General features: G+C 40.1%; 1 protein-coding gene and 2 long non-coding RNA genes across 22 annotated transcripts; 2 read left to right on the top strand and 1 right to left on the bottom strand.

Moving 5' to 3' along the window:
- Positions 1-34,272: 34,272 nt before the first annotated feature.
- Positions 34,273-37,802, top strand: LOC148131416 (uncharacterized). The gene is made up of 2 exons (XR_015748796.1): positions 34,273-34,391; positions 37,336-37,802. It is a non-coding gene; the product is annotated as an uncharacterized LOC148131416 (long non-coding RNA).
- Positions 37,803-54,412: 16,610 nt separating this feature from the next.
- On the bottom strand, positions 54,413-67,775 carry LOC148131415 (uncharacterized). 4 transcript variants are annotated; one of them, XR_015748797.1, is made up of 6 exons: positions 67,688-67,775; positions 66,059-66,224; positions 65,510-65,576; positions 61,783-61,860; positions 56,616-56,755; positions 54,413-54,759 (listed from the first exon to the last, which is right to left on the bottom strand). It is a non-coding gene; the product is annotated as an uncharacterized LOC148131415 (long non-coding RNA). The 4 variants fall into 4 exon arrangements; XR_015748799.1 differs by lacking the exon at positions 61,783-61,860; XR_015748798.1 differs by lacking the exon at positions 65,510-65,576.
- On the top strand, positions 67,211-239,058 carry RREB1 (ras responsive element binding protein 1). 17 transcript variants are annotated; one of them, XM_087961259.1, is made up of 15 exons: positions 67,211-67,399; positions 68,233-68,282; positions 74,080-74,122; positions 158,576-158,652; positions 158,864-159,010; positions 167,618-167,822; positions 177,051-177,140; positions 179,278-179,441; positions 202,100-202,244; positions 203,279-203,415; positions 211,054-211,243; positions 211,422-214,113; positions 220,141-220,305; positions 229,652-230,416; positions 233,842-239,058. In XM_087961259.1, exons 6-15 carry the CDS (start codon positions 167,709-167,711, stop codon positions 234,360-234,362), a joined length of 4,983 nt encoding a protein of 1,660 aa, XP_087817385.1. In that variant the 5' UTR covers positions 67,211-67,399; positions 68,233-68,282; positions 74,080-74,122; positions 158,576-158,652; positions 158,864-159,010; positions 167,618-167,708; the 3' UTR covers positions 234,363-239,058. The 17 variants fall into 17 exon arrangements, with proteins under 17 accessions (XP_087817385.1, XP_087817389.1, XP_087817383.1 ...); XM_087961263.1 differs by lacking the exon at positions 158,864-159,010 and adding an exon at positions 99,778-99,937 and having other exon boundaries at positions 167,620-167,822; XM_087961258.1 differs by lacking the exons at positions 67,211-67,399; positions 158,864-159,010 and adding exons at positions 67,748-67,854; positions 99,778-99,937 and having other exon boundaries at positions 167,620-167,822.
- Positions 239,059-252,737: the final 13,679 nt, after the last annotated feature.

The following is a 252,737-nucleotide window of genomic DNA, read 5'->3' as shown; positions in this document are numbered from 1 at the left end:
CACATTGTTGGAAGCCAGCTGGGAAAGTCACAAATGGTGATCGAATGATCCCGGGACATCATAATTACATGCCGGTTGCCAAGCGCCCGAATTCTGATCACAAGATCGTGGAATGGGGATGCTACAATGGTCATAAGTGCAAGGATTAGTTATAAATCATTTTTTCAGCACTGTTATTACTTCGCATGGTTGCTAAACTAATGATTATAAGTCGAGAAATACCTGTAGTGGTTAAAGTGCTGGCGTAGAAACCAGGAAATCCTTATTTTTAGTCCTACCTTTTGCATGAAATCCAGCTAGGTGACTTTCTTTCTCAGCCCAATTCACCTCACAGAGTTGTTTGTGATGCAAACAGGAGGAAGAGAAGGAAGGGGTAATATGTAAGTTACCTTAAGTTACCTGTAAAGTAATAAAGGCAAAATAAATATAAATCAAAATCTAACAGATTTCAATTTTAATTACATGTGAGTTATATAACGTATAACTGAATTTGGTCCTGTGCCTGCCCATTTTCTGGCACTCCACTCAAAAGCCAAGTATGCTTCTAAGTGTGAAAAAATGCACTCTAGCCGTATGCTTGAGAATTCATTGTTTGTCTGAAGGAATAAATCATTGACAAAGAGAAGGCATTGCCAGGTCCCAAACTATTTCAAAAAGAGAAGCTCAAGGCAAAAACAATTAAACACCCCAACAAGGAGGACTAAAAATATTTGGCAGCCACAGAATACAAACCGGTGTGTGTGAAAAATTGGGAGTGGAATTATAACTTTGGGGAATAGGGCCAAAAGGTTTTAAGCAGGGGTGGGATTCAACTGGTTCTGTGGCTGTGGCTTAGTTGGTGGGCATGGCTTGGTGGTCGTGTTATTGGCTGGGCATGGCCAACTCAATATCACTCACATTGAGGCATGCATCTCCTCACCTGGCCTCTCATGACTGTGGGGATGCTGCAACAGTTGTAAGTGTGAAAAATGGTCATAAGTCACTTTTTTCAGTGCCATTGTAACTTTGAATGGTCACTCTACACAAGCAAAGTACCAGCAAAGGAGGGGGGGAAAAAACTCCAGAGATGTTCCTGAGACAGGAAATCTAGTCCTGCCAAGAATGTAATAAGGATTAACAGAGAGGCAGTTTCTGTAAGCAACACCAGAATGTTTCCTTCCTACCTTCCTTACAGGATTAGGCCAGTAATTTCTTCTAACAACCAGTTCTCTGAACTGCTTAGAATGTTAACAACCAGTTCTAGAGAATAGGTGCGAACTGGTAGAATCCCACCCCTGGTTTTAAGGGAGTGCTGGGATGATCATGTAGGGAGAAATCCTGCCCAGTGCCCATTTGCTTTTGGGCCCGATCTTGAAAATAGATGGTTTGTGTTTTTTTGCTTGAAGAATCCTGAAATTGCAAAAATAACCTGGCAAACTAAAGGACTCAAGGAAAAACAGGCCTATGTACCGTTTTACCTCAGAACCTGCTTAAGAACCCAGTAGCCATTATTTTGAAAATAATGTCTGAAAGGTATTCTAATCACTGAATATAGAGCAGAAAAACATTTCTATGGACTAGAGTTCTTTGTTTTTTTCTTTCCTCACAACCAAACACATAGAATTAGGGGCAAGGGGTTAGTTTTTGCTTTGGATTTGCCATATGAAAGAGGCTAAATGTGGAAATACACCTCTTCTTTAGAAAAGAAACGCCAGCTCCCTTCTGCACTGCTGACTTTGCAGTTTTAGCAATCAAGCCCTTACACAAATCAATTATAATTAGTATTTACTTCAAGAACGTCTAGAGTGGGTTAATGCCGCCAAAACAGGATCCAAAGGAATGCAAAGATATTAGCATATCTATATAACTGCACCTCATAAAACCATTTTAGAGCACTGGCAACAGCTGTTAAAACATAGCCATTAAAAAACGATGCTTATTAAAGCAAATATGATGGAAATGGTAGAAAAGGAAACCAAATCATAATCACCATTTAGGAGGAAATGGCTACCTAAAACATTAATCCTTAATTCTTGAAACACCGAGAGAGGGGGCTAAATACACAATTGCAGAAAACTTTCTATACCGTGTGGCCTATTTGGAGATGGCCCTTCCATGCCTCATATAATGGCCCTCCGTTTTTTTCTTTCTTATTACTCATTTTTATAAAAAATCAGGCACAAAGGAGCCCATTTTCCCAACAGTAAGAGTAGAGAGAAAGACTACTCTGAACAGGAGGTCAATACCCAAAATGGGCGACTTGTGCCTCAAAGGTACAGGAAGCCATCAATCCTCCTTTTGCACTCCTCTCACAACTGCCAAAAACCAGCACTATTGTTCTTCTCCCATACTGAAATGAAAGCTGCACAAAAATTATTGCACAGGTTGTCCTTGACTTACAACAGTTCATTTAGTGACCGTTCAAAGGTACAACGGCACTGAAAAAAGTGGCTTACGACCGTTTTTTCCACAGTTACAACCTTGGCAGCATCCCCATGATGATGTGATCAAAATTCGGAGGCTTGGCAACTGGTTCATACTTATGACCCAAAGTCATGTGATCACCTTTTGCAACCTTTTGACAAACAAAATCTATGGGGAAGCCAGATTCACTTAGCAACCAGATTACTAACTTATCAACTGCAGTGATTCACTTAACAACTGTGGCAAGAGATGGAGGCAAAACTAACTTAACAAATGTCTCACCTAACAACAGAAATTTGGGGCTCAATTGTGGATGTAAGTCAAAGACTACCTTTATAAGCCCTACAATAGTCTTGCACAGATGGAACAAATTAAACCTAACCCTAACCCTAACTAACTAGAGCATACAAAACATTTGCTAGACCAAAACTTGAATACAGCTCATCAGTCTGGAACCCACATTGCGTATCTGATATTAATACAGTTGAGAAAGTCCAGAAATATTTCACAAGAAGAATTCTCCACTCCTCTACTCGTTGCAGAATACCTTATGCCACCAGAATTGAAATTCTAGACCTAAAAAAATCTAGAACTACGCCGCCTTCGGTCCAATCTAAGTATAGTACATAAAATTATATATTGCAATGTCCTACCTGTCAATGAATACTTCAGCTTCAACCATAACAATACAAGAGCACACAATAGATACAAACTCAAGGTAAACTGCACCAAACTTGATTGCAGGAAATACAACTTTAGCAACAGTGGTCAATGTCTGGAATACTTTACCTGACTCTGTGGTTTCTTCCCCAAACCCCAAAAACTTTAACCTTAGACTTTCTACTATTGACCTCACCCCTTTCCTAAGAGGTCTGTAGAGGGCGTGCATAAGTGCACCAACGTGCCTACCGTCCCTGTCCTATTGTTTCTTTTTATTTTTCTTATATGTATCCATTTCATGCATTCATAACTATGTTTATACTTATACCTGTTATCTTATAATCGCTTGACAAATAAATAAATAAATAAACCTCCAAAGACACAGGAGGCTAAAATAAAGAGAAAATGGTGTCCTTGCTTTTAAGCAAGGCACAACCACTCGGCAATATGCCTCCACGCACTACAGAATTCATCTCTCTCTCTCTCTCTCTCTTTTTTTTTAAATGTGGCCTTTGGCCATCACATGATGATTCCCTGCCTCTACATCAGCCCATCGTTGAAAACAATCACCAGCCAGCCCTTTGAACTGAGTCTTGGAGCACTGAAGCAGCCAAGGCAGCTTGTGACACCCCAAGAGAATAAATTAAGTTCCTTCCTCGATGCTACCCTCTCCCACCATGGTTGGGGAGGAGATCAGGGCTTGTTGAAAAGAGCTACCTGTCACATGAGCAATGGTTATTCAATCTGGGTTGAACAAAGTTTAGCCTCACCAGCCATGTTATGCCATAGAGAGCACGGAGCTGGGAGGTCACAGGACCTGAAGGGAGGCCGCTGCTGCAGCCATTTCTTTTAAATATGTTGATTGGCCGCTGTAAACTGCCCTTAAGGCACAGATCCTCTCCCCCTCTCTCTCCACCCCGTAACTCTCTCTGAGATGATTAGAGACAGATGGTCAGGCGATAAGATATTTAAAAATTGACTAGGTCACCCACAGAGCAGAACATCTCTGGGTATTCCCGGCCAACGACATTCCTTTAAAGTCAGAACTGGCTTTTCCAGATAGGGCAGATGTAGATAGCCCATGCAGGGTACTTCTGCATGATGCAGAGAAGGAAAGAAAGGGCAGGATGGAGGCTGAGGGAAAAGATGGTCGAGGAAATGAAAAAAAAGAGCCCTGGAAGAGAATCCCTATGAATCGTCTCCCCTTCTACCCCATCGTTTAAAGCAGGGTCTTCGTCTTGGGTTAAGCCTTGAGGGATGGAATTCGCCATGGGAGAGGAACCAGCAATTAGGGATCATCAGGCCTATTCCATACTGACAGTGAAAAGGAAAAATGTGCCCATGAAACAGATCTTTGTCCGCCTGCTGTACATGTGTTAGCTTTCTCTCTTTGAGCCAAAGGTGTGATGGAGCTCAGAGTGCTGCACAGCTAGGAGCCCCTCAATAAAAATCCTATTCTTTTCTTTCCCAAACCCCCCTCCAAAAGGCTATTCATTTCCACCACGGTTCACGTGGCAGACTTTGAAACCATTTAGCTATCTCTGTGTTTACCCCCTCAAGTCCCCCTAGTAAATCAGTCTACAAGGCCACGTTAATATTCGCTACCAAGCATGCCTTGGCCAACACCTGCTTTTCACATCACACTCCAGCATGCACAACTCTCTCAAATGGGTCACATAAGGGCAGGGGCTGATCACACAAGGCATCACAAGAGCTGCCCTGTTCTCAAGATTGGCCTCGCAAGGACACTTTCCAGAAGACCCTAAAGCAGATGGCCTCAGCCTCACATCCTTCAAATGTGTTGGATTATATGATCCACTATCCCAAAACAGCACAACTCTGGATAGGGAGGATGCAATTTTGATCTGACTTATAATAAGAAGGTGCCAAGGTTGGATAAAATTGAAATACAGGGCAAGTTGCAGCACCGGGAAGGGGAAGGCAAAGAGTTTTCAGGTGGGAGGGAAAAAATACCTAGGTTTGCTCTTAAAATTAAGTTAGTGCATTTTGCTGCATTTGTTAAAAGAGCAAACAACGCACTTTGAGACAGTGTTAGAAGTGTTTATTAAAGCAGGTCTCAAGCAATTCCAACATTGCCTCCAGCATTCCACAAACCCCATTTCGGAATCGCAGGGAAATTTCACAACACCCCTAGGAGGTAGGCTGAGAGTGATACTATTAGCATCCACCACATATCAGTTACAAGTATGTTGACACTGAGAAAACAGATGGAGGCTACCTGAAGAATTTGAGATGGATGCACTAAGGCCTTTGTGACTTGTCATATTTTTAAGCACTGCATATTGCTTTTTGCTCTTCCTTCCGCTCAAAGGAATTTGTAAGCCTCGCATAAATCCTTATAATTCAGTTACACCTATTATGAACAACAACAGCATTTAATTTAACAGCATACAATTATTTAGGTCTACAAAAGAGGAAGAAAAATTAAAAGAAGGACATCAGCATACATTTGCCAGAATTCTGGGATCTGCTGAGACATCGTCCTATGTTTCTGAACTCTTGCTATCCTTCCCTAATTGCGGCAAACTCTTTGACTTTCCTTTCCCGCCTTTCCCTAAACGATTGCCAGGTTGGTGTGGTGTGCAGGGATGTCAAACTAGCAGCCCGCGGGGCCAGGTGCATCACACCCTGGCCATGCCCACCCCCAGTTTAGCGAAGGGGGTGGGGGAAGTGACACTGCCGTGACGACGTGAGTTTGACATCCCCGGTGTAGTGGTTAAAGAGCTGACCAGGGGCCTGCAAGTTCTAGCCTCGCCTTAGGCCTGAAGGCCAGCTGGGTGAGTCTGGGTGAATCATTTTCTCTCACAGCCCAACCTACTTGGGGGGGAGGGGGAAGAGGAGGAGAAAGGAGTATTATGTATGTTCGGTGCCTTGAGTTACTTATAAAGCAATTCTAATTGGACTACACAAAGTAATAAAGCATACCAATCTAATAAGTGAATAAATTACTTTCCACGCAAGCACATCTCAAACTCTATCCACAGCACCAGCCAGATACAGAAAGTGGAAGGAGACACTCCAAATGGAACAGGGGTGTTAGTGGGACCGAAGGATTTAGATGCTGCTGCTGGGAATTGTGATCACATCCTCTCTGGAGGATACCAGCTAATTCTCTCCAAGCTCTGCCGGCCTTGTCAAAAGGAGATGGGCAATGAGAATGCCCCTTTGCTCGTATACATTTCTGGGTGTAGCGCAGGAGGTTAGGACCACCATTTAAGGCCCAGAGTTCTTTTGGAGCATAGTTATTCTAAAATGTTAATTCACCTCGGGGCCCAGCCAGTCAGCTCAGCTCAGCTCAGAGGCATGTGCTGCCAGTAGCAGCATTTCTCACCCCTCGGCATGGATTTACCTCTGTGGGCCTTCACAGTTTGCTCTTTTGGCCGACAGCCAGTCCTTAAGGACATACCGTGCAAGTCCCATTCATGCAGTTAGCATCTGATTAACTTCAGGGCTTTTGATTTAATCCCTAATGTGATCTCGCCCCAGAAATACAGAGAAGCTTGCTTCACGTTATGCCTCCTGAAGCTGCACATTGGGTCTCTTGTGTCCTTGACTCCTGGCATAATACTTTAGGACCAGCGTTGGGATTCACATGTCTTAACAACTGGTTCTGTGGGTGTGGTCTAATTTGTAGGTGTGGCTTGGTGATCATGTGACTGGCTGGGCATGGCTTGTATGTAAATATTATAAATATTTATGTAAATATTGATATATTTTTTTATAAAAAAAGAGCAACTTTTACCCAAAATCAGGCAAAGCAGGCAGGCAGATTGAGTTGCTCGCAGAATCACAGATTCACTCTGAGATCTATCTTTCTGCAATCTGCTGACTGAGTCTGCACTGAAAAATAGAAGCTTCAGTCCTCAGGAAGGTTCAGCTCTGCTTTTAGATTAGCTAGAAAGCAAGAAATCCAACGATTTCCTGCTTTCTAGCTACTCTAAATTGCCCGGCACAGCAGAACAGCTGACGCATGGGGGGGGGAAAGGAAAAACAGGAAAAATAGCAACTTACCAAACGCAGGCAAGTTTGATGGCACGCATGCCAAGTAAGGAGTCAGTGGGCTGGGAGGGGAGGGGCGAGACCAGTCAGTGGTGCGATTTGCTGGTTCTCTGAACTGGGCAGAATCATAACAACTGGTTCTATAGAACCGATCCGACCAGGTAGAATCCCACCCTTGTTTAGGACTTCACCGGTGGATCAGGCAAAGCAGCCCACAATATTTTAGCCTTTAGTGAGATAGCAAGCCGACAGGAATAATACAACCTTTCCAAGCGATTTCACACAGAACTGTTATTTTTGTAGGAACTGTGGGAATACTTTCTGAAGGCTGGGAGTTGCATCAGACAGAGCTGAATTCTTCCAGGTCCACAGTTTCACTCTCCCTCTAGATGGTGCAGAAAGATCAGGTGCTGGAAGGCTTGGCAGAAGAGCAGCTGTAGACAAGTCACCGGTTCTATGCTTGCCATAAAGGCTCATACAATCTGTAGCTTTACAAATGCATGCCATTTAGCTTTTATTTCCATGTATGCGCAAGCTAGTGTACAGCGGGGTAAAGAAATTTTAAATCAGAGATGTCTGATCAGATCCCACTCCCCACTAAGAGGCTTTCTGAAACTTTGAATCTGTTAAAATTTCCTGACAGAACAGTTAATCCGTGTAACAGCTTGCCTCCAGAAATTGTGGATGTTCCAAACACCATATGTTTAAAACGATATAGGGTTTCCTGCTTGGGCAGGGGGTTGGACTAGAAGACCTCAAAGGTCCCTTCCAACTCTTGTTCTATCATTCTTCCAAAAATGTTCATTCTCTAAGCTTTGAGGACAGAAAATTATTAAACGCAGGGCAAGCAATCACCCCAAAAGTGTTTAATTAACTGAACTTCATTTGAATTGCGCTTACGCTGATACGAATTCAGTTTGATTTTTGCCCTGGCCCCACCTGTATTTTGGAAGATTGACTCTGCACTAAAAAAAAAAAAAAAAAGACTCCAAGGCTAGCACAGGCACAGCCCTCAATCCTGGAATATTTTGGGTTTTCTAATGCAGATGGACTTCTCGGGCCTATTATTTGCATTGCCAATAGGTGATCTTTTGAAGTAACTATGCAAAGCATCTGTTCTACTCTCAGACTGCAGCCCTTCCCCTGGGGGTTAACTGAGGCATCTCTCCTCTATTTCCCCTGGTGGGGGCTCAAACCACTGTCCCCACCCTGTCCTATGTGCAGTGAACCAACAGAGCCTGCTGACCTTTTCATTGTAATAGGTCTTCAATTGATGGAATGTGAAACTTGCTGCTGAGAGGGATGTGCTGGGTACAAGGGTAGCATTATTCACCACTTGTAGTTTTTATTAAAGAGGGCCCATATGTCAGACCTTGAAAGCACAGCTATATTTTATCTGAAGAACTATACCAAGGGATGCGCCAAAGGGCTGAAAATAGGGATTGCTTCTAATTACAATTATTAAAGGGCATTACTAAAGTAGAGCGTTGTACTAGGCATTGCTAAACTGCTATCAAATGCAGTATATCTCTGCAACATTTGTGCAATCACATTCAATACACGGAGAAAAGAGCTGCATTTTCCCAAGGCCAGCTTTCAGAAATTTTAACACTTCTATAAATTATATGCCTATGGGTCTATGAAGGGAGATAGCAAAAGCTGAATTAGCATCTGGCAGTTCACAGCTTACATTTATGCAAAAATAAGTGCAATGTCCTTTCACAGTAGTAGGTAATCATTTCACCATTGCAAAGAAAATTAACATCTGTTTCTGTCCTAAGAAAGAACAGCATGGCCTCTGTTGATAGCCCAGAGGAATAGATCGAAGCCTCAGTATTAGATTTAATTCAAGAACTAAAACATCACAGCCTTTGAAGATGATGGCATTAAGCTGTTAATCGTCTGGGCTGGAGTGGTGGAAGCAAACAGGATGGCCACTAACAGTAAAAAGGGAAGTCCAGAAACTCAAGGCCGGAAGCAGATAATCAGGCAAGATATTCAGAGTGGACATTAACTTATCCAGATTAAGGTATCCACGATAGGGACCAGGAGCCTAGGAATTGAGAAAAGCTGCAGGATGAGAGGATCAGCAGTGAATAAACCAAGAAGCCCAACTGTATCTGAATGCAAAGATCAGTTGAGATAGCTAGTTATAATTTCCCCTCTTCAGTGACATTGTACTGGAGCTAAATGTATTTATATCTATTTTAAGGGAAGCGATTAAAATAAGTGGAAGTTCAAGACATCCCTTCTTTTCCTTCTCTACCTTTTTAGTGTAAGACGAAAGAATTTCTCACTTCTCCAATCTTGGAGAAATAAGCAGTTGAGAAGACTACATTCATATTTCCCATTCAGTGGAGAGAAAAAGAGAAGAAATAAAAGATCTGATTAAGAGACCTCCAACTTCTGTACAGACATAGAAAGTAGCACCAGGCTGACTTTGACTGGATTCCAAAACTAAGGAGGGGTAGATTTAGCTAACTTATGAATGAGGACCTAGTTGGAATGCTAGATGGAGAATTTGGAAAGCATCCAGGAAGAAAGCAGTGATAAATTGACATTTGAGCTGCTCCCAAGATTGCATGGTTTCTTACATTTGAGCTTTTCCTTGGAGAGTTTACCTTCACCTTATAAAATGCTTTCCTCAAACGATGAAGGAGTAGGTACCAGTAGCTTTATTTACGTTTGTTCTAATGACTCTGACACTTCTAGAGATTTATTTCTCAAATGATTAACGTGTAACAAATTTGAGTTAGTACCATTTCTTCAAGATCTTCTTTCAGATGCTTGGTTAAAAGGAAGCCACAAGCATACTGGTTCTTGTATGAATAAACGTCTCTCAATAAAAGCAAACTAAAAAGGGCATCAGGGTCTGCCTTGCCAAATAGACTTAAGGAATTAACCTAACAAAAGAGCAGGGCTTTTATCTTGACTTTTTTTTTTAAATCCTTGTAGACACTTCTGCCAGCATTGACCACTTCAAAACCGAGAGCCACCCAGATAATGCTGAAATTTAGCGGTGCAATCCTCTGTTAGCATTGTCAAAAGAGGAAAATTTTAAAAGGTGTGAGCTTAAGCCTAAGATGTTTAGTTTACTTCAATAAGCAAATGCACTTTTACCTCACTCTACCTAACCCAGGAAAAAATCTAAACCTTCTAAATCTAGTCTGTTCATCATGTTTCTATTGCATATGCTGCAACCCCCCTTAACTGTCAGAAAAGAATTTTATTTTAGAGATAAAATCCTTGATACAACGATGTTGCCATTAGCTATCTGGTCACAATCTTCTCCATTATGGTGGCAAGTATTGCATTTCCGTTTAAATAATTATTTCAGTTCAATGCAATGTATAAATCAGCACATGCACATTGTGCAGATTGATACTATATGTGCCATTTGGGTAATATTTTTCTTCTTCTGTTAGTTCTCTTGTCAAAATTATCTTAAGAGCACAGAAATGCTGTCCTCTTTTGCAATGGGTTAAACAGCTAAAACTGTTTTTTTTTCCTTAGCTCATAAATACATAAAGTGTAGAGACTGCATTCATTTATTTTTAGTAGCCCAAACATGAGCCAGCCACTTTAAAAACAAAGGATCATATAATCAAATTCAAGCATGTCAACAGTTCAGCTAACCAGTCTATTTACACTTGAAAAAGCTGCGGCTGCTACTACCACTGCTACTCCTTCCCTTGCTGGGCTAAAAGTGTTCCTATGAGGCCTTCAACTAAAAGTCAATTGCTGTTAAAGTGCCCATTGGTCATTGTATTAGAATATAACTCAAACCTTGGGAAAAATGCTGTCCAAATGATCAAAATCAGAGGTGGGTATTCAGCAGGTTCTGACCAGTTCTGAAGAACCGATAGCAGAAATTTTGAGTAGTTCAGAGAACCGGCAAATACCACCTCTGACTGGAGATTTTACAGTATCCTTCCCCTGCCATGCCCACCAAGCCACGCCCACAGAACCAGTAGTAAAAAAAATTGAATCCCACCACTAATCAAAGTATATTTTATGAGAGATTTTTTTTTGGTTGGCGGGAAGTATCTTCAAATCAGCATTGACTCCTGGTGACTGCCTGCAATTTTTTTTGATAAGATTTTCCAGAAGTTGTTTGCCATTGCCTTCTTCCCAGGGAGTGAGGTGATGAGAGAACGTGATTGGCCCAAGGTCACCCAGCTGGCTTTGTGCCTAAGGCAAGACTAGAACTCATGGTCTTTCAGTTTCTAGCCTGGTGCCTTTAATCACTACACCAAACTGGCTTAATTTAATACAGTTGTTTAAATTATTATAAAGAACAGGTGATCTCTGGCACAACACCTGGCCCACCTTTATTCATTTAACAATGAAACAGAGTACAGCAATGAAAAATGGCATTACACTATATAGATATGAGATCAAGCTGCAATATGTTATGGCAGTAGTATTCCTCAATATTTCCTCTATTATTTCTGATTAAAGTGTTAGCAACTGATGACTTTAAGTTCAGGATTTTCAATATGCCACTGCTGAATAGCATATCATAATTCCTAGGAACTCAGTTCTTTAAATAGAACTTTTTCCCAATTCTCTGGAGGCATGATTGGATTTTTGTTGCGTACATTTTGCACTTTATCTCCCTGTTGTCTCGTCTCTTTCTGCCATCAACTCCCTGGAACAGCTCTCTGGGGCATGCAGGAAATAGGGATGGAAAGGAGGAGTTCATTCAGTAGCTAGCTACCATTCCTTCTACTGATTGAATTACACCAGATTCAGATCTCCTTGGATAGTTGGATTAAACACATTAAATGCATTCCATAATCATTCTGTCAAAAAAGCATACAACAATTATAGAAGTTAATTTTTTTAACTTTTCAAGTGGGACCTATACAACATTGGAATATTGTATGCTCCTGTTCCATCTGTTGGATACATCCCCACATTTTCTTTCTTCCAGGATTTCTGATTCCCCCCCCCCTCAATTGGTCCTCTCTAACATGAGAGGAGTATTGGCTGTGTGTTGGCTTTGGTTCCTAACCCTCTTTATTCTGTTCTTGATGTTTAAAAACTGCATTCACAAATATTGAATATATTTTCCAGGTTGCTGCCATCTTCCTGTGTGCAAATGGTAGTATTTATATCACATGAGAATCACATTTCCTTATAAGGTAACAATAGTTTGCCTTAGATTTAACTGGCTTGATGATCCTTGGCCAGGATGATTGGGAATATTGTGAATCATAATTCAGCAACGTCTAAAAAAATCACAGATGCAAACCATAAATTAGGGCTTTCTTTCTTCAGTTTTCAATTTCTCTCCTGTTTCTCATCACCAGTTGTCGATGTTTTTTTGGGGGAGGGGGTTGTTAGTTTTTGTCTACTGAAGACATGAGATACAACTGTGATAATAAACTGTTATGATCAAGGAAAAAAGATGTGTTTATTAGCCTCTGTACATGCACACCTGCACTTTATTAGTGTAAATTATCTGCATTTTGTTCATGTGGAGTGATCCTGGGAAGAGTAAATGCAATCAGAATGAGGTAGAAATAACCTTATGCATTAGAGTACCACCAATATTCTAGTTTCTTCTTTGGGAAAAACTTTGAACTATCTCTACCATACCTCTATGTACTTTGTCTTACAAACATCCCTTCATGCTAGGTTAATGCTCCCTGAAAAGATTACCTAAGCCTCGAACCAAAGCCTAGGCATCATCATTTTATCTGTTATTGACTTTCAGACTTTTACATCATATCATTGTTTTTGAAAAGTCACATCTTAAAAACCTGGAACTATTTTTTTTAATGTCCAAGGTCAGAGAATTCACATCTCAACCAGGAGATATAGCGCTACTCCACCAGTACAATGTTAAAGGAATGTTATCAGCCAAGAAATGTGCAGCCATTTGATCAGGAACAGCGTTTAAAAAACGTGAAAGTGACATACATGTAGCCTGCCTGTAAATAAATAATTCCAAAAGACCTCCTGGCATATGGCAAACACAATTTAATGGTTTCACAAAGAGAATTTTAAATGTCTGCTGCAGTCCTAAGTACTGGAAAAGACTGTATGTATTTGACTACTTTTCATCCAAGTAATAGTTTGTGCTTCTCTTAGCCTTGGATAGCAGTTTCTCACCCTGAAATGTAACAGGTGGTGCTTTTCCTTGGCTTGGGGACAGAGTGATACAAAGCCGTGGAATATATAACAGATATAACAGATTAATAGACTTGGAAGAGACCTTGTAGGTCATCTAGTCCAACCCCGCTGCCCAAGCAGGAAACCCTACACCATTCCTGACAGATAACAGTCCAGTCTTTTCTTGAAAGCTTTCAGTGATGAAGCTCCCACAATTTCTGAATGCAACTTCTGTTCCATTAGTTCAGGGGTCTCCAACCTTGGCAACTTTAAGCCTAGAGGACTTCAACTCCCAGAATACCCCAGCCAGCAAAGCTGGCTGGGGTATTCTGGGAGTTGAAGTCCTCCAGGCTTAAAGTTGCTAAGGTTGGAGACACCTGCATTAGTTGATTGTTCTCACTGTCAGAAAGTTTCTCCTTATTTCTAGGTTGAATCTCTCCTTGATCAGTCTAAGTGCTACTGCCTTTTATTATTTTTACTAACAATGCAAGGTGATGAACATATCCAATGCATCTTTGAAACCCCACTTATAATATTTTTTTATTATATCTGTATCCTTGCCTGCCTCCAAGGTCAGGGCCAAACCCATGGGCCCATTCCGTGTGGTAAGTAAAGCTAAGAGATAATGATGAGTTAAAGATCACTTTGAGGCTTCTGGCTAGTTTTTATGGTGATGCTGCTTTTGTTGTATTGTGACAGATTTGTGGTCTTGGCCCTATTATACAACACCTTTATATTCTGGGAGGATTATGGCAAGTTAAAACCAGACAGATAAAACGTGATGATTTCAATTATGTTCCCTCTAGGCTAGTATGTGTCCAGACTCTTATGGGAGAATACTGCTTTTAATGGTTGTGTTGAATGATTCTCATCCTGTTTATAATTAAGCCATGTTTCTCATTGTTTCTCTATTAAAACCGATTAAAGAGCTTATTGGGAACAGATTATTGTTGGAAGTCCACATCTAGGATAGTCTGTTTTCTTTTTTGCACTCTCAAATCAATCAATCTTAACCCTATTCATTCTGCACATTTAAATTCATGCTGTTTTTCTGCTTCACTTGATAAGCTCAGCAAAAATCGGGTTGGGTTGCTGAACTCCATCTAGAACCATCTATGCGTGCAGCAGGTTCACAAGCAACTTCTCCAACTGCTCAGAGCATGCTCTTTGGGAGGTTTTGGCTGATTTGTTTATTAGTTTTTCCTGGGAAAATGGGCTGGAGCTTTGGAGGAAAAAAAGATGGACAGCAGGGAGATGGAGAAGTAGATACCCCAGGCTGGAGATAAGCTATTCTGTACATCAACTACACATGGTCCATAGCTGATGTAACAGCATACATGCAGTTTAGAATAGAAGGGTTCCTTTATTTGGAAATATGCGCTTGGTTTGGGGGGATTCTGGACAAAGGGCTGGCTTTAGGTTTGGAATGTTCTGCTGAAAAAGTAAAAAAAGGCTGTCAGTGTGAATGATTCAGAAAAGCAGCTGCCCACTATCATGTTACTCTGGGTAAAACAGGACTAAAGCAGAGCTGAGAAAGGGACTTGATGAGTGAAGGCCCAGATGAGGATGTCATGCTTGCCCAGAGCTCCTTTGCTAATTGTAACCGTTCAGCCCAAAATAAAATAAACTGAAGGAATGGAGATTTGACAAGGATTTTTTTTTTTAACACTTCACAATTTGGTTTGTTTGTTTGTTTAAAGGAACTTTAATCCTTTTAAGTCATTTATGCTACAAATCAGAGGGAGATTTTGTAACTGCCTAAGAGAAGCAGAAGTGCACATTGGATGCATATGGGAGGGCGGGATTCAGTGGTTTTTCCTCTTCTTTATGAAACCAGAAATATGCACAGCACAGAGTAGATGGCTGATGAAATGCTGTGATACTTTCCATTTGGAATTGTTCATCTAAATGGTGCCTGGCTTTAATCTCGGTGGCAAAGTCTTTGACAAATTAATCACCGTTAGTCGTGATTCCTCATATATTCATAGAGTTGCACAAATGACTTGTAGTGGTAATCCAGCAAAACTGGTGAACCACGTTAATTTCTCAGATCCAAACAAAAAGCCTTCTAGAGCCTTAAATTACAGCCATTTCTCATAGCATTAGGTTTTTCATACCATTGGGTTTTTTTGGGCCAAAACCATATCATCTGGTGATGGTGGAACACCAACAATTTAAAACAAAACAAAACCAGTAGGTAGTTGGGGTAGGACAAAGGGAGAGAATGTTAGTCCACAAAGTCACCAGCAACGCAAGAGACCGATGTGTTATATTAATCTACGAAGCATATAACCCCTCCCCTGCTCCCCAAAAAAGAACTGGAGGGTAAAGCTAGCGCATCAGAGACTAGGCTCCAAAGAGGGCAACCGCTTTTCATGGCAAATGCAAGCCACTCCTTGACTGAGCTGAAGTCTCACCCTGTCTAATCTGCAAATTCCAGTTTGCTGCAGAAATAGCTTCACGCTTCAGCAAAGTCAGTCATGACTAACCACCAGATGCTGGGTAATATTTGCTCCCTCCCCGCTCACCCACCCTCTGCAAAAAATAAAAAAATAAAAAAAAATCCCAGCACAAATTATTTCCAAGTGAGTTGTAGGAACGATTCCATCTGAAAACAACAGCTGCAGAACTGCAGATGCAGAGAGGTGCACCGCATCATTGCGAATTATCTTCCAGATTATTGCACGCGATGCTTCAGAGAGATGGGACATTTTGATGGTGGCTTTTTTTCTCTATGTGTTTTAACAAAGCGCCACGGGTCCTCCTTCATGGGGATGGTTGTTGTCGTCCTTTTTTTTCCTAGTAGATTGGCTTCGTGGGTTTTAGAGCAGCTTTTAGAAAAATCAAGAGGAAAAACGATGACTTCTGCTCACATTGCTTGTAGGAAGCATGTTCCTGTTTCCCCACAGTGTATCAAGGTTTGGTTGAAACTGGGGAATTGTTAAAACTGTCCATTTTAATTTCTTTTCCCCACCTCTCTTTCTTTAACGGGAGCACTGATATGCTAATTAAGCTTTTATAGTTTGGGGGAGTGTTTACATGGCTTGACAGCTCAGTAGTTTTTAAGTATCACTCCAACCTGCTCTTAGTCTTCCATTGTTAAAACACCTCACCACAGATACATTTTTCAGCTTACAGATAGGCCTCGACTTACAACCAGTTTTTTTAGTGACCGTGCAAACTTGCGAAGGCACTGAAAGTGACTTATGACCGTTTTTCACACTTACAACCGTTGCCGCATCCCCATGATCACACAATCAAAATTTGGATGCTTGGCAACTGGTTCAAATTTATAACAGTTGCAGCAGTGGTGGGATTCAACATTTCTGTACTACCGGTTCTGTGAGCATGGCTTGATGGGCGCAGCTTAGTGGGCGTGGCAGGGGAAGGTTACTGCAAAATCTCCATTCCCTCCCCACCCCACTCACCTGCTTTCCAGCTCCATTCTCCTATGCAGGGCAACAAAAGAAGATCCAGCCAATCAGCTGGGACTTGGGAGGCGGAGAATAGATGGGGGCAGGGCCAGTCAGAGGTGGTATTTGCCAGTTCTCTGAACTACTCAAAATTTCTGCTACCAGTTCTCCAGAACTGGTCAGAACCTGCTGAATTCCACCTCTTGATTGCAGTGTCCTGGGATCATGTGATTCCCCCTTTTGTGACCTTCTCACAAGCGAAGTCCATGAGAAAGCCTGATTCACTGAACAACCTTGTTATTAATTTAACAAAAATGCAGGGATTCATTTTAAACAACTGTGGCAAGAAACATCGTAAAATGGGGCAAAACTCACTTGTCTCACTTAGGAACAGAAATCTGGGGCTCAGTTGTGCTCATACGTCAAGGACTTTGAAAATGTTTTATTTTATTCCTTTGGGTCTGCTCCAGGTACTCTGGAACTACTTAACAAACTCCATTAATTTACAAAGGGTGCTATCTGTACTGCATTTACAATATGTTTTTTTTTTTTTTTAAAGCTGATTAACCACTAAGAGAAAATGTCTGCATACTGAAAATACAAAAAGTTTATCTGACCACCAATGGACAGGATTTAGAACCATCAATTAAAAACTGCAGTGCAGGATCACTGTTCTAGTTGCTTCATATAAGACAGAAATAGATGATAGGTTGCAAATGATTCCCTCTGAAGTAGGTTTGTGTCATTTTTGTTCCATTGGTGATAATTCTCCCCAACCCCCCATAAAAAAAACCCCTAACCCAGCAAAGTCTGAATGCCAATGATGCAAATTATCCCAATCTCTTTGTGTTTCTTAAGATTCCCATCTTACCATTTCTTCTCAATGACTATCACCTGTGGGGGAAAAAAAACCTGTATACTTGATGTGGGAGCCCACCCTGTTAGTACCCCCTCCCTCCCTCCCTCCACAGGCAGCTTCCAGCAACAAGCCCAAAAATTCCTAAGCGCCTTTGCTTAAGAGAGTTCTTTGCTGCAGAAAACTCCCCTTCACACACACGTCTTTGGCTTTAACTTAGCCTGTAAGTTAAAAACAGCAAAAGGTGAGAAACGACACCTTGAACCAAGATGAATGTCTGTGGAGATTCTCAATCATCCAGGTCACAATTGTCCCAAAGGGGCTTTTTCAAGAGGCAACTGGGTTTTTCTGGAAACCAGAAAATCCAGTTGCCACTTGAAAAAGCCCCTTTGGGAATTCCAGGATGAATGGTGCTCGAACTTTCTCCAGAATCTCAAAAGTGGTTAATTCTAGGTTACGAAGGTTTTTTTTTTTTCCTCCAGTCCAACATTAATCATCCGTATATGCAATCCTCTGATAGCCTACCCATTTGCATTTTTCTTCCCATTCTCCATCTTCTCCCATTTGCAATTGTGTCTCCATCTTCTCCCATTCGCACCAGGAGTGTCAAACTCGATTTCATCAGGGTTATGTTCCCCTTGCCCCCAAGGGGGGGGAGGGGGAGGGATGCCAGGAGGCGTGGCCAGCTTAATGTCACTCATGTCGGGGGGTGGCTGTGGTGGCCCGAGCGCTCTGCCAGCGAAAAACAGGCTCCCAATCTCTGTTTTCAGCTTCAACAGCCTCTTGCAACTCTCTGCCAGCGAAAACGGAGCTTGGGAAGGCCACGTGTGAATGAGTGAGTAGCGAGGAAGTTACTGTGGCTGGGTAACTATATGAAGATGTATAGATAACTCTAAGCAAAGGTAGAGTGTTAAGAATAGATTTGGACACCAAGATGCAGAACAGAGCAGTCGCAGCAAATTGATATAGAAAGAGAAGCACGTAGATATTTATCTGCAGAGTAGAGAGGTTATAAAAAAATGGGTCAGAATACTCTATGTCTCGATTCCACTGCTATCATGCAATTGAGGAGTTTGCAAACTCTGTGTGGCATCAGGGAGGGCATCTGGCCAGTAAATGCTCAGCTCCACCCAGTCGCCCCAACTTTACCCCAAATTAAGGGACTACATCAGGGGTCCCCAACCACTGGGCCCCGGACCGGTACTGGTCCGTGGATCATTTTCTACCAGGCCGCCGGTTTGCTGGGTGCCGCCATCTTGTTTCGACGAGAAAGTGCTTTCGGGTGAGCTTTTCCGGTTGGAAAGCGGCGTTTGGGTCCTGAAGGAATCCTCGCGCCTTAGTTTCATCAAAGGGGGGAGTGGCTTCGAATGAAGAGCCGTCCCGATGGCGGAGAAGATTAAGAAAGCACAAAAAAGGTACAAAGGAGGAGTTGAAGGTGGCGGGGAGAAGCGGGGGACGGCTGGCTGGCCGGTCGCTCGGCTCGCCTTGCCTTGTCGTGCGTGCTGATGCCGGTACCGGGCCGCGGATCATTTTGTGATGCCGGTACCGGGCCATGGCACAAAAAAGATTGGGGGCCACTGGACTACAGGGTCATAAAAAAGGGGTGAATATATGCAGTTGGAAAATAGAAGTGAGAGAGAGCTCTTGTATCTGGACTGCCATTAGATGGCAGCAAAGAGCTAACATTTTCTGACATCTAGTGGTCATTTGGACTTTTGTCACCTCAACACAGTAAAACTTTTTCACATCTCATTAACCTTTGCATGTGCTAATGCGCAGAATAAGAGGAAAGGGTTGTTTTTTTCAGAGCCTGGAGTAGACTAATAGTAAAATAAAGTACAGACATGCAGAAAAACACAAAGCACAGCAATTGCCTATAAGCAAGGGATAGCCAAATATAAATAGAATGTGTTTTCAAGAGTCTTTAAAATAACAAATGTTATCCTTGGGGGTGGGGGTGGAAGTGTCCCTTGTATTGAGGCTGAATTGGAAGCTAGCTGATCTTGCAGCATTTACAAAAGAGCCTTAAAGGCTCTTTATCCCCATTAGGATTCTAGATTGGTCTAAATGAGCATAGACTTTGGTTTGAGTATTGATTCAGCTAACAGTGAGGCGTTTAAAGGCTCTGAAGTTCCTAGGTTTTGTATGAGAGCAAAGGTTCTTCCAGAGGATGTGTTAGGTTAGAAGTCAACAACTGTGACTGCTGACATTCTTGTCCTGGATGATTCTGAGCTCTTGCTTAATCTGCTTCAACAACCTCCCAGAACAAAATGGAGATACTAGAGCAGAGGTCTCCACACTTTAAGTCACTTTAAGCTGGCTGGAGAATTCTGGGAGTTGAAACCCACAAGTCTTAAAGTGGCCAAGTTTGGGGACCCCTGTTCTAGAGATTGTTCTAGAGAAGAGATTGAACTGCTCTTTCTCAGAAACGGTGTAGGGTCTTCCGCTTGGGCAGGGGGTTTATTTATTTATATTTATTTATTTATTTGATTTGCCAATTGTTTACAAGATAATAAGTATAAGTGTATACATAGTTGTGAATACATGAAATGGGTATATATAAGAAAAATAAAAGAATAAGAGAAACAATAGGACAGGGACGGTAGGCACGTTGGTGCGCTTATGCACGCCCCCTACAGACCTCTTAGGAAAGGGGTGAGGTCAATAGTAGACAGTCTAAGGTTAAAGTTTTTGGGGTTTGGGGAAGAGACTACAGAGTCGGGTAGAGTATTCCAGACATTGACCACTCTATTGCTGAAGTCGTATTTCCTGCAATCAAGTTTGGTGCGGTTTACTTTGAGTTTGTATCTATTGTGTGCTCTTGTGTTGTTATGGTTGAAGCTGAAGTATTAATTGACAGGTAGGACATTGCAATGTATGATTTTATATACCATGCTTAAGTCAGACCGAAGACGGCGTAATTCAAGGTTTTCTAGTTCTAGAATTTCAAGTCTGGTGGCATAAGGTATTCTACAACGAGTAGAAGAGTGGAGAACTCTTCTTGTGAAATATTTCTGGACTTTCTCAATTGTGTTAATATCAGATACGTAATGAGGGTTCCAGACTACGTAATGAGGGTTCCAGACTAATGGTTTGGACTAGATGACTTACAAGGTCCCTTCCAACTCTGATTATCTATTATCTGAGATAAGAATCTTGTGTTTAAAACAACCCCAACAGTGCAGACAAAATTTGGGGCTACGATGTACATTTATCAATTCAGAGCGGTGATTTTAAATTCTTCAAAACTCACAAAACACTCACAGCTTTCCGTTTTAGTTGTCAAATTCATGAGCAAGCCCTGGTATTTATGAATACGATGATCGAAACTCAAACATGATGTAAATACACACCCCACGGAATCTCTTTCACAAATACTTTAAGCTACAGGATGCCATTTGGTCAAAACATCCCAAGAGCAGATTCATTTCAAATGTTGGTTCAGCTCCCCCCCCCCCGGCCCCCTTTTTTAAAGCAATCCTGAGTAAGAATAACAGGAATTCTGATCTAGCCTGAGATTCTAGTGAAAGAGAAGAAATGAGATGACTGAAGTCATGATGCAATCTCTCTCTCTCTCTCTCTCTCTCTTTTTGCACGGAAGATGAACAAGTTGCAACAGGAAGGCCTGCTTGGGTTTTTTTGTTTTTTGGGTTGATGTGCTTTTGAACAACTTGGGCAACCTGCCATCAGCATCACTGCTGGGAAACGTACAAGAAAAATGTAATTAATAAACCCAACCAACCTCCCATGCCTATTCAGCGCAGTGTTCTAACAAGCACTGGAATGAGATGAAACCAACATTCGTGCCGTTAACTCTGTGAATGCGAACTTCCCTTCTTAGACGACAGTGACAGACCTTAATTTCCACACACACACCTTGAGGAAACTTGTGCATTGACAGCCCTCAGGACTGCCAACATTATTAAAAGCATTTGAGGTTCTTCTCTTCTTTCCAAGTGATCTGGAATTCGGTGAAGCTCTTCTGGAGTGAATTCCTGGAAAACATCCAGTTCCAATTCTTACATTAAAGAGCAGCTGTTGCTTCCCTGCGGAACAGCCCCCAACTTAAAATAAATAAATAAATCAATGCAGAAACCTGGTGTGAAGGTGGGAGATACATGAAAAGATTTCTTAGGATCCAGCTTCCTCAATCTGGGAATCAAATATGTTTACATTACAGCGCTCACTATTCCTGGCAGCTTGGTGAGTGTAGCGAGTGCAAAACTTACTGAGAATTTTGGGAGCTGCAGCCAGATCTAGAAAGGCTGTCCTACACTTATCACGCACTTGGATTGACTGAGATGGCACTAACTAGGTTAATGATGGAGCAGGAGCCAGGATGTTCATGGAGCAGGCAAAATGTTTGCAGCCCAAAATCAAGAACTGAAAACCCAAAGTCAAGCGGTTTCTCCTGTTGGGTCTTTTTATACTCACCGTGATGGATTACTTCAGACCCAGTCTTTGGGATCTACTTTTCCAAAGTAAGAAAACAAAAAGGAGCAGCAGTCAGGAGCATTGTCAAATTCTTTTTTATTTAGGTTATTTGGTTCCGTAGATATCATCTACTACTATTGCAGGCATCATGTGCCAGAATTTATGCTTTTAATTTGCTTCTGCCCAGTCCCCCTGACAATCTATTTCCAAACTATTTGGGTAGATGAAAAATAGCAAGCTCTGGATTTGATTTCTCAGAGGTCCCAAGTACCTTACGTCTGCCAAACAAATTTGCAAAGACTCTTGTGCAATTAAGGCAGTGTCATGCAGAGAAAAGTATAGGGATTTTTTAAAAATTAAAATCCTGATGCTATTATCAGCCCAGCAGGAAAGTAATAATTATTTTTATTAAGTAGTGCGCAGCTATGTCTTCCTCCCGGTGGATCCAATCAGAACTGCTTTGTTTTTCAGTGCTCCTTATCAGAATAAGGAGACACACCTGCAATTTACACAGGAGAAAAGTCTATTTTATTTTCCAATGCAAAAGGAAGGAACACCACAGCCAATCTGGCTTATAATCAGGGAGAAGGGGGTGAGCATCCCAATCCAAATGGATATTTCCATGCTTTCATTAGGATAAAAACCACCCAAGTAGTTGCAATGGTACCCTGTTTCTCCAACAATACGGCCTCCCCCAATAGGAAGTCCCAGCATGTTTTATAGGCATGAAATGAAATTAAGCCCCTCCCCCCAAATTAAGGCCTATATTAAAACATGCGAAATGGGGGGAATGGTGGGGGGGCTTGCCGTTAGGAAGTACTTTTGTTGCACACCCGGATATGGTGCTGCCTGCGTTGACCCCGATACGAAGTGCCCCACCAACGCCGAGGTCAACATCCAAGCCATTGCCGCCCGCCCGCCCGAAGATGCAAGGCAGGGGGAATTAAGTCACCCCCTGAAAAGACGGTCTAGCCATTTTTTCGGGGCTCAAAAAAAAAAAAAAAGACCCGGCCTTATTATATGAGAAACACGGTATAAGAAATATTGTGTTGGCAATAAGACATCTCCTTTGATCATAGGTAAAGTGTCTGGAGTTATAATATACTCTCAATCATTCGTTTAGTTCAAAGTTATAACAGCACTGAAAAAGGTGACTTATGACCGTTTTCCACACTTATGACCAATGCAGCATCCCCATGGTCATGTGATCAAAATTAGGCTGCATGGCAAATATTTATGATGGTTGCATTGTCCTGGGGTCATGTGATCACCTTTTGCGACCTTCTGACAAGCAAAGGCAACGGGGAAACCAGATTCACTTAACAACTGTGGCAAGAAAGGTCATAAAACTTACTTAACAACTGCCTTGCTAGCAATGGACATTTTGGGCTCAATTGTGGTTGTAAGTCAAGGACTACCTGTTGTTGTGAGACCAAATGTAGCTGTGAAATAATTTTAATGATTTCCCTCTGTCAAAATTCCTCCTAAATTCTGGATTTAAAAGAAATATTGGGCGCTTAATTCTGTTTAGTATTTCCAAGATTTTAGATTGCTATGGATGGATAAATATAGTATACTAGAATGTAAGGGTAGATAAGACAGTTTGCTTCCTTCTTTGACCCTTAAATCAAGATATATAGAGGCACCAAAGTTGTTCTGGTATCTGAGGCAGGAAACCTCATAAGCTTGGAAGTTAAGCACAAATGCAATCCTCAATTATTTTATGCCCTGTGACGTTAAATGAACCAGCTGCCTGCATTGAACAGCAGCTCTTAAGAACTTTAACTAAATGGAGTAAATTCATTCAGCCAATTCACAGCAAAGTGCAAAAGGCTATAGATTGATAACCAATATCTGCTAGCAATAACTTCTTAGAAGAGTCCATCTTTTTTTCAACAGCCACTGTACAATGGTCTAAGAGCCCACTTCTATTCCCAAACTTCATATATTCAACCATGCAGTTGCCCATTTTCAACATTTTTCAGCAGATATAAATGTGTAAACAACTCATGGCTTTCGGCAAATGTGCAAGATACAGGTAAATCCTCCACTTGTGACCTCAATTGGAACCAGAATTTCCACTGCTAAACAAAGAGGTTGTTAAGGGAGCTGCACCCAATTTTATGACTTTTTTTTGGCCATGGTTGTTAAGCAAATCACTGCACTTAAGTGAATCATTTGGTTGGCTTCTTCCTATGGAATTATGTGCCAATCCACACTTTGAAACCCCTCCCCACAAAAAGCAGGAATAGGATAACCTTTAGAGCAGGGATGATAAAATCAAGGCCCACGGGCCGAATCCGGCCTAGGGGTACTTAAATCTGGCTCATGGGGCTGCCCTGGAAACAGCGAAGGACTTTTCCAGGATATTAAAAAGATCTGATTCCAAGACATTAGAATCCTGCTAGTGCAGTAGATAATACTGAGTTTGATTAATCAGTTGCTCCTTTCAGCGATAGTTTAAGGCGGGACATTCAGGAAACCGTTGTACTTTATTCTTTGATTTTCTCCTATTTGGTTTGGAGAACCTGTCAGGCCACTGATGACTCAGTTATGTGTTCATTGTTCAGTAATTTTGAAAGACACTCCCACCAGTCCTGAACTTCTAATGCCAGCTCATGTGCTGTTCACTTTGCCTCACTCCATCATATTCCTTACAACACTGAGACTGGAGCGCAGCTAGGGAGACAATGAAGTTGGGGAAGAAGGACAGTCACTGAACTGTCAGTAGCACCATCATTTCAGGTATACAGAATGCCTGGAGAATGACTAACCCCTCTCTTTTCTACTCATCAGTGGAAATACCACATTAGTTCCAGCAGAATCAGAGCAGGAGGAGAGAGGAAAGATGACATTTAACACTTCCTGCCCGCCCAAACTATTCAGCTGTTCACAAAGTATAGCTAGGCATTACCTGAGGTCTTTGTGATGTGCGTGTGCGCGCTTCCTTACAGTAACTTCAATTTACAAAACTGTCAGTTTCAGGTGCTCTCTTCCTGTGCAAATCACGAGAATGCCTAAGACAGCATATCTGCAAAAATACCTGCATGTGTTTGTTTACATCTCATCTTTATTTTTAAAAATAACTCAAGGTAGAGAACATATTCAACACACTTTCCTCCTCTTTTCCCTACAACCACCCCCCTGTGAGGCGGGTTGGGCTGACGGAGAGTGACTGGCTCAAGGTCACCCAGTTAGCTTTCACGGCTAAGGCAGAACTAGAACTCATAGACTGCCACTTTGTAGCTTGGTGCCTTAACCACTAGCCCAAATTACTCTCAATTTTTGCAAGTGTCCTTGAATTAGGAGGTGGCTACCACATTTGGGCTACCAAAATCCTAACAATAATTAGATGGGCAGCTAAGAGACATTACTAGATTTACAGCCTATATAATTGGGGAGGGGAGCGGGAGAGTCTGCTTGTCCTGCATGTGTTAAAAGAAGGGTATTTGCCAACATGAGCGCACAACTAGACTGCCAGCTTTTGCCCTGGCTCCATTTATAATTGTTTCTCCTCCCTAAATTATAATTTTCTATGCAACCTTGTTGATTTTCCAAAATGGAGGGCTTCTTGAAATTGTCAGGATAGTGCCATAAATTTTTAAAATTGTTATTTTTATATTCTTCTGATTTTAGAATAATATATATATATATATGTGTGTGTGTGTGTGTGTGTGTGTGTATGTGTGTATATATATATATATATATATATATATATATATATATATATATATATATATATATATATATATATATATATATATATATATATATATATATATATATATATATATATATATAAAACTTATGTTACTTTGCTTATCTTATTTTGCTGCTGATACTTTTATTTTGTAAAATGCCAAGGGTCACAAGATTGTAGTGGTAAAAATATTGAACAAATAATCATTTCTGTATTAATAATACCAATATTTGTATCCACTTTTCCACACTTGGCATCAAGACAGTTAACAGAAATCTGGAAAAAAAACCTCATCGAAACAAAAGTCCACCAAACTCAATGGAAACTTAATAGCCATTACAGTATTGATAATGTAATGGGGGATACTTGCCATTTAAAATCTGGACCATCCCAAAAGCAGTTTAATTAGACTTAGGTCTACCCTGTAAAACATTAAAGTAAACAAAAGATAGCCTTAAATTCCTCTCTTCCTCACACATACATGTGGCAGATGTATTAGCATTTACTCAAGCATGGACTACTTATGAAAACAAGACATACAATATGTATGTAGGCCACAAATTCCCCCAAATTCTCTTTGCAGGGCTATGGCCCTTTGATTATGGTTAATATAAACCATTTAGTGTCAGAAAACACATGAAAACTAGTACTATAAGGGCTAAAAAAAGTTTTTAAAAACCTCTGACTTTTTTTGATACAGCCCCATCTACGTAGAAGATACTATTGTACCCATTTTACACCATCATCCTATCCCCAAATTAGATCTGCAACCCATGGTCATGAAAAAATTGCCTGCCTCCACATTAGCCACATGTAATTTAATGAATCGATGCACATGTGCCTGATTAAATCTTTGATTTCAATCTGTGCTTAGCAACATTGGTGGATTCAGCTGGACGATGGTCAAATCTTATCCCCGTATGAGTTGATACTTTTCCTTAAAGAAGTGTTTTGTTAGGGTAAACTGAGCTAAGAAAACCCATTTGTTTATTCATCTTCCAGGAAAAGGCACTTCCCTTTATGTCACACCCTTGAAATAATGCTCGACACACCAAAGTAATTGAGAACTCTGCCCAGTGGCACTGCTTGCACAGGCAGGTTGATGCTTGCAATGGGTTGACAACCCTTGCACAGGAGCAACACAGGAGTGTCAGTGTGTAGGAATTTCTTCTGCTGTGATTCACAACCATCTAACACCTAGGATACCAGCGTTCAGATATTAAGCTGTGCCGGCTGCAGCTAAAGCTATTTGAGATATATAGACAACATTGTTAAGAAGGCTATAAATGAGGTCACAGCCATTTGCAGCAGAGGCAAAGCTGAACGATGTGCATCCCATATCCCATTGCTACATAGCAATTTTTAACCCAAGGGAATATATTTTAAAATAGACAGTACTATTAAATTTGAGAACAATTTAATTACAGCAAATGTAATTTTTTATTTTGGCCCTGATCACATCTTTATCCCGACGTAACCACTTTTTAAGTGCAGCCTCTAGCACAAATAATCTATGTTCATGGTAGTCTTCAGCCAAGGATTAGTTGCATGTCTCTGATGTAGGGCTGTGCAGGCTTTTAGCGTATCTTCTTACCTAGATAACCCTCAAAGAATTCACACAACCCCAAGGGTTAGCAACTTTACGACCTGTGGACTTCAGCTCCCAGAATTCCTTAGCTTGGTAGCTCAGGAATTCTGGGAGTTGAAGTTTGCAGGTTATAAAAGGGCATAGTTGCGCACCCCTGCTCACAACCCAATACTAAATAGGCACATCTATTCTAGTGAGAGAGGGGAGCTGAGAGCTATGACAGCAAAATTGATTGTACCATTTTAGACACCACTTGGGGATATCTGTTCTTTCAATGCAACCATAATTCTTTTTATTTAACTCTTCCCCTTTTCTCTTATATTAACAGGTGCCTTCTTGCTCAAGACAGCTGAATACAAATGAGCCTTCTTTTCTTTTAAGATCCAAATACAATAGGTACATTTAGCCCAAAGCCAAGAAAAATAAGGAACTACAAATATGTGCCCGATGAAACTTTACCCTTGCAGGAATCTTTTGAGATTAAATTTACTATTTTCATTCTTAACCATTACTAAAACTTTTTCTTATTATTCCTACCCTCCTAAAAAACGCCTTAGTGGAATGGGATATAAGAACAGATACTAACACTGATGGAATTGCTTGCATAACATGGTTACAATGCAGTATTGCAGGCTGACTCTGCCCATAGCCAGGAGTTTGATCCTGACCCACTCAAGGTGGACTCAGCCTTCCAAGATTGGTAAAATGAAGGCCAGATTGTTGGGAGGCAATATACTGACTCTATAAATCTCTGAGAGAGTGCTATAAACTTTGAGGAGCGGTATGTAAGTCTAAGGATTATTGGTATCACTATGTTTTCCTGATAAACAGTTATAGCAATAACTGTTGACCTGAAACAAACGGTTGGCCCTTTAATCACTGCATGTCCAGGAATGAGAATGCATTAGAAAGTTTTCACACTTTGTTAGAAATATACAGAACTAGGAGATTGGAACAAGAAAGCAGGTGCCCCAAAAGTTATTCCTGCCTGAGTCTCAAACAGTAATTCTTACATACCCCACAGTTCCACCCTAATTCCAGGTAAAATGTTCTAACTCTCTGCCAAATTCTGCATTGTTTTTTTGCCTGCCAGTTCCCCTTCCCCGCTTCCCCAAGATTTAGATAAAACATTTCAGTAATCAAGGAATATCAAAAAAAAATTGTCATCTAAATAGTATTCAGGGATTTAACAAATGAGTAGAGGGGTGAAATTGTTTAAGATCCCTAGTTGAACTGGAAAATGGTCACAAAATTATACCTGGCAGAGACATCCAACTATGCAAATTCAAAGTCATGGTGGCTTCTACATGCAAGATAACCTTTTCCTAAAACAGAGTATATACTGAAATAATAACTAAGCGACGTTCATGGTCCCCTTTCCTTCCCAAGGGTTGTGTCCAAATCTGTTTGTTTGCTAAGGTGCTTGGACATAGGAGGGAAAAAATTACAAAACACTAACAGAGAGAGCTGAAATGCCAACTATCTAGTAGCAATGGATTCTCTGAAGCACAGATGGAATTTGATCTGCTCCAGAAACAGACAAGTTTTTTTTAACTTCAAGAACAGCAACGGAGCTGCTTTAGAGAAACAGATCCACTCTAGAGATTAACGACAGCAAAGAAATAATGAAGTCTCTGAAGATCACAAAGTTCTCCAGAATCCTTTGAACTGCTTTCAAAAATAACCTGCCAGAAATAATCTGAAAGTCAAAGCCCACAGAGCACAGGGGTTTCTGGTATAATATGCAAACCAATTTTAAAACAATCCTCCCCAACTCTGAGATCAGGGCCAAGAGAGGAGTTATGGAAAGGTATGACATATAGGAAACCTTTCATGAGCCCATGTGGTGCGTGGCATGTGCTGGATTCATCCTGTGGTGAGATACCCACTATGCTTGTTGTTAGAAATATCTACAGTGATATCTCTGCCTAAACAGTCACAATACATTCATTTCCTTAAGACAACTTGGGCTTCCATTTATATTAAATGAATTAGAAGTTGTGCTACTGAATTTAAGGGAATCTAAGACTGGATTTCCTTGCTCAGCTTGGCAACAAGTCTTATCTAAACAAGTATGAGGAAATTAAAGCAAACTGGCTGTTTTCTTTCTTCCAAGAGGACAGGGATAAGTTTAACCAGGTCACTGGGTACGCAATTTTTATTCATTCCTCCTTTTGAGTCACACTAATTACCAAGATCTCCTTGGATATTTGATTTTTTTTTTTAAAACAGCGATAGCTAACTTGCAATCCAAAGGAAATCAAGAGACAAATTAACCAACTGTAGTTAGACTTTAGCACTTTCCTTCTTTGATAATGTGATATGCTTTGTTTACAGTCTTTGAAGCTATAACCTGCACCAGTAACAGAGAATCTAAAGTTAACTCATTCTGAAGAAAGAGATCTCTGCATATCTGAAATAAACTGTAGCTTACCACCTCCAACCTCGTAGGACAACGCACTCACACTGCAGTCAAGTTAAAGAATAAAACCCAAAGACAGAAAGAGATGGATAGTGTTCCTGTTAAAAATAGCTTGAATTTCAGATACCTACAGATCAGTGGTGGGATTCATTTTTTTAACCACCTGTTCTATGGGTGTGGCTTGGTGGACATGGCAGGGGAAGGATACTGTAAAATCTCCAGTCGGAGGTGGTATTTGCCGGTTCTCCAAACTGCTCAAAATTTCCGCTATCGGTTCTCCAGAACTGGTCAGAATCTTCTGAATATCACCTCTGCTACAGATTCTTGTGCACATCAACAGAATCTCTGCAACATGCATGTTAGAAGGCTTTCTGATACTTGCTCGGTTGATATTTTAGGGATAGGAAGATGCAATGTTAGCTGAAGCAGTACATTTTTAAAAAGAGAGAAATGTAGCCATGATTGTGTTTATTTAAACCACTGAAAAACGTATGGTAGGGGAAAAACCCCGAGGATTCAACTTAAATTACTACAAGAAGCCACAGAAAGGGGAGGGTTTGGCCTTCCAGACTGGGAAATCTATCAAGCAGCTTCATTTACATGGATTAGAGATTGGATACTAATAGAAAATAGAAGAATTCTGCAGTTAGGTCATGACCTGCAACAAGGATGGCATGCGTTTCTATGGCCAGACAAGCCAGGCTTATATAGACATTTTCAACAACATAATTAGGCAAGCACTATTTAAGCTCTGGAATAAAACTAGAAAACAGATATATTTGGAATTGCCAAATTGGATCTCAATATTGGAGGTAGTAACATATCTAAACCTACTGAAACAAAGGAAAGCTATCACTAATCCAGATGTCTTAAACGGGGACGGAGTGTTAAAAACTAGACAGGACTTAAAGCAGCATGGGATGGATTTAGAATGGTGGGAATATTTACAGTTACAAGCAAGGTATAATGGGGATAAAAAAAGAATGGGGAATTAATATGCAGGAGAGTTTTAGATAAAATTCTGTTAGGATCAGAGGATAAATTCATAGGGAAACTTTACGAATTTTTGTTAGCCTATAAATTAGAGGAAGAACAGGTAAAGACTATGATGGTATGGACCAGAGATTTCGGGTACAGTATTAATTTGGATCAATGGCAAACAATACGGGAAAGAAATAAAAATATTACCATGGCCACTGCATATAAGGAAAATTTACTCAGAATATTTTATAGCCAGATTGGCCAAGATGTATAAAAGCCAGCCTCCAAATTGTTGGAAATGCTCAATAGAACGGGGAACGTATTACCATGAGTGGTGGTACTGTAAAAAAGTGCAGGAGTATTGACTTAGGATGGGGAAGTGGCTGGAGGAAATGTTGGGTTTTAAAGTAGATCATCTACCAGAATGCTTTCTCTTAGGAATTATGTCAAAAAAAATATAAGAAGGATGAGCTTTATTTGATTATACACATTACTACTGCAGCAAAGATAGCATTTGCCCAGAACTAGAAAGAGACAGACATACCAAGTGAAGAAGAGGTAATAAACAAAATCTTGATATGCGCTGAAATGGACAGGCTAACTCTAGAAATGCAAAACAAGGATGAATTGGCATATTACACAATTTGGGATAAATTCTATCAGTGGTGGGAGCAGAGGAAGGTCTTAAGTTGGGAAAAGAGTTGCTGAAAGGGTAAATGATTGGATGAGATGAAAAGACGACAAACGATGTTGGAAATGTAATATACGAACGAACAAATGTGTGTGTATACACACACACACACATATATATAAACAAATGTGTGTATGTATGTATGTATGTGTGTGTATGTATGTGTGTGTATGTGTATGTATGTGTGTGTATATATATATATATATATATATATATATATATATATATATATATATATATATATATATATATATATATATATATATATATATATATATTCTTAAGTTTTTGGTACTTACATGTATGGTGTTCGGCTTGGTTCGGGTATTTTCCCACGTCATTGTAGTTGTTCTTTTAAAGTTACAATACAGAAGCCTGATGATGGCAGATGAGATTCTGCTGAAACGTTGCTACAACTTTAAAAGAACAACTACAATGACGTGGGAAAATACCCGAACCAAGCCGAACACCATACATACATACATACATACATACATACATACATACATACATATATATATATGAGAATAATTGTTTATAGGAATATGTGTATATGTGTGTGTGTGTGTGTGTGATATTGTGATATTGACCAAACTGATATTGACCAAACTGTCAAACTGACTTCACCATGTTCAATGTTTTTAATTGTTTTGTTCAATAAAATATTTAAAAAGAAAAAAAAAGAAAAACTTTTGCAATGAAGTCTGCTCCAGGTAGTTTACATAGTAGAAAGCTTAAAATAGTAGAAGGCATATGTAACAAGAGCATTTACCTTGCATTTCAATATGAAAATAATACTATCAGCAACTCTTAAATCTAGGTTGTCAATATAGCCCAGCAATATATGATTCAATGCTTCTTATTGCAGTAGATCTTGGGGCCATTTGGACTATATATGGTCAGGAAGACATCCAGGGTCCGAAAAGGCCTGTCCTTTGGTTCTTGAAAATACGTTTAATTTAATAACAATCCTATAGCAGTCTCAGGATTACATTGTGATGGAACATACAGGACTATCAGGAATGACAGTAAAATAATAATTCAGCAAATCTGATGCCTTTTAATTACATCTGAAAAAGTGCTACCAAACTATATAGTAACCTGTCTCTCTCCTCCTACGATGTCAAGAATGAACGTATGTATAAGAAAAAAATATGTAAGAGAAAAAGAGAAATGTCATCCAGAGAATGTAACACTATACAAAAGGCAATATACATTTAATTATGATCTAATTCCATACAGGTTAGATTGTATAGTCCAAAGAAACAAAAAAAATATGATCTGAATCAAGGTTTGAAAAAGATAAATGAATAAATGAAAAATACACACTGATAGGTGTTTACTACCGTAGTTATGGAAAGCATTCAAGTAAATTTAAACTTCAGAAGTATTTTACAATTGATCTCTTAAATGTTTAAACTTGACATTCTGTTCCAATGCCTCATTTGAGGACAAACCGAGTTGAGTAAAACAAAATGCAGACTAAAGTTAACTTCAGTTTCAAGAAAAAATACTGTCCGAGGCTGACAAGCATATGGATGGGTGATCATGTCCATCTTCTGGGATGGCCTTCGGTTGGCGGCTGCTTTTATTCATGTACAGAACTTTATTAAATATTTATATCCTTGTTTTATTTGCTGTTACCTTATCCAACTTTTTCTTCTGGCTTTGCCCATTTTCCTTTGGCTCAATTGGTTTCTTAAGTTCAGGTCTTTGCACACTACCCACAATGGAGTATCTACAATTCAAAACAGGTTACCCAACTCTTCCTTTAAAGCATGATTTAAAGCAGTGATCCCCAACCTTTTTTATGCCGCGGCCCGGTACCGGCATCAACTGGGCGCCGCCATCTTTTTTTGATGAAAAAGTGCTTCCGGTGAGCTTTCTACCCGGAAAAGCTCACCGGAAGCACTTTTTTATCAAAAAAAGATGGCGGCGCCCAGCAACCAGCGGCCCGGTAAGACTTGTTCCGCGGACCGGTGGTTGGGGACCCCTGATTTAAAGAACAAAGGACCCCACTCGTTTGAGTCAGTGAGAAGACCTGGAATTTGAAGAGCATGTTCAAGTACACTGCCAGAAAATGTTCTAAGGCTAAGCCATGATAAAGCACCCCTTTGCCAAAAGAGAAACATAGTGGTTGGCTCTAGTCACTGGCTATTTGATTTTCTAAACATGCCTCTGGGTCCCACAAATCACTGAAAGAGTGTTATTTCATGGTTGATATTTTGCTCTGCAGCATGTTGATTTTCCATTTTTATTTTTAATTAAAAGAATCACCCAGGAACACGTTATGGGCTCATTATTACTATAAGCAACATATTAGGGAACCAGAATATGGCAGCCATGTACCGAAATCCCCAGTCCCTGCAACGATACATATTTGTAATCTTTTACATGTCACTGAATATAAAACAAAAGGTATGGAAGAAGAGATGTCATAAAATTATTATACTTACATAGCTATGTCGCCTGTTCAAATACTTACTAAAACTAGCCCTACAATTTGCTTTTATTTTGTACAGTTTCATTTTAAGGGACATTTTCATTTACAGCATAAATTAATCCTATCTGTCTCTGCACTCTAGTGAATGTTCAAAATTAACATTTTCACCACAAAAATTCTCCTCCACATGGTGGTGCTCCTCTCAGCAACTACAATGTTCAAAGTGCATAAAATGAGGGGGGAAAAACCACAGTAAACAAACAAGCAAACCACAGAGGTGAAACAGGCACCAACTACAGTCTCTCATATACTCTGTCCTATGGAACAACCAGGGTATGGCAAGGGGGAAGTTCTGTTGTGAACTATGCACATTTACTCAAAAATAATACCTACAGTGTACAATAGCACTCACTCCAATGTTAAGTGAGCCTAAGACTGCAATCGTGGCAGTAACAATGGAACAGAAAGAGGAAGTCATTGCCCTGTTAAGGTACACTGGTTTACAAAGCCCTACTGGTGACGTCCTCCAGCAGCAATGTTGTGTACTTTAATCAGCAGCATGGAGAAAAACATTTCTCTGGTTTTCCAGTTCTTCAGGGAAGCTTCTATCCAAGACCTGGAACCTTCAGGTGACAAAATAAAATGAACATAAAACAGCAGGTAAGTGCCACTATTCTTTTTACACTTGACATACTTTCATACACACAGGCATCGATACATCTTCAACACTACATTGAATGCAGTGGGGCTTACTGCTAATTAAATAAGATTTAGATCTGCAATCTAACCTTCTCTCACACTATTTAGGCCATGTATAAACACCCTTTGTTTGGAATTACTTATGAAAAGAATTAATTTACTTCCAGACATTTACTTTTCAAATATGCACTACAGATCCTTTTAGAGCAAATCTTATTAAAATGCCATTCATAAGAACACACCTTAACATGATAATTGAAATGGTTCTTTGTAACTAAGCCCAGAACTGTGCATAGTAAGCTTTCCTTCTTTTAAAACCTCAGCTGCAGCTTACCCATCTATGGGAGATTGTCCTTTATCAGTTGAGGGTGGCAGAGTCTAGTTGATCTGTAACTGGATGTCACCAGTCATAAGATCAGCTTAAAAATAATGTTATTTGCTAACATGGGCTATCTAGAGTACTTTTGTTTGCTCAAGATTTGGAAACAATTGTCCCAGGATTTCTCCTTGCTATCAAAGAGAAAACCAGTGAACTCTTAGTTGTGATTCAGTATCTGAGTGATCAGTTCATACATCATGCTCAACCAGCCTGATTTGGTTTTAATGCTTTTACGATGAATGGGTTCGAGGTTATATAACATATATACAGTGACTCTATTACATGGATGTCACAATAATGTAACCTGTCAGTTGCATCCTGATTTATGCAATAATATGACACATGTGTAATGTCACTCTGATGTAGTCAATAGTTTCTAACAGCGTTTATTGAACAGTACATTGTATAAACCTACTGGTAGCAACTGTTTGTAAACCATGCATTGTAGCTTCATCAACACAATTCAGTTAAAATAAATTACATCATGAAGACAACTTTTATATACAGTACATAAATAGAATTATGTGTCAAGGGCCTTTCCTTATGGTATAATCGAAGTCCAATAAATTGTTTAGCCTATGAAACTTTTTTCCTACTGAAAACGTCTTCTGGAAGAGAAAGCAAGCACGACCTATTTTATACAAAGTTTCCAGCAAAATAGCTGCTTATATTACTAACTATAAAGACAATATGGAATTTATGCGTGCATAAGCGCACCAAAGTGCCTACCGTCCCTGTCCTATTGTTTCTTTTATTTTTCTTATATGTACTCATTTCTTGTATTCATAACCATGTTTATCTTTATACCTATTATCTTGTAAGCGATGGACAAATCAAATAAATAAATAAAATAAAACTTTGCCAATTTTCTATGGGAAAATTTAGGATCAAGTCAGAATCTGGGGATGGAAATTCTAGGTCCTACTATATGATGGCATAATCGTAGCATAATATTTCTACCACCCAATGACCTTTCTTAAATTTGCTTGATTTGAAGAATAGAACCTAACGTTCACATTATAGTTATAGTCCTTGACTTATCATCTCAACCGAGTCCAAAATTTCCACTGAACAAGACAGGTGTTAAGTGAATCATAGCAGTTAGTAACATGGTTAAGTGAATCTGGCTTTCCGCATGTCAGAAGGTTGCAAAAGGTGATCATATGAACCCAGGACACTGCAACCGTCATATATACATGCCAGTTGCTAAGCATCCCAATTTTGATCACGTGACTATGGGGATGCTGCAATTGGTGTGTGAAAAATGGTCCTTATTTTTTTATTGTTGTAACTTTGAACAGTTGCTGAACAAAAATGGTTGTAAGTTGAGGACTGCCTCTAGCGTAACATACACAGGGAGTTAGCTGTAGTATGATGAATCTTACAGGTAGTCCTTGATTTACAACATTTGTTTAGTAACTGTTCAAAGTTACAATGACACTGAAAAAAGTAACATCATTTTTCAAACCTACGACCTTTGCAGCACCCCCTATGGTCACTTGATCAAAATTTGAGATGCATGGCAACTAACTCATATTTAGGATGGCTGCAGTGACTTTTGGGCATAATTGTGGTCATAAGTCAACTACCTGTACTGTACTCCGAGGAACTCCCAAGACATTTTTGTGATAGTTTCCCTCACCATTACATAAGTATCTGTTAAGTTGAGAAAATTATAGTCCTGAAACCAAACTGAGAAAGGATCTAAGAAACTAGAATTCAGGTGAACTGAACTGAACCAAACTAAACTGAGATGCCCAGCTGAAGACAGGAGAGTGAAAAGAGTGACATGAGGGCCATTAGCAGTTACTGTCTCCTGGTTCTCCTTTCTGGTATGCACAGCTAGACCTGAATGAGACCTGTCTTCATTTGCCATGTGACTGGGAATCCTATTGCAGGCTAGTATTCAAGAGAATTCACTCCATGCAGCAAATTGGGAGGACATAGACCAGCATGGCACTTTCTCATCATCCATCTGCATCTTCAGTGTTTAGGGCTGCAGGCTGTTTGTGTGGGGTGTGTGTGTGTGTGAGAGAGAGAGAGACAGAGAGAGAGAATTAGTGTTAGTTTCTCAATTCAGTCAAGGACTAAGGCAATGGGGGGGAGGTGCAAGCAATGGAGGAAAATTGATTTGCTCAAAGCAAACTGCTGTAGGTAACCTAGCATATCCCAGATATTTTTAGACTGGGGGGGGGGGGGACATTTGCTATGGGCCATGAAGGAGTTGGAAGTCCAAAACATCTGGAAAGAATCAGGTTGCTGCTCCTGATGTAGCAGTACAATATTTTGAAAGGAGGTGGATTAAGGAGGGTTATGCACGCTATGAAATTAAGATATGCACCCTGCACAGAGGGGGAAGTTTCAGAACAAAACAGGAAAACGATGGGACTTTTTTTTTTTTCCTACCGGAAGAATTCCATGTAATGCTAAAACATGCCAATCCGAGGGACTATATAAGGCTGCTCAAAACAAGGAATAATAAGAAATGCATTCCTACATTTTGTGCAACTCTTGTTTGTTTCACAGCAATGGCCAGATTCTGCTGATAACCTACTGTGAAAACTACCTTGACAATCAATAACCTGCAGCTATGGCTGCCAGATCCCTAGGACAAGGCTCCAATACTTTTGTGCAAAATAAAATAAAATAAAGACATTTGAACAGGTGTAGCTTACTGTGCAAACAACATCTGCTGAAATTCTCAACCCTGAAAACCGTAAGGAGCCCTGTGACTTTTTGTGCCTGGCCAACTCATGGAAAAAGGCAGCTCCCGGTGGTATTACTGCGAACCATCTGCCATAAACCAGTGCCAAAAGCACCAGGCAAACACCAGAAATAACCGCGTGTAGCCATAAGGCACAATTCCCCAAACCACGCCGTAACATGAAATTCATATACTTTATATTAACAAGAAATGTTAAGCATTTATTACTAGTTTCCGGATAGGGAATAAAGCTATTTTACATATGGAAGGCGTCGTTCTTTTTTCTTTTCTTTTTTTAAAGGCTAATTATTTTCCTTTGAAGCTATGTACAAGCAGAGGATTATCCTTCACAAGTCTTCTTCCTAAAAGTCATACATTTTCGGCACGCACGTTGGAAGTTAAAAAAGAAACACATCCTCGCGATCCTTCTCGTCGGAGCTGCCATCCCGTCGATCTTGTGGCATCAGGGCAATCAAAACACGTTGTTTAAATAAATAAATAAATAATAAATATCAAAGGACGCTTTCCTGGATCCAATCCGTTGCCTTGGCCGGCAGAAACTGCTCCCACCGATCTAACCCGCCTTGGGAGCAGTTGTTCGAGGGACAGGTGTCCCGCAGCCAAAACCGAGGATTTCCTTCTAACTCCGCTGCTGCTGCACGGAGCCCGTCCGTCACTTTTTCTTAAAGGGAAAACAGAGCGCGCCTCCCTACCTCGCCAAAGGTTAGCGAGGTGCTTGCCGGTTCTTCTTGCAGGGCTGCTGCCGCCGCCGCTTGCAGTCGCTAGGCCGAAGAGGAAACGGGATTCCCCAGCAGCTGCAGCTCCGGCTCGCGCCGCCTTCCCCGCGCGCCTTGTTCGCGCCCGGCCATTCAAGCGCCGGCGCCGCCGCCCAGCCCCAGGCGGGAGAAAAGGGGAACGCGTTGCTCCCGCGGGTAGCCCGCAATCGCTCTCCGCCCCCCCCCCCATTTTTTTTTCTTTTCTTTTTGGCAAAGGCTCTTCTCCTTTTGCAAAGCGGCGCTCCCCGGATGGTTTCCCTGACGAGGCAGCGGTGGGAAACGAGAAGGCAGAAAAACCTGAGGAAGGGAGACGCGGCTGGAGGGGGGAGAGAGAGAGAGAGAGAGAGAAAGGAGGAGGAAGGCTGGCGTGTATACGCCGCCCACGCCCGAAGCGGGAATTAAAGGCAGGACCCGTGGCCTCAGCGTGGCAGACCGGACTGCTAAACGTTCATATTTGCAGCCTCTCTTGAGACGGGTTTAATAACAGTTGAAAGGGACCCTGGAGGTCTTCTAGTCCAACCCCCTGCTCAGGCGGGAAACCCGGCACCATTTCAGACAATCTCTTTTTAAAAACTTGGAGTGTTGAAGCATTCGCAGCTTCTGGAGGCAAGCCGTTCCCCTCATTCTAACCGTCGGGAATTTTTTTCTCTTTAGTTCTAAGTTGGTTCTTCCCTTGATAGGGTTTCCATCCGTTGCTTCTCGTCCTGCCTTCAGGGGCTTTGGAAAATTAGCTTCTTTGGGACAGGCGGTTAAATATTGGAAGAGTGCTATTCACGTCACCCCTCGTCCTTCTTGTCATTAGACACAGCCAATTCCAGCAACCCTTCTTTATGTTGTTTTAGCCCTCCAAATTCCGTTAATTCGGAATCCAGAGAGACTTGCCCTATCCACGGGACGGAAATCTCCCTGTTTTTATATATATATTTATATATATGTATGTGTGTGGGTTTTTTCCCCTACTATGGGTTGGCGCGTTTTGCAGCCCGACCCCCCCCGTATTTTCACCCACCCGAGACGCGCGGGAATTAGTTGGCTTTTTGAGAAGCGCGGGAATCCTGAACTCCTGAGGAAAGTATCTCAGTGGGAAAGGGGTTTCAGCCTCGCTGCGTCCAGGGTCATTTTTGAGAAGGGGATTTCCCCGTCGCTTCTAATAAAAAGCGCCAAACAGTTTTACTTTTGCAAGCGGTTGCAGGATTGCAGAACGCTCGCGGTTGGGCAAACTGCAGAACCGCTAACTCTGTCTCCCCCCCACCCCCGAAAAGCCCGCCTCCTCCCCCTGCCGCATCGGGATGTTGGGTCTTCTAAACAGCTGCATGACAAGCAGAAATTAAACGGCTGCTGTTCGCTTCCCCACCCTAATTAGTGCATTTCCATGTTGGGAAATCTTCAGCTGTTAAAACTTCTCTCATACAACTGCTGGTGGCTCAGGAACCCTGCCAGATAATAAAATAAGCCCCATTTGTTTGCAAATTCTGCCTCTTTTTTGGGGTGGTGGTTAACGTTTGCCTGAATTTAAGCGCTGGGGCATTATAAATAAAATAATGGTTTTAAAGAGTTCTTCCATGCCAATGCTAAACACATTTCTCGGGGCATCTCCAATCCTATCCATACTGGTTAGACAAGCGGTCACGTTTTATAGCCTAAAAGGACGAGACTTCCAGGCATCTTTCGGTTTCAAAATAAAGTCACGTCATTGCAAGTTTTGCTTTTCTTTTTGCAGAAGGCTTTCCCTTACAGGAAATCACCGGCCTCAACCAGGATGATAATTTTAATTTCAGCCGTGCTGGTGGCATTTTACAAAGAAAATATCTGGCTCCCACGCTAGAGTAAAGATGCAAATAGGTGCAAATACTTATATGTAATGGTGAAGAACTGGAATCCTCCTCTCTTATCTTACAAACATTTCTGTGGGTGCATGAGCTGTTCTACAACAGTGTGCCCAGAAGTATAGACATTTTAAAAATATTTGGGGCTTTTGAGCTGGAAAGAGCATAAGCAGGAATACATCCAAGTTAGAGGATCCAAGGTGTATACTGTATTGTGGACATTTATGTAAAAACACCACCACTTGGGGAGAAAAAAAAAACATACGGTAGTCCTTGACCTACAGCCATTTGTTTCTGAAGGTTCAAAGTCATAAATGACACTGAAAAAAGTGACCTTATGACCTTTTTCACACTTATGACTGTTGTAGCATTCCCATGGTCACATGATCAAAATTTGGACACTTGGCAATAACCATGTATCTATGACAGTTGTACTCCCCTCGAGTCATGTGATCTGCCAAGTAAAATCAATGGGGGAAGCCAGATTTGCTTAGCTGCAGGATTCACTTAATAACTGCAGTGATTTCCTTAACTGTGGCAAAAAAAGGTTGTAAAATGGGACATAGCTCTCTGAACATCTGTCTTGTTTAGCAACATAAATTTTGGGCTCAATTGTGGTTGTAAGTCGTACTCTACAAAACCTCTATCCAGCGTTTCCATCTCCCCCATCTTCTGTGTGGTGCAAATAGCAATAGCAATAGCACATAGATTTATATACCGCTTTATAGTGCTTTAGAGCCCTCTCTAAGCGGTTTACAAAGTCAGCATATTGCCCCCTGGGTCCTCATTTTACCCACCTTGGAAGGATGGAAGGCTGAATCAACCTTGGGCCTGGTGGGATTTGAACTGACAAATTATAGGCAGCCGGCTGCAGAAGTAGCTTGATGATCTGTATTTGTGCATAGGACCTACTCTGTTGTATCTACACTATTGTGCACTGCACTATCATAGGATCTACACTACTGCCTGACACTTCACATTTGTTTGTATAACTTGTCCTCATTATGCAGCATGTTTCTGAAATAAATTGTAGCTGGAGAAGGAACTGCTAAGAGGCATCTCCACCGCTGAGTAGCAGAGGGCTTATGTACACACACCACCATAGATCTCCTAATCAGAAAGGACGCTCCTACAGCTTGGACTGGCTGCTCCCTGAGAGTGGAGGAGGGAACAAGAAAGTGGGTCAGGAATGTAACTAGACACTACCCACCTCCCCACTTGGTTTTAGAGTCAAGCGGCAGCACTGCCTTCCCGATGGAAAGCAGGCCCTTATGCTGCTGATGTTTCCCACCAACCAGGTCCCCTGATGGTTACTAAGGGATACTGAGGGATGTGTTTCCTTGTGACTTGTGTGTGTGTGTGGGGGGGGGGGGGTTACCAATTTTTGTTGATAATGACCTAAATCGAGCAAAAGAAATCTGCAATAGGCCTTAAGCAGGATGGAAACGGCAATGTTGTTCCGAAGGCTGTAGCCTCAGCATGTGAAGGGTCCTTGCAGTTTTTAATCCCCCTCCCTCCCCGATCTTTTCTGTTCTTGATGGGAAAATCTGAAAATATTTTCCTTAAAACAAATACTGTTTTCTGCACCATGTACATATGCTTCAGAGTTGGCCAACTGGACAACTTTCCATTTAGAGCCTTGAACATTAAAAAAAAAACTTTTTAGCAGCTGGACAATGGCTTCTAGCTTGTGCTTAGCATTCATTATAGTCTCAGCAGGGCTCAGGTGTGCTTTCAGAGAGCATTTTCATAGTAGTTTATACTCTTATCATATGTTTTTTTTAAAAAAACATAGCTTTTATGTCTTTATGCCTTCTTTGCTCCTATGCCTTTTATTGAATATATTCCTTCCCTCAGTGTTATGATGGTCTATGACCAGAGGTGGTATTCAGCAGGTTCTGACCAGTTCTGGAGAACCGGTAGAGGAAATTTTGATTAGTTCAGAGAACCTGTAGCGGAAATTTTGAGTAGTTTGGAATACCACCTCTGACTGGCCCCACTCCCATCTCTTCTCTGCCTCTCAAGTCCCAGCTAATCAGCTGGGTCTTCTTTTGTTGCCCTGCACAGGAGAACAGAGCTGGAAAGCAGGTTATTGGGGTGGAGAGGGAAGATTTTGCAGTAATCTTCCCCCTGGAGTGAGGAGGGAATGGGGTTTTTTCAATATTCTTCCTCTGCCATGCCCACCAAGCCACGCCCACCAAGCCACGCCCACAGAACTAGTAGTAAAAATATCTGAATTCCACCACTGCTCCATTCCTTCCTCCTTGCTGCGGGGGCGTGGTCAGGGAAGGTGTACAGGTGCACCACATGTCAGGAGGGTGCATGAGGGTGCATAAGAGGTGCTGCAGGGTCAGGAAGGGCATCTGGGGTGTGTGGTATGAGTTGGATAGGATGCACAGGAGTGCATGAAAGGTGCTACAGGGTTAGAGAGAGTTCGTGTGGATGGGTAGGGGTTCATGAGAAACACTATACAGATTGGGCTGGGTGCATAGGTGTGTGGCATATGTTTGGAAGGGTGTGTAGGGGTGCCATGCAAGTCTGGGAGGGTGCATGGGGTGAGATGTAGGTTGGGAAAGATGTGCTGGGTGCATGAGAGGTGCCACAAGCATCATGGGGAATGAAAAGAGTGCATCAGTTAAGGTTACAATCAAAATGACACGAGAATTTGGTAGTATAGAAGATTCATCTAATACATAGCTAAAAGGGACACATAATCATTAACATGTATTCGTTTCCCATATGATTTATTTAACCATAGTTTACTAAAATAAATTCCAATTGTCTCAGTTTGTACAACACATTAACTGTAAATGTCTTATGCACAAATTGAAATTTATGAACAATGTTTTCAGATGTCCAATTCAGCAGAACATTTTTTTTCTATTGCTTAATTCCATCAGAACCCAACCCTTATATTTTTAGGAAAATGCTAAAGATGAAGTAAATGAACCGCAACGTTTCTGCAATATCATATAATCTAATACAGTAGCTGGATTCTTTAGGCTAAATTAAGATTATGGGTAATGCTAATCTGTTTGTCATGTTCAATTGGATTTCTCCAGAGAGAATTTTGAGAGAGTCAAATCTTTTTGCAGCCAAGGGGGAGGGCTACAATTTTTTAAAAAAAAATCATGGGGATATTTTGGTGCCTAAGAGTCACAAACAGAATGCAGTAAAATGCAACACCATTGGACGGTACATACTTTCCATTTTGGGAAGATTTGAGATGTTTAAAAATGTTAATGAACATGTTAGGATCACTTCTGGATTCATCCATTTTATGTGATTGTTCAGCATACAATGATTATGTCATAATTTGCTATCAGTTTCCAGGGTCCAGACTTTATGAGCTGCCAAAACTCTGGTTTCATTGTCCACAGAACATTCTTCCAACAACCAATTGGCTTATCAAACTGTACATGGGCAGAAATGTTCTTTTTGAAAAGTAGAGGCTTTCTCCTCCTATTCTTGTGCATATTTATTCGAAAGCAATACTGACAATTCTTTGGTTCTTATTTGCACTCATGCATGCTAAAGAGAGCAGCTTGTATTTGAAACCCACTTGCATACTTGAGTATATTCCCATTATGGTTTTTTTCCCCGCCCCTGCCACTTTTCCTGCAACAAAAAAAAAATCAAATAAGTTTTGGTATCAAGCAGGCAGGCAGGCAGGCTGTTTGTATCTCCGAAGGATTGACACTGTCTGCCTGTTTCAGATTCCAAGACAGACTCTCTGGGATGCTTCCAGATATACATAGAGATCACACCCAGCACTTGCACAACAGATTTGAAGGCAGACACTAGAAGGATGTGACTCTGGTCCAGATAACAGCACGTGGATCATTGTAAAGAATTTCTGTTCACATTAGAAATGGGCAGATCATTATTCTAAAGCTTAAACGGAGACGTGTGATTCTTTTGAATCTGAACTTCATAAACAGCAAGTGGAAGGAAGGATTATTTTGCCTCTTTGTTTTTCAGAACTACTTCAACGAACTCCTGCTTATCAGTCTTGAAAAGATGTATTGAAACCAGTTAGACTGCTTTTTCATAACACCCATCTGGCTAGAGGGCCTTGAGAAAGGAGTTGTGTAACACCACTGAAGTTCTGAGACCTGAAAAATTTCATACGCAAATGATGTTCACCCACCATGATTCCTTAAAGGTGTTATTATTTCTGACTTCTTTTAAAATGGGTATTGATGTTTTTCCATTCAAAAAGGCATTTGATTCAAGTAAGTAAAAACTGTAGATTGAAATCATGTTTGAAGGCAGTTTTTCACATGGAAAGGATATTTCTGTTTTTAAGATCCAATGTGAAATTATACTTAAAGAACTATTTCAATTATAACAGTAACCTGATTCTATAATTCATTACATTTCAGCCAGAGTGCTAATGATGGGTTACAAGCAATTTGCTGTCAGGAATATGCTTGAATTAGTTTGCAGTCTCCTCTCTTCACATGTTCTCTATCTTCCTAATCTAGTCAAGCCACTGTTACCCATACATTTTGGTTGCCTGCTGTATGGATGATGGGGAGGCAAATATTAGCCCAGTGCTCGGGGTACAGGAACCAACAAGTGGCCACCCTGCTTCTTATCTAAAGATTGAGTCTGGCTTGTTTGTGGTTTGAAGCTCATTTATGCAATTTTGTCCTTTTTCTTTCACTTGGAGCACTGGTGCAAACTACTGCACTCTTTGGAACTGTCTCTCTGTAGGCTCAATCAGCCTAAGAATAATAGAAAGATAACATTCCCCAAGCCAGGTCTATAGGCTCTATGAACAATATTTTTAAAGGTAACTTCCATTCCCATATGCAGGCAGCTTCAACACAGTTGGTATCCTGAAAACCAAATGGGAATCTTGCAAATAGCCATTATGGCACTCTGAACCCCAACATTTCAGACCACATTGCAGTGAATGGAAAGAAAAAAGCAATACAAACATGATGATTAATCAACACAAGAATTGGTCAGAATCGAACTCCTGGCTGTGGACAGAGTTCGCTTGCAATGCTGCATTCTAACCACTGCACCACTATGGCTCCTTCTATTATTCATTATTATCAATAATAATTTGATTTTTAGCAAAAGGGACTTCTTAAAATAAAAAATGGTATTCCTGAAGCAATCATACACAGTAGTTATATTCACACCCCTCATTTATTTATGCTTTAACTAATGGTTTAATCTTGCAGCATGAGGGGAAAAAGAAGCCTCTCCAGCCCAGAAGGAAAGTAATTCAAAGCCAAAAATGCTTTCTTTATTATCCATATTTTCAGTCCTTTTTCCTCTATGAATTCCCTTGACATCACTAATGGATCATCACTTTGGTAATCAGAGTCTGTCAAGCCTATTGGCATCATGCCAAGACCCCAAATATGTATCAGTAAGGAATGCCGGGTGTATGTGTATCTCAAATGAAAGTTTGGGATATGTCAAATCCTATGTCCACAGGATAGCAATTTGGTGCCTCTTGGCACCAGTGTTTGTCCATGTTGATTAATTTAAATATTTTGGAATAATTATTCATAGAAGGATTTCTTTGATGGCAGAGTATACTATTTCCAGTACACTCTGCCAGATTAAAATCCTTCCAGATTAAAACAGCTAAGGAGAAGAAGAAATATTAAAATGGATGTTACTTCATGGTAGGCAGTTAGAGAGATAATCCTGTAATTGATTTGTTTAAAAAACTCATTATGGGCACAATAAAAATGGTATTAGCTTGTGCCATTAATATCTTGGCAAAGATTTCGTTCCTCTTCTAGGGATACGTCAGCTGGTGGGGAGGGAGATAATTAAAAGTGATTTAAAAAATATTTATTTCTTCAATTTGGCTGAAGAAAATGGAAAATGGCGGACAGAATGGGCAATGCCCAGCTAAGTCCAAAAAATGCTACAAACTGATAAAAGGTAACTGTAAGAGGCAGAAAAACATTTCATGGCCCTTTGTCACCATGTAATAAATTGTCATTATGAATATAATTTGAACATATGCTGTAGCAAAGCAAATATTTAAATTCCTGATTAGTTTATTCATAAAACAGGAATATGGCCACGGCCATGATTGATTATTTTTATGTTCTGAACACCTATTTATACATATCATTTTGCACATACTACTGTATAATTGGCTGGTTTATCTGGGGATTTTGTTCTTTGCTGTTTGTGATGGGTAGAACATTTTTAGAGGTAGCATCTTGCTCTGTTTAGCAACCATTTTAAAATCATGCTCATGCATGTGTATTTGTATTTAAAGAAACTAGTGTATCATATTACATCATGCATATACACATACTTTGTTTTGTATTGTTATCGACATCCATTTTAAGTTTATTTTATTTAATAGGCAAAAGCCTGAGAAAGCATCCATTTGAGAAATACTTATCATTATACACTGATGTTTTAACCCACAGTGCATGATTTGGTCAAAAATACTTTAGGCACTAAAACAAGGAATGTTGAAATCCCAGTATCCCATGGTAGGAGATGCTGGAGGTTGTGTTGTTGTTGCTGTTAGTCACAAAGTCATGTCCGATCCATCATGAACCCATGGACAACATTCCTCCAGACCTTCCTATCTTCTACCATCCTGTGGAGTCCATTTAAGCTCATGCCGACTGCTTCAGTGACTCCACCCAGCCAACTTATTCTCTGTCGTTCCCTTCTTCTTTTGCACACAATCTTTCTCAGCATTAGTCCTTCTCCAGGAGGCTGTGGTATACCACACAAATCAGGGGTCCTCAAACTTGGCAACTTTAAGACTTGTGGACTTCAACTCCCCAAATTCCTCAGCCAGCATAGCTTGAAGTCCACAAGTCTTAAAGTTGCCAAGTTTAGAGACTCTGACAGACATATGTTCCCATCCTAATAAGAAACAAGGAGGAAATAGGCTAGCCATGAAGGCCTATTTAGTACTCACAGATTTTACTGCCTCAGAGGTGGTATTCAGCAGGTTCTGACCAGTTCTGGAGAAGCGGTAGTGGAAATTTTGAGTAGTTCGGAGAACTGGTAGTGGAAATTTTGAGTAGTTCAGAATACCACCTCTGACTGACCCCGCCCCCATGTATTCTCTGCCTCTCGAGTCTCAGCTGATTGGCTGGGTCTTCTTTTGTTGCCCACACAGGAGAACGGAGCTGGAAAGCAGGTTAGTCGGATGGGGAGAAAATGGAGATTTTACAGTATCCTTCCCCTGGAATGGGGTGGGAATGGAGACTTTACAGTATCTTTCCCCTGCCATGCCCACCAAGCCACACAATGCCCACCAAGCCACGCCCACAGAACCAGTAGTAAAATTTTTTGAATCCCACCACTGATCTGCCTAACCCAGGTTCTTGGGAAGGACTCAGTAGGGGGACAAAAATGCCAAATCCAGTCTGACTTTCTGGCTGACTGTGTGACGAACCATAATTTATTAAACTTTTATGTTGCCCATTTGTGAGCCACTCTGGGAAGCTAATAACAATCAAACAAAAAAATCACCAAAATGTCCACCCCAAACAAACAAAAAACAAAGATGAAAGATAGCAAGCATGATGACGTGAAGGCCACACACTTCCTTGCTAAAGGGCTGGGTAAAGAGCCAGATCTTCACAACTCTTCTAAGCAGTAATAGAGTGGGGCGATCATCTGGATATTTGGGGGGACAGGCAGGCAATGCTACAAGAAGGTGCATTTCTGGATCCCGATAGATGGTATTGTTCAACTAAAGAAATGTGCAAACTTTCAGAATTGAATAAGTTGGGCAGATATTATGGGAGATAGGCAATCCACAAGTAACCAGGGCCTATGCCATGTAAACATTAACTTAGCTCTGGTATACAGAAGAGGTTGAGGAAAAGTCAAGATTGCTCCACCTTAATTTTCTTTAGTGTAAGAGGAGAAAGACAGAACACCTGTCAGTTTCAAGATTCTGCTAAACACCCTATAATGACAAAGTAGAGTTCTCGTAGTTCATATCGTGTCTCTTTCCTAACTTGGTCTACTTGAGGTGCTAACATATGATGGAGGAACAAGAAAGGATTACAATAAGAAGGTTATATGAAAACTGTGTATATGCTGTTACTAATTGAAGCATCAGTCTAAATCAGGGGTGTCCAACCTTGGCAACTTTAAGACTTGTGGACTTCAACTCCCAGAGTTCCTCAGCCAGCAAAGCTGGCTGAGGAACTCTGGGAGTTGAAGTCCACAAGTCTTAAAGTTGCCAAGGTTGGACACCCCTGGTCTAAATCATGAACTATATGATGGCAATTGCACTCCATTACAACCAAAGGGGTCAGATTGGAAGAGACTGCCTGCACATAACAATGTATGAAAGTTTATGGCAGCACAAAAATCAAGGGGAAGTATTATGTGAATGTGTACTTCTAGAACATATTGCAAATATTGGAAGAAGTATAGCCAAGTCAATGGTGTTTCAATGCTCTTTGATTACAGATCCTTAAAAACACATCAGTCAAGGGAATAATGTTCAGGCTGAATTATAATATACAATAGGGGTTCCCAACTCTCGGTTGTGGCCAGTGGGAACGGCCACAGAAGCAACGAGCAAGCATGTGCGTTTATCCACTTGCGCAAGTAGCAGGCAAGTGCGTGTGCACAAGCTCCATTTGCATGAATGGCATGCATGCATGCAGAACCGCCTCCTCCTCCCAATCCCATGTCGGTCCACAAAGCCTGAATGGTTGGGGTATCTGATACATGCCATGTGAAGGTTTGGCAATTTGATGTCAAAGGACCTATATTGAGATTACTCTATTTTATATTTCAATATATTTCAATTGCCTTATTTTGCATCTCAACTGCCTTCAGGTCCCCATTCTTTTGTGTTTTAATCTGAATAATCCAACCAAAAGTTATCTTGCCAGCAACACACAAAAGGCCCAAAGAGAAACTCTCAGTTTTTTTCTGCATTTTCCTCTATGATTTTGGTCCCGGGCCAAGTGAAAATGCACCACCTGTCACGGGTGATCCCTGGCTTTGCTTCATCCTTGGTGGATCAGTGGTGAATTTCAAACAGTATTTCAGGGCAAACTAAAATTTTAAGTTTCCAGTTGAAGTGGCTGGAAAAATGATGGATATCCAAGAAAAATGTCCACTGTATAATATGATACCTACAGACTCCAGGAAGATGAAAAACAGATCTCTATGCCAATCAACAGTTTTAGACAATATGTAAAGTCCTGTTAAATTATTACAAGTTTAGGAAACCAGCCATACAACACCTATTGAGCATCCTGGCTCATACTAAGCCATGAACCATGGTTTGGAAATTGCCATGACTAGAGTCACACTTTGCACTGACCAATAAACAAGCAAAGTATTTTGTCACTGAGTTCTCATTACTTTCATATATTGAACCATGACTTGCTCAATCTAGTTTTGGGGGTTCATATGATCCACCGATTGGATTTACTTAACATGGTGAGGCTACATGTAGTTAGTGCTTTAGAAATGAGTAAAAGCTGATAGCTTAACAATCTTTTGGTTTCAGATGATCTGAATTAGAGTATCTTATCATGGGCAAACTAAAATGATACTGTTTGTTCATTCTGTAATTCTTTGTGTATGTGTGTTGTTTGACATTGCCCAAAATCCTTCTGGAGTGGGGCAGTTTATATATACTGTAAACAAGCAAGCAAATGCATAAATGTGTCTGTTAACTATTGGGTAGACCCTGTCATTGTTAGTTGTGAAAACAGGAAGCCTGGTTTTGGGAGGTTGTTGTTTGCACAACGTGCAAACCCATGGCTAACTGATCCATGTTTTAATGACTTCACCTAATCATCTAGATGTGGCAAGATACGGAATAATAACTAATTATACTACCTGAAGGTTGTGTGGCTCCAAACTTTTTTTGTTCCTAGCTTAGATCCAGTTTGTGATGCAGTAAAACAAGTGACAAAGTTATGTAAAACAATAAAACAAGATAAAAATAAAATAGTAAAACAAGAGTGCCTGAAAGCAGTGAAGCAGGGATTACAGATATTTGATACAAGTCAGTGGTATCATATACATCTTTGTACAAATGATATTTATGTAATTTGCCTCCATTGTGTTTTACAACTGATTCACACTACATTCACACTACATTTCTGAAATGACATCATAATACTTGTGAGATTGCTTGCCCCTTTTTCCTCTCATAGATGGTCCTGACATGAATGGTAACCAGCAAACCTCTTAATTGTATTGCATGTCCAATGCTGTATAAGTAGAGAAATATACACTATTTCTTTGATACATCTTTCACCTTAATTTCTTCAATTACAGCTTTACTAGCCAGTGTCCTATCCAAGTATTGTCCAGATATAGATTTCTTTATTTTTAACTAAGTGTACTTAGGTCATGTTTTAAGACAGTGCTAAACAATATTCTTAAGTTAGTGGGCACATTTGAAGTGGGAAAAGTGTGTGAGTGTGTTTATATGTGTGTCAGATGATCCCAAATCATTTTCTCCACATTTTCCTTTGCAAAACAAGCGAGCACCTTAGGTGCATATACAAACTCCTACTACTGGTACCTTCCAAGTGAGGACCTGCTACATTGCAAGAACAGGAAGGATAAAACAAAGGTGGCGAGAGATATACACATATGCAGACTAAAACAATCAGTATGCTATATGGCTGTATCTAAGGTAGCCATCGAGTTTAACAGACACTTCCTGTTTCCTGACTTCCTCCTACGTTCTCCCTGGAGGCTCATGGATGCAGCTTGGTCGGCCAATCAGACATAAGGAACTATTTCTGTAGATCTGCCTGTTCTATGCTTACAGTATTCTATAAAATAGTTTCTGTTGTCAGCTGCTGTCTGTGATAACATACTAAAGAGTTATTCATTTGGACTGTATAGTTTTAAATTATTAAAAAAAAAACCATTCCCCCAGTTCTTGACAGCTGAATGGATCTGAATCATTTTTACTAAAATGTGTTTGGATCGTATTGCATTTGATTGAAGACATAATTATGGAATTTAAAAAATAATCTCAAACATCATGTATAGATCCACTCTGGACATTTGTGGGTAGGGAGGGTGGAAACAAAAATGCAAAAATCAACTCCAAACATATCAAGAATGGGTTGTATTGTGGCTATATAGTTTTTTTTTAAGTAGAATAGTAACTGAATAGTAGAATATTGGATTATTTTGCAATGTCATGATCTGGAAAGAAGTAAATGATATATATTTGATTTTGAAGTAAAGATTAATATTTTCAGAGGCACACAGGTTTTTGTGTGTATCTGTTCTAATGAAATTGACAGCTGAAAATGGATTCTCCCCATTCTTATTAATGCCAAGAGGTTAGTTATGTAAAAATTAATTATATACAGTATATTTACACATTCTCTCTCTCGCACACACACACAGACACAGACCTTATACGCATGAGAAACCTTTATAAAGATAATTTATTTTAGTACTGCAGTTCCTTATTTTTTTCTATTGCTTTCCTATTTTATTGAAAATAGGAAGAATATTAAGATTGTTAAATTATGCTACAAATCATTCAAACAGAAAAAAATCCTTCTCCTATAAAGGTGATAAATAATATAAACATCTATAGTATTTACTATATATGGAATATCTATGCTTATCTTTTTGGAATATTTTCATTTTATTTCTACATCACTTCCTTGCATGTGTCTTTTGATTTACTTACATGCTAAGAAGAAAAGACAAACCCAGCCTTGCTTTAAGGCATTATTAGACAAACTGCATCATGGCTTATCCCCTTTCCATTTCTTTTTCTTTTGTTCAATAATTTGCAGCCATTGGGTTGAGATGATAGCAGATTGCAGGGATTCAAAGAGAATAAAGCTTGTTTGCCCTCAGTATAAGCTCATTCTAAGATTTTTTAAAACAAAGTGCTTTGAATCTTGTCTATATAGAAGTTGCAACATGGTGTATTTCCTACATACATTTATTTTGCGTGATTAGTCCAGGCCCCAATGGTTTCCAAACTTTTATAAAACTTGGAGCAGGGAGAAATTCAACATACCCAGTGCTCCCAAGGCATCATAATCCTTTTTTTGTTTACAATTGCCACTCCTTTTCCTACTTTTCATTTGGTATGTAATCTGGTGCTTCAAGGATCATTACGTGCTTAACTCCACCATGCCGACAGAACAGCTGAACATGCAGAAAACCGAGAACCCACCCTCTCAACTTGCTCTTCTATTTCTGCTGTCAAGGAACCTCAATCACAAACTCTGATTAGCAGAAAACAAATGATTTCTGACCTGATGGTCCATATGCAAGATGAGACTGGACCTACCTTGCTCGCTGTTTTTGGACATTCCTTAACCAGCCACAGATTCTTAGAACTTAAAAGAAGACTTTGTACACGTAAATTGCTCAAATTTGCTTAGGTGCCTGCCTGAATTGATGAATGCTGTTTTAATGGATAAAATTTAAATCTGTGAATCCCAACAGTGGTTTTAAATCAAAACAAAAATAAAAAGTTCCTTGTTAACAAAATCATGGCAAATATTGCCATTATTTAATAAAAAGACTGAATGCTCTTAGTGTGTGCACACACACGTGTGTAATATATAATACAGATGTATGCACACACATAAACACATATCTACCTACTTAGTTAACTTTAACAGGTACAGGTGCTCTTCTTTTTCTCATGCAGCCATTAATTGGAGTTAGGAGAAAATTCTCAAATGTATTTTTTGCTTGTATTCTTAATCAGGCTTGGAATTCATGTTTCCAGGGGCTACTCTATTGCTGCACCTAATTTATGCTGCAATTCACATTGTTAAGCCTGCTCCACTCTCCCCCAAATTATTTCCCAGATTTGGGGGAAGGAAACGCTTCTGCTGACATTTATGGCATATATAGCTAACTTTAACTGAGAAAATGTTATTAAAAATAGTATTATAAGGGTAATATTAATTTGCAAGAAAAGATGGACCATGAGGTAACACATCAATGTTTTAGTGAGGCTATGAATACTGAGGGCAAAAAATCATTCAGAAATTAAATGTATCTCTGCATCACCATTTTTGTTTTATTTGTCCCCATTGATATATACTTGTGGATACAATTACTTTACAGACAATCCATTCTATGCAACACATTTTATGCCATCAAACAGGCATCCCTGGTAGGGTGTGTCAAATTTTTCAACTTTCAATTTCCAAACATTATGGGGTACTCAAAATTTGTGACGTGCCTTGAGGATTGTAAAAATATTATGGTTACTTTAATATAATTTAGATGTGCTTGGTAAGTAACTACATAAATATCATAACCTTTTGTTTGTTTCATTTGAAGCAATAATAGCTTCATCATCTTTTTTTCTCTGGTGCAACAAATTTTGCAAATATTTATTTTTATTCTGCCCTTCCGCCAGGATACACATTTTATAAGATCTATTGATACCTTCTGTGGACAAAATGCTTCCAAAACCAGCTGTATCAGATCAGTGGTAGGAGAGAGCTATATCGCCACTGCCATCTCCTGCTTACGAGCACCTCAAAGGTATGTGGGAAAAGATAGGCCTTGGCCTAATCCAACAGGGCTATTCTTCCATACACAATTATCTCAATTCTTCTTCACTACAGGTAGCCTTCGACTTACGATCACAATTGAGTCCAAAATTTCTGTGGCTTAAGTGAGAGTTATTAAGTGAGTTTTGCACCATTTTATGACTTCCTTGCCACAATTGCTAAGTGAATCACTGCAGTTGTTAAATTAGTAGCAGTTGTTAAGTGAATCTGGTTTCCCCATGGACTGTGCTTGTCAGAAGGCTGCAAAAGGGGCTCACATGACCCTGGGACACTGCAACCGTCATAAATAGGAGACTGTTGTGTCTAAATTTTGATCATGTGACCAAGGGGATGCTGTAATGGTGTGAAAAACAGTCATAAGTCATTTTTTTCCACTACTGTTGTAATTTCGAACAGTCACTAAATGAATTGTGAGTCTAGGACTAACTATAGTCTATAATAACATAGTAATTGGCTCTATGTCAGTGATGATTCAATGAAGACCACAACTAAAGTTAAAGTTTGATATGCTGAAGATAGATTACTTCTCATAGATTTTGGATGGCATTCCACACCTATTTATTTGTTGCTTGCTTTTATATTCAACTTACTTTCAGAAAGTAAAGGCAGCATGAGGCAATTCTCTTCCCATGTTACCCTACCAGCCTGTGAATGAGGAAGATGATCTGAGTGAGATCTGAGCCTCATTCTCTCCAGTCTTTAACTAGTATGTCATACGAGTTAAAACTATGAAATTGCCAGCCCTTCAAAATAGACCAGGTCAACAAACAAACATTATTAGGGGTTGAGGGTTGGTAGTTTATTGTGGTAGAGTACAATAACAAAATCTTGAAATCATATCCTATCTTATACTAAACAAAATCAAGGCTGGGTTATTTTGAGTTATTTCCTCACACTTTCTTCCATCTCTGGTGCGTGCAATATCTTGTCCAAAGCTCTACTTCCTCCTCCTTTAACAGTTGTATCTTTCCCAGGTCCAAATTCCTTGAAATAGCAATAGCCACCATTGCAGAGCATTTGAAAGGGGACAAAATACATTTGTGGAGAGTTAAATTACTACTGAATATTAGTCTTGACCTGGCTTCTGTTCAAATGGGAGCGATTCCATACGTAAAGATAAACTAAAAGAAAGAAAAAAGAAACAAGAGAAAGAAAAAGTACAATATCAAAAACAATAGGAAATGAGAAAGAAGAGCAAAAAACTACTTATAGAAACATTTGTTTAAAGTTTTAAACCAGTTTGCTTTAGCAGTTAAGGCAGCAGGCTAAGAAACCAGGAGGCTGTGAGTTCTAGTCCCACCTAATGCAAGAAAGCCAGCTGGGTGATTTTCATTCTCTCTCAGCCCAATCTATCACAAATGGTTGTTGTGGGAAAAATAGAAGGAGGAAGTATCATGTATGTTCATCACTTTGAGTTATTTATAAAAAAAGTTTAAAGGCAGGATAAAAATTAAATACATTTCTAATCTTCTGTGTAGCAGTTATAGACATATAATATCACCCTTCAAAATTACATGATACAATTTTTTTTTCCTCATATATGCCCCTTAATTTATTTGGTAGATCCAGAAATCACCGGTTTATTTTTATCCATTTTCAGCAAAAAGTCCCAAAAGGGTTTTTATTCTTTTAGAAAAATAGTGGTTGTTTCCTCCCTGATCAAACAAGTCAATTTAGCCATTTCTACAAGCTCTATCATTTTCACAGTCCACTCCTTTATGGTGCATATTTCTCTATTCTTCCATATTTATGCATTTAATAACCTTGCTGCCATTGCCATACAGAAAACCAACCATCCATAAATCTTTTCTAATTGACTTTCTGTAAGTCCTAGTAAGACGTGTTCTGGTTTCATCTGATCAAATTTGAGATATTTCCAATGACCTCGTTGGCCCTAAGGTGATACAGAATGCTGGATTAGATAGGCCCTTGACATATTCAGGAGGATTTTTTCTTACTTTCTGAACCATCAGAAACATTAAATTCTAATGTTTTGGATGGGCGGATGGATAGACTGAGATAGATTGACAAGTGGAGATTCAGGTTATTTATTAAATAAAAACACTAATGAAAAACTCAGATTTTTACTGGGTTAGTAAAATACCCTTTACAGCAGTTGCATCTTCTACTGAAATTGTAGCAAAGAGATGCTAAGTTCACACCCCTGTGAGCTCAATACATGCTTGGAATTGCAAACAAAAACTGCATATATGAAAGATGGAGCAAAAGATCTATGGATTTGGTTATTAGCCTTATGTATAAGGCAAAGCCCTGGCTTACTTCAGCTGTGGATATGCATCCTGCATAGATGCACAGCCTAATCATCCTGCCATTAAAACACTCTGCTAGCTCCATTCAGTTTCCCTGGCTCCACCCCGCAAGGGATTATGGGGGTCATTAAATGAAGATGATAATGATAGGTGCACAGCCTAATAGGGAGGGTCCTGCTGAATATTTTGCCTTTACATTCTGATATTGCCCCGTTAGTGTTTTTCATTTTTTGGAAGCTGCTTGTTCCTTCCATTAAGGAAAGGCTTATATTTTGTTGCTATAAATATGTAACGGTAAAATCATAAAAAGAAAATGTTGAATCAGTTGACTTGAAATTTAATCCTGTGGAACCTGAAACACTGAGATAAGGCAAACATCCTTTTCTTCCATTGTGAAATGCCAACAGAGCCCAATGCTGCTTGTTCACAACATAATTATTGCTGTTGGTTGTTTTTTTTTAAATAGCTGGTGGCTGAACAAAGGTAGTAGCTTACCATTTGGTCAAAAGAACAAAAATGTACCAAACTGGGTGGAGTTAAAACATGGCATGGAGGTACACAGTGATGTGAACATTATTTCTAAGACGATGTGGCTGAAACTGTTATCTTCTTTGCTGCCTGGGATAAAAACTAAATCAGGTAAAGTTGTTTACCACTCACCCAGCCCAAGTCTGTGGTTTAAATGCCTGGAAGTCATTGTTATTCACCTGAAATGAATATGCAGGTAGCTAAGGGCAAGGCTATACTTGTGAAGAGTCATTATGATCCACCACGCCTTCTTTTTGTCTCCTTTCCTTCCCACAGGGTGCAGGTAGTACAGGACAGCAACGTTCTTCCCACAAAAGGTCTAAAGATCAGGTGAAGGTAGACTTGGTGAGGCAGATAAAAAGGAAGACATTCTCTTCTTCCAAACTGGTCCATCCAGAAACAGAAACTCTCAACCGGAGAGAAAGTTGACTTGGTTTAATGATAATTAAACTGATGTTCAAACTCCTTCTTTGCAAGTGAGTATTTCTGGACTAATCACCATTTCTCAGTCCAGCCAACCACAGAAGAGAATTGAGTTAGAAGAGACAGAAGAGAGATGAGTCCACGAAGAAGCAAGGAACTTATTATGATAGAAATAACAGAATAATAGAGTTGGAAGGGACCTCAGAAATCTTTTCATCCAATTCCCTGCCTAAGCATGAGAACCTATACCATTCCAGACAAATGACTGTCCAATCTCTTCTTAAATACCTCCATAACACCCACAACTTCTAGAGGCAAACCTTTCCATTGACTGTTCTCATAAACAGGAAATTTCTCCTTAGTTCTAGGTTGGATTCTCTTTGATAAGTTTCCATATATTACTTCTTGTCCTGCCCTTAGGAGCTTTGGAGAATAGGTTAACCCCTTCTTCTCCATGACGGCCCCTCAAATATTGGAAGACTGCTACCATGTCAACCCTAGTCCTTTTATTTGTTAGACTAAACATACTGAGTTCCTGCAACCAACCATTCATTGTATGTTTTAGCTTCCAGATCCCTAATCATCTTTCTTGCTCTTCTATGTATGCTTTGTAAAGTCTCAATGTTTGGGGTTTTTTGGTATTGTGAGCAAAACTGGATGCAGCATTCCAAGTGGGGTCTTACCAGCGCAGTATAAAGCGATACTAGTACTTCATGCGATTTTGATACTATCCCTCTGTAACGTTAGAACTACAGAAGGGCAAAGTATTAAACATACCGAGAGATCAATAAAAAAATGCAGCATGTCATACATATATAAATTATTTCTAAAAATACATGCACTCAAGGTAGGGTTTTATTTATTTTTTGGGAGACAGTGTAATTTAGTAATGAGAAAAATCACAACTGTTCAGTCAACATCCCTCTACAGTTCAATAGACAGGCTTTTCAGACATTTGCATCATGCCTCAAAAGCTGTTAGACCTGTCAGAGTAGAAATTATAGCAGGGAGAAGAAATAAATGGGGGTGAACTTCAGGGAAACGTATTTGGGTGCAATGTAGAGTGTTCCTGAACAACACTCATAGAGTTGCCCAATGGTGATGTGATGATGGGGAAAACCATCATCTTAGCTTTGCAATACATTAATTAGGGCCCGACTTTATTCAAGCAGTGACCTAGAAAACAAGCCAACAACCCATTCAGAAGAAAGCCGAATTCTTAAATCAGTGGATGAACTAAAGGAAGGTTATCAGGCTTCCTCGCTTTTAAAATAAAAAGCAGGGAAGAGTATGAATAGGTAGAGCTTTTCCAGTCATAAACTCGATCAAACACTCTAACTCCATCTGGAATGAAAGGAGTTAATGGGTCTCTGGGAAACCTACATTCATGAGAGATAGAGTCTTTTAACAATGGAAATCTAAAACAACAGTGTTATCAGCTTTGGTGAATAAGAGCTGGGCTATTTATACCATTGGGCTTTGAATGATCAAGACTGTGCAACCAATGAAAATAGAATCCACTCCTGTTTTCCCCTCTAGAACTGTGCATTTGTATCCACACATTCTTACTTTTCAGTTGAAGACACAGATCTGATGAAATGGATCGTTGTTCACACAATACATCGGCTAGCCTTTATCGTTCTTAAGGTATTTTTGCTGTCGTGGACTAAGAGAATTACTGTATATTCTGGAACTTATTTTATTCCCAGGCTTTGAAGTTCCATCCGGCTTGTAGTCATAGGCCATTCCTCTACAGAGTTGATCTAATCATTCCGAAAGACCATCTACCCAGCAGCTATTCCTTTTTTGGGGGGGTCTGTTAATGGATTCAGATGTCCTGATTAATAACTCATTCACATAGTGATAAGGGTATCAGGAGGAGACTGTCTTTCACTGAAAACTATTGTTTCTCTAAAGACAGAGTGATACTACTGATTGCCTTCTTGGGAAATGTTGAGATGACCTTATAAATTCAGGGCCACTCTTTCCTGGCTGGAGGGTGAGGCAAATGCCGGATGGTGTTGCTGAGAAACTGATGCCATGGTTCTGAAGGACATCATCCTATGGCTCTCCCCTGCAGAAGCTTTGGAAGATGCTGGCTCATCAGAGATGTTGAAGCAGATTGGCAGCCCAGTTGGCTATTTTTACCTGAAATATGCACCAGTCTTGAATTTTACTGCAGGTAACAGCATATACCATCTAACATCTGTACAGTCGTGTGACTAACATGTAATTAAAATGGTAAACATATATTCCATATATCCTCATCCTCCTAAATGAATACACTATAAGATGAAGACTTCTTCATTAAAGGTTATGGGGTGGATCTACCACATTCTGCAGGTTGGTAGATAGGATGTTTTTGAATTATCCAATCTAAGACTAAAAGACAGTGACTAGTTCAAAGTCACCCAGCCAGCTTCTGTTTCTAAGGAAGGACGAGAACCTGGGTCTTTCCACTCCTAATCCAGCACCCTAACCATTAGACCATACTGGTGGTCATCTAGCTATAGATTTATACCAGGGGTGTCAAACTTGCGGCGTCACATTGTCATCACATGACGTATCATGACTTTTTCCCCCTTTGCTAAATCGGGGCTGGGCATGGCTAGCGTGTGACGTGTCTGGCTGACATCCCTGATCTATACTTATATGAATGGCTATATAAACATAACTAGATTTTTCCTTGAAATCTATCCTTTGAATTAATAAATAAGTTTATGATTTATATTTTACAAAAATAGATATTTCAATAGGAAGCTTTCACTTATGCAGTGGTACCCCGGTACTCATTGTTAATTGGTTCCAGGAGGTGCAATGAATACCAAAAATGATGAGTACCAAACTATTTTTTCCCCATAAGGAATAATCTAGTGAGTCACAAGGCAGCCGACACGGACAAGTTTTATCTTGTTTATTGAGTACCAAACAATGAGTACCGGGACAAAATTTTCATGTCAAAATGCATTGAGTACTAAATTTGATGAATTTCAAAGTAGTTGAGTACCAAGGTACCATTGTATATGACAAAATAGATATTTTAATATTCATTTTTATTTTTAAATATTTATTAAACTAACTATGCAAATACATTTGTAATGTTTGGAAACTGTTGGGCTGGGAGTGACATTTCAAGGGAAAAAAGCAATTCTGTTGCAATACAATTAGATGCATTTTTCTCCCAAGTATTGTACTTAAATGAAGCTGCAAAGGAATAAGGAACATATGGGGGCTGTTGGCCCATATTAGTGTTCCCCCTTCTTCCTTTCCTGCAGGCTGATTATAGGTGTGTCTGTTGAATTGGCATCCCATGCTGTAAATACTTATTCACACAGTAGCAGATTGCATATTGTATATAGCCGTTTATAAAGGCTTTGTATTATCTTATGCCAAAAAGATGGCTGCGAGAGGTTAGGAAGTTGGAAGTTAGAGTGGATTTAGAAGTCCATGTATATTTGATTCAACACGATGTTCCAATGGGACTTGTTCTTTGGTAACAAGTCTCATTGGCTTCATCATAAAAGCCACTGTTTGGTTTTAAAGAGACCTTTAAATATTCTTTTGCTCTTTTGCAGTCATCCCCAGACCTAAATCGACTCAGCTACAAAAAGGTTTTTATGAGATCGCTAAAAGTTTTGCTGGTGAATCTGTCATAACTCAAATCTTGCTGCAATTTCTAGAGCTCTTTGCATGGATTTATATAGATTTATAGGTCTTTCCATCCACAGTTTAGGGCAGGTAACAAAAGCAATATAGCACCATCACAGGATAAAACTTACTCCATTGTTAAAATAGCTGAATTGTTTAAATTCTGAGATGATTTTTTTGTTTAAGCCTAAACAGTTTGGTTTTCATCTCTTTCAAACCATAAAAGATTTCGTTGGATTATACCACTGGTTCATCCTGCAAGGAATCCGCCTTCCAATTAATGACAAATCAATGATTGGATTCTATGGATAATAATGGGAAAGTGTGTTTGAACTATAATTTAATACCTACATTTAGCACGGTTTACACAATAAGCTAAAACCAAGCCAAACACATTATGGTTTAGTTCAATGTGTGAATTCTACCCACTGCAAAGAAGTGTGGGACAGCATTTAGGTATAGTATCTACGTCACCTTGATATCTACCTTCCCCAGCCACTAAATGGATGGCACCCATTCTACGAACATGTGTGGAATAGAGAGATTCTGCAGATAATCCGAGAGAAAAAACATAATATGGAAAACAGAAGCATTGGAGTTTGCCAGCTTCCCATTTTGTTTTAATTAATCCAATTTAACAAATATATTAAACAGTTAGATTAGATCAGGAAATTGGCTGGCCCAAATGCTGCAGATTGCTTGTCCATGTTTATAGGGTTGGGTATGAAATGTAGGCAACCTATTCTTCAGGCTCACTGTGGGTGTCTGATGTTAAGAGAATATCAAGGGCTTCGTAACAGGCAAGCTAAAGTGTTATTCATAACTTTCTCAGGAGCATAAAATTGTACCAAGACATGGTAAAACCTGCTGTTCCACTGTACCGGCACAGGCACAATGCTGCCATTGATACTGTCCTTATTTATGGTATACAGGATGTTTTAAGGACAAGTATAGGTGTATAATATCTCTAGCTCTGTTTCCCTATCCTTTTACAAAATGTCACTAATCGGTAGGAAAACAATGGACTGGTCACACAATAGGATGGAGAGAGTAGGATGGAGACAGAGAAGAGTCCAGTTCTGATAATTGCTAGGCCAGTTTTTGCTCTGCTTATATGTGTCTCGCACACCTATGTTTGGAAGGAGTCTCAGTTGAAATAGCACAAGTCTAGAATAAGCGCTCAACCCACGTTCAAGAGCAAACTGGCAGATGTAGCTGACAGGCGTAGAAAGAGGTATGTGAAGCAGCAGGAAAAGAGAACTCTAATTTTCTTACTATACTGTGTAGTTGTCCATCTTGAGACTGCTAACCAACTGTTGCTGAAACTGATCCAAAATATCTGAGCTTGGGAAGCTGATGGAGAGAGAGAAATGCCAGCTTTGAATGTGTCCAAGCATATCTGAAAGAAAGTACGCAAGGAAGGAAGGGAACATGTCTTCACTTAAAATACCCAATAAATGTTGATTGAACCTTTGACAGTGGCATTGGCTTGAATGGTCAGGGAAATAGATTGCACCCAGGACAGAATTGCCATAGTTTCACATGCTTAAATGGTAAAGGACTGCTGTAACACCAGAACAGTGAAGGACAACTTTTAAATCAGGGATCTCCCAACCTTGGCAACTTTTAAGACTTGTGGACTTCAACTCCCAGAATTCCTCAGCCAGCTGGTTGAGGAATTCTAGGAGTTGAAGTCCACAAGTCTTAAAAGTTGCCAAGGTTGGAGATCCCTGTTTTAAATTACATCAGTATGCGTTGAAGAGGAGATGAAGGTAGTTATTTTGAACTGGTGGCATTAAAAAGGGTGTGGGTACAAATAGAGAAAGACTTCCAATTTTGTTTGGCCCCAACATAGAGCTAATACACTAGATCAGTGTTTCTCAACCTGAGCCACTTTTAAGATGGATTTCAACTCCCAGAATTCCCCAGGAGTTGAAGCCCAAACATCTTAAACGTTGCCCAGGTTGAGAAACACTGCAGTACTTCGCTGAGTAATTCAGAGCTATATTATTTGAAGATTTGTGTTATCTGCTGCCTTAGATTCACTTATGGCATTTGTGTGATTCCTTTCCTACAGGCATTTCAAAAGGCCTTAAACCCATTATTTTATTAGTGCTTTCCTCAAAGACAACTGGGTACTACGTAATCCAACTGTTCTTATGTAGGTAATGCTGTGTATTTTCTTTGTAACATATTATTGTTCATTTGTTTTCTGCACATCATCTTGGCAAGGCTTCGCATTACTATGTGGTTTATGAGCGCCTTACATAAAGAACTAATAAGCATACCCTCCATTAGTCAGCATTGCAGATTTCACTAGCTCAGCAATCTAAGAATTCATTTTAAAACAAGCATTGTCAAATCAGTTGCTGTATTTATTTATTTACATGCTAAATTTATATCCCAGCTTTGTTTTGTAAATTTAAGATGGTGTACATAATGCTTTCTTCTTCTGTTTTCCCACAAAAATGACAGGTGAGGTTGTCGCACTGAAACAGAGTGACCCAAAGTCATCCAGCTACCAGCTGTTAGGTACAACAGGGCTCTCCAAACTGGTAACTGTTAAGACTTGTGGACTTCAATTCCCAGAATTCCCCAGCCAGCATGGTTGGTTGAGGAATTCTGGGAATTGAAATCCAATCTTAAAGTTGCCAAGTTTGGAGATCCCTGATATAGGACAACTGGAATTCAGTTATTTACCTCTATGTCTAAGGAATTCCGCAAAACTTTGGGAAGAGCTACAGTATGTCCTAATGTATAAGATGACCTACTCGCACTCTTACCCCGACTGTCTCTTTGTGCTCGATGAGAAGAGCTTTCCTTTTCTGCAATCTGTTTTCCCCCTTTTTCTGAAGAAATCAAATAGGGAGAGAAGATTATGAAAGGAGAATCTTGTACTGTAATGCAACGGCTAAGCTTAGTTTCCTAAGAACTAAAGGGAAGGAAGAAGATATCTTACGTAACCTTTCTTTGCCTGGCATTTTCCAGCTTTGCTTTTTTCTTCTTCCTGGCATAGCTTGGAATCTGAACTTTCTATCCCAGCATCTCTAGAAAGAGTTTAAGTGGCAAAAGAAAATTAAACATGCCAAGTTCCTTTGCCTTTGAGGTTTTTTTTTTAAGGCAGAATAGAATTTGGCAACTGATCTACTGAGGACAGTCCTCTATCTGGGGGCTTCTTGTGTCTGGAAGGTTCTTCAAATCTAGTTGGAAGATAAAGAACCCTAACAAGAGAGAGCAGGGTGCTTAAGTGACCTATTAACAGTGAGGCACATAATTAGCAGGACATAGTCTTCTGCATTTATAGTTTAATTCATAGTAATCATTTCTAAATTTAAGTCATTGGGGTCAACACAAGTACAGTTTATGCAAATGTATTCCATTTTTAGGGAAATCCCTTTTCACTCTTTTGGGCAATGCTGCCTAAATCGATCACTCTGAGCTATGGTGTGGGGGCAGTGGTGGTATTTGACTGGTTCGGCTCCAAGGATCATCTATGAGTGGACTGGTTCGCTCTGATGATCAGCTGCTGGGCCCGCCTGCCTGCCCTGATACTATTCTGACCTTTTATTTCCTGGTTCTCAAGCTCAGCTGCACAGCGGATTGCTGTTGAAGACACAGGGAGACTGCAGGATTACATTGAGGTCAGTAGCAAACCCTCTGTGCGTGCGCGCACTCACTGAACTGGTTGTTACACCAGTTGAATCACCAGGGGGTGTGAGGACTGAGTTAGCCTTTCTTATGTGGCTCATCAGTTGCCGTCTCTGCTTCCTGATTCAATCGGAAAAAGTCCTAAGCATCTGGAGGCACATGGACAAATGACAGTGCTTTATAGTGAGACAATCTGCTGATCACTGGTAATCCGAAAGCCAAGATCAATAATTCTAAGAGTCTGAACTTAAGGCCTTCTCTCCCATAGGTGAACTATGGATTCTCTCCCTTTTCTTTCTGAATACGACTACTTTACTCAGGAATACCACAGAAATAGCAATGCTAATCCTTTCTGTTGAATCCTGTTCATTCACTCAGTGGTGAACAAAATAATAATACTTGCAGGGGAGCCCCCAAAAACTTGCCAGAGTTTAACACCCACTCTCAAAACCAGGAGCATCTCAGAGAACACAACGAAGGTTAATTGTACCTGGTGCTTCCAAAATACTGATTTATGCTTGGCTGGGGAGAGGGAGAGAGGACAAATACACTGGAATGAGTGGACATTTGAGCAGGAACATTTTTCCTTCAGTTACTATTTGGAAGGGTTTCTACCTGGTCTGTTTGCAAGGCCTTTCCTTTCCACATGGTCTCTGTGATCACCAGAAAAAAAGGAACCGATTCCATAATGAGCAGCTATTATTCACAGGGCACAATGAGCCATCTTTTAGCAGAGTGCATGAATCAAAGCAGTGTGGTTAGTTCATGCTTCAGTGTATCCTACAAACTCTGTGAATATTTTAGGGATACCACATGAACATAGCCTAACTGGATGAAGGTAAGGATTTAAGAGCCTATATCAGTTGTATGCGTTTGAGTAGAAATTGTTTGCAGGAATAGCACATTGAATTGGTTGTCTGAATGTGCCATGTGATTTCAGACCAGCATATTGCAGTTACAGTGGAGAGCCCGCCTCCTAACACACTGGAAAATTTAATAATGGCATCAAAAAACATCCCTGTACAGTTTTGTAAACTAGATGGATTAGTATAACCCAAAGAGATTCTTTGACTCCTGTTGAATACGGCACTCTGACAAATGTTCATTTTAAAACTGTTTTGCAAATCAAATGTGCTTCCATATTGTAGGCGATGTTACTATATGGCAGGGGTGTCAAATTTATGTCGTCACGGTGGTGCCACATTACTAATCACAACTTTTCCCCCTTTGCTAAACCGGAAGTGGCCAGTGCGTGATGCATCCAGGCCGCTGGCCTTGAGTTTGACAGCCCTGCTATATGGTATCTGTTGTAGTATCCCCAGTACATATTCATTGGAAATCCTGTTTTACTCACCAATTCTGATCATCCACTTAGCAATCTTTTGAGTTCTTGAATACAGGTAGTCAAGTTAGAATCACAACTGAGGCCAAAATTTATGTTGCTAAGTGAAACATTTGTTATGTGAGTTCACCCCATTTTACAACTTTTCCTGCCAGAGTTGTTAAGTGAATCATTGCATTTGTTAAGTTAGTAATGCGGTTCTTAAATCTGGCTTCCCCCATTGACATTGGTCTTTAGAAGGTTGCAAAAAGGGGATATCACAAGACCCCAGGACAATAATAAATATGAACTAGTTGCCAAGCATCCAAATTTTGATCATGTGACATGGGGATGCTGCAAAGGTTGTAAGTGTGAGAAATGGTCGTAAGTCACTTTTTTCAGTGCTGTTGTAACTTTGAACGGTCACTAAATGAACTTTTATAAGTTGAGAACTACCTGTATTCCACTAGTCTGGGATAATGGATGCAAACCACTTGTCCCATAAATAATAGAACTTTTTTCATCCCTAGAATTGACCAAAATTCAACAGAACCTCTGTGTAGGAGAAAAGAAAGTGCTTACATTATTCACACACCCCTTCCTCTTGGACCTTCATCATACTTCTTATCCTGCTCTGAAGTTGCCCCAAAATCCTGCAGTTCCTGCGCCCCCATTTCCTTTCTTGTGGCCTCCATGTTTGACAGATTTTGATTCAAACCAATAAGTAGTATTAACTTGGGTACCTGAGCTGAACCAAAATTAAATATTTTTAAACCCAACTATTACATTAAAGCAATAAACAGCATGTCCTTAAGGCTACATTCTAAGAATGCTTTACTTGGGAGCAAGTTCTGCAGCTCTCTATGGAACTTAACTTACGAGCATCCAAAAAGATCACACAGCAGGAAGTAATAAAAAAAAATCAAGTTAAGGGCACAGTGCATTTGGACATAAGGCCTGATGAACTTAGAGGTAATTACATTCAATACTGAGCTATGTTGGCATGCAAGTTATCCTTGGGCACATAGGTTTACAAGGCAACTAAGAAATTAATTAAACTACTGATGATCCCACCTAATGCAGAACCAAGATTTTCCATCAATTTGTCAAATATGACAAAATGCTCCCATTGGCACATCCTGCTATAAACCCTAATGAAAGACCTCTCACTTTATACTATGCCCCAAACAACCAACTAAATTATACTTTCAAAAAGTGAATTCAGGAGACAACATCCATCCCCCACTCAAAGATTGACATAATGAGACTACTGAGATACTACTTTATTGAAAGCCTGTTATGGGAATATATTTAATAAATAAATGAAGAAGCAAGGAACATAAGCCTGGTCCAAAATAAAGCTTAAAAATAATCATTAAAACATCCTCTGTCAATTATCTCAGTATGTTTTGGCTGCTAAAAAAATAATAATTCTGGGTGAATAACATCTGAAGTAACATGGAGGATGCCTTCCTCCTGTCCATTTGTCTGGGTGGAGCAAGGGATGAGAAAGCCTCCTGCGAGCCGCCCTGAACTTAAGCTTACACATCGGAGCTTGCAAGCCTGTTGCTAATTGCGCCCACTTGTTGCTCCATCCAACCTCTCGGCTGGAGTAGTAGAGCCACAACACACGCGGGGCTTCTTCGCCTTTCTGGTTAATTAGATGAGGGGGGAAGAAAGAGATGAATGCGTGGCACCTGGCTGACAATGGATTAAGCCGCTAGTAGAGAGACAGGGGAGCGGGGCAGATCCCTTCAAAGCTGATACTGCTCGGTCTGCATCCCTGCCGCTTTTATCAGTCGCAAACACCCAACCGCCTCTCTCTCGGCACAGCAGCAGCAGCAACAGCAGCAAGCGCTTCCTCCTTACAACTGGAAGTCTGTGTAATGGAGGGGAGGCAGCAGTCACCACCGCCGCCAGATGGTACGTTACCGCCAAGAGCCTTTCTAGTCTGCACACTTCCTCCTTCGTATCCCCACCATCCTTCGAAGGAAGGGAAGGGAAAAGTTATTTATTAATACGCGCAACGCTGCAAACGGGGAGGGGGCAGAGAAGAGGCTGAAAAGTTATCCTCGGATGCTTTGGCCAAGTGTCCCCCCAAGTTGCTAAGTAGTAGTACGCTTCCTGGCTCAAGGCGACCGGGGGGGTGGGGGGAGGGAAAAAAAAAAGAGAGAGATAGAGAGGAGGAGGAAGGGGAAAAGTTTTACTCACTTCTCTTCTTGGAGCAGGAGGAGGAGGAGCCCCTCCCAGCCAAAGAGAAGGAGCGAGCGAGAGAGATAGGGATGCTACCGCTCGCAACCAACAAGCGAGCAGCAGCCTGGCTGAGTAACACGTTCCCTGGAGACTAGCAGGAGCAACACGTGATGTGTCTACTTAGGGTGAGGAGAGGGGGAGAGCGGCTGAGGAGTGGGCAGGGGGGCGAGGACGGGGTCGCCTTCGAAGCGCTGCTGTAGAGCCGGAGGTCCAGAACTTTGTCCATCTTCTTCCATCGGGGAAGAGGAAGAAGGGAACTTATCGTAGACTTGATGAACTTTGCACATCCATAAGAAACGCCATTTTGAATTTGATTCCTCTCTCTCTCTCTCTCTCTTCCCCCCCTTCTCCCTCCGGAACAAACTTCGTTTCTCTCTCTCTCTCTTCGCTGTCTCCCCTTCTTTTTCCCCCCTTCCCCCTCTTTTCTCCCCCTCCCTCCCTCCGTTCTTCTTCTTCTTTTGAAACCGAACCCACCACCCGGATCGCCCCATCGCCAAGTCCAGCTTTCCCATCATGGCTCGACCCAAGCAGCCCAGTCTGGAGCAAGTCAAACGTAAGTCCTACGCCAGAGCGCAAGGTCAAATTTCTACCTGCGCCTTGGAAAGAAATAAGGAGGAAAAAAAAAGGGGGGGGGGAGGGAGGAGAACAAAAAAAAGTTTCGCTGAAGCCGATGATTTTAGTAAAGCGCGGCGGGATGAGACGGGGGGGGGCAGGAGGAGGAGAAGTCGCATAGGGAGCTTTGACCGTTTTGAGAATGACATGAGTGTTTTTTAAACCACCCCCCCTCGTTTTAATGTTTGCATCGTCGCCTTTTTTTACGGAAGGGAGGAGAGGAAAAGAAAAAACACACACACACACACACGCACAAAAGTTTCGAAAAAGTTGTCTGGCCGCCACGGCCGATGATGCTGAAAAAACCCGAGCAGCCTTTTCTGCTTTTCCACCCCCATCCCCGCTCCTCCTGGCCTCCCCCCGCCACTCTCCTCTCTCTCTTTCTCCCCCCGCTTCCGTGTTGCAAACTGTACCAACCAGCAACACCCGTTGCAGACTGTTGCCTGCAGGACCTGATGCTCATCCATATTAAACCGTCTGAGCTCAGGAATTCATCCAGATCATCTCTCTCGCCTCCCCTCCTACAGCAAAGTTTATTTTTAACCAAGCGAAGTTGGAAAGGGCCTGCGAGAAGCAGCATCTTTTAACCCAATTGGCCTCGCTCAAAGCGTCAAGCCCCATCCCTCCTCCCCTCTGGGCTCTCGTTTGGTTCGCTTCCCCCAGTGGGGTGAAGTTTTTATGATTTGTTGACCAAAAGATGATGGGGAGCGAGATGACGTGGGGCTCCACTCTTTGGATGGGGAAGTGGAGACGTCTTTTCTCAAGGTAGAGAAGTGGTATGTGTGTGTGTGTATGTATTGAAAGCGGGGAGCGGGAGGTGGGGGGGGAATGAGGGGCGAGAGGAGGAAAAAAAACAACAACCTCGGTTTGGGGCTTCTTGTCTTCCTGGGCATCTGTTGCTTGCTAACTTTTTTTTTTCCGCCTTGTTTTAAGGGCGCTTGCTGTGGAAGCAGCATCTGCGTTCTCTGTGTGTGTTTGTGTGTCTCCCTTTTTAATTCGCACTTCGGTACTTCTCGTTCCCCTTCTTCGCTACCCTCCCCTCCAAACCCTGGGCGGGGAAGTGGGAGGTAGGAGCTTTTTACGGATCCTGCCAGCTTCTCTGGCTTTTTTCCCTTTGGCCTTTCAGGGAAGGTGCCAGGCACCATCACGCCCTTGCTGAAATTTCCCCGAAAGTTGTTGTTTGTTTAGGGTTTGGGGGGCGGCAAAGGGAAAGAGGAGATCGCCTCCTCTTCTTCTCCCCCCCAAAAACGTACGCCGTGTCAACTGGGCAGACATCTCTCTCTCTCTTTCTCTGGGTTTCGGGATCCTAGAAGGAAGCGCACCCTCGCACGGTCACGAGTAACAGGAAAAGCGGCCGAACGTATCCGAAACCAGGAAAAAAACGGGTCGCGCGGTTTGTCTCTTTTTCTGCGGGGCTTGTTTTTTTTTTTTTTTTTGTCTTTTGAACCAAACGAGCGAAGTTTTCACATCTTGATCAAAAGTGGTCCAGATCGGTGGTTCCTTTTGCTCGCCGAGCCTTTCAACCCCATCCACCGAAGAGGCCTCCCCCCGCGCCGCCCGCCCGCCCTCCCTCCCTCTACATCTAAAACGAATTGCAAAAACACCTCCCCTCTTTCCTTCTCTTCCCCACCCCCCACCCCCACCCCCACCCCAGTTCTGTACGTGTTGATGCAGACTAGTCGGGACTCGTCTCTTAGGAAGCTGCGACCTTAAACGTTGCTAAGAAGCGGGGGAAGGCTTTCCTCTCCCACGCCCCTTGCAGATCGGAATATCCCCACCACCACCACCACACACACACACACACTTCTTGACTTGACAGACAGAGGTACAGTTCCTCCTTTCCTTTGAGCGCTTATGCGAAAAGGTCGGCCCTGATCCTTCCTTCTCTACAGCCTTTCTCCCGCCCCCCCGCACTCCCAGCCCTCCGCTCCCTTCTTCCAGTTTGTAAAAGCAAACAAAAGTGAGTCTGCAAAATAAATAAATAAATGAATAAATAAATAAAATTGCTGCTGTGGCTGCTTCGGGGCGCCGGATCTTAAAAAAAAAAAAAAACTTCGCTGACTTGTAAGGCTGCCTGCCCTTCGTTAACGAGGGGCGGCCTGAGAAAGAGAGAGAGAGAGAGAGGAAAGAGCAACAGCCGCGGGAAACGTGGTTGCTGCTCCCGCCGCGGCTGAGCTTCTCATCAGTTCCTCCTCGTCCGTTTCCAGCAGTTGTGCAACAGGCGAAAACGCATCTCGTTGCTGGGCAGAGGAGGCGAGTTGGAGATGCTGAAAACTTCGTAGAGGAGGGAGGAGCCGCCGACGGCCGCTGCTGCTGCTGCTTCTTCTAATGCTGCTGTAGCGGCAGCCTGTTGATGGTGTAGGTGGATTGAACTTTGTCACGTCCCTTGATAAGTTTGTTTTGGCTCCCCCCCCCCCCTCCGTCCCTGGCTTCTGCGCTTGCTCTCTTTCCCACCCCCTCTTTACACTCTCTCTCCCTCTCTGGAGTGCTCTGCAATGCATCCTTGATAGGTTATAAAAGGGGAGGGCAGGCGGTTTCTCCTGCCTCAGCAGATTTTGCCCTCTATGGCTCCTTGTGGCTCAGTTTAGAAAGATAAAACTAGAGGCTGGATCCCAATGAGCAGCCCCGATTTCTATGCAACTTCACAACCAGCAAGGGAGGGGGAGACACACTTCTGTGGGTGGTGGTGCGGGGAAGGGGGATATAAGTTTTAAAAACAAAGCCTGTCCCAAAATCTTTGCTTACATCTCTGCCATTAATTTTTTTTTTTTTAAATAAGGGAGGAAAACGATTGGGAGTGGAGGAGGGGAGGAAGAGATTAAAAGGGTATTTGCAGTAAATCTGGTCCTTTTTTTTTTTTTTTTACACTAAGTAGGTCTGCCGTGTGGCCAATTTGGTTCACTTCTCGCTTGTCCTGCTGGCCGGCCTCCCCCTCTATGCCTGCTTTGCCTTTTAAGCAAGCTGAATTGTAGGGAATGTAGTTCATTCTTTGGTGAATGTGACTTGTGTGAATATGGTAAACTACAGAACGGCTTCCTTTTGATCTGGAAACCAGCAGTCTGGATTCCTTGGTGGCATTTTTTGGAAAACTCATTAAATTCTTCTGATAGCAGTTGCCCCACCAGTTTTAAAGGCTTTTTCAGTGAGATGGCTATTAGAATTTTTTTTAGACATTCTAGAGGAGTTTGGAAAAAGTTAACAATGGTCCCAATTCCCAAAGATCAATGTGTGGATATACAATAGAAAGAGGGAGCTACCTAGTGACTCATGATCACACAACCATATTTGTTTTATTTTCCTGTTTGAAGGCTTAGGGGTATAGTCTTCTCTTGATGTGTGTATATAATGCCCATTAGCATTAACTGGTGTTATGTACATCCCTCAGAGAAAAGGCCCTTTTGTGTGTTAGAACTCAGAAACAGCATGGCTCCATCATCCAATCAATCAAGTTACCACAACATTTCTTTTCATCCTTTGCTTTAGGATGCACCTAATGGTTTTATTTGTTTTAGTGCAATTGTCCTGAAATTGATGTTTTGTGTGTCTCAGTTCCAACAGTATATTTAAAGCAGGAAAAATAGTTTTGCATTTCATTTTGCTTAGGAAAATAATGCATGCCATTTCAATTACTTGCAATTTCTATGAACTTGCATTTTAATTTCTGTTTCACTCTGTTTTAACTCTTACTATTTCTATCTTAAAGCAGCATTTCAGGAGAAGAACACTTTTGATTTTGCTGTCTAAAAATTAAGTCATTTGAAAAAGTTGAATGCAGCTTGATTCTAATCCTTCTTGGGCAGGAGATGCTGCATTGTTACATCACTTATTTTGTCTTTTGAGGGCCAAGAATTCTTTGAAGTAAAACTTTCAGATGAAAAAAACTAAGTCCTCCTTGCATAGCTGGTGGCTTTGATAAACTTGTTTTGGCCTGGGGCAGAAGGTGTGCTTGAAGACTCCCTCTACTTTTTTCAGTAGTTTTATGGGTTTTCATCACTTACTTGATAAGCTTACATTCCAGTATCCCTTCTCCATTATTGAAGTAATACATTGTTCGACTACATTGGGTTTTTTTTTTCCTTGTAGTGCAAATTGATCTTTATACTGGTCATAGCTAGTGAAAACTAGGTATTGTTGCTAGATCTCTCAGGTTATACTTCTTATCCTCTGTGAAAGTAGGTGGTGCAGAGAAGGTCATAGGATAAGTGTTGCTAAGCAGCTAAACAGATGCTAAAATTAACCCAACTGTATCCATCAGGGTTTCACTCTCTTGCTTCTTTTTGTCAATGAAATGCAATTGTCTTAACATTTTAATTAATTGAATTGTGTAATGACACATCTACTGGAAGAGCTAGCAAAACACCACCCAACATGGCAATATTTTACGTTGGAAGGTCATTTAGGAATCAGAATAATAACAGAGTCGAAAGGGACCTGAGAGATCTTCTAGTCCAACCTTCCTGCTTAGGCAGGAGACCCTATACCAGGGGTGTCAAACTCATGTCATCATGGCAGTGTCACGTGATGTATCATGACTTTGCTAAACCCTTGCTAAACCGGGAATGGGCGTGGCCAGCGCATGACGCATCCAGCCCATGGGGCGTGAGTTTGACACCCCTGCCTTATACCATTTCAGACAAATGGTTGTCCAATCTCTTCTTGAAAACACCTAGAGTTGGAACATTGTAGATTTGTTCCAGTGTTGGGGCATGGGAAAATTCTAAATCTATTGTCAATAAATGTACAAGAGGGTTTCCTCATATGTCGTGAGTGTGTGACCCGTCTTTGGTTCCTGAAATGAGATGTTTCATTTGGAAAGCAATGTCAAGAGAAAGAACTAGACTAAAAAAGAAACGGGGATACTTCCTTGCTTAAAAATTTGCAGTGGTATGACACACTTTAAACAATGCCTTTATAAAAGAAAAATCTTATAGAATCTTGGCATCATGAACCTAATGTTAGAAGTTTGGGAAGTGAAACACCTTTCTTGCACCCGGCTCTGTTTCCTCAAAGTGGGGCCAGAATCCTAGGTGGGTGGGGCAACATACTGTTTCTGTCTTAACCTTTTATCCCCCAGCAGATGGCTGGAGAGGGAAAAAATTCCACTCTTGATCTTGCAGAAGATTTCTGAAGGGCTCTGTATGGGCCTGCTAGGGAAGGTTACCCACTCAGCTCCAGAAGATAGATAGGACAGAAGTCTTTGGTGAAGCTGTCTGTCAAGGATTTGTGAGATTGTTGCCCTAGTTACTAGTAGCTTCAATGCAAACTGCAAGTCAGCATGCTTCCACCCAAGAACTATTTTGGAATGCTGGGGATCACTTATCAGAAAAGTCTAAATATGTCTTTGAATGGGAAGTTGGTGTTTTCCAATTACTTTTTTTAACAATTAACGCAACAAATCTTGGGGTTTTCTTGGTTTTGATTTTTTTTTTTTGTCCTCTAGCCTCCTTGACCCATATGAATTGAAGCACAGGTGGAATATAATTTTTCTCCCTCAACCAGATGTAAGATGAGTGGAGAAAATAAAACGGGGCAGAACAGTAGTATTTTGGGTTTTTCCCATTTTTGCATATGATTTAAGTCTGGTTTTTTTTTTTCGTATTGCTTGATTTCTAGCATTCAAACTAAAGAAAAATTAAGTTGGTTTTCTTAATTCTTTTACCTTTGCCAAGTTGGTTAATGGATTTTTTTTACATTGCACCTGATTATTATAACTTGATATTTTTCTTTCTCTTTTACAGATATAAAGTGCTTTTCTGAAGAGCAGTTTGAAGTTTAGAAAGGGTAGGAATTGCTTTAATTCTATTCATCTTCTCTTAAAGATCTTTCTAATAATGAGTATATAGAGGTGAAAACATATAAGTGGGATGGCAAAAAAAAAAAAAGGATTCTCCCCTCCCAGTGAGAATTTGTAAGAAAATCTTATGGGGGCTGGTAATTCTGAATGGACAGATGATTATGACAAAGTCTCATGTGTTTTTTAAAGAATAACCTCATTCTTATTGATGTTAACTTTAAATGCATTGATGTTTATTAATATTACAGCCGGTTGGCCATAGGGAGAACAGACTACTAGACTAGATGGGCCAGGGGTCAGATCCAGCAAAGAACTGCTTATATATTTTAAATAGAGCATTATGTGGCTCTTTAATTGCCTACAGAATTTTATAGGAAGTTGTGGGGTTTCTAGCCCTGATGGCAATGATAAAAAGAATGAAAACTAGATTTGAAACAGTGGAATGAGTATATAGAGGTGAAAATATATAAGTGGGATGCAAAGTATTTGACAATTTCCTATGATAATTATAGATGAAAGCATCATGGAGACCAGGTTTGTGCAATGTTTAAAATCCTAGTTTTACTTTTAAATATGGTTTAACTTGAATAAAGAAGTGGGGAATTTTTTTTTTGTTCCTGTGTTGGTAGCATTTATATGTACAGTAGGTATAGCTGAGAAATTGCTGGTGTTGCACATGAATCTAAAATGCCCATTTTTTAACCTCTTTGCCTAAAATGCCTGCTATTTTTACTTCCCTACTTGCCAACAACAATAACAAAGTGGGAGTATTTGTGAATTTCTTGCAAAATGGTAACCTGTCAAATGATTTTCTGGATTGGAAAAATGTTATTTGTGGGAGTAGGCATGAGAGGATCGATAAGAGCTGTTTCATTGATTTTTACTGTGTGGGATTAAGGATATTTGGACTTTGCTGTCTTGCTGTCACCTGGGTATAGAGATACTGTATAGTGTATAAGAAGGTGCTGCTATATAGGAAAAAGTTAGATGTGTGAAATATGAGCTTTTAATTTTAGTTCAGGAAATCAGCTTCTCTGAACTAAAGATGATGAACACAACTGTAGTGTTTGGGGCAGCTGTAGGAGGCAGTCTATGTACAGGTGCTCCTCGACTTAGCAGTTCGTTTAGTAAAGTTACAACATCGGGGGGAAAAAATGGCTTATGACAGTTGAAGCATCTTCCTTGTCATGTGATCAAAATTTAAATGGTTGGCAACTGGCTTGTATTTATGACAGTTGCAGTGTCCTGCAGTCATGTGATCACTTTTTATGGCCTTCTGACAATCAAGGTCAATGGGGAAGCCAGATTCACTTAACAACCGTGTTTGTTATTAACTTAAGAACTGCAGTGATTCACTTAACAACTGTGTCAAGAAAGGTTGTGAAGGGGGATAAAACTCACTTAACAAATGTCTCACTTAGCCACAGAAACGTTGGGGGTCAATTGTGGTTGTAAGTCGAGGATTATCTGTAGCTGCAGAGAGAACATCCAAGTGTGTTAAAGTTTCACTTTTGAATGAAGGCGCTTAAAAATCAATCTGTCCTCAAGAGTTATTGGAGTAGCTGAACATGGCTGCAAAAACCATCCCTGGTATTAAAAGGACAGCACTTCGAAGATAGCAATCCATAAGACAGCAACAGCTGTGGTATGGTAGAAAATAGCTAGGCTGAAGCATCCTTGGCTTTGTTCTTTATGAATCTTCTTGAGCAGAGGTCTCCAAACTTGGCAACTTTAAGACTTGTGGACTTCAACTCCCAGAATTGAACTCCCAGAATTGAAGTCCCACTTGTGGACTTCAATTTCCAGAATTCTCCGGTGTTGAAGTCCAAAAGTCTTAAAGTTGTCAAGCCCTGTTCTTGAGGCTTTCTGATCAAAGTTATGGAACTTTAACCTCTCCTGAAATATTATTGAGTTTTGCTAGAGATTGAGGCCCAAACATTATTGCTGGGTTGCACTGTGCTTGTATACACACACATATACGAGGTAGGATTTAGTGCAGTGGAAAATGACTGAGCTAACTGAGAAAGGTCAGGCTTGCTAGTTGAATCACGCAGATCCATGTCTCCTGGCGAGGGCAATGATTCTGGAATTACACCCAATCTCTCTCTCTGTAGCTGAAGAACCTGTGGATTTTGTTGCCTCCAGCAGGATGGAAGTCATTCTAGTGCATCTGGTTCTAACCACCTCTCCAGTTTTTCATGCAAACCTGCTTTGCAGTCAATAAAGGTAGTTCTCTGAATAGAAGCTGTGGACAAAAGAAGTAGGTGATGGGTGGGGATTGTTTATTCAATGTTATTCAAGTAAGTCATGTTAAGGGAATTGGAGGGCCTCTGAGATAGGGTAGCTGAATAGCTTTAAGAAGGATTCACCTCCAGACTCCAAGGGGGTAATACCAACAAGACCTGAGGATAGCAATTGAAACCCCCCAGACAAGCATTGTTAGGTTAAGGACACCCAGAAGAGGATTATGGATTGCTTTGAAGCTATTTTTATTACCCTTTACTTTAGGCCAGGGTCTGCATTGTGTCTCCTGATTGTTATTTGTATTAGGGTCAGATTTGTAGTTTGCAAATTTAAAAATATCACTTTTAATTCAGCATCAGATTTTGCTATGTCTCTGGTTTGCCTAGGTAAATCTAAGGAAGTCCTTTGAAAGCATATTCCCCACCCCCCATGTTCAGTAATTCACAAATTTATATTATTTGGGCAGCAAGCCACAATGGTTTTCTCCAACTACTTCACTTCCAGGTTAAAATTCCAATTAGCCTGGCAATCCATTTGGGGTAATGAAATTGTAGCCAAGGACATTTATCTGCAAGTATCAGTTGTGGACTGTTCCTTGTAACATCCAGTTATTATTATTTTTATTTTCTTAATGTTGTATAAGTACAAAGGCAAAATAACTAATACGAACTAAAAGAAAGTAAAGACAGAAGTATGGGAGGTAAAAAAGAAAATAAGAAAAAAAATGTAAATATGACTCCTCCCTCCAGCCAAGTATAAAACATGTCAGTGACTTAATGCCTTCACTAATATTTCATTTACATTTTTTTTCTTCCAATATCTAATCCTTTATCAAAGTGTGAAAATTCATCATTCAATGCTAATCAGCAAAAGCTTGTTAAGAGTTAGCAGAAATAGTAACATAACTCCTTCAAAGTTATTTTCAAGATTTTTATTTTAGAAATTTTGTTTCTCCAGCGGATTTTTATATTAGCTGCCCTATGGTCCTTTACTGAGGCCAATCTTAATAAATTTCCATATGGGAGATAACCTCATTATTAGTTTTTGCTTAGCTAGGATATTTATCCAACAATTTAAAATGCTATTTCATAAGTAGTCATATGAAACCAATATTCATATGACTACTAATTTCTTCCTTTGTGTATTATTTCAAGAGTAACTTTTATTAGAAGTTCTCCTTTCCTTAGAGAACATCTTGGTGCATACACGGAAGTGGATTGCCCTTGTTAATGTGAAAAGCTTGACTGAATTCCCATATTCACAATGAAGCTGCTTGATTTTGGCTTAGCATGTAGGGTGATCCTAAAACATAGTGGTTTGTAAATCGGTGCTTATGACAGCTGTTTCCTCCACAAATCATGGTTAATAAAATTGTGGTTTGGTGTTGTATAGAAAGTGGGCTGTTATATTCCTCAATTATAATTAGTAAATGAATTCTACTGTATAAATGGAGTGAGAAAAACAGTACTAAAATAATAAGATTAGTTCAGATTTAAGTTTCAGCAGCAATTTGGAAGCTAAGTGCTAATAGTTAATGCTGTCTAGCTCATAAGCATCAGAGGTTTCCACAGGAAGCAGATCATAAAAAGTCAAGATGGTGGCATGAACATGTAATTGGAGCCTTGCCTCTTTTTGTGTGACTTTCCCAGGTGTTGCTTGCATGTGATGTTATACATTTATGGAGCTTTGATTTCATAATTGCAGCTGCTACCTTGATTTTTGGCAGCCTTTCCCTTATGGACATTCCTGGATGCTCCATTAGAAGCATCATCACTGCTTATCAAAACCGACAACTGTCCAATTGGTTTGACAGCTGTATTTGCACACAGTGGAGTTTCCCCCCCCCTGTCCTGATAACTTACTATACAGGGTTTTTAACTGCAGTTGCCAAGATTTAAACCTTCGTGCTTCTGCTATCAGAGCAATGATCTTTTCAATGGCTTGGTTCTCTTGCAGCCTTCCCTTACTCACTTTACAGACTCTGTGATCACTTCCTTTCCTTCTCTTAGATTTGGGCACTGAGGTGAAGGATAATGATGCTTTTCTCCTGGGAGAACACACAGCATAAAACAATAGTGAGCTTAGATACAACCAATAACAATAAGCCTTCAGTAATGTGGTATTGTACTTACAAGTAGTTCCTTGACTTCCTTTGTTTAGTGACTGTTTTTGAAGCTACAATGGCACTCAAAGTGACTTGTGACTGTTTTTCACACTTATGACCGTTGTAGCATCTGCATGGCCACATCCTCAAAATTTGGATGCTTGGCAACTGACTCATATTTACGACTGTTGCTGTGTCCTGGGGTCATGTTTTGCAACCTTCTGACAAGAAAAGTCAATGGGGAAGGAAAATTCACTTAAGAATTGTGTTACTAACTTAACAACTACAATGATTCCTTTAATTACTGTGGCGAGAAAGGTTGTAAAATAGGACAAAATTCACTTAACAACCGTTTCACTTAGCAACAGAACTTTTGGGCTCAGTTGTGGTTGTTAAGTCGAGGACTACCTGTACATCAGACAAAGAAGTAAATATAATATAAAGCCATTCCACAAGACAATCAAGATGGCAAAAATTAAAATTAAAAGGGTCTTTTCTTGCTTTGTGAACATAAAATGCCAGCTACAAAAATGGAAAAGGTGAAGGTGAGGCTTGTATGTGCAAATTGATAATCGTGTTTCTAATTGTCAAAAGGATGATTAATCAGTGTTCATGCAGCATTACCTCACACAGCCTCAGTAGCTTGTCTTCTATATGGGAAAAATGTGTCTTTTGTGAACATCTGATAATAATGAATGAGAAAGGGAATGAATAATGCCAAGGCCTATACTCAGTCCATGTTTCTGAATTTTGCATTTTTCATATCTAACCAAATGTATAGCTAAGGTCACACTTCGATGTTCTCCTCTCCCTGGCTTGCTTCTTTAGCCGAGTTTTTAACCACTTTTATAAATGCATTTCTGCAGCTTTGTTGCTGAAGCTGAAAAAATATCTTAAGAATGGATTGGCTCCCTGTACTTGTGCTGTAGCATTGGAAGATGAACTAATTCAGCCAACAGTCCTTTACTGTTATTTTAATGGATTGAAGTTCAAGGCTGCAGAGAAGAGCTGAGCTGCCTGATGGAAAAAGCAAAACAAATTTTTTTCAGCTGTAGAATAGTAGCTTCCTGGGAATTAATAGGTAAATTGATTAACGTATTAGAGATGTATTTGTCCCTCCACAAAGACAATTGGCAAGTTGAGAGGACTTCCGGTTTGAGCTTCTTCAGCGACAGACCGAAACCTCGTCTCTGCGAGGCTTCGATCCGTGCTTGCCGCTGGAGCGCCCCGAGCCGGCTGGTTTTGGGGCTAAGCCACCCTGTAGAGGTGGTGAAGAGGGGGGAGACTGCCAGCAGGGTTGAAGAGAGCCGCATCTCTCCTCCCCAGCTGGCCATTACTCCCTTTCCCGAAGGCAGTTGCAGTGGTGGTCAGAAATGGCCACCACAAAGAAGAACTCGACCGGAAAAGAATGTGCAGGAGGAAGATAAGAGAAAGTTTTGGTTGACCAGGTCAAACAGCAAAAGCAACAAATAAGGTACCCTGGAATTGAAACTGTTAAAAAACAATAACATCGTTCCCTAAGAAGATTTTTAAGCTGCGAAGGAGAGAGAAAAGGGCAAAGATTTGGTTTTCTTCTTTTCCTATACTGACAGCTAAGAGACTTAAGCAAGAAATTGGAAAAAAATCCACTTTGACATCAATAGGCATTTAATGCTGAAAATAAAAAGTCAAAGATTTCTGGATAATTAAAAGCTTTTGAAAACAGGAAAGGAGAGAGGAAGAATAAAAGGCCAGGATCTGGAAGGGAGGAGACTGCCTGGAATTAAAAAAGAACTTACAGCAAAATCTCAACAAGACTTCCAAAAGTTACATTCTAACTGAAATATCGCAACAAAAACCCCAGGAAGAGAAAGTCGAAAAAGAAATAAGAAGATATAACTCGGGACTATCTGGATTACTTGATGGTTTCTGGATTCTTGGTTATTGTTTTGAATGACTAAAATCAATCGGGTGGTTGTTTAAAACTGTTTAAAATGGCTCCACTTTTAGAAGAACTGAAAATGGAACTTAAAAAGTACAAAGAAGATGCACAAGAAGGGAGAGGTTCTTTTGGCTTCAGTATTTCAGTTTTTAGAAATGGAGATTTGGAATTATGAGAAACAACAAGAAATGCCTGCAGAGCAAGAAGATTGCAACAAAGAGGAAGCCATCTTTAATGAACAAGTAATCTTAGATGGGGGGGAAAAAGGAAAGGGGAGAAAGAGAATGGAAAGTTTAAGATTGGGAAAAACAACTCCAAAAAAAAAAAAAAAAAGTGAAAAATAAGTATAAAATCAGAAAGCAACAGAAGAGGGAAATGCAGAAGAGAGAATTAGAAGTAGAGAGACAAGGGGGTAAAAAGGGGAGGGAGAAGATGAGAGGGAAGAAAGAAAGGAAAAGAAGTTATAAAGGACAGAAGCAAAATATAGAGAAACAGGGTCTATTTAGAGATAATGGGTGAAAACTTAATGGAAAAAGGGATTCTGCAAAGATACATAAGATAGTATGGTTATATTAGAAGCAGAAATAATTTTAGAAAATATGCAACAATGTATGATTAAAATGTTTGATAAAATAGCTATCGTAATTCAATGGAATGCTTGTCAATAAATAAATGTAACAAAAGGTATATTTAATGATTTATAAAACATGTGAAGAGAAATAAGGGAAAAATTAATTATGGAGATTACATGTGTTTTTAAGGAAGTATGATATTTAATTGAAAAGAAGTGTTAAAGATGTTATGGTTTTAATGATTATTAATGATATAACTGAACTGGAATGGAATGAGGGTTTATAATTACATATATTTACAATCTTTCTTTTTTTTAAAAAGAATATAGTGTGTATTATAAGAATGTGCCAAGCAGAATTCGATTGGAAGTTATGTATTTTGTATTATATTGAAGGTCATAAACTTAAGGTATATATTGAAGTTTAAATAAGAGTTGAATGGATGTAATTAAAAGATATAAAGGTGTCATACTCCAATTAGTAACTACAGGAGAAAATTTGTTTAATGAGAAAAGATAATATGAAATTGAAACAGAACAGACAAAAGTATAAATATAATGATTTGAATTGAGATGAGATAATCAAAATAAAATTGAGAAAATTAAAAGAGGGGAAAAACTATATAGAAAATGTAAAATAGTATAAGATATGGAATAGAATACAAAAAGGAGCATGAAATTGAGTTTTGTGTCTGTATAAAGAAGTTCAACCCGGGACCATGCTATTTTCAAAAAAGATGTTTTACTTGTATTTTGTATGTGTGAAAACCCAAATAAAACTTTATTAAAAAAAAAAAGACAATTGGCAAGTTGATGATGCTGAGTTTCCTCTTACAGTATATGGGAAAGAGTATTTGAGGCACATGATCTTTGTGTCCAGGTTCTGTTCTTTTTTTTTTTTTTTTTTGCATCAATAGGCACATGCTGTATATCTTTGGATTTTTCATATTGTGCATGATTTAATGAAGTTCACAAAAATTGCACGGCATTTATGAATTTAGCATTTGATTCCTGGGAAGATGCAAGGCCCTCCTGTTTCCATCCCAAATCCAGATCATGGCTGGACTTGTTTCTGCTTGTCAAAGTTAGGCTGGGATATGAGTTTATATCCCTTCTTCGGTGGTTGCAACCTGTGTAGACACATTGTGGTATTGGTCTCTTCTGGAAGAATTAGTGACGTAACCTCATGTTATAACATTGTCAGCACTGGACCACTGCAAATTATTCTCTTCTGGTTACCATTTGAAAATAATTCCATTTGCAGTGCAAGAATGTATTGTCTGGGTTTGACAAACCTACTCTGAAAAGAAATATGGCAGCATCCTAGTTTTTTTTTTTAGGACAAATTAGGTATTGCAAGTTATTTGGAGCCTCTTGTATTAAGGTTAAGTTCACGCTGTATTAAACAATAATAGTCTTTGCTTAGCCTGTTGTGGCTTATTCAGTAGACCATGGTTAAATCATGAGTTAGCCTGGTGCTTGAAGTCACATACAGGTAGTCCTTCACTTACAACAGTTATTAGTGATCTTTGCAGCATCCCAATGATCATGTGATCAAAATTCAGATGCTTGGCACATGACTCCTATTTATGAGCATTGCTGTGTCATGTGATCACCTTTTGCGACCTTCTGACAAGCAAAGTCAATGGGGAACCCAGATTCGTTTAACAAATTATTTATCAACTGCAGAGATTCATTTAACTGTGGCAAGAAAGATTGTAAAATGGACCAAAGCTCACTTAACAAAGGTCTTACTTAACAGAAATTTTGGGCTCAGTTGTGGTCGTAAATTGAGGACTACTTGTATCACATTGGTCAACTCTCAGCAGATGGCAATGAAGAACAAGCTTCCACTTAGGTAGAACATTTTGGAAACCCCAACCCCAACTTGATCTTCAGTTGCTTCAGTTTTTGTATTTTGTAAGAGGTGTGTGGTGGTTGCAGGAAGCTCTCATCCCTAATTTTAGAACTGTAGTTCCATATGATCTATTGGTTCCAGATGACTCACCGAAATGTAATACTCTCTCTATTAACTTCATGATTATGGTGGTTGCTTCACATAATCTATGGAACATTTTGTAATTGATTGCAGTGGGACTTGTAGAGTATTTCTGCACAGAGATGAATGATGGTATTATAGCTGTGCTTGGTTATTTACTTCTTTCAATAATTGTGCTTTGTTTCTCTTGACATCACTGAGATCTGGTTTTTCCAAATAAAGGTAACCCTCTATAAAGGCAAAAGCAAGGAAGGGGTTTGTTGATGTGGTTCCTCCTATGTGCCCTCTCTTCTACCTAGCTATTAAAAGCATGACAGGCATTCTTTCCATTTGCTCAGTCTAGACTACAAGTTCCATAATCCCTGATTATTGGCCAAACTTGTTGGGATGTGCCAAGCCCTACTGAAAAAAAAAATTGTTACAAAGGGGTTATAATTACAAATGCTGTGTTCTGCTTGGCATGTAAGTATTTCATGTCAGTTCACAGGGGATGGTCGTCTCCTTTAATAAGATTTCTCTCTGTGCATGCTTGTGACTACTTCTTTCTAAACCAGTCTTTCTCAAAGTGTGGACCCTCTCAAGATACTGTCATGGGTGCACGAAATCAAAATTATTTGTCCATGTTGAAGAAGAATATAATATTAAAGTCCCATCAAACAGTTGTGAGAAGCATCGTGGCAGCTAACGTGTCTAATTTTCAATGTGGTAAATGTCAATAAATATAACTCATAAATACAATTATTTGTGGGGTCTTCCATAATTTAAAAAATGAAATTGTCCTGAGGAAAAATTTTTTACACTGCTCTAAACTGTCTGCTTTCCGGGAAAATATTTTTGTTTTGCAAACAACAACGGTGGTTAGTATTGTACTTGTGCTTACAGTTTTGTTCTAAGTCTTTCCCAAGTGATATAGATGTGTTGTATTATAACACTATAATTTCTAGTCAGCACAGTCCATGGACTACACTGGCTGGGAAGAATGATACTTTTAGTCCAGTGGTTTAGATCAGTCTGCTATGTGAAACAAGATAACAGGAAGTATAAAATCGAAGTGAAAAGATGGAAGAACTCTGAACTAACAGAACATTTCTGATGGCATTTTTGCTACCTTTAATCCAGTGGACATCTTTTTTAAAAGAATATAATTTTGTAAATGAGGTTCAGCAATAAGAATGCTTTTTTGTTCTTGCTTTGTGTTTGTCAGCAGATGCTTCTTTTCCCTAGGGGAAGAAAACTTGTACCAAATTGTTTAATTTTTTTGGGGGGGGAGGGGGAAGAACACCAAATAACACATGTCTGGTTGTTATATTAATTCCTAGTATGTAAGCCTTTTCATGGCTGTAGCAAAAAGTTAATTCTGAATCTGCTCAAGCATCTACAATGCATATTTTCATCCTCATATATATTAAACCTAGGAAACTATAGACAGGATTTTTAAAGATTTAGAAGCTTGGTCTCCTGTTGCGTGAAGCTGTGATGGCTTAACTGTGGTTTACCATTGGCTGGAATCATGTTCTAAGTCATAGCAAAACAGACCATATTATGGTTTAGTGTATTATGCTAAACTAGATATGGGCGTGGCCAGCACGTGATGCATCCGGCCCATGGGCTGGGAGTTTGACAGCCCTGCTATAGAGGATTAGTGTTACTGCAGCAGGTAGTAAATCACCAATCTTGGCTGATTTCAAGAAAGCTAAACAAAATTAAATCTGTGAAAAAAAAATGGTGTGGGTTGGGGGAGCAAGGTGGTTGACTACATTGGGAAGTGGGGAAAAAAATCCAGAAAAAGAAATGTACATAGATGTAGCCATGTAATTGCTCCAAATCAGGCTTGACTCCAAGGATTTTTTTTGTCATTGTTGCAACTAGCCTTTAGTTATAAATGTGCTTATGAGAAAAGGTTCTAATTTACCAGGTATGGCCTTCAGTTTAGAATGCATCTTGATTTCAGCACATGCATTAAAGTAGGGCATCCAGTATAAAGATTGTGGGCAGGTGTGGAAATTGTTAAGCAATCCATGTTGTAGACATTTGATGGCCTGCCACTCCCTGCGTATACTTTTCAGATTTGCTTAAGTATGTTGGCCACTGATTTGAAAATTCCGCTGTAGAACCAAAAGGCAACAGAGTGAAATATTTATACACCACTATGTACTGTAGTCTGGAATTCTCTATGCCATTGTGTGTGTTGATTATTTATGCAGGTGTATATGCTATGCTGGTCACCTGGTTTACACCTTATATTTTATTTGCTAATGGAATGTGTACTCATCCAATCCCTTTTGCTGCATTGAGTTCTGTATGGACACTTGTTGCTGCAGCTGGAACTAGCAATACTGTGTGTTATCAGTTGCATTTCTGTAATGAAAAAAAAAAAAAGAAAATGCTGAAGTGGAAAGAATACAGCTACATAAAGGATGCCAAAGCTTAATATTTTGGCAATCTGGTTCTGAATGGCTGACATTGCTATATCACACCTGCTGCTCTAGTGAGATCCTAACAGTTCAGTCTGCTTTCTGACTACTGTAGTTTTTGCACTATAAGACGTGCCAGACTATAACATGCACCTAGCTTTTGGGGAGGAAAACAAGAAAAAAAAATCTGCCTCTGTCTCCGTGCAGCAAACAGCCTGGTCACCTTCAACACAGCCTGATTTAGCACGAGCAGCTGATTGTTGGCTGGATTGGCCTCCTAGAATACCACTGATCACCTGTTCCAGGCTGCTGGAATTGCCGCCTCTGCGCGCCACATTTTTGGCCTCTGCGTGTCCTGTTTTTGGCCCATTCCAGGCAGTGGGGATCGCTGCCCCCAATCACCGCCTGGAATGGGCCCAAAATGGGATATTCAGAGGCCGAAAATGGGGTGCACAGAGGCTGAAAACTGGACACGAAGCCGGAAATGGGGCAAACGGAGGTGGCGATAGGCGGTGGCACTGGACAGCGGCGATCCCCACAGCCTGGAACAGCTAATTGGCAATATTCTGGGAGGCCAATCCAACCACTGCTCGGGCTAAATCAATCTGTGCTGAAGATGACCAGACTGTTGGCTGCAAGGAGGCAAATTGCTGGGAGGCAGAGACCGGAGGGTGGGGGCTGGCAGGTAGGCCAACATTTGCTCTATAAGACACACAGACATTTCCACCCACTTTTTGGGGGGTGGGTGGGTGGGAAGTGCACCTTATAGTATGAAAAATACAGTAGTGGGTAAAAAAAGACCTTGAACACAAGAGTAGAAGCCTTAATGTAGAAAAGTGGGAGGTGGGTAGCTATCTAGGTCTCCTGCCTTTAGTGCCATCTCTTAACATATCCTTCTTGGTTAAATTATAACACAGTGTTGTAATGGTTTCAGTACAGTGGTGGGATTCAAAAAATTTTGCTACCGGTTCTGTGGCTGTGACTAGGTGGGTGTGGTTTTTTTTGTTTTTTTCATCAAACTCCCCCCCCCCCGGTCTTTGGGACCTTCTGGGCCTCAGGCAAGCCATCAGGGTGGGGGGAGCATATTTACTCCCAGAAGCCTTCCTTAGGGCTCAGGAAGGCAGAAAACTGAGCCTGGGGGAGTTGTGCAGCACCTCCCAAGCTTCATTTTAGGGCCTTCTGAGCCTCAGGGAAGCCGCCTGGGGGGGCGTTTTTGCTCCTGGAAGGCTTCCCTGGGGCTCAGGAAGGAAAAATGGAGCATGGGGGGGCACAGCTCCCCCACACTTTATTTTGGGTCCCCCCTGGGGCCAGGAAAGCAAAAAATGGAAGGGGGGAGGGTTTTGTTTTTTTTGCCTTCCTGGGCCTCAGGGAAGCTCCTGGGCGAAGCAGTAAGTGAGGGGAATCCTGACACATCTGATTGTAGGAACAGCTGATTGTTGGGAGGGGGGAAAAGAAATACCTTAAGGAGTGACTGGGTGAGCTAGCGCCAGGCTAGCGGGATGAGCGAGCATCGGGTGGGCGGGGCGACCGAGCGACGACCAGGCGACCAGGTCGGGGGTGTGGCCAGCCAGAAGTTACTACCGATTCGGTGACCCACACCAAATCCTTGCTACCGGTTTGCCTGAACCAGTGTGAACTGGCTGAATACCACCACTGTTTCAGTAGTACCCCAAATGCAGTATTTAGAAGCTGAGGCTAGAGATTGTAGCTCAGTTTTGCAGCTTTGAGTTGCCTTGAAGATTCATCCTGTTCTTTTGTTCTTTTGTTATTAACATCAAGGGTATAAAATATGTCAGTAGCCCTCATCTGTACTTCAGAGCCCCCCCCCCCAAAAAAGGACTAATTTTTGTGCATTTGGGAATTTGAATTGTTTTTTTTTTTTTTTAAGGAAAAGTGGATGCCTTTAAGTTTTGTAGAAGTGTAAAATTCCAGTGTCATCCTTTAAGCTGAGCTTATTTTGAATCCTTTGTTTGTCTATTTTGGAAATATGATCCTGAGCACACTATGCAAATACAGGTATGGTATTTGAGCTGATGAACATTGCATGTTCCTGATCTGCGTGAAAGTAACTTCAGCAAGCTCTTCTTCATTTTCAAATTATAAATCCTAAGCAGAATCCTAGCATTGTTCAACAGATTTTTCGAGGCTATTCTAGGTCAGATGAGTATGTACCAGCTGAAGTTTAATCCAGTCAGGAAATCTGCTGGTTTGGATAGAAACATGGAGTGAGATTGAAGATTCCCTGGAATATCAGGAATGTAGATTCTTGGGAATGTAGTTGCAACCCATGTAAGCCTTGTTGAAGCCTTGAGTTGATGTCCATCAGTGTAGCATCAATGACAGAGATGGATTTTCACTTAATAACATCAATTGTGGTTGTAAGTAGAAGACTTACCTCTATAAGATTTTGGCTACTGCGTAGTATGGTTCTGTGGCCATTACAAATGGAAAGAGATGGTCATCTTCTGCCCATTCCTTTTTTATACCCTTTTCATTTTCATTGAAGCCTTTTGCATTTGGCGACTACTGATTTCTTCTCAGAATGGAAAACCTTGCTCTCCCACTTGCTTTCCTCTGCAACAAGTTATTATTATTATTATTAAGATCCAACTTATTAAGGTTGGATCTCTGGCCCAGCATTGTGTTCTAGAAAGGGATGTAGGTTGCTCTTTTGAACCTACTCGTGGAGTTTGAATTGACGATAATGATGTCGTGACCATTCAGTCATGTCCGACTCTTGGTGATTCTATGGGGCCAGATCTCTCCACATCTTCCGATCTTACACTAATTATCTGATATATGATCATCAATCAAATGTATTGGAAGATACATACACTATGGCAATGTGACTATGAACCAGTTGCTTTTGAACTGGATTTTGCTTCCGTCTCAGACATATTGGTATAGATCAGGGGTGTCCAACCTTTCACCTTCCCTGGGCCACATTAGAAGATGAAAATTTGGTTTGGGCCGCACATATAATAAATTATTATAACATAATTATATTATAAAATTATATAATAAATTATAACTTATTTTTATTATTTATTATTAATTATTTATTAAAAATTATTTATTTTTTATTAATTTTCCAGCCAAATTTTGCGGGGTGGGGGGGCGGTGGCGGCGGGGTGGGGGGGCGGGGGCAGAAGCGGCAGCGGCGGCAGAAACAGCAGCAGCGGGGGCAGAAGCAGCGGCGGCAGCGGGGGCAGAAGCAGCGGCGGCGGCGGGGGCAGAAGCGGCAGCGGCGGCAGAAACAGCGGCAGCGGGGGCAGAAGCAGCGGCGGCAGCGGCGGCGGGGGCAGAAGCAGCGGCGGCGGCAGCGGGGGCAGAAGCAGCAAAGGCAGCGCCCGCCTTTTCTGTTGCTGCTTGGCGTGGCGCTCGCCTCACCCCGCCTCGCGCCTGCCTCTCCTCCTCCTCCTCCTCGCTGGCTCTTGCCAGAAGGTTGGGGTGGGCACTGGACCGCATTATGAGGTGACCTGGGCCGCATGCGGCCCACGGGCCGTGGGTTGGACAAGCCTGGTATAGATCAACACTTTTTGAAACCAAGAATCTTGACAGGAACAATACCCAATATTCAAATTAACATCCCAACTGAAAATTAAATTATAATAGTAGCATTTATAGAAAGTTAATCACTACATAGTATATATATATAGAGACCAGTCATCAATATATGAAAAGCTTGCTTTGCAACGTGTTTTGAAAATAAATTCTGTATTGACCTTGTTGAACTAAGGCTACACACTTCAAAAGAGTTTCTTTGGTATGACCAGGTCTTATTCTCAAGAATGCATGTAGATATATACTTGCCCAGATTAAAAGGGTGTGATGGTTAAATTCACTGTGGAACCTGGGGGCCCGATGAGTTCTAGTCCTTTCTTGGGCATCTGAGTGACCTCGGGCCACTTACTCTGTCAACCTTAGGAAGCAGGCAAGTAAGTGGTGAACCACTTCTGAAAGCTTGCCAGACAACTGCAGAGACTGGTCTCTGCAGTGACCAGGAGTCAGTACTAACTCAAAGGCACAAAACAATCCCCTTTAAATACTTTGCCATTTCTAGTTGCTAAAATTACTCTGGCCAGTACATACTGTTTAACAAAAGGAAGTACAATTTTTTGCTAAATGTGTTTTAAAATTTGGACAAACATTAAACATGAATCTTCATTAGAGAAAATGGAAGCATGTTCATAAACAAGTTTTGACATGGTTCCTGTCTGTGGTACACTTGTAACAGGAATAGATTTTGTATTGTTTAATCTATTTAATAATTTAGATAAATGTGACTGATAGCTTTTAAACAGGTATAACTTCAGATTTCTAGACTTTGGGGGGAATATTATTCCTGGAAGACCACAGGTTGATACCCTACAAACATTTCTCCTGTTTAACTCTATAGCCCCAACTATTTAGCTCACATTCATTTATTGTTCTGCAGCTAGTTATAGATGTTTTGGAAATATCTTACTTCTTGGTCCATTCACAAATGAAAGGGAAGGAAATTGTGTGAATTACTTTCTTGGTTACACAGAAGAACCTCAGTTCTGAGTACCTAACCTGAATTGTATCAGATCTACAACAATGGAATGTAGTACATCACTTATTTTGGTTCATCATTTTTCTTTATATGCAGTGATTACGATTTAGCAGAATAGAATGCAGGTGGTGAATTATGGTACATATGCTGCTACTGTATATATTTATTCAGTGTAGGAATTGTGTTTCTATCATAATGTGGGAGTTTGGATTTGGAATGTTTACTCGAGATCATTTAGCTCTTACAAACATTGTGTCTGAACTCATTTGAATACAATGGTGACTTTTGCTTATTTTTTCCAGAAAGGGTACAGAAAGGTTATATGGTGTACAGCAGGGGTCCCCAACCGCCGGTCCGCGGACCGGTACCGGGCCGCGGAACAAGCCTTACCGGGCCGCTGGTTGCTGGCGCCGCCATCTTTTTGGTAAAAAGCAATTTTTCGTCAAAAAAGATGGCGGCGTAGCGCTTCGGTGAGCTTTTCCGGTAGAAAGCCATTTCTACCCGAAAAAGCTCACCGAAGCGCTGGTGCCGCCATCTTTTGACGAAAATCACTTCCGGTGACGTCACCGGAAGTGATTTTTCGTCAAAAAAAATGGCGGCGCCCAGCTGACGCCGGAACCGGGCCGCGGCGCCCAGCTGACGCCGGAACCGGGCCGCGGCGTCGAAAAGGTTGGGGATCCCTGGTGTACAGTATCAGTAGTTCAATGATATTTTCCAAATGCTATTATTTCTAAGTGTGGCCTCTAGACGAAGCAGAGGTAGAAAGGGTGTTGTGTATATGTCCACTCACAAAACTTTGGACTGGTTTATGTATATATTTTCATTGATTGATTATGTGTCATTGAGTCATCTTCATCTTCTAGTGACCATATCGTTTCTTCACGAATAGCATTTCTCAGTAATTAAAAATATAACAATTAAATGAATATATTCTTTTTAAGAATTAATATGTCACTGCCATCAGTAATTAATTCACTGTTAAATTTCTTCAGAATAAATGTGGATATAGCTCTTGATTTGTAGTCTAACATAGTAGGAAACTTACTAACCTTTGGGGTCTGATTTTCTTCAATAATTTCCATTCTTCAATTTCTGGGTATTGACTTCTAATTTGTGATTAACGACATCCAGGCTACCTCTGTCTGCAAGCTACCATCTTGAATTTGTGTGATTGGTTTATGTATTTATAAAGCAAGGGTGGGATGCAAATATTTTTTACAACCAGTTCTGTGCGCGTGGCTATGTGGATATGGCCATGTGACTGGGTGGGCGTGGCTTTTATTGTGCAGCACCCACCTCCCCCGCTCCATTTTTTTTGCCTCCTGGCCTCAGAGAAGCCTCCTAGGAGGGCATTTTTGCTCCCAGGAGGCTTCCCTGAGGCCCAGGAAGACAACAAATGGAGCATGGGGTGGGGGGCCCACGCAGCACCCCCCCCACGGGCCCCTTTTTGCCTCCTGGGCCTCAGGGAAACCTGGGCGAAGCAGTAAGACAGCGAGGGGGATTTTGGCACAGCTGATCATAGGAACAGCTGATCGTCGGGAGGAAAAAAAATACCGGTTTGGCCGAACCAGTAGCTGTTTTTTTTTACTACAGGTTCACCCGAACTGGTCTGAACTGGTAGAATCCCAACACTGTTATAAAGGTAACTTTCTGTAATAGTTGCCAATCTCTTTTGCCCCATATTCTTTCTTTGCACAACGCTTCCCTTCCTAATTGGTGTTTTGGTTCAGTATCGGATACTTTTCTTAAAGAAACAAGCGCATCCGTTGTTCACCTTCATTCATAACTGCAATTAAGTTTGAGACTAGATTGCGGGTTTTGCAACTGGGAAGAATGCTAATGTCTCAAGTTTATTTTTAAAGCAAGATAGAGAACAGAAGATGAAATGTATGTATATTTTAAAATAATGGAGGATTAGTGAGATAGTCACCTTTTTTTTAATTTTTATTGGTTTTTAAGAACAAACATAAACAAACAAAACATAAAAACATCAAGCTATCTTCCATATGTGTACATACAGTGTGCCGGTTGGTTTACAAATTGTTTTGTGATTCCATTTTGTAGTCTTCAATTACAATTACATTGCATATAATCTCATATTTTCAATCAAAAATTAAATACCTTAGTATCATTATTAATCAATCATTTGACTATACTTTTATTCATTCATGTTTTACAAGATAATCATAATTTACTTAGTTTATTTTATAACAGTTCATATTATCATCCCAAATTTATCCTAAAGTCATTTTGTAGATATAATAAGAAAGAAGTACATCTTTATATATTTATTATTTTCTAAAAGTCTACATATTTCATTACTGTATTTTATTGTCTAACCATTGATAGAAAAGATCCCAAATTTTATAAAATTGTTTATCCTCTTGTTCTCTAATTTCAAATGTCAATCTACTCATTTCAGCACATTCCAATATTTTCTTAATGATTTCCTCCTGTGATGGTATTTTCTCATTTTTCCAGTTTTTAGCAAATACAATCCTATCCGCTGTTAATACATTTACAATCAGGTATTTCAAATCTTTACTATATATTTCAGGTAAAATTCCCAATAAAAATATCTTTGGTTTCAAGTCTATATATTTTTTTGTCATTTTTTCCAACCACATGTGGATTTAGTCCAGTATTTTTTAGCATCCGCACAGGTCCACCACATATGGTAATATGAGCCAGGTGTCTGATGACATTTCCAACATTTTTCGGATTTATTCTTGAACATTCTTGCTATTCTTGTCGGGGGAAAATGCCACCTGTAAAACATCTTATACAAATTTTCTTTATATGCTGTTGACAATGTCATTTTATAATTTTGAGACCACAATTTTTGCCATTTCTCTAAATCGATCCCATATCCAAAATTCTTCCCCCAAGCAATCATAGTTTCTTTAACTTGTTCTGCTTCTAATTTAATTTCTAATAAATATCCATACAGTTTTTTAATCACCTTTTCATCAGTACCTGTCAAAATCTTATCTAAATCAGTCAATTTATCATAGAAACCTTCCATTTTAGAATCTTTATCATACCTTGAATGTATTTGCGCATATGAAAACCAATTCATCTTTATACCTTGTTCCTCTAGTTTTTGTATAGATTTGAGTTCACCCTTTTCATTCAATATTTCACCATATCTAACTGTTTGTTCCTTTTTGTATATTATAGGATAAGAAAATGCTTCAATAGTCGATAACCAGACTGGAATTTTCAAATAACATTGTCTTTTAATCTTCTCCCAGTTTAACCACAGAGACTCCCGTATATAATGTCTTCTAAAATACCCATGTGTTTTAGTTCCTTTATACCATAAAAAAGCATGCCACCCCAACAACAAATCATGTCCTTCTAATGTCAACAATCTAGTATTTCTTAGTGTTATCCATTCCTTAACCCACATCAGATTTGTAGCTTGATAGTACAACTCCCAATTAGGCAAACCAAATCCTCCTCTAATTCTAGCATCTTGCAAAAGTTTTAACTTTATTCTCGCTTTCTTACCTTGCCATATATATTTCAACACAATTTTATTTAGATCTTCAAAGTAATCTTTTCCAAGCCTAATTGGAATTGTTTGAATACAAGTATAAAATTCTGGGTAATATATTCATCTTGATTGTTGAAATTCTCCCTATTAGTGGCAGTTGTAAATTTTCCCATTTCGCCAGATCTAGGGCTATCTGCTGTTTAAGTTTGATAGAATTATTCTCTTTTAATGTACTACATCTTGCTGTCAAATATATCCTCAAGTACTTGATCTTATTCGTGACCTGAATTTTCAATAGGTCTGCCAGTTCTTCCTTTTGTCTTAATAGCATATTCTTTGTCAAGATCTTTGTCTTATCTTTATTTTCAAACCAGCCACCTTTCCATATGTCTCTATCTTTTCTATCAGTTTTGATGCTGTTTCTAAAGGGTCTTCTAAGATGAAAACCAGATCATCTGCAAATGCTTGCAAGGTAGTCACCTTCTAATAGAAGTTCTTTGTTGTCAATATGTACTGTTTGAATTTGTAATGCAGGCATTTGTTTGTCCAAGAGCAAGAAGCATAATTCATGGTACAGTCACTATAAAAACTGTTGATAGGGTTTATTTGTCATTGGCTGCCCCTAAGAAAACCCAATGTTGATATGGTAAGATGTTTGCCAAGAAATTGTTACATTTTTGGAAGTTTCAAACAACACACTCCTTTTGAAAGTTTTGTGATCTAAGTGTATTTTTTTAGTTGTGCTCAATTTTAAAACAATTTTTATTAAGATGTTGCTTATAAGATAAAACTGTGTCTTGCAAATGAGCAAAGTAATTATGGTTCATTATGTCCATTTCTGCTGCCAAGAACTAAGAAAAAAGAGTGTAAAAACCAGGTACAAACTGAAATTTAGGATTCAGATCTAAGCAGTATCTCAGTTCATGGTTTGTTACAAAAATAATAATATTTGCTTCTTTCTAGAAATGAGTTTTCACATCCTGTTAAACAAGAAACAGACAAGCTATATTTTGGCTTAATAATATATGTAAATTTCTCAGTTTTAAACTCTTGTCTTTGTAAACTTATATAGGGTACCTTGGTACTCAACTACTTTGAAACTTATTGATTTTGGTGCTCAGTGCATTTTGGTGTGAATATTTTTTCTGGGTACTCATTGTTTGGTATTCAACGCACAAGCTAAAACTTGTCATTAACTGCCTTGTGACTCACTACATTATTCCTTATGGGAAAATTTTGTTTGGCACTCATCATTTTTGGTACTCATTGTGCCTCCTGGAACCAATTAATTACTGAAGTACCACTGCATAAAATAAATAAGAAACTATTTCATATTTCAGTATTGGAATTTTGAATCCACATGAGCAACTGTACACTTCCAAATTGTGCAGTACAGTAATGTTGAAGCAAAGTGATTATATTAGAAATTCAGGAGGAAGCATAGGCACACATTTTCATTTAATAGGAGATAAAGTGGTTGATGCCATTTCCTTTTAGAGTTGTACAGGAGGGCATTCGCCCATGTAATTTCCTGCTGATCTTTCTGGAAGTAGAGAAGGATTCTAAGACCATACTTGGTTTTAGTAGTAAGTCCTCTCTGCTACTTAGGTTCTTCCAGTTAAGAAATAGATAGGACAAGAGTCCAGGCAAAGGGTTAATTCCATCTCCTAGCTGATTGGACTGAGTCTGTCAAAGCTGTTTAGCTCCACCTCTGTTGCTGGACCGCCTCCAGCTTTTGGCTCAGTCGTTCAGCCAGGACAGACGTTAATTTGCCTCTCTCTTCCTTAGCTGCATTGCAAAGGAAGACTTTTATTGGGGAAAATTTTTCTTTTTTTAAAAAAAAACGGCTCTACTTCACAGCTGATTAGCGGAGCTGTGAAACAGGTGTTTTGTCACTCCGGGGCTCCGATGTTGCCGGCAAAGGCTGCAGGGACCATTTTGGGGCTCCGCAGTGAAAGGAAGGCCACGTATTTAGCGGCCATCATAATTTGGCGGGAGGACTTGACCTGTTTCTCCAGGCCCTCCTACGCGCCATGCAGGCCAGTGCTGGGGCATTGGCCCCTCTACAGCAGCTGGATGGCGCGTTGTGCCGGTGGGGGAGTGTGCTCCTTAGCGCTGAAGTAGAATGGGCTCTACAGGCCTTGGGGCCACGCCCAATCCCAGTTTAGGCCCAAATTGCTTTGCAGCAGGCCCGGGTGGTGGCAATAGTGCCAGCAGGGCGTGGTAACATCCTGCTGAGGTAGCAGCGGCTGAAAAAGGAGTGGCCTGGACTATTGGGGGTTAGGATAATTGGATCCTCCCCCCCATCACCCCCCATTGAATTCTCGCGTGGGTGTGCATCGGACTGAAGCCTCTTTTTCAGTATGGCAGAAGCCCCTAGAGGAGGCAGGTCCTCTAGTGCAGGCACCCAGAGTTCCATGTCCTTGGCTCTTACTCATAAGAGCAAGCAAGGAAAGAAGGCCTTACCATCAAAGAAGGTCTCAAAAGAGGACAAAGATGCTTCCAGGAAAAGCTCTAGAAGCTCTAGGCGCTTGAGAAAGCTCTAGAAAAACAGATTGCAAAGAGCCAGAAGGTTCCAGTAGGAGGAGCAATAGATCATCTTCAAAGAGTAACTCAGCTGCTTCCCAACATAGTAAGGATCTTCCACAAGAGCAAGATCCTAGTCCTTCTACCAGGACAAGAGCTCAGGCCTGGTCCCCAGATGGGAATGAGGGTCCTGTTATGCAGCAATTACCTGCAGTGGGCAGGCATTATGGGGATCCCCAAGATTTGGCCTTTCGTTCAGAGCCTTGGCAACAGCAGACTGTCCGACTTAGGCCAGGAGTGGAAGCAATGTTCACTCCTACAGCAGCAGGACTTAGGGCCGCTGCTGTAGGAGAGAAAATTCCTGTTAATATGCAAGTCATTATAGACAGGGACATCCGGAAAGGCATAGTTGAAGGAATCCAGAGGTTTCAACATCATTCCTTGCAGTCTTCGGACATATCTGTGATCCCACCAAGAGAACAGGTGGGGCACTTGTTTGAAGGGGGTTCTCTAATCCAGGACCCTAGATCTCCTGATCCTTCAGTATATGCTTCTTCTTCCCTGGCGGGGGAGGGAGATAAAAGAGAGCCTGACCTTTCTGAGGATGAGGGTTTGGTCCCTGATTAGCCAGCCTTTACCGATCTGTTCCGTTGCTGTTTAAGGCCAGAAATACTGCCAATCTGGGTCCAGATGCTGATGACGGAGATCCCAGCAGAGATGCTCCTATGGAGTCTGATACTCTGTTTGATAAGCCAACTATTCGAGCGGAGGTTGTTCCATCTCCTAAGCTCTTCCTTAAGGTGGTACACAAACAGCTGGATACACCTGCTTCAGGTCCTTGTCTATCTGCTACTGATCGTAGATTTTTCAACATGGGTCTGGAACTTACCAAGAGCCTGCAAGTTCCAGTGGTCAATGGACCTGTGGCGGCCTTGGCGTCATCTGCACCTTCTGATCCTGAGGCGGTCCTCAAGTCTGAGGACAATAGGATTGAACAGTTGTTGCAGAGAGCACATCAAGCAGCTGCTTGGGGAGTGAAGGCATCCATGGCTGCTTCTTTTTTCACTAGAGCCTCACTAAGATGGCTATGACAGCTACAGGATAGGCTTCCAGTCTCAGATATTAGAGCTCACCAGGATATTAATAAGTTGGTTGCGGCTGCAGAATTTACTCCGGATGCCATTCTGCATGGAGCCAGATTTGCAACTAAGGCCATTGCTGCTTGGTTGGCAGCTAGACATATGTGCTGGCTTCGACATTGGCAGGCGGATGGCAGGAGAAAGTGGAAGTTGGCCTCAAATCCAGTTCTAGAGAATTGGTTGTTTGGAGATTCCTTGGATACTCTACTCGTGGAGTCCAGAGATAAAAGGAAGGTGTTACCGGCTCTCTACAAAAGGGCAGAGTCTTGCCTTGCCCCATACTTTAGACGACCATCTTTTCGGTTGGAGCCGGGTCCCAGTTTTCAACGGTTTCAAAGGCCTCCTTACCAGCGTTCTGATCAACCTCATGATCGAGCAGGCAAGGGCAGGCAACAATATTCAGGCAAACAGCCCTTTCCGTCCATTCTGTCGCCAACGCTAACGGCATCCCCAGCCCTCCCATAGGTGGCCGCTTGGCCAGTTTTGCTGATAGATGGGAGGAGATTACGTCAGACACCTGGGTATTAAATACAGCAAGGTTGGGCCTTTTCATGGAGTTCTGATCCATTCCTCCGAGGTTTTTCATTTCATGTCCTATTTCTAGAGACAAGGTAAGGAGCGGGCTCATGGAGTCTGCCATCCAGCATTTGCTGGATCTCTAGGCCATCCAGGGAGTTCCCATAGATCAACAAGGATGGGGATTTTATTTGAGAAGCCTCAGGGGGAATGGAGGGCAATTCTAAATTTGAAATGGCTCAATAGATACCTCATTTATCAGTGTTTTAAAATTTGACGGAGGCTTATCTCCATATTCCTATCTGCCATTCACATAGATGTTTCCTTCATTTTTGTTATGAAGGGTGCCATTTTTAATATAGGACCTTCCCATTTGGATTATCCTCTGACCCCAGGGTTTTCACTAAAGTGTTAGCTATCCTGGTAGTGCACCTTTGTACAATTCAATTGACTCAGAGATTCGGTCAGCCCTTGGTGAACCTGTTTGCCACACCAATCAATGTGCAGTTGCCACAATTTTTCACCAGGTTGTCACCCCAGGGGCGGAGGGGACCAATGCTCTCCGTAGAAAATGGCCTCCACACCTGTTATATACCTTTCCTCCTCTGCCACTGTTATTGGCAGTGGTACGGAAGATCCTGGCGGAGAGGACGGAGGTCATTCTCCTGGCTCCCTGTTGGCCCCAACGTCCTTGGTTCGCGGATCTGGTGAACTTATTGGTGGCTCTACCCTGGTGAATTCCTAAGAAAGAAAGATATCTCTCTCCTCCAGGGGATCCTGTACATCCAATCCCCAGTGGCTACAACTGACAGCTTGACGCTTGAGTAGAGCGCTTTAAAACGCGACAAGTTATCAAGCAAGGTAATATACGGACTATTCAGGCTCCCAGGAGACCTTCCACAATTCGCATCTATGACGTTGACATGGCAAGCTTTTTGCCTTTGGTGCTCTAAGTCAAAAATTAAGCCTATAGAGGCGTCGATAGTCTAGATTCTGGATTTCTTGCAGGTAGGGCTAGATAGGGGTCTTTCCTCTAATACGACATCAGGTGGTGGCCCTGTCATTGGTGTTGACATGTGGAAGGTTAGAATAGCTGGCACATCACCGACTATTCTCAGATTCCTCAGAGGTGCTTCTAACCTACAGCCACCAGTGGTTCACAGGTATCCCACTTGGGACCTGTCAAAAGTATTACTGTCCCTGACTAAAACACCATTCGAACCTCTCAGGTTGACAAGTTTATATCTTATGACTGTTAAGGTAGCCTTCTTGGTTGCTATCACATTGGCCAGAAGAGTATCAGAGCTGGCGGCTCTCTCAGTACATCCAGACCTGTGTATATTTCACCCACACAGGGTGGTTTTGAGATTGGACCCAGCCTTTATTCCGAAGGTCAACACATGGTTCCACGGAGCGCTAGAGTTGGTTCTTCCAGATTTCTACCCCAACTCGTCCCATGCCTTGGAGAAATCTTGGCATACTCTAGATCAGGGGTGTCCAACCTTGGCAACTTTAAGAGTTGTGGACTTCAACTCCCAGAATTCCTCAGCCAGCAAAGCTTAAAGTTGCCAAGGTTGGACACCCCTGCTCTAGATGTTCATAGGGCCTTGAAGATCTACATAAAAAGGACTTCTGACTTCTGCAAAATGGAACCCCTATTTGTTTCTTTTCAACCTGCCTCGTTGGGTTGTAAGGTAACTCCCTCTACAGTGAGCAGGTGGATCAAGTCATGTATTTCCAGGGTGTACATGAGTCGCTCCCAACTAGTACCAAGCGGGGTCACGGCCTATTCTACACGTAGCATGGCCACGATGGTTATGTGGGCTACACAAGTTTCAATTGAGGAGTTCTGCAAGGTAGCCACTGGACATCCCCATCTTCGTTTATCTGGAATTATTGCTTGGACGCTTTTGCATCGGTGGATGCAGCGTTTGGCAGACGGGTTCTGCAGAGAGTCCACACGGAGCATGGGGATCAGGACCAGACATGAGCCCTCCCGTGGACACTCCAGCTTTGGTATGTCCCTTTGCCTGGACTCTCGTAACCATACAAGGGAGAATCTTACCTGATACGCCTGTTCTCCTTGTAGGTCAGAGAATCCAGCCCCGCCTCAGTGGTCTGGTCCAGGGCATGGGGGAGGCTGATAATCTTGTTCTTGATTTTTCGTTTCAGGGGCATGTCCTGTCTGTCATGTTGTCTTGCCGAAAGCTGGGGGCGAAACAGCAACAGAGGCGGAGCTAAACAGCTTTGACAGACTCCGTCCAATCAGATAGGAGACAGAGTTAACCCTTTGCCTGGACTCTCTAACCTACAAGGAGAATAGATGCATCAGGTAAGACCAACGCCCTTTCTCACCCTGAATATGCCCTCCAAATGTGTGAGCTTAAACTCCTAGGATGTTCAGTAAAGCAATTTATTGAAAAAGATGTGACTGCCCATCTTAAAGCAGACAATTCCAAGTGGCTAAAAGAACAATAAAAACACAGATAAACCAACCACAAACAGAAAAGGGGTGTGTGTGTCACACACAGTATAACTAATCCCCAAGCTCCAACTTTACTCTCCTATTTTGGAAGGATACTGTGATCTGGGGATGGCTATATTTTAGCGTCACGTTATATCACTTGGTGTTACTTCCTCCTGCAAAGTGACATTTGTACAGCTTGGTCATCTTTGTTCCTTTAACATATTATCCCCTTTCTTACCTTGGATATGTCCTTCAAATGTGTGGGCTTAAACTTAAACATTAACACAGTAATTTGCTGAAAAATACCTATGTACAGGTACTCCTCGACTTACAACAGTTCATTTGGTGACCACTTGGAGTTACAAGATCACTGAAAAAAAATGACGTGTTTTTCACACTTATGACTGTTGCAACATCCCCATGGTCACATGATCAAATTTTGGATGCTTGACAACTGGTTGATATTTATGATGGTGGCAGCGTCCCAGGGTCATGTGATTCCCTTTGGCCACTTTCTGAGAAGCCAGATTCACTTAACAACGGCGCTCCTAATTTAACAACTGCAATGATTCACTTAACAACGGTGGCAGGAAAAGTCGTAAAATGGGGCAAAACTCAGTCAACAAATTTCTCACTAACATAAATTCTGGTCTCAATTGTGGTCATAAGTCGAGGACCACCTATATATGGTTCCCTTTCCTGTGGTACGTTTTCCCTTCCTTTTCTCAGTTTCCTGGGCTTCTGAGAAGGTTTCAGCATTACCAGGTAGACCATACAGGAACCATGGTCAGATAAGCTAATTCTGCTGAGGTGTATAAACTAGATTAACAACATCTTGCAAGCTTGAAACTGCAATTCTTCTGCTCTTACCCCAGTTTAATTACGGAGCCTCTTGCTCTGTCCATTATGCAGTAATGGGCTATACCTCTTATCTGAGTGTTCCTTAGGCAGCATCTCTTCCTCTGACTCCCAAGGTCATTCCCCCATACCATTACAGAAAATGACAAGCCCATTTTTTCCAGGGGCCTGAACTCTTCGCTTGAAACAATCTTGAGAATTGCAAGTTCTACAGCCTTGGTATGAGCCAGTATGCTTTCTCATGTAAATGTCTACGTAATCTTGAGATGAATCTCAAGGTTGGAAATTTGTACGTCTCTGATGCTTAGGAAGTGGTGCAAAAGAAGTGTGTTTTACGTGCAGGTACTTATAAGCAAATGTGCGCAGATGTTGCAGTTTCAGGATGGAGATGCTGCGCCCCAAGTGTAACCCAGAAAACTTGGACTGGTGCGATAGAGCACTGTTTTATCTTGGATAAAGATGATGAAGGCCAACAATCTAGGATGCTTCACCTAGTAGGACTAGGGGTGGCTAACCTTTTTGAGCTCCTGTGCCAAAAGTTGTGCGCGGGCTGGCACTTGCGCACTTGCACGCCATCACCTAGAAGGCAATGCGTGCCCCCCCACGCCCCATGCGCATGCAATCCCCTCATGCCTCTCGCGCCGGCCCCCCTTACCTGCCTACGCATCACAGCTGATTTTTGGCTGGTTTGAGGCCTATTTCAGCCTCCCAGAGGCTTGAAAAAAGTCTCTGCAGGTGACGAAATGGGCCTATTCGGCCTGCAGAGGCCAAAAAAGGCCTCAAACCAGCCGAAAATCAGCTGTGAGGCACATGCATGCACAGTGAGGTAAGTTTGCCTGCGGCTCGCGTGCCAGCATAAATGGCTCTGTGTGCCACAGGTTCCAGTGGTGGGATTCAATTTTTTTTAACGACCGGTTCTGTGGCCGTGGCTTGGTGAGCATGGCAGGGGAAGGATACTGTAAAATCCTCAGTCAGAGGTGTTATTTGCTGGTTCTCCTAACTACTCAATTTCCGCTACCGGTTCTCTAGAACTGGTCAGAACCTGCTGAATACCACCTCTGATAGGTTCGCCCTCACGGGGCTAGGCCTATGAACCAGGCTTAGGTTTGCGTAAGGCTCCGCTGCTGTTTTTCTGTGTTTAAGGGCATAATATCAGTTGCTAAAAGCAAGCCCTGAAGCTGAAAGTGGCTCATAGTAGCAGATAAAATGGTAAGAAAAAGTTCGTGACAGCTTGTGAGTGGTAGTGTAATATTCAAGATCAGGCAGATAGTCTTTCCCATAAACTGCAACCTGTTGATGTGCTTCCCATTATTTCCCACTGAGTTTCAGTGTATAATAGTAAGCAAAAAGCTGGACTTGAATGTGACAAACATATCCTATGCCATCCGTGGAGTCACTTGGGCAAACTATAGTGGATGTAATTTGGAAAATGAAACAAAGAAACCAAGTACCTAGGTATTTCAAACTAGAAACTATAGTATTGGACTATAATTTAACGCATGGATTGGTAGCACACCCCAAACTGGACTGAATTCAATGCAATAAATTTATTATAAAGTATGATTTAATTTGATAATTTACATTGTGTTAAGCATCATTTTTGGCATTCATTATTAGCTGAAATGTAACAGTTTTTAATATTTTGACATGAGTATATAATTTTGTGTGTTGTGCATCTGTGGAAAGTCTTCAGAAACAAGATTTTTAAGAAGTGATTGGATAACCATTTGATAACCATAAATTAATGGTATATTAGAAATCTATTATCTCCATGATGTTTTAAAATCCTTGGTTTATTCAGCTGTATTATATTCATTCTTTTATGGTTATATATTTTCTTTAATATTTTCAGTTAAAAAGGCAAATAAAATATTAAAATTTTGGTTGCTGAGTGAGAGATATAGGCTGAGAGCTTTGGTTTTTGAGGATATGGCAAATCTAATGCATCTGGTTAATTAAGCCGGTTTATACGATTCCATTTTGGGAAGGTGTTCTGACTAATGCTGCTGTAATTAAAAACAGAGAGGGAACTTTGGGCTTTCCAGCAACTGTTTTCTATTTAATTATTAGATTTAATCTGTTTAACAATAGGTTGTTAATATATTTCTGTATATAATATATAGTAAGATTTTATAATACTGACTCTTAAGTATAATCTATTGAGCAGAAGCAAACAAAAATATCTTAATAATGCCAAAAAAAGTCTATTCTCTTAATGCTTTCTTAAATGCAAGTTTAGATTTGTCTTGGGGTTTTGTGTTTTTTTCACAAATTAAAGATAAAAATAATATTTGAAAACAAATGAATCTTTGTAATAGCATGTTGAGCTGTGTAGTGTTCCAAATTAACCATAGTTCTTTAAGGTGTATTAAGGTGTATTTTTAAGCACACCTGAATCAGTAAACTTTGCTAAATTCAGTGGGGCGTGCTCGAATCATGCTATATTTGATATCTAGATGACTGGTTTGTCGACGCTTGCCATGGTGAACAGCGGTCATTTGTTACTTCTTTGAGAACTGCCAACTTACCAGGAGAAAAATCTTGTCTCACCTGTTTTTAGTATCTTGTAACAAGAGCTTGCTATGTAAAAAAAATAAATAGGTGAAAATGTTTGCCTCATAAAGACACAGTTGTCTGTCTATCTGCTAATATTTCTGGAATCAGATGAAGAGTTAGCAATCTCATCTGGACAGTATCTGTGTAACTAATGTAAGTGACTTGTGCTTTCATTATGTCATCCTGCCTGTTTTTAATATCAATTATTTTGACAGTGTTGGTCATTATTTAAGGTGTTTGACTAGAAGAAAAAAGACCCACATTCTAGTCCAGCTTCATCCATGGAAGAACACTGGATAATTTTGGACCTTTCACAGTTTTTCAGCTCAGCCTAGCTCCTAGGATTGTGTTATAGTAAAAAAATGAGAGAAGTTTGCCATCCTGATGTCCTACACAAAAGATAGGATACAAACCTAATAGTAAATAGAGTTGGAGAGCGAGTGAGTCTTCTTCTCACTACTACCTGTCTTTTTTTTTGGGGGGGGGGAGGGGAAATGAGAAACATTGTGTTTTTAAATATCTATGGAGATTCTCAGTCATCCAGGTGCTTCTCATCCATTAAGCTTCTTGCTGAAGCTGAAGAGGCTTCTCGAATGAGAAGTGAAATGTCTTCAAAAAAAAAAACAAACCCCAAGAAAGGCCAGTTGCCTCTTGAAAAAGCACCTTTGGGACATAGTGTTTTTAATTTGATAAGAAATGGCCTTTCTCTTTTTTCCTTTCACTTGCACAAAAAGAAGTTGAATGAAGAGAAGAACAACAAGGCTCAGATGGAGATGAATTTCTGCCTACCTGCCTGCTTGCCTTGAAGAGCAAGGCTTTAGAGCAGGAGTCTCCAACCTTGGCAACTTTAAGACTTGTGGACTTCAACTCCCAGAATTCTATCCTCAGTCAGGAATTCTGGGAGTTGAAATCCACAAGTCTTAAAGTTGCCAAGTTTGGAGACGTCTGATCCAGAGCTAGTCCTTGACATATGACTGTCCGTTTAACAGTGAAGTTACGATGACCTCAGAAAAAAATGACTTACAACCTGTCCTTGAAGTTACAAGTGTCACACCACCACTATGGTGATTGCAATTTGGCAATCTTGTGCAATCACAATCTTGTGATTGCAATTTGGCACTTAGCAGCTGGCTTGCATTTATGATAGTTGGAGTCTCTTGTGGTCACATACTCATGATTTGCAACCTTCCCAGCCGACTTTCAACAAGCGAAGTCAATTGGGAAAGCCAGATTCACTTAATGACGCGATTCACTTAACAACTGAGATTCACTTCATGACCATACTTAACGGCCATGATAAAAATAGCCATAAAATCTGGTCCAGTCACGTGATGATTTGCTTAATGACGGCATCGCTTAGCAAGTGGAATTCTGGTCCCAATTGTGGTTGAACTTTGAAGACTACCTATAGCACCTTTAACTGTTTTTTTTTTTAAAGCACACATTTTGCACATGTCTTCTTGCCGTATATCTGCCATTGAACAGTAGCAAGGGCTACCTCTATTACCTTTGCTTTTTTTTTTTTTTAAAAAAAAAAGGAAGCACAAATTTTGCAGCAAGTTTTCTTGCCATGTATTTGCAATGAAAATGGAAGCTTTCCCTGTTGGACTTCTGCTTTGTAGATATGAACAAATAATTTGATCCTAAGCATCCTTTCAGTCTGATGATGTGTATATAAGTCTATGCTGAGTAAAAAACTTGTTCAAATCTAAGCCAGTGAATATAAAGTGCAGGTTACCTTGCACTTATTTGTGAATCCTTGTTTTGTAGAGGGAGAAAACGTACAACATAAGGTTGTCAAATTGTTTGGAAAAATCCTAGCTTGATGTGTTTCTGCATCAAACAGGAGCCTCAGCTGCAGAAATGGGTAAATTTCTTCACAGCAGAGGAGATCTGGTAAAAAGTTGGCAAAAGCTCTCCTGTTCCTTAAAAATAGTATTATGAGAGAGGTATACGAAAAGTGCCTGAGGGGAGGTTAGAGTAGAAGAATGAGTACTGTAGGCCTCATGGTTGGCAAGTAGGCCTTCTTGCTTGGCTTGAGAAAGTGGGATCTGCTGGGGGTGTGGAGACACCTCTCTGCACAGACAAAAGAGGCTGCAGGAGTTTAGATACTGTTACGTGCAAAGCAGCAAATAATCATTGCTTTGCAGAAACAGGGAGGGGCTCCACAGAAGTGGAGGATGTTCATTCATTGGTGAAGGGCAAGGGCAGCAAAGAGGCACAGCGGAGTTGTGGGGCAGGGTGGGGGGGGTGCTGGCAGCAACACCTCTTCCCTCTCCCTGCCCTATAAACAGTCCTCCCAGCTGGCAGCCTGAGGATTTGTGATAGTGTGAGCGAGAAAAGGGGGGAGGTGGGCAGATTTCTTCAGTACCTCTGCTGTGTAACCCGTGGCTTCAGCTTGTCAGGCTTTGCAATTCAGAGGTGTTTTTTCTATGGGTGCGGTTTTTTAAAGGCGATGAAAAACTTTCCCTCTTGGCTTTCTCTGCATCTGAGTGTGCGTCTCTCTCCCCCCTCAGTTAGTTTCTTGTTTTCTTTCCTTTGTGCCCTCCTGCCCGAGAGGATCAAATGCAGGGGGGGGGGAAATGATGTTGTGAAATCAGAGCTCAATCAGAATAGATCTGGAAGGGACCTTGAGGTCTTCGAATCCACCACCACCCCTGCTCAAGCAGGAACCCTGTAGTATTTATTTTAGACATGTGGCTTTCTAGTCCCTTCGTAAAAACCCCCAGGGATGAAGCACCCACAACTTATTGTTGTTATTAACTTATTGAATCCTATTGTTTCTCTTATTCTTCTTTTATTTTTCTTATATGTACCCATTTCATGTATTCACAACTATGTATACACTTATACTTATTATCTTGTAAACAATTGGCAAATCAAATAAATAAATAAAATAAAAAATAAATAAACTTCTGAAGGCAAGCTTCTTTCACTGGTATATTGTCTTCACTGTTAGGGAGTTTCTCTGTAATTCCAGATTGCTTCTGTCTTTGATTAGTTTCCATTCATTTGTGTGTGTTTCCACCAAATGTTGTGTTATATATCAATTGCTGATACAACACACATTTGGTCCTCAAAAGTACACCTTGTTGTATAGGAGCAACAATTTTTTATCTGTTTTTCCTCGGGTGCTATCTTTGTATGCCACAGCTGTCAAGTGTGAATTTAACACCTTAACACTCTCCTTTAATTCCTTCCTCAGCCTCTGTGGGTTTGCTGAGAAGAAGGGGTACTTGAATTAACTTTAGGAGTGTGGTGGTGAGGACAACTCGGTGGTATCACCTTTTAAAGTTGCTTTGTTTCTCTGCAGCAAGGAAATTGACACAGTAGGAGTTTGCCAGAAGTAATACTTTTCAGGAAGGGATAACCAGGATTTCAGAGCAGAGTGGTTTGGTGATAAATGAACCATCAATATGTTTTCACCCAGATGGCCTATGTGGAACTTAAAAATAAAAAAAACTTACTTCATCAGGGAAAGCAAATATTTTATTTACCAGATTGTGTATTCAGGATGCTTTAGCAGAAATGTTGGTGTTATTGAGTTTCTGGGTTTTTTCCTCTCTTCATTTTTTTTGAAATGTTAATTTTTGTGCATGTATATCAAGCAGCAACTATTTCTGTTCAACCTGGAACAACAATATACTTTCATCCTACTCGTTCTAGAGATAATTAGACATTTATCCTTAAATGCAAAGAAGTTATCAAGGACAGTTGAGCATTAATTGAGTCAGCATAATCCTTTCTCTGCTACCTGTTATTTCTTTTATGCAAAAGGGTTTATTTTGTATACATTAAGGATTGAGGACCAGTATATTATCATTATTTACATAATGCGTTTATTTTTAAATGCGTTTATAGTTTTCTTTTTCCAAGTATAACAGTTTTGTTTTCTTTTTTTATTAGAGATTAAGTAGCTGCAGCTCTTTAAACAATCTGGTTGTCTGGTGTTTGACACTAGCATTGTGACCTGAATTATCTGTACATCCAGGATATGGTTTTGAATCCCTGTTTTTGTCAGCTGAACATAAAAGCGCAAGGGTCTGGCTCATAATATATCTTCATGCACATTTTTATGTTACACTTAAGGGGAATTTTTTACCCTCAGCTTGAAGAACAGTCAGACTAATAGAATAACAGAGTTGGAAGTCTAACCAAATCCCCTGTCCAAGCAGAAAAATCACCTTTATGAGAAGGATTTGTGAAATTAAGAGGAATGAATTATACAATATACTTCGTATAGGGGATGTAAATCTGTGTGTGTATATGCATGAAGAATGAGCTAAAAAATTAACCATCTGCATGAGGCATTTAGAAATAACCCTTGGACTCAACAATGCCATAAAGATTACATACACGTTTGTGAGCCTGGGCTGATCTTCTCCTCATCTGGTCTGGCTGTGGTTTCCAGCCAAAGATTCACTCTTTTGGAAAGAATCTCACTTTTGGTGCTGAAGTATTTTTTCACTTGGTAAATGAATGCAATATGTTAACACTCCTGTAAACCCTAGAATTGCTTGACTGCCCCTTGCCCTGCCTGCTTTGTACTGGCTGAAAAGGTACCATTGTTTGTTCTGCAAACACTGGGCAATGTTTGTTTCCAAGGTGACTGTAGTTCTATTGCTGCTGTGTAGGGAAGGGGAAAAAAGTTGGTTTAAACACCTGGGAGCATCTTGCTTTAAGAGGAGAAATGGGGGAGAGCAAGAAAAAAAAAAAGGTACATTTTTTTCCCACCACTGTTTAAGCTGCAGATTATTTCTTTTTAACTTTTGTGATCTAGTAGTCTCACATAAATAAAAGCAATGATGATGTTATGTTATCTTAATAGAGAAGTGTAGAAGACCATTATTGGATTAGTAGTGCAAAATATGATGGCATTCGGTGTACAGTGCTTTCATTCTTCACAGTTCCTTCAGATGAGAAACAATTCCCTTATGGGAATATCCTCAGCAGTTGCATGAAATGCTGATCAATGTATAAAGTTATGCTGAATGCATTATGTGAATAATTTGAATTGGGCCTTCTTCTTTTTTTTTTTTTGCTGTTCCTGCTTAGTAGCTGACAGTGCCTGTTAGATATGGGTGAAGAATTCAATAATTTTGTGACCCTGATCCTTGATCTTTGGCTCTTTGATGCTCTTGCTAGGATGGCAACATGATACCCATTGCAAAATGTAATGTTTGTACCTTAAAGCCATGTTCATGTGCAATTTAAAATGTGCATTTTAAAGCAGAGGCTCTCCAGAATATGTGCACTGGGCTGCTCTATGCATTGTATTTATATGGTGCCTCGTTGTGGGTAACAGAGTTAAAGTAAGTGGCTCACTTAGAGTTTAGGAAAGGAGCTTCTGCAGCCTTATTTGTGAATTCTGAGAATATAATTTGGGATCTGCACCTGTAATATGTGCCTGTAATTACCTCTGTACAGATAACTGTTTCTTGTTCACTTGCACACATGTGATGAGTGCTGTCATTTCTCACTTTCCTCTGACATAATTATCTACAGTAAAAAAAAAAAAAAAAAAGAGTTCCACGTATTTGTCCATACTCAGTTTATTGGGTCCCCATATCCTCCTTGTGCTTTCTATTTGATAATGGCTTATTAGAAAATCATAATTATCCCATTCTTTTTAAATGGTAATAGATGCTGTAAGCAGAACTTTGACTTTTTATTTTAAAAAAAGTTCTATCAGGTCTAGTACAGTTCATGCACAGGTTTCAGTAAACATTAACTTCTTTTATCAGGGCTCACTGTGCCTTGAATGGTTTTGTAAAGAGACTGTGCTGAAAGACACCAACGAAATGAACAAGTCCAAGGTCAGAAAGATGGAAGGCTTTTTATTTTTGATTTCAGTGAAGAAATTGGGCTTCATAATTGTTTTTTTCCATATGTTGGTGTAAACTTTTTCGAAGCAAAGAAAGAAGCAACACACCTCAATCCTAGCATCCCAGGATTCCTCCCCCCTTGAATTTAAATTGACCTGTACTACAAATGTCCTTGTCAAGGATATGCTAACAACAGACTCTTCGGGTATATGCTGTATAACTTACGCTTGAGTGAAAACATTTAAATGCAATTTTTAAATTGGATCCTGGTTTTGGTGAGTTTGGATTTAATATCGCCTCTGAGGCCTTATACTCTGGCCTTTCTAGACCAGGCCATGAGGCACGTAGTTTAGACCAGGGTTCTCTGACCTTGGCAACTTTAAGACTGGTGGACTTCAACTCCCAGAATTCCTCAGCCAGCTGGCTGAAGGATTCTGGGAGTTGAAGTCCACAAGTCTTTCAGTTTTGCCTAGGTTGGAGAGCCCTGGTCTAAACTATGCGCCTCATGGCCTCTCTAATTTTGTCCTCACCATTACCCTGTGAAGCAGATTAGTTTGAAAGGGAATACAAGTAGGCCTACTTCAGTGACTGCCTCATTTAACAGAGAAACAGAATGACAGAGTTGGAAGGCACATTGGAGGTCTTCTATCTAGTCCAACCCCCTGCTCAGACAAAAATGGTTGTTTAATCTTTTCTTTAAAAACTTCCAGTGTTGGAGCACCCACAATTTCTGGAGGCAAAATTGTTGATTGTTCTAACTGTCAGGAAATTTCTTCTTAGTTCTAGGTTGGTTCTCTCCTTGATTAGTTGCGAATGATTTAGCAATCATTTGCAGTTATGATGGTGAAGAACAAATAAGTTTTTGACAAATTCATGTGTTCATTACCTTGACGTTTCTATACTGTAAAGCAAAGCAAAGCAAAGTAAGATCATAAGCACAGTTGCAGTTTTACTTAACAACTGTTTTAGCAACCAAGTTTCCAGTCCCAATGGTGGTTGCTAAATGAGGACTACCAACATGTTAATTGACCCAACTGATTGAGTGAGTTCCATGATTGCTTTGGAAACTGAGTCTGTTTCCTGGTTCACTGGATTGCAAATCTTGGAATAAAATAGTTGCGAGTGGGTTGCGTTGCAGTCTTGAAACAAGAGGCAAATTTAGTGCAGAATAAACAGACCTGTTGGTCACTGTGTTCTTTCCTCTTTGAGTACATTCTGTAACCCCACTCTTATTTCACCATATTTTTTTGCTCTGGAATTTTGCAGGATTTTGATTGGAAGATTGTTTTAAATTGTTCAGAGATTAGTGTCTCTGTGTTAACATTTTGAGTGACATAATACTAAAGTCATGGGAGGGGGGATATTGTACAATGCAATCAAGGTGAAATCCTGGGCATTAGAATAGTAGCATTCATTCAAAGAAATAATTGGAGCCCAAAGATTGAGTACACACACACACACACACACACACACAGAGAGAGAGAGAGAGAGAGAGAGAGAGAAATATTCCTTCTGCTTTTGCCCTTGATTAATCTTAGTTGTCCATATCTAAGTTATTAAAAAAAGAGAAACGAAAGCTTATGGAAAAGTTTGTGGGGTGCATCTTGGATGCTGTTACTAGATTTAAATGTTTAAATGTAAAGTACCTTTAGATGTACTATAATTCCTGGAAGTAAAAAGCTCGGAACTTCATAGTTACCTTTGTACGTGTGTGTACGTACACAAGTTCACACCCATGCATGTAATTAATAATTTTAAAAATACACTTTCTTTAGAGAAGTTTGAAGAGTCTTCAGATGAGAAACACCAGCTGCCTCACTCCATAAGCAATTTGCAAAATTTTGTCTCAAAATTCTTAACAAGCTGGCATCCTCCAGGGATATTTTTTATTTTCCCACATTATATTTTATTTTTACAGAGGTATCAATTGAGAGGCATGTTACAAACAATTTGTTGAATTAGCTTTCACCTGGCACTTTAAAATGCTGGAGGAAAGAAGCCATATTAACTAAAAACTTGCTGGCATGCAGTTGTATTGTTTCAGGGTTTTGGTAACTGAAAACCAGCTGTCTTGACAGAAAGTTTCATAAATGTTTTGATTTCCCCCCCCCCTGTTTATTCTTCTGTGTACGTGTGTGCATTTTCTGAACACCCCCTCCTCTCAATTTAAAAAGAGTGCCTTGTGAAAGGAGAAAATGCAGATGTTAAGATGGATTTAAGCTGTCTAAAGTTTCTGGTACACTTGCAAAGCTCTATTTTTCCAGTGATGGATGACACCTTCTGCGGTAACAGTGCACTGCTGTCAGTCATTGGATGCAGGCTCAGAGCAGAACAGCTGGGTGTAGCATAGTGATTGGCCCAGATATGCCACATGGGGCAGGGAGGAGGTGAGCCTCTTCAGCTATGGTTGGCTAAATTTTCTTGCTTGTACTTTGGCTTGCATCTTTAGCTGCAGCACTGAAAAGGAAAAGAGAAGGGAGGGAGGGAGAGAGATTATATATAAAGGCTGTCTTGCAATTTCAGCCTTGGTGGAAAGACATGGTGCAACTAAATATACAACTAAAATGTCTGTTTCAGATTGTTCGATGCTACCAGGACTTAACAAATTATCTTGAAACAAGTAAACAGAAGATTTGTAAAGGTTAAGAACCGGTTTGATCAGCAGTCTCTCATAAAATTCCCATTTACATTTGTGTTCCTTTTGTTCAAACTGTTTGTTTTCTTCATAAAATAAAGCCTCTTCTCAAAACTTCACGATACGCTAATTGTGGCATATGTTTTACTTCACATCCCCTTTTAACTGAATTAATTTGGATTGCTTTATTTGGGGAGCTTTGTAGTTTTGTCATAGTACACTTTTAAAAAAGATACGTCCATCCATTTTCTTTAAATCTTGTTAAATACAAGTTTGTTTTAACTATTGTATTAGAGGGAAGAGAAAATTGCTGGCATTGAATTCAGGAGAGATCTTTGTATGCATTGTTAACAGGAAGAGCAAGTATACCTCTGCTAAAAATACATTGATTGCAGAGTTGTAAATATACTCACCACTTCATATGTTTCAAGAGTTCGTTTTGAGAAACTATTTTATCTCTGGGTGAGTGATTTTGGTGTTGGTTGTGACCACCTGTGGTAAAACTGATCCTTCCACTGCAAGGTTTTACAGTGGCATCAAAAGTATCAGCAGGATATTGTCCCATATGGAAAGTCCTTGAATATTTGGAAGAAGGTATCCTTACTTGACTTGGCAGTTTCATCCAGATAAGCAAAATATAATACAATGTCAAAATGAAAAATGAAAGGAAAACAAGATTTTGTTATGCCACGCTGTGCATTTCAGTTCGGTGAATCCATGTGATACACAGTATTTAAACTGATGTAGAATGAATCATGTGATTGACATGTTTATCTGCTGTGGGGATCAGCTTGCTATTTTTGATTGGCAAAGTTGTGTCTTAACTGCATTGGGGGAGCAGAATGGAACTGGCTCCAGATTTGGGGATTTGTTTGTGGCCCCCTCCCCATTAAAAGCAGCAAGCTGTAACATTGACTCTAGCACCATTTTTCTTTGAACCCTCTGTAGTAACTGGCATTCAGCCTGCAGAGCTGCATTGGGGGCAGGGCAGGTGACAGTCCAAAGTGGATGGGATGAAGTTCTCCATCTTTGAGTATGAACATGATTTATTGATAAGTTAACCGCAAAAAGCCTTGTTTTGTGTGTTTTACACAAAAATAGCATTCCCATTTCTCAATAGTTTTCCAGTTTATTTATTTACTTAGCGTATGGCAAACACATGGACTTATGGTGGTTGAAATGTTAATGTTCAGTCCACCCAGCCACTCAAGAACAGGGTGGTCTATGTTGAAAAAAAGCAGACATTGGGCCGATGTAAACTTTTGATGGACCTTCGGACACAGTATGATGGATATTTTGTCGAGGAGCATCACAGTCACACTGAAGGGTAGAGACAAGACCCCACCTAAACAATGAGTCCTTGCAGACTCCATGTTGGTTACGGATCCTGTTCAGAGTTGACCAATGCTGACAAGGAAGGTCAAAACCTGACACCTTTTGTGTAGGGTCATCTACATAACTGCCTGTATCTGGGCGTTCAGCAGCCTATTTGGCTTCCCACTGTGTGTTGATGTCAAAGTTGTTAGTTTTCCAGTAAAAATAAATGACATGATTTCATGTGGGCCATACTCTGTATTGCAGGGGTGGGCAACTATGGCCCTTTTATGAATTATGGACTTCAACTCCCAGAATTCCTGAGCAAGCATGGCTTGCTCAGGAATTCTGGGAGTTGAAGTCCATAATTCATAAAAGGGCCATAGTTGCCCACCCCTGCTGTATTGGGTAGTTCCAGTGGTGGTATGCTACCGGTTCAGACCGGTTCAGGCGAAACGGTAGGAAGAAAAAAAAAAAAAGAGCCAAGGATCAGCGGAGAGGAAGAAAAATATCTTCCAATCAGCTGAACAGAAAAGGAAGAGTAAAGCCAGGATTGTCCCTCCCACCCAGCCCTGCGCTTTTCTCTTTATCTTCTCAGTTGATTGGCGCTACAGGTCTCAGCTGGTGTGGGAAAAACTGCGTGTTGGCATTAGGCAAAGCACGCCCACCAAGCCACGCCCACCGAAACCGGTTGTAAAACAAGTTGAATCCCACCACTGGGTAGTTCAGTGCATGAACAAGTCTGACACTTGGATCATCCCTGCTATATTATTAGTATCTTTGTGGGCTACTAAGCAGGAGTTGTGTATGTCCGTGTGACGTATGAAGAATACCTAGGCCACACTATAGACTAGTGTGCTGGCCATTGTATAGCAGCCTGGATTTCTGTTTGGTGCATTTGCCATCTAGTTAAAACTGTGTCAGTGGCAGCAATAGCAACAGCCCCTGGCATTTGTCCAGCGGGATAAGTACTGAATCAGTGCCTTGTGCCGAAGAACAGGTTGTTCTTCCTGGTACTGCAATTGTCCACCTTGCAAGCCTTACAAGTTCTGCTCCTCTGTCCTCCTAATCATGAGGGGCACCCATTCTGTCTGCCTGTCTAGGATTAGATGTACGGAAAGGAAGCGATCACCCAGGAACGCAATGCTCGTTGCAGCAAGGCAGCTGCAAAATGGAACCATTTGAGGGGAGGATGTTGTGAGACAGAGTGCAGCTGCCACACACTGGAGCGTTTTCCGTGTTTTTTTCAGTGGGCTGAGGCTCAAAACTGTCAGGTCTGCTTCCCCAGCACGGCACAATTCTTGCAACTACCTGCCTGCTTTGATACACAAAGCACTTTGATAAGCCAGTTTTTGATGGTTAACTGTGTTATATGATGACTAACGAGAACTAGGTTCTTGCTTACTTACTGTCAGACATGAACAGCTCATTGGCTAATTTTGGACACCCCCCCCCCCCATTCCTTTTCTCAACTCAACCTGCTTTTTTACGCTTTACCTAAGCTGAGCTTAAGGAGAGAGAAAAAAATCTTACAACAAAAAATAAATCAGATTGGACTGTTGTGATGATATGCTGTTCTGTACTGGTGAATCATTTGGGGCAGAATGTGTTAAATTGATGCTGCATTCATTTTAGAGCAGTTTCACCTTTTGCCTCACTGGGTGCTGAGACCCGTCTGACCTGATCAAGCAAGGGAGGGACAGTGGTGGGATTCAGTTTTTTTTTACTACCGGTTCTGTGGGCGTGGTGTGGCTTGGTGGGCATGGCTGGGTGGATGTGTCAGGGGAAGGATACTCTAAAATCTCCATTCCCACCCGACTCCTTGGGGAAGGTTACTGCAAAATCCCATTCCCTCCCCATCCACTAACCTGCTTTCCAGCTCTGTTCTCCTGTGCAGGACAACAAAAGAAGACCCAACCGATCAGCTGGGACTCAATGGGAGGCAGATAATAGATCGGGGTGGGGCCAGTCAGAGGTGGCATTTGCCGGTTCTTCGAACTACTCAAAATTTCCGCTATCAGTTCTCCAGAACTGGTCAGAACCTGCTGAATACCACCTCTGGGGAGGGGATGTAGCAGATCCCTAAAGAATTTCAATTAATGGGATCTAGGAAGAAAACCTTCTCTGCTATTGTCTCGGCCCTATGGAATTGCCCTTAGAGGTGAGTCCCCCCATTCCCAGACTTTCAGAAGAACATCAAGATATCCTGCCAACTGGGATTAGGGGGTTTGTGTCTGAGTGTGGCATGCAAACTGGGTGGTGGTTGGTTGGCTTGAGGACACCCCCTCTGCTTTTTAAAACGTTTAACCTTTATAATTCAATTTAGAACTCTTGCAAACTAAAATAAACCTTTTGAATGCTGTTCTTAACTCTTGCTTTTCACAGTCACTTAGGTGAAATGGATGGTGTAGAAATTGGATAAATAAATACATTTGAAAGGATGCACAGTACTCTTTAAAACTTTGAGGACTCATTTTTCCAACCATTGAATGCTCCTTAAAAGTTGCTGAGGAAGCTGTTTTTTGGGGTCTCTGTGGTAGCCCTTAGACTTATATACCGTTTCCTAGTGCTTTACAGCCCTATCTAAGCAGTTTACAGTCAGCATATTTCCCCCAACAATCTGGGTCCTCATTTTACCGATTTTAGAAAGATGTAAGGTTGAGTCAACCTTGAGCCTGGTGAGATTCGAACTGCCAGATTGCAAGCGGCCAGCAGTCAACAGAAGTAACTGCAGTGCTGAATTCTAACCACTGCGCTTAATTCTGCATTCTAAACGCTGCACCACTTAGCCATCCTAAACATGCCTGGCTGAGATGCAAAAAGAGTGTCTTTTAACTAATCATATCTTCATTTCTAAATCCTGACTTCCAACAATCCATTTTATTGATCCTTTTTCTTTCCTTCTGTCTCCTAGCTAACATTAATACTATTTCTGTCTGGACCGTGACCTTGGGGCTTCTATAGCTGACCTGTGTGGTTTTTAAATTGGTTTTATCTGCTGTTGCTATTGCTTGAGAGCTGTAGTGGCGCAGTGGTTAGAATGTAGTACTGCAGGCTACTTCTGCTGACTGCTGGCAGCCAGCAGTTTGAATGTCAGCTGGCTCAAGGTTGACTCGGCCTTCCATCCTTCTCAGGTGAGTAAAATGAGGACACAGATTGTTGGGGGCAATATGCTGACTCTGTAAATCGCTTAGAGGGCTGTAAAGCCCTGGGAAGCAGTATATAAATCTAAGTGCTATTGCCTATTGCTTTATTTTTGGGGATAGATTTCTGTTGGTTTAGACCAGGGTTTCTCAACCTTGGGAACTTTAAGATGTGCGGACTTCGATTCCTCAAATTTCCCAGCTAGCACCACAGATAGAGGAGAAGCCTCTTGTATACATATACTAGTGTAGAAGATTAGATGTTGATACCGAGCAAACTTCTTTTGGGTAGCTAGCATAGAGAGATGGTTAAAGAGAATATAGTCTGTGAACAAGGAAGCAGCTGATTTAAGCTTCACCTCTGCTAATAAACACACAGACCTTTGGCAAACAGCTGCTTCCCAGATGCACTCCCTATATTTGCCATACAGAGAACAAGGAGAGACCATGTGGTGTAGGGATTAAAGTGTTTGTGCTAAGGAGCTGGAGATCCAGGTTTTAATGCGCTGTCAGCCTTGGAAACTCACTGAGTGACTTTGCGATTTTTATTTTATTTTTTAGACTCTTTAATATTTTTAAACAGTATTTTTATTTTGATTAAAAACTGCATCATAACTAACAGTTCATTTTTTAAAATAGGGCTATTTAGATGTCAATTTTGCAAAAAAAAAAATTACACAGTGTGTAGAAAACACTAATATTTTAAAATTGTAAGATGTTTTAAACACAAGGAAAAATGTCAGGTGTGTGTGTGTGTGTATGAATGATACATTTGTGATTTTGAGTACTAAAAATCTATTAATTTTTCATACCCATTGTCAATCTTGACTGAAATTTGAAAAGCTAAATGCAACCTGTTAGGAAAAATATTAATATCTTATATTAATATAATTAATACTAATAACATTTTAAATACCATTTATCTACTGAAATATACAAAATAAAGCACTGAATTATATACATCTTTTCGGTATGTCTTCCTCATTCAGGGACCACCAAATTGCAAGTAGCTAGTCCTCAACTTACAACAGTTCATTTAGTGACCATTCAATGTTACAATGGCACTGGAAAAAAAAGTGACATGACCATTTTTCTCACTTATGATCATTGCAGCAACTGCATGGTCATGTTATCAAAATTCAGATGCTTGGCAACTGACTCACATTTATGACGGTTGCAGTGTCCCGGGGTCATGTGATTATCTTTTGCATCCTGGCAAGCCAAAGTCAATGGGGAGGGCCAGATTCACTTAACAACTGTGTTACTAACTTAACAATGGCAGTGATTCATTTAACAATTGTGCCAAGAGAGGTCATAAAATGGGGCAAAACACTCTTTACAAATGTCTCATGTAGCAACAAAAATTGAGGGCTCGATTGTGGCCATATGTTGAGGACTACCTATTGTGGAATGGGGCTTCTGTAGTTTGATGTGTAGAGCATTTTGTGTAAATTACCTTTAGCGTACAGGTAGTTCTCAGCTTATGACACAATGGGAAGTTCACAAAGTGCAATCGTATGATTGAAGCTGCTGTAAACTGTTGCAAATGCAAGATGGCTGCCAAGCGCCCAAATTGCAATCTCTTGACTGTGGGGTTGTAACTTTTAGGATGGGTTGTAATTCTTTTTTTACAAGGCTATTGTAACTTTAAAGCTTTGATAAACAAATGAGCGTAAGGCGAGGACTACCTGTAATAGTTACAGCTCTAAAAAAAGTATAAGGGGTGTCTACCATGGCATTTAATTAGTTCCAGATGTTTCCTTTTTGATGTAGGTGTGGACGAGGCCTAGCTAATAATGCCCTAAACCTGATATTAGGTGGTCTTATTTAGCCGATCAAATTAGGAATCTGTTTTGGGAAGGGGATCTTTTAGAAGTCTGACATTATTTTAAAGACAAAATGTGTGCCCTGCCTCCCTCCCCCGCCGGGATTTTCCTTCTTTATTCCATCTTTATCCAGCCTTCTCTCACAGCCCTTGCAACCCCCCATCCTAAGTTTCCATGTATTATCTATTATGCTATGCTTTGTGCCTTTAGGGCAACATTTCCTGCATTGCCAACTAAGTCAGTAATGGGTGACAGTGTGCAACAGTAGCTCTTATTCATCTTGTGTGTCTGTGGGTTTTTTAAATTGGTATTTCTTTTGCATATAACATTTTCTGCAGCTGAGGCATCCCCTCCCTCTCTCTGTTACCCCTACCCCTCGCTCTATTTTTTTTAACACTCCCTCATAAAAGCATCAGCAATGGATTGTTTCATTTGTAGAACTTAAAGCCTCAGAACAGAAGCTCTTCCAGTTTTTGATGAATGCCCTATTTGTTGCTGGAGCACAACTGTTCAATATAACAGGCTGCATCCCACTCTGTTTGGGACCAGTTTGAGCTGCAAGAAGGTCTTTGCCCAAACCAGATTTTTGCATCCCAACAGCACCATTTTGTCTGGGATAGTTGGCTGCTGTTTTTTTTTTTTTTTTGAAAGATCTCTTTTTCTTAAATTTGCATGCATTCTTTCAAATGCAAGCTTAACTGAAGCTGAAATAATCCTTTAAAAATACAACTTGGCAGGTAAAAAACTGCCATTTAACAGGCAAGGGTGATGCTGGATTCTGGGCATCTTAAATAAAAACACCTAGGGATGATCACTTGGTGATTTGCTGAGGTTACTTTGTAAGACATATTGGTTGTCATGAAGCATCTGCTAAGTCCTACCTCAGATTAGAGATGGAGCTGTCTAATCTAATAGACCAGGTTGTCATTCTTTATATAAATGAACCTTCATGGCTTGGCTGCCACTACAAGCATTGAAATGCCTGTATTATATCACTGAACCTGTACTTAAACATGATTCTAATATCATACTTGCTTTAGCTTAATAAAACTGGGGAAAAAACATAAAGCAGATCACTAAGAAGTCTTTATACCATGATTTTTCAATTCCTGCAATTATGAGTTAGTGATGAAATGTTGGCAAGTTAGGGGAGATTGCTCATTTGCACATCTGAATGTTACTATAAAGATGTTTTAACTAGAGGTAGTCCTCGAGTTACAACCACAATTGAGCCCAAAATTTACATTGCTAAGTGAAACATTTAACAGTTGTTAAATGAGCTTTGCCCCATTTTACAATTTTTCTTGCCACCATTGTTAAGTGAGCCATTGCATTTATTAAATTAGTAAATATGGTTGTTAAGTGAATCTGGATTTCCCCATTGACTTCGTCAGAAGGTCACAAAAGGTGATCACATGACCCTGGGACACTGCAACCATCAATAAATATATGAACCACTTGCCACTCACCTGAATTTTGACCATGTGACTATGGGGATGCTGCAGCAGTCATAAGAGAAAAACGGCTGTAACTCAACTTTTTTTTCAGTGCCTTTGTAACTTTGAGCAGTCACTAAACGGACTGATGTAAGTTGAGGACTACCTGTATAACCGCAGTCATTGCTGTGCCAAAGGGGAGATTAGAATTAGGTTGGTAGTTATCCAGTAACATTGGATCCAACACTTGCCTCTTGAAAGGTGGCACACCAGTGTCTTTTTGTGGTAACCAAAACCTTTCCTTCCCTCATGGTGGCATTGATCTAGATTCAGATCCATGTTCTATCTGCGGTTGCCTTAGCTAGCCAGTTCAAATAGAGGACCAGTCAGTCTCTGTTTGGCAGAAGGAACATTGCAGAAAACCCAGCCTGCTTTCTCAAAATTCGTAGGCTCAGACACCTCCCAAATAAAACCTCTATCTATACAACTTCTATCAGCTCTCCCCACAAACTGCTGGCAGGGGTAATGGGAATACAGCAGTATCTGGAAGTCATTATGTTGTCCATTCACCCGTCTTAAAATATAACACTGATTAAAATAGTTTACATTCACAGTCTTAAACTATTAGCCTGTGGGATGCCCTCTGTATACTTTCTCTAGTTAGGGAATTACACAAGTCGATTTTTTTCTAAATTAAAAAGCTTCACAAACAATAATGTGTATTTGTGTGTATGTATCAGTGCATACATGTGTGTTATCTGTGAGACTTTATTTTTCTTCTTCTTCCTATTGGGTGAAGAGAATCCTGAGTTAAGACTGTAATATATTTAAGAACTAGCTCGATACCCATGCTTCGCTACGAACTATGTGGTTGGGCTTAGTTTTGGGGGAGGAGAATAATGGGGGGCGGAAATTATCCCTCTGCCTACCAGCATTCATTGGTGTTCATCTGGCTAGCGTACTGTCAGTGTGTGAGAGAGTTGAGGGCTGTTTTGAAACTGAAACAGTATTTGCTGTGTGGGCAAGAAGGACACAGCAAGGAGCCTGGGCGTGGCTTAGCTCAACTGTTCTGTATTAAAGATGCTTGGTGCTCTGAAACTGAAACTCCTCTGCTTGTGTTTTGCATTTGGAACAGATTTCAGGTGGGGAGGAGGAGTAGAACTCCTTAGCATCACCAGAGTGTGTTAATAATAATAATATACGATGGTCATTTCGAAAAATCCTTTCTTAGTGAGCACCTAGAAGCCAAGAGGAACATACGTGCCAAAGTTTGTAGGCTTTACGGTTCTGGAGATTTTGTGATGATGCTTGAGTGGTATTTCGCTTTTATATATATAGATTGAAAGTGATTACATTCGCTTACTGAGATTAAATTTTTTTTGCTGTACCTCCTATCAGTTCCCAGGCTGTTTTCACTTCCAAGCAGAAAGTCATGCTTCTTCTTTTCTACCTCTGAGGATGTATATCAAGCACATTTTATTTGCATAGAACCTCTTGATTGCCAAGTAGAAAGTCCCATTTCCTGGAAGAGCCTAACTATTTGCCTGGAGAATCCTCTGGCTCTTACTGACTTTCTTCCCTTTTTTAAAATTTGCCTTGACTTGGAATGACAGGTGTTGACCCATCTAAATCTTGAAGGAATCAGAAAACTGAGCAGAGCACCGCCATGTTCTGGTTTTGGTTTGATATTAGAGATAAAGATAGGCATCAGTGAAAAGAATATAGGAACTATATTGAATATATGTTGGACTGAGTCCATATAATACAGGGGTCTCCAACCTTGGCAACTTTAAGACTGGTGGACTTCAACTCCCAGAATTCCCCAGCCTGCAGAATTCTGGGAGTTGAAGTCCTCCAGGCTTAAAGTTGCCAAGGTTGGAGATCCCCGATATAATACATAAGATATTAATGCTTTTGTGAAGCAAGGTTCCCCCCCCCCTTTCTTTTTCCTGGAGAAGGCGCCAAAGAGGTTTTAACAAAACCTACGAAAAGAGAAGGCGTGAGTAATTCAATGCTGAAAATACAGATGCTGTGTGTTGATAATGCAGGTCTTGCCAGGTTGATATATACTTAGTGTGGTGCTTCTTTTAAAGTGTCGCCTTCTCAGAGGCCTGTGTTGTGTTAATAATGTGGAAGAGAGGAAGGAAAAGGGGCTGTGATCTTCTTGCCAAGAAATGAGAAGAGAGGGAGGAGGGAGCGAGGGGAAAAACACATACAGTTAAACAGTACATACCGCAAAACAGGTTAGACTGGACTCTAAATCCAGTTACGAGTCTGTTCTCTGTGCTTTGAAGCATCTTCACTAAAATTTTTCTTCCTACCTCTTTCGATACCCCTCCCCAAATTTTCTTTTAAATGGTCTTATGAAGTCTATCCTTGCTTGCACTTGGGGTGGGCGAAGATCAGCAGCCTCCTTTGCTGCTTGCTCCTAGCAGTTCCTTGAGGAAATTCTGTGCCTTGTGCTCTTGCCCTCTGTTGAAATTGTCTTGTGACTATGCAGAGGAGAGGAGGGGGGAAAAAAAAGGCATGCAGGATTACAACTAAGACCGCTGAGGCTTTCACATGTTGCTAGTCATTTGTTTTAATAGTTGAAAAAAAGCTGCTAACTTCAAGGAAGCTTTTTCAGTTATTGGCAATTCACATCTAGTTGGCATGCACACCTACCCGTTCAAGGAATAATGGGGGAAGAATTTGTGACCAATTCTGGGAAGTCGGGTTTATTTTATTTCATTTATTTTGAAGATTTGTATGACCCATGTTAAACACAACTCTCATTCTGCTCACAACAATTAAACGGATACTATAAGCACAGGTAGTCCTTGACTTACGATGACAATTGAGCCCAGAATTTACATTGCTAAGTGAGAAATTGCATGTGTAACTCACCAGTGAGTTATGTCCCGCTTTACAACTTTCCTTGCCACATATGTTAAGTGAATCAACTGCAGTTGTTAAATTAGTAACACAGTGGTTAAGTGATTTCCCCATTGACTTGGCTTGTCAGAAGGTCGCAAAAGGTGACTACATGACCCTAGGACACTGCAGCAGTCATAAATCTGAACCAGTTGTCCAGCATCTGAATGTAAATCATGTGACCATGTGGATGCTGCAACGCAACTGTTATAAGTGTGAAAAATGACCATTAGTCACTTTTTTTCCAGTGCTGCTTTAACTTTGAATGATCACTAAATGAACTATTGTGAGTCAAGGACTACCTGCCTAAAATCATGAACCATAACAGCCAGAAACAAAAAAAAACCCGGTGCTTAGTACCGGAGTCCCCAAACTTGGCAACTATAAGACTTGTGGACTTCAACTCACTCTGGGAGTTGAAGTCTATAAGTCTTAAAAGTTGCCAAGTTTGGAGACCTCTGCCTTAGGATGTCCTTCAACCAACCCCAGATATCCTCATTCTAACCCAGCACCTGGGTCTTGATGTGGGTTCTAAAAGGCTAGGGGGCCAGCCAGACCACCAGTGGGAGGGTATTCCATAAGATAGGGGCAGCTATGGAAAAGGAGACATACAGCATCTCGCCTGAAGTGCTTGTTGTCCATCTTTTGCAATCTGTTGATACCAGATGGTTTAGTAAACACACCATATATATTCTGAGTTTTGGTTTGCTACAGCGTCCAGCTGCCAGGTACTCTCCTAGAGTGCTTACACACAGTTGTGTTTGTGTATATATAAAAATACAATAGGGGCTATATACTCACTTGCTATGGGTTTTAGGGCAAATAAAGAAGACACACTGTCCTCTTTTTTTTTTTTTTTTTTTTGATGTCTGCAGTGCTCTGGTTAATTACTAGAACTTGGATTTCAGGCTAGTTTTACTAAAATCACACATCTGGCAGGAGATCCTTCAATGGGTTGAGTTTCTAAAGGCAAAGGTTCCCCTCGCACATACATGCTAGTCGTTTCCAGCTCTGGGGGCGATGCTCATCTCCGTTACAAAGCTGAAGAGCCAGCACTGTCCGAAGACGTCTCTGTGGTCATGTGGCCAGCACGACTAAACGCTGAAGGTGCATGGAACACTGTTACCTTCCCACCACAGTGCTCCCGATTTTTCTACTTGCATTTTTACATGCTTTCGAACTGCTAGGTTGGCAGAAGATGGGACACGTAATGGGAGCTCACTCCGCTACATGGTGCTAGGTATTCGAACTGCCGACGTTTCTGATTGACAAGCTCAGCTTCTTAGCCACCGAGCTACCACGTCCATCCCTTTTAAGATCTTCCTTTCTCCTATTTTTTTCTTTCTTAATATATACTCCAATATCTGGCAGCTAACTGCCTTTCCTTTTGGTTAGTTCACATGTATTTTATTTATTTATTTATTTATTTATTTGATTTGCCAATTGCTTACAAGATAATAAGTATAAGTGTATACATAGTTGTGAATACATGAAATGGGTACATATAAGAAAAATAAAAGAAGAATAAGAGAAACAATAGGACAGGGACGGTAGGCACGTTGGTGTGCTTATGCACGCCCCCTACAGACCTCTTAGGAAAGGGGTGAGGTCAATAGTAGACAGTCTAAGGTTAAAGTTTTTGGGGTTTGGGGAAGAGACTACAGAGTCGGGTAGAGTATTCCAGACATTGACCACTCTATTGCTGAAGTCGTATTTCCTGCAATCAAGTTTGGTGCGGTTAACTTTGAGTTTGTATCTATTGTGTGCTCTTGTGTTGCTATGGTTGAAGCTGAAGTATTCATTGACAGGTAGGACATTGCAATGTATGATTTTATATACCATGCTTAAATCAGACCGAAGACGGCGTAATTCAAGGTTTTCTAGTTCTAGAATTTCAAGTCTGGTGGCATAAGGTATTCTACAACGAGTATGTTCTTTTACTCTTGATGCAGTGGATATGCATGTCTGAGCCTCCATCGTTTGACTGACTGTTCGACAATGAAGCCCCTAGTTTCACTGCGTGGTTCTTGACCTGAAACTGGTGTGTGTGAGTGACTTATATTTGGGGGGAATTGGTTCTGTCGCTATGGGGAAATGGTCAGCATTGTGCTTTATTCAACCTGAAAGCTGTAGCTTTAGCTATTGCCGTGATCTTCATGTTCCTAGAGATGAACACTTTCAGGGCAAATGTCTTATACAGAACAGCATTGATGAGTTGCTTCCCAACTGATTAAGTCCAGTCTGTTTCTCCCTAATGTTTCATAGTATTTGGATATGCATTCCCTTGTAGCCTGTTCTGGGATTTTGTGGCCTATCAAATGGTTCAGCATTACTCTGTGTTTAGGTACAGGAAGTCCTCAACTTATTGTATGCCCACAATTGAGACCAATTACTAAGCAAGGGCGGATTGTTAAATGAATCATAGCTGATTTTACAAGCTCTTTTGCCACAGTTAAGCGAATCACTCCAGTTGTTAACTGAATCATGCAGTTGTTAAGTTGCTCTTGTTTCCCTCATTGACTTTGCTTTGTTGGAAGCCAGCTGGGAAGGTTGCAAACGACTACCTCATGACCCCAGGACATTGCTGTGATGGTTGTAAGTGGTTATAGGTCACTTTTTCAATACTGTTGTAACTTAAAATAGTCACTGAATGAATCGTTATAAGTTGAGGACTACCCATATTATATAAAACAAGTTGTCTTTCTATGCGGTAGATACTGAATTCTCATTTCCTCCTTTGTCTATTTTGGAGTAAGGGGACTTATATCTGTAATTTGAATATTAAAGACATTTGTCTTATGATATATACAGTATTATAATTGCAGCTGGCACCCTAACATCTCATAATAGTTGTTAATACTTAGCCATTTTAGTGTATGTTTTCCTCATGCCAACAATGTTGTAGGTGAACGCTTCTTTCATGACCGTTTGAGGTAGTGTGGGAGAAAACTGCCCGATGGTTGTGGTGAGCCACTGTGTGCACACAGTTCATTGCATAATTAATTTTGCATATGGTGCAACTTTTAAATTGAGTTTCTTGTGCCAGTTCTAACGCTAAACAGATCATTGTAAAAACAGTGGAAGAGAGGAAATCTTGATATAATAGTCCTGAGTTTTTAAATATTCCTATGTCAAGTCGTAGTATAAATTCAATTCAGATGATTAGTTTTAAAAAATGGTAGCTGCAAGCAATAGTTCTTGAATCTTCTAATGTTATTATAGTTCAGGGATGGGGAACGATGGCCCTTTTATGTTTTGTGGACTTCAACTCCTAGAATTTCTCAGCCAGCATGGCTGGCTCAGGAATTTTGGGAATTGAAGTCTTCTAGTCATAAAGGGGCCTTCTTCACCTCTGTTGTAAATGATGACATCCTTATTTATTCCTATTAATAACATATAACTCCCAAGATGTGGCAAAGACTGAAGCATTTAAGAATATAATGCCAGTTATATTATCTGTGTCTCTGGCTGCTAGCATATCCCTTGTTACCACAAATAAATCAGTTGAAGTTATAGATGAAGACACAATATACCATAATGCTTTTTTTCAACAAATGTTGGATCTCAGCAACAGGGGCATGCTGCTAGCACACACCCCACTCCAGCAATATTGGATGAAGTGAAAAAAAAATACAACTCCCAAATAGTTAATACATTTTGGGTGTCAGAGGGTTCCACTGGGTTTAATGATTGAACTGATATTTAGAAACTTTGTAGTCAGGATGGAAGCAAAGCATTGGGAAAATATTTGTTATTTTGGATTCATAGGATTAGCTTTCAAGTGGATTATTTTTCTCCACAAAGGTAGCATAACTTCACTTTGACGCATTTTCGTGTGATTTAGGAAAAGGTGTTGCCTGCCATATTATATGAGTGGTTGGGCTTTGCATTTTCTCCTCCTTGTCTTCTTTGATTGGCCTCATCAGGGTGAATTATGTCTGATTGCTTGGTAGTTAATTGGACCCTCTTTCCCATTCACTAAGCTGATAAGTCCTTCTCTGTCTGCCTTCATCAAGCATCTTTGTTTGAGAAGTTGCTGAAGCAATACAGCAGAGGTAGGGAAGTATGGTGCTTTGTTGACTTTGTTGACTCCCAGAAGCGTGGCTGACTCAGGAATTCTGGGAGTTGAAGTCTGCAAGCCATAAAAGGGCCACCGTTTCCCACCTCTGCAATACAGAATAACTACTTTCTTATTTGGTGTCCTAAATGAAGGTAGTTCTGTGGTTTATTTTAATAGCTGCCTTTTTCCGTGTGCGACATCCTCCAGTATTTTAACTTTCCCAGAAGATCCTTCCGAATTATCCTTCTGTTGATTCTTTCAAAGCAAGCTGTCCAATTACCTAATACAAGAGGTGAAGGAACAGTCTTGTATAGCTGATGGGGCTTTCTTGGCACGTTGTAAAAACAGGTTTGTGAAGTCATTACAAACCTTCTCCCCATTTCATTGTTGTGTTTGGTTCTGCAAAATGCTCTGGACCAGTAAACTTAATAGAGCAAAGGGTGTCAAACTCACATCATCACGGCAGCATGACGTGAAATATCAGGACCTTTTTCCCCTTCGCTAATCGGGGCGTGGGCATGGCCAGCGCATGACGCATCTGGTCCCTGGGCCGGGAGTTTGTCATAGAGGCTCCCTTTTAAAGCAGTTAATTGTTTTTGTAGATGCAAAAGAGTACTGGAATTGAATCAGAAGTGGTATGCTACCGGTTTGGCCCGGTTCTGCAGAGCCGGTAGCGGCAATGAGCAGCGGAGACCAAAATGGTTCTCTCTGCCACTCTGCTGTTGGGCCCGCCCAACCGCCCGGGCTCCCATATTCACCTTTATCTTCTGCTTTTGAAGGGTAGCTGCTTTGCGTGGCACAGAAGAGTGCTGTGCGGCAGCTGCTGAAGCAACCGGGAGAGTGCAGGCTTGCAGGAGGTGAGTTGGAACGCCTCTGCACCTGCGCAAAGTGCGTGTTTGGCGTGCGCGTGCACGCAAACCGTGTGCATGTGCGCAAAGCACGCCCACCAAGCCACACCCACCGAACCGGTGGGAAAAGTTTTTGAATCCCACCACTGAGTTGAATCCAAAGTTACCTTGATCCAAGTGTAGAAATTTAACGTGGACTAGTTGAGGACATATGCTCTAGTCTTGGTGCACATTTTAGGTTCTCATAAGGAAGAGATATTTGAGTTTCTTCATCCTGCTCTCTGTTGGAAGCTTTTGGACCAGTTAGGCTTTTTGCCATGTCACTATAATTCAGAGGTCTCCAAACTTGGCAACTTTAAGACTTTTGGACTTCAACTCACATAGCTGGCTGGAGAATTCTGGGAGTTGAAGTCCACAAGTCTTAAAGTTGCCAAGTTTGGGGGGGGACCCTGCTTTAATAGTACTACTTTTATTTTTCTGTTTTTCTTTCTTTAACAGTTCTAAGCCCCAGTTTTTTCCTGTTCAGCCCTGAAGCCAGTGAGTTTAAGGGCTCTTCAGTGGTAAACACTACAGATTTGGATTATCTCCTCTGTAATTAACCTGTGGAATTCATCACCACAAGGTGTGGTGATGGCCACTAATTTGGATGGGTTTAAAAGAGAATTGATAAGTTCATAGAAGACAAGTTGTTACCTCTGAGTTGAGGACAGCTTGCCTCAAACCAGTTTTCAAGGGAATGGCAAGGGCTGATGGGTATATCTTTGTTTTCTATTTATAAGCATCCAACAGCCATTTGCTTGGTTATTATGAAATCCAAACTGATGGGATAAGATGGTTCTTAGCCTGATCCAGCAGCCTGATCTTCATATTCCCTGAGTTCAGCTGGAATTTCCAACCAAGGCTTATGATATGGCGTTCTTCTATCTTTTAAACAGTAGGGAATAGTAGCTTTATGTTATGGCTGAATATGAAAGGGTAAGAAAAGTTGTATTTTCCATCAGCATTGGAAATAAAAGAGCTTGTTGTGATTGCAGCCAGCCTTGCTGTGTTTATCGCAATTTTGGAATTCCACACATCTACCAGTTTTCTGCTAGCCTGACCTTCCTTCTCTTCATACATTTAAGGTGGAGAGGTCATTCTTCTGGACAAAGTCAAATTTTACACAAAACTCAGCCCCTACAAAATAAAGATAATTATTTGGAGATGCTAAAATAACTTGAGCTGCCCCTGTCTTTTGAATGTTCTATTGCACAGGAATGAAAACACATTCAGTGTACTGCAGATTTTTATGCCTGATTTTGGAAGCAATGTCTAGTTGTAAGCACTTGGGGGAAGAATTGAACAATTTTATCCTTCAGTTGATGAACTTTGGATGTCTGAAGGCAGTATCAAATAAACTACCAATACAATTTTTGCCATGAAATTTATCCAGGATCATTCTCTTTTGTAATTATTCTGACTCCTTAGTGTTAAAGATTATATTTGTCTTTAGTTATTAATTGCTTCAAGTTTTTACCCACTCTTCTTAGATCTTAAAGTGAGAGGGCTTTGGAAAATATACTGAGGTATTTTCAATCTTATGCCTTAGTTAATCATCATTTAACCATCATAATTGGGACCAGTAAACCTGTTTTTAAATGAGCCGGTTGCTAAGTGAAACCACATCCGTGCTGATCATACTTCAGCTTTCCTTTGTTTTGACCTGCAAAGTTTGTACATGTGAAGATTGGTCTTAAAATTACTTTTTTCATCAGTCTCATAATTGTGAATGATTGCTAAATGGGAACTACCTGTACTGGTTGCATTTAATTATTAAAGAGACATTTTTATGGTTACCAAGCTTGATGAAACTGAATAATGGTACAGTTACCTTTTCCTTATGAGAACATGATCAGCATTACGTAGGCTTTAAGACATTGTTTCTCAAATCTGGCAACTTTAAGATGTGTGGACTTCAACTCCCAGAATTCTCAGCATGGCTGGCTGGAGAATTCTGGGAGTTGAAGTCCACACATCTTAAAGTTGCCAAGTTTGCAAAACACTACTGTGAGACTTTCTATAGCATCTTATATAGTATGTGAATATTGTTATTGCTACAGTCTATTGTATATTGGATTGTGGCACACAAGCTATGGCTTGTTTAAGGATCTTGATTTCATATCTAAGGGAACTTCCTGATTTACACAATTTCTTAAACATAATTGTTCCTATATTCCCTATCTTAATATCAATTAATATAAAGTATAATGTTTATCTAAAGTCAGCCTGAATTGATCCTTGATCAGGATAGGTGTGCCAGTGGTTAGACAATCTAGATTTGGGAAGGAAGCCTTTGGAAAATTTCAGATTTAATCCTTGACATGCCTGATTAGGGGGAAAAAAGCCTTCTTGAGTTGGTTCCAGACAAAAGTTGATTGTGGAATCAACATGACTCATTAATTGAACTCAGCAATGGGAGGGATGCTTAACATGTTGTTCATTAGTAACTCTCCTATATTTTCCCAGTGCTGGGAAACCACAAAAAAAAAACCTGACTACTTGGTGAAAGACATAGGTGCATTTTAGAATCTCTCCTGTCTTTTTGAAAGATATATGGTTTTGTAGTGCGCAGATGAAGTTATTCTATCTTACCACCTGTGTGTTACTGTATTTTCAGTCAATGTTGTTTTAATCTTTTATTTTTCTGATAGCTCTTGGAAGGAGCACTGAAGTCCCTTTCTATCTATCTATTTTTAACCTCATGAACTCATTTAACATGTGATTTACTTTTGTTGCTCTTTTTTTCAATTAAATAGTTTAAACCACCCAATACTGAAGGTGTCTGAACAGTTTATAATATAGCATAATAAAATATTATTCATTGAGTTAAAAAAGTTAGTTGCCTATCATTCCTAAGATACAAGGCACTAAACAAAGAACCAGATATGCCAGAAATGTAACAAACCAATTTAAAATCTCAATCTCTCTCTCTTTCTCATTCTCTGCAAAAGATAAATTAATGGGGGGGAGAGGGAGTCCATTCAGGAGCAGTTTAGCAAGATCGAGAGGAGATTGAGGTAAGTTCAAGATGATATTCCGATTAACTACAAATAGTTCTGGTTTAGCTACCACAATAGGGACCAGCAACTTGTCCATTAAGCAGAATGGGGCTTATAATCTTACTTCAGCATTTCTTTGCTTTACAGACTCTATACAAAAATGTGTTGCAAAAATTACTTTTTCCACACCATTATAACAAGGCAGTTGCTAAATGTACTACCACAAAGTAGGAATAACTGAAAATAATTACCCTGTTTCTCCAACAATACCGCCTCCCCCAATAGGAAGTCCCAGCATGTTTTATAGGCATGAAATGAAATTAAGCCCCTCCCCCCAAATTAAGGCCTATATTAAAACATGCGAAATGGGGGGGAATGGTGGGGGGGGCTTGCCGTTAGGAAGTACTTTTTTTGCACACCCGGATATGGTGCTGCCTGCGTTGACCCCGATACGAAGTGCCCCACCAATGCTGGGGTCAACATCCAAGCCATCGCTGCCCGCCCAAAGATGCAAGGAGGGGGGGAATTAAGTCACCCCCGAAAAGACAGCCTAGCCATTTTTTGGGGGCTCAAAAAAAAAATAAGACCCGGCCTTATTATATGAGAAACACAGTACATATATGGATACATAGATAAATGTGGCTTGATAAACATTCTTCAAGAAAGTGTTGCTACTAACAATCTGATTCAAATGGTAGTGATTTGTCAATTTTTTGTTTATTTTTGAGAGCACATTACCCGGCTAATTTCCCAAAGCTCTCCTTTTCTGTAAGGGTTGTTTTTGTGGATATAATTTTACCTTTTCTCAGTACTATTTTAAGACACTGATTAAAGAAACGGGTGATAAAAGAATGGAATCTACTCAGTTGACTTAAGGAATACATGAACTGGCATTAATTTGGCTGTTGGATAAATCAGCATCATCAAAGAAAGGCACAAGGGGGTGCCGAGAGCCGTGATATGAATGAAATACTAGTAGTCCTTGACTTACGACCACTTTCTGTTGGTAAGCGAGACAGTTAAGTATATTTTGCCTCATTTTAATGACTTTTCTTGCCAGTTGTTAAGTGAGTCACTGCAGCTGTTAAGTTAATAGCGTGGTCGTGAAGTGAATTTGGCTTCCCCATTGACTTTGCTTGTGAGAAGGTCGCAAAAGGGGGATCACACACCCTGCAACACTGTCATAAACGATGAGTCAAGTTGACAAATTTTGATTACCTAATCAGGAGGATGCTGCAAGGGATGTGTGAAAAATGGTCACGGGTTCACTTTTTTCAGGGCTGTCGTAACTTTGAATGGCCACTAAACGAACTGTTATAAATCAAGGGCTCCCTGTTATTTGCTCCAAAAAAAAAAAGGCTTCTGTCCTCTTGCAATAGGGAAAGCCCATTGCAATTCCACAAACATAGCAGGCCCAATTGTTGATTAAGGCAAGAAACTGCAGACGCTCCTCACCTGGCAGATGATGAGAAAGAGACACCAAGGTTGAGGGCAAGGCGGCCCGTCCCGGTGGCCTTGTGGAAGGAGTTGGCAGCAAATAGACTGTGCTGAAACCCAGGCAATTATTTCCCTGCGAGCGGGGAAATTTTCACCTTTCTTGGTGACTAGGGAAAAAAAGAAGAAGAAGAAACAAGGAGTGGCCCTGCTTTTGAGAAAGAATTGGGTGTGGTGGGAAGAACAACTCCGAAAGCATTACATTTCCCTTTGGAATTACTTAGAAGGAAATGGAGGCAGTGTGCTGCTGTGTGGCGACAAACAGAAGTTGCACGTAGCCGTTGCCTCTCCGCTTCGACTTGAAAGTCTGTGTAGGTTCCATCTGAAAGGCGGGCTGGATGAATGCAGCTTCTGCCGCTGCCAAAAGCAAACCTGTCATTTTGGCTGGAATGCTTGTACAGAAATGGGCCTAGCGAGGGCTATGCAAAGAAACAGAGGCCCTCCTCCCCACAGCTGTTTTTCTGCATGTTTTCCTGGACGGTGCCAAATGCTGTCTGTCCTCCTTTCAGATTCAATAAATCATGAAAAGGGGGTCGTGGATGGAAGGCTTGCGTTCAGGATCGTTTTATGTCAATTACTTGGACCCTTTAAGTCCTTTTTCTCCTCCCCGTACGGTTATGGAGACTGCATTAAAGAGTCCATTCCCGTTCCCAACTCTTTCTTCTGTTCTTGCACCTCAAGTTTTAGGACGGTGTCGGCTGCTGTAAATAAGTCCACCAAAGCTGCTGGTCTGCTTTAAAAAAAAGAGAGAGAGAGAAAACAAGAGCAAAAGTGAGATTTCGGAGAGCCTGGTAGCTTCTCTGGCCATGAAGATGAAGAAGCCTTTTCTTCATGTCCTGGCGGAAGCTGAGCACAGATGGAAATTGTGTTCCTCCTCAGCCAGGGGCCCATTTTGCAGCCTCAGTGAATTTCTGCATCCAAATCCGCTATCAGTAGCAATTCTGATTTGTGACGATAAAGGGGAACTTTTCCACTTTCTACTTTTCCACTTTCTACTTCTACTTTATTTGGTTATAAGTTAAGCAATACAAAGGGGAAGATTTTAAAATCCATCCTTTAGTATTGACACGGGAGATTACCGAGCAGAACCAGCCTTTAAAGCCACACTTGTTTCTAACTTCTAAAATCTAAGCCCTGAATTTAGTTTTATTTAAACAAAAGTCTTCTATAGTTTCTGGCAGCAATCTGTGAATCTCTTAACTCCCCAAATGAAAATCATCTGCTACCTAAGCTCAAATTTTCCACAGCTATTCATCTCTTCTGCTGGATGATGTGAACTTTATAAGGAGGAATCTAAATCAGGGGTCTCCAACCTTGGCAACTTTAAGACTTGTGGACTTCAACTCCCAGAATTCCTGACTGAGGATAGAATTCTGGGAGTTGAAGTCCACAAGTCTTAAAGTTGCCAAGGTTGGAGACCCCTGGCCTAAAATATTGTCTGGCTATCGTGTTCATATGTAGCAAGCACTTGTGGTGATATACTGGTAGATCAGTGTTTTTCAATCTCAGCAATTTTTAGATTTGGGAATTCTGCAAATTGAGTCGCTTAAAATATGGAGACAAAAAGAGTCAATACAGAATTTTTTTTAGAAAAGGGAGGGTCTTCCTATATCTCTTCTTTAAAATTTCTCTCCCCACCTTCCAATTATTGAAGAACTAACATGGCTTTTGGAAAAAAAAATTAAATTCACCACTTTTAATTTTGTTTCTAATTTCTAAGGTAGCTACTTCCATTTTTCCTTCCCTCCCTCCATTTGGTATTTGTGTCATTATTGACTCCCGGAATAGTCCCTGAAATTTTCTTGCAAGGTTTTTGAAAGGGTTTGCCATTGTCTCCTTCCTAGAGCTAAGGGAGTGACTGGCCCAAGGTCACCAATTGGCTTTGTGCCTAAGGCAGGACTAGAAGTCACAGTCTCCCAGTTTCTAACCCACTGCAGAATTGCACCCCACTGACACTTGCTTTTATTCTAATGACTCCCCAAAAAAAGTTCTGATTTTTATACTTAACGTTGGTTGTGAACTCTATGGACCCAAACCTATGGAAGTTGCAATGACAGTGTCTTTCAGAATGGGACAAGTTGACACAGATTGATAATTGAAGGTGGTCCATTACTCTTTTTAGGATCCCACTATGATCCACACGAGGCAGCAAGTCACTTGACTTAAGGTTGGGTTCTGGATGAAATTGCAGTGCCTTTAGTAGCTAGCTGGGAGAGAAGAGTGCTGGTTCTTCTGTAACATCCTTCAAATTATCCTGTCAGGCTGCTAAGGCAAGGGAGTCCCTTCCTAATAGGGTTTGGCTCACTCACTGTTCACTGAATTATATAATCCACTGATCAAACATGTTTCGAACTGCCTTGTTCGGTTATAGGCCTGTTTTATCTTCCTTTTACGAATAAGAACAGAGCTATGTGCATTTTTAAAGTTTCATTACTTGGGAAATAACATTTTTACAGGAATGACACTACAGCCCTCAGAAAGGAATTTTGTCTATGATAGTGAGTGCCAGTGCAATTCCGAATAAATAGGTTATATATATATATATATTAGATGGAAAATTTAGAGTTTTCCATCTTCTGATATTTCTAATGAAAATGTAGCTGGTAAGCTGCTTTGCAAGATTTGTAGAAAAAAAAACATTGATAGAAGTAGTTTCCCGCCTACAGTCATTGCTGAACAGGATTTGATAATTATCCCTTATCTTTTGAACTCCACAATTTTTAATATTAATTATAAATATATGTTGTATTATTATTTCTTTGAATTATCCTCCCTTCAGTGTTTATATGCCAAAGGGCATCCATTCTACCAATGTATTTAAGCTGCAAATTTGATGCTCCATCCTTTTTTTTCCCCAAAAGACAAAATGCATAGCTAATTATGGATTATGTGGAAATATTATTACTCCCTGCCTTCTTTTGGAAGGCGCTGCCTATTTCTAATTGCATTTAGGCTGAAGAAATTCTAATAGAATTTAGAAGGATCTCTTTCTTTCTTTCTTTCTTTCTTTCTTTCTTTCTTTCTTTCTTTCTTTCTTTCTTTCTTTCTTTCTTTCTTTCTTTCTTTCTTTCTTTCTTTCTTTCTTTCTTTCTTTCTTTTTATTCACTCACTCACTCACTCACTCACTCACTCACTCAATATCCAAATGACTCTGGGCAGTTTGTAACTAAAAAAATCGTCCAACTCATTAAAAGAAAAATACAACAGAACAAAAGAGCAAAGTACAAAAACAACTGAAACAGAGCAAGCCAAAATAAAGTTAAAATAAATAAGATAAAATAAAGCAAAACCAAATCAAGAGAGATTTTTATAGTAATGGGATACCTCCAAATTTGGGCGGCCCAAACAGTCAAAGCTGCTTGGTCTTGTCAAAAGATGCAGAGGGAATGGCCTTGAAGGACAGAAGAAACCAAGCAACGCTCAGATAAAAAGGAGTCTGAGTCTGGAGCAAGAATGTAATGTGAGCAACCTCTCAGACATCTCTCCCTTGTTCACACAAAGATAAAAGAGTGGGGGAGGGAAAAGCACTTTTAGTCTTGCAAGATTCTGTTACTACAGATTTACAAATAAAAGGACAGTGCATTGGTTTCCTGGTGTGATCTACCTTGATGGGCTGACAGGGCCCAAGTCTGTTCCTCTTCTCCAAAACCAATTGGCTTCCAGGCACTGGGTCAGGACTTCAGCAGCTAAACTTGACCAGCCAGTGATTGAGGTGTGTATCATCCATTTGTTGATGATACCTGACCCAAACTGGCAGATGACTTTTCTCAAAGGTTTTGTGAAGGTTTTAAGCAGAAAGGGAATAAGCATTGATTCCTGCAGCACCCCGCCCACTGCCATGGGTATGATCTCTTTCTACTGCCCAATGCCAATTAAAACTAGCCACAGAAAAGGGGGAAAAGCACTGTAAAACACTCTCAACCCCCAAAGACAGTCCGAAAGGATGCTGTGATGAATGGTATAGAAAACTACTGAGAGATCAAGGCGCACAAGCATGAATGCATCAATCCCATACTGGCTCCATCTCAGGTGATTAACAAGCATGACCAATGGCATCTCTGTACTTGGTCCCAGCATGAAACTTAACTGAAATAAATAATCCAAATAATCCACTTCCTCTAGAGTCCTCTTGAGCTGAAACCTGATTTGCCACCTCAAGCATCTTCCCTAAAACTTCAGTCCTGGACAAAACCTCAGTAGTTGTTCAGGACGGTTAAATCCAGTGATGTCTTCTTGAGGAGAAGGTATACCACAGCTTCCTTCAGGGCTGAGTTGGACCATCCCTCCCTCAAACAAATTGATGCCTCCTGCATGGACTCACCCCCTTAATAGCCTTAATAATCTGGGAGGGACCACAACAAGTGGCTGAGCTAATTAATTCGAAAAACGTTTTCAGTATCTTGGGAATCACCGTTGGAGTCAACCTCCGAGCAAATCCAAAGAGTGAGAACCAGTGGTGGGATTCAAATTGTGTTACTACCGGTTTGGTGGGCGTGGCTTGGTGGGCGTGCTTTGCCTAACCGCGCAGCTTTCCCCACACCAGCTGAGACCTGTAGCGCCAGTCAGCTGAGAGGATAAAGTAAAGTGCAGGGATGGGTGGGAGGGCCGATCTTGAGCTTTTCTTTCTCTCCGCTGATTGTCCCCCTTTTTTCCTCCTCTCAGCTGATGGTCGGAGGCTTTTTTAACTACTAGTTCAGCCAAACCGGTAGCATTCCTCACAATGGCCTTCCATATGGTGCGGCAACCCAGCAAGGAATGGGTCACCCTAAATAGGACCACTGAGTATCTGCTGGGAGATGGAACAAGGGCAGAGAAATGAGAATGTTTCACCAAGCTGATGTAATTCCTAACATGGCTTCTGACTTGTGCTTGGTCAGGTTCATTCTTCTTATTTCCAAAACCCAGCTAGAACCATTAATTGCTTGAGATAGACCAACCTAACAGTCCTTGATCCTTTGGGGATGACACCAACAAGCCAAATGGCAATGATAAAGTGTTCTTGCCACAGTAATAGAAATATAGCTATATCCTCCAAAACTAGATCACATTTCAACTACCCCCAACACAGAACCAAGGTCTAATCTTTAAACTCTCATATGCATCACCCTCATGACCTGAAATAGACCCAAGACTGCTCCCGAGCCACCCCAGACTCGATGTTTCCAGGTAGAAGATTGAAGTCCTCAAGAACCAGAAGCTCAGGATCTCAACTTTCAGCCCAGCCACAGGATCCAGCAGTTCAGGAAGGGTGCAGCAGGGAGATGGTAAAACAGTAACAATCCCATCTGTTCCCTGAGCCCAACTTTGACCAGAGAATCTCACACCTGCTTATCTTTGGGGTGATGAAGCCTCTGAAAGCCCACAATGACTCATAATGACAACAGCCAATGATTTGATATTTGTTTAGAACCCTTTTCCAGGCCATTGGATGCCAAGGTACTGTGGTGGAGTCATGGAAAATAGTTGCATCAGACTTGGGATAAGGCACTAGTATGGCAAGATCACTGGGTTCTCAGAAATGAGTTTCCAATAAACTTCCAATAAATGTGTCATGGCATGGTAGCTGTAAGTGTAGTTTCTTTCCAGGCTGCTCAAGTCATGTCTTGAAAGGTCTAAGCCCAGGAGAGAGAGAAATCTCAGTTTCTGGCTATTTTATTCTGCTGTAAGGATGTTTTTCTGGGTTTGTCTGTTCCCATGTGGTCCATGCATCAGACTTCGCTAGAAGTGTTCGAAAGGAAACTTGGAAACAACTGAGAAGGTCCCTTAAGGTTCCAAATTTCACACGACACAAGTTTGTGTCATTTTAAATGTTAATGCTTTCCTGTATAGAAAAAAAAAAAAGCAATCCATGTTAATTTTCAATTTACAAGGAGAGAATTGAGCTAAGGAATTGTTTCCTAGTGTAGGTTCCTTCTCCTTGGGGGGAGTAAAAGTTGTACTGTTCCCCCAAGGTGGGCTATCTACAAGCTCGGATCCCAGCACCTCCTTTGGCTGCATCTGGCCCAAAGGATTTATGTAACAGTCAATACCCATGACTTTTCCCTTGTGAAATCTGCTGAGGGTGTAATTCTAATATTGCTCTTGCTCCTTGTTTGTTTGACAGACAGTATCTTCATAAAACAGTCATCTCTATGCACAGAGCTTATTGCAGCAATATTTACATTCCCTTATGCACAGCAGGAATGCTTACCAAAAAGGAATGTGGCACACCTTGGAGCTCTGAATCGTTTCTTGGAGAAGATTTAAGAGTTTGCTACATGGAAACAAGATCATTGGGAGCAATCAATTCCATGCTCACTCCTCCTTTCAGATATATCCATAACTGTTAAGTGAAGTGTACTTTAGGAAGTGCCAGGACTAAAATGGGAGTTTGACAAACTTGGGGATGCTAAAATTACAGATAACTTACAAAGGGTGTTTGTGTGTGTGTTGAAACAATATTTATTCAATTCAGGTAATACAATACAATTGACTTGTGCTGTTGCAGCTTGGCAAATGTATTCCTATGGGGATGAAATCTGTGTTCATAAAGAGTAAGTGATCTTAATGTTATTTTGTGATGGGAGTTGTTAAAATGCTGCGCACGAATTCCCTGTGTGTAGTGTAAGAGGGAAAGCCCTTGTGACACCGTTAGCTTTTTAACCAGATGTATAGGTTGCGTATCACACTTCCCTGACAATTACAATGCTTGAACTTCCCAGAATCCCAAAATTCCAGAAAACACTGGGATAGACACACTCTTGTACAAGAATATTGTCAGTAAATATTGGGAGGGTGTGTTATGCTTGTGTGGGTGTTGTTAAAGGGATAGTCTTTTTGTTTTGTAGAATTGAACAAGGATTTGTTTACAAAGCTTCTAAATAAAGTAAGTCTGAAATTCATAACTAACAACACATGGATGTTAAATTGTTGAGTAAACCCTTCATAACTGCTTAGTTGATAGTGTCCATTACCACTAAGGAAAGAGTGATAATAGATTTCAACTAGTGAAGAAGTTGCACTAACTTATTTGATTGATTATGGCCAGTTAACCATACATTAACCAATTTTCTTTTGATTCCCCTCCTCGCCCCAGTAGTGATTCTGCACTGAAACCTTCCTCAGCCTGCTATTCTCCAGATATGATAGGCAACCACTTGTACTATCTCCAACTATGTTGTCCATAATTTTTGGATTGTGTAACTCGATTCAGCTGAAGAACATCATATTATAGATTATTATACCACAAATAAAGTGGTATAACAAGGTGGGAGTTGTAAATGAACTAGCTATGAAGTGATACATTTTGAAAATTAATTGAATTAAATGCATTTATTAGATTTGTTTTCTGTCATAATTGAATGATGCTTTCTTGCTTAAAAATTGTCTAATATATCCAGAATCTAACGTAATAAAATGGGGGGGGGGACCCTAACATATAGCAAAAAGACAAAGACCATTAAAATAAATAAGAAAAAAAAACCTAACAAATCTTAGATAGTAGCAATCTCAATTCAGATCTTCTTCTAAATATCTCTTTTTGGAGCATCTTCAGAAATGCTAAGTGAAGTGGGAGTTGATTATATTTTGAGGAAGAGGTATTTTACAAGGCTAGTGGAACGACTGAGATGTAGCACTTAAGAACCTCCACCTTGCAAAAGTTGGAGGACACTAGCAAGTTCTTCAAGCACACCTGGCCCAGGTGTTGCAACTGGATGGAAAAAAAAACCAGTCTTGCAAAATACTTTAGTGCCAAGCCAAATAGCACTTTAAAACTCAAAAGCAGCACTTTGGATTGTGCTCAGAAATTAATACCATAGGAATACAGTTCAGGGCCTAAAGCACAGGTCGAATATATTGATGTCAATGGGTACGCACTAATAGCCAGAATATACTGCGTTCTAAACCAATTGAAGCTTCCAAATGAGTTTCAAAGTTAGCTTTTTCATTGTGGTAGGTGATGAGGTTGTTCTATTTCAGATAGGGATGCAACCAGTGTACCAGCTGAATCTGTGCAACAGTTCTGGCCATGGCCTGTTCCTCCCAATCTAGCAGTAGCCATGAGTCCAGGAGGTTTTGCCAAGAGACACCGAGCAACTTTAATGAGCAAGCAGGATCTCCGTTTGCTTGAGTTCATTATCCTGTTTTGTGTCAGCTGGATCCTAAAGCCTTCAGATTCTGGGTCAAAACATTGACTTCATCTCTTGTGCTTCCCAGGAGGTAATATCATACCTTGAACTGACAAGAGGGCATAGTATTGCTCTTTGTAGCTTTCGGAAAAATGTTAAAGAGCAGGGAAGAAACCCTGCAGCATATCCCAAGTAAGCAACCTCTTGGCTTACTTGGAACCTAATTGGAACCACCTACTGAGGAAGAAGTATAATAGTGCCTTCAATTCCCAAAGCTTGCAGATGGTCCAGAAGGGGTAACATGCTCAACAGAATTAAAAGTTCTTGTGATTTGCGAAAACACTAGGAAGAATGCTCTAATTCAGGGATGTCAAACTCAAGGCCCAGGGGCCAGATCTGCCCCACGGGATACTTAGATCTGGCCCGCAGGGCCGTCCTGGAAACAGTGAAGGACCTGTGGTACTTCTGCCAGCAAAAACACGGCCTCCTGCAACCCTCTGCCAGTGAAAATGGAGCTCAGGAGGGCCATTTGCGGGGCCGCCACAGGCGCCCCCGACACGAGTGACATCAAGCTGGCCCTGTCCACCTTGGCCATAGCGCTCTGGCCTCCTGAGATCAAACACAACCCTCAGTGAAATAGACTTTGACATCCCTGTTATTCATGTCAAAACAAATTCTCAATGCCCACATCCGAATCCTGAGTGAAAAGGGTGAAGATAATTCACTTCCTCTAGAATGTTCAGAAGTCATAGGCTGACCACAATCTCGGCGATTTTCCCCTAAAAAGAGGAGCTTTTAGTCAAAGTGCTTAGAGAGCCAGTTTGGTCTAGTGGTTAAGGCACCAGTCTAGAAAGCGGGAGACCGTGAGTTCAAGTCTTGCCTTAGCCACGAAAATCATCTGGGTGACTTTGGATCAGTCACTCTGCACTCAGCCCAATCCACCTCACAGGGTTGTTGTGAGGAAAATAGGAGAAGGTTGCATATATTCACCACCTTGGGTTATTTGTAAAAATAAAGTGGGATGGATGGATGGATGGATGGATACATACATACCCTGTTTCTCCAACAATACAGCCTCCCCCAATAGGAAGTCCCAGCATGTTTTATAGGCATGAAATGAAATTAAGCCCCTCCCCCCAAATTAAGGCCTATATTAAAACATGAGAAATGGGGGGAATGGTGGGGGGGCTTGCCGTTAGGAAGTACTTTTGTTGCACACCCGGATATGGTGCTGCCTGCGTTGACCCCGATACGAAGTGCCCCACCAATGCCAAGGTCAACATCCAAGCCGTCGCCGCCCGCCCGAAGATGCAAGGGGGGGGAATTAAGTCATCCCCGAAAAGACGGCCTAGCCATTTTTGGGGGGCTCAAAAAAAAATAAGACCCGGCCTTATTATATGAGAAACACGGCACATACATACATACATACATACATACATACATACATACATACATACATACATCAAATATTGAAGGATCTAAAGAGGGATTTTTTTTATAGAGGATGAACCACACTCTTTCAAGACTGTTGGCGCCTGTGAGGCACTGGTCACTTCCAGGATTCATTCTGGGTCAGTGGTATGCTACCGCTTCAGACTGGTTCGGCTGAACAGGTAGTAAAAAACAAAAATCCTCCAACAATCAACTGAGAGGAGAAAGAAGAGAAAAGCGCAGGATCGGCCCTTCTACTCGCCCCTGCGCTTTTCTCTCTATCCTCTCAGCTGATTGGCGCTGCAGGCCTTAGCTGGTGTGGGAAAAGATGCCGCGCGCACATGCGCAATCAACAAACCAGTAGTGGAACAGGTAGGATCCCGCTGCTGTTCTGGATCCCTGAGGTGCAAGAATCAAGCCCGCACGTGGAAAGGGTTTTATGATGGAGAATCCTGTCTGCTTTATCAAAGTCAGGAGAAATTTCAGATAACATGGCAAGATGTTGCTCCTGTCACTACAATGGGGTGTGCCCAGGAAGACTCCGTTAATCTGAGCGATGTTATTGGAAAAATATTCTGCGTAGCCAGACATAGCAGCCAGGCAGGAGATCTCCCTTTTGCTCTCTAGAATCATTCTTCTAGATTAAAAGCAAACTTGATTATGTATGGAGTATTGTCCTTCTCAAGTTCCAAGTCCTCAAAGATACTGAATGTGCTGCCCCAATTTTTCAGAAATTTCCTTTATGGTAATGAGGATTTTTTTTTAAAGTTATAAAATGAATTCAGAGATATATTATTAGGCCCACTAATTCTACATTGCAGAGTAAGTTATTTTGTGACTTGGCTTGCATTGTTGGATTCCATGCTGGAACGCATAGTCCCACACTTGAGAATTCCTATGTGGAACGATAATAGACTTTAAATCTAAAACTGAATGTGTTGCTTGTTGCTGCTTTCATATAGGAACTGATCAGGGAACTGGGGTGTGTGCAGCTTTTGGGATCAGCCGTGGCATCAGGTCTCCCAAATAACTCAGCATAAAAAAATATTTTAAAATATTCATATACAAAGCAGAGTGACTTCCTCTGGTGCTAAATGGTTTGCTTTTTCTGGATAATGAATATGGATTTTCTGGATAATTAAATGTACAATTACAATATTGTGTAATGCTCGGTAACGACCATGCTGGTATGTTGGCATTCTAGGCAGCAGGTTCGAATATTTGGTGAAATGCAATTTACTATTTTGAATGGTAGCTTTTTTACTTATTCTTAGAAAAGAGGAGGAAAAACAAATTTAACTTTAGGGAGGAGGATAACGATGGGGTTAGGATAGAGGAAGAACATCATAAGATTCAGGACAAATGAGCTTGCATTTTCTTGTTCCCTATTTTTCTGTAAGGGGAAAGCTTTGAAAAACCTCTACACATATTCTAGCAGTGTTTGGTCACAGTATTTGCTGTTGATGGGCAGTTTAAATTGTTGTTGGTTTCATCGTTAGCCAGATGTTTGGCATTTTTATCCACCAGTTTTTCTCAAGACAGGCCTTAGACAGGCAGATGTTGTTGTTGTTAACAGCATTGTTGCAGGATGGAAGTTGTTCTCCTTCCTTTTGCAGTTGAACAATGGTGATTTTGTTAACGCCAATGGTGTTCCAGTTAGTGCTTCGGGTGCTTGGGATTGCACTGATACCTATTAACTATTTTGTTGTGTCACAACAATAGCTGCCAGTCCTGTAGCTGGTGTTGGCCTTCATACACATCCAGTTCTTCCCAAGAACCTAGGATGTTGTAATGCAGGGGTCCCCAACTGCCGGTCCGCGGACCGGTACCGGGCCGCGGAACAAGCCTTACCGGGCCGCTGGTTGCTGGCGCCGCCATCTTTTTTGGTAAAAAAGCAATTTTTCGTCAAAAAGATGGCGCCAGCGCTTGGTGAGCTTTTCGGGTAGAAAGCCATTTCTACCCGAAAAGCTCACCAGAAGCGCTGGCGCCGCGCATTTTGCGAAAATCACTTCCGTGACGTCACCGGAAGTGATTTTCGTCAAAAAGATGGCGGCGCCCAGCTGACGCGGAACCGGGCCGCGGCGCCAGCTGACGCCGGAACCGGGCGCGGCGTCGAAAAGGTTGGGGATCCCTGTTGTAATGCATTGGCGTAGTATATGTGCAGATGTAAGTAGTGTGGCCTCTGGTAACTAACAGAAGGAAATTTTCTCACTGAACAGATTTTCTCAGTGCCATGAAGGCTTTTTTTGCTGTGCCCCCAAGAGTGCCAATAATAATTCCTAGGACCACCATAATCTTTCAGCTTCAGTTCTCAATAGTTTGTGATCTTTAGATCTTGATTTCTTTATGCTTTATTTTATTATCCTGGGTATTGCCACATCAGTTGTTCACACTTTCTTCTTTTCATCCACAGTTATATTTGGTGTGCTATGATCCAAGTTTTTATCTGTCTGTATTTGGAAATCCCAAAGCATTTTAACCAGAGGTGGCATTCAGCAGATTCCGACCAGTTCTGGAGAACTGGTAGCGGAAATTTTGAGTAGTTTGGAGAATTGGCAAATACCACCTGTGACTGGAGATTTTACTGTATCCTTCCCCTGCCACGCCCACCAAGCAACCCCCACAGAACTGGTAGTAAAAAAAAATTGAATCCCACCACTGATTTTAATTTGTTCATTTTGTACTACTTTTTCAACTCATTTTTTCATTGCTGGCACATGATCATTTTCACAGATGTTCAAGTGAATCAGTTTAGCAACTGTGTAATGTCATCGTTTATAATCAGTTTTGCACAAGCTGAGTGTGTGATGAGTACTTTTTTTTTCCTGCTCTTTGTGCATACAATTTGCACTCTGAATCATTTGATGATTTTTCAGAGTCGTCTGGCCATGAGATGGGTGACATATAAATTAAATAAATAAATAAAATTTCAATTATGGCTTTGATTGCATTAGTTCGGTCAGGGTAATCACTTTGCATGATGGTTGGATGCATTATTTCATATGTTGCTTTGAACATGCAATTATTATTATAATAAAGATTTAGTACACTACTACTATAGTTTGAATTGCTGACTCTAGTGTTCGAACAAATTGTGTTTTTTAAATAATGTGTGCAGTTGTTAAAGGAATACCTTTATATCACTTTGTTAAATTCAATTGCTATTTCATCGTTTCTTGCTACAAATCCATTAAAAGACATTTTGTATCTCCATGGCTGTGTGAAATCACTGGCTGTTTTTTTTTTAATGTGTTTTGATATTTTAAGGCCATAGTTAACTCAAAGTTCTCGATGGAGTAAAGTATGTAGCCAGGTCCTTTGGAAGAGACTGCTATATTCCATTTTCAGATGGCATTAGTCTGGTAGGGATAAAAGCAAATGTTTTTAGTTTAATAAGTGTCAGCTTAGATATAGTGTTAAGTAAATATATTTGATGCCTTTTAAAAACCTTGTTATAGACCAGGTCTCTGTTATTTCATTTTTACAAAGTGGTAGTCAGGATGGAAAATGGGACTGTACCATTTTGTTACCACGTGGTAACATTTTGAACCAGAACATGGGGAGACCACATTTTGGTGGTCTCCCCGTGCAGAACATTTTGTGATAATCCTGATGCGAGGGGATCCAGGCACAACATTTCTCATTCAGGAATGAGCGCAGTTGGGGGACATGCAGGGGTGGGATTCTACCAGTTCGTACCTATTCGCTAGAACCAGTTGTTAACATTCTAAGCAGTTTGGAGAACCAGTTGTTAGAAGAAATTACTGGCCTAATCCTGTAAGGAAGGCAGAAAGGAAACATTCTGGTGTTGCTTACAGAAACTGCCTCTCCGTTAACCCTTATTACATTCTTGGGCAGGACTAGACTTCCTGTCTCAGGAACTTCTTTGGAGTCCCCCCCCCCTCTTTTGTTGGTGCTTTGCTTGTGTGGAGTGACCATTGAAAAAAGTGACTTATGACCGTTTTTCACACTTACGACTGTTGCAGCATCCCCACAGTCATGAGAGGCCAGGCGAGGAGATGTGTGCCTCAATGTGAGTGATGTTGAGTTGGCCATGCCCAGCCAGTAACATGACCACCAAGCCATGTCCACCCAGTCACATGACCACCAAGCCACGCCCACCAACTAAGCCACGCCCACAGAACCAGTTGTTAAAAAAATTGAATCTCACCCCTGGGGACATGTTATATTTATGCAAGGCCCTCCTAGCCATGGCTACCCCAGGAGCTGAGCGTCTTGGAAGGACCCTCAAATTAATTGCCAGTTCCTTCTGAGAGTGTGTAACTGCAGTCAGAAACAATGGTGGAAAACCCTCAGACATTTGCTTCTGTTGGAATTGGGCTTATGCTTGTTTCTCTTTATTCAGGCCTCTAAACATTGAAAAAAAACTTGACTTAGTTAACCAGGGATCAAGATATACAGTTGGGTATCATCAGACAACCAGTTTGATGGTGTTGTTAAGGGTAGAAACCGGGAGACTGATTTATAGTTCAGCCTTAGGCACTAGCTATCTGGGTGACTTTGGGCCAATTACTTAGCCCTAGGAAGGAAGGAAGGACAAACAACTTCTGAGAAATCTTGCCAAGAAAACTGCAGGGACTAGTCCAGGTAGTTGCCAAGAGTCAAAACACTCAGTGGACTGATGATACCTGACCTAGCAGTTTTATGTAGATGCTAGGAGTGGGGAGAGAGTAAAATCCAGCAAAACAGGCATTAGATCTATCTAGTCCTCTACTAATACCAAACTGGAACCAATCTCAAAGGAATAAATAGAAAAACTTGCAACACCATGTCTCCTTTTCCTAGCTCCCTGAGCCAATTCAGATGGAGTAACGTGATTGATATTCGTAAAAGCTCCTGTGATGGATTCACCACCTGCATTCTGGTCCAGCCAGAGGTAGCCACACAAGTGCAACCAATGTTGTCAGGAATGAAATGCAACCAAAAGGGGTCCAAATTATTAGCTTTTGCCCAAATTCTCTGTAGCCTGACTCCATACTCAATAACTTCTTTGTGACCCCCACCCCCACTCCGCAAAAAAGGGAAGATGGAAAACAGAAGTGGCAGTTTGGGTGTAAAGGATAAGTTGCTGGTCTGGGGACCAGGAGTCTGTGAGTTCTAGACCCACCTTAGGCATTAAAAACTGACTGGATGACTTTGGGCCAGCCTAACTTAGCTCACAGGATTGTGATGGTGGAAAATAAGGAGGAAAGGAAGGAATATTGGTATGCTAGCCACTGTGAGATGTGTATGGAGAAAAGTTGGGATAAATATCTAAAATAAAGAAAAGATGAAATATATCTAGTACTGTTGAGTCCAATGATAGCTGCTTGACCAAAAGGATAAACCGCTACTTGCTAAGTGCAGGTAAGAATACTTCCTCTGTCAAGGATGAATTCACTACTGCTTGGACCTAATGACATGTTGTCTCTTGGGGGCGTCTCTGACCAGTTAGCAAGAGGTGGCTTTACCAGCAGTGGTCCAATCATAGCCTCAATAGCATATTCATTTCCTTAGCACCATCAAGCTTAAATTTCTTCCAGGTAAAGAAGCCAGACCTTACTTCAGCCAACTCCATAGGACTTGTATAGGCTAGTCTCCAAGTAAGAACAAATGTGAGGAACTTTATTAGACAGATGCCTTGAATAGTCCTCACAATGACACTGCATATATTCCATGCCCAGAAGGGTCTGGATTATTTTAAACGGGGCCACCTGTTGGCAGTCTACTGTAGACTTAATAAGAATGGAAAAACACCTCCATTTTGCCTAGCCTTATTGCCACGAAGCAATTTTTAAGAAAGGCCTTTGCCCAGACCAGACATACTTGATTTGCTCTTTGCCCTCCTCTGTAATACTTTAGAGGCATATCTTTTCTCTTTTTTTCATTTCCTAGAGTTCCTATGAAAACCAAGGGGATGCCCGAGATCACTGTTACTCTCTTATTCCAAGTGGTGACTAATGTGTCAGTTGCATCAGACAGGTTTCCTCCGAAGCTGACAGGAGTCCATCAGTGTAGATCGATTGAACAAGCCCTTCCTCCCCGTGGAAAGGAGCAGCCATGGAGATCTCCAGGGCAATCAAAGAGTGATAAGACCTTGACAAGGGACTGATACAAATACCCCAAATATCCAGATCATGCTGCTATTGCTGAGGAAAAAACACAAATCACACTTCTGTGTGAATTGGATTAGGGTCATGGTAGCCAAGAATTCCCAGGCCAACTCTGACTCCACACCCCAAAGGGGCAGGTTGAGATGTCCCAGTACACAATCTGGCCACAAGGTCAGAGAGCCCAGCCAGGGAAGCAGCCACACAGCAAACAGAGTGTGGCAATCTCCATCCTTAGACCCAGCTTCACAAACAGGATCTCCGGTTATCTGTGAGTCAGCATCTCCGAAAGCCACCAGAGCCTCCCAAATGACACTAACTCCTCCACTGAATTGAGTAAACTGCTGCTAACTTGAGCTATTTATAAGACTTATAAAAGAATTCTGATTAAGTTTTGGACTCAGAGCATTGTGCTGTGGACATCTGGCTAATGAGCAAATACATAGATAACTGGCAGTTAATTTTAAGGTGATACGGTCTGAAAGAATTTAGCATGTGTTGGTTAAAAGGTTCAGGAGTCACACGCCCCTTTTAGTTTTGTAGCAAAAAATAGTATTCAGGAAAAAAAGTAAATCAATTAAGTCTAATGGCACCAGGCCCTTCCCTTTGGTGAGACGATGTGCAAGGTTGCATTAGAGAGGCCTGTACAATAACACTGCTTGGGCAAAACTCCAAAGCTCTCAATATGAACAATATTTACATAAGTTGAACCGGCCTCCTTTAGGAAAGCTAGCAGGAAACCCAAAGACTGCTGAGTGGTCAGCAAAAGATAAAAACAGACAAGACTTGGGCTGCTGGGGACTCCCTTGTACTGCTGGATGCAAACTTAAGCCACGACCGACTGGAACTCTCCTGCATTCATGGATTCAAAATAGAAAGAGACGTGCCTGCTCTCAATTTATGCTGACTTAGTAGTGTGGTGGTGTCAGGAACACCGAGAATGCGTTGAACCCTCAAATCATTAAATGTAGTTGCTTTGCGTAGAAGCAACACATGTAGCATTCTGTTCTAGAGCTTTGTGGGTTGAATTTTTCTTTTCTTTTCGAAGGATTGGTAACAATCCCTCCGCAGTCTAATCTTCCGCATTCATTTAATTTTGTATCTAACTTACCCCGTTGAGGACAGCCTTTCTAATGATTAATGCAGTTTTGACAACTTCATGGAACCACCAAGCAAGAGACATCTGATCTCTATTTATTGCATCCTTTCTTTAGTTTCCCCCCCCCCACTCTATCTCTTTCTTCCTCCCTCTGTTTTTGCTCTCTTCCTCCGTCTCATCCCTCGTGCTGCCGCTTTATGAGAAGGGGAGGGTGGGAAACTCCAGCACATTTGTTACCAATTAAGCGGCAAGTACATTCTCAAAACGTAGTAGGTCTCACGAGTGGTGTTTGTGTGTGTGTGTGTGTGTGTGTTTGTTGTGTTAGTGGGTAAGTCTGTAAATGAAAAAGAAAATCATCACCCCTAATCTTATGTGACTCAGACTGGCACGGCCGTTTTTTGTTTCAATAAGCCAGTTAAGCAATTAGGCACCCCGGGGAATGGGTTATTATGAACTAATCATTCCCCTGAGTTCAGAAAGGTATGAAATATAGCCAGGATACAAGTGCTTGACATCTTCCAAGTGTGGTAATCCCCAGAATCAAGCCACATTCTTCTGAACTGCCCTACTGCTATTTTAAAGCCTTTTGCTCCTCAAGAAAGGAAATTTAACAAATTTCTTTCAGATCAGGATCTCCAAAACTCAGGAGCGACCTGCAGAATTGTTCCAATTGGACATAAGGAATGTGGCAAGGATCTCGTTGTAGGGCAACAGCTGTGTTACTCTGTGGTGGCAAAGTCAGAGGTCATCTAGCAGCCTGTTCTCTGACTAACCCATCTTATTAAGAGGCATCAGTTTTCAAGAATTGCAGCTTAATTTCTTCAGATGTTATCGGATGTCTTCTGAGATGTGTGTGTGTTTGAAAATATAGGTAGGCCTTGATTTACAACCAGGGGTGGGATTCTACCAGTTCGCACCTATTCGCTAGAACCGGTTGTTAATATTCTAAGCAATTCGGAGAACCAGTTGTTAGAAGAAATTACTGGCCTAATCCTGTAAGGAAGGCAGGAAGGAAACATTCTGGTGTTGCTTACAGAAACTGCCTCTCCGTTAACCCTGATTACATTCTTGGCAGGACTAGACTTCCTGTCTCAGGAACTTCTCTGGAGTTTTTTCCGCCTCCTTTGTTGGTACTTTGCTTGTGTGGAGTGACCATTCAAAGTTACAATGGCACTGAAAAAAGTGACTTATGACCATTTTTCACACTTACAACTGTTGCAGCATCCCCACAGTCATGAGGCCAGGTGAGGAGATGCGTGCCTCGATGTGAGTGATATTGAGTTGGCCACGCCCAGCCAATAACATGACCACCAAGCCACGTCCACCCAGTCACATGACCACCAAACCACACCCACCAACTAAGCCACGCCCACAGCACCGGTTGTTAAAAAATTTGAATCCCACCCCTGCTTACAACAGTTCATTTGGTGACTGTTCGAAGTTACAACGGCACTGAAAAAAGAGAAAAAGGACCATTTTTCACATAATGACCATTGCAGCATTCCCACGGTCATGTGAGTTACATTCAGATGCTTGGCAACTGGTTCATATTTATGACGGTTGCAGTACCCCGGGGTCATCTTTTGCATCCTTCTGACAAGTGAAATCAATGGGAAAGCCAGATTCGCTTAAGGGATGTTACTAATTTAACAACTGCAGTGATTCACTTAACAAATGTGGAAAGAAAGGTCGTAAAATGGGGCAAAAAGCCACTTAAGAAATGTCTCACTTAGCAACATAAATTTCAAGCTCAACTGTGATCGTAAGTCAAGGACTACATGTACAAGTAAAATGGAGTATTAAATGAGAAAGAAGGGTCTTTAAGAGGCAAAATACCTCTGTCAAACTAATTGAAATACTACAACATTTCTACAAGCTTGGAACTCAAAAAGCTTGCAGCAATTTTGTACAGTTACAGTTGACCTAACAAAGGTATGGCCTTTTGCCGGTTTTATTTACTGTTGCTGGCTCTTGGATCTGCCTCATTTGAGGAATATAGTCTGGAAATCATTTGAGCAACATTATTTGCTTAGCTACCTAAAAATGTAGTGCTGAGGCTAGGAATTCCAGAAGACCATCAAAAGAAGGGTTTTGCGTTCTCTGCTCTCCTCCCCCTCCCCAATGCCTTTATTTATATTCAGAGACCCTTGAGTGAATAAGAGTTTCCAAGTAAGTAAAATGGGATTTTGCCTTCTATCACAAATATGGATCTGTGCTAGAGTACAAATCATACACTGGAGCAGGAGGCTTGCTCCTTGTTTCTTGTTTCTTAATTTAGACATTGATCCTATGAAATTTGACTGCTGGCTTCAGTTTAATACTCAGCTGGTATGTTGTGCCACCTGTTTGCAGTGATTAAGATTCACCAACTACTTCACGATGTCATAGTGAGCACTTGGAGATGATAGCTTCATCTTTCTCCCACATCTTTTCCTGGTTAGCACCTTGTAAAGCCAATCTGGCAAAAAAAAAAAATGTTTAAAAATGCTCAAAAATGCTTAGTCCACAAATATTTTTACGATCTCTCCAGTCTACACGTTCTGTTTGGGTTTGGTCCCCTTTTGGCTTCAAATAAAGAAGACAAGCTATAACAAAACAAGCCTGAATTGAATTTTCCAAAAAATTTTTGCACCATTGTCTAAAAATCCCTGGGTGAGTATCTTACTTGAAAAGCCAGTTTTTAAAAAGTTATTTTTCTACAAATAATGATTTATTTTTTAACAGCACTCTCAAAAAAAACAATGCATTGGGAATTGTGTTTGAATGAACTGAGGATATTTCTAGGTAATACTTTACGTGCTATAAAGCCTATGCCTCTGAGAGGAAAAATGGCACAAGAGTTCATATCATTAAGAATTGCCTTCTAATGTTGAACTTTTTTAAAAAAGAAGAAAAGAATTGAAAGAATACTCCCAAGCTTGCCAAAATTGCTTACAGTAGAAGAAAGCTGTTAAGACTTCTCAAAGTCTCCGATATGATGGGAATTACCGGCACAACTGAGAGGTAGCAGGTTACGGAAGGCTGAGATATGCCTTGTTAGACACACTGAGATTGTAGAAGTAGATTAACTGAATTGAACAATCAGGCTAAGGGAACAATATGTTGCATTCCTATGGTGTTCAGCATGCATTGTATTAGGTGCAGGTACCATAAAAATGCCAGCTTTGTTTAGTTTATTTCAAAGTAGAAGTCTGTAACTTAGCTCACTTCCTATGGAGAGAGTATTCTGGGGATGCTTCCTCCCATATCACCTGCCTATGGTTGTACAGTGGTACCTTGGTACTCAACTGCTATGAAACTCATTGAATTTGGTACTTAACGCATTTTGACGTGAACAATTTGTCCGGGTACTCATTGTTTGTTTAGTACTCAATGTACAAGCTAGAACTTGTCAGTGTCAGCTGCCTTATGACTCACTACATTATTCCTTATCAGGAAAAAATGTTTGGTACTCATCACTTTTGGTACTGATTGGGCCTCCCAGAACCAATTAACGATGAGTACTGAGGTACCGCTGTAACAGGAGACTCACAGAATTAGTGAGAAGACTGAACCCATGGTCTTCAGCTTCAAACAGTAAAGAAAGGCTGGAACTATGCCTTCTGTACATTGTGTAGCATGAGTGATCTGCGGTCAGCCTTCAGGCAATCCCACTTCCCTAGTTTGCTCAGGTTAATCATCCCTAGAGTTGTGCTAGCTTTCTAAAATCCTGAGAAGTCCAGTTCGACCATGAAGATCTCACAAGCACACTAATCCAGCTCTCCAATTCGGCATGGGATTGTCCCTGGCTTTGAAGCATAAGGCCTAAGTTCCAAGTATTTCCCACTAAGTTAATATTAAAAAAGGGTGCAATAACTTGGGCCTAGGAGTGAGCCTCATTTAACTTAATGACTTTTATTGCAAGGAGATGCATTTTGTTGTGACATGTGGCTAGGCTGTGGCCAACGCCGCAACTGTGTATGTGCAGTGTGTGATGGGCAATTGGTTTGACTCTTTTTCATATTGTTGGGAAGGGGGACAGGATGAGTGGCAATTACCCATCTTAATGAGTCGTCTTTTTGCTGTTTCGGAGACCAGAATGTTAGACTGGCTTATTAGAAGGTATTTTGATAAATTTATTCAGGTAATTAAAAGCAAATAAAGCTGTGCATATCTTGCTGGTATCTTAAACTCTTTCCCCAGTGAAACTCATCTTCAAAAGGTGGGAGACGTCTGTAATAAGAGACAGCAGACTGGATCACTGTGTATGTTGGAAGTGTGATGTCAGGGAGCTGAAGACAAAATGATGCCGATGATAAGAGGATGGGAGAAAAAAATTGGAGAGGCATTTGTTTAGGAGACGCCTAGTCACTAAAGCCGTCCAAGCAAAGAAACCCCCACGGATAAAACAGCTGAAAATAAGAGGGTCTGTTTCGCTCTTGACTTGAGAGGAATGGCGCTCAGTAATAAATGACTGTGTGGCAGCTGTCTCGCAGCTTTGACCCTTAATCCTGTCAGTAAGAGCAGCCAGGATTGCAAGTGCTGCTTTCAAGCAGAATTCATTGGGTCTTGGGGGGACGGGGGACCGGGGGGGGGAGAAGAGGATGTAGTGAGACGATTTTTATATCATGAATTTCTTCGGTTATCTTGAAAGTTTCACAGGATTTTTCCTCAGCCTCCGTTAAAAGGAAAAACACAGAGAATAAAGTATTCTCACATTTAATTCCCAAAAAAAAAAAAAAATAATTCCGTGTCACTGGAAGGTAGATGTGATGGGGAGGATTTTAAAAAGCCATAATCCTAGATTAGGCTCTTTTTTTTTTTTCTTAAAGCAAATGTTAATTGGGAATGGCTTGATTTTAAGACATAATGAGGTTTATTAATTTCTTCTTAATGAGCTGCTACTCATTTAAACAAGCCAATCTGGTTTCAGAGACATCCCTTTAACTAAGATATATCTGGAACACCAACAAATGGTTGTTATTGATGCTGCTATTTCTTGCTTTGCATCCTCAGGTATTTTCTGTTTAGACCTTGTAAGAGTGTTGTTTACCTTGTTTACATTAGGTGCTAGAGAGAAAACTTCCCTCAGGTTTGTTTGTTTGTTTATTGAATTTATATATAGCCTCACGTAACTCTGGGCAGAAAACTAAATAACCAGTATAATTTATCCAGTTAAAAAAATAAAAGACATAATAACAAAAAAGACAGGGAAGAATGCAATCGAACTTATACCAGCCATTTCATGGGCTGCATGCTCTCTTCCTTGGTCCCACCAAGTGAAGCTTTTTGGCTGATGGAACCTCTTGCAGGACTTGATGGGATGGGTGAATGTATTTTGGGGCAAGGTGGTCCCTCAAATAACCTGGCCCAAGTAATAATGATTATACAGTGTAGTCCTCAGCTTACAACAGTTCATGTAGTGACCATTCAAAGTTACAACGGCACAGAAAAATGTGACTTGTGACTGTTTTTCACAATTATGACTTTTACAGCATCCCCATGATCATGTAATCAAAATTCAGACTGCTGAATTTGACCTATATTTGTGACCGTTGCAGTGTCCCGGGGTCATATAATCCCCTTTTGTGACCTTCTGACAAGCAAAGTCAATGGGGAAGCCAGGTTACTAACTCGCAGTGATTCACTTAACAACGGTTGCAAGAAAGGTTGTAAAATGGGGCGAAACTCACTTAACAAATGTCTCGCTTAACAACAGAAATTTTGGGCTCAATTGAGGTTGTAAATTAAGGGCTACCTGTAACATGGAAATGATTTGCTATTTCCGTCTTCTGCAGTTGTTTTCCATCTTGGACATTCTCCCCGTTTCCAAGATGGAACCATCAACTAGTTTTCACACTTCTTAGATTTTCTGAGATCAGCCAGGATTGGCTAAGAGCTACTAACTCTTTTGACTTCATAATGTGTTTCTCTTGTTTATTGCAATGAATTTCTAAATTGGTGTGAGGAAAGCAAAGCAGAGTGGGAATTGAAGTGTCTACTAAAAGGTAACTGCTGTATTCTTCTTATTGGATGCCAAAATACACATATTTTTAAAAAAGAGGAAGAAAATGCCCCGAAGGATGCTGAACTTCATAACTGAAAGCCTCTTGTTTTTCACAACTTGAGTTCATGTGTTCTGTCTCTCCTTTCAAACTTAGGGAGGCTTGACTTTCTCCTTTATTCCAGTCAGTCCCATATTTGTTTTTGAAGTGAGTCAAAAATTGGACCACTGACTATTGCCACATGAATAGCTTTGTGGTCAGCCATTGGTCACTTGATTTGTATTTGGATGCTATTTGTAGTTCCTGGGTTGGAGAGATTTTATTTTTGGGGGGGAGTGGTGAGGTTTATGCATTGTTAATGAGCTTAAAGAGGCTTTTGATGGGGAGTCGGGAGAAAATCACAAGTTAGAATAGCATGCAGAAAACATTAGAAGCAGCCTTGTTGTTTTCTCTTTGGGGATCCCTGAAAAGATTGTCAGCAGAAAGATTTGCAGTTGAAAAGATAGGCAAAAAAGATCTTGGAAGATGGTTAAAGGTCATAAAAGCAGGGAAAAGTGAGCACTGATTGGTTAACTCACTGTTGTCTGTGCTTTAAATCCTCCCCTGTCAATTAGTGAGGAAAAAAAATGCCTTAACTTAATGTGTAAGTGGCTCCGTAAATATGCTTCTATCATGTTGCTTGGTGTATAATTGTGGAGGAAAGCATCTTTGGCTATGAAGGTCAGAGGTCAACCTCCCCCCCCCCTTGCTTGCCAGGCTCCTAAGCCAGGGATGGGAAGGGAGATTCCCTGCCTTTCTCCTAGTTAACAGGTGCAAGGAGCAAATGTCCAGAAAGATTTCTGACATCACTGAATTGCAGCTTTTCCTTCATCAGGGCATTACAGCTTCTTTAGTTTCCACTGTGGCTTAGTAAGAATAGCCAGACTGATCGTCCCTTGGCTGTCCATTATGTTCCAGTTCTTGGCATTTGCATGACCAATTGATGGTCAAACTGGGACGTGAAAGCCCCAGTTTGTTCACAGTTGGGGTGCAGTGTTTTTAAAGCTATATAACTATGACTATATAAGAATTAGACTCGTGATACCGCTGTTATAGTTCTTCATCCTGCTGTTGTGTTCCCTATTCTGTAGTCTGGCTATTTTCTTTCTTTCTAGAATTATGTGAAATATTTCAAAGTTGGTTCATCTATCACAGAAAGATTGCATCCTTATTTCAAATCTGTACATTCGATACAGAGATTATTTTCAGGCATGGAAACAATTATTTTTGTTAGATTTTCCTTTTTTTATTTCAAAGTTTGCTAAAATATTTTCGGGCCTTGATTGCTCAAATGCCACATTGCAAGTATAAAACATTGCAGTAAATATAATTTTTCCCCTTCTGTATATCCTAGCTAATGCTGGAAAATGCTATTGTTATGAAGATTCTGACTTAGCTTGTTTTGTAGATAAGCTCTTTGTAAGTTCTGTGCAATGTAGATATATAATATGCACTCATACACACGGAATGTTAACATTCACCATCCTGATCTTAGCTTTTGGTATATATGCTCCTATTATTGTTGAATGATCTCGGGATGAAAAATTAGCTATTCGAACATTGTAACCTTCAACAGTCCGGTAAAGAAAATTTGGCTAGAGACCTGTCGATTTGCATCTTTACTTCATTTCACCCCTCCCCTTTTTTTTTGGCTTCACTCTTTCTTACTGCCCTTGCTACTCCAGTCGTTAGAGTTGAATGGCTAAAACAGCTGCAAACCTTCCCTTGCTGTTAATTTTTTGTTTTTTGGTATTGCAAACTTCAAGAGGTTGTAGATAAATCCAGGTAGGTTTGCAGTGACAAAGAGGAACTCTGCAATAGTGATAAGGAATAAACCGTTAAGGAATCTGTTCTGGATTAGCATTTTTGACATCGGATTTGCCTACTGAGAAAATAGCATTATGTAAACAACAGCAAAAAATAGATGTGCTTCAGGATAGTAAGCAAATGTTGCTAAGGAGCAGTGACAAAAAGTTGCAAATACTTTATGCAGCAAAAAAAAAAAAGGCTGTATATTGGTTTTTGCTTCAGGAAACCAGGAAGCCTTAGAATTAAATCCCAAAATGGTGTGTTCACTAAAAGCCTTTGTAAAGCATGTAAACATTTGTAAGCAAACTTAATCCAAGGAATTGTTTCTTTTCAAAGAAAGAGGCAATGGCAGTGTTTTGCCTTAAAGTTAAAGGGGATAAGTCTGCATGTGATTACACCAAAGGAACAATATCATGTGTTAGGAAAGCAAGTTCTTTTATATTAATTGCTGAAGTCTGGAGTGAAAAGGACTAGGAGAACAGAGTGTTTGACTTTGATAAGTTGTTGCCTGAAGTAGTGGTGTGTGCATTTGAAATTCTAGTGCTGTTCTAACTTGTGCAGTCCATGATGCTGCTAGCAACCCTACAAACTATCTCTCTTTGAAAACCTTGATTTCTAGTTTGCCTCGACATGTTCTTAAAAGCAGGCTGAAATGGGCCAAACCCTTATTTTCTGGCATTCTCTTAGCAGATAAAGATAAGTCTGACAGCTGATTGAACAATACAGGCTGTGAAGCAACATGTTGAGTGGAAGCAGCTTTCCTTTATGGACTCAAGGGAGGGACTCTGATACTGAGTAATTTGGACTGGCATTGCATATATAAGGTCTTAATGTTCATTTTTTATCTCTTTGATTTAAGGGATCATTGGTAGTAGAACTTTTGTTTTGGAAACAGTGTTCTCTTTAAATGTATTGGACTATACCAGGGATGTCAAACTGCAGCCCGTGGGCTGTATGCATCATATGCAGGCCACACCCAGCCAGCTCCATGAATGGGAAAAACGTCACAAAACGTCACGTGTTGGCAATGTGAAGCAGCGAGTTTGACACCCGCGGACTACATTTTCTACCATCATCTATAAATGAGGGAATCAACAGTTTTACTATTTAACTTAGAATTTCCAATTTTTTAAAAAAGGCTAATCTAATTCAGTCAGGTTAATGTCATGGAAACCTAGGCTGATGGTGTGCATCAGAAATATTCATCGATTTATGAGCTCCTTTGAGGGAATGGCATAACATGGTTCAAAATGAATAAACCAGATACTATTTTTCTTTAAAATCAATAAGAACAGGGATGTGATGCTATCATTTGGTTATCTTTCAAGTTCATGTGCTGACATTTTTGGAAAAACGTATCTTGAAGATAATGAAAATTTCTGAATTTCAGAGGTGCAGTGTGGGGTTTAATTTGTAAAGCCTCTTATGATCCAAGTTACTGGTAAATTTATCATGTCAGTGAAAAATACTTTGTATGTTTTGCTTGTACTCTGCTGGTACAAAAACGATGCACCAAGTACCAGGCACTAATATTTCTTAATTTTTCTTGGCTTAGATTATCAAGTTTTGTTTTCCATCACATTGAAGGTCTGCCCCAAAGGCTGTTAGCTGTTCAGTTTTCTCCAAATATATGTAGTGCTTGTATATTATTACATCCTTATATGGGTCTAAGCTTTACAAATTGCTGTTGCAGATTTCAAAGTATGAACTCTGGTAGCTGATATTTTTTGGGAGGGTTAATAGAAAATCATAAACATTATGTGTGGTTCTAAGACAGGTGTCAGCTTCCTGCAGGCTTTATTCTGAGAGGTTTGCCAAGACTAAATTAAAACAAATCAATTTAATTTTTCTACAATTCTGTGTATTAAAAAAAAAAAACATATCAAATCATCCACTGACAAAGGAGTGGCAGACATGTAATACAATTAAAAAAACAATTGTGGAAGACCCTTATCTTTTTCATTTTCTCTTTTCTAGGCAGTTTTTGTACTAATCCTTCATTTGTGCTGACATCACCAGCTTACACCAGCAACTTCAGAATTCACATTTTAAAGGTTAGTTTGGATCAACATGGCTTCTTTCTCATCCCCCATCCCCCCCCCTTTTTAAGTGCCTGTATCACTGTCTGATGTTATCCTTAATCCTCAGATATCAGCAGAATGTGGAGGCAACCCAGGCTGCTGAGTGATTGCTGCTTGGGTTCAGGTGGGAAGGGAGGGGCTTGACTTGTACTTCCGGAAAGAAAGCCTATTTTTGTGCTGCCAGGGATCACCAAAAACAGAAATAGAGAAGAGAAGGGATTGGGAGTGTGTGTGAATGGATGGAGAAGCGATTTCCATGGATTAACTTCTAAAGCAACATGACTAAGCAAGACTTATTGTGAAAACACACATAATTGCCAGCAAGTATAAGGCGAGAGATAGCCCTAATTCTTCTAGAGGGCACCAGATGGAAGAATTCAAACCTGTACAGGGGAGTTTGTGACAATTCACCACGGCCAACTTGCATGAGTTGCCAAGGCCAACTTTTGCTGCAGGACAACTCGCCATGGCTATCTCGCCACAGGACAACTCGCTGCATTCAAGAGTTACATTAATACAAAGAAATGGTGGTTTAGAATCATTAAAGAAAGGATGCAAAAGAAGGGACAGGATGAAATATGAATTAAAATTAAAATATTTTTTGTTTATTTTAAATAAGTAGATAGAATTGTTACATGGTCCCACAGAGAGTTGTCCCATGGCAAGTTGGCCATGACAAGTTGTCCCACAGTGAGTTGACTGCAATGAGTTAGCTGCGATGAGTTGGCCATGATGAGCTGGCTGCAGCAAGTTGTCCCATTCCCTACACAAGGTGAGTCCCAAATTCTCAATCCCCATCAAGCCAGAAGTAATATACTATCAATATAAGGAATAAGGAGCCTCTGTGGTGCAGTGGTTAGAGTGCAGTGCTACAAGCTACTTCTGCAGCCAGCTGCCTACAATTTGGCAGTTCAAGTCCCACAAGGCTCAAGGTTGACTCAGCTTTCTATTCCTTCCAAGGTGGGTAAAATGAGGACCCAGATTGTTGGGGGCAATATGCCGACTCTGTAAACCGCTTAGAGAGCACTGTAAAGCACTGTAAAGTGGTATATAAGTCTAAGTGCTATTGCTGATATATTGGCCATATAAATTCTCAGTCCAATGATCCAAAAGTAATATATCATCAATAATTCAATATATTCATCAATATTATTCCTCTTGACTATATACAGGTAGCCCCCTGCTTATAATAGTTCATTTAGTGACCATTCAGAGTTACAACAGCACTGAAAAAAGTGACATGACCATTTTTCACACTTTCCAATAACCCCCCTGGTCACACAATCAAAATTTAGGCGTTTGGCCACCAACTTACATTTATGATGATTGCAGTGACGTGGGGTCATGTGATCACCTTCTGACAAGCAAAATCAACGGGAAAGCCAGATTCACTTAACAACCGTGTTACTAACTTAAAAACGGCAAAGATTCACTTAACGAATGTGGCAAGAAAGGTCGTAAAATGGAGGCAAAACTCACTTAACAAATATCTCACTTAGCAACAGAAACTTTGGGCTCAATTGTGGTCATAAGTTGAGGACTACCTGTACATTCTCTAAGGGGTAGGTTCACTTCCAACTCCTGTATAGCCGTGAAGTCTTTTATGTATAATTGGAGTAATGGAATCTTCCATTTGCACATACTTTCCCTCTCTGGTCAACAATGTCTTGGCTATTGTGAAGCTTTATGAGGAAAAGCTCCTCTCTCTTTTATCAAAGGTCAACATTTTCTCCTGAATGGGACATTTATTAGCACACCACCTTCCCATTGACTGTGGACAGAATTCAGCGATTGGTTTTCCCATATTTTTTTTTAAAACCAGGTGGGAAGAAGTAGCAGAACTGTAGAACAAATGCTAGTAAAATTGTTTGTGTGAAAAAGCGCTTTACTCAGGGTTTTCTTGGGTTCCTGAGATTGTACACTAGGCATTTCTCTTCCCTCCTCTGGTTTAAAGTTGGTTGAATAAAATAACAATGCTCATAGATGAGCCAAACAAACAAACAGAAATTTTTTTTTCAAGAAAGGATGCAATATGCTTCAATGTACAATATGGTTTATGCAAACATATGGAAGCAATAAATAGAAATAACCCGAACTATTTCAGTTGCACTGATTGGCTCGTGATGTATGAGACAAAACAGCCTCAGCATCTGAGACTACTGAGTGCTGATCAGATAAAAATGATACGTCAATACAGGTAGTCCTTGACTTACAACAGTTCACCTATTGACCATTCAAAGTTACAACGGCACTGAAAAAAGGGACTTATGACCGTTTTTCACACAACCATTGCTACATCCCCATAGTCACATGATCAAAATTCAAACTCTTGGCAACTGATTCGGTTGCATGTCCCAGGATCATGTGATCAGCATATGTGACTTTCTGACAAGCAAAGTCAATTGGGAATCCAGATTCACTGAACAACTCTGTAACTAACTTATCAACCGCAGTGATTTGCTTAACAATTGTGGCAAGAAAAGTCGTAAAATGGGACAAAATTCACTTAATGTCTGACTCACTTAGTACCAGAAATTTTTGGCTCATTTGTGGTTGTAAGTCAAGGACTACCTCATAAACCATAAATACATTAATCAAATACATCAATACATTAATCAAACCTGGTCAGTATTTTTTTTTTTAATTTTATAAAAGGAGGGGAACATGAATTTGCTCTTTCAAAACATCAAAACATAAAATATCTCCCACACAAGCTATTATCAAGATGTTGAAGTATATGTTCAATATGAAATTGTTTACTTATTCCCTTCTTGAAATGCTTAATTTCAGCCAGCAAAAAGGTTATTCTTGTGTCTAAAGTCTAGATACGGTGTGAATTTGTATGACAGTTAATTCATTTCTCTGTGCTTCTTTTCCAAGACAATTGCTGGAATAGCAATAGTGTTAGTCCGATGGTATGAATTTCACACTTTTCTAACCTGTATCCCATCATCACTATTCAGCATCCAACATAACATGATGTTTAACTAAATGTACTACAAACAGAATAATAAGGAACAGGAACCTGGCAATGAACTTCCAATCAATTGCAATATTAAATGAAAACATTGATTGCACTAAGATGTGTAGCCAGAATCTCTGCTTCTTATAATCAAGTTTATTAAATAGGACTTCAAGGACACACATGAGCAGACAAATAAAGATTGCAGCAAAGAGCTCAATCACGATGCCACAAGTGTTGTTAAAAAAAATGTGAATGGTCACACTTTGGTCTCACTTCTCAAGTATTGAGAAAATCTGGAGGTCTTTATAGCATAATCATTTTAGTCACAGATCGTGGCAGGTTTGTACATTGCTAAGTAAGTAAGAATAGTTATAGGAGAACAAACAAACAAACACACACACACACACACACACACACACACACACACACAGTGATGTCACATGGCTTGATTAGATTCACATATTACTCTAAGCTAAAATCTGGTTTGTAAAAGTTGGTTAATAATTTAGTATTTGGGAAAATAAGCCAAGCAATAGTTTAATCTGCAAACCTAACCAATTAGCATTATTATTAATACAATATTAATATTATTACATAATTATGTACATGTTAATTACTACTAATAGGCCAATTTGGTCTAGTGATTAATGCACTAGACTGGAAACCAGGAAACTTGGAGTTTTAATTCTGCTTTAGACATGAAAGTTGGCTAGGTGACTTTGGACCAGTCCCTCTCTTTCAACCCAACTCATCTTTAAATAGTTATGTTAAACATCCTTTGTGAAATACTTTCCTGCTTTGGGTGCCTTAACAATAATAGAGTTGGAAATGTTAACAGTGTTTTCGTTGGCCTAATTTGTACAGATTTGGAACTTTTATCACCATTATTAAGCAAGGATAGAGGGCATAATTAGAGGAATAACTGGGCCTTACTATAATCCTGTTACTTCTTGCCTCTTTCTATTGGAGGACTTACCCTATCTGTGTATCCTCCATTGTTGGATTATAACCTCCAATCATCTTTGTGTTCTCTGGCAAATATTGACCAGATATTGAGAACGATGGATTTTTACATACAATCATGCATACCCGTCTTGCTATTTTTTAATCTAACATATACTTCATGGGGAAGGCAGTATGAGATAAATTATAGTTGGGGCTTTTAATTTTTTTTTAAAAGCAGGGAAACAAAGAAAGTGGGCCATGATCTTCGGAAATGGGCTCAGGGTGGAAAAATTTAATTTATATTAATGAGTCTGTAGTTCTGTGAATATGCTTTTGGGAGTAAGTCACATGAACTCTAACGTGACCTACTTATGAGGAAATATATATACTGGGTGTGCGTGTGTGTGTGTGTATATAGGATTATGGTTAGTATAAAAGTCTGGTGTTCACTTAGGTAATTTACCTCTTTCCTCAGGTTTTTTTTTTTTTTTAATCCCAACAGAGGAAACAAATTTAGCAAGTTTCTTCCTGTTGAGACTGAATGAGAAATAGCAAGGCTTGGTTTAATTTAATTTTGTCTTTTTTGTACTGTTGTTATTTAAATCATGCCTCGTCTCCAAGGGCCTTTTTTTCATGGTATTTGGGCTGACCATTTTGACATTGCCTTTGAGCTGGCCTTTGTCAAAAGCCCACTAATTTGTTTGCTGTTGGTAGCTTCTAGTAGTCTATTTATATGTGTTAATGCTTTTGAGTCTTGCAGCTATTGCTTGTTCTCTTTCTTGGAGGGCCTCGATCCAAATGGAAGCGAAAGGGGCATTCCTATGAACTTTAATCTGTGATAAGGCTTCCTTTTTTTTACCCTTCATCTAAACAGGTCCATTTTTTGACAATGCAACTGGCCACTTTGTGTGTAGCTTTCATTAAAACTACATCAATGTCCTGGGAACTCGCTCCTTGAGGGCAAAGATCATTTCCCACTAATTTGTTTGCTGTTGGTAGCTTCTAGTAGTCTATTTATATGTGTTAATGCTTTTGAGTCTTGCAGCTATTGCTTGTTCTCTTTCTTGGAGGGCCTCGATCCAAATGGAAGCGAAAGGGGCATTCCTATGAACTTTAATCTGTGATAAGGCTTCCTTTTTTTTACCCTTCATCTAAACAGGTCCATTTTTTGACAGTGCAACTGGCCACTTTGTGTGTAGCTTTCATTAAAACTACATCAATGTCCTGGGAACTCGCTCCTTGAGGGCAAAGATCATTTTCCTCAGGGAAACATTTCATGAGAATGTGACCATAAAAAATTAAGTTTCTGCTGCATTGTTAGTCTTCTGTTGACATTCTAACTGGCAAAAGATGCCATTGGAGGTGTGGAGACTTTAGAGGCAGCTGAAATTTCTGTGAGACAGCCCAGTGTCTCCAAAAGATGTGCGAAAAATGCTGCATTTTCTTGAAATCAGACTAAACTGTATTTTTACAAAAAGCTATATTTGTTCTTATGAAAATATCTAAGCAGCTGTTGTAAGGAGAATTCATTGTCCAATTTCCAATGCTTCTATGCTTTTTTATGTGTACTTTTACACCAACTACAACATGAGATTGCATATGTAGCATGACAGTAATTGCAGATTGTAAATTTGGCTTCCTTTTTTCTTGATAACATTGAAATTGAGAGGATTCACCAGGCATGATGGGCTCCTGACCTATATACTGTATATATCCCTTCTCGTATACTAGACAGCAAGTCTGTCTTATTCTTCCTTCTGTTTTTGAGGTAAACCCTTTTGCCATCCACTGCAGTTATTTGTACGAACATTTTACGTGAAAAAAAATGTTCTGTCATTCTTCTCCTACTGAATTCTTTTCTTCTAGTTTTCCATCAGGGTCTTCCTTTTATCTTACTCTCTCTATTGTCTGCATCTGGATTTGTTAAGCAGAATTCTGCAGAACCCTAGAATATCATGAGACTTTGATGGGATTCCACGAGACACAAAGATTTCCTGCCTACTCCTCAAATACACCCCCCCTTTTTTTAATCAATAGGCTTTGCCCTTGATCAGGGGTTGTGGAATATATTTTTTTAACTAAGAGGTTCCATGGTCTGAAAGAGTTTGATGTTTTATGATGTGAAAAAGTCTACATCATCAGTTTGAGACTTGTAGATACAATTAATTGTACATCTGAATTTGTTTGAATTGTGATATGATGAAAATAAATGAGATAATAGTGAATCAAGATGGCTTGATCAGACTTGATATGATACTTTAATAGCTCCTGCTTTAATTATGCAGAATAATTATACTTCCTGGATTATTAATTTTTTCCCCTTTGAAAACAGTTGGATAGGTTTTGGATTTTTCCATTAAATGTACTCTGACCTCTTAAAAATAGAGAAATTGTATGAAACCTTTATTTTTAAATTAACTAGTTTCAAAATGTTTTATAATAGATTGTAAATTTGGCTTCCTTTTTTCTTGATAACATTGAAATTGAGAGGATTCACCAGGCATGATGGGCTCCTGACCTATATACTGTATATATATATACTGTACAATTTGGAGACTTTTTTATTATTTACGTAATTCTCATTGTGGCAATAAAATATTATAACTTGCCTTTCTTAAATAACAATGACGGTGAAGGCATTTTAACAGTATAAAACATTAGTGTGCAATATATACATGCTAAAATCTGCCTTCAAATGTTACGGAAAGCTGGGGAGAAAGTATGTATTTGTGTCAGACTTAATCTTAATGCTAATAAAATTCAACTTAGCAATAGTAAATGTCATAATGGAAACAAAACAATAAAAAGTAAAGAACTAATCATAGAACAGTTATTTAGAGCAATGATTATGGATGAACAATACATAAAGATCTTAGCTCAATGACAAAATTAGAGAGGATCCAAATAATCGTTCCCAAGAAGATAATAAGCCACTACTTACAGAACACAATCCTGGACTCATGGATTTTTTAAAGCCAAAGCCAAACTAAGTCATGTTCTGGCTTAGTGTGATGTGTGAACATAATAGATTTGCTTTAATCTAAAAAACCCATTTAACAACTTGGTGACTTATATCAATACTTAGTCCAAAAATCCTTGAGAAGTTGGGTTTGAGGCAGCTTTTAGAAATGAAGAAGATTATTTTGAATATATATATTTTACTGTTGAAGAAGCAGATTGAGTCATTATGTGATTTTCATCATTGATTATTGTACCTCGGTTATCAACAGCAGAAAAGTTCTCTAAACAATTTTTAATTCCTTCAGTCACAGTGTCTGATCATATTAGCACTTGGGAATTGGGGAACATGGTGAATATGTTTATTTACATTATATTATTTGTACAAAATGGTAGAACAATAGAACTTCTGTTTGACTCTAGGATTTCTGTTTTGTCTATAACAGTGTTAGGTGAGGTCCAAATAATTGTATCTCATAGATGTATTATGGATAAATATTTTCAGGTCTAGTTACTCAGGTTTAGGAACTAAATGAAGTTGTACTCACTTTGAAGAAACAGGAGTACAATTTGGGATTAATACAGTACTTAATCCAGTTCTGCCATCAGTGTGACCTTACTGAGATAGACTGATACGGTAGTCAATGTTCATCTATAAATGTTATTTCAATGCAGTTTATATGTCTTGAACCGAAAGTTAAAATTTTCCTCTATTATGCAACAAGGACTACAGCTAATCCTCAATTTACAACTATTTGTTTAGTAACCATTCAAAGTTACATCAGTGCTGAAGAAAATAATATGACCAATTCTTTTGCCTATGATCTCAGTGTCCTTGTGGTCACATGATCACAATTAGAGTACATGGCAACTGGCATGAGTGTATGATGTTTGCAGTGTTGTGGGGTCACTTAATTACCATTTGTAACCTTCCCAACTGGCTTTCAACAAATAAAATCTAGAGAGGAAACTAGATTTGCTTAATGATTCTGTGATTTGCTTAGTGACCACACGATTCTCTTAAGAACCAGGGGGTGGAAGGTAATAATCAGGTGTGGTCATGTAGCAATAGCATTTTAGACTTATATACCACTTTACAGTGCTTTACAGCCCTCTCTAAGTGGTTTACAGCAGGGGTCCCCAACCGCCGGTCCGCGGACCGGTACCGGTCCGCGGAACAAGTCTTACCGGGCCGCTGGTTGCTGGGCGCCGCCATCTTTTTGGTAAAAAGTGCTTCCGGTGAGCTTTTCCGGGTAGAAAGCTCACCGGAAGCACTTTTTCATCAAAAAGATGGCGGCGCAGCTTCGTGAGCTTTTCCGGGTAGAAAGCCATTTCTACCCGAAAAAGCTCACCGAAGCGTTGCGCGCCGCCATCTTTTCGTCAAAAAAGATGGCGGCGCCCAGTTGATGCCGGTACCGGGCCGCGGCGCCCAGCTGATACCGGTACTGGGCCGCGGCATCAAAAAGGTTGGGGATCCCTGGTTTACAGAGTCAGCATTTTGCCCAACAATCTGGCTCCTCATTTTACCCACCTCGGCAAGGATGGTAGGCTGAGTCAACCTTGAACTGGTCAGAATCGAACTCCTGGCAGTCAGCAGAATTAGCCTGCAATGCTGCTTCTAACCACTGCTCCACCACAGCTCATGTAAGTACTCAATGTCGCATTGCTTAGCAACAGAAGTTCTAGTCCCAATTGTGATAGTAAATTGAGGATTACCTGTAGCTGTCAGTGATCATATGTCATAGCCTAAAGAAGTACAATACAGTACTTGCTTTGTGGTTGTTGAAAGGGTTTTAGACTTCACAGGTTTATTGATATAAAGAAAAAAATAAGCAAGAATGCAAGAAGTGTACATATAGGGGAAAGATGAGATAAAACAATTTAACAATTTAACATTGTAAATAATAATAAAAATATAATAAATAAAATACTTGCCTTCCTGTTCTTATTAGTTTTGCCTCTTCATTCTTAAAGGATGTATCATACAGTACATATAGGCGATCATTGTTTTGAATTATATGGTTTGGTAAAACACTTCAGGTTTATATGTCTGTCTGTTTATAATTCTAGAGAACAAACTCCAAATCTTAAGCAGTTGTACAGCAGCACCAAGATTCTCAACTGTTTTGAGGGTGCAGATTTGCCCTTTCTTGACATAGCAATGGCAGCAGTTATGAGCTTGGGAAAGATTGCTGAAAACGGCAGTATGACATCTCAAAATGTCAAGTCCCCATCAAAATCTCTTACTCCTAGTCGGATTGGCAGGAGAAACCAGGTAAGGAATAACTATTTTTATTTTTCAGAGGAACACAATTTCACGTGAATTATTACCTCTGCACTCTGCCTCTTGTTGGTCAGCTAAATTCTATCAGTTTTCCCAACTAATGAGAAATGTATATACTGTATATTCAAAAGCCAGTCTGTATATGCCTTCTCATTTATTATGGAGTAACTCTTCCGCCTAAGCATTTGTGAATAGATAGCTTTTGAGCAGATTGGGAATAAATGAACTCCACTAATTATGATTGGTTGCAAATGATTACCATGCTAGGTTGGAACATTGCAGCCAAGCCACACATGCTTTTTATACATGCTCTCATTCCTCGTCTGGTGTCTTCTTGTTCCATTTCCCTTGCTGCTTCCTCTATTGTTCACCTTCCAGGGCTCGAAGGGGAAGCTGTGTGTTTTTTTGTTTCCCAGATCTGTTATAGGCAAGTGACTTGATCTTCTTGCCTTTTTGGAGTGTTATTATCAGAAGAAGAAAAAAATGTTTGATCTAGTTGAGCTTTTATTAGGCTACTTTTCATTGTAAAAGATCATATAATCATAAGGGTGGAAGGTATCTTGGAGGATGAAACTTTGAATGATGGTGTTTAGTTGTTAAGCGGCTGTGAAAAGACCTCCAAAATCAAGGTTTCTAATTAGCTAGGTTTGATAATAAGCAAAATACAGAAATAGAAACACCCTTTCTTATCTCCAATTTTTGTAAGGGTTTCAGATGTCCTGGTACTTTCTTCTATGAGAACAAGAAACAAATTAGGAATAAATTGGCCTGCTTAGAAAAAAAAAAACTGCAATTTTTAGGGAGTCTTTGAAGCATAATGAAAATTTATTGAGAAATCAACGTGACTTGGCAAGGCATATATGTCTTGCCAGTTTCCTAAAGCGGGGGCATAACTAACATTAAAACATCACAAGATGTTTTAGATCCTGCAGCATCAGGCTACTAACTATTCCGCAGTGAACTTCAAAGCAGTGTTAAAAATGTTGAAGCTATCAGTTGCTTCTTTGGTTGCCTTAGTTAGTACTAATTTCACAGATCTAAGAGAAGAAGAAGCAGAGTCTGGAGAAAGAGTCAAGAGAGGAATCAATCTGAAGTAGTAATGTTGCCACAAGCTATCCAAGTCCGGTCCCCATTTGAATTCTCTTAACTCTTATCTTTTATCTAATTTAGTGCTGACCTTAGTTGACTAGATTCTTGTGTATAAGCTTGAGCATTTAAATCTTCTTAATTGGAACTTAATGTATGGTCTCATTCCTGTCCTTTGTGCCTGACACAGCTCATGCTTAAAATTTGGATGGATGACAATAATTTCAGTAGGGAAGATGCAATCCTAGCATAGTCTCACTTGGCCTCTCTTCTAGAGTTCCTCCTCACCATTAATGTGGGTGGTTCTCCTTGCTGTAATCCAAACTTCTCTACCAATTGGGAAAAGCATGGAGTTGCCACAGCAGGAATTAGCTTGGCAGCTGTATTTACAGGAACTCCTTGTGAGGAGGGCATCTCTACTTCAAAATAATTCATGTTTTCTCCCAGTCAGAGATTGTATAAGATGAAGGCTGAAAGTGATGGCACCCTGCTTGGACCACATTTCTTTGTGCAGGGTGTTAGCAGAAACTAGTAGAGAAACTACACGGAGAAACTAGTAATACAAGGCTTTTGCAGAGGGAGTAGTGTTTTCCTGAACATTATACCTTTTTCTGACCCAGCCTTTGCAAGCAATGAGGAACCACTTACTCACAAGTAAAACAACCCCCTTTTTTTCTTAAAACAGGGCATGAACAGCCTTTATTCATGTTGGATGGATAAAACCAAAAATAATTAGTCACAAATGAAAGCCTTTTCCCAGCCAGGGTGAGGCTAGCTGGCATCTATGACTTCTTTTCCCTGAGAGCTGGCTTATATCCTTCCGTTGTTCTCTCCTCTCCTCTTTATGCATACGCGCATCTGGAATGGGCCCCATCTGTTTCTCCTCCTCACTCAGTTCAGGCCCTGAAGACAGCTGCTTCTTCACCTGGGGCGGACAGAAAGCCCCAGATCTGTATCTACCTCTGCTTCTGCTTCCTCATTAGAACCTTCCAAAGGCTCCAAAGCTGTCCCTCCTCCATGTCTGATTCTGCTGCTAGCTCTGCTGGCAGCCAACAGGCCACAGCAATACCCTAATTTTTACCAAGTCTGCCAAGGTTTGAGATATGTGTGCTAGAACCATTGGGCTGGACTATATTTCCTTCCCTTTTGGTCCTTTGTGTAGCACTTTGTTGGACAAGCCGGAAGAAAGTGGATGTTTGTATGAACCTTAGCAACCCTTTCACTGGGCATTGGATCAAGACAGTAAATGCGACTGGATTAACATAAATACTTGCACTGTAATAAATAAACAAGTAAATAATGAAGAGTGCTATTGAGTGTCTTTCCTATCAATCAAAATAGAAATTGACATTTAAGTAGGTTTTCTGTTTGGTCTGGAGTACCTAGAATAGTATAAGCAGATAAGCCTCAGTCATTATTTTATTTGCTAGTGATCCTTATCACAAAGCTTCTGTAGATAGGCTGACGTAGACTATCCGATGACAATTCCTGCTGCATTGGGAGAGCACAACATTTTAAAGATTGTGTTGAAATTTAAAGATAGCATTCTGAGTGTCTGACACAAGTAAGAGAAGATTGGGGGGATGGGATGGACAGTTTGATTTCAATCTTGTGCTCTTGAACTGTATTGCTCAACTTTACTGGGAGGAGGCTTATCCTCCAAGGGAAAGAAATAAAATCTCCATATTCACAGGCAATATACGGTAACTACACTGGAAAGCTGTTGCTTCATGACCTACTTGTAATATTTTGGTTGCCATTGGAGATAAAATCCTGGACCAGATGATTTATTTTGAATACAGTTTGCATAATAGCAATAGCACTTAGACTTATATACATACTGCTTCAAAGTGCTTTACAGCCTTCTCTAAGCAGTTTACAGAGTCAGCATATTGCCCCCTACAATCTGGGTTCTCATTTTAGCCACCACGGAAGGATGGAAAGCTGAGTCAACCTGGAGCCTGGTGGGATTCGATATGATGATGATGATGATAATAATAATGCTAGGTTATTTCGTGGGTTAATGTGCTTTTGTGTGTGCGTGTGTTAAATCTTACGGGAGGAAACATTTGATTCGAAGTTACACGTTGGACGTAACATATTGAAAATGCTTTTATATCACTTTGTAACTGGGAATTGCAGTTTTCATTCCTTTATTAGTAAGAGAGGGCAGTGTGATGGCTCAGTGGTTAAGATGCTGAGCTTGTCGGCTACAAAGCCGGCAGCCCAGGTTTGAGACCCCTGAGGGCCACACGATGGGGTGAGCTCTTTTTTCAGGTTCCACCTCCTGCTAAACTAGCAACTAAAAGCATGCAAATGCGAGTAGATAAATAGGTGGGAAAGTAACAGTGCTCCATGATGTCAGGACAGCACTGGCTCATTGGCCTTAAAACGGAGATGAGCACTGAACCCGATGAGTGGAGTAAAATTAGGATGAAGGATCTTAATCCAATTCAGAGAGTATGTCCTTTAAAAATCACAAAATGCTTATTCGCCTCTTTATAATTGGTTTCATGATGTGAGAAATCAAGAATTCCCAGGAGTGCTTTTTCCACCTGTATCAAAGGACGCATAAAGACATATCAGATTTCTTATTGAATTGGCTGCTATTTTTGTGTGCTTTGTTTGAGAGAGGTTCCCCCCCCCCCATCAGTAATACTCCAGCCTGCATAATCATTATTGCCCATGATCCAAATTCTTCAGCCAAACTTAAGAAATCCCAAATGCACATGCACAGGAAGTTGTATTAAAACTATTACATTGTAAACTGAATCCAAACAGATTCTTCCTTTTAGCTAACTGGCCTATTTCAGGGTATTGAGCCTGTTTGGTTTATGTCAACAGCTAGGACTAGGGGGGCTGAAAGCAAAGGTAGCACAGGCCTGGTAGTTGTACGGACTTGGGCTAATATTAAATCTGAAGTTTTGTCCTAATCAGTTCTGCTGCCTTGTGCGTCTTGTTCTTTGCTTTGCCTTGTGCGTCTTGTTCTTTGCTTTCAAGGTGACTAATAATCACTCTTGGGTAATTTGCTTGTTTGAAAGGGGCAGATGTTACAAAACAAGGCTTCCAAACAATTAATAGCATTGCACAGAGGGATAGATGGGCTTCGTTCAGCAAGGGAGCTATAGAGCTATCTGTATTTCCTCCCCATATGTTTGTTCTGCTGAGACAATATTTAGCGTGGTGGAAGAAAGATTTGCACACGAACCAGCTACAGTTTGAAGGTCCTTGGGAAGAACTTTAGCAGGTGCAGGTAGTCTCGACTTACAATGATTTGTTTAGTTCAAAGTTACAACGGCACTGAAAAAAGTGACATGACCATTTTTCACATTGCAGCATCCCCATGGTCAGGTGATTTATATTTGGCTGCTTGACAACTGACTCACATTTATGACGGTTGCCGTGTCCTGGAATCATGTGGACCCCTTTTGCAACCTTCTGACAAGCAAACTCAATCGAGAAACCAGATTTACTTAAGAACCGTGTTACTAATTTAACAAACTGCAGTGATTTGGTTAACAAATGTGACAAGAAAAGTTGTAAAATGGGGCAAAACTCACTTAACAAATTTCTCAGTTAGCAACATAAGTTTTGGGCTCAATTGTGGTCATATGTCAAGGACTACTTGTAATAGGTATACGATGTGCTAACAAGTGCCTTAATAGGAACATATGAGCATACAAAGTTTGCGTTACTTTAGGCGTTTATCAGGAAAATATGGGGTGCTTATCCACCATGTCACACTTATTTTTTTAAAAGAAAGGCAAAAAGAAGAATTCCAATAACTGTTAATTTGTGGCGCACACCCCTATATAAATTGGAACGGCTAGTAGTAGAAATGGAACATTAAAGAAAAATATGCAGATGGCAGAAACCTTACATAAATTTATATATAAAAAAAAAGGTTGTATATTCCTGAGTGTAAGAAAAGATTTTAACAGTGAAGTGATACTACAGTTAAGCCATTTTTAAATAAATCTACCTGAAGCATCTGCTCTGGATATTTGCTAGTGGAATTTCCAAAATCCAGTATAAAATATTGTAGCAAAATACTTTAGAAGTATGTTCACTTTTTCTGGGAACTTTTCTGAGCCGAATTAATAGTATACTGTCTTAGTTTTGATGGGTTTGCTATAATAACTGAGGAAAAGAACCATTCAGGAACAGCTAAGTGCTTAAGCATCTATAAAGCCTTAGGTACAGTCAGAGCTCTCCAAAGTCTACATGTGCTTGATTTGCACTCCTGTCTTAATGAATGGTATTCCATGTTCAGATGTCTTGAAAGTATGTAGTTGTGTTTCCGTGTATGATGTGGTATATATAGATACACATTCACACTCACACTGCCAAAGACCCAGCTCTTCAGAAAAGGTTCTAATGGTGGGGAAGGAGAAGACAATCGGCCACAAGGAAGATGGATTCAGTTACAGTGGTGTGGAGAACATCATTGGAAGATTAGAAAAACCAGGTTAGGGTGAATTGACTTCGAGAAAATCCATGTTGTTGCTAAGAGCCAAATAAGACTTAACGGCACATCATCAATATGTGTATAAATTTATAAACTGTTTTGGTTGGCCAACTCTTAAGTGGTGTAGATGAAAGGAAATAGCTCAGTCACGTTGCCTTGTAAACTATTAACAAGGGTTTTGGCAGATTTTTGGCTCAATCTCCCAAAAAAATGCTCTAGAGTAGACTATGTGGGGGCAAGGTGTAACATCTGTAGCATCTACGTTTTTTCCTGAGATCGTGTAACTGCCCTCCATAGCTTCTGTACACATTGTTTTAAAGCATTTCATACATGTGCTCTTACATTTGTCTACATTTGTGCTCTTACATGGTCCCAAGCATTTAGTGGAGATGAAATTCGGTGCTGTGCAATTGAGAGCTGTGACATAGAGGCCTAGTGTGTAAAGGAGAATATTGGGACTTTCTTTAACTGAACTATCAAGAGTACACCAAATTTGATGATGAAAGAGACAAAGGGGCTAATTCTGGCTGTACAAGACCAAGGCTTAAGAACAAATGCATATAAAGCCAGTTGAGACGACAGCAGCAGTCAACAAATACCACTTGTGCAAAGAAACTGAAACTTCTACTGCAAGAAGATTGCAGAGATTGACTGCAAACTACAGCATTGTGAAATAACAATGGTGCGTTGGAATATCTGCAAGAAATACCATTTGCCTTGCAAGCACTGGTGGGACCACAAAATAGACAGAATAACAGAAAGAAGCTAAAATGCTCTAGAATTCAGAGGGTCACCCCAGACTTAACAACTGTTGATAAGAAAGGCAAAAAAAGTCTGGATAGTGGATGTGGCAATACCCAGAGCCAGCAGAATAAGAGAGAACTGGAGAAAATCATGAAATACAAGGAAGTTACTTGGAACAACTTACATCCTGCAACAATATCTTTAATACAAACGATACCTGCCTATCTCAGATTCTTGGGAAGAACTTGATTGGTGAATAAAAATGACAAATCCAATCTAAACATCTGGTTGATGAACAATAAAAAAAATAGAGGCAGTGGGAGAGTAATTAAAATGCCCCTAGTATTTTGAGAGATTTAAAACTCATGGGAATGTATATGTACACATATCTGTGGAGCACATTTAAATTATTTAGGATTACATTCTACTAAAATGACTGCAGTATTTTTTTCATAATATATCAGGAAAGATTGGACAGCTCATTTTAGAATGCTGGAGACAGCTTAGACTTTAAAAAAAAAAGTGTGGACAGAACCTGGGAAAGTTAAAGTAATACTAGATGTGCTACGTATGGTAGAATAGTGGATAAGTATATTGACCCTTTCAAGCAGTTGGGCAAGAGAAAATGATTAACTTGTTTCCAGTCTGTCCTTTGACAGAAATATTGGTGTCTGATTCAATATCCCAAAGACATTTTGAAAAATACCAGTGAATAAATCAGGATGTTCTGCATAGACACAAATTGTTTTGATTTCTTGAGCAGTGCCCATCATACCTATAACTCAGGGGTCCCCAAACTTGGCAACTTTAAGACTTGTGGAATTCTGGGAGTTGAAGTCCACAAGTCTTAAAGTTGCCAAGTTTGGAGACCTTTGCTATAACTAATCAGGAATCATTCTGTTCCCTAGCTTTTTTCTTTGCTGCTTCTCCCAAAACAGCAGGACCAGATGAAGGTTTCTTTTTGTTTTTCAACTCTGATTCTGGATTGTCTTATTTGTGGTGTGTGTGTGTGTGTGTGTGTGTGTGTGTGTGTGTAGCAAATAAATAACAATAACAGAAAGTAAAATGAAGCAGTTGGCTACATCTCCTTAGGACTTCTCTGTGGCTGAGCATTGGTGAGGCTGCTTATGGTTCTTTGTTATGCAGAAATGATGCAAACATATATTTTCTGGTTCTAATTGAGCAGCCTATGTCCCTAAAGTGCTTTTTGCAAAAGGCAACTGGACTTTCTTGCTTTTTTTTCTCCTTTGAAAATGTTTCGCTTCTCATCCAAGAAACTTCTTCAAACCATGATCTGGATGTTTGAGACTCTCCATAAATATTTATCCTATGGGTCCTTTTTTCATTTTTTAAAAGAAGTGTTTATCGTTGTCAAATTTTAATCGGGAAAGCTAAAAAGCAGAACAGTTATAATTTTGTTAATTTCCCTCCCCACCAATATAACATATTACTATACTTTTTGGGGGTGTTTTCCATCCCATATTCTTATAAATAATTTGTTCTGTTCTTAAGGTTTAGATTAGAATATACAACAATTCCCCTTTTTTCTCGATTGTTTTCAGTTTGGGGTGATTTCTGTTACTACAGATGGGGAAAACCGAAGAATATCATTGCACCTTGATCAGGTTCTAGGAAATCTATAGAAAGGATATAATCTAGCTAGAGAAGTCTTGAGATAGATTGTCATGTTTAATTTGGAAATATTTCATAACTCTACAACCTTTCATGCAGCAAGTAGCTTAGGTTGTACATTTTGCAATATCAAAATGTTGTGAAAATTTCCAGCATGTGTAAGTTTTAAAAAACATGCCAGGAGTTTCCATTTTTTCTATCTGGGTGTGCATCTGGCATTTTGGGTATAGCAAGAAGCTTGTTTATTCAGGGAATAGGTAGCATGAGGAATACAATCTACCTTTCTCTTCCTCTGACCCTCTGAAATTGATGTTTCATTTTCTGGGAAGCTCGGCAAATTTCCAAGCAAAGCCAGAGAACTGCAGCTGTCCATCATTTTTATTTTTGAAGAAAGTTTCTGGACCTAAGGACATTCCTGAAAGTAAAAGTGATACAGGAGGGCAGTACTTTGCTTTGCAATATGTCATATTTCACTTGTTTAATTTAAAAATAGATATATTTAAAATGTGAAGTATCGGATGAGGTAAGGAGCCTAGCAGTCATCAAGAGAGATGTTGGCAGGCACAGTTGTTTCCCTGGGCCCTGTGTTGGTGACCCTGGATTAGACAACCGCATGAAGGCTACGACTATTAATACTTTAATATTTGAAACTATAGTCCTTTATTTATTGCTATTACCTTTTATTTATGGTCTCTTTTAATGTAAAAATCTTCTAAAACGACTGACAAGCAAGATAAACAACAACAAAAAAATACAATAAATATTTTAACCACAAAGGAACTATAAATTTGTCTGATCAGAATAGTAGTTGGCAATGATTCTGTGGGGAGGAAGAGAAGAATCCAGTTGAAAATCTACTGTGTAGGTTGTTCCTGATTATTGTCGTTGAAGAGACAAAGCAGACAAAATTCCAGAAGGTTTTTCTACAGGATAGCTGATTATAATGATCTTTTGGGATCCATGTTGAGGGGAAAAAAATATGCTGGTCTTAATGTTCCTCCTTCATAGCTTTTTATAATCTGGTTGGTCAAATCACTTCCATAATTCTAGATGGGACTCTTTCCACACTCTTGGTTGAAAGAACTGTAACTTTAACTGTAATTTTTTTTTTAAATGCCTTTTTAAATAATATTTTCCCCATGTGAACACTGCAAGAATTCACTACATGTGAATACAAGGGAGTATAATCGTTACCTCACTGTAACATTTTCTTTGTAAATGTTTAAAATGATAACTTGGCTTTTAATTTAACATTATGAAAACATATATTTGTTTTTTTAAAAAAATAGGAAACAAAAGATGAGAAGTCTTCCTACATCTGCCCTCTGTGTGAAAAGGTCTGCACTACCCAACATCAGCTGACTATGCATATTCGTCAGGTAAGTTGGTAATTTTTCAACATAATATTTTTAACCTGGAGACTTATCAATAAATTTATAGTAACATATTCTAGTTTCTCAGTGCAAAGCCCAAAATTATGTTGACTGTCAGTGTGTATCCAGAAGCCTCTCCCTCGTCCAGCTGTGAATCATTTTTATTTTAAAGGATAATTATGCTTCACAGTCTTTGTCCCTCTGTTGCTGTTGCTTCATTCTTTCCTGCTGCCTCCTTTCCCTATTAATGCCAGATCAGAAATTTCAGAAAACTGCTGTAGTTTCAACTAGGGTTGGGCTGAAATGTACTTGTTTGCTATTCAAGAATATGTGTGCTTGGATCCATTTCAGATCTTCCCAAGATTTAGGGGAACGCTGTGTCCCAGCAATCATAGCTATTTGCTTTATTCCAAAACATCTAATTCCTTGGGCATTGGCTGCTATACAGGTAGTCCTCGACTTACAACAGTTAGTTTAGTGACCGTTCAAAGTTACAACAGCACAGACTTAGGACTGTTTTTCACAGTTGTGACCTTTGCAGTATCCCCATGGTCATGCGATCACATTTCAGACCTTTGGCAACTGGATCATATTAATATAATGGTTGCAGCGTCCCAGGATCCAAGTGATCCACTTTTGAGACCTTCTGACGAGCAGAGTCAACGGGGAAGCCAGATTTACTTAACGACCATGTTACTAACATATCAAGTGTAGTGATTCACTTAACAACTGTGGCAAGATAGGTCGTCAAATGGGGCAGAACTCACTTAACAAACATCTCATTTTACAACATATATTTTGGGCTCAGTTGTGATCGTAAGTCGAGGACTACCTGGATTGCCAAAGCCAAAGCCCTCAGCAGGTAGTCCACAACCAAGTTAGAGTTTTGCTTTTTTGCCTTCCTATTTTTTGCAAACTGAATCTTGGGAAGCTGCTGGTTGAGGAATCCAATTTCTGTAAACAATGTCTCCTTGATCACTCCAAAATATTCAGCATTTCCCCCAGATTTAGAACAGACAATACTATACTTTGCCATCGGTGCAGAAGCGTACATGTCATTTTTCTGCATACATTTTTTTCTGCAAGGAAAATGAAAAGAAGGGAATAAAAATACACAGGTCCATTGATTTAGGTCTACAGGTCCAGTGATTTAGCTAACTATATGGATCAGCAACAAAAATGAGTTAGAAGAAAGGAAAGAAAAATTGGGATGGGACATGGTGGCAGGTTAATAATTTCCCCATAACTCCCTAACAAAGAAGATGAATGAACATTCATTTATCGTAACAGCATGAAGGATTAAAAAGAATCGTTTCAGGAGTTCCTGTTGTTGAATAGCAAAATAGATCTCATAGAAGGCATTGTGTTGCCTGGCAGTGCCATAAGGAAGTTTAGATGGGAATCTGCTCTGTATTTTAAGCTTCTCCTTTAGACAGTTGTAGGAAATGACCTTTTGGGACTCTGCTGGCCCAGCTGGGACAGATGTGACACACACATGTATGTACAGAAAAAGTTTCATTTGAATTCGTGTTTTTTATATGTAAGATAAAAGTCTTTTTCTTAGGTGATTTATGGGGGGATGAGTGGGAACCATCTACAATTTGTGATGGTCATACCAGGGAAACCTGCCCCGAAACAGTGCATTGAACACCAGTTATATCTCTGATGTACTCTCAAGACCTTAATGTGGATGAACCCATAGAGTTTGAATTGGCCCATAAAGCTCATTTTTTCAAGGCTGTTAGAAGCATTCCATATAAGCATGTGGTACAGCTCATTCTTTTTCCTTTTGGTCATCATCTCAGTTACTTTTCTGAATGTTTCATGGTTCAGAACCGAAATTAGTTGACTTTATGCAACATTCCAGAGAGGAAGAAAAGCTGTTTATTGATGCTTTATATGGTGATCAATTCAAGATGTTAAAAAAGTACACATATTTTTCCCAATTTTTGCCTTTTTTCCCCTCCCTGCTTCCTGCGTTGTGTTTTATTTCTGGGCTGAGTGATAACTGGAATGATTACATCATGCTGACTTGAGTCTGCTGCATTGACCCTTCTTAGAACGATGATGGTTGCAATTGACTAGTATGTCCTTGAACCCTGAACAGGAAGAACTCAAAAGAAAAATCTGTTGCTTCCCTTAGCATAACACTGACACTGGAGGAACAGACCATTCCTGCAGCATCTGTGGAAAATCTTTGAGCTCTGCAAGCTCCCTCGATCGCCACATGCTAGTGCATTCTGGGGAGAGGCCTTATAAATGCTCAGTTTGCGATCAGTCCTTCACCACCAATGGAAACATGCACAGGTGAGAGCCAGGAATTGAGATGACAGCGTGCAAAAGGGTGATCAATATGTATGTTTGGAAGATTGTTTACAGCATGTCCTATTCCCTTTCAGGGCTATAATCCAGTGTGTCTCTTTTTAGCACGTATGATCATCTGACAGCAGTTCCTTCCAGTGCATGATCAATTGCTTTTAGTATGTCCTCTTGTTGAAACAGCTTATGGGAAGATGGGACTTAATGAAGTCTTGTACACACAAACTTCCTGAACCAAGGCCTTTTCCTCTTACAATTGGAAAAAATGAAAGCATTTCTCAGTTTAAATTTGCTTTTATTTCTGTCCTAAAATACTGGTCCAGCCTGAGCTTCTTAAATAGAATGATATGAATGATATGAGCCACGGTGGCACAGTGGTTATAGTGGAGTACTGCAGGCTGTTGGCTGCTTGCAATCTGGCGGTTCAAATCCCAGCAGGCTCAAGGTTGACTCAGCCTTCCCAGACAAGGTGGGTAAAACGAGGACTCAGATCGTTGGGGGCAATATGCTGGCTCTGTAAACCGCTTAGAGGGGGCTGTAAAGCACTAAGAAGTGGTATATAAGTCTAAGTGCTATTGCTATATTAATACTGCTGAACATAACAATCTTTGCCAGACTCAAAAATACTTGAAACAACATTCCCACAGTGGAATATTACTTTCCCTGATGGGTTTTATCTATCAAAATTCTTCCTGATATCATTAAAGTTTGATAGGAAGAAAAAAGAAAACAAATGTATCCTAATGAAGGAATTCATTCATGACATCCTTCAATATAGGTAGTCCATGACTTAAAACCATTCATTTAGTGACTGAAGTTACAGCACCACTTTTAAAAATGGTTTATGACTGTTTTTCACATTTATGGCCGTTGCAGCATACCCACAGTCATGGGTTCAAAATTCATATGCTTGGCAACTGGCATGCGTCAGTGTCTGGGTCATGGGAACACTTTTTGCGACTTGACAAGCAAAGTCAATGGGGAAACCAGATGTCAGGATTCCGACAGTTACTCCAATTAAATTATGAGCCTTGAGCCACACTCCCAAAACTAAAAAAGGTTTATTTGTAGGTAACATTCTACTCCGGCATTTACCTGGGCGTAGCCAATTCTGAGATATGTAATTCACTGTCACCCTTGATCCTGCTTCCCCCCCACCCTTCTGGATGTATCATCCAACGAAAAACATCCATAGCCAAGAATCATCAATCATGCTCTCCAATTAGATTTTTGCATGGCAGAAGCTTCAGCGTTTGAAGAAAATATGAATGGAATGTACTTTCGATTCCACACTGCCGCCTGCTTTTTGAAACTCCCCCCCTTCTTTCTGTTGTCAACTATAAAACATGTATACAAAATGTTTTATGAGTTGACACCAGATTCACTTAACAACCATGTTACTCACTTAACACCTGCAATGAAGCACTGAACAGCTGTGGCAAGAAACGTAATAAAATAGGCCAAAATTCACTTAACAACTGTCTTGTTTAGCAACAGAAATTTGGGGCTCAATTGTGGCTATAAATCAAGGATTACTTGTATAAATTGATGTTTAAACATATTCATGCTTTGTTTTTGGAACAACCCAAAGGTGAGAGAGGGAGGCAGGTGCCAAGATTTTCAAACCTCTTCTAAATAAACGTACAGTGCTATTGTCAGGGACAATCTCATTCTGATTTACTGATTCACTTAATCTATTATCCATTCTGTGAACTGTGTAGCTGAGAGATTACACCCATCAGGTAATTTGTCCTTTTAAAAGGGCCATTATAGAAAGAAATGATATAGTTGTGAAACAAACAGCATGCTTAACAGACTGTATCTTTTCAATATGATTTTTCCATTACGATAGAAAGAATGAAAATCATGTGTTTTCATTTTCCCAAACAGCCAGCATAGAACCAAGCATTTTAATAAAGCCCTGTTTAGAGTTAATTAGGTCATAATATCTTCCACATAATCTCAGGTTTGCATTGAGTGTAAAGATTTATATTCATCTGTATCTAGCCTTTTGGCCAAAAAAAAATGACACACACCCCCCCACCTCAAAACCAGAAGGCAGTATTTTGTAGTAGCTAAAATGGTAGATTAGAAGCAAGAAAACCCCTTTAGGAATGGAAATCAATTAGATGCCCTTGGGCCACTCCCTCCCTCCCTCCCAGCCCTAAATCAACATAAGGTTGTGTGACAAGCCAGCTCAAAAACAACCCCCTTGTTGCATCACACATTGATAAGGTTTGTTATAAGATCAAGGCAGCACAGTGTAAAACAAGCAAAGCCAGCAATTAAGTAAGACAAGCTTAATTTTCAGTGCAAAAAAAACCAAAAACTATACCTTTCTTGATGTTCCATAAAACATTTGCCTGTGGATGGGATGCCTGATTTGTTGTGACACAGATGCATATTACTTTGTCTTTTTATAGTTAATGGTAGCTTTGGGTAAAAGTGGGGTTTAAATAAGGAATCTCCTAAACTGCTAACTGTTTGTGTGGTCTATATTAATACCATATCTTGGCGCCTCTCGTGAAAGGTAAGCTTCAAAAACACAATTGTCACAGACAATAAGTACACAACAAAAACGAAAACTTTGCAAGATTCTCCATTTTATAGTATACAACAAATACCAAGTTCAAAACTTTAAGAAGTTTAATAACCATAATTTTGGAACGGAAATTTTACAAGTGAAATTTTTGGCATATGTTTCTCAGAATTATGTCGTAAGGCAGTGATCCCCAACCTTTTTTATGCCGCAGCCCGGTATCCCCAACCTTTTTTATGCCGCGGCCCGGTACCGGCATCAGCTGGGCGCCGCCATCTTGTTTTGATGAAAAAGTGCTTCCGGTGAGCTTTCTACCCGGAAAATCTCACCGGAAGCACTTTTTCATCAAAACAAGATGGCGGCACCCAGCAAACCAGCGGTCCGGTAGGACTTGTTCCACGGACCGGTACCGGTCTACGGACCGGTGGTTGGGGACCCCTGTCGTAAGGCAAAGCCTACTACTGAGGTCTCCATTGCACAGCTGTTGGCTAAAAAGAAGACTTCTCATTAATCTGCTTCCTCTAGAACTTTTAAGACTTGTGCTGGTTGGGGAATTCTGGGAGTTGAAATCCACAAGTCTTAAAGTTGCCACCTTTGGAATCCCTGCTCTAGAAAAGTTGAAGATGTAGGACTCCTGGCTGGAGAATTCTAGGAGTTGAAGTCCACACATTTCAGGGTTGCCAAATTTGAAAAATACCGCTGTAAAGGAACCTGGTTTGGTGAAGGAATACACAAAACTTTGTGTATACGCAGACACACTGATATTTCTTTTTCCATACTTTGCTGACTTGTTTTCAAATGTGACTTCACACAGATATGTGTATCTCGTAGTTTCTAGGCACTATTTCCCAAGGTACAAAACTTGACATCTTTTTACTAAGAAAGCATAAGCAGACACTTTTGAATCAGACTAAGAGTCCATCAAATTCAGTTCCCCCACCCACCCACCCTCCAGGGATGGTCAGCCAAGTAAGGCAGAAGTATCTTCTGTTTATTCAGTTACCTGATAATCAGAGTTGTGCTGCTCGTCACAAGGACATTCTTCTGTTCAGCTTCACAAGACTAATAACTATTGTTGACAAAATTGTCTAGTCTTTTCTAAAGCTGCCTAAGGTCACAATTGGGGTGTTGCGTACTCATTCAGAAAACAAATTGCAGTGCTGCAGCAAATCCTATTTAACACATTGGTACTGACCTTTAAAGCCCTAAATGATTTTGAACCAAGGTCTCAGTAGAAGTGACACATCCACATATATTTGCCTTTGCGTTAAAATAAGCATCCTAGACTCTATTCTTTGGCTGGGTTGTGACAAGAGTTAGACTGATGAATGCCAGGGAGAGGCTCATTTTTCAGATTGGCTGCATAGTCCTAGTTTAGAATATCCTCTTAAAGGCAGTCCATCTATCTCTTCTCTCTAATCGTCCTTGGCAGTTAATTTACCCTCATCTGAGATGCTTAAAAAACATCTTTATTCAATAGTCTTTAATTCTTTTTTTTTTTAACCATTTAAAGGGGCGCTTAACTGATTTGCTGTAGCTCACCTTAGTAAAGGGAGATGAAAAGTCTGCAAAATAATACTTGTTCTCTGATTACATCTAACAACCTTGTGACAAATTCTAGCTTGACAAAGCGTTTCACTGAATGTCCTCCTACTTCTGTTTTAGCTCTGCAGGCTTAAGAGATTCAGGGGGCCAATCCTGTTGATGAGTAGCAAGCAGTGTAGCTCAAGAGACAGCATGTATGAAATTTATGTTGGCAACACTTGAGCATGCTTCTCCTTTGCAGGGCGGCAGAATCACGTAACTCAAAAATATTTATATTTGATCCCCGAACAAGCCTGGCCAAACAGGTTCTTGAAGTGCTTGGCAACATGCTTGACATATCGGGCCATTCACGTTGGAACTTAGGTGTCCATTGCACTATGCACTTCTTAATCGTAGGGGAGGAATGAGACTTTTTTTTTCCTACAAGGCAACGATTCCTGTTTTTGAAAATGTGGATTGTGAGTAGTATATAGTAGTAGGTTTAAAACTGTCTCCCATCTTGCTTTTCCCATCTCTGTGGGACCATTTCTTAGATACCTGCTAAATAAAAGAAGTGGGCTAAAGATGAGAATGCAGTTACCCTTTTAATTTCCAAGCCAGATTGAATATTCATTGGGGTTCTTTCACTGTTCTAACTTACTGAGATGTAGAGTGAATTTTCTAAATTGACCCCTATTTCTCCTTCTGTTAAGGCTTGGAGGGCTTGTGCTGTACAGGATCCATCAGGTTCAGAATGCAAATTCAGAAGATGTCCATTGGCAAAAGTTAGCCTTTTTTTTTTTTAACCCAGGCTGCATTTTGTTCCTAAAGTCAAAAACGAGTGACAGAAGAGCTCTCAAACCCCCCACCCCGCCCTGAGAAAAGAGTGTCAAGCAATGGTGGGGCCTTTTCAAGATGTTCTTAACACAGTTGAATTATATCTGGAAGAGTCTGTTTGTCTTGGTGCACTTTTAAGGAAACATCTTGAAATTACATTTCCTAAGTAGCATTTTATAGTATCTTCATGTGCAACTTTTCAGAGTATTTTTTTTCTCTAGTTCCAGTTCCAGCTTGGAACTGATTGGTTTACAGCAGGGGGGTGTCCAACCTGGGCAACTTTTTAAGACGTGTGGATTTCAACTGCACAAGTTGGGCTGGCTAGGCGATTCTGGGAATTGAAGTCCACAAGTTTTAAAGTTGCCGAGGTTGGACCCTTCCGGTTTACAAACGGAAGATACTTTTTTTTTTTCTGATAATACTTATAACAGTTCATTTAGTGACTATTCAAAGTTACAACCGGAGTGAAAAAAAAGTGACTGATGACTGTTTTTCACATTTACAGCCGTTGCAGCATTCCCAGGTTCACATGATCAAAATTCAGGTGCTTGGCAGCTGACTCATATTTATGATGGTTGCATTGTCCCAAAGTCACATCATCAACTTTTGCGACCTTCTAACAAGCAAAGACAACGGGGGCGCCATATTCAGTTAACAACCGTGTTACTAACTTAGCAACTGCAGTGATTCACTTAACAACTGGGGCAGGAAAGATCGTAAAATGGGGCAAAACTCTCTTAACGAATGTCTCACTTAGCAATATAACTTGTAGTCTACCTGTAGTTTCCTTTTTTCTCAGGAAATCACCAGAGATTTGGGCATTCCAGCTGCTAAGAGTGGCAAAAACTACAAGTTAGAATCACAGATAATCCTCAGTTTTACGTCCACTTGTTCTGTACAGTGATGCTGAAGAAATGGACAAATGACCAACCCTCTTAAGTTTCGGCCATTGCAGCACCTCTGCAGTTATGTGATCACAGTCTGGGTGCTTGAGAGTCTGGCTCATTATTATAACATTGCAGGGAGATATTTGGGATCTTCCCTGGCTTCCAAGAAGGAAAATCAATGGGGAAGCCACCAAGGAAGGTCACAGGTCATTCCCACTTCTTTTCCTGCCCTCAGGACCCCTTTAGCCCTCCCAGGCCTTTCCCCAATTCAGACCAGCCCCTTGAGGCCTTCGCTGGCCCACTCCAAACCTCCCTTTTACTCCCCCCCTCACTCTCCACCCCCACCGCAACCTTGTCTCCTTCCTCTTCCTGCCTAATGACCTATATATCCTGTGTTTACAATGGAACTGGGATTGTCCTTGCTAAGCAATGCAGCTCATTTTAGAGCACATCACTTAGGGATGACAGTCCCAGCCCTAATTGCTGTTATAACCCGAGGACTACCTGTACATTAATTACATGTACTCCATAGTTCAGAGTACTTTTTCAATCTCATCGCTATGCATGCAATATGATATTGGGTACTTCTGCTTCACATCTTCATTAATGTCCCGATCATTATGGAGCAGCAGAAAGTTTATAGTTGTTGATTAGTGTCTTCTTTCTGATAGGCAAAATAATAAAGCTGTTCTGTTTGAAACAAACGAAGCAAGAAATCTTCTCATCTAATTCTGAGAACTCTCTTTCCAATTCAGAATCAATTTTCTGAGTTTCTGCTGGGTTGAATGAGTGACCTTTTCTTATCTAAGGCACTTAAAATCTCCCAACATTTTAAAAATCACCCTGTGTTGTGGGACTGTCTTGTTCAGGTTGATAGAAATATCAATATTTGGAGAAAAGGATTTAGCGTGTGCTGAGAGAAGAAAAGGGCTGTACAATGCACTGAAAAAAATAGCACCACAAGGGAAACACTAGCTGCCAGGTAAACAAAATTGATTTTATGATGGAATAGCACTAGCAATAGTACTTAGACTTATATACCGCTTCACAGAGCTTTACAGCCCTCTCTAAGTGGTTTATAGAGTCAGCATATTGCCCCCAACAATCTGGGTCCCCATTTTACTGACCTCAGAATACAAGTACTCCTCAACTTACAACCACAATTGAGCTCCAAATTACTGTTGCTAAGCAAGGCGGTTGATAGATGAGTTTTGCCCCATTTTACAACCTTTTTATGCCACAGTTGTTAAGCGAATCACTGCAGTTGTTAACCGAATCTGGCTTCCCCATTTGCTTTGCTTGTTTGGAGCCAGCTGAGAAGGTTACAAATGGTGATCCCAAGATCCTGGGACAGTGCATGCCAGGTGCCCAAATTTTGATCACATGACCATCTCGCTGCAACAGTCGAAATCGTGAAAATCGGTCATAAGTCATTGTTTTCAATGCCTTGTAACTTTGAACAGCCACTAAGCAAATAGTTGTAAACAGAGAACTATCTGTATGCACAAGAATGTTTTGCATGCTAGTGGTGCTGCTGGAGGGGAAGATAGATTTAATAGTAGAAATTGGTCATTATGAGATAAGCCCTTCTTGGTGATGGCCCCTTTTCTATAGAACGTCATTCCCCCAGAGGTACAATTGGCCTTCAATTGTCTTTTTCAAAAGACATAAAATGTGATTTTGTCATTGGTTTTTTTTATGTGGTGGATTTTTAAATATTGTAAGCTGCCTCGAGTCACCTATGTGTGAGTTGGGCAGCTATATAAATTTCTTTAATAAATAAATAGTTGAACCTGCCTTATTTATGTCATATTTGATCTCTGATCTGTATGTCAGGTATCAAACACAGTTACCTCAGTACTCATCGTTAATTGATTCTGGGAGGCGCAATGAGTACCAAAAATGTTGAAACGTATTTTTCCCGCAAGGAAAAATGTAGTGAGTCACAAGGCAGCCAACATCTACGAGTTCTAGTTTAGAATAAGCTGGCTTTTATAAATCAAAGCAACAAAATAGATTGTTTTCACTTGGAAGTCACCAAGTAACCAAAAAACCCAAGCATTCAGCTGCCACCACCATAGAGTGGCTGGATGCTTTATTAAGACTGCAAATGAAAGCCAACGAGAAGCTGCGCTGGATTCCCAAACCTTAGAACGAGAAAATGTGCATCATTAAACATTATTTTGTACTCCTGATTAGATTAGGCACTCTACTGTTTGCTATATATTCTTGCTTCGCGATGCAATGGTATCTTTCCATCATGATACTATATTAAATTGCCCCAGAGGCTTTGCCCGTACATTAACAGGCCATTAATGAGAAGGTGTGGAAATCTGTTAACCATGCAAGTAGCAGAGTGAGTTCCTTCTGGGGATTACTGACTTTTGGCCAGGATAAAATGTACAATACTTGCATGTATCTGACAAAACTGTTATCAGCTGTGGACGAAGATATTGCAGTATTGCATTGGGTTTTTCTTAGAAAAAGTACTTTTCAAAAACCACTCAGTTTTTGCAATGAGGAGGGAGACTGGGATATATCAAGTTCCTTCTCTCTACTAGCTGGAATATTTCCTCACTGTGCAGATTTTCAAGTACCATTTGTGTCCTGGTTTGTGGTTGATGGCTTACCAGTCCCATTTACAAAGACTCTGCTAACCTAAAATGGAATGAGTGAGGTTGTGGATGCAGGTTTTAACATGCATTTTCATAAAGTGCTGCAATATCGAACCAGTTTGTTTTACATTATATTGTCGATGTCTTTCAAAGAAATAAGTCCTTCTTCACATATAATGTTATGGTCTGAAGATGGTGCTGTTAACAGCAGATATAAAGTAGATATACAATCTTGCTGATCTTTTTCAACTGACTTTCTGTCTTAATATTGAGCAGGATATATTCAGGGTCACAGACTATTGTGAAGTTTTTCTATGGGCTGCTGCATTGCAGTGCGTGGGAACAACCCAAGAATTAAAATATGTTCTTTGGTTGCTCCTTTTCATTTCAGTGGGAATTCTACAGTGGGAATTCTTGAGCATGTTCTGCTCTTGGGTTTCTGTTGAATTACTCCGCGTTGCCATCCTGCTTCCAAGAATTTAATTTTGGTTATTACATCAATTCTAGAGAACTGAGTTTGAACAAATTATCATTTATCATATTTTTTGGTGTATAAAGACGCACTTCCCCCCCAGTGGGTGGAAATGTCAGTGCATCTTATACAGCGAATGTTGCTGAAGCCCTGCCCACCTGCCGGCCCCCACCCTTTGGCCTCTGCCTCCCAGCAATTTGAGTCCTTGCAGCAAACAGCCTGTTTCAGCTTCAGCACAGCCTGATTAGCACAAGCATCTGATTGTCGGTTGGATCGGCCTCCCGACGATCAGCTGTTTCAGGCTGCAGGGATTGCCATTGCCTATTGCTGTCTCCACGCATCCCGTTTTTGGCCTCTGCGCGCTCAATGTTGCCCTGTTCCGGGCAGCGGGGATCAGAATGGGCAGAAAATGGGACGTGTGAAGGCCAAAAATGGAGCACGCGGAGATGGCAATCGGCGATGGCAATCCCTGCAGCCTGAAACAGCTGATCATCAGGAGGCCGATCCAACTGACAATCAGCTGCTTGTGCTAATTAGGCTGCGCTGAAGCTGACCAGCCTGTTTGCTGCGAGGAGGCAAATTGCTGGGAGGCAGATTTTTTTTTCTTGTTTTCCTCCCCAAAAGCTAGGTGGGCCTTATACTTCGGAGCGTCTTATACTCCGAAAAATATGGTAATGGGGTGTTCTGTATGCTTCACATGGGATTCTTATCACGCTGTAGGTTGACTGATGCACAGCTATTTATCTCTTTTCATATTGCTTTTCGTCCTTTTTTTTTTTCCTCACGTGTTATTAAATGAATGGTCTCTTTGCTTTGGAATACTTAGTTTTAGAGATTTGTTTCAGACTTTATAGGGAGGAGTAGGCCCAGAAGTGAAGGATCTTGCTATGTCTGTAACAGAGAACATTGATTTTTCCATCCCATTCCTGCTGGCTTTGGTATTTTTAGAGGATTTTTAGAGATCTTTTAATCTGATCATGGTTTGGCCATACTGGAGCTAGAGGGAAACCTGTAAATTAGGTCTGTGCATACTTTGAAAATGATTTGGAAAAGTTGCCTTTTGAACTTTCTATAAACACAGCACCTCTCTATTTATGAAAGCAGCTGGTCTTTCTCCAGGTTACTGAAGAAGCCTGAAAACAAGATGTGCCTTCTCTAATTATAATAGGTCAGCTCCTTATAGCAGCCGCATCTTTTTCCAGGCTCGTACAAGCAACCTGGGGGTGGGGGGGATTGGCTGCCTTGGTGAATAGCAGAGATTTTATTACGCTATACACTGTGCTCATGTGAAGTTCAACCATTTCTTCTAGATCCGTGATGGAGAACCTATGGCATGCGTGCCACAGGTGGCACGCAGAACCGTTTGTGCCGGCACTTGAGCCGCAGGCAAACTTACCTCACTGTGCATGAGTGCACCTCACAGCTGATTTTCGGCTGGTTTGAGGCCTTTTTCAGCCTCCCAGAGGCTTGAAAAAAGCCTCTTCATGCTTTGCAGGACGAACAGGCCCGTTTTGTCACTTCCTGTAATTCCAGAAGTGACAAAACGGACCTATTATTCAGCCTGCAAAACCTGCAGAGGCTTTTTTCAAGCCTTTGGGAGGCTGAAAAAGGCCTCAACCCAGCCAAAAATCAGCTGTGAGGCGAAGTGCAGGTAAGGGGGTGGCGTGGGAGGGGATTGATTGCACACGGATGCGCAGGGGACGTGGGGGGCCACGCATTGCCTTCAGCGCGCACACAGTTTTTGGCACAAGAGCCCAAAAAGGTTAGCCACCACTGTTCTAGAAGATCATCCTAGGTGAAAACATGCAGGGTAATTTACTAGTCAGAAATTTGAAAGTGGGGAAGGTATTAGGAGTGTTGAAGGAATACTGCTGCCAATGTTAAAGAATTTTTGGCAGCTCTTCTTTTCCCAGAGTGGGTACAAGCAGAGGGATGATGATGATGATGATGTAGCTTTATACTCAGAGAAGATTTTGCTTATAGGCTTATTTCTTGGTTTTGTACAGGTAGTCCTCGATTTACAACCGTTCGTGTTGTAGTGACCGTTCAAAGTTATAACAGCACTGAAAAAAGTGACTTAAGACCGTTTTTCACACGACACGTTGACCATCCCCCACGGTCACGTGATCAGAATTTAGGCATTTGGCAACTGACTCACATTTATGACAGTTGCAGTATCCAGGAGTCACATGATCCCCTTTTGCGACCTTCTGACAAGCAGACTTAAAATGGTGAAGCCAGATTCACTTAACAGCCGTGTTACTAATTTAACAACTGCCCCGATTCACTTAACAACGGTGGCAAGAAAGGTGGCAAAACTCACATAGCAAATGTCTCTTCACAACATAAATTCTGGGCTCAATTGTGGTCATAAGTTGAGGACTACCTATCTTAGAGAAATTCCTGGACTTAAATAACCTCCTTTCAAAGATTCCTAGATGTGATGTCTGATATCTTTCACTTGTTGGTTACTTGAATCTTTTAACTGCTTGAGACGCTAAGAAAATCATCTGACCTGTTTACAGGGGAATTTTCTCAGAATCTTCATATTCAATCTGAGAGATGGGAAAAATCTGTTTGCATGTAGAAAACCGTATGTGCTGGGTAGGGAGTAGTGTGACATCATGAGATATCACAGCATGCACGGACTGGCCTTTTGTTATTTCAGTGCAAGCTTTTACTTGCACCTTTAACAGTTTCAGTTGTGTAAACTACTTTTTTCCCCCCAAAATTGCTCCATTCTGGCCCATACTGCATTGGGGTTTGATCTTACATCTGAATGTTAATTCTTTGCAAGTGTGTGATGATACCACTATGTATGTGTTTGCTAAAGTAGCTTCAGGGAAGGCAGTAATGGAAAAACCAAATATGGAATAAAAACGAAATGATTTTGGCGTTTGAATGTGTACGCGAAACCTAAGCACAGAGCATGCAAATAGCCGCAAGGCAGTTGGTGTTCCTTTCAGACCCTTCTCATCAGAATCCTAAGAATGTCAGTTTATAGTTTTCAAGGTTGTAGAGATAAGCTCGCAGGCCTGGTGCTGATTTCAGATGAAAAGCTGAGCACACTAGTAAAGATGCACAAATATGCTCTGGTCCTTTTTAAATAGACAACCACCAAGTCCAGCTAGTCTAAATTCCTATTCTAAGAGTAGCATGTTTTGCTTGACAGTTTACTGACATTTTTTGGGTGGTGGTTGGGGGTTCGTTTTTTCCTCTCAGAAACTCACTTTCGTCATGGCTTTTCATCTGATCTCATTTAAAGAAGACGTTTTGGGGGAAAAGGTTGTGTTATTCACCAGTTATCATCAGTAGTCTGAACATATTTACAACTGATGCTCCAATTTATTTACTATTTCGTTTGTTTTTTATACCCTTTATATGCTTTTCCTTAATGATGAGTATGCAGGTTCGTAGAGGGGAGAGAGAGGAGCTGGCCAACTTGATAGGGGTCATCAGATCGGCATTTGAATATTCTGGATATTCTATAATGTAATACCTTGAGTATTACACTGCACTGATTGATCCAACATTACCATCAAAACTACCTTTAGCGTGAAATATACAAGTATGTTAACTGTTGTTTATGATTACTTTTGGCACTTTCCTTATTAAGTTATCCCAGTTGTTTGTAAAGTTAAGATTTCTTAGATTATACGCTGTGCTTGAGAGCCTTGTATGTTGTCCTTTTCCCTTTTCAGCACTTTAGTCATATAGCATCAGCATAATTTTTGTGATTTGCATTTTTCCACCGCTTTTTAAAATCCAATTTCAAACTCTAGGTGCAGGCCTGTTTGGTAAAAATCTGCTGATTTGTATGTGCTTAAAGAACATTGCCCCAAGGAAACATGCTTTGATTCATAAATTTGATCCTTCTAATTATAGTAGATCATATTCCCTTTGTCTTCAAATTCATCCCTGAGAGATAAATAATATGGAATATCAGTGGGAACATTTGCAGGGGCGGGGGGAGCACAGACATATTATATGGAACTATTTCATCTTTCTGTCATTACATCATTCCTTCCCTAATACTTTTCCTATTTTTTATAGTGGTATGGATAGGTGGGGAATGAATGCCATCTGTATTACCAGTGCCTATTGCTTATTATCATTGTAGGAATGACAGTCTGGGAAGGAAAGAGTCGCTTGCTGCAGGTTGCTTATGGCATCAAGCAAATATTTGGAACTTTTAGATATGTTAGATGACATCAGTCACAAGTCTCAGTTTATGGTTAGTAATGATAGTCCAGCACTTTTGAGAAGGATTGGGTTGGGAATGATTTCTCTCACTAAATGCCCATTTGCTAAAAGAGTGAATCATTTGACTATAGACTGTAGTAATTTTAAGGTACTTTTGTCTTGCCTTTGTATGAGTTGGTTAAAGACTTGGCTGAGGCACAAAAATCAACCAGGAATAAGTGAGGAAACCACAAGAAAACCAGATATTCTGGTTCTTACCACACAGGAAAGGACAGTTTGCAATGAGTTAGCTAACAAGAAGCCATGCTTTGAAACTCTGATGTCCTGCAATAGAACAATCTGCTCATTATTTCTTCACTCCCATCCACATATCATGCTAATAAGCAAATCGCATTAAACAGATGTAGTGTCAGTGCAGAAGGTTTCTGTAAGCAACAAGCGAGCAATTCAAAGCATGCCAAAGATCCTTCATTCTTGCTGGCCATCTCACCACTTCCTGCACAGTTATCATTAAATGCTTACAGAGGCTGTTGGGCAGAACACTGAATTTATTCTCTCTCCTGTGAACATCAAAACCAGCTGCCTAACACATGGGCTGTAGAGTGTGGAGGCAAGTGCATGCAATGAGAGAACGATTGACAGTTTAGCTCCAACTCCATATGCTATATTTCTTTGTTGTCAATGTTGTTTTTTAAAATGGTGACAGTTTGTTGGTCTTGTTTAAAAGAGAACTGACAAGAAAGGTACATTGTGATAGTTGCTCATTCTTGCATGCCAAAGCAGAACCGGTTGGATATGGTGGTGCTGGTGAGAGGGGGGACATATGGTGTCCAAGTGAAACGGCAACAGCTACCAAAACGAGTGTGCCAACTGAATTTTCCATCCTTCCCTTGTCAAATGTTGTACTTTCCGTGATAAACATTCGTAAAAATTGCTTTCTACCTGTAGACTGCTGGCCAGGTTTTTTCCCCCCTCATCACCACCAATAAAATCTTTTAACTACAAGAGTCTTTATAAATTTGTAAGGATTCTTTGATTGCATCTGTTTGCGTAAGGTGATACGTAAAAGAGAAGCTGCAGCAGGTAAAATAAGCGGAAGAAAAAAAAGAGTGAAACCTGGAAAGGGGAAAGATGTCCAAATCAAACTAGTAAAGAAAGCTGTTCTTGATGGCAGAATGCCAGCTAATTGGGGAGCGATGAGAACAATAGAGCATCCTGCATAAGGGCAGAGCTGGCTGACAGTTTCATCAAGAGAATTATGCATATACTGTGTTACCCATTCTTAACACAGTTGATTGACAAATGTGTTACTTGGTTTTTAAAAGAACAGGGAATTCAATTTTGTGAGCTCAAAAGTAGGTGTACTTGTACATCACAAAGATTGATAAATTGTTTTCCAAGAATGTGTAACCTTTAAGAAAAAGAATAGCAAACATAAAAGGAATGTATATGGAAAGCTTGGTAGAATTTAGAAATACTGTCCTAGACCTAGACCATGTGAGCTGGAAACCAGAAAACAACAACAAAAACAACCAACAAAAACCTGCTGAAATATCAGAAAACACCAGAATACTTCTGAGCCCTTTTCCAGAGGGTTGCATGCTCCTTGATCACTAAAGTATGTGACTATTTTTTAGTGGCATGATTTTAAGAAACTTTTTTGTTGTTGAGTTAAACTCTAAGCAGCTATGTTACACTTATGGACATAATCCTGCTACCCAAATAGATCTTGTCCTCTTCAGTGGTGGCATCACATCATTTCCACTCCCTCTCTGGGGTTGAAAAAAGTATGTGAAAAATGCTTTCTGGTGGGGGAAATTTTAGTTTAGTCTTCCCACTGAACAAAATGTGGATGGAGAATTGTGTGTGTGTGTGTGTGTGTTTGTGTTGCTGTTTTAAACCTTTCAAGGTAGAGACTTTACTGGTTTCTACCCCACGTCATCTGGGCTTTTTGCTTTGCAGCCCATTGAGGCCAGGAAGCCTCCAGCTTAAATCTCCATTTGAGAGAGGGCTTGAAATACAGTTTTGCTTAGGACCAATTCGGTACTCCTTTCCCCTGCTTATCATGTGCAAGTCGACATGCATTGATTATTTTCCTCTGCTTGCTTTTTTTTTTAAAAACGTAAAATTTCCTGCAATTTCCCAGATCTATGGACTCTTTTTTTTTTTTTAATGCTTCAGCATTGCAGTTTTGACTCAGCAAACATTAGGATTCCCCATAAATATTGGGAACAAAGGGATTTTCTGTAAACATTGCAAATTGAAGTGTCAGATTCCTCTATAGCAGTGATCCCCAACCTTTTTGACGCCGCGGCCCGGTACCGGCATCAGCTGGGCGCCGCGGCCCGGTACCGGCATCAACTGGGTGCCGCCATCTTTTTGACGAAAAAGTGCTTCCGGTGACCTCACCGGAAGCACTTTTTCGTCAAAAAAATGGCGGCGCAGCGCTCCGGTGAGCTTTTCGGGTAGAAATGGCTTTCTACCCGGAAAAGCTCACCGAGGCATGCGCCATCTTTTTGATGAAAAAGTGCTTCGGTGAGCTTTCTTACCCGGAAAAGCTCACCGGAAGCACTTTTTTACCAAAAAAAGATGGCGGCACCCAGCAACCAGCGGCCCGGTAAGACTTGTTCCGCGGACCGGTACCGGTCCGCGGACCGGCGGTTGGGGACCCCTGCTCTATAGGATTATCTTGGTCCTGTGCAAGCAAAATATCCAACCTCTATGCCCTAGCCTTCCTCAGTGCCCTCTCTTTAGGCCAGAGGTAGGGAACGATGTCCCCTTTATGACTTGTAGAGTTCAACTCCCAGAATTCCTGAGCCTGCATGAGCATTAATTATGAGCCAAAGCAAGAATACTTAGCTCATTCTGTTGAACTCAAAATTCAATTCCTGAAATTCTTGGCTATAATTATGCTGGCTGGGGAATTCTGGGAATCGAAGGCTACACATCTGAAATCACCAAGGTTAGAAAGATTGCTCTGTGGCAGCTGCACAAAGGACAGGCTCCCTTATGTCAATGGCCAGCAGAAATAGAAGGATGCTTGATTCTATCAGTTCTCTCCTGAACTGATGTGTAAGTTAGCCCCAAAGAAATACAGCATTTACAATCAAAACCAAAAATCTGAATAATATTTTTGGGGGCTATCATTATTTTAACCAACAGCTTTTACTTAACAGCAGCACTTTAGGGGTGGTGGTGTACGTTTAGGCTTTCTCACTCAAAAGTCATTTTCTTTCTAATTTGGGGACATTTGTTTTATTTCCAACTCCCATTAATTATGAGCCAAAGCAAGAATACTTAGCTCATTCTCTTAAACCCAAAATTCAAAGACTAGAGTTTATTTTAAGAAAGAATACCAGTATTTTGTGTGTGTGTGTGTGTGTATTGTGTAATCATCAGGTTCTCCTTTCACCTGGAAGCCCTGAAGGAAGATGATTAGGGTGCTTTTTCATTGTAGGGTGTGGTAAAGTGCAGTAAAGAAGTTGGAAAATGCCTTGTTTGCTAAAAGGATGAATCAGGAAATCCTAGTAGATTGACTGTGTAAAACAGCACTCCATCCCCAAATCTGAACACTTAAACTCATGAGGTACTTGCTACACATTTTGGTTTTCTAGAGACATGCTGTAAAATGTTCTTGCCACTCACTTCCCTTCTCCTCATATGCAAAGTCTCATATACTCTTCTGGTTTGTTATAACAATAGCACTTAGACTTATATACTGCTTCACAGAGCTTTACAGCCCTGTCTAAGCAATTTACAGAATCAGCATATTGCCCCCAACCATCTGGGTCCACATTTTACCGACCTGGGAAGGATGGAAGGCTGAGTCAACCTTGAATCTGGTGAGATTCAAACTGCTGAAATGCTGGCAGTCAGCAGAATGCAGCATTTTAACTACTACGCCACAGCGGCGCTTATGTTCTAAGAAAAGAAGTTTCCATGACTATGACTTCTGATGGGTAGACCTCGACGTACGCCCATAATTGAGGCTAAAATTTCTATAGTTAAACAAATTTTGCCTCGTTTTTACTATCTTTTGCCACAGAGTTAAGTGAATCAGTGCATTTGTTAAGTTACTACCACGGTTATTAAGTAAATCTGACTTCCCCATAGACTGCCTGTCAGAAGATTGCAAAAGATGACCACATGATCTCTGGACACTGCAACCGTCATAAATATATACCATTTGCCAACCTCCAAAATTTTAATCATGTGACCATGGGGGTCATAAGTCTGAAAAATAGACTTTAAAAATAGTCTCTTTTTCCAGTGCCTTTGTAACTTTGAACAGTCACTAAACAAATGCTTGTAAGCTGAGAACTTCCTGTCCTGCTAGAAAATCAGAATGATTTGGGTATGATTTAATACTCTGTTACAAAAGCTCTCAGACATAGGTGAATAATTCTTTTGAAGGTTTGGGACTGCTAAGTGGGTACGCAATTGGGCGGGGAGAGAGTTTTATTTTTCTTTTATTTTTAACGGTGACATGATTATTAACACAGTTTTAAAATGGCAAGAAATAGTGCTGGTTTTAGCAGTTATGGTCAGAAGAGAACAGGGAGAGGGAATTTGGGGGTGAGGGCTAAAGATAATTTTTCTCTCGTTTCCCACACAAGGAGCTGGTTTGAAGATGAGCAGTTGAGAACAGCAACTGCTTTACCTCATAATAAACAAGTGTACTAAGTTCTTAGTATTAAAATATATGCGCAGAAGTAGAAATAATGATTTGGTGAAAGATTCATGAAGGATAAATTTATCAATGGCGGCTAGTCATAATAGCTGTATTACTCCTGACCTTTTAAGACAATATGTTTTTCAGCATAATTGCTGCAAACTCCTTTGGGAGAATACTCTTGTATATATGTCCTGCTGGTAGACATCATAGGCCTCTAGTGGGCCAGTATGGAAACAGGATACTGGGTTAAATAGGTCTTTGGGTTGATTCAGCAGGGCCTTTCTTCTGGTTTGACAGATGTGATAAACTTGCATGTGAACAATAACCTCCAAAGTGGTCACACCTTTGGTTTATATGAAACTCGTAAGATGACTTTAAAATAAGATGACTATTACCACAAGAATTATTTCAAAGCGACAAGTGTTTTTATTCAGATTTCCTGGTAGAGATGGGGGAACTTCCTGGTATTTCCATCAACTTTTAATAAGTTTGTCTCTATTCAGAACTGTAGAAAATTCTACTTATTACTTGTTTTTTATTATACAAAGTTTTGTGCTTTGTATGGAAAGCATACACATATGTTATGCTAAGGGCAGAGATGGAAAAGCAAGAAATGTTTGCTTTAAGTTTATATGTGATGAATTAACAGAATAATAGAGTTGCAAGGGACCTTGGAGGTCTTCTAATCCAATCAAGCAAGAGACCCTATACCATTTTAGACAAATAGTTGTCCAATCTCTTCTTAAAAACCTCCAGTGTTGGAACCCCTATAACTTTTGGAGGTAAGCTGTTCCACTGATTTAATTGTTCTAACTGTCAGGAAATTTCTCCTTAGTTCTAAGTTGGTTCTTTCCCTGATTAGTTTCCATCAATTGCTTCTTGTCCTGCCTTCAGGTGTTTTGGATAATAGGTTGACTCCCTCTTCTTTGTGGCAGCCTCTCAAATATTGGAACACTGTTATCATGTTACCCTTAGTCCTTCTTTTCATTAAACTAGACATACCGAATTTCTTCATATGGTTTAGCCTCCAGTTCCCTAATTGTTTTTGTTGGTCTTCTCTGCACTTTTTCTAGCATCTCAATATCTTTTTTATATTGTGACAATCAAAACTGGATGCAATATTCCAAGTGTGGTCTTACCAAGGCATTATAAAGTGGTACCAGATCTTGATTCTGTCTCTCTTGATGCAGCCTAGGACTACATTGGCTTTTTTAGCAGCTGTAATACATTGCTGGCTGATATTTAAGTGATTGTCCACTAGGACTCCCAAGATCTCTCTCGTAGTTGCTACTGTTGAGCCAGGTCCCACCTAGGTCCCATTTGGTTTTTCTTGCCTAAATGTAGAACCTTGTTTTTGTTACATAATTTATAGAAGTTCAATTGAGATGTGCTTCTGTAAATTATTTGTATTGTTATGTATTTCTAATATACTTGACAAACATGACTATTTTATTTTGGAGTATCTTTCCTGTGATAATAAGTAGTTTTAATACCAAGTGGATGAATACAGACTTTGGGGTTACATAAACCTACAAAAAGCTTTGAATAAAATTCCAAGAGCCCCCCCTGAACTGTTATTAAATATATTGGAAATTTACTCTGCGTTAAATCAATAAAATAAAATGCCTTTTTTTTTTGCTTTTAATTGCCTCCATCCAACATGTCACTCAAAAGGTAAAGGCCTTTGCCCTCACCCCCAAATGTATAGTCCTGTTTTATGCACTCAGATTCAAATTCTTGCATTTGAAATTAGTATAAGGCTGGGTTTCCTGAAAAACCATGTTCATTTATTACTCCCTGAGCATACAAATTTAGATAAACAGGATCATCTCTGTTTCTCAGGCAATAATTAATTTGTATATTAAATATTTACATCACAATTTAAGTAGATGCTGGAATGCTACAATAATAAACACGTAAAAACAAACTATGATAAAAGCAATAACATCACAGTATTGCCTAGACAACTAATATACTGCAAGTTGATGGTGACTTCAAGTTGATCTGAACTCACTGGTTAGAATTAAAATTAATATTTTCAGTCAGCACTTAAATGAAACAATGTTGGTGTTAGACTGGCTTCAGAATGAGCTATACCCAGAGTGCTAGAGTTCACACAATATATTTCAGTAGTGTTTGAGGTAACATGGCAACATTAATCAGAATGTCTTAACAGAATTATTCATCTTTTATTGGTTCATATTTAAAGTGCTGTGAGATACTAACACTGCTGTCCCACTGGAAATGAATTAAATTGTGTCTATATTGGGATTCAGGCTTTCTGTGAAAAGAGAAGAGCAAACATGAAAACTATAGAAGAGCAAACATAATTCTATAAATTTCTGTTCCGAAGTAAATCCCTTTGAGTTTAATTGGACTTGATGAGCATCGGAATGCATTTTGATTTCATTTAAGTCGTATTTTCTAACTCCTTCTCCTGAATTTCTTCAGAAAATGTTAATTTTCATTTGTCATTACATAAAAATGATTACACCAATTAAAAACATACATAGGTACATACTCTTTAATTATAGTGCCTTTTTAGGTATATTACCATGGCCACTTCAGCAACTAAAATATTTCAGTTGTTTGTGGGTTTTGTATGCTGCTTGTCAAGTCTGAAGAAGTGGAACATCATCTAAAACGTATTATTTAAGAATGAAGGAGCAAGAAAAATGCCATGTTTTATGCTGTTTGTACTTTAATTATCTTTTTGTACTTTACTCAGGTATTGCTGATCAATTAATTTCTTCCGTATTTGAAAGAAAAAAAATAACTTGCCAAAATTATAAATAAATTTAGTTGTAAGTACAAATCTAAAGCCAGCAGGGGTGGGATAGGGGGTGGGGAGACTGGTTTACAGCAGATGTATTATATATTTTTGAAGAAAGAAAGAAAGAAAGAAAGAAAGAAAGAAAGAAAGAAAGAAAGAAAGAAAGAAAGAAAGAAAGAAAGAAAGAAAGAAAGAACAGTTCATGCCTTGCAGAATAAATCTCAAATATGGAAATAGATAATTTTCTTAAATGTCAATAATATACTTAAGTGAATAGCCTTCTCTTCTGTATTCCTAATAGGATTAAATGATATTATCTCTTTATCATCTGAATTTTTCTCTTTGCTGTTACTTAGTTAATTGTTGGAGCCTGTGCTAGTTAACCAGGTGAAACTTTCCATGAGAAAATCTAGCTGTAGAGATGATTAGTTCTCTTTTGATCTTGGTCAGTTTGGTTGAATGTCCAGTTTTGTCTATTTTTTCATCATCCCATATAATCAGATTTGGGTCCAGGTGGAAAGTTCAATTATATCCCTACCCTCAATTACCCTCTTCCAAGTCCCCCCCCCCTCTTTTCCTATAGTAGTCCCACCCTCCCACTTCCTTAGTTGGTTCTGTTAAGTCCCTTCAATCTCCTTTAGTTCTGGGAAACTGGAGCTACGCATTTGGAATAAGGAGTTTCTCTTGTTTATTACACATAAGTTTTTCAAAAATGACAAATGGATAATTCTGCTGACATAATTTTGAAATGGATTGTTTTTCCCTCCTGGTTTAAATGTATGTCCCTAATAATTATAAGTTTGTAGTAATAATAATTACTAATAATTTTTCAGTTTAAGACTGCCTATGAATTCTGAACTTGCTTTATCAGTTGCACTGTTTATTTATTAAATCAGTACCACTATGTCCCAGAAGAACCAGCCCATGGCTGTACAGAATAGATTTCATGAAAAGTAAGCAGCTCACTGTATTGTTTGCATGAATCTGGATTTGCTTAGTCATTATTGCTGAGCTGATTGTACTTTACCAAATGCAGCCTGGAGTTGTTTGGGTTTTGTTTGTTTGTTTGTTTGCTGCTCCCTTGTTAGCATGAATATTTCCATTTGCCTCAGTGGAAACCTAGAATTTTAGCATGCTAAAAATATTTTTGGACATCCCACGGAGCCATAGTGGAACAAGCTTTCATCAACTCGGACTGTATGAGACAACATACCAACAACCACCTTGACCAAATGTTTCTCCTCTTGCACCTCAGTTTCTGGGACAAATGACTTGACACATGGTTAAAAAATGGGGAAGTTAAAACAGGGGAAAAGATGCTTTAGTGAGTCAGTTAACAGCTGTGGGTTTTGCACTGACTGGTCGTGTGTTCTGAAATGAGGGCTCAGAATAAAACACTTTCAGATCGTGAAGGATTAAAGATACTGGTGGCTCTCTTAGGAGTGGTAGTTGGAAAATGTGGCCTCTCTCTAGCTAGCCCCAAAGCACTTTTGTTGTCTTGGGCTTGTCAGATAATGGGCTCTTTTGTATACTTCTGATATCTTAAATTAATGTTGAAAAGCTTAAAGAGGTAAAGGTTCCCCTGCACATGCGTGCTAGTCGTTTCCAGCACTGGGGGAGGTGCTTATCTCTGTTACAAAGCTGAAGAGACAGCGCTGTCCGAAGACGTCTCTGTGGTTATGTGGCCAGCATGACTAAATGCCGAAGGCGCACGGAGTGCTGTTACCTTCCCACCAAAGTGGTGCCTATTTTTCTACTTGCATTTTTACATGCTTTCGAACTGCTAGGTTGGCAGAAGCTGAGACAAGTAACAGGAGTTCACTCTGTTACGTGGTACTAGGGATTCGAACCGCTGAACTGCCGACTTTTCTGATTGACAAGCTCAGCGTCTTAGCCACTGAGCCACTGTGTCCTCTGTTGAAAAGCTTAGTAGCTAGCATATTAAAAAAAAAGAATCAACTCTTATTATGATTGAGTTTCCTTAAACAAGAAATTGGCTTCTTTGCAAGTATAACTTTGATGAGAACTTCTTTCCAGTTCAGAACCTGTAATCAACGTCATCGTCGTCTTCTTCTTCTTTTTTTTTTTTTGCCTTCTCACTCTCTTCCCACCTGACTTTAGACATATGAAAATCCACGAGAAGGATGCAACGGGTGCCACAAGTACAACCCCTGCCTCTCCACTGAAACGCAGGCGCTTGTCCACCAAACGAAAATTCAGTCCTGAGACCGAGGCCGAGAAGGAAGAGCAGAGTCCAGCAAAGAAGGTCCTCTAGCCAAAAAAAAAATAAAAAATCCTGCAACTTATGAATTCAGTTAAATCATTTAAAAAGGGAAAGAAGGCAACATATAATAGAGCTTTAGAATAGCCCCCTCCCCAAACTTGGCAACTTTAAGACTTGTGGACTTCAACTCCATGGCTGGGGAATACTGGGAGTTGAAGTCCACAAGCCTTAAAGTTGCCAAGTTTGGAGACCTCTGCTTTAGAAGTTGTGCATACTTCTTATGAAAGTATTATGCAGTATTTTGGATAAAGACTTGTACTTAACAAAGTAACTAGTCAGGACAAGAAATAAAAACGTTGTGGGCTTTTCTCCAGCTCCTGTAGTTCCCAGGCAACAGAAGATGTTATGAAGATGTCTATTTATCTATGCTGATCTCCATTATTTACCTAAAGGACTGATGTTAAATAAATGATAGTGTATAAAACAGTATAACTTTGGATTATCTCCAAAGATTCATGGTAAAATATTAGTGAAAACCACCTCTGTCAACATGGCAACTTCAAACAATGTTTTGAGTTCTGCATTTTGATTCTTTGTACTTATTATTATTATTTGGAATAATTTCATTCCTACACTAGATTTGTTTGGAGTGAGTGACGATTGATTGTGATCCAGTTGTTTTGCCTGATAACTTAGAGAAATGAAGTAATTTCCTCCATATGTTCATATTCTGTGTAATGTGGAGTATCTCTTAAAGGGATAAGTTGGAGTAGAATGATAGAAATATCCAAACAAGTCAAAAGGGCTGGTTAAATAAAATTGCTTTGTAAGGAAATATTCACATTTCATAATGTGGAGGACTTTTTTTAATGGATTTCCAAATACAAAAAGAAATTCCTGGTTAATTTTGGAGTTTATCCTTATTGGTCCATATAGAGTAAGTCCCTTTTTGTAACATTTAGCCAAGGGATAAAGCAGTGAATTATTTACCAGCTGAAATATATTGCTTTCAAAAATTGTTACTTGAATTGCAGCCTGGGTTTGAAAATTTCTTCTTTTTTTAAAACCATGAACAGGTTGTGGAGGAACCACAAAATGGCGAAAGTGAAAAAAGGGCTGATGAAATTTATCGATGTCCAGTCTGTTTCAAAGAATTCTCTTGCAAGTATGGGCTGGAAACCCACATGGAAGTACATCCAGATACCTCATTGAGGTAAGAATAGAGCCATGAGATAGTTTGTGAAACACAAGATATTTCATGCTGATGTCACATGTAGCAAACCTGAGACACGTTTGAACTCTAAAGGGACCTGTTTCTAATGAAATGGGCTCTGCGGGCATTTTTAAGCATAATTATGAGGCCTCATGGCTGTTACCATTACTTTTACTATCTTCGTGACAAAATAAAATACATCTTGGGAGGCAAAATTTTGGCCTTGGAGAATTCTGGAAGCCCATACATCTTACAGTTTGCCAAGTTTGGGAAACTGTGGTATGGATGGTGTGATCTTTGTGCAATCAGGTCTCCCATGAATGTACTAATCTGTTCTCATTTTCTGTTCTCTAATCTACATGATACTGTTTGCACTCAAATTATAGTGTGGTGCAAGGCTGGGAATTAATCTAGCATAGAGTATCAATCAGTAGTTGAGAGACAGGTCTAAGATGTGTCTCTCAATAAGTCTCTTTGTGGCACTCAGAGACTTTGAGTTCCCATAGCACAATAGATTGTGCTAAAAAATGAGGTTGGGCAGTGTGAAGTTCAGATGTTGTAAGAACTTGGCTGTTCTTTTAGCAGGCCATATGAACCAACCTGTCACACGTTATAATTTAGCAGTTTGTGCCTAAGCTGTTATGTGAACCTGGTAATTGTGTTCTGTTACTCTGTTTGATTTAGCATGGAATGTGAACTTGATCACTTGTAACATTATATAATTCTAAGTTTCCACTTTCTAGGGGTTTTTTTGTTTGGTTAAGTTGGCTTTTAACAACAACAAATTCTCACATTTGAAAGTGCCATACAGTTTAATTTAGTCCATTGATGTGCCTAATGTAATTTTGATAATGTTAATGACATGAAATAGATCAGCAGTATTGGCAAACTAAATCTAACGTTGAAGGGATAGCAAGTACGTCATAATTTATTTTTAATTGCATCGTTCTATGAAGCCTCCTGAAATATTTTTGGCATAATAAGTCCTTGGGATTTAAGTGCACGCAGGATTATTGTGCAAATCAATAAAGTCTGAGAAGTGGCTGTTAGTCTTGCCTTTGAAAACTCTGCAAAGAGAGGCTGTCAGTTGACCAGGTGGATTCAATCCCATTCTGCTACTGTCAAATTAGCAAGTGAATAGGAAGGGGTTGATCAGTCTGATACTTGGCGAGTGAGCAATGCACCACTGCATTTTGAATGTAAATGTAAATCTCAAAACACATGCATTGATTAGGTGAGAGACTTGTCTTTTGGGGCGGTGGAAGGAAGCCTCTTTTGACGAGACACTTTGCTTTAGAAGATGTGACACTTTTAAAGTATGCATTTGCAATAATTACAGCTAAGGGCAGCCCTCTCCATGAGTGCTATGTGTGTGTCTGTATGCAAAATAATAGGGTCCTTCGTGGCACTGACAATGGGCTGCAAATGAGGTGCTTACCCTAGAATTTACTCTTCATGTCTAGACTCTTGTCCTATTGAAACAACCTGAAGCTAGCCACACTGGCTAGTTAGGGCAGAGGCATCTCTGACTGATGTCTTCTAGGGACCATCATCATCGCCACTAGAAGGTAGGCACAACACTGCCCTTTTCATCCTGGTTTCCCTCCTGCTAGGATTTAGTTAAGACTCTAGTTTTCTCTTCAGTCAGGCCAGCCAGCAGGGCTCCAGCTATTTCGGTGCATTTATATAGGAGCATGATATAATTAGCTGAACTAGGAAATGCCACATGGCCAATAGGGAAAAAAACAAGCAGTCTTTCACATGTTGGTTTTTTTTTTTTTTTTCCTCCTCTGAAACTGCCCCATGCCTGGTTTGGTTTTCCTACCGAAGATATAAATGTTACTTGCCCTCAGCATTCAACAGCTTTCAGCAGTAGCAAAACTGAGTTACTCATAAAGTAATGATGAATGAGGATTTTAAATCATAGAATCAAGATTAAAGCCACTAAGACCATTCTGCGTAAGTGTTTTTAGCATATCCAGCAAAGAGGGACTTATCACTTTTGGGGTAATTCGTTTCATTGTTAAACTTCATATGGCAATAAAAAAGTTTTTTTTTTCCTAACATTCAGTTGGAATTTCCCTTCAATTTAAATCCATTATTATGTATTGTTGAATTTTTTTTAAGCAATGGAGATTAAGTATTGATTTTCTTCTGTGTGACATCCTTTTAGGTAGCCTCCTAAATTTCATTTACACACACACACACACACACACACAGAGCTCCCGTACATTTTCTCCCTCCTATTTTCCCCCTAACAACAGCCCTGTGAGGTGGGTTGACTGAGAGAGAGAGAGTGACTGGCCCAAAATCACCAGCTGGCTTTCATGGCTAAGGTGAAATTTGAACTCATTTTTACCTAAAAGGATGTTGCATAGAACAAGATCGGTTTTTGGATTACCATATTCTTCTTTCCTGTTCATCCTTGTTGCTTTCTCTGAACCTATTTCAATTTCATTGAATGCTCTTTAAAGTGCAGTGCCGGCATCTGGAAACTCAAAGTGAGATCTGACCAATGTTAGAAGTATTTTCTCCTGTGGTTTGGAAATTACACATCAATTGATCAGTTGCTTCTCTCTCTCTCTCTCTCTCTCTCTCTCTCTCTCTCTCTCTCTCTCTCTCTCTCTCTCTCTCTCTCTCTCCCTCTCCCTCTCCCTCTCCCTCTCCTCTCTCCCTCCCTCCCTCCCTCCCTCCCTCTCTCTTTCTTTCTCCATCTCACACTGCTGAGTCATACTGATTTTTCAGCCATCTGCTACTCAGAAAACGTCTCCACACCTAATATTGCTTAACTTGGTACTCTATCCTGTTCAGACTATTTCAGGCTTCTACATGCATTACTTTTAGATTTGTCTTTTAAAAAGCTCAACTTTTCAGCCTTTTTCCCAGCTTATCAAGCTCATTTCTAAATTGTATTTTTGTCTTCTTAGGGTGTTAGGCATCCCTTCCACTTTTGTGTCATTTGCAAATTGGATAAGTATTTGCTTTACTTCATCCAATTCCTTAATAAAACCACGTTCAAGAATTCAGGGCCCATGATCAAATTTTAACACTCCGCTCATTTGATGAAGAACTGCTCTTTAAGTATGATTTTCAAACCCACCTATATGATCGAGTTTGTTTCATGTGATTTCGTGTGCCTTTTACTAGTCTGTTAGACAGTATGACATGAGACAGTTTATTAAATGCTTTGCTGAAACTAAGATTTGTCTAGAGCAGTCTGGTAAAGTAAGATTGGTTGTTGTTGCTAGCAAGCCCATGTTGACTTCTGGTAATTGTTAACATTGTTTTTTAAAGCACACCAAGATCATTCTCTTTGTGGTCTGCTTTATAATCTTCCCAGGCATCAGGGCTGGATGTTCTGTAATTCCTTGGATTTTCATTTTCATCTTCCATTACCTGGTACTTCACCCCTTCTGGATTTCTGGAATTTAATACAAAAAAGCTTGACCAAGTCCCTCAGCAAGTTCTGAGAGGTACCCCAGGTTGCAGTCGGAAACTATTCTACTTAAATAGGTGTTCCCTGTCTGTCTTTCTGTCAGTCTCAACTGTCAATCCAGCTCCTTCATTCTGCTTTTCAAAGTTGCTTAGGCGAATGCAAACCCTCCTGTTGGTGACAACTGAACAAAAATACAAGATAGTTTCATTTTTGGGCAGTTGATTGGAGGTTTGTACCTGATACTGGTTTCATTCTTATTTTGCCTTTCCTTGACAGCCAGCCTACCATGGTTCTTAGGTTTCTGTCCGTCTTCCTATCTGCCCGTTTTCTACGTCATAGCTCTCTAAGAATGAAAAACAATGCCTGACTCACAGTAAACCAGTGTTTGGTGGAATGTTGGGGTATATAGCATTGCACATAATTCTTGAAATGTATTTTTTTAAAACCAACTGAAGGTAAACCTCTGCAGGATCCCTGTCTTTATTGCTTTGTGTTTGTGATGCGAGATTGGGGAACTGGAAGTAACTGTGTGCACTGAAAGGTGGTATCCCTTCACATTAAGTTCTGTAATGTATGGCCCTAAATGTCTACCTGAGTTTAAAAGGGAAAAGGGCTAAGTATGTGTCAAAGCTTGGTTTAGATATTATGGTTGCTAGGAAAATACCTGAGGGGATAGGGTTAGATCATTTTATCCTATTCTGCTTCTTGAAGGTTTGGTGCTGAAAATATGATGTGAATAATCAGAGATTTTACAATCAACTACACTTTTGAATACAATTAGGCAAAGAGAGAGAGAAGAACCAACTTTGATGAATAAGAGCTTTTAGATCTGAATGGGGCCAGATTTTTATGAACACGTAAGCCTGCGAAGTGAACAGCTAAGTCTCTGACATATGTTTACTTTCTGTTTATTACTTTTATTAGCAAATATTGACTCCTTTTCTTCAATTTATACCTCCTGCCCTGTCTCCTCCCTGTTCTGTCCTCCACAAATTCTAAACTTGTATAAACTTGCTTAGTCTCCTCTCAGCTGCTCCTCATGCTTTAATTGTCAATTTCTTCCTTGACCATTATCAAACCTTTCCCTGGGAGGCTCTACTTTCACTTTAGCTGAAAGCCAGAATGGGAATCTTAATATGAAAATTCCAGTGTGCTCTGAGAAGTTACCAGAGCTTCCTGGTTGCAACCTAAACTTGTGCATGGAGTGTTCTTCTAGAAGAAACAGCAAACCTGTTGGGCAGGGTGAGCAATATTATTTCCATACAGCAGCTGGCATGATATACTGGGGAATTAATTGAGTCCCATCATAGTATAGAACCTCTTTTCTTGCAGCTAAAAGCTCCTGATTGTGTTTATAAGCTGTTGAATAACAGTTGTCTTGTCCCACTATCTGTTGGTCAGATTTTCACCCTTGGCTCTTTTCCCTTTAGTATTAATGCCAGCTCCTCTAGTGCCAGTAACTGGGGATTAATGCAGCTGTTTGATCCCATTTCTCAGAGACTTCTGGGCAAAAGACTGGGCTGGGGGTTGTCCTGAAAGGCAATCAGTGTGGCGAACTACTAATGTTAACAGGGACATAAACCAGTGCACATCTAATAAAGGTGGACATTGAAATCTTTTCAACAGCGACTAAGTCATTTGCTACTTAGTGCTTTTAACTTCAAAGCTGTTTTAGAATTCTGCCAATCTCTTCTTAAAGTAGAAGCAAAGGGGCATTTGGGGGTTCAGAAAATAATTTTTGCGATGTTCAAGAAACTTCTGCCTCAGTGTTGGTTAATGTAAACAATTATGTACAGTTCAGATTTACAGCTTTTTCTCCCCATGGCTAAAAGCTGGGAGTCTTTTTTTATTAAACAAAACAAAACAAAACAGTTTGGGCCTAAAGTATTGCATGCACCAAGTACTAACATTTGGCACATTTCAAGAAAAAGTGAAGCACTTCTCTGTTGCTTTTGATTTAACTAGATCTTTAATAAATTTGTCCACTTAGAAGTTATTAATTTGGAATTAAAGTGGAAATAATCTGAGAATTGTGTTGTCCTTTATTAGGATCAGTTCCTTCTTTCATTTGTGACTCTTGGGAAGGGGGGAGGGAGATGGATAATAAAAATACCTCTGCATGTGCAACAGAATGCCTTCCTTTGACAACAGAAATAGCAACAGACTCAGAGAATTCAAGTCCTTTTTGAATATTCTTTTTATGCGGTAGCTGACACAAAGGCTTTAAAATGTAATCTTGTACATTATTTGCAAAATCCTGTTGGAATGCCTGTTGCAAGGGAATTTACGTTTTGTGTACATGTAAATATGCTGTTACATATATCTGACTCTTGTTGGACTACTTGATTTTTTTTTGCTGTTTTTGAAAAAGCAGTGGAAGTTAAGTTCTGTTTGCAAATAACTAAAAATGTTAGTTTTCTGATGTTGATATCATAGCTTACATCAAATTGTCCCTGAAGAACAGCTGGAAAAATGCCTTGCTAGTACAGCAGCTTTAGTTGTCACTCTTGTTAGTCATTCTACTTTAAATCCCTCTGTCTGTTTCAATCTCTGCTTTATGTAACCATTCTATCTGTATTTAGCTTGACCTTATGTGTGAGGTGTTCACATTAAGATTGCAACCTTTTCTCTGTTTTTTGATATGATTATGTTCAAGGTATTATATGTTTTTTTCCATTGACACAGCCAACTTCTGTATAAAAAGGTACTTCTTTAAAATTCAATAAAGAGGCTCAAAATTGGTCCTTTAAAATGCTGTTCATAAATGCTTATGAATAGCCTGGTTTTAATTATATCCTTTTCACATCGATTGCAAGAATTAATAACAGAACTCTGTACAAAATTGTTTATATTTCCTGGCCTTTATTGCATTTAGTATTACATTGATTCTTACTGGGAATAGGATCATAAAGTTCCATCAAACTGCATTTAAGCTAATTTGTCGATATTCTTAGAGGCAACAGAGATATTTCATTGCTCAAAGTGAAATCTGAATGTCAGTGAACCCATTGTTAGACGCAGTACTTCGATACGGATATTTGGGGAGAATTAAACAAGTAATTTGAAAAGTCATCCTGAATTAAGATTTCTGTGGATGTATTTGCAAAGCTGAAGTGTTGTATTTGGGATGAGTTTGTAGTTATTTTTCCTTGGTTAATTTGAGCATTAGCGTGAAAGTGAGAGCTCTTTTTTTACAATTTGTTCAGTGTATTTCTATCAGTGGAGAGGATAATTGGCTAATATTTTGGCCAGTGGTTTGCTATCTTCCTCTAGCTAGCTGCTGTTCCATAGTTTATTGTTCTTTTCTCTGTAATGGCCTCGTTCCAGCTGTTTGATGCTCCCAACTGGGATTCGCAGGAGAGCCCTTAAAAGCCCAAAGACTATATTGCTTGTTTTCATCTTTCATGCCTTTGGAGTCCACTCACAATGACCTTTATTGTTTTTCGGGGGAAATGTAGAAACAAGGTGCCAGAGAATAAGTGGGAGGTCTTGGGAGGAGCCGTGTGTTGAAATGAAGTGTGTCTGGTTGATGTTTTTGGGTGACTACTTCTCGCTCTGCTACTGTGACTTCAAGTTTCCATCTGCAATCATGGCAACAGGTGTTGAGTTTAGAATGCTGTTTTCTGACGTGATGTGATTGGATTCACTTAAAGCATTGCACCATTAAAACAATTGAATTTAACAGATGCAGGAGCAATACTTGGGTGGAGGTCAAGGCTAAAATCCATATTTTAAATTAAAACAAATTAAAATTAATTGTAAGTTAATTGACATGATGCATACAGTTACCGTGATTTCTCCCGATTTCTTTAACAATTTGCACCCTACGTCATATAAACTTCAGAATTTGGTGACCACTTCTAGAGTCGTTCTGAGTGTCATACTCAAAGTTTGACAGGACTTATAGCCTGGGGAGCTCTGACTGAACCTCACCATCATAAACCATGCGTGCCATGAATTACAGATAGATTCACATGTCATGTTAAGTCAAAGCCAACAAACCCTGTTGGGAGACGATCATTTTGGTTATCCAGAAGCAACAGTTACTTGCCTTGATTATAGGAACTTTTTAGCATCTGGTTTTCCATTATGATTTCACAAGGAAAGAGAATGGTAAGAAACAGGGTTCTGTTTGGACTGATACTGATGGTGTGATTATGTATCTTTCTCACAAATAATTGTGCCCTTTTCCTCCCCTCTAGGTGTGATGTCTGCTGTATTAACTTCCGCACACACCGGGGTTTGTTGCGGCATAATGCAGTTATTCATAAACAACTTCCAAAGGACTCAACTGGAAAGCCTTACATTCAGAACAATCCTTCAATTCCTGCCGGCTTCCATGATTTGGGCTTCACGGACTTTTCTTGTAGGAAATTTCCTCGCATTTCTCAGGTATTTGTCCATTTCACCTGGCTGTTTGGGTGATATCCATACTTCCTTAATTGGGAACTAAATATTTGGAGCCTGGGTCTCTTAGAATCCATTTCAGTGGCACAAAAACTGACTGCTGTTGCCCTTTGGGTTTTGTGGATACTTTGATGCTCATGTGTTTTCTTGTGATGTCTCCTAGGTTTGGTGTGAAACAAACCTGAGGAGATGCACCAGTGATTATCATCGCTATATCTGTGAGATATGCAACAAGGCATTCCCCATGTTCTCGGCACTCAAGCTGCACAAAGACACCCATGCAACCGATCAAGGAAGAGAAGTGCACAACCTGCACTCGGAGGACACAGACCTAAAAGCTTACATGGCATCCTTGGGGCTACAGCATACCAAAGACATTGAATCTGTCAAGCAGGAGGAGCTCGTGCCAGATGATGAGGTCCAAGAAATGCAGCTACGAACACTGAAATATAACCTACCTCAGGGACCTGGAAGTGATAACCAGTTGAACCTATCCCCTCTGGAGGCTGCTTCTGTAGGAGGCCCCTTTTCAGTCCTTCCCCCTACAAAAGAAAATATGAAGCTACTCTCACTACAGCCTTTCCAGAAAGGCTTCATAATCCAGCCTGACAATAGCACTGTTGTTAAACCCATTTCTGGTGAATTAGCTGATATCCAGCAGATCCTAAAGATGGCCTCCTCAGCGACTCCACAGATCAGCCTCCCACCGCTGCCTAAGGCATCTCATTTCTCATCCATATTCAAACATATGCCTCCACTGAAGCCAAAGCCATTGGTAGCCCCTAGGACCGTTGTAGCAAGTTCAACGCCACCTCCGTTGGTCAACACTCAGCAAGCCTCACCAGGATGTATCAGTCCAAGCCTTCCTCCAGTACCACCCAGAATGGTCAAAACCTCAGACCAAGAATCAACTTCAGATTCTTCCATCGCACACAATAAATCCAGAACAAACTCCAGTCCTTCTCCTAAGCCGGAATCTTTGGGTCAGCATGAAATGAAAACTCAGCTGGAACAAGACACCATCATAGAAGCCCTTTTGCCTTTGACAATGGAGACAAAAATAAAACAGGAGGTGACCGAGCGAGACTTCAAGGCCATCATGACTGGATCCGCAAACAAGAAAACCCCAGCTATGAGGAAAGTTTTGTATCCGTGCCGTTTTTGTGAGCAGGTGTTCCCGTTCTCCGGAGTCTTAAGAGCTCATATCCGTTCTCACTTAGGTATCTCCCCTTATCAGTGTAACATCTGCGACTACATCGCAGCCGACAAGGCAGCACTCATCCGGCATTTGAGGACGCACAGTGGGGAGAGGCCGTACATCTGCAAGATCTGCCACTACCCTTTCACAGTGAAAGCCAACTGCGAGAGGCACCTGCGCAAGAAACACCTCAAAACAACCAGGAAGGACATCGAGAAGAATATTGAGTATGTGGCCAGCAATGCAGCCGAGATGGTCGATGCTTTCTGCTCCCCAGACACCGTGTGCAAATTCTGCGGGGAGGACCTTAAACATTACCGTGCCCTCCGTGTCCACATGAGGACCCACAGCAGCTGCCAGAAGAAGAAGCCATTTGAATGTAAGGAGTGCGGCACTGCCTTCTCAGCCAAGCGGAACTGCATTCATCATATCCTCAAGCAGCATTTGCACATCCAGGAACGGGAGATTGAGAGCTATGTGCTGGCCGTGGACTGCACTCCCCCGGAAAGCCAGCCTGACCCTGTGTTACTGGAAGAAAGCACTTATCTGGATTGCAAATCTGTGTCGCCTTTCCTGGAATCGCAGAATGGCTTTTTAAGGGGAGCTCCCTCTCATGCATCGATCAAACTTGAAACGGCAAATAACTTCTCAATGGATTTTGACGAGCCTTTAGATTTCTCACAAAAGAACAAAACTCTGAATTCTGTACTGGTCAAGCAAGAGAACCCGTTTGGGTCCTCTCTCTATGACAGCTCCATGGAGCCCATTGATCTGTCAATTCCCAAGGCTCCAAAAAGGGACAGGGATGAAGGTAGCGTGAGTGAGGATAAGAAGCAAGAGCTCCATGATGGCCATGACGAGAAACTCCAAGGCTGTCTGCCGTCTCCTCCAGCTAATGGCAACCTGGAAAACTCAGCTCTCAGACATTCCCAACCACTGAAGGGGCCACTTCATTTGACTGTCCCCATAATTTCTCCAGGCGTCTTGGGCAACTCGGTTTTGCTGCGGCCTTTGAGGCCCAAACCGCCGCTTCTCTTGCCAAAACCTCTCGCAACTAAAGAGCTGCCACCCCTCGCTTCCATTGCCCAGATTATTTCGTCTGTGGCTTCTGCCCCAGCTTTGCTCAAAGCAGAAGTGGCAGACGCTGTCCCCAAGGTGGCTGTTGGCAGCTCCACCACCTCTGAAAAGTTAGGAAGCCCCAGCCCTAAAGCAACTCTCCCAGCCACCGTCCAGACAGATACCAACACACCCAGTGACTTAACGAAGAGCACCAGCAGTCCGACGGGGTCCCAGAAATCCTCGACGTCTGGATCGGTGAAGAAAAGAGGCAGAAAGAAAGGCACAAAAAACAAGCCCAAAGCAAGCAGCGGTCTGGACTTGGAATCCAGTGGGGAGTTTGCCAGCATAGAGAAAATGCTGGCAACCACAGACACCAATAAATTTAGCACATTTCTACAATCGACGACGACGGCAGACTTTAAAGAAGCGGCTGATAAAAATGGAGCTAGCGAGGAAGAGAGAGAGGTTGTTGAAGACAAACTCCTGCATGGAAAGCGAAATGCCTACTCCAACTGCATTCAGAAAATCAAGTGCCCCCACTGCCCTAGAGTTTTCCCCTGGGCAAGTTCTTTGCAGAGGCACTTGCTCACTCATACAGGTAAGAAATCTCTTAAAAAATGGCTGGGGGGAGGAGGAGGAGTTAGGGAGGGGCAGGATACACTCACAGGAATCTTAATTGAGTGACCGGGAGGGATCTAGAGAGAACAGCATCATTCATTCATCACATCCAAAAGGAATTGCCAGGAAAATCTGCCAGCTTTAGTGTATTGATAAGTTTGCCTTCTACTGCGCCATTCTGGGGACATCCTGGTTTTTCTTTTTTTTTAATTGGGAAGTGTATGACTGTGCACTGTATTTGTGCACCAGTAATTTAATTTGGTAAATTTATGCAGCCGTCCATCCCTTATACATGACTCTGAGTGGCTAACAGTTAAAAGAAATAGAAAGAAAAATGAAGCACAGCCTGGTGATGAAAAAATGTACATAACTTCAAACATTATAGAGCAGCAGCAGAATTAATTGAACTACACACCATCAACCAGACAACACGCTCCCGCTCCCCACTATTTGCATGGATTAGCAGCAGTTGACCTCATGCTGGAGGGTTGACCCTTGTACTTGTACGATCAAATCCTGATTTACAGCCCAGTTTTCTATTTTGAGCATGCGACAGCCAAGCAGGGTAGAGTGTATTGTGGGTGGGAGAACCCAAGACTCAGGGCTACAATGCCAAACTCTACTGTGGCAACTTAATCTCTTAACCTCCAACTACTGCTCTGAGTATAAGGATTTTTTCCCCCCCTGATAAAAGGCAAAACTGGAAGGTCTCGCAGTGTTGCAGAAGTAGTTTTGCTGTGCCCTAAGTTAGGATCTTTTTAAAATGATAGATAGGTGAGGATTTCTGACTTAATTCTCCTACCCTGTCAACTAGAGTAGCTATAAGGTTTTGACTCTCATCCACTCCGTATCTTGGGTTTCATCACGGGTTAGAGATAATGGGAAGTATATGCCCAATAGGAGGATCCAAGTTGGGAAAAGCCAGGAGAGGAAAGGTTGGGTTAAATAGATTGGGAGGAAAGAAAGAGCAGAAGGGAAGAGTACATTGTCTGCTTTCCTGCTGTCAGATTTGTTTCCCTTATCAGTTTTTCCATTTGCGAGGCTCAAACATTGCTTCCTCCTACATTTTAATACAGTGGAAACAAGAAAAAATATTGAACAGCATTTGGAATAACAATAACAGCCAGAGTGCTGCTTCTTTCTGCTTCTCCTGTCTTCATCGCCTTCATTAGAAGTTGCTTTTCATGGCTCAGGAATTCTGGGAGTTGAAGTCCACAAGTCATAAAGGGCCATCTTTCCCCACCCCTGTTCTAAAGAAACTGCTGGCAAAATTGGCATTAATTTTTAATATCTATGATGTTTGCAGAAAATTACTAAAAAGATCTTTCTTCCCCGTGTAGAATATCTAAAATTTGCTCACTCTCAATGACTAGCAAGCTCTGGTTTTGATGTATCCAATTCTTGAATTGAAAGCCACAGAAAAAATGCCTTTCTATTGGCTCTCCTTAAGCGTAGAAGAAAGGGGGAAAGAGACACACGTCTACTTACTTTTGTGTCTTTCTTTATATGGATCTCTCTTTTTATAAATTGCATCAGAACTTTTTGTTTATTTAAACTTAGCTTCCAAATTCTAAGATACGGATCTTTCTTCATTACTTTTGGCTTTGGTAAAAGAAAAAAAAATCACTATTGTGGTTAAGAATGTGTGAAAAATACGCTAACTAGCTTCCCCCCCCCCCCAAAAAAAATCTGTTTGCACATAAATAATGTCCTTAAAATTCCTACGATTCATATATTGCTGGCAAATGCTGTTTGTTAGCTGTATGAATTATGTTATGCCTTTTCCTACCTATCCCTCCTCCGTACTTCTTATCTTGCCATCTTAAATATATTCCCTCATCTTATTAATCCTGAATTCTGTTTTCTGTTTTGATATTTTAGAGCATTCAGTGTTAGATGCAACAGGAGCACTTGCGGATTGACTAGGCTGCTGAAGTTTGCAAATAAAAAAAGGGCAACAGATTGGCATTGAAGACGGTGATTAATTATTAAAATGCATTGCTCATACGTAGTATTTCTCCCACCATTTTCAAGGACAGCTATGTGGTGCAGCCAAAGCAGTTGGCCTGCTTAAGCACCCAGTATAGGTGCTTGCTTTGTCTCAAATGAGGGAATCACAGGATTAGTCTCTTCGCCAATCTTGTTTCCTTTTATGGTGCTGTCATCGGGAAAGGATAGAATCTACAGGAAGGAATTGAACCTATTTGCAAGACAGGCAAGAGTTTAGTGTTGGGTAACAGCAACAGAAGAATAGTCCTAAAATAATTGTCACCAGTAGCGGCACAAAAGGCAAAATTCCAAAATTGAAATCAAGCCAAGACAATTAACAGTCTTTGACTCAAAGTAGCTGCTTACTCCTGAATGAGATGAACCATGTTAACCAAATGTCTTAGCCTTTTCATTGAAAAATGTGGCTTCACTATTTCTGGTGTTTGGCTTTGCTTAAAGGCTGAATAAAAAAAGGTTCAGTTTAATAGCAGCCATTGTCTTTGGGTTGCCTGCTCAGATGATAACTTCTGCTAATTTAGTCTTTACTATTGAACTCAGAGTAGACCCAGGTCATCTTTAAAAACTTTAGTACAGTCTCCCCGAATAATCTCTTTGTTGATTTAACTCATTGTTTGGACTTATTGCCTAGAACTTGTTGAGTGGCTTTGTCACTTAAAAAAAAAATCCCATCGTTCATACTTCCACATGCATTGAAAGGGCTAATTATTAGTAGACTTTCTCAGACACCCTCTGGGATGCAGTGTAGCGAAGGAAGGGAAATAAGAACAGTTTATTGTTCATGAGTGAAGCTATTTTTCATAACTATCTTTTTGTTGTAACCTGGTGAGCATATAGACTGTGATGAGACATACATTTGATAATTATGGACAGTATTGCTAATAAAAGGTGTAGAATGCATAACAGTAGGCGTTGAGCATTTGGAAAGAATCTGAATCGAATTGATTCTGTCAATATGTTCTGTAAATTAGATGTTACTATAATATGCTGAATCTATTAATACCATTCAAATTAGGAGAACTTGGGTATAGCAATGCTTAGCAAACTTATTCCCTGGTGAGAATTCATTCAGCTGGGTCAACGCTGAAATAGCAGGTTTAAGAATAGTGTGAATCCCTCGTTTGGGCTTTGCAAATAATCCCTCCTGGAGCTCCATGTAAATGTTTGCTTTGTCTGATTTTTCCTCTTTTTCAAAAGTCCCACCCCTCAAAAAATATTAATAACAACCATCAGGTATAAAATTCAATGTTCATGCCAAAGGACCAGAACATTCAGAAGAACGTTTGTCTGATGAAGGGAAGAGGCTGTCCATACTACATATCAACCAAATCTTGATAATATGTACAATTTATGAATGAATTGGTACTGCCATATATTTACGTCATTCCTGTGGTAACTTCAGTATTAACCGCTACTCACTGAAGCTAGGATTTCATACAATTACGACAAAATACAGTGCATTGACTTTCCCTCCATCAATTTAATTACACTGTTTCTTTTTATTTGTGTCTATTTTTTTTCTTATAATGTTGGTGTAATGATGAATAAATCAGAGCAAGCTCTCCATGTCTACCACACAGCCATTGACTCCACTGTGGTTATGATCATCTATTTCTCAGTGTTGATTCATTTGCTTGTGCAGCAGAATGGGGCAGGGAGGAGGAAGATGACAAATTCAAACTTGGAAAACATTCCTAAAATCTCACACTGCAATGAGATGATTCCCACAGTAGCTCTTGCTCCAGTATCAAGATTTTGTGGGTGGTTTTTTTTCTTCTTCTTCAAGGAAAAAGCTGTTCAGTGGAAAATAAAAAGAGTTTGGTCCTGGTTCACAATCTTAGCACTTTCGAATTGTGCAAAACCAGTTCCTTTAATTGCCAAGGGAAGATTATGAGAATTTTTAAGCCCATCGTGTTTAGATGGGGCCTTTTGGGCTCGGTGTGTCAAAAATTCAGAAAACGCGTAACGACTTTACTGACGTGTCAACCCCCCCCCCCAACTAAACAAACAATTCTTTATCTCTCCCCCCCCCCCAATCTAGGCCACAACGAACAGCAGCAGTTAGTGGTAGCTCTGAGGCTGGGCCTGAAGTCAAGGACCAGGCCTCATCTTCAGCCCTAGCACCAGTAATGCCGCTCCAAAATCACCATGTTCTCCAAGGTGTGATTACGCCCGTGGCCTAACACTCCCCAGGATCTGCCGCTTATTTTCAAGTGCTGTTCAGGCCTGTGCAGTCCCCCCAAAAGCTGTTCTGGGTCGCACAAGGCCTTCATTTTTGAAGCAGCTCTGGGGAAAGTTCTTCCACAGCCTCTGCAGCCTCAGAAAATGTGCAAAACACACTCCATTCTTGTGCAATTTTTGGAGGCTTAAAGGCCATGTAAGAGCATGGCCTTCTCACACGACTTCTAAAGGCGTTCCAGGGGTCGCACAAAAGTACATCTCATTCTTACGTGGCCTCTACAACCTTGCGAAAATTACACAACAATGGGGCATACTTTTGAGAATAATTGTTGTCGGGTGTAGGTGAATGCTGGCGTAGGTTTGTCATAATTGGCCTAATGCGTTATTATTTAATACAGATCATACTGAGACTTTTATTTGGACCTGTTGCACAATTTGGTAACATGATTTTTTTTAACAGATTAAATAACATGGTATTTATTTTCTGAAATTATCTCTTCCTAGAGGTTTATGTGTGTACCTGAAAAAAATGTCCATTAATGAAGTGTGAAAATTCCTATTACCTGAGTTGTGCTTAGGAAGACTCTTGAGAGATTGTACTGCTTGAAAACACCTGAAAAAGTATTTTGACCCCCTCTGATTCATTCCTGCTCTCTGTTTGGTGATATTCCACTGTTCTCTTTTTTCCTGTTCTCATGTTCTTTTGGGGTTTCAAGATTATTAGAGGCAACCTTTATGCATTGGTTGAATGGCATGACTAGTTGTATTTTTTTTTTTTACTTACGAAGCCCAGCTGGCATTGCAAATTGTATTTTGATGACTTGACTAGGAGAGAATTTTGTTCTGCCCTGTAATGTTTTTATAGCTGTGTGTGAATTGATTGAAGCTGCATGCAACTATGCAGAATTGTGGCCTTCCTTAGGCAGCTAGCTTTTAAGCCTTTGACTTGCTATAGAAGTGGCCACAGTTAGTAACAATTCTGAGAGTTAACTTTCCTAAAGCACCTTGTTTCTCCATACCATATGCCCTATCTATCCTTTCTCTATCACATTCCTTAGCTCTTTGGAATTTTATTTATAAAATGAATTAATCATGTGTTTCCATCACCTTGTCTCTAATTTTATCATAAGTGTTCTTTTTCTTGAGCTCAGAATTCATTCCTGCAGGTAGATTGAATAAGGAGATTTACCCTTTGATATCCTGGAGTGTTCTAATTAGACACATCGCACCATGGAAATTATATTGGGGACTTGAATAAATGTGTGAAATGAGAGAATTTTCCCTTTAAGTAACTGATGGAAGCTTTTGGATGAGTTTAAATGCCAAAGGAAGGTTGCAAGCCAATTCTGCAGTTGCCTCTTATTTTATCGAGCCCATGACTTTGTAGATCAGTTCTAAATTGGGCCACAGAAGCAATGATCACTTGCTTCCAATCATATATTTCCTTCTGGATTTGTGTGGTGTCATATGAACAATTGATTACAGAGTATTCACTGATAGCAAACTAGTTATTTGTTATTAAGTCCATATGATTTTTCAGGCAATTATATTGGAGAACTCTCAGAATTTGGGGGTGTCAGGGTCAGTCTATCTTTCTTAGGTTATTTTATGTATGGCTATAGCTGGAATCCTGAGCATGCTACTTGGGAAGTAAATTGCTTCAAATTTAATAGGGCCTTCTTTTAAAATTAATCTTATTTAGGACTGAGTTGAGTCAAAGTTGTTCAAACTAAGCTGAAGGGATAAGAAAACACAAGGAGCTCCTCTTGATACATTAGAAAAAAAAGATAAATGTGTTTTTTTTCCCTGCTTCATTCAGGTCAGAAGCCCTTCCCTTGTCAAAAATGTGATGCCTTCTTTTCTACCAAATCTAACTGTGAACGCCACCTCTTACGCAAACATGGAGTTGCCAACTACTGCCTGAGAAGAAACGGGCTTATCCCCCAGTCTAAAGAAAGTGATGCTGGAGCTCATGATAGCACAGGTAGCTTTTTTAGGTTGTTCCAGAATTTAAAGATAAGTTGTGTTCCTTTTTGCTTTGGGCCTTTAGAGGAATCAGTGAGACTTTAGAAGACTTTTTAGGGCCTGAGGAATTGAATTAGATGTTAATACCTTGACCGACTTAAGTCTGTTGTGGGGGGGTTTCCCCCCTATTCAGGTGAGGTGGGAGCATTGAAAGTCTCACAGACAGGCAAGAGAGTTCTATGTCAAATCTTGCTGTTTCTAATCTTACCCTGACGTTCAACTTTCTTGCCTGCCCAGTGTTGAGATTTCAATGGCTCATCTGTTCAGCATAGGAAAATCACAAGTTTTGGATTCTGTGATTTGGATTCTGTGATGCATAGGTTGGGTTGCTGCAATGTTTGATTTGGCCCTGAGAGGAATTTGTATTACGCAAAGAACAAGGAGATAGGGACCAAGATAGTTGTCATTGGTTTAGATTACCTATCTGATTAGATAGGTTCCCAAAGCAGACGTGCCTGATAGTAGTTTACAAATTTTAAATTGTGATGAGATTTGTTACAGCATATATGTACCACAATCAGGAATCACTTAGTGTTTTCTAAATGTCTTGTGTCCCACTCACCCTATTTTTATAGAAATTTTATTAGAATTACAATTCACAATGATGCAAACTAAAAGAAGAAGAAAAAATAGAAGGCGTGGAAAAGAAAAAAAGAAAATTAGAAAAGAAAGAAAAAATAAGAAATATGGTATAAAAAAAGAAAAGAAGTACATAAACAAGTGACTTCCCTCTTCATAAAAATAAGTATCAACAATTTTACTAATTTATCACCTTCTCCTAAAATATTACAGATGATCTCTTGTTCTATCTCATATTGATAAACAGATCCTTAAAACCTTGTCATTTCAATCCGGATCAGCAAATAACCATTAAGCGTTAGATGAAATAATAATTTATCTATTTTAACCTTGATCAAATAAACCAATTTTATATTATTTCCTTTTCCTTCTAACAAACTTTATCATCAAATAATGGCCTAGAACTTGATTTCTTTTCATTTTTTCTTTCTCACAAAATTTTTAACAAGCATCTTTTGTAAATCCAGTATAAGAAAATTAACCATGTCACTCTCTTGGTTTGTTATTTGTATAATTCTCTTAATGATTAAAACATCAACCATTTCTTTTCTATGTCTGATATAACATCTTTTTCCATGTCATTCTTGTAGCTAGTCATTTTTAAATGCAGTTTCAGTCTCAATCACATCAGAACAATATTCGTTCTCTTCCATGGCAGCTTGAATACATAGTCTACCTTATGAGGCAGATGTTCTTAAAACTAACTTCTGAGTGCATTGTTCAAAAATTCCCTTCAGTATGTCCAATGTTAAAATGTTTTGCTTCATTCTGTATTAGTAAGTTGAGTTTTAATGTTCTTCTCCTTTATTTGTAATCCTTAATTGCTTCTCATTTTCTACGATGTCCAATTTTTAAAGTTAAATCTTCTTGTTTTAAGAATTCAAGACAAAAACATTTCCAAAAGAAGAATTCCTTATAATTTATTATAAAATCTCATTTCAAAATTACGTTCACCCTTTGTAAAGATGGGGGTTTCTAAAATCAAAAAATTAATTACCCCTGTGGTGTTTATCCAGATTTTTTAAAAAAGTCCTTACACTTGTATTTAAAAGTTATTTCACTAAGGATTCAAGGAACCTCTCCCAGTGCTGTAAAATCCTTTGATCCAAAAGTTCTGAATATCTGAAAAGCAGTTAAAAAGCAATTTCAAAAGTGATCAGAAAGGGAAAGATGTAAACCCAGCATCCTTTTAAAGATACCACCTCTGGTCTGGGCAAGATGGCCTATTCCCTTGTCAGTCAGAGCTCCAAACCTGCTGGAGATACCTGTCTTGCATTCTCCTCATGAGGAGAAACAGTGTCAAGTGTTTTGGGGCAATCCCCAAGTTCTCTCCTGGTTTGTAAAGAGTTTGCTTTTTGTTCCACTGCATCTTCAGAGCCATTTTCAGTTTGCTGTTTTTCTTCCCTGGCATTTCAGATCTCCGTGATGCTAAGTAAAAAAAAGGTTTAGCTGAAGATAATACATGACGAGAAATCCTATGTTTGTAATTATTAAGGGGATCTTTTGGCTTTTGTAACATTTTATATGGAAGTTGGAAATTTTTTTATCAGGATTAAAGCTACTATTGATTGTTGGGAACTATGGTTTAGTGCAGTGGTGTCTAACCTTTTTCAGCTCCTGTGCTGAAAATTGCGCGCGCATGCGTGCCAGCACCCAGAGGGCAATGTATGCTGGGGGCCCCCACGCGCCAACGCATGCGTGCACAACCCCCCGGTGTGCCATGCATCTGCTCATGCATGTGGATCTCCCGCGCACTCCTGTGCATGCGCGCCAGATACCCAAGAATCAGCTGGTGGGTGGGGGCCCCCATGCGCATGCACAGTGGGGCTCTTCCAGGTGACCTCTTGCGTGCCAGCAGAAGTGGCTCTGCGTGCCACATGTTCACCATCATGGGTTTAGTATCATTAGCCAGTTATTTTTATTTGATTTGGTTTGTTGAGCAGTAGAATGAAATTAGAAAGCTGACTGGAAATCCGGGTAGTTTTTGAAGAAAGGGCTATGAAAATAATAAATAGGAATAAATTGACAGAAAAACTGATCATTTCGTAACTTAGTAATAGAAAATGTAAATTTACTGCTTCGTTCTTTTTCATTCTTTTGTATCATTTGAAGTGTGGTTTATGCTTCATCTATGCTGTACAGGTAGCCCTCAACTTAACAACATTTCATTTAGTGACTGTTCAAGGTAACAATAGCACTGAAAAAAAGTGACTTGTGACACTTTTTCACATGACATGCATCCCCGTGGTCATGTGATCAAAATTCAGATGCTTGGCAACTGACTCATATTTATGATGATTGCAGTGTCCCACGGTCGTGTGATCAGCTTTTGCGACCTTCAGACAAGCAAAGTCAGTGTGTGGGGAAGCCAGATTCACTTAGCAACCAGGTTACGAACTTAAAAACTGCAGGGATTCGCTTGACATCGGTGGCAAGAAAGATCGTAAAACGGGACAAAGTTCACTTAACAACTGACTCATTTGTGGTCGTAAGTCAAGGACTACTTGTATCTGGAATTCGGTGGATATACATGTAGATAGATGATGAAGACAGGAGGAGAGTCCCCATTACTCCCTAAGACAGGAGTCCCCATTATTAAAACAAAAGAAACAACCTCCTGAATATGATGTTTGCAGGTACCTTCTCTTAGCTACCACCCATGTTCCTGTTCTCAGTGTCTCAGGTTGGAGAACCTAGGCATCTGTGTACAGTTCTAATGGATAAACATAGATGTTTAATTTTGAGGGCTTTTTCTCTCCACAAGGCAATGCAAAGCTAGAGGGAATGGGCTGTGCTCCTGCCATAGTTAGGAGGCAACATCTGCCTATCAAGGGATACATTTAAGCACATCACTGAAAATTATTTAAGATGAGTTTAATCAGCATTGATATGGTTTCATTTGTATGAAAGCAGATCTTACCAAAGTGTTCCACCTAGTGGAAGCTATTTGAGATTGGAACATTAAAAAAGCACAACAGGATAAAAAAAAAATACTGTTGTGTGAAATTAGAAATGAGTGTAGACGAAGGAGATGCATGCTTCAACGTTTTAGGCTTACTACTCGTTTGAGTTGGGTATAAATTACAGTAAGGTGCCATGTTCAGATAGATGCAAATTCAGACAGACCGTGTTTTGCCAGTGTTGTGAGGCCACGGACAGCTCACAAATTAAAACTCATACCAGAACTAAACTCCTAAGTCTCTTTAGATAAAATCTATTCCCACTTCCTCCACCAAACATTCTTTTATCGCCATCCTCAATTAGGGAGGATCAAATGGTTTTGGATGCTGCTATTGTTAGATAATTGGGAATTAGGTATACAATTTACTGCAAATCATCCTGAGATCTAATAGTAGATCCTGGATTAATTTCTGCCTACAGTTGGTATGCTGTGTTTCTTAGTTTACAGATAAAGCTATGAGCCAACAAAAGGGAATCCGTAAAGCATGATGTAAATAACTTGAGAAATATATGAATTAAAGACCTTGTTCTCACCCCTTCCCAGCACAGCAGCTCAGAGTTTGCTTCTTTCTTCTCAGCTATTGACTTAGCTATTATCTGATCGTTTCTGAAAAAGATTGTTTGCATTATTTGAACATCTTAAACAGTTCAGTCAGGAGCATGTGGCATTAGATCTTCACATTCTTGAGTCAGATTTAATAAGCTAGTGACCTTTGAGGTCCTGCTTGTTGCTGTTTTCTCCCTGTTTGGTGAGAGAATGAAAAGGAGTCCTTTAGGAACCAAGTGCCACAGCTTATAATTTAAGCCTTTGAAAGCTGGTATGTATGCCTTATATAACAGGCGGTTATGCAAATCATAAAAAACGTGCAGGCCTTTCAGCTAAGGCCTGTATGTGCTTCAGAATCTCCACTCCTGTTCAAAACTTGGCCTTTACAATTTGTAATAACGAATTGCTGTTTCCACCCCACCCAAGAACAGTTACCTGTACGAAGAACAGGGTTTTAAACTTGGTTTCCCAGTCCGACAGAATTTCTATAATGCCATCTATTCTTTGTACTAATAGCAGTATTTCATGTGACTCTCTCTGCTCACTGAAGGGAGGACAACACAATGGGCATGTATTTATAAAGTTTCTGTGAAAGAAAGATCAGGGTGTGGTTTTGCTCAAGTCATCAGTAAAAAAAAAGAGGAAAAAAAAAGATACACGGGTTAAACCGCACATGATTATGAAAGCGAGGAGTATTAGGGAGTCTAGCTGCAGATTTATGAGGTTTGCAGTCTATGGCAACCTGCAAAATGCTTAGAACATACAAAAGATAATTGGATTAAGAAGGTACCTTAAGGTCTGGTGACTGTATATATAAACTCTCAACTTCCCCTTAAGTTTGGTGCATAATGTTTAATCGTGCTATACTATTGCGGAATACGTTACATCTCCCAGGGAATGGTTTACCAAAGTTGTCATTTCCCACACACAAATTTGGTACAATATGTATGTTTTGGTTCTACTAATCCAAGCAATCATGGAATTTTCCCCATGAAATGATAAGTAAAATATGGCATGGTTGAGTTGCTGCATTTCTGTTTGGTCTTACATTACTTAGTTGTCTGGGGCCAAGAATGAATTTCTTCTATTTGTCTTTTTAACAAAAAACTCCAAATCTGTAAACTAGAATCAGTAGTGCAAAGCAAGAGAATGCCTCTGAACCCCCTTAAATAATAACCTTTGGTGCCAAAATTTCATATCTGAGTAGCCAAACTTTCTTCTAATTTATTACTCTTCTAAGTTATTGCTCTTAATGATACATAGTTGTACATTACTGAAAATCACTCAGATCTGTTAGTAGACTTTGGTCTATTTTCTGTCTACCAGTCTGGCCGAAACTCTGTAAAATCAAAACATCTGTAATCTCAAAACATTCTTAATGAGGGAGAAATTAAGGAAACTGGGAAAATGTTATTCAAAAATTGAGAAATAATAGAATCCATATTTGAAATGATATATTAAAATCATACTTTAGTAGTGGGGAAATGGGAGTATAAGGGCTTTAACTTCTTAGTAACCAAATCTAGTTTTTAAAATCTCATTTATTAAATAAGGCTGTTTGAGTTTTTTGCGGCATTGGTCTGTGAGATATATACAAAGCTTTCGTTTTAAGGGAGAAAAAATAGGTGTCAAGCCCTCTTTCTATTTAAAAGAACTGAGAGATTCAGTTAATCAATACTGGCTGATTTATAAATTGAAAAGGTTTTGGGGGGACTTAACTGCCCTTTATTTTGCAAGATGGATTCTTGGCTATTGACACTATTTATTAGAGTGTAATCTTTTCATCAGTGCAGTGCAGTGCCATATAGAGAGCCAGTTTGAAACCAGGATGCTGGTCTAGTCCTGCCTTAGATGTGAAAGCTTAGGAAGAGGAAGAGCTGCCTTGGGTTATTTATAAGGTCATAAAAATGGGGTAAAACTCAATAAATAAATACATACATATGTACATATTTTCACTCCAAAAAAATAGTGTGAAAAGTTATTTTTCAGTCTGAAGAAGAAAGCTATATTGTATTGATCCTGCTGAACTGCCAAAGAGCACAATTATGGAGTTTCTTCTGCAGATAGTCCTTAAGGGCGATGACATTTAGGGATGCTGGGAAATTGATTTTGAATAAACCATCAAATGCTAGCTTCAAGATAGAGTTGCAGCACCCTCATGCCTACCCCATTCCCATTGCAAAGACAAAGCGTGTGTATGTGCCTGCCCACAGGTTACTTGCATAAAGGTTTCAAACATAGATGCTTTCCTCCATCAATCAACTACAGTTTTATTGCTGATACTTTGTTAAGAACACATTAATTTTCAGGTCTGATATTCTGTTATAGAGTTTTATTTGTAGCCAATGATATTGTTTTGTTTCTGTAGCCTAGTTCCTCGCCCTCCTTTTGTTTTGAAATTTGAAGTGCCTGCATTTTATTTTTCATATGTTTAAAACTTTGTGTATAGCCTCTTGATTTCTGGCCTGTCTTTTGTCTGGTCTTTCAGAGTTGTCCTGTTGTCATTCACAAATACAGACTCGATGAATCAGCACAAAAAGGATCTAAAACATTTATTTTATCAGCATTCCGATATCCCTTTAATTTCCAAGCCGCTATTGAGCTTTGAAAAAAAAATCAAGGGTTTAGACTTTTTATCTAGAGATTGTTGGTTCTTGTAACATATAGAAGGCATTCTAAAAACATAATGGCTATCAACACCAAATCTAATCAGGATTACATAGTTTATTATGCTGCAACATCAGCTAAAGTTTAGCTGGGGATGGGGGAAGGGGAAAATTGGTGAAGAAGAAAAATCCACAGCCTGCTTGAACTTTATTAGAAACAACCAGAAAGTTACAAATCAGTGTGCTCATTTTGTGCATTAAAGTAGGTTTTCTTTTGTTCCATTCATCATTCCTCTAGTCTTTATATTCAGTCAGGTGAAGTGTTGATAGATAGAAAGAATAGATAGAATTCTTTATTGGCCAAGTGTGGTTGGACACACAAGGAATTTGTCTTGGTGCAAATACTTTCCGTATACATAAAAGAAAAGATAAGAATCATAAGGTACAACACTTAATGATAGTGATAGGGTACAATAAGCAATCAAATCATATTAGGAAATAGTCAATATAAATCATAAGGATTACAAGCGACAAATTTACAGTCATACAGTCACAAGTGGGAGGGGATGGGTGATAAGGAGTGATGAGAAGATTAACAGTAATAGTAGTGCAGACTTTGTAATAGTTGAGAAATAGTGTTGAGGGAATTATTTGTTTAGCAGAGTGATGGCTTTCGGGGGAAAACTGCCCTTGTGTCTAGTTGTTCTGGTGTGCAGTGCTCTATAGCGTTGTTTGAGGGAAGGAGTTGAAACAGTTTGTGTCCAGGATGTGAGGGGTCTGTAAATATTTTCACAACCCTCTTTTTGACTCGTGCAATATACAGGTCCTCGATGGAAGGCAGGTTAGTAGTAATTGTTTTTTCTGCAGTCCTAATTATCCTCTGAAGTCTGTGTTTGTCCTGTTGGGTTGCAGAACCAAACCAGACAGTTATAGAGGTGCAGATGACAGACTCAATCATTCCTCTGTAGAACTGTATCAGCAGCTCCTTGGGCAGTTTGAGCTTTCTGAGTTGGCTCAGAAGTGTGCTGAAGACAAAAAGGGAATGGTTAATTGGCTGGGTTTTTATCTCTTTTCCTTCACAAAGTCACGGGGACACAAATAGCACTCCCCTCCTTCAGTTTTTCCCAAGAACCCTGTGAAGTAGGTTGGGTTGAGAGAGAGTGACTAGCCCCAGATCACCCAGTGTGCTTGCAAGGCTGAAGGTGGAGTTGAGCCTGCCTTTTCTCAATCAGAAGGTTGCAAAAAGGTATCACATGACCCCCCCCCAGGAGACGGCAACCGTCCTAAATATGAGTCAGTTGCAAAGCGTCTGAACTTTTGATCACGTGACCACGGGGATGCTGCAATGGTCATAAGAATGAAAAACAGTCGTAAGTCTCACTTTTTTTCCAGTGCTGTTGTAACTTTATATGGTCATTAAACGAACTGTTGTAAGTCAAGGCCTAACTGTACCAAACTGGCTCTCCAGTCTGACTAAGCTTCTTTGTCCCTCCTTCCTCCCGTCCCCCCCAAAAAGTGAAATATTTAAAAGGATGTTTTTGTTTAGACAAACTAAATATATAATCCCTGGGATTTTGGAAGAGATATAATGATGTTGCTATGCGTCTCCTTTTGGGAATACCAGAAGGAATATAGGATTAGCTTGTAAGGAGCACCAATTCTAAAAATAGTTTTCCTGATGTAATTCAGAGGGCAGAGGAATGCTAAAAGGGTGCCTGCATCATGGTTTCCATGGGCTGAAATTTGATTCAGAAGCCTCTAGTGAAAGTCACTGATTAATTCAAGATTAATTCAGTCAAATGTTGATGAATGCCCCCATAAATAGTCCAGCTGTTCAATCAGATCTTTGCAGAATAGTGCCGGTTGTGCATGCTTCCTTCCATTAGATTAAAGGAAACGGCTCAAGAACATGACAAAGAGTTCCAGTTGCTTTGCTTAGTAGTATATTCAGCTTTTTTCTCCTTGGTATCCACAGATAAATCAGCAATAATTCAACTATTTGGAACTAGGATTTCTTTTGAGCCTGATCCCATTAATTAAATAGCTTGCTCCATTGTTTTCACATTTCTATCACATCGCTGAGGAAAATCACATTTGGATTTATTAATCTTTCCAGAATGTCATAGCGTATGAAGTATTGTACATGAATTGATGAAATTTCTGCACAGGGCTGAAGCATTCATACCATAGCTGGTATTCAGTAGGTTCTGACCAGTTCTGGAGAACCGGTAGCGGAAATTTTGAGTAGTTCAGAGAACCGGCAAATGCCACCTCTGACTGGAGATTTTACAGTACCCTTCCCCTGCCACGCCCACCAAGCCACGCCCACAGAACTGATAGTAAAAATTTTTTTGAATCCCACCACTAATTCATACACTGGGTTACTGTTTGTGCATTTTTGAATTAAGCTGAGATAGTTGGCATCAGACAATTGTCCACAACAGTATTGAATTTGGAATCTTAAGAATATTATTGTTACATATGGCTGAATGTCCTCCATGCAAGGCCCACAAGACTAGAGAACAGTAGTTGATGATGGCATTACAGAAAGTATGTTGATGGGACTTCCTTGAGTGTTGAAGAAGTCAATATTTCCCTGTTCTCTCTTGCAGATAGTCAGTCTGATCAAGAAAATACAGGTGCAGGAAATGAAGCACTCGACTTGACCTCTGGGGAGAGAGACCACCTGGAGGAAGCAACCGAGTTTCTAGAAGAACCTGAGTGCAGTCCTAAAGAAGAGGAGAAGATGGAGTTGTTATCCCAAGGAGAAGAGGCTGCGCGAGGGAAGTTAAGTGAGGGGGAAGACGAGCCAGAAGAAGATTCAGTCAGCAACAGAAGTTTGGACCTCAATTTTGCTAGCAAGTTCATGGAATTCAAGCTGGCTGAGAATGATCAAAACCCAGGCAACGGGGCTCAGTCTGAAAACAAACACACCTGTGATACATGTGGGAAATCCTTCAAATTTGCCGGTACCCTTAGCCGGCACAAAAAAACCCATGCACATGACGACAGGAAAGATGAAAAGAGCAGCGAGGATGAAAGTAAACACGCTCAAAGCGGAGACCAAGCCTACGTCCCTATCGTGCAAGAGGACCCACCTCTTGAACAGGAAGAGCCTGGAAAGGACATTAAGGGTGTCGAATCCCCCACAGATGGTGAGGCAACAGGAAAGGAAAACGAGGAGAGCGAAAGCATTTCTGAGGGAGAAAGCACGGAAAGAAAATCTTCTGAGAAGAGCGATGAAGACCGGAAGCCAAAGCCTGGTGCGGGCACTAAGAGTGAATCTAAGGCAGACAAAAGGAAAAAAGTCTGTACAGTATGCAACAAGAGATTTTGGTCTCTGCAAGATTTGACTCGGCATATGAGATCTCACACAGGTACATGGGGGCGGGGGGAGGGCACTGGGGACTATTTGTGGTAATGTAATTTACTCTGTGATAGGATATATTCAGAGGCTCCAGATAGAATCCATAAGATGTTTAGTTAAACTGAGGAAACTCACTGTTTTTTAAAAAAACCCGGCTGTTCAGAGGCTGCTGAACTTAGGTGGGTCTGACAGATTCTGCATAAGGCAAAAACCTGTAATTTTAAGTGTTTGATTTGCCTTGCACGCTGAATAATATGTAGAACTAACTTCAGGTTTCTGGCCCTGTGCAGTTTGAAATATTTGGAGCAACATAAAGAATGAAGGTGGCAATTTTCCAAAATTCTTTATTTTAGCATGAAATCATGTTGAGGCCACTTTTGCAAACTTAACGTTAGGATCCTGCATAAATTCTTAGTACCGTGAACAGTAGGACATATAAGTGAGATGAATATTCTAGTACAGATAGTTTACCTGAAGTTTGCAGGCTGTTTGGTTTTTCCCCCTCAGAAGTTCAGTATTTATTAGCAAGTTGTGCCTGTATTTCAAGAGATTTGTAGTTTTGTACAAAGCCACTCGGTCTGAGATTCCATGTCAAATGATGGCAGCTCAGTTGGAATTGAAGGCCACGAAATAGGGGAAAATCCCAAGTACAGGTAGTCTTCAACTTGAGGCCACAATTGAGCCTCAGATTTATGTTGCTAAGTGAAACACTTGTAAAGTGAGTTTCACCCCATTTTACAACCTTTCTTGCCACATGCAAATGTGAATGACTGCGGTTGTTATCACACAACTCCGGGACATTTGAACCGTCACAAGTACGAATCAATTGCAAAGTATCAGTATTGGTTCACGTGACCAATGGGGATGCTGCAACAGTCGCAAGTGTGAAAAATGGTCCTGTCCCTTTTTTTTCAGTGCTGTTGTAACTTTGAACGGTCACTAAATGAACGTGTAAGTTGAGAACTGCCTGTCTTTACTTTCTCTGGGTTAGTTAATATACAGCCCACATACGGTCACACATATTCAAGATAATGGAGAAGCAATAGAGCAAGGAGACAATATTGCTATCTTTGCTTTGCTTAAAGCCAGCTGACTGGAGAATTCTGGGAGTTGAAGTCCACAAGTCTTAAAGTTGCCAAGTTTGGGGACCTCTGGCTTAAAGGGTCTTCAAGTTTCTCATGCCTTCAGTTGTTGGGTTCAGTATACAGTGCTTTTGAACGCTTGCATGAGTGGTCATGCCCAATCTTGGCTCTTTGCTGAAGTCAGGAAGCCAAGATAAGCCACTCTTGCAGGTGCTGTAGCTTAACTGCCTAGAAATGTGTCATTGGCAATCTTGGCAGAGAGGGGCCTTGTTTAAAGCTCTGTTAGGTAAGATTAAGCTCATGAGCCATGATGGGTTTTCCTTCTCTGTTCTAAGGAAGACAATATAGCTGGTTCTCTAATCTTCTCAACTACCAGTGATCCAGGCTAGACGTGGAGGTGATGATTGGTCCAAGAGATAGTGATTATCCAAGGTCACTTACTAAATTTCCTAAGCTGCTGTCTGGCAGTCATTCAGGGAGTTCCCTAGTTTAGCAATCTAATCACATTGACTCAGAATTAAGCAAGAGCTCTTACAATAGAGGGCCGTGGGTTTGTGAAAGACCGACAGCCTGCATTTCATTCTTTTTCTATCCCTCCTACTGGGAATTAAACTTAGCAAAAGAAGTTATTATTCTGCAAATATTAGTGACTTCAGTGATCTGCCTGGAGGAACAGTGAAGAATTTTATACGATGATTTAAAAACGGAGTTCGTCTCTCCCACATTTTAATGATTTGACATTACTGCTTAAAAATGAAGGAGAAACTCTATGAGGTACGATAGTTGCCCATCTTTTAAGCTAACATAGATTCTATAGAAAGTTTAAGCCAAATCTTTTGAAATTCAAGTAGCTATGATGACAAGGCATTTTTCTTTGTAGCCTCAAGAGACTCTCTTAAAAAAGTAAAAAGATAAAACTTAAGGTGAATCTAGGGAAAATGAAATGAAAACCAGTCGTAACAACTCATGAAGTGGCACTTCCTTTACGATCTAGCATTGAAGACCAGCTACTTTACTCCTTTGATAAAGGGGAGTGCTTCGTTTTACTTCCCATTTTTTTTAGAAAAGGGAAGCCAAATGAGACGAAGATAATGGAAACTGCATTTTTTCCTCTAAACTATGAAGCCCTTATATTTCCTTTAAGAAGCTGATTTTCCAGTCTCCTGTGTATTCAGTAGTCTCTATCTATCTATCTATCTATCTATCTATCTATCTATCTATCTATCTATCTATCTATCTATCTATCTATCTATCTATCTATCTTGGTTACAGTTCTGTATATAGACATGATTAGACAGACATTTATAAAGGTAAATTGTGCTATTCAATTGACAGGAGCAGAGCACTTTCCTCCTGTTCCTATCAGTAGAGACAAATGCACAAATCTTTCTCCTAACAGTCAAGGGACTTCAGCTCCTATCATCAGCAAATCCTGTATTTGAAAGGATGGTGACAAAACAATCTTTTTTTTCCAATCACCAAATAATGCAAGAAACTTGCAATTAATTAGGGTTAAAAAAAAAAAAAGGTCCAGCTTCTGAAGATCTTGATGTTTAGTAAAGAATGGAGGTACTAATTCCGGATCAGGAGCCGTGGCGGTGCAGTGATTAGAATGCAGTATTGCAGGCTAATTTTGCTCACTGCCAGGAGTTCGATATTCACTGGCTCAAGGTTGACTCAGCCTTCCATCCTTCCAAGGTTGGTGAAATGAGGACCCAGATTGTTGGGGGCAATATACTGACTTTGTAAATTAAATAATGCAAAAGACTACAATTATATACTGGTCTGAGTGCCTTTGTAAAGCACTGTGAAGCAGTATATAAGTGTAAGTGCTATTGCTTTGAGCCTCTGCGTGTTCCATTGTTTCAATTATTTGTCTACCATATGGAAACAGTCTCTGTTCAAAGGGGATCTTATGGTATCTTCCTTCAATAACTGCTTTGGGGAGGGGGTTGAATCTGGCCAAGGATAAAGCCGGAATAATTTTGGAATTTGTATGTGAAAAGGATTTAATTGACAGCATCTAATTGAATGCACCACGTTGCCTTCGCTGTTAAAAGTAAGACAGAAATGATGGTCATGGTGGGACTTCTACTACTTAAAATAACAGCGTGGATTCATATGATATAATTGTCAGGTTAGAGTTTGTTGGGTAAAATATGGCCCTCGTGCCTCAGGGGAAATGGATTAAAAATCACAATATTGCCTCCCATGCCCACGATAGACATTTCTCCTTTGTCAGCCTTGCTATAAACCTTTCGCTTGCCATTCCAAGCAAGCAAGCTAGGACCGTCTCAAGGATGAAGGAATATATCTGACCTTTGATTTTTGTCTCTTTTTCCCTTGATCCTAGGGGAGCGACCATACAAATGTCAAACCTGCGAACGGACCTTTACGTTGAAACACAGCCTGGTTCGTCACCAGCGCATCCATCAGAAGGTCAAAAGTGCCAAGAATCACGAGAAGGACAGCGACAGGGAGGACACCCGTTCACGAGGGGAAGAAGACAGTGAGAACGAGTCCCTCCCCAGCAGCACAAACCCCATCTCGGAAAATGAGGGCGATGCCCTCGTGGGGCCCGGAAGCCATTCTCCGGTGACCAGGAGCCGCAGAGAAAGCTCGGCCAATGCCACCAAGGATTACTCTTGTAAGGAAGACAAGCCAGCTGGGAAAGCCTCAAGTTTAGGCCTTGCCGAACCAAGCAAGACCATGCCGAAATCATCCGTGAAAGAGCAGGAGTCTCGAGGAAAGGCCGATCGGGAGAGCTCCTCTGACTTCATTCAGGACTTGCTGGAGATCCAGAACAAGAAATCCTCCATGAGTCACATCCTCGCCTCTGCAGAGAATGGGCCTCAGCTCTTGGAAGTTGAATGACAGCTATGGCTTCAGCGGCACCCCAGCAACCTGATCCAGGACACAGGATTAAAGTGGACAACAGGGCAAGCTTTCCTTTGCTGCCGAGTCAACCTCTGCTGTGGTGACCCAGGAGTGGGCGATGGGTGGATGGGATAGGGGGAGGATGATGTATGGCGGTCTGGATTAGTGCCATAAACCCTTCAGTATAAATAATGCAAAAGACTACAATTATATACTGGTCTGAGTGCCTTACTACTTTATTAGGTCTTTTGGTATCGTAGATATTTTTTAAAGCAAATTAGATGATTTTTTTAAAAAACAAAAAAATATTTTAATTATTTGGAGAGGACCTTTTTCATTTAAGCATTAATGTTACCTTCTTTTTTTAAAAAAAAAAAATCGGGTGTGTGAGTTTGTTCTTGTATATCTGTGATAGCCGCTTTTGTGTATTCTCGGAGCTGGAAACTGGGGGGTGTCAGTGGTGCAAAGAAAGCCCTAAAACACTGCAGCCAGTAACTGGAAGAAAAATTTTAAAATCCCAAGCAGAAGAAGTAGATATAAAAGGTTAACTTGTTTTTGGTTTGTCTTTTCAGACTTTTTTTAATCACATGAGGGAGATTTAAAGCAGTTCGATATATTAATATAAATCAAGGTTTTCAAGCTTGGTTCAAGCTAAAAGCAGGAAGCCACAATTACTGTTATCTTCATTATTTCTTCTATTTCTCCTCCTCCTCCTCCTCCTCTTCACATGATCACTGATGGCATTCTAGCTATTGTCATTTTGTATAAGGCCCTTTCTGACCATTGTGGACTTAAAGAGTATACAGAAAGGGTGGCATAGTGACTTAAAAAAAACCTATGGAAAATATGCACCCACTGTTTATATGTGTATGCGTGTGTATACATACACATATATATGCATACAGTTTGTGTGTGTGTGTGTATAAATGTTTGATTTGTGTTTCAATATATTATTGTTTTAATATTTTATAAAAGTTGTTAGTTTGCTAATCTCTGCATTCTGCAGAAACCAATGGACAATATTTGTCCACGGAGATCTACAACACAGCTCAGATTGCCTGCTTAGATATTTCTGCTTAATCTCTCACTGATGTTTCTTCTTTTGGGTTTGACACTCTTTTAATATACATTATATTCATAGAAACCTCTTAGCATCAAATGAAAACAGTGAAAGCCCCATTCACAGATCAATCCAGGTGGACATAGCATAAATTTACACGGAGGGAATAGAAAGAGTGAATACTATAGAGCAGTGATCTGTCCCCAGTTCCTCTGTTTTCATACTGATAAATGAATTCAGGAAAACAAGAGTCTCTACTGGAATGGAAAGTTCATGCCACAGAGGGTTGTCCCTATGTCTTTTTCCCCACACAACCAATTGAATGCATGTAGCATATGTAAGTTGCTACAGTATGTCCACTTCTGTTTCCCCATCCAATCATACCTATGCCTTCAATTTCTCACAAACGATTGTGTCAAATGAACCTCAGCAGATAAGGGGGTTCAGTGTAAGTTAATAAAAGAGAGAGGAGTCAAATAAATTAATGGCAGGCTGGCGTGAAGATAAAATGAGTTGGAAGAAAGCTATTCAGATTCCATGCAAAAGGCACTGCAAATGCTGTGGCATAGTTTGGAATGTGCAGTAGTTGCAGTTTTTTTAAAAAAAATAAATAAATAACTAGGGTGATTTAGTCTTCCAGAAACAATAGAGAAAAACGAAAATTTTCAAAGCCTTAAGTGATCTTACTACCTTGATGTGCTTTAAAGCAAGGAAATAGTCTGCTACTGGCAATAAAGTTTCCAGATGGACAAAAATGCTTATTTCCCAAGGTTTCTAGAGCTTTTCCCAAGGTTTAACTCTGTTCTGAATTGGGAATGGACTATACATTCCTGTTGCAGGCAACAGGAGACAAGACAAGCCCACCAACATTAAGACTGATCCACTGACCCAGTTAAGCTGGTGTGTTAGATTGCAAGATTCATTTTTTACTACTTTGAGGTGAGGGCCATTTGTCTTGGGGCGGGGGGGGGGGGTAATCTAATTTCAGTGGGATTGCCCTCTATGTATGTGTGACTTGTGTGCATGTGTGCAAATATGGCTGTATTGCTACATTCCTGTATTTCAATTTTAAAGATACATATACAGAATTGGATGTGAACAAGGCAGCTGACAATTTCACTTGTAGTTCTGTTGCTACTAATGTGTGAAAGAAGCTTGTCTTTTGGGATGACTATATTAATTCTGTACCCTCATCTTAAAGATGGAGGAAATTTACAATTATTTTCCAGGTCTGCATGGTTGTGAACCCAGTTCTCAAATCAATCTGTTTTCTCTTCAAGGAGCCCTTGGGCAAGAGACAATACGTCTGTGTGTGACTGATGATCTTTTTATAAGTAACCCTGCATATGTGGGAATCTGCTGAAGTTTGCCTGGCGTCGCCATACTCTGATTCAGACTGAGTCGTGGGTCAGGAATGACCATTTACTTAGTTGTGGGGCATATATATAGTAGGGCAAAGGCATAGTATTTTTGGGATTTTTTTTTCTGTTCTTCTTTCACATTGAACCTCTTTTTTCACATTATTATTATTATTATTTCCTGCCCTCTAACTTAAAATCATTAATCCAGGGTGGAAAAAACAGTGGAGTTCCAGATTAATTTGGCTTATAAACACCTAGCATTCTTAATTAGTGGCTGTTGTAACTTGGAACATTAATTTAACAAGTTCTGGAAAACCAAATTTGCTCCAGCTTGCCCTAAAATGATACTCTGTGCAAATAGCATTGAAGGCAAATCAGAAACAAGTTGATGTTATATAGAAATAAAGTAATATATCCTGAATTCTCGGTTCAAAATTGGGAGTATTCTACCCCATCTATTTCATGTTCATTTTTTTTTTTTTTTTAGAGATTCAGCTCAGACTGCATGGGAAGAGTGATGAGATCATTTTGGGGCGATAGTATTTCATATAGAATGTGAAGCATGGATTCCATTGTTATAGAGGGTGTGTAAAACAGTTTGGAAACAATCCTCTGGGTTATTGAAAATAAATATCAATTGTTTCTTTTAGAGTATAAAATCCTTTGCTAAATGATGCTTTCCATCAAAGTCAATTTCAGCATCCCTTAATATAAATTGCTATTATATTATTATAATTATTATTATAATTATTATTATTGTTATTTGGGAATATTTTGTTATTAATTTGAGGGGTATTTTTTTTTTTTTTTTTGCAGCTCTCCACACTAAACTGCGCGATACTGTGGGGAGAGAAGCCATTAGCTAAATCAGAGTGTCAGAACTACCCTCAGATTGAATGGGTCATTCTAAAGACCCGTTTAATCTCTTGGCCTTTGTGGTTTTTTGGGGTGGGGGGCGGGGGCGTGCAAGTCTGACAGATCTGAACAAAACTTTATGCTGCAGAAATAATGTAGCAAATAATATCCCAGCACCCTGCCGGGACATCTGCTAGCAATAATCACTATTGATTTAAAGCTTTATTTAGTCTCTATGTATATCGTAGTTTATTATAAAATCTTGCCACATTTTACTGGTGTTTTTATTAGTTGTATTTGATGGAAGAAAAAAAAATTGTGTTCCCTTTTGTTGTTTCCCCTCCTCACATTCACAATCCCCCCCCCCCTTTATATTAAAACTGTGAACTTTATAATGTGTTTAAACTATGGGTGAATCTTAGGCTTAGTTTGCATGTTGAGCTAGTTCATTTCTCTGCATCTTCATGATTTTTCTTCTCCCTCCCCTTTCCTCTCTCAGGGCTTTTTTTTTTTTTTTAAATCTGAAAATCTCTTGTTGGACTTGTAAAGGAGCTAATGGTGAAAATTCAATCACTACAATAAGCACTTGACTGTGAAAGTATAAAAAGAACCAAGAATAAAAACAAACCCTATACGTGCAGCAATATCTGATGTAGAGCTAGCTCTCTTGATGGTTTAATTCCAGCTTCCCCGTGATTTTTAGTTGTTGTTGTTTTCTTCCTACAACCTGATCCTCAAATTTTCCCATCAACTGTAGTCGCTGTTGGAGTACCTCCAAGTCCCAGGATGAACCTGCATGTTGATGCCTGCTGTGTTGGTCGAATGGTTGAATTGTGAAATAATTTGAGAGTAGAGCCAACACTGCCTTAAATCCTCTGGTTTCTCAAAGCCATTAAGTCGGTGAAAAGATCCAGAAAAGAAGTCAGGGCAATGAGCTTGCATGAAATGATAAATCCCTTACCTCTGTATCCTTCAGCCCAAGGCGACACTATCATGAGTTTGAGGAGGTAACTCATCAGTTGAGGATTCTCCCTTCTGGTAATGCAAGTTTGGTTGGTATTGATGGGATGGAAAGGGGGGAGGAGTTCTCTCTCCTCACCATTCTCTCTTCACTTAAGACGGATGTTTTAATTCTAAAAGTTTCAGCCCATGCAAGGAGATAATTAGTGTGTACAATTTATATATAGAAATATAGATATATATATATATATTTTCGAAAGGGAACGTTTAAAAACTGCTGCTACAAGTTGTGTACAAGACTGATTTATGCCACATGAACAGAGAATCACACTATTTCTTTGGGTACTTCTATTCTTCTCATTCAGTTGTATGTTACTTCCAGATTCAAAAGTGATGAAAATAATGCTGTTCTGTATCAAACGATCTACGCAATAAAAGGTTATATTTAAAAAGAAAATTGTACCTTTGGAAGTTGCAAAACAATTACCTTTTCGTGCATTTGGGAGTCTTTAATATGCTTTTGTGTATTTTCAGCTGGGATTATTTTCAAAAAACAAGACAGAGAATAGTCCCAATGAACTCATACTTGTTATACTTGCTCTTTCTCCTCACGAGTTACTTTGTCTCCCTCCAAAGATTTGTATTTAATAATAAGCTAAACTGTTTTTCTGCTTTCATATTTGCCCACGCTTAGTGCAAATAGTTACCTTGCTAGTGCAAATGCTTATAAAGGGGGAAGATTTTTAATTTTTGAATTGAAGCATACATTACAGAGGGTATATACACTGGATATAACTCCTTTCCAAAGGTGGGGGTGTGGGAAGTACAATAACACTTCGTAAATGGGAACATGACCCAATGTAATATCTGCATCTCTCAGAGCTTAAGGGAAGGTGGATTGTACGTATCATTTTGATATTGTAGCTGTGTTTCACCACTGGGTGGCACAGTTGTAAGAACGTGGAACCCTGGAGAGAGATTAGAAGCATCAATCTCGGAGTGATTACTTTTCTTTTAAGATCTAATGACCGAGTAAAATACTTGCAGCATTCCCTAAGCCAGATTCATTTCAGCATGCGCGAGAGAGACAAATGGGCAGATTTCCCTACTCAAAATGATTTGACACAAACAGGCAGGAGTGTTTTATTAGACATATGTTCCTAATCATTCCTGTGATGGGGAGCTGCCCTGAGCTTCAATGCTGATGGAAAAGGAATATTTGAAAGCTGCAGCGTGGGGAGATAAACAAGAAGACCCCAAAAGAAAGAAAAAAAAAGATGGGACATCTAGTACACGTATACTTTAATCTAGATGAAAAAGCAGGCTGGGGAGAAAATTGGGAATTTGAAGTCTTCGAGTCTTAATTTGATAATGATGATGAATGTGTTATTGTTCCTAAGAGAGGTAATTATAGAAGGAAATCCTCACTTCTGAATGAATGCTTTATTTCAAAAAAACTAGCATACCCTGTTATGAAAAATTGCACAGCGTATTTTTCATTTTTCCAAATTTACCATTGAGTTTGAATTTAGCAAAGCAATGTGTATCACGGCAATTTTTAGGACATTTCTAAGAGTATTTTGAAAATATCACTAACCCCTCTAACGGAGTAGATAAATAATTTTTTGTGAGGACATTGTGGTTGTATTTTAGAGGAAACTGACTTGCTGCATAAAAGATTTCCATGAACTTTAATTTCTGGTCATTTAGATGCTGTTGTCCACAAGCTTTTAATCCCAGTTCCAACATTCCTACAATTTTTGTTAAAGAGCATATAGAAGGAAGTGAGAAGGCACTTGCAGGGCCAAGAGCATCGCAGATGACACTTCAAATCAGTGGTGGAATTCAATTTTTTTTACTACCGGTTCTGTGGGTGTGGCTTATTTGGTGGGTGTGGCTTGTGGTCATGTGACTGGGTGTGGCTTTGTCATGTGACTGGGTGGGCGTGGCCAACTCAATGTCACTCACATAAAGGGGTGCCTCACCTGGCCCCTCCCCTCCCAGCCATTCCTTGTCACCCAGCCTCAACTTATCTATAGTTCTGTAAAAATGTTGCTCACCTTTTTTGACTTTATTATCTGCATACTATAGATGTACTTTCATGGACCACTGAAAGGAGGAAATGGCTCACGTGCTTTACCCAAGAGTGTGATAGGCAACAGGCTTTTAAGGGGCTGCCACAAAGAAAGGGGGACAATGTATTTTCCAAAGAGCAGAATGCAAACAAGAAGCAATGGATGGAAACTGAACAGAGAGAAGCAAACTAAAACTAAGGAGAAACTTCCTGTGAGTGAGAACAATTAACCAGTGGAACTGCCTGTCTCCAGAAGTCCTGGGTGCTCAATCACTGGAAGTTTTTAAGAAAAGACTGGACAGCCATTTCTCTGAAATGGTATAGGGTTCACCCCAAGGTCCCTTCTAAGTATTATTCTGACACCTTTTCCAGGATTTCTACTCAGAGTTTGGCATCCTCAGTTTTCTTGCCTGAGCTGGGGGGTTGGGCTAGAAGACCTCCACGGTCCCTTTCAACTCTTGTTAAACACATGCGTATTTTATGCTCTGGACTATTGACATTGAATGCATGTAAACCCTGAAAAATATGTGGTAGCCCTGGGCAAAAGAAAGGCAGAAAAATCACTCTAGGTGTAGGGACAGTGTACAATATTAACACCTGATAAATAATGGAACAATTAAAAATAATAGCATAGTCCGAATAGGTGCGAACCAGTCGAATGGCACTTCTGCTTCAAATGCTTCCAACAACTGCATTCTCTTGCTTTTCTTATGAGTATTAACATTCAGCCAGACAAAAAGTTTGGTTGTCAGTTCTATCAACAACCCTGGCCCCAAGTTTATAAATCCTGGTTTATGGTGCTCTCTCTTCTGGTTTCTCTTAAGAGAACACAGTCCCACGGAATCAGTGTTGAGTTCCCATCAAACTCCAAAGCCTGGTTAAATTGCTCAAGCAGCCCTCATTCTGCCTGGAGCAGAATTTTAATTTTTAACATTGCTTCTGATCATAATAGGTACACGTAGATTGCAAAATAAATCCCCATTTCACAAATCTCCAACACCCACTGCCTCTTGTGTCATTTGCTGGGATGCATTGTTCCCATAGTTGGCATGCTCGCTCTCTTCAAGGTCTCTGGAGCCTATCATGGATTTCCTGATAGGTTCAGCGTGTTACAGGATTCTAGGATATTGGAGGAGGGCAGCGGAGGGGTAGAAATGGATGTGTGACTTCAGAACATTCCCCGCCCAATTTGCTTTTTTGTACTTTTGATTTGATTTCCAAAGAGAGTATTTCTATCCTGTTAAAAACAAATGGCCCATGAGTCATTAACCCTAAAATAAGTTTTACATTTTTTTAAAAAAAATCCACCCAATAGTTGAATTAAAAAATGAAAAGTATTAGCTTTGCAAAATGAAATAAGATCAGGTGTTTGGGTTTTTTTTTTGAACCGTTGTGTTTTTGCTGGGTCTTGTCAGACATACAATCTAGGAGATGACCAGGCTGAGCCCAACTGCATCATGAATCACGAATGTCTTTGCGCCTACTGGGAATCTTAAGTGCAGCCTGCCCTGAATTGCTGTGACTCTTAACCTATTGCCAACTTGCTTGGACCATTAGTAGTTCAGATTCTTGTAGAGAATGTAGGCTTGCAATAAATCCTTACACTCATTTGAACTGCCTGCATGTATCTCCTGATTTGCCGGCACTTCACAATGACCTCCCATCCTCAAACACCAGAGGATGGCTCAACCTGTTGCAAGAAAGTATACTATACTGTATATTTTAAAATTGAATATAGTACATGCGATTCCAGCTATTGTTTGAGACTGACACTAGTTCTGCCACTAGGTTCCATAATATAATATAGACTCGGGAAAAAAAATTGAAATATCCCTCACCTTCCAAAATAAAATTTTATGGACATAATATAACATCTCTAGCTCTCTTCTGTGAGAGCTTAAAGGAAGATCGACTCTATAGTGTAGCATTCTGACAGACACTGGTTGAAATATAATGAAAGTGTATGTCTCTTCCTTAAGTTTGGGTCTTGGAGGAATGTCGTCAATATTGAAGGTACTGACCTGGCCAGTATTTCATTAATGCCTACAATGATACTGTTAGACTTTGCTCTTACCAAGTTTGTACAAATGGGTTGACATTGCAGAGAACCTTTACTGATTTTGTCCTTGAGGTAAAAATGGTAATATACAATTATTAGGCCTAACCATCATGACTGACAATAAATGGGGATTGAAGTCTTGCAAAAGAGGAGTCCCGGTTGGGGAAGCACATGAGGGAAAGAAACTTGAGGGGTTTGGTAAGCAGCCTCAATGGATTCAAGAGTAAAAAGAAGAATTAAAAATAGTAATCCAACAAAGAATGAACTGCCTGAAATACAGTGAGTGGATAATAAAATGTGCTATATTAACATATCGCTTGGGAAGAGTCAATTTGGTTAAATGAATAAGACAACAAGCTAGAAACCAAGAGACCATGATTTCTAACCCTTCCTTTGGTACAAAGCCAACTGGGTGACTTTGGGCCAGCCCCTTTCTCTCAGCCCTAAGGAGCAGGCAAAGGTAAACTTGTGATAAATCTTGCCAAGAAAACGGATTTATCCAGAAAGTTTCCAAGAATTTGTCATGATTAACTGGAAAGGAAAATAATAATAATTTGGGAAATCAATGAGTAAAGGGCAATTCAGAACAAACTTCTAAGTCAACAACTAAATAAATGGAAGGTCAGATGGGTGATAAAAGAAGCATGTGGTTAAACAATAGAAAGTTATTTTGGATCCTGGGAAAATCAGTGTTTTTCTTGTTCTCATGGGTTGCTTATATTGAACAGGTTTGTAAAAGTTACTACATCCTTTGCTTTAGTGGTTCTTCAGAACATGAACCAGAACAAAGATCTTTGTGACCTTTGAAAATCAGCTATTATTGAGGGGAATCATATAATCCTATACCTGTAATTTCCTGGGAGGCCAATAGCTGGGTCTTTATTGTAATCACCCTTATCTATATTAATGGGATAGTTGGCCTGGCTAATACCTTTGGGATTGGTAATATCAGGAGTGTGAAAACAGCCTGAGAAGAGGGAAAGGTAATATCCATTGCAGCTTATATTTTGCAGCTTATATTTTTAGGGTATATAAATTTTCCAAACTTCCTCCTCCCCAATTATCTGAGTATTTCCATTTGCAGTATAAATTTAGTATTTGTTTGCCTACATGAAATATGAGCATAGCATCTCTAAATATCTCTATGTAGGCAGATCATAAGCTAGACTGATTGTACCGTAACTCCCCTTTTTAAGCATATGACTCTTCTTTGAAACTTATCCAGTTTCAGTTCCTATTATCTTCCAGATTTTGTATCAAGAATTAATGTGACTGACTGCAGTGCAGTGCGTGTAAGTGTACATCACGTTCATGAGGAAGTCCCAACTGTGCACCATCATTGCCAGCCCCTAGATTTTAGTACAATCTGGAATTAAATAATTACACATGTTTACACCAGGGGTGGGATTCAAATTTTCTAACAACCGGTTCTGTGGGCATGGCTTAGTTGGTGGGCGTGGCTTGGTGGTCATGTTATTGGCTGGGCGTGGCCAACTTAATATCACTCACATCGAGGCACGCATCTCCTCACCTGGCCTCATGACTGTGGGGATGCTGCAACAGTTGTAAGTGTGAAAAATGGTCATAAGTCACTTTTTTCAGTGCCATTGTAACTTTGAATGGTCACTCCACACAAGCAAAGTACCAACAAAGGAGGCGGAAAAAACTCCAGAGAAGTTCCTGAGACAGGAAGTCTAGTCCTGCCAAGAATGTAATAAGGGTTAACAGAAAGGCAGTTTCTGTAAGCAACACCAGAATGTTTCCTTCCTGCCTTCCTTACAGGATTAGGCCAGTAATTTCTTCTAACAGCCGGTTCTCCCCCAACTGCTTAGAATGTTAACAACTGGTTCTAGCAATTAGGTGCGAATTGGTAGAATCCCACCCCTGGTTTACACTGAACCTGAGTAGTGTGCTACTTGTACATGATGAAATGTGAAAGCTAAGCCACAAAAGTCACTAGACCACAAAAAGATGTAGTAATCTTCCCACATATATCTTACTAATTTAACAGTATAATAAGAGTTGGAAGGGCCTTTGAGGTCTTCTAGTCCAACCCCCTGCTCAAGCAGGAAATCCTATACAATTTCAGACAAATGGTGGTCCAATCTCTTCTTAAAAACTTTCAGTGTTGGAACATTCGCAGCTACTGAAGGCAAGCCATTCCACTGATCAATTGCGCCAACTGTCAGGAAATGTCTCCTTGGTTTTAGGTTGATTCTCTCCTTGATAGTTTCCATTCATTGCTTCTTGTCCTACCTTCAGGTGCTTTGGAGAATAAGTTGACTCCCTAATTTGTGGTATAATGAATTCATACTAGATAATACTGGCATTCAGTTTTCAAAAGATGTCTTTCCTGGTTACTTGGCAATATGGTTTTTATTTTCCAAAGGTAAACAAACAACTAGATACAACTTAAAATAGCAGTTCATGTCTTGTTGCACTGTTTCCCATTAAATACTTGAGAAAACAGTTCATGTCAAGATATGAGTAAAAACCAAATGAATTGGTGGTTATTACACATTGTCCTGGGAGATGGTAGCACCTGGTTAATCTGATTGCTTATTTGAAGGATTAACCAGTGTTGCTGAATTAGAGTTGGGATGGATTTACTACAATTGTCTGCTTAGTGCAGGATCCATTAGAACATTTCTGATGACCACCCAAATCTCTCTGTTTGAAGATATTCAATGAAGCAACACTTACCATGTTATGTGGCAACCATTCCTCTGGTTGAAAACTCCTACAGTTTTGAAATTTCTCCTGACTTGTAGTCCGAACCTACTTCCTTAGAGTTTCAACCCATTTATTCAGGTCCTGCTCTCTGGGGCAATAGAAAGAAGTCCATTTCCTCTTCTTTGTGATATTTGAAGACTAATCATATCGCAATAAAGGAGGCTATTTGTAGCTCAAGGTTGACATGAGGGGTCCTTGGTGCTTGCTTGTTTTCTTGCAGATGTTTCATTACCCAAACTAGCATCATCAATGTTACTAGCTACTAGCACTAATGATGTTACCTAGTTTGGGTAAAGAAGCATCCACAAGAAAACAAGCAAACTCGTCAAGGGCCATGATCCTATCTCCCTTTGGTTGTGTCTTATACAAGCTAAACATAGACATAGGTTTCTTCAATCATTCATTAAAAAGCTTATATTCCATCCAGCTCCCTTACATCCTGGTAGCCTTCTTCTGAATTTGCTGCAATCTGTCCCTCTTCGTTTTGAACCATAGGGCCCAGCAGAACTCACGTTGGTGTTCCAGGTACTTAGATGAGAAAATACAAGGACATCTCAAAGCAATAAAGCAGTCCTGGAAAGCTGAAAAAAGCACTCTGGAAGAAGCCACTGACAAGCTATTTCTAAACTTGCCAAGGTCTCCAGGAATCTGGCTTGGAATTGCAGAAGATTTTCTTTTTATTCCGAAATACATAAGCATGTAGGCTTTCATGGCTGGGCAGTATGGGTATTAGGGTTCAGGTGTCCAACAAAGAAGCAATCAGAGACCAGCCCTCACACCAACCTGCACCAATCAGGAAGCAGTTAGCTAAAGACCAATCAGCATTTAGGACTCCTGGTTATAAAGACAGGAGCTCAGTCAGCCCCTCCTTAGTTGCCCGGGTCCATTTTACCTCTGAAGATAGTGCAACAAAATATCAGGAAATCTATAGGCCAGAGGTGGGGAAATATTGGTTGGCTCAGGAATTCTGGGAGTTGAAGTCCACAAGTCATAAAAGGGCCATTGTTCCCCACCCTGCTCTAGACCATGATTACTAAATCCCGAAGCCCAACAATGTTATTAATTAACTAGACATATCAGTTTTGTCTTTGGGGTACGTAACCATGAGGGCACTGGAATACTGAGATACCTATGCCTTTAATGCTTCAAGACCCTCATTGATTTTGTAACCTCAAGGAGAGACTAATTCAATGCACTGCTCTGCTAGGAAAGAAACATAATATTTTTAAAGGATATTTTCTGCCCAGCCCAGATTTTGTTTTGCTGGAGAGCTGCTTGACAAGAAGAAGCAGGTGGGAATGAGGACTCCTTTTCAACCAGGCCTGGAAAAAATGGGGTGGGGTGGCAACTAAAACAAGAGGATTTTGGATCCACATGTCCTTTATCAGACATCTTTCAGATATCTTAATGCGATTAGAAAAATATTGGCTAATAGACCCTTTGAAACCTGGATTTATAATTTAAGCCCAATTTAAAAAATTTTTAAATGTATACTAAAATGTGCATTTAGTTATTTATTTTTGGTATTACCCATGTAAGGAGCTTTATTATCTTTAGAGAATAAATAGGATTAACTTATCTCACTAATAAATATCCTTTTGTTTGGTTGAAGGTGCACTATGTATGTTAAGTATGTGGAAAGGAAGCTATGTATCACCTTTGGAACAATTCTGTAAGGTAATCTGGCCTTTTCCTCAGCCAGAGGGATGGGTCTGCCTTGCCACAGAATAAAAAATTATTACAGGGTAGCCCTACAGATCTGGAAGGCAGCCTGTGTCCAAATGATTTTGACATGAGAATTTTTATTTTTAAGCATGTTTTAATTCATAATAGAATATACACTCTGCATCCACCAGCACTCAAAGCAGATGAACTACCATTTGGAGATACAAAATATAAAAGATTACAACATCAATGGAATGAGAATCTAAACTAAAATTTAAAGCTTATTTAAAAGTAGAAATCAAAAACATTATTAAAATAATTACATGTATTTTTCCATTTTCCTAATACTGGGAGGGCAGAGAGACAAATATATTCTTAAATTGTGCCAAGTAGAATACTGGGAGCCAATTCAGATCTTTCAGTACAGAAATCACGTACAGAAATCCTTCTGCCTTGCACCAGTTAGCAGCCTATTACACCAACCATAATTCCAAGACACTTTTCAAGAGTAGTGCATCAAGTGCTTTGTAGTAGTCAAACTTGGTTGTAATCAAGGCACTGACAACTTTCAATAAATCTGATTGACTCACCAAGCCTTGTAGTTGGTACAATAAATATAATTGTCCAAACATACACCTCCATATAGCTTCTGGGCTTTTTACAAGAAGAAGAATTGAAACTACCACAAGATTCATTCTTGCCTCAAGGAAGGATAAAAACAGTAGATGGTGTGGAAAAGCACAAGGAGGTCCAGGAAAATGATCAGGTTGTACTCCCTCATGTATTTTTCAGCATTGGTTACCTGCCTTTGCATCATATCCCAAATAAAAACCCAATTGCGTCTAGAGCTAACTTTTAACCACCTTAGAATATTTGACATGGTCTACAGTAGGTTTAGAAAAAAATCTTCCAGGCCAAACAAACACTTTTTAAATAGAGGTTTTGCCTCTTTTAAACAGGCAGGATCATATCCCATATTCAAGGAAGCATTAATCACCTCCCTTCACCATTAGACCAGCCTCAAGTTGGTTGATTTTAGCCGACGCAAGGGGCAAGAGCAGGGGTGGGCTTCAAAAAATGTTAGCAAAGGGTTCTCTGCCCGGTTGCTGGGTGGGCATGGCCTAGTCCAGGGGTGTCCAACCTTGGCAACTTTAAGACTTGTGGACTTCAACTCCCAGAATTCCTCAGCCAGCAAAGCTGGCTGAGGAATTCTGGGAGTTGAAGTCCACAAGTCTTAAAGTTGCCAAGGTTGGACACCCCTGGCCTAGTCGGTCTCCTTCACCATGGCAGGGGTGGGGTTTGCCCTCCCCGGGCTCTGGAGGCTCTGGAAATGGGCCCATTTCTGGCCTTACCGAACTTCCAGGAGACCCAATTTTCACCCCGCGTGTACCCTGCACTTACCTGCATCCAAAACAGGCTGCGTGGAGACTCCTGGGCGGAGCAGGGTGGGCGAGGCCAGCCAGAAGTTGATTTGGGGGGCTCTCCGAACTGTACAGAATCTTAGTTAGGGGCTCTTCTGAACCCCTGCGAACCGCCAGCAGCCCACCCCTGGGCAAGAGCCTAGTAAGTAGGTCTGTCCACAAGGTCTGTCCGTGTCCACAATATCTACAACTTTCTCCAAAACTGGAGTCCACACTGAGATGAATCTGACTAGCTTGGTCTGCCAAAAACACAACAACAATCTTCTTAGTTAGTTTCTGAGTCTTCTGGCTCCCTCCCCAACATTTTCCAAACAATGTTTCCTTCCTAGTCTCTAACTTTTTCTTTTTATTATGTGGGAGTCTGAAAACGGAACAATTTAGAAAAATAAACTTCCTTTTCTTTCTGTAAATTGTCCTTAATGGTTGCTCCACCAACGGCACAACATGACAGTGTTCTGAAATTACTTTCCTGTCTTCACACTATATAAGTAGTAATATATTTCTTGGCTATTGGAATACTGCTATCCTGTCACCTCTAGTCCATCTTTTCATTAAACTAGACATACCCAATTCCTGTAACTGTTCTTCATATGTTTTTACCCTCCAGTCCCCTAATCGCTTCTGTATATACAAATTCTTCATCAATACATTTTTTTTGACAGCATTTAAGGCAAGGATACAAAACCTCAGGCCTCAGACTCACATGCAAACTGTCACCCCACAGGTTTGCCCAGAATTCCCAAAGTTGCCCTTGCATTCAGAGGTAGTATTCAGCAGGTTCTGACCCATTCTGGAGAACCTGTAGTGGAAATGTTGAGTAGTTCGGAGAACCGGCAAATACCACCTCTGACTGGAGATTTTACAGTACCTGCCGCACCCATCAAGCCACGCCCACAGAACCGGTAGTAAAAAAAAATTGAATCCCACCACTGCTTGCATTAAATAATTTTATGAGGGAATATTTATTTATGTGTTTATTACATTTATTTGCTTCCTTCTCACAGTTGGGCTACTGAAGGTGACTTACAATAATAAAAAAGGAAGAAAATGAAACATAACAGAAGTAAAATAATAGAACAATAAAATAAACAATGAAAAAGAATACCATGGTGATACCAAAAAGATGGACAGATGGAGAGCAAGGCACCTGGAAGGGGGTGGGGGAGATTATAAGGAAGACTATAATATTTCAGAAAGAAATAAAATATCTGTGAACTCATTTGATTTCATGTAAATTTCATTATTGTCTTGATCCTGCTCACTTTATCGTTTGGCTTGAAAAACATCTTAAGAATTTGTTTCCTGAAAGGACCACACTTGGGTGCAAAATAAAGCAAGCTAATGCACTTGTTTTGCACATATTCTACAGGTACGTGCAAAACAAAAGCAAGCACCTTTCCCATCACCCTGTATTCACCTGTTTCTGTATAGTGAATATGTGTAAGTCTGGCATTGGCAACTGAGGACCTTAGGTTGCCCCATCCAGCTCAATTTGTGGGTTTCCTGAAGCCACCTAAGATCGTGGCACCACAATAAGGTGGCACAGTTGTCTTTTTAAATTGTGTTTTAAGAAAATTGGGGGAAATTGTCACTAGGGTCTCCTTAGCCTGTTTCTTTGCTATTGTGAGTTGGAATTCTATGCTATTAAAGCTGAGTGAAGGAATACATACTTAAAACATTATTGGTGAGCCCTTTAATTCAAATGCTCCACAATGAAATGAATGAAAACTGTGCTAACTAGTTCCTGGTAAGTTATACCATTGTGCAAAAGCATTATATTGGGAAGGAATTTAAAAAACAACAACGAGAATTCTGCCTATTCAAACCTGTCACTAGGGAGTTAATTTACCAGCTGCTTTAGGGGACTCTTTGCGACTTTACCAAAAATAAATAAATAAATAAGGAAATTTATCATAGATCAGGCTCTTTGATAACTTCTGTGGGGAGGCTTATTTATTTATTTTTAATAGCTGGAAACTGAGCCAGTCCCATATGGCCAATAGATCTAGTTTATTTATTTATTTTATTTATTTATTTGATTTGCCAATTGTTTACAAGATAATAAGTATAAGTGTATACATAGTTGTGAATACATGAAATGGGTACATATAAGAAAAATAAAAGAATAAGAGAAACAATAGGACAGGGACGGTAGGCACGTTGGTGCGCTTATGCACGCCCCCTACAGACCTCTTAGGAAAGGGGTGAGGTCAATAGTAGACAGTCTAAGGTTAAAGTTTTTGGGGTTTGGGGAAGAGACTACAGAGTCGGGTAGAGTATTCCAGACATTGACCACTCTATTGCTGAAGTCGTATTTCCTGCAATCAAGTTTGGTGCGGTTTACTTTGAGTTTGTATCTATTGTGTGCTCTTGTGTTGTTATGGTTGAAGCTGAAGTATTCATTGACAGGTAGGACATTGCAATGTATGATTTTATATACCATGCTTAAGTCAGACCGAAGACGGCGTAATTCAAGGTTTTCTAGTTCTAGAATTTCAAGTCTGGTGGCATAAGGTATTCTACAACGAGTAGAAGAGTGGAGAACTCTTCTTGTGAAATATTTCTGGACTTTCTCAATTGTGCTAATATCAGATACGTAATGAGGGTTCCAGACTGATGAACTGTATTCGAGTATTGGTCTAGCAAATGTTTTGTATGCTCTGGTTAGTAGTGTGATATTACCAGAGAAAAAGCTACGTAGGATTAGGTTAACAACTCTTAATGCCTTTTTGGCTATGTAGTTGCAGTGGGCTCTAGTTGGTTTAGTGAAACAAGTAAGTTAACAAGACGAAGGCGCTGATGCTGGGATGAATCATATAAATCAATGGCCTTGCAAATCTGATATTTGTGTATAGGATTTCTAAATATCTAGTGGCTTACATGCTGAGCATGCTCCGTATGCTTAGTTCCATACCGAGCATGCTCAAAAGCAAGCCACACTCTTGTGGGGAGAAGTTTTTTTCCATAGAGTTAAAGCCAGCAGAGTGGAAATGTTGGTGCTTGAAATGCACTTCCTTATCTGATGACCCATCCTGTTTGCAAACCCTCATGCTTGCTATTAAGCTTTCCTGAGGCTGGAAGCAAGGTTATTTATCTAGAATGGGTATCTAATTTTTGTTTGCATTCTCATCCTGTTTTTCTCTCATAAACAGTCCACGCATCAAATTCCTGAGGTTGAGAATCCCTGGTTTAGAGAAACTGCAAACTGCTATAAAGCCTGAGTCAGCACAAGAGATGCTGAAGAGGGGAGGGAGTAGGAACAGATGTGTATGCATCTGTTAGAAACAACATTGGGGAAATGCATGTCAGTACTTCAGGATCTCCTTCAGTTTTTCCTTGAAACTGAAAGGAGAACAAATTATTAGTGTCCTTCAGTATGACTACTAATTAAGGCCAAAGAAGAGGAGAGAAACATAGACTTTTCTGTTTCATGTGGGGTTGAGGTATTGAACTAGGGTTTTTTTTTCCCACCCTCAATCATGGAAAGCCCTGGGTGTAAAATATCTTTTAAATTCTGGATCCCTAATGCATTCAGTGATAGAAAATTAATGTTCAGGTGAAACTGGAATTTATGTTTTTTGGGGTCTTATGGACAGTCAACTAAATAAGACTCATGGAAAATTGCTTTTGTATACAGTATGGTTACTGCAGCAAAATTATTATATGAGCAAAGATGGAAAGATTTTGAAATACCCAGAACAGAAGAATGGTTGGTGAAGGTGACAGAATTTGCAGAAGTGGCAAAATTGACTAGCTTGATTAAAGAAAAGACATTTATTAGTGATTGGAAACCCTTTACTGAGTTTTTGCTTGGTGATATATGGATTTGATGGTTAGAAAGGATAAAATATGGAAACAAGCCAATGTAATGATATAATCCTAAAAAGGGAGGATAGAAGATATAATTTATTTGTAATTGCTATGAAGAAGATTGGAAGCTCCTTCTTTATACTTTTTTCCTTCTCTTTTTCTATTCCTTTTGTCGATTCACCACTTGTCTCAATTCTTTGTTTCTGAAATTTGCATCATTTCTACTATTGTATACATTATTATTATTACTATTATTATTATTATTATTATTATTATTATTATTATTATTATTATTATTATTATTATTATTATTATTATTATTATTATTATTATTATTATTATTATTATTATTATGCCAGAGTCAAAGAAAAAGA

This window comes from Notechis scutatus, chromosome 3 (assembly GCF_049901735.1).
Source record: "Notechis scutatus isolate UNSWTSFEM ecotype Mainland chromosome 3, rNotScu1.2, whole genome shotgun sequence".
NCBI lineage: Eukaryota > Metazoa > Chordata > Lepidosauria > Squamata > Elapidae > Notechis > Notechis scutatus.
The sequence above is the reverse complement of the archived record's forward strand: the minus strand, read 5'-3'. Positions and strand labels throughout refer to the sequence as shown.

Excerpts from the sequence above, each read along its gene's own strand:
- RREB1 (XM_087961257.1), top strand. The coding sequence starts at position 167,709 with ATGGCAGCAGTTATGAGCTTGGGAAAGATTGCTGAAAACGGCAGTATG. Across the intron at positions 214,114-220,140 it reads GCACTTGCTCACTCATACAG|GTCAGAAGCCCTTCCCTTGT; the intron begins GTAAGAAATCTC and ends TGCTTCATTCAG. Across the intron at positions 220,306-229,651 it reads TGGAGCTCATGATAGCACAG|ATAGTCAGTCTGATCAAGAA; the intron begins GTAGCTTTTTTA and ends TCTCTCTTGCAG.